This window comes from Gadus morhua, chromosome 9 (assembly GCF_902167405.1).
Source record: "Gadus morhua chromosome 9, gadMor3.0, whole genome shotgun sequence".
Classification (NCBI taxonomy): domain Eukaryota; kingdom Metazoa; phylum Chordata; class Actinopteri; order Gadiformes; family Gadidae; genus Gadus; species Gadus morhua.
Window position 1 is genome coordinate 22,703,409 of NC_044056.1, and position 284,021 is coordinate 22,987,429.

Sequence of the window (284,021 nt, forward strand, 5' to 3'; positions counted from 1 at the left end):
CCTCTCCCTCTCCTCCTCTGTCCCTTCAGAGTGTCTGTTCCTCCCCGTCTCCCTCTCCTCCTCTGTCCCTTCAGAGTGTCTGTTCCTCCCCGTCTCCTCCTCTGTCCCTTCAGAGAGTCGTTCCTCCCCCTCTCCCTCCCTCCTCTGTCCCTTCAGAGAGTCTGTTCCTCCCCCTCTCCCTCGCCTCCTCTGTCCCTTCAGAGTGTCTGTTCCTCCCCGTCTCCCTCTCCTCCTCTGTCCCTTCAGAGAGTCTGTTCCTCCCCCTCTCCCTCTCCTCCTCTGTCCCTTCAGAGAGTCAGTTCCTCCCCCTCTCCCTCTCCTCCTCTGTCCCTTCAGAGTGTCTGTTCCTCCCCGTCTCCCTCTCCTCCTCTGTCCCTTCAGAGAATCAGTTCCTCCTCGTCTCCTCTCCTCCTCTGCTCCTCCCCGTCTCCCTGCATCCTCAGACCCAGAGAAGCAGGAGGTGCTAATAATAGAAGCTTTAGACTAAAGAGGCCCATGGAAAAGATTCTACTGAGCATAAGACTCAAAACACATGGCTGGCCCAATGGCACACACACAAACACACACGCAGGTGTAAACGCAAACACACGTACAGCTACGCAAACACACACTAACACATACGCATACGCACACATCAACACACACAGACTTTTCAGGAGAGTCCTGGATTGGACTCTCCTGGAGTCCAATCCAGGAGAGTCCAGGAGAGACCGTCGTGAGACAGGTTAGTTTTACCCTACTGATGATGTGTCTTCTAAATGATTTATTTGAAATCATTTACTTCAAATAAATGATTTGAAGTAAGGTCAAAATACTGCACTTAACCTTGGGTTCAATACATTACAAAATAAAGCAAGTTAAGATTTGGGCATAATGCCACATACATTCCTTTGTTTCTTTTAGGTGACATCTCCAAAGACAAAAAGTATATCTGGAACAAAATAAAATAAAATACTCTGATTAAGGCACAGAAATAAAATTAAGAAATACTCAAGGCTTGCTGTATATCCAACTGTTCCCAAAAAAAACAGGAGATTATACCATGTGTATAATCTCCTGTTTGTGTAAACAAATGAGTAGATAGTCTGAAGAAAGGCATCCCTTGGAGACCTGGGGAAATATGATGGGAAATGAGTCTCTGAAATACGACCCATATGCCACCATCAGGCAAAGAGAAAAGGATATCACTGTTTTGCTACAACATTTTTTTTTCTTGTTCTGCACGGGTGTGTGGAGGGGTCACATGAGAGAGTTATTATGTAATTCTAGAAATGTAGAGGCATGGCTAGCAAAGAGCAGGGAAGGAAATGTTGTAAAGCGTAGCCTAATAGCCTATATGGAATACAAAACGCACCATCTCGTTGTGAAGAATGCATCTACTTAGTGTGACTAAAATATAGCATTCAAGCACTTGACTTATTAGTAATGCATTACAGTTCTCAAGCGTTTCACAATAAATTATAAATAATGTAGGCTGCGTTTCAGTGCTGAGTTATATCAGTGCTATCACACCAATTATTCAATGAAGGTTGCAGACGAAGAACAAAATGGGCTATAACTGCTGTTGCTGCAGCATTATATTATGCATATTCCAGATACATGATGAGGAATATAAACGTGCATATTGCTTCGTTCGCCAGTACATCTGTATGCACCTGTGGTGGTCTAAAAGCCAGTCATTTACAATCCCTTCCCATTCCCGCTGGGATACAAATCTCTTGCTACCCAACAGTGACATCTGGTGGATATTAAAGGAATCGACGCGTTGCCCCCTTAAATGAAGACGTCGCAGATGTAACCTAATCGTTCCCACTTTGACCTTCTGTTTGGTCGGTTGAGAAGTGACAGTTTGCCATCAGATTCTGCAAGCTCAGATCACACGCTAACTGAGCCATGAAAGACCATTTTGGTTCATGTATACCGACCAAAGCGCAGACATCAAGGTTAATTCAACATTTTATTCAACAGCAAGTTGTGGCAGGGAATACAAGATGTCATTACATACTTTTTTTTTTCATCGCATTGTAAACAACGACAATTACGTCACTCACCATGCATCTCGTCTTCCTCTCTTTGTCAGCGAGGGAGATGCAGGCAAGGTGTGGAGAACCTATATCCAAAGTGAAATAATGCACTGTGCTCTCCAGAGAGAGCATTGCATTGTCCTAAATGAGTCATTTATTGTTGTATTATTTGTGTGTGCATCTACGTGACGTGTCTACTTATTGCATATCGATAAGCTGGTTTGTTATTTTTTTCAGTGTCTCTTGCTGCTATGAATATTTGGACTAAAATCTAATAAAATCTTCACTCTATTTATAATATATCTCAGATTCTTACGTTACATTCTTATACGTGTTGTAAGTGATATAGGCCTATACGAACGACAGGACTGCAAGCCGTTCTTACCATTAAAGATCCGGAGCAGGCCTGAGAAGTGACCTCTTGTTTTCAGTTGAGCTTCCCAGGAACCTGGAATAAGCCCTTGACTTGAAGACTATACTTCACTTAACATGTAGTGAAACAAAATTTCAAAGCCGGGTTCCAGTTTTAAATCCATCTATTGTTAAGTTGTGAAAGTACTTTGATTTATGGGGGGTATTAACATCGAAGATCTTTATCAAGCTTGTTCGATTTGGATAAGTTGTCTCTTGTGCCTAATTATCCATTTGTGCTTTCTTGATTGTATACACTGATATATATTTGGGTTCATGGACCCTTGAGGAACAGGCTCTTCCTTAGTCTAGATGAGGGACAGTCTGATGAAGAGTATTGAAGTGTGTTGAAGAGAAGAGAAGAGTGGGACCAACGATAAGATAAATAAAACGTTGCAGTGTCACACTTACACAACGACATATATCACCTACAGCACTACACTGTTACGCATACACACACGCACAGTCTCACACACAATCATACGCACACATACAAGTGCACAAGGTCAATTAAACTTCACGGGTGCATTAAAACCAAATCATCAGCACAACAGATGACAAAAACAAAATATGAAATCATCTCAGTAAATTGGGAACAATCAAACCAATAACATTCAATTTTTTTCTCACAATTCCACTGACACCAAATAGGAATGAGATTACATAGCCTTTGGAATGTAGGGGGGGGGGGGGGGGGGGGGGATTACATCATCACCAGTACAGAAAGAAATGAAGCGAGATGGTACGGTTGGGCAGCTCTTTGTACTTGGTCTGTGGCTCGTCGCTATGGCTGCAGGTGTCCAGTGATGGTGGCGGTTTCTAGATGGCTTTCCCTCGCATGGACTCTGACTGATCAAACCCACGGCTTCAAGTGAAGAATCAGACAGTCTCGTTCACACACAAATCAATCTACGATCATTAGCGTCGCTCTGCGAGCCGCTCGGCGGCCAACAAACAACATAGGCACCAATATCAAGGAATATCGATGTCCAATTTCCAGCATTTTGTTAATATCTCCCTGTAGTTAATTATACGGCATTCACAGGAAGCTGAAAGCTTTACAAATAAATATAAATATGACATCATTATACAACACTCGTGACCAGCATTCTGGGAGACCAGAGACGCCACCATCAGCCCTCGAACAGGCGGTCATCATCATAAAGCATCATCATCTTTGCACATGGTAAAAAAAAAAAATCGAATCCGTTGCTGCAATTAATATACTTCATCATATGAACCATTTCCTTACAACATAAATCACCACAACATTGATGCAAAAAGGGGGGGCAGTGAAGAGGTAGGTGTGCAAATAAGCCGAATGTACAAAAACAACACTAAAAGATAAAGGTAATTATCCTCTGCATATGTACAACATCAGGACACGGGACACCTCAGAACACACAGGTTGCGCTACACTGCCGATAAAGATGATCCACAAATCATAATACAAGGTGCATTGTGTTTACAAGGGTGCAACAGCACACGTCTAGAGCTGCTGAGAGCGGGAGAGTGAGGAGAAAGTGGGTGGATAATGCACATCAAAGTCACCTTGATCTCAGACGAGATACAGCTCTATGGCAGGGTGTAACGCACACGCACGACAAAGGCTGTCCAAGCATTGGAGCATGGAGAAAACACACACTCTTTAAAGAAGAGCATGCATTCATTAGGCATCCTGTTAAAGGTCACATGCTGCCAGTCCGACATGCTGGCAGTCCGACATGCCGCCATTCAGATATGCCGCCATTTCGACATGCCCCCATTCTGACACCTTTTAGTACTGCCATTCCGACTGATCTATCAATCAGTGGCGCCGACGCAATTTCCGTCTCGTAAACGGTCGTTGCCATTTGAAACGCGTTGCCCAATCAGCGTTGAGCTTGACCCGACGTCACTGGCAGTGAGTAGTGACGCTTGCACAGAAGCATACGGCCGACATCTTTCTTTATTCTGGGTGGAAATAGTAACATAGTTACGCACATTTTTTGCGAGAAATGTGCATTTTACTTTCATAATGTTCGCTCGGTGAATGTGAAGGATGTTTGGTTTGATATTGATGACGAAGAGGGAACGCTCCGTTCACTTGATGGACAGTCTCTGGTTGCTAAGCAACCTCAACGTCTTGGCGGACTATATATCTGCTGATCAACACTACGAATGCTGGAAACACACCAGACACACCATGTGAAGTTATTTAACCCGATATTGTTATTTATATCTGAGATTATTTAACATTCCACCCTGTGCTGTTTTTAACTGACTCCAAGTGACCTGCTGCAGGTCCTGGCTCCTCTACGTCCGCCATGTTTTAATTCCGTTCACGAAGCATTCGGAATTCAAGATCGGACGCAATCGGACATGGTTGGAAATGGCATCGACCGTTTCAAATGGCAACGACCGTTTACGAGACGAAAATTGCGGCGCCGACTTCAGGTCAACATTGGGGGATCATAAATATTTCGTTAAAATGTGTTAAACCAAAAAGTAGCCATTTCAGTATTATTTATCTGTAAATTATTTGGTTAATTCCAAATTTTGTTTGGGATGATGTATGAAATAACCCATTCCATCAATTGACGACTGCATTTCCCAAGTGTGTTACGAGTGCTAGAGTTTCGTATTCGTTAGAGTTGGATTTAAACTCAATGCAGGACCACTATTGGAGTTGATTGGACGATCATTGGAACGAAATGAATTGTTTGATTCAGAACGAATCAAGGAATGGGCACAGTTAACTTCATATCGGCCCAAAGGCAATACAATGCCCTTTACAAAGGAGAAAGGTGAGAATATAGCCCGCCCCAGACCCACCCGTTTCCACACAAATTCTCGAAGGGGATCAATAATAATTAACCAACAGCTTTTGCCCATAGAAGGGAAATCCGTTAAACATGTTATAAAATATCCCTCAACCTTTTATTTTTACCTATAGGTTTCCACTAAAATGCCCTGTAAATATTCCCTCGCGGGCCGCATTAGTGCCAGGCAGCACACGGCAAATTAATCATGTATTTTTGTCTTGTCATCTCCCTGCTTCTAAAATGAGCGAACATCTCCGGCCAGCACTTGTCCGCCAAGTGGAAGAGCGCTTTCCACTGTGCAGATTAAATCGCGCAGCATTCCACTGTGCGATTATCCCTGTTGCGTATCCTCTCAGATTGTTGAAATCACATGCTCGATGCTTTAATCTTTCTATGTGTTTTTTAGTTAATGAGCGGGCTATAATTAGACCACGTTGGATATATAATTGCGGACAAAAGGAGACATTTCTTAGTGGATGCTGGAAACCAGGACATTTTAGCGTCCCGACAGGCTTTTGCTGGGACTCGGGACACGCAACTCAAAATGACGAATGTCAGTGTAGGACACTACATCGCATGCAACTAAGAAATGATCATATTAATTAATTAAAGTAAGCTACAATGATAATAGTAATGCAATTTATATTAATGACCTCATGTCGGAATGGCGGGACGTTCGAAAAAAATTTGAGTACCGTCGCTCCGACCATGAAAACAGAAATTGCCGGAGTGGTCCGGAGTACGGTCTGTCTGCGTCCTGCAAGACAGAGGCGTAACTTGTAGTAGGCACTTGTAGCAGGAGGAGGCGTGTCTTGTACTTTTCTAAATTGCGGTCCACGCGAGATCTTCCTCTTTTTGCGGTAATTTAAGTAGGCCTATTGTAAATCCCGGTTCACATATACGCGAGCTCTTCCTTGAAGTCGAAGTCTGAAGTTAAGATCATGTTAAGATTATTTTTATATAAGGCCTAATATTTGAGGTCCACTGCTACATACAGATCACTTCCGCGATTTAGAAAAGTACTAGACACGCCTCCTACTTCCATGATTTAGAAAAGTTCAAGACACGCCTCCTACTACAAGTTACGCCTCCTACTACAAGTCACGCCTCCGTCTTGCAGGACGCAGACGGATACTATTGAAAACAATGGAAGTGCCGCCACTACGACAATTAGACATCAGTGTCGGAGTGGCGTTATGTCTGAATGGAAGGCGGTCCCCCTGCTAAAAGCCCACCTATTGTCATGTACAATTCAGTGTTAGTATAATGCTCTTTGGGTACTGTCGCTGTATTCACGTGATGGATCATTTCTTTTAAACAAAATAACAAAATAATAACGATAAGAAGAGCGAGCTCGAACTGATCTGTAAACAATAGTCCCGCTGGGATCCAGGATCTCTAAGATAATATGGCTAAGGGTTGGTTTCAGGATGGGTTACAGTGCTCCTCCCCGGTGTAATTACAATAAACATTTAATTAATTTAATTAGCACCTTCTTCAATCAGGGGTACTGGCATTTACAGGCTTTTAGTGTGTGTACATATTAATGTGCAAAATAACTTGATTAAACGCTACGTCGTCTATTTGAAATGCATATCGTGTATAACTAGGTAGGTCCTGTATGATAGGTCCAACGAGACAGACTGTAGTAAGGGCTGAATGCAGACCTCGGACTAGAGCTGTCCTAATCATCGTGGAGCCACTGTCACGCAACGTCATATATATATATAATAATCTAGGTAAAGGCAATACAGGTCAGCCTCCAATAGACTGAATGGCAGAGTTCCTTACAACCAGTTGCAGCCAGGTGAGTGAGATGTCAGCGGTACATATCTGGGGAACGTTTGAAAAATATCCAAACGTCCTAGGGTTCTTTCTTTGAACCCGAAACATACACTTTACTCTAATTCATTGGATTGTATATCTGATCAATCATAAGGGGGTCTGGGGTCCTTGCAGCTAGAGATCGTTCCAGGGGAGATATGTACAGTGGATTGTGATAATCATCTCTCAATGTTACCAAGCCAACACCCCCTGATCGTCTGAGAGGACAGTGCTGGGTGGAAGCAAACGTGGTGGGAAGGTTTGCATGATTTGGGCAACCCGGGGCAATGCATCAACTCTGTCTCAACATTCACATCTCACAGCTCCACTCAATGTCAGGAAAGACTTATGGAAAGAACATAGAAAGGATATGTGTGCCTCATTACAGAGAGCTGGCTCTGCCCGCCTCCTGGCCTCGCATGGGACACGCTAGTCAGCCTGGCTCACAGAAGATTCCCCAAACGTTTGAAGTCTCCACATTCAACGGAACACACGCACAAAACAGAAAATCAACGCAACCTTCTTTTGTCGTCGCTTAATGAGATGAATCTTGATTGGTGAGTCGTGGCAATGCATGGTGGGAGGAAGGATAGGCAGAGAGGAGCAGTAGGAGGGGCATGAGGAAGGTTCCTTCCTATTTGTCCTTTTTGGGCAGCAGGGCCAGGAAGTACTCGGCCACGCCCAGGAAGTACACCACCTGGGCGATGCCGAAGAGCGGCGCAATGACCAGCGCGCGGCAGTAGGCTCCCTTCAGGAAAGCTCCGGGGCCCTCGTTGCGCAGGATCTTCCTGGAAACATAGGCAGCAGCCGGGGTTAATGTACTGCCGAACAATACCTCCGGAGCGTCTCATGTGTCGGCCGGCAGGACCACAATGAGAGCATTCAGCGGGAGATAATGGGGCTACCTGATACAGTCGACAACGCCGCTGTACGTGTCCTCCGTGCTGCCCCGGTTTAGGGACTGCAGCCGGGTCTTGATCACTGGAATGCAAAGCAAACAAAGGGAGGTCGTTCAGAGTTTTAAAAGTCTGCTTCCAGTCAAGGCCGTTGTATTCACGTCGCCCTTAAGCCCAGTGAGTCTCAGAGGGCTTCACAGGTCACATGGCACCACCCCCAGAACATCATCAAAAGTATTTAGAAGAATGTGACTTCTGGTCAGCGTAGTTTACAGCAAAGAAAAGCCCATGACTCACCAGTGATCTCTGATAACAAATTCAAAACCCTTTTACCCTCAGAGCCGATATCCCCACAGCTGCTACAGTACTTCAAAACTAATTATATCCAATCAGAAAACAAAGGGTTCAACGCCGTATCTATCACAGCCCTGAGATGAGGCCCGTCGCTCACCGTCGACAGGGTTGACAGCGACGGCGGCGGTGCTGCCGGCCAGACACCCGGAGAAGAAGGACACGTAGAAGGGGGCGGGGCCCTCCACGCCCCTCTTGCCCAGGTGGTTCAGGTTGGCGAACAGCGGGAAGTAGATAATGGAGAAAGGAACGTCCCTAAAAGAAAGGAACCAGGAGTATGAGATGGAGATCATCCCCCAAGGTGCTTCCGTTAATGTTGTTCACTGCTGTGTCGTAACATGCTTTCTGACCACTAGATGTCACTAGAGACAGATTTCCCCGTCATATCTTACCGTGAACCTTTTGCGCCTGTGCTACTGAGTTCATTATTTTCCCCTTGTGTCTATGCTGCCGTTCGGTTTATATAATGCCTGTCCTGGGAGTGCTCTTTTCTATGAACATTAACTATCGACAGAGTGGTAACCAAGGCAGAGTGAAGTGGGCTGCCGTGGGTTGTTATATTTATTGGTTTATTTCAGGGACATTGCACACTTAACAGTCAAACTGTAAGTGAGCCAGAGTTAGCCTAAGAGGCTAGCTTACATCCCTTGTACCCTGCCAGATATTCAAAAGGCAACTTAAAAATACAGAAATAAAATGCATGCTTAAACACAGATTAAAAAACAACATAGGGGACTCAGAACATACAGTAACAAATAGTAAGTATGAATTGACAGACAATAAAATGAGCAGAACACCCACAATAAAAGCCCATATACAGCAGAGGGTTGTGGAACAGGTACCTGAGTATGGTGGCGCCCAGGCCTTTGTACAGGCCGGCGATGCCCTTCTCCCTCAGCAGCATGCGCGTTAGCTGCATGGCAGTGGGCGATTTGGCCTCCACCGTGCCCGCCACCACCGTCTCCGGCATCAGCTTCCTCTGAGCCGCTGAAAAGCACGACATACAGTATGTAATGATGTTACAACGTCACAGGTCCTGGGAAAAAGACAGCAAACTGGCTGTGGCTTGTTGGATATAGCTTAGACTACAGCCCTCACAGCAGGAATAAAACAAGTCGTCATCTTAAGAATAAAAATTTGATTGGGTTCACTCATATTTCAGTCCCAAATGTCATCTCAGAGTAGTCAAAAATATGCAGTAGAATGATGCTTTAATAATTATCTTTTATAAACACAACACAATGACTTTAACAGAACCCAAACCAAACCAAAATTACTAGAAAAGGAATATATACATTTCAAATAATATAATTAAGACAGCAATAGGCAGATACAATACAAAAGCCTAAAAGGCAGCTCATTTCAATTGCTCTTCAATGTGTTCTGACTGTAGAGGACCACATATACCGCTAGGGTTGAAATTTTATCAAGACAACGTTGGTGGATCTATTAGGAAACACATTGGATTATCATAAAGTGAACACAACAACGGTGCAAATGTCAGAAAGATCATGGAAGTGCGGTGACAGCCTTTCTGGAGTTCTACTGGTGAAAATGTAATGTAATGTGTGAACACATGGGGCCGTCTTTCATCTACGTGTCCCTCATCTCCTCTGACACGTGTGCTTGTTCTTACCAATGCGTCCAGCATCTTGGAGCTGGATTTTCAACATCTCCATAGGAGTGGTGATAACAACCTGTGATGATGAGAGGTAGTTAACACCAGAGTTCTGTGCTTTTTACATTTAACGAGACCCTTGGTGGCTGGAGTCCTTGGGAACAGCCCCGTACACCAACAGTTGTAACGAGGTAATTAGTGATGCACAGAGCCTGTGGCCCGTGTAAATCTACTGGTCTCTGTTAGCGAAATGTCAAGTGTTATTTTCTGGCTAAGCCCATGCAGTAGTAACCAGTTAAGTGGATTATAGGTGAGATGACCATGTTCCGCGAAACAACCGTAATCGGATCCAAGGTCTGTTAGAGCTAATCTAATCACAGGCTCGCTTCCTCTGCCCTCCTCGACAACAACCTCCCTGACTCGCTACAGCACTCCTCTCTCTGTGACTTATCTCTCAGCTTCTCAACCTGTGGGACAGGTACCGTACACTAGTGGTATGCCAGGGAACTGCCTGTGCTAAATAAATACATTTTAAATACCGTTCAGAAAATGGTGTAATGGTTTAATAGTGGTGATTTGTAATGTTTCCAGTGATGTTTTGGTTAATTTGTGTTAACACGCTGGGAGCAGCGTTTAGCAGCGTTGCTGACTTTTCTTTCCCCCTGGTTCCTACTGGCCAGGGCCTTCTGCAGTAATGATTGTGATGGGCTGGCCCTCTGCTCAGCCATTACATGTTACCTATTCCTGACCTTGCATACGAGCCTGTCCACAAAGGTCCTTATGACAATTTACTGGTGACCCTTAAGGCTAAGGTTGGGATTCTGTCTTATTTGATCTATCAGCACTGAAAAACCTTTTGTTAGTGGAATAGTAAACCAACAGTTTTAAGAAATAACCTACTCCATGCCAGTAAGCACTGAATTATGTCCTGACGAACGTGATGTCCATTGTGGATTGTCTTTGCTCTTGGGGAAGGGAATTGGGTTTGTACTGGGAAACAGGAATAAAAGGGCCCTTAGTTTGAGCCGGGGGGATGTCCATTGTGAATTTCTAGGGTGGAATTCTCTTTGCTCTTGGGGAAGGGAATTGGGTTTGTACAGGGAAACAGGAATAAAAGGGCCCTTAGTTTGAGACGGGGGGCTGGGGCCCTGGCGGGGTCTTTACTGTGATACTGTTCATGAAGCTCTCACTCACCTGGCATGTACCGGCCCCGCAGCCAGCCAGCATCTCCTTCACCAGGGTGAGTTTCCTGGGCAGGGAAAGAGGAGATGGAGGAGGTGGAGACAGGGGTACTGAGTGACGAAGGCCAGCGTGGGCAGGTTTATCTGTTGGCTGTATAGGAGCGGAGAGAACCCACCCTGCTAATCTCTGTCTCATGTTTCAACACAACAGCCGAGTGCTGATTAATAATTCACAAGTCGAGCGGCCGTGCAGACCGAGTCAATGATTCGTTGGGCCGGTGTGTCGCCATAGCGATGGCTACAGATGCCCCAGATACTCTGTTAGGTTGTGTACGCGGACAGCGAGGGATGAGAGCCACTACGACTATTCAGCACAATGAACACCTGCACTTCACTGGAATGAGGTTCAGCAAACACGGTTTCAACGAACAATAGAAGATAGAGGTTGGCCTTTAGATTCTAGAATTTTGTATTACCTATATATATATATATATATGGCAATATCTTTTTTCATATTTCAGTTTTCTGTCCTTCTTTGGGTGCATTAATTAGTAATACATTAAGCAGCCGAATCTCCCAGCCAACTCAGAACACCCAGTATAATGAGAGGAACGGGCTATTGGAGTCACAATTGCATTTTAATTGAGTGACTCCTTTGCCCCCCGGCCCGCCATTGATCTAAGACTGTGGTTCAGAGTAATTCTTCTCTTTCCACTGTGTGTGATCCAGGGCGATGTGGAGCATTGAATGCTGCTCCGGGGAGGAGGTCCGCGTCTCGAGGCGTGCCTTGGTGTGAGGTTACGTGTATGGGAACACACCGCGCCAACAGGGTGGGTGAGCGGGCGTGTGTGTTTCAGGCCTTACCCGTCCACGCTCAGGTGTTGTCTGAAGAAATCATTTGCCGCCAACTTGATGGCTTTCTCTGGCGTGACGAGGGTCAGGTTCACCGCCGCTCCTGGGTGGAGGACAACCAGAGGAACAGAAAACACACTTTTTAAACAACGGTACCGCGTCACTCTGTCCACTGAAATTACAAATGGGACACATTTTTGTACTGATCTAACAACTGGTTTTCCACTGCTCATTCACCTGCACAGATGTCCAACACAACAGTCTGCCAAATGGCAGAGAGGGGTCGAGCGTGTTGCTTAAGGACACCTCAACAGTGTTTGCCAGCAGAAGCCTGAGGGATCAAACCGGCGATCTCAGTTTACTGAGTGACCAGGAAGCAGTGACTTGACCTGCTGTACGGAGCCGTCAGACACAAAGCCTGATGGAGACAGTGGCTGGACACATTTTAAAGATGACTAACCCTTTCAAAATGTCATCATTCTAAAAAAAGGCATAGTTTAAACTGCCAGGTGGTGTGCTAATATTTACACCAAAGAGACCAATCGCAAATATATATATTAGCTTGTTTATGTTGGGATCACAACAGTGCTGAACTGTGACGGACTGAATCGATAGACTTATGTGTGTAGGTTTTCGTATTTCTATATGTGATTATTCCACTGTACACTAGAGGGCCAGCTTGATCAACTCTGCAGCAAAACAACCAAAATAAAATCTCTCTTTAGTAAGAATAGAAGATGGAGGAAACTCCATTTTACTTTAAGACCCCCCCCCATACAAAGGTTTTTCAATGATGTTACATCACAGGCTACTTCCATACAGAATTGATTGTGCCAAGATTGTGACATCCAAAGGATAGTAAGTACTATTGTACTGCACCTTGTTGTAGTTGTGTGTATTATTATGAGCTCGACCTCAGAAAACATACCTCTGTACATGCCAAAATATCCCTCTGAGCGAATAGTCTTGATAAGGCAATCAGACCTGCAATGCAACAGGGAAAAATATTTTCATGGGCACGTTTATCTTTGGCTGTATCCCAGGGCAGTGAAAACAAACATGATTAATCCCGCTGCACGCGCTGGGTGTTGCTGCGAGGGAGATTCCACCATACGCACATGCTGGTGTAAAGGCGGCATCCATTCTGCTGGTTCTGGAGGCGGGTCTTTGCCAGGTCAATGGGGAACACACATGTCACTCCAATCAGGCCAGCGATACCCCCATTGATTAATTTGGCAGGCAAACTGTTTCAAAAGAACAGAGAACAACCACAAAATAAAAAAAAAATTGCAACGATCGTGCAAGCATGAAAATGCAAACACAAGTAAAGAAACCGATGATGTCAATTAAGTAAAGAAACCTAGAATGTAAAGTAAGCAAAGAAACCTAGGTGGTAAAGTAAGTTAAGAAACCTAGGATGTAAAGTAAGTAAATAAACCTAGTATGTAAAGTAGTAAAGAAACCTATGATTTAAAGTAAGTAAACCTAGGATGCCAAGAGTCTCCACATTACCGTCTTACCTGATCTGCTTGTCCGCCATTTATCTGGTCCCTTCCGCTGGTCAAGCCTTCAGAGAGTAGTCTCCTCAGATGCTGGTCCGGCCGTCCTTCTGTGTGTCCGTGTGACTGACACCGTGAACCTGTCGTCCTGTGGGTGTTTGGAAAATGAAAACAGAGGTTTTCCGTTGGTATTCTCGACGCCTTGAACAGCACCTGCCTTGTCTGCCGGGGCTGGTTTAGGTCTGTGACATAAAGGGGAAAATCACAACGATTAGACAAGCGTTTAGGAAACTGTGGCTCACATAGAAAATGCTGAAGAAATTCAGGTACTTTTCCAAAATAAAACATGCAACATTGTTTCCAATACATAGTTGTTGGAGAATTAAATCTATGGATCATAAGATCAATAGATACAAAATATTGGTCATTAAAATTGGTTCAAAGTACTCTGCAGAGCAGGTTGTAATCCAACCCAGTCAAATGTGGCTGAATGAAAAGTGGGCCAGGTCTAGAGGAGAGACACAACAAACCAGACAAGGCCCTTCATTCCACCGGGAAACGATGGATTCACATTATCTGGCAACACACCCAGCGCCGACAGCTGGCACCAAACAGAGCCATCTGACAGGATTCAATCAATATACGTATTTTTACAACGTATTAAATAAATCGAGGGACTGCCTCAAATAGTTGGCCTTCATATCATTGAAAGAACCGAAGCTAAGAGGATTTGTAGAGTTGGTAATTGGACACACAATGTCCACACACACACTCTGGACCTCCATCCATGGCTCTCTGGTCTGATGCAGGTCAAACACATCTGTCCACAGTGAGCATTTCCTCTATGCCACAGTAGAGGCTCCAGACACAAAAAAATACGTTTTCCCTTTGCGTTCCACCCCCTCCATCCACCAATCACAGCTTCCCTCTGAGCCTTTCAGCCCCCCCCCCCCCCACACACACACACACACACACCGCTCTCTATTCCTCTTGGTCACGACTCACAACCAGCTCTGACGGTTTTCTCCTCTTTGCTGACGTGTGTGTCAGTGTGTGACGAGCAGGCCCACGAATGTTTGTTATTCTCGGTGTGGGGGAGGGGGTTGGGGTCAGGGGTTAATCCCGCTGGCCTGATGCTCGTTGAGAGACGAGGCTCAGCGTGATTATGGTGGTGTCTGGTCACCTGATGATAGCATGCATGCAGCTGTGGCCGCGGGTTCGGCCCATAGGGATCCAGAGGTGCGCCTGTGTGCGTGTGTGTGTGCGCGTGTGCGTGTGTGGTAGGGTGAGTGGTAGCCCAGGCACTCAGCTGCGGTGATAGTCATCCGTCTCCTCCCCCTTTGACCTTGAACCTCGAAGGCCCCGGCTCTCACTCTCTTTTCCCCTTTTGTTTCCTCACTTCCTGTCACGTACTTCCTCCTACGGAGGGTCCTGTGGGTTCGTCCGAACCACTGAGTTCACACACTTCTGTGAGCTAGCGCGTGACACAACACTGCATGTGTCATGAGGAACGAATAAGCCGGCTTCAATATAGAACTGCGGGGGAAGAAGACATTGTCTGTGTGTGTATGTCTGTGTGTGTATGTCTGTGTGTTTGGGTCTGTGTGTGTATGTCTGTGTGTGTATGTCTGTGTGTGTATGTCTGTGTGTTTGTGTCTGTGTGTGTATGTCTGTGTGTGTATGTCTGTGTGTGTGTGTCTGTGTGTGTATGTCTGTGCGTGTGTGTGTGCGTGCGTGCGTGTGCGTGCAGCGCGTGCGTGCATGCGTGCGTGCGTGCGTGCCTGCGTGCGTTTGCGTGTGGATGTGTGTTTATGTGTGGGACGTGTCTGTGTCTTGTCTCGCCAAGGACACTGCAGTCTGACAATCAGCTGCCAAATCCAACATTTTTCCTCTCACTACCCTGAGGATAAAGTAGGGCGCTGTGAAGCCTGAGTCTGCACTCTGGTCCGAGCGCCCTGCGCGGCCCGGCCAGCAGCGGGCAGCATGGGCCGCTGTCTGCTCGTGACGGTTTGAGTCTGTCAGGAGGCACACAGTGTCTCCAGTCATAGTGTCTGTGAGTGTGTGTATGTGTGTGTGCACAGAACAGTGGCAGTCACTTATTCATGAGGATCTGAAATCCTTCTGTGCTCACTGACCAGTCACATTGCAGGAACTACTTTATACATAAAATGACACGGTACAAAAATTACCAAAAAACATTGAGGATCATTGTTTCAAACATCTCTATAATACATTTTCGCCTAACCTCAAACAAAACACGGCCCCCTTAAAATGGAGTCTTTCTGTGTGACCTGTGTGCGAAATGTTGTAAATACGGCAGACATTGTCTTTAACCTTAGAACCTCAGAAGTAGCAGATAAGCAGCACTAGTGGGTCAACAACAGAGAAGGTACAACCCTGCTAGCCTGCTGCGTTAAACTGATCCTGGACCAGTGGACCCTGGACCAGTGGACCCTGGGCCTTAACGTTGAATGAGTGAATGTTTGAAGGGTCGTGAAAAGATATAGAGCACTTGCATTGTCTGACAGATAAAACCGACTAGGTCCCATCCCTGTCTTTGTGCAAACGTTTATCACAGCAGGCCTGGAGGTAAAAACTGAGACGCGAAGCATACCCAGTAACGTTTACCACAAAGCAATGCCTTCAGTTTCCTGTCAATGTCATGAGTCAGGGAAAAGGAATAGATAGAGAGATATCAAGGCTGCATTTGTCACAAATCAATGTGATATTTGGCAATGTTACTGCAATATCTCGGGGGAAAGACCTCGAAGATACACACCAATCGTTGGGTTTTGGAGATACTGTATAGCCGGACTGAGAACGAACACAGCAGGGCACCTCATCGCTCTCATAGTGAGAGTCGTCCCAGTGTTTTTCCATCGACCATCTGGATGCGTTTGGAGCAACCCCTGGGGTATTATAACCAACAACTTATGAGTCTGACGGCTGGAGAGTCCGGGTGGATCCAAACCGTTCACATATCGAACCAGGAGTGGACCCTGCCAGGGTAAACGGGGACATCTGGTCTTGAGCCGATGTCTGGGGCTCAAGACCAGACCCACATGTGTTAAACGGGGAGCGAAGCCGATTATAAACTTCTGCTCTCTGGCTCTTTGTGATATCATATGCGTTTAACATATTGGCCAATGTCGAACATAGTTCTCCTTTAATCAAAGCAATTCTTCGTGTAATCAGTTGTTGTACTTGCAATGACTTGTACTCTCAAGTCATTGCAGTAACATGCGATTGAGGGAGAAAAACTGTTTTCCTGGAGTCGTGTTTCCTGTAGCTACACAAGATTAAAGAGGTTATGTAAGAGATGGGAGATTATGAAGGATGGTGTGTAACAAAATACCAAAACACCGGGGCCGTCAGCGACTCCGTGGCTCACGTGACTTAGAGTAGAGTTCAAGAAACTGAAGAATCACATGTGGCTCCCCAAAAAGAACAAGGACGCCTCTTGTTCCTGCAGTTGCAAGCAGTACGACTAAACGCTCGCATAAGCATCTGGGGTTTGAAGCCTGAAGGAGATAAATAACTGATCACTGCGTGACGCAGGGGTCTATGTATTTCCTTAGCTGCACTGATTACATAGATGTGAATATCATAATGTTGACCTTTACCTTGGCATTTCTCCAGTTAGCCATGGATAGGATATTCCACGAACGAAATGCATTGACACAAAGGGGATGCAGTTGTTGTGGCCGTTCATCATCAAATGTCCATGTTATATGTTTGTATACGGACGTTCATACAATGTAACGGAAATAACAATGGATGTAACGTCGCTGTGTCACAGATAAATCTGATTATGGTCTCCTCTTCCCTCTCCCTGCATTGGGATTATAAAGCTGATGCCTATTTATAGCAAGTCTCTCCATTCACTTCCTGTGGAGTCAGGGTTATGATTTAGAAATGGCTCTGCCAATGCATTACCTTCTATTACAGCCAATACGTTTTCATTATATTGCACCTCATGTATTACACTGGTAAGAATGGGATGCTGAATATGGACAAATGTCAAGTATCTGCATCCAGCAGCCAGTAGTGGACCACCTAGTCTCCTGTTCAATGTTTCCACTGAATCAATATGACATAGCATCAAAGAACATATATATAACCTTCATGTTGAAGCCTTTAAAATAATACAGAAGACTGGGATGTCCTTTTAATTCTGCACATAAATGCCAGTGACGACGCTGATTGATAGTCTACTAAATGCAACACTTAAGCTTTATATCCCGATTAAATTCATGTTCACCAGAAGTATTATGTGTGAGTCATTATGGCACAAACTGTTGAGCAAATTAATAATTATACAAATTTAATCTGAAGCAGCCCTAAATCGTAGGGATTTAATAAGAACCTTATATTGTTCACAATTTCATTAATGTTTAAAAATAATAAATGAATAAGTAAATCGATTGCATATCTTGATATGGTTATATGTGTATAGCCTAATGTAATGCATTTTTAACAAAAATGCAGCTTTGTGAATTAAAACACCTAAAGTAACTTGACGGTTTGTAACAAGGGAAAACTACTGCTACAACAAAATCCAGAGGAACCCTGACCCGAAAGAGCAGATCATTCAGGTGTAGGGTCGCAATAAAACATTGATTTCTAGAGACGTGATTAGATTACACCTGTTCATTGTTAAAAGTAACATGATAACGGAGTCACACGGGGATGCTGTAAACCAGTCTGCACTAGCCCAGTACCTGAATGGTTACACAATTAAGACAATCATTGCTTGAGGCGCACTTTGATCTGCACTACGCAACGACTGTCAGACCAACACTACTATAACTATACATCCTAAAATACAAGGACTACTACCATGCGACGGGGAGCCTCATTACAGGAAACCCGATCTGCTCATAACGGGAATCATCCGTCGCTGCCTTTGAAAAGAGCGACGGAACCCAATGAGGATCTTTGCGCCTATAATGTCTAGTTAGTGTGCAATACAGCCTGCATTAACCACCTTATCTCCAGGTACATGGTTCAAGTCAAGGATGCCCAGCTCCTGAACAGCGGTCTCCGTTATTTCACTGCATGCCATGCATCAGCTAGAATCACGCTATTCTGCGGTCGCCGGGTACATACCTTATGGAGACTGATCCTCTATCTGTGACTGAAAACTTCGGCTTTAAATATCACGATTCACAAGGGATAGCTTTGGCTGACAGGTCGACGATGGCTAAAGTACCGGTGTTGGTAGCATTAAGGTTGAATGGAGGTAGCGAGTGGGAGGAGGAGCGCAGGAGGGAGGGCTGGATGTGGAGACCGGGGATGGGTCTGAACTGGGGAGAGGCCCTCTAGTGGTACGGGAGAGGAGTGCAGGCACGCTTTACTCTAACGGTGAATATAAAGGTGCTGTGTGGGGGATGGATGGAGGATAACGCGTAATCGTGACGCGTCTCCTCAACCCAATGACCTTGAAAGCCGAAATACAAATGGTGGATGATACAATGTGCGACTCTAGTACAGATATGCAATTATAGATCGACAAGGACCACAACCAATAGAATTATAAATAGAAAAATATTGTATTCATCAATGAATGTAGGCTGCTCATGAAACATACGGAATTACAAAATATTTACATTTCATTAAAAACATTCAGAGTAAGCATATCCAAGAGGATTTCACTGCTAAAATGGTTTATATTAGAACCAAGGCACAGTTGTAGTTATTCAATAAATTACAAACGTTCGATTAGATACTCACTTACACCACTTCCATCCATACTACAAGACAAACTCAGTTTACACGGTTTTCTTTCCTTCCATTCAGTAACATGGAAAGAAGGATGCTGGACAAACATGTTTGTAGGGCGGGCCGGCATAAATATGAACATAAATAAATAAAAGAATGAGACCACAAGGCCAGAGCGTGTCCTCTGGGCCGTAGCGAGACATTTGAGTGGTGACCTCAGCTGGTAGCTTGCTGCACATTATCGGCACCGGCAGCCGCTCGCAGCCCGGGTCAATGTTGTGCGATAGAAGGAGATGTTTGCATTTGGACGACAGCGGCGAGATGGACAGGGACACGTGGTCGGTCCGGGGAAAGGTCAGCGATCTGTGACCGCCCTGACGTGACCCTCGTCAAACTCTCTGTGGGGCTCTTATTGTGGCGGAGGGGGAGGGGAGACCTCTTCCTCCAGGCCCACGCGCCTAAGGGACGCGCTGTACTTGGTCTTCCCCAGGCTCACAATGTCTTGGATCTCGTCGGCCAGGTCCTGCCTTTCACTCTTCACCATGGCCTCCACCAGCCGGGGCACCGCCCCACGACCCACAGGACCCTCCCCCCGGCCCCGCGCCCCCAGGAACAGCATCTCCAGCACCAGGGCCCCCAGATCGTCCCTGGTGGAGAGACACAGAGAGAGACACACACAGAGAGAGCGAGAAAGACAGAGACAGAGACAGAGACACAGACACAGACACAGACACAGAGAGAGAGAGAGAGACAGCGAGAGAGACACAGAGAGAGAGACACAGAGAAGGAGAGACACAGAGAAGGAGAGACACAGAGAGAGACAAAAATGGGGAGAGAAGAAAGAGACTTTAATGAGACAAGACTTGTGAAGCCAAACCAAACCAAACCCCAGGACCTTGGTACAGAATGACAAACGCAATACACCCTTTACCTATCGCCCTCATCCTAGAACAAACAACGGTGTCGCTCAGATCACTAATTAGCTGTCTGCTCCTTAAATGTACCAGGGCATGGAGCAGTAGACTAAACTAGTGAGGATGACTCCCAATGAGTCAGTGTATTTACGCTGCCAGCTCGGAGAACAGGGTCCACAGTCAGTGGGAGTTATCCTCACTAGCCGAGTCCATTACCCGTCCCCTCGTTCATTTAAGGATCCATGATCAGTGTAATAAGTAGCCTGTGTTGGTCCTCCCACGAGGCCTCCTTACTATAGCTATCTTTGTTGTATCTGGGGAATGGGTAGCAATTGTGACCTAGCAATTGAAAATGCTTGGCACTTGTTTCTATGAAAAGCCTTACTTTTCTGCTTAGGGGAGGAGTAACACCTCTCAAAATGGGTCTCCTCCCCGTCTCCGCCTCTAGGTATGCACAGCGAGAGCAGAGCGGGTGGGTGGACTCTAGAATATGACCGACTGCGGGGGAGGGCCCCTCAGCACATGTGAGAGCGTGTGTTACAGTGTGCATGTCAGAGAGAGAGAGAGAGAGAGAGAGAGAGAGAGAGAGAGAGAGAGAGAGAGAGAGAAGAGAGAGAGGAGAGAGAGAGAGAGAGAGAGAGGAGAGAGAGAGAGAGAGAGAGGAGAGAGAGAGAGAGAGAGAGAGAGAGAGAGAGAGAGAGAGAGAGAGGAGAGAGAGAGAAGAGGAGAGAATGTCTGCGAGTGTGTGTGCATGTGTTATCCCCTGCATTGTCCCAGATGGCTTGGGAGGAGGATTGACTGATGAGAGTAAAACTGACAATCAAACTCCCTGCTATCCGCTTATCTTCCACTAGAGTCACCTCTGCTAATCAAACATGTGCAAACTGATCTCTCTCACACATACACACACAGCCCCCCTTTTGAGGATTTCAAAGACATTTACTGGGTCAGGCCCACATGCACGCAAACACGCATCCAGAAATAGCCCAGAAATAGGGAAAGAATTGCTTTTCAGATACGTTTGCTCGCTCCCATCTAAACTGAATCTAAACTTGAATTTTGGGAAGATTACATTACATAGCAATTTCTTAGTAGGGAATTCGGTCCAAAGTAAATAAACTAATTACAGTAAGTGCATTCAGCAATAAGGACATAGCCAAAACAGTGCAGGAATCTTTAGAGCAGATTACAATTCATAAAACAAGTAAAGCAAATGGTTTTATATTGTGACTTGTGTATTGTGGGACCGCTTAAACAATACTTCTGAGTACTACCCCCCGAAAAATAAAATAATGGACATAATTAATGTGCGTGTGTTCTATTTGACAGTGTAAACATGAACATAAAAGGCTGCAAATACTCACAATTTTGTGAGAAAGATTGGCCTGTGCTTCAACGCCACAATGCCAGAGGAGGGCCAGAGCATGTATCCCATTCAAATATATCCCTCACTTCTGCCGACATTTTGGTGTTTCTGGATATGTTTTCTTTGTCAGATTTACGTTTCAACCAATTTCAAAAAATTATACTTTCAGGAGAAACCCGCTGCAGCACTCCAAAGTACCCCCAATTGCGATCCCCTGCTTTAGTGGATATGGGGAGTGTGCTAGCAGAAAGGGTGAGGGTTCGATCCCATGTCCGCGGAACACCAGTACGCATCATGGTGCAAAGAGGCCTCACCCCTAACTGTTCTTTAAACTGCGTCTTAAAGAGCAAATCGATTCTAAATCCCTAAGAACTAGCAGACAGTCAGTTAGTGTTAGGGCGGACCGTTTGTGCTGGATGAGGACCGGATGAAGACCGGGCCGGCAGACAGACCTGTGCTTGAAGGCGAGGCGCTCCAGCTCCTGGAAGCTCAGGTCCAGGTTGATGCCGATGGAGCGCCAGTCCTGCCCGATCTGCAGGGAGATGGCCAGCAGGTTGGCCTCCGTCAGGTAGCCGCTCTCCGGGTCGCCCAGGTCGAGAGGGGGGTGCTGGCGCTCCTCGGCGCCGTTGGCCTGCTCCTTCCAGCTCAGAGCCTCAGGAGGGGAATAAACATCAATAAATGATATGAAGGAGCGCTGACCGCAGCAGCAGCATGGAGGAGGTTATTTGTGGAGCGAGTGGGGTTATTTTAACGTATTTTAATATATCGTTGTATAATGTTCTCTGCAGAGCTATGGGCACCTCCCAATGTAATCACAAATTACACAGCTGACCTTAATGTTGAATGTAAAAAATGAAATACATAAATATGTACCATTTGAAAACATATTCCGATATTTAGATTATACATAGAGCCAATTGATAGCACAACAAACCCAAAAGGAGGCACACCCTATTTCCTTTATTATCACACAATTATCATCCTTTACCAGAAAAACGATATTTAGATAGATCCTGACTTAATGGCATAATAAGCAACATTGACACTGAGCGTTTAAAATGGGCACTGCAGTCATCCCCGGTACGAGCCGAAAGCAACGTTCGACTTTTAGACACGTGCAATTCTATTTCGGCAAAGACAAGCGACGATAAGTGCTACACAGTACGTTTTCAGCTTATGTATGTTTTTGCAAGATGTTATTGTTGGTAAAAATGATAAACCAGCTCATCTGTCTTGAACTCCTTCTGGGCTCTAAAATGTCTCCATCTTTTAAAGGTTTCCCGTTTTCTGGGGGTAGAATCCGATACAATCTCAGTGGATCCAGTGTGTTTGCTTGCTTTCAAGGCTGCAGCCCCCTCTGTTGGTATGCCAATTTCTATCATATCTGTCAACCCGGGATATTCTGATAATATTGTATCGTAACACACAGGCCAAAACACAAAGAAACATTCTGACCCAGAACAGACATTTTAAAGGAGAACATACTGGCTGTGGCATCGTTGTCAGAGAAGCCTGTATTTATCCGTAATCTCTGATGACAAGTCAGACCGTACAGTACATTTGTAACAGACCGATACGATATTATTAAAACTATATGGCCTGGAAGGCCCTTTGAGACTTTAACTGTGATGCAGAGCTTTACAAATAAAGTTGGATTGAATTGAACGACTATGATAAGTGTGTGAACTCACAGGGAGCTTCAGAGGCAGGGTCGCCAGCCACTGACTGTCGTGACCTTTCCTCCTCTGAACCAGCTCCTCCGGGAGGTCCTCGGGAACCTCTCCTCTGTAGAAGGACACCTGGAGCAGAGAGGAGCAGAGGGGAGCAGAGAGGAGCCTGGCTTAACGCTATCCCAGAGGAGCAGAGGAACCAGGCTCTGTCCCAGAGGAGCAGAGGAACCAGGCTCTGTCCCAGAGGAGCAGAGGAACCAGGCTCTGTCCCAGTGGTACAGAGGAACCAGGCTCTGTCCCAGAGGAGCAGAGGAACCAGGCTCTGTCCCAGTGGTACAGAGGAACCAGGCTCTGTCCCAGAGGAGCAGAGGAACCAGGCTCTGTCCCAGTGGCGCAGAGGAACCAGGCTCTGTCCCAGAGGAGCAGAGGAACCAGGCTCTGTCCCAGAGGAGCAGAGGAACCAGGCTCTGTCCCAGAGGAGCAGAGAGGAACCAGGCTCTGTCCCAGAGGAGCAGAGGAACCAGGCTCTGTCCCAGAGGAGCAGAGGAACCAGGCTCTGTCCCAGAGGAACCAGGCTCTGTCCCAGAGGAGCAGAGGAACCAGGCTCTGTCCCAGAGGAACCAGGCTCTGTCCCAGAGGATCAGAGGAACCAGGTTCTGTCCCAGAGGAGCAGAGGAACCAGGCTCTGTCCCAGAGGAGCAGAGGAACCAGGCTCTGTCCCAGAGGAGCAGAGGAACCAGGCTCTGTCCCAGTGGAGCAGAGAGGAACCAGGCTCTGTCTCAGTGGAGCAGAGGAACCAGGCTCTATCCCAGTGGAGCAGAGGAACCAGGCTCTGTCCCAGTGGAGCAGAGGAACCAGGCTCTATCCCAGTGGAGCAGAGGAACCAGGCTCTGTCCCAGTGGTACAGAGTCATAGTAAAAATTGAACGATAAAAAAACATCACACTCACAATAAAACATTGTTTCTATGGCCTCCTATTAAAATATAGGAGACAAAAGGATGATTTTTTTTTAATACTTTTTACACTACGGTACTTTTATACTTAGTATCAGTGCTCAGAGTACTCAGTTCATCAATATGTACCGTATTTTCCGCACTATAAAGGTGCACTTAAAAGCCTTTAATTTTCTCAAAAAACGACAGTGCGCCTTATAATACGGAGCGCCTTATATGGCGACCACACGAACACCTAGAAGGCGAACACACGTTCACCAAGACGGGGAGACAGCGCCGGGCGACATACGCCACTATCTGCCAATGGATCGTGGATGCCTGGGCTTATACATCAGTCTCAACTGTGGTCCGAGCTTTCACGAAGGCAGGAATAATCACTGAACTGCCAGGTAACAGCAGTGACAATGACTCGGATAATGACGAGAGGGAGCCGTGCATGTTGGATGCCGTAGGCTCGCCCAACTGTTCAATTCGGAGACTGAAAAAGAAGAATTCGAGGGATTCGTGGACGGGGAATGAACTGAAAAAGTGAGCTTTACGTGTTACACGTAACTGAACAATGTTGAGTTATGCACTAACGTTTGAATTAGCGGTATCAGAATGTGTTTCTTTTACGTGTTTACAACTGAACAAGTCTGGAGATATTGTGAATATGCACATTAATGTTTGAACAACGTTGAGTTTTTTTGAATGCACTAACAAATTGAAGAATTTCGAGAGTTACTATATTGTGGATGCACTAACGTTTGATTTAGTGTCTGGTCAGACTGTTTCTTCTACTACGTGTTTACTGAATCAGGGGACAGTTCCCATCCACGTTTGGGAGAAGAGTGAACAAGGCTCGGAGATATTGTTAATATGCACATTAACGTTTGAACATCGTTACCATGGGAGTGAACGGAGTTGTCAGAACGCTTATAAAGTTTGACTTTATCTGTTTATTATGACATTCTCTTTAGCACATCACGGTCTAGTGGATGCATAACACAACTCCAGTCAAACGTTTGACTGCAGTATCTTCTATTCTATGCGCCTTATAATCCGGTGCGCCCTATATATGATAACAGTTCTAAAATAGGCCATTCATTCATTGAAGGTGTGCCTTATAATCCGGTGCGCCTTATAGTGCGGAAAATACGGTACTATACTGTAGAACTACGAGCTGCCAGTCGACTCTTCAGAAGAAGCCATCGGCGGCCTACAATGTAATGGATCCATTTCCCTCCTGCTCTTACTTGTCCCCTGACCGGCCGCTCGTGGCCCTGGACTGGACTCACAAACACCTCCTTCAGGTTCTTCAGACTGGAGTAGAACACGAAGGACAGCCTCCCGGCCACACAGTCGGGTCTGTCTGCAACACAACACACCAGCATGACATCACAAGCCTCCACCACTGAGAACAGCACCTTATCTCAAACTGACTTCCTGTGGCGTCCAGGCTGTCACTGCATAACGGCGATCACATGTTGTGAGGCGATCCCGGCATGTTGACACGGGATTACAAAGAAAGCAGAAAAAGCAAGGAAGGCGAGGACTTCAAACCTGCGCTGACGTCCAGGCCCCGCTCGAAGCCTGCGAAGAACTGCTCTCCTTCCAGCATGTCGCACAGGTCAGAGGGCTGCGGGCCGTCGTAAAGACCCGACAGAGACTGCACTCGGCCGTCCACCTGGTTCACACCAAATGCATGTACATTAAGGGGATTTTGCAGACGCTGTCATCCAAAGGGAATTTACAACCATTCATTCACACATTGATGGCGGAGTCACGCAGGGCGACAGCCAGCACGTCAGGAGCAGTCGGGGTGAGGCGTCTTGCTCAGGGACACCTCAACACTCCAGCAAACTTCTAGTTACCAGTCAACCGCTCTACCTCCTGAGCTTCTGCCGCCCAACTGCCTAACTGATCCTAGTGTTTATGTTACTCAGACTCATCTGTTTAACATAATACAGCTCAAAAAGGTACATGATAATACATACCTGTGTATTAAAGGTATGGCTTCTAGAAGACCATGTTTTTGTGCCACCTTAGCCAATGATACTTTAACGTTGACTCTATGAGACCTGAGAATTACCGTCATAATCAAAACACCATTAATATACACCATTGCTATGACAATAACAGCACAATATCGTAATCCAAGTAGGACATGACTCATCTACTTTCCTGAAGAGAGAAGCGCGGTCACCTTGTTGGTGGGGAGACACTGGAGCAGAACCTGGGTGGGATCCGTGGTTCTTTGGAGCACCAGGAACTGCACTCTGAACTGCTTGAGCCGCTGGTACACTCTGCGCACCACACCGCTCACACAGCGCAGGGTGGTGTACCACAGCCAGTACCTGCAACCACAGGCACTCACTGAGACAGCAGACTCACTAGGCCTCTGCCTGGACCCAGCTTCCCCTCTGTTACATATAATCCATAACAATATTGTAATAACAACCTATACATAATATCCTATAATAATATTAGGGGTGGGGCAATATATCGTCGCCCTTTTTCGTGCGATACAAGAATCGATACACTTGCGCTAATTATCTAAATAATATTTTTCTAATTATTGTTATGCTTTATTCCTGAAGAGTTAGACAGGAAATATCGCCCAAAATATTGATGTTTTTATTTAACGAGTAACTGAAAAACTCATATCGGACCATGAATAAAGACCCAGGCCTTAACCTTTTCACAGTCATTTTATATTCATCGCTAGACATATATCGGGATGTATCATTATAGGATTGTCTAACAATATATTGATGACTGCAGAATCACTGTGGCGCGATATTATCGGTATCCTTTGATTCCCACCCCTAACATACTAACATATAATATCTGTAACCTAGGTAAAATATATACCTAGGTAATATATTATATTATTAACCTAGAATATGTGATAATAATATATACATGTCAATCTCTTCTCGTTCAGTCTGCTCTTCCTATCCCTCTCAACAGTTTTTTCCATAAAGTCCCAAAATGCCATAAATAAATCGATATGATCTATAAACATTGAGTACTTAAGAAACAAAGTATTATGACCAAATAACACAGTCATGACTAGTAAAAGACATCACCGTACCAGGAGAAGTGTGTGATGTTAGAAGATGGCGTACAGGTGAGTGATGCTGAGGGACACGTTGGCCGTGACGTCCGTCCAGCTCTGGGTGTCCGGGTCTCTGTGGAGGAGGTGGAGGCAGGACATGTCCACCGTGAGGCCTGCACAACCACAACACCGGCAGAGGCTTGTTAACCACAGCCGGCATCACACCAATACCATGTAGATGTCAAATGTATAGGATTAGAAATATGTGCCTACTATTGAAATGGTTAAAACCATCACTCCATAAAGATAATATTTGACATATTGTATTTCCACCGAGTTTAAATCATTAAGGAAACCTTCTAAGCTTATGAAGCAACTGAATGCCCCCTACTGCACCACTAGGGGGAGACAGAAACATGCATTGAGAAAGCTATGATGAGGATTTCTGATGGAAGAATCTTGCATAAACTCTCCCTCCTAGTTTGGCAACATAAACATCAATTAGATGACATTGCTAGCAGTGATAGTGAGAGGAGTTTTATAGGGCTAGGATTAGGCATGTGACATAAAAGATCTATGGATGTAGCTAGATGTAGCATTACTGATTCTTAATAAATGTCTCTGTGCCTGATCGTTTCGAATGTTCTGCCTTTACACATTACCCTATTATTAGTCTTATCGATGCAGAAATTGCCCTCTGTTTCTTATACATGCCCAAATCTGTGTCAACAATTTCTCTAAACTCTGAAATCCAAATAAATAGTGACTAATTCCTATTTGTATTCGGTCACTGAAATCCAGTTTCTATAACAAAACAAAAAAGCTTCTATTGAAAAAAAAAGACCTTTTGAAAAATGTTTTAACATGGAGAACGACCAGCAGCTTACTGATCCAGAATCTACCACTTCAACTCTACAAAAGCCACTCAGAGGACCATCAGCTCACTTATCTGTCCTATTCTGCCAGGTGAGCTCCCTGACCATGTGAAGCTGTGATGACGTTGGGGAGCTGAGCTCATGACCTCTCTCCTCTAGACCTGCTCTGCTATGAAGCCTGATCTCCTGAACCACCTCCAGAGGGACCTCCTAAAGACTACATAGCAATTATCTACTACTCACATGACCATGTAATGTGTAATAAAAGTGTAAAGATAGCAATTATCTACCATTCACATTACCGTGTAATGTGGATAGATTGCCATTATCTACCATTCACATGAACATGTAATGTGTAATAAAGAGTAAAGATAGCAATCATCTACCATTCACATTACCTTGTAATGTGTAATAAAGTCTAGATAAAGCAATTAAAGGGGACATATTATTACCACCATGTGTGTGAGTGTGATTAGCCATTACAAGCAGCTTCTGACATCACAGGTAGGCGTGTCCACCAAGATGTATGACGGCTAGATGAGCAACGTTTGCTTCAGTCCAGTGGGTAGGCTGGTAGATTGAATCTATCCAGCAAACGGCCTCCAAACCTGGCCCTTTTAGTTCAGGGACAAACCCTCCGAACCACAACCTACCGGACACAGTGCAACGTAGCGTTAGACAGAGCGTGTTTGGAATGCGGCTGGCCTTAAGGGCGCACTCACACTAGGCAAGTTTGCCTGTTCCGTGCTGCAGGAAGATTCAGCACGATTCCCCCCCCTCCCCACGCTGGCCCGTGGTCAACACTGCTCCCAAAGGCCGTGGCCTGGGCATGATTGCTCCTTCATACATACGTCATCACGTCGTAATACGATAAATACGTCATCACCAAGCGTGGTGTCCAGCTGCGACTGAATGCTGTCGTCGGCCCAAATCAAGTAAACACCCTCGACTTCACTATCGCACCAACGTAAACCCACTCGTGAACCGCTTGTCGCCATTGTTTAAAATGATTGTTGTGGGGAAGAAGGGCATGGACCTATAAAGAAAGAAGGGTCACGCAAGGACGTCATCCAGCTCACGTTGCGTATCCGCGCGTGTGCGCGTGTCATCTCATTAGCATCTGTACTTTGGCCACGGCCACCTCCTCCCAAGTGTGCCGTGGCCAAGGGGCTGTTCCGTGCTGGAATGCGGATGGCGTGGTCACACTAGCCAAACGTTCTAGACTTTAGTATGCAAATGAGCTCGGGCACGGGGCCGCGGCCCTAGTGTGAATGGCCCCTAAGATTCATGTCGACACTCCGGCAATAAGGGTCATTAATCGTGTGCCTCTAGTGCCTGTGGACATGGGGCTCAGCACAACATTTATTATTCATCCTTTAAACAAGGGCTGCTTTATAATGAATGTTTCTGCTGTATCATGGGGCCATACTTACAGGTGGGGTCCTATGCTAAATCTGTAACGGGTTTCATGGCAGTGTACATTCAGTCAGTGGTGATCCAAGTGTGGTTGATTAGGTTGTAATTCATTATAAATACAGAGGAGAACCTGGTGACCAGTATGAAGTGGAGTGATCTCCCGCAGGGAAATATTCTCAAAATGTAGGAACCCATGCAGTCGCACCTCTGATTGCAATGAAACATTGCCATGGAGACAACAATAGAAACAGCCACAGAGACACGTCCGGACCAAACAGAATCACTGAAGACAGTGTGTGAAGCCACGTCTAACAACACACTTAAACCAACCCTTACCCTATGAAGGACCTTTTGGAACACAACGCAGCATATTTACGACACTGGTGAATCACATCGTCTTCCTGGGCACCACTTCAGAAGCTTTTATGTTTGCTTCAGACATTGCTTCTCCCTCTTACTGAATCAGCCAATGCCAACGGCTACTCCAAATAACAGGGTAGCTCTGAGGCGTAATTCACGGTGTCACTGCTCACAGCACTCCAGACCTGATTAATAGCAGGGCTCGCAGTATGTGTGGATCGGAGGGAAACAGGCCCAGGAGCTCATGAATGAATTTCCTTGGTTCGATCTGTTAACGTCAATCAATCTATTCAACTATTGTTTTCTTCATGTAGTTTACATTAACATTTAGGACATTAGGCCGACGCTTTGATCCAAAGTGACGTACAATAAGTACATTTGTCGGAAGGAGAAACAACAATATATCACTGTCGGTACAGTAAGGATGTTCATAGAGCAAGCACCAATAACTCAGTACTTTTTTAAGTGCCAGGACAAACAAGATACAATAAGTGCATACATTAAGTGCCATGACGTACAACATACAACAAGTGCGTATGAGGGGTGGGAGGGGGTGGCTATGCAGAGTCTAAGGCCCAATCCCATTTCTACCCCTTACCCCTACCCCTCCCCCTTGTTTCTAAGGGGTAAAGGGAGAAATGGGATTGGGCCTAAGTGAACTCTGAACAAGCCAATGAGCCATTACTCATTTTTGGGGAATCAAATAAGCATCAGGCTAGCTACCTGTGACTCCAGACGGCAGAGGGATCTGGACTTTGACCGGCTGCAGGAAATTCCTACTGGGGGTCTGGGAAAGGCAGAGCAGAGGACTGACCCTGGCCTGGGGGTCACCACAGAGTCCCTGGATCTCAGTCAGCGACACCTGCAACACCTGCAGTGTATAAACCACAACACCTGTTGTACATAACCCCTTGAGTTTATTAAACTTTGGATGTCCTGAGGTCTCTCCGCTGCATCTCTACCTGGAGCGTGACGGTCCGGATCTGCAGAGTGGAATTCGGCGGGAAGTGCAGCTTGATCCCGGGGTCTGCCCTGGACACTAACAGCGCCCCCTGTGGCGTGACGGAGCAGCTGTCCAGCGGCGGCCGAGCCACGGCCAGGAACCAGGAGAAGTGTCCCACCGAGGAGCAGGCCAGCTGGGGGGGCAGGGGGACCAGAGAAGTAGAGCCCTTCCCTTGGGAATGTATTTTTAGCACCAACAACATATCTTTGTGTGGATCTTTTACTACATAAGTATGTTGAATGAAAGTTTAGGTTAAATACACACTGCAAAGTTTCCACAGTTTTTGACCAAGGGCACATTTCTGTTGTCTTTACGACCTGCTTAAGGACCAAGCATGCACTAAATACATACAAAACCAAAGAACAACTTTGTTCAAGTCAACATAATGACGCCGTTACAACCATACCGGTTCTCTTTCATAGTGACATAGAAGACGGAATTGTAGAACTTTTCCAGTTGGTAAAGGTCCCGGGAGCGCTAAAGGAGATAGAGCCAGGGTGGTATCAAATACCAGGGTGGGACTAAATACCAGGGGTGGGACTAAATACCAGGGTGGGACTAAATATCCATACGGCGATATAACGTCGCCCATCGTGCAATTTGTCGATACACTGGTGCTAAATATCAATTTTATATTTTTTAATTCTATGTATATATATTTCCTAAGAATTTCTTTTGCATTTTGATGCTTTATTCCTGAATAGTTAGACAGCAATTATACCCCAAATAATTATATTTTAATTATAAAATAAGGTCTTCTAAACAGATTTCCCTGCTCCACGAGGTGGGGCTCAGCACATGAATGAAGGAAACTTGAAACTGAAGTTAACTAACCAAAGACGAGTAACTGAAAAACTCATAATGGATCATGCACAAAGACCGAAATCCAGTACTTGACACTTCATTTTGCTTTCATCGCTAGACATATATCGTGATGTATCGTTTGTCTAACAATATATTGATTATTGCAGATTGGCTGTATCGCAAAATAATCGGCATTGCAGGCCATGAATCGCATATGGTATGGAGAGGTACCCTAGGCTGTGATCCCCCCCCTATCAAGCAGTGATGGTTAGAGGCACCGGTGGAGGGGTTACCCTAACTGGAGCTCCCCCGGGGTGACAGCTGTTACTGGGGCTTCCTCTCCTGACTTCGGTGGCCAGCGTGCTCCAGCGCCCCTCGCCGTATGTCCGCACCGCCACCTCCCGTCTCCTCCTGCGGTGGAACGGCACACACACCTCGACGGGCTGGGAGGGGGGGCACCACCGGGGGGCATGGCGGGATCAGAAAGTGGGGATTGATGGGGTTTAACAATATTTTATTTGATCATTGAAAATTGGCAATGTGGGGATGTGAGGATGTGAAATGGTTTAAATAGCTCTGCGGACCTTTATTCTGGGCTCACTCTGCTAGAGAGACTTGTATATGAATATATTAAATACATTAATTGTCTACAACCATTGTGTGCTTTTTTTTAATCAGTCCTAGACGCAACATCACTTAAGGAAATTGCGTTAAAGTAGAGACATTAATGCAGAAAGGTAACTTCCAGCATGGTTTTAACAACATTAGGGTCGATGTGTCACTTTTGTCTCCGATTTACCTTGAGGAACTTCATTCCATGGGGTCTGAGCTCCAGCGGGTGGCTGAGGAGGATATCGTGCTCTTCTAGCCACACCCACTTCCTGTTGGCCTTCTGTTGGAACCATTCTAGTCTTGAGGTGGTTGCCAAGCAACCGGGGGGGAAGAGAAGCTCCGCCCCCCCCGGCAGGAACACGTGACAACCAGCAGGCGAAACACTGAAGCTGAGGACAGTGCACAGAAGAAATAAATTCAGAATAACTTGAATTTATTTGATTTGCAAATAACTAGTTAAATAATTGTACACAAAAATAACATCTTATTAGAGAGAGCTGAGACCTGTGTTGACTGGACCCCAGGTGCAATTCCGGAATGTTCTTTTCTTCTTGGACTGGAAGTAAAAGATGGTGGTGAGTCACATTAACCTTAGAACGCTCTGAATCCAGCGGCTTGCCAGGGGCTCCTCTCTGCCTCACCTGGGGCCAGGGGGGGAGCGGTGGAGGGTCGGAGGTCGTCCCAGAGGGTTGTTGCGGGGAGTCCGTCCTCAACAGGGGGAGCTGGTGCAGACAGGCCGGGAGGAGGCGCAGCTCGTTGCTATGGACGACCAGCTGGGTGAGGGAGCGCAGGGAGCCTGTGGACGGACATCAGAGGACGACACCCATTCTTAACCCTGCTCACGCTTCCACCTGGAACTGGTTTTAAAAGTCTTGGATGTACGTCCGGATCTCTCATTGGTATTGAGACACTCCTTTTCCTTTGTCCCGTGTCCTGTACTTTGGCCAGCTGGGATTAAAGAGTCATAGATTTTTATTTTATATCACAGTAGTTATTCATCATAAAGTATTTTTAAGCCAGTATGCAATATTGCCCCTCACCCCCTTACCCATGGCCCTCGCCCCCTTACCCCCTTACCCATGCCCTTGCCCCCTTACCCATGGCCCTCGACCCCTTACCCCCTTACCCCCTTACCCATGGCCCTCGCCCCCTTACCCATGGTCTCTGGCAGCTGCCTCAGCTGGTTGTGGGAGAGCTCCAGGGTGACCAGCGCCCCCAGGGCGCCGATCTCATCGGGCAGGGCAGTGATCAGGTTGTGCGAGGACGTCCAGCGTCTGCAGCGCTTGCAGCTGGCCCAGGCTCGGGGGCAGAGCCAGCAGCCGGTTGCCCAGGAGGGAGAGGTAGGCGGAGGGAGGCCAGCCCCCCATGTCGGGGGGGAGGGAGGAAAGACAGTTGTGGCCGAGCAGCAGAGAGGAGAGCAGGGGGAGGCTGAGCAGGCAGGGTGGCAGGACGGACAGCCGGTTGAAGGAGACGTCCAGGTGCTCCAGGAGAGAGAGAGAGGAGAAGGAGGCAGGCAGCGCGGTGAGGAGGCTGGCAGAGGAACCCCCCTCGGAGTCCATGGAGACAGTGGCCTTCAGAGGAGCAGGAGAAGAAAATAAAGGCTGGATCTCGTCATCAGTGCCATGTTTCAACCATTTCACTATTCACTGTCTTTTCCTGCACAGATCTATGTCCAATCTTTAAAGGAGATATTATAAACACTCTCTTGGAAAAATTAATCAAACAATAATTTCAAATTTTATAAACCTTATTGTATAATCAGTAGTCAATTGAAAGGAATTGCATACATTCTCCTTGGACTTAGGGATACCGGCCTTACTCTCTCGAATTGAAAGGCGTTGCATTCCACTGCAGCAACCAAGTCTGCTACTGAGGCCAATCGACTGACTTCTTTGTTGTTTAGATTCCTTTAACTGTCTTGCTGCCTTGCATGCCGCCTTGCAGACATGTCCACTTCACCCATAGTGTATGGCAAGTTAACTTGGCCTCTCCCGCCATGGCTGACTTTCGCCCTGGCCAGTCAGAAACGCTCCTCGATGGTCACTCCCTCAACTTTGTCACCTTTGTTGTTACTGCGCGCGATGTGAAAGTTTCCCTATAAGATAATGTACAAGCCCATTGTCGCATTGAATGTACGCTTGATAAATTGCTGCTTGTAACTTCCCATGATCATGGTTATATCAAATACTTTGCTGTTCGAAGTGTCCTTAAATAAGTTATTCAAAGGTTTTGTCTGCAGGATCCAAATAATAGTGATCAGATTGGTAAATAAACGGGGGGCAATCTGACAATCTGACGGGATTCAGAATTTATGAATATAGACAGACACAGACTTACACCTGAAAACAGTGAAAGCAGTGAACACTAAACAATTCCTTTCCTCTGCTTTTAATGCACTTATGACTGAGTGTTGGCGGATGTTTATCTCAGGACTTGGGGCTGTCACCTTTGAGTTTTCCCATGACTGAGGACTCCTTTGTGTTTTGTATTCATATTCTTTATATAAATGACTCCTGAGTGGCCTTGCCATAATATCCAATATCTTCCTTGTCTCCTTCTTCTTAATTTCTAACCCATCTGTTGTTCTTTTATTCAGGTGTTAATAACAAAACTAGGATGAAAATGCTGATAACAAAGACGGCCGAAAGGAAGCCCCCTGCTGCCCCCACCTGAATAAACGTCATCACTGCATGACTCATTTTCATTACAGCATTGTTTCATATTCAACTCCACATTAAGTCTGAACAGCTGCAACCGTTATAGCTTGTCTGTAACTGTCAAGGTTTCTCCCCCCATTATTTTCTATCATACACCTGATTGGTTTATATAACGGGTTCAGGGACTTTTACTCCTGCCTCTAAATCAGACATGATTAGAACCATCATTACTGTTAGACAATACATTAATTTGTATTCCAATAATTATCTCTTTGGACTGGTAAATAAGTGTTTATCATGTGACCAAAAAAGGGAGGAACTTATCATGGAAATGTCCGAAGTGTCCATCAGCATAAAGCGATGAATTAACTGTGATAAAGAAACAGCACAGGGATGCTGTAGTACTTAAACTGACATTGGTTGTTAACCTCAAATCGTCAACTGTTAAGGGTTATAAGATTATCTTTGACAGTAACAACATGGAGATGCCTGCTTTGAGTACCTCGGATAGCCAGCGAGCGCAGCCGTGTGAGGATGGGGTACGATGGGCAGTGCTTCTTCCAGGCCTTGATCATCCTCTGACACCGAGCCTCAGGTACTGCAGCTCCATAAGCTGCTCCGGGACGAAGCTCCACAGGACAGGCAGCGCGGCGGCTCCAGCCCGGTAAACGTCCAGGGTCAACCTGATATCAGTGAGCACGGATAAGAGTCTATGTTCGGGGGCAGTGGGGGAGAAAGAGGCAGACTATGGAGGAGGATGAGGAGGAGAAGGAGGGAGTGTTGCTGAGGCAGAGGGACACATGTCAGTGATGCTTAAGGACCCGGACAACGAAGGGGCCTCCACATTGGTCGCATCCTCATATCTTTCGGGGTGGCTGCCGGACATCCCAGCGTGTCCTTCAAGCTGTCCACCGCTTGCATGACCAGTCCTGTGGCACCGTCCTCTGTGGGAGCCGTATGAGGCAAGACACCGTTTTCTTAGTTCGCTTGTTTGTGCCCTGGAGATGCAATCCGATGTCTATGCAACATTGTTTGTGCATAGAAGGGTTCTCTGTTTTAAAATGTTGTTCTTTATGTTGTCACTTGCAGAGTCCCCTTGGTCCAGTTCAAACATCTGCTTTGTTTCCGCTTCAGAGAGTTCACTCTTTGCTTTTTTTTTTTGCATCTAAAAACTAAAGTGCAGTCTAGTGTTTAACCCACCGACCATTCACTATTGTCAAGATGAAATTGAATCAAATTTGAACTCATTGTTGACAGATCGACGGTCCCAAGGATGGGAGCACGTTGACGCATTCGCGCATAGCCTTTTCTGTGTTGTATTAACCTAACGCTAAATCTAAAACCCAACAGTTAGTCCTGAGTAATACTGTACTTTACACCTTCCGAAGACATCATTATGCATGTAAAGAAATCCCTTTAAAGACTTGTCTAGTACTGAAGGCGCATCTCTGTCGGGCTGCTTTGCGTCACAAATGTGGGTCGTACTTCCTTGTGTTGGAGAAACAAAATACATGGTGCACTGGGTTCTTTATCCTGCTCTACCCCAGCGGGCGGTGTCTTCGTCTTTCTGCAGCTTTCGACGGCGGTCGTTAGATTCGGCCGGTCGTGGAAATAAAGTGAGCATCTCCAAGATAAAGCCGCCAAAGTTTCAACTCGAGGCGGGACCGGGACAGCACTGTTGTCATTTGTACTTCCGATGTAAAGCTTCATGAATGGGATGCACAAAATATCGATACGGCGATATATTGTCGCCCTTCTTCGTGCGATATGACGACCAATAAACTTGCGCCGAATATCGATATAATATTTTTCTATATATACTTTTTTTTTTTTTTTTTTGCATTGTTATACTTTATTCCTCAAGAATTAGACAAATATTGATATTTTAACTAATAAAATAATGCGCTCTAAAGAGATTTCCCTGCTCCCCGAGTTGCGCCCAACACATGAATGAAGGAAACTTGAACTGAGGTTAACCACTAACCAAAGAAGAGTAGGCTAAATGAAAAACTCATGAATAAAGACCGAAATCAAGCACTTTACCATTTTATGTTTTCACAGTGGTATTAGTCTTTGAGCATATATCGTGATCGTGATGCATCGTAGGATTGCCTAACAATACATTGATTATTGCAGAATTGAGGCATTGTGATATTATCGGCATCGCGGGCCATGTAGGCATCTCGTATCGTATCGTGAGGTAGGCCTACCCCTAATCATGAAACAAACCATTCCAATATATCAATACTGCAGTTTCATACGAAAAAATAAAAAACGCTGCAAACACCGGGATAGGAGGTTTAGTTGATTTTGTGATTTTGAAGATTCAGATTTAGAGTAGGGTTGATTATTTATGGTGTGAAAATATATGGTTATATATTGATTCATATAAGGAAAGAAACAAATAAAAACAAACATTATTGAGCTCATTATTTATGTATTGGTTAATTTATTTTCATTAAACCTGTTCTTTATAATTGATAGTCAAATACATTGGGAAATGACACAACAAGAGGCGTCACCACAACCATATTCATAGGACACAACACACACCACACACACACACACACACACACACACACACACACACACACACACACACTCTCTCTCTCTCTCTCTCTCTCTCTCTTTTCTCTCTCTCTCTCCCCGTGTCTCTCTGTTCTCTCTCTCTCTCCTCTCTCTCTCTCTCTCTCTTCTCCCTCCTCCCCTCTCTCTCTCTCTCTCTCTCTCTCTCTCTCTCTCTCTCTCTCTCTCTCTCTCTCTCTCTCTCTCTCTCTCTCTCTCTCTCTCTCTCTCCCTCTCTCGCTCTCTCTCCCTTCTCTTGCTTTCCCTCCCTGTGTCTCTCTCTGTTCTCTCTCTCTCTTCCCCCCCTCCCCTCTCTCTCTCTCTCTCTCTCTCTCTCTCTCTCTCTCTCTCTCTCTCTCTCTCTCTCTCTCTTCCCCCCCTCCCCTCTCTCTCTCTCTCTTTCTCTCCCTCTCTCTCCCTTCTCTCGTTTTCCCTCCCTGTGTCTCTCTCTGTTCTCTCTCTCTTCCCCCCCTCCCCTCTCTCTCTCTTTTTTTCTCTCTCCCCCTCTCTCTCCCCCCCTCTCTCTCCCCGTGTCTCTCTCTCTCCCCCTCTCTCCCCCCTCTCTCTCTCTCTCTCTCTCCCCGTGTCTCTCTCTCTCTCCCCCTCTCTCCCCCCTCTCTCTCTCTCTCTCTCTCTCTCTCTCACTCTCTCTCTCTCTCCCCCTCTCTCCCCCCTCCCCTCTCTCTCTCTTTCTCTCCCTCTCTCACTCAGTATTGTGAAAATCTCGCTTAGTTGGTAAACAGTGCCGGTGATATACCAGGAATATCGACGTTATGACCCACTGGTCGCTGTGTGTCCTGAGGTTTCTATCAACAGCCTCTCCTGGAAGTCCCGGTGTCCTGACATCGTCCGCAACAGCAACAACGAGTCATAACGCACAGCCTCTTATCTGAGATCAAACAGCCATAGGCTTTCCTAGGACAGCAACAACAACCACAAAGTTACCGGCATGGAGTAGAGTTGGCCTTGGGATAGAATAGACGAATATATGAATAGATGTGAATAGATGAGATGTTTGGATTAGAATAAACACCGTTTTTCATTCAAAACTACATTTTTATACAATTTTAGTGAGCCAGAAACATGTTTCCTTTAGACTCTCCATGGAACATCTCCTTTGCGGGTTGCGGGTTCCTGGGTATTTACCATGTCGGAGTGGCCAGTTGTTTGCAGGAGCAAGCCCCGTTCCTAGTGGAGAACGCTCGGCATGTGTACGGTGCTTCGGCCGGAGCGCTCACTGCCACCGCGCTGGTAACCGGAGTTTGTCTGGGTAGGTACTGATCAGACCCGGTGTAATGCCAATCTATGCTCCCTTGTCAGATTTTGCTACCGTAATGCGACTCGATAATAGAGTCTATTGAATCATGCTACCCTGGTTCCTATCAGAAAATGCTACCCATATGTGTTTGGTAGCGATTTCGATCTGCTGACCTCTATCAAACGATATTCGCCTCTATCAAACGATGCTCCCACTAGAAGCAAGTATTTTTACACCACTACTCACCCTATGTATGACACTGTAAGAATATGCGGAGCATATTTGGATAACGTCTTTATTGCGGATTTCACGGGTAAAGTATGTGAAATGTATGTAATTAATGTAAAAGAAAAAGCACTTAAAGACAAAGTATAAATAATCACTTAAACTAAATAAATTACTTAAACAAGAAAAGTTTAGAACAGTGTTGTTAAAACGTGGTGTATTTATTTATGATTCTGTATGTGTGTGTTTAATATGCAATAGATTATAATTATTCAAAAGATCAATAATTACAAAACCAAAGATCTTAAATCCGAACGCATTTATTGAAGCTGATGTATAACCTAGGCCTTTTTGTATTAACAGGGGAAACTGGGGCAGGCATCATAGGGGTTGCAAAGGAGGCTAGGAAACGATTCCTCGGTCCAATGCACCCTTCTTTCAACCTGGTGAAGATCATGCGCCACATGCTGCATCGCACCCTGCCGCCTGATGCCCATCACCGCGCCACGGGACGCCTTGGCATCTCCCTCACCCGGGTGGCAGACGGGGAGAATGTCCTAGTGTCCGTGTTCAACAGTACAGACGAAGTCGTTCAAGTTAGTATTATTTGAAAAAATAACCCATTATGGCAACCAAATGCAACCAACTGGTTAACTGTGCAAAGTTCAAAAGGGTTGTTATTCATAGGTTTGCTTCTGAATCAAGACATCTCATAACTATATAAACCAAAAAAATCCGGCAACGCGTCAATAGGAATCGTCATGCCGAGTTAACGTGTCATAAATCCATTTTCCATTTTAAGGGCACACAATAAATCTCACTAGGTGAGAGGTGACAATGTGATCAACCACAGGGAACATAACATGAACATAAACATGTTTTTCCCTTTTTGTCAAAAAATGGATCATGTAACAAATCCCCAAGTGTTGTTTTAATGACCAGGTACTTTTGGAGTTCTCCCAGCAGTGACTTGTTGTGTTGACTGTTCCTCTCTCCTTGGAACAGGCGTGTGTGTGCAGTGCCTACATTCCGGTGTACTGCGGCCTGATCCCCCCCACCCTGCATGGCGTGGTGAGTCACCCCTCATGTGGTCCCTCCAATGTCACCCTGATAGCCGGGATCTTTCTAACCGTCCAAGTAAACCAAAGTTTAGGAACTGGAAGTCCAGGGGGTTATCACTGTGTTGTTGATATACATTACCCATATAGGTTGTATGGTATATATCTTATATGATTTATGTTATGTCCATGTTATTATTATTTTATTATTTTTAATGACATGATTAACGACATGATTACATGTTTCTTAGTTTCTTCGTAGAAATTTGGTGTTTCCTTGATTTAAGGATGTTATTATGTTGTTGCTGTTGTCTTTTGTCGTAGATAATGTTCTCCAAAAGTTTTTGGCACAGCTCTTTTCTCTGAATGTTTTCGCTTGTTTGTGTGTGTGTGTGTGTGTGTGTGTGTGTGTGTGTGTGTGTGTGTGTGTGTGTGTGTGTGTGTGTGTGTGTGTGTGTGTGTGTGTGTGTGTGTGTGTGTGTGTGTGTGTGTGTGTGTGTGTGTGTGTGTTTGTGTGATAAGAGACCAAATAGCAAACAGAGAGTTCCCCATGAGTAGCAGGTCTTTGTGTACCTCAGCCTTAATTTTGTTTTGTCCCCTCCTGTCCGAGCTTAACTCTGATGTCATCCTTATTCACACACAGCGCATTCTCAAATGGTAGATACCACAAGTCTCAAATGGTAGAGACTTGTGGTAAAAAAAACTCAAGTCATGTAACCTTTGTTATATGACTTTCTGATCTCTGGCATATATACTTCAGATTGGCAAATGCTTTATGTTTGTACTATTTTGTAATTCAGGAAACTATTTTGGTTTAATCCAAATTGAATCACAGTGAATTCAGATACATTGGGGAAATCAGATAGGAACCTGTTGGGATTCAAAATCAAAATGGAATTCATGTATTATGAGGGGTGTCTACAGAGGTGTCTACAGCGTTGCATGTAAATGTACTGTAGAGACAACCCAGTCGCCTAGAAAATACGTCGACGGTGTACGTTTCCATGAACACTGGATACGTAGCATTTCAACGTAAAAAAACGCGTGTTATACCTACATTATCCACGTGTGCCGCTGTGGAGGCGGGTTTCGGGGTTTGGGTTTCACGGCTTTCGCGGCAAATTGTGGACACGATTGTTTAGGGGGGGGGGGGGGGGGGGGGGGGGGGACTGTTGTTGACCGGGGAGGGGGGGGGGGGCGGGGAGACACGTTTGTTGAGTGGGGGGGACACACGATTGTAGGGGGGGGGGGGGGGGGGGGGGACACGTTTGTTGAGGGGGGGGGAGACACGTTTGTAGGGGGGGGCACGCTCGACAACGAGAGTTGGTTTTTATTGAACGAGACTTCAACACGGAACAGCTGCACGAAACGATGGTCACGTCACTCTCGGTGACGGTGTCGACAATAATGAACACACGAACAATGTTAATAGAACAACACACAACCACATAACATCCCGAACCCATTAACTCCACTTAATCCTAACAACAAAACAAGTTAACAAAAGCCCCATTTGTCAACTGAGAACCCCAATTCCCAGAATCCCCCGCGGCTCCGGAACACGGCGTAGCTTATATTAATCTTTATTATCTGAATGGGAAATGCAATATTTTAGGACAGATACACCATTAAACGCGTTTCTCTTGACATTTCTAGCGAGAAATGTACATTTTCCTTACATAATCTTCAGTCAGTGAATGTGTATGATCTTTATTAATCTTTATTATCTGAATGGGAAATGCAATATTTTAGGACCGATTCACCGTTAAACGTGTTTCTAATAACATTTCTAGCGAGAAATGTACTTTTTACTTGCATAATCTTCAGTCAGTGATTGTGTCTGATCTTTAGTTTTATAGTTATTAGGATTTGATCGGCTCGCTCCCATGTTTCAACGACGTCAGGTTGCTTTCGCTAAACTAGCAGCTCACGTGCTTCCTGCGTTTGCGTTATTAAACTGTTACTTTATGTAACTTTTAATGATATCATCTTGTTAGAAACACGTATATCTGAGAGCCAACCCAGTCGCCAAAAGCATACCTACGTTGACAGTGTACGTTTCGTGAACACTGGATTACGTCGCATTTCAACATAAAATAGCGTGTTATACACACACACACACGCACGCACACGCACAGACACACACACACAAGCACACACAAGCACACACGCGCACGCACAGACACACAGAGACAGACACACACACACACAAACACACACACAAACACACACACACACGCACACGGTGCATTTCGCTGCTAAAACAACAACAACAAAATATTCCCTCAAATATTATTACTTTCAAAACGTTGGCCAAAATGGCCAATAATATCATTTTTTATTTGGGATGCTTTTAGGACATTTTGGGTGGATTTTGAACGGTATGTGGGGGGCACGTTTTTTGCAGGACCTGGCAACCCTGCGCTGTTGCCCGAGATCTGGATCCACCCCGGCGTGGTGCCGTCTCCTTTTTACCTTTTGACCCCAGACTTCTGGGGGAATAGCTGAATCAATTCATTAGTCAATCAGAAGCATGTAAATATCTTCCCGGTGGCGTAAGAGGACAAACAAGGTGTCCTTCAACATCTACGCTTGCAACGGTGCCACACATGAGCATATTCGAACATGTTTAATGGTAGTAATTAGCTGTCGAAATTGGAGGCCTTAGTCAATAATGAGCAGCTATTGATTTGCTTCCAGGTAAAGATTTGTCACAAATGACATGTTATTTAGCATCTACACGTTGAGCTGAGTCCAATGACACCAAGAACGACACTCTAGCTAATGGTAACATGTATTTTACATGGTACACCTAGGTCTAGGACATGATCTCGGTGTAGCAAGAGGCCAAGCTTGATCTCATTGGACTCAGCTTAACGTGTAGATGCTAATTAACATGTAATTTGTCAAAAATCTCCATCGGGAAGCAAATCTATAGCTGGTCATTATTGATAAAGGCCTCCAAAATCGACAGCTAATTACTACCCCGAAACATATTCAAATATGATCATGTGTGGCACTGTTGCAATCGTCTCGAAACGTAGATGTCAAAGGACACCTTGTTTGCTCTGTTGCACCACCGGGGAAGATATTTTCATACTTCTAATGGATTGATTCATATTTTAAGGTTCTCGGAGTGAGACTTTAAGTGGCTGCAGCAGAAGTGTTGAGACGAAAGATGATATCAAGAGATTTATAGAATATTCCCATTCACATTATGATTCTTCGTCGTAACATCCGACCAAACATCCTTTACATTCACAGAGCGAAGATTATGAAAGTCCAGGCCCCCCCTTCCTGCACTCGGGGTCCGACCGGGCCAAGTTTCGGTGCGGGGGTCCCAGTTAGGCCCTAGAATATGGTATTCAAATTTCAGGGCGGTAGGACCTTCCTATCTCAAAAACTTTTTTTCCACCACATTCTGAACCATTAGGTCTCGCAGGCAACACTTCTGAAGGGGCTTTGTCCAAATGACAGTCCATTTGGGAAAACTTTTTTTCTCTATGGGCTAGAACTACAAATCTTGCATATGTCGTTCTCGGGGCCCCGGGAAATGTGTGTCAACATTTTAGCATCCCTAGCTATCTCGAAAAGGCTGGAAAAGGGGCGTGACCTCCAACAGTACAGTCAATGTACATAAGACAGAGGTTAGTTTCTAGGCCCCATATTTTGCGGGATGGAGGTGTACATTTGTGGCTTAATGTGTGTAGACACCGCTGGCCTGTGGCCACGTCTTTGAAGTCTGGGGTCAAAAGGTCAAAAGGAGCCGGCACCACGCCGCTTATGAGATAACAAAAAGTGAATCTGTATTTCTCTCATTACATTTTGTCATTATTGAAGAGAGGCCTGATTCTCAGATATGCATATTGGACTGTTAGGGTATAGGTCTGGGAAGAACTTCAGGCCAAAATCTTGCAAGCGAGCCGCTGGGTGCAGGTGCAACGAGATGGAGCACTTGCTGAGCCTGGACTTTCATAATCTTCGCTCTGTGAATGTAAAGGATGTTTGGTCGGATGTTACGACGAAGAATCATAATGTGAATGGGAATATTCTATTAATGTCTTGATATCATCTTTCGTCTCAACACTTCTGCTGCAGCCGCTTAAAGTCTCACTCCGAGAACCTTAAAATATGAATCAATCCATTAGAAGTATGAAAATATCTTCCCGGTGGTGCAACAGAGCAAACAAGGTGTCCTTTGACATCTACGTTTCGAGACGATTGCAACAATGCCACACATGATCATATTTGAATATGTTTCGGGGTAGTAATTAGCTGTCGATTTTGGAGGCCTTTATCAATAATGACCAGCTATAGATTTGCTTCCCGATGGAGATTTTTGACAAATTACATGTTAATTAGCATCTACACGTTAAGCTGAGTCCAATGAGATCAAGCTCGGCCTCTTGCTACACCGAGATCATGTCCTAGACCTAGGTGTACCATGTAAAATACATGTTACCATTAGCTAGAGTGTCGTTCTTGGTGTCATTGGACTCAGCTCAACGTGTAGATACTAAATAACATGTCATTTGTGACAAATCTTTATCGGGAAGCAAATCAATAGCTGCTCAGTATTGATTAAGGCCTCCAATTTCGACAGCTAATTACTACCATTAAACATGTTTGAATATGCTCATGTGTGGCACCGTTGCAATCGCCTGGAAGCGTAGATGTTGAAGAACACCTTGTTTGTCCTCTTACGCCACCGGGAAGATATTTACATGCTTCTGATTGACTAATGAATTGATTCAGCTATTCCCCCAGAAGTCTGGGGTCAAAAGGTCAAAAGGAGACGGCACCACGCCGGGGTGGATCCAGATCTCGGGCAACAGCGCAGGGTTGCCAGGTCCTGCAAAAAACGTGCCCCCCACATACCGTTCAAAATCCACCCAAAATGTCCTAGAAGCATCCCAAATAAAAAATGATATTATTGGCCATTTTGGCCAACGTTTTGAAAGTAATAATATTTGAGGGAATATTTTTTTGTTGTTGTTTTAGCAGCGAAATGCACCGTGTGCGTGTGTGCGTGTGTGTGTGTGTGTGTGTGTGTCTGTGTCTGTGTGTCTGTGCGTGCGTGTGGGTGCTTGTGTGTGCTTGTGTGCGTGTGTCTGTGCGTGTGCGTGCGTGTGTGTGTGTGTATAACACGCTATTTTATGTTGAAATGCGACGTAATCCAGTGTTCACGAAACGTACACTGTCAACGTAGGTATGCTTTTGACGACTGGGTTGGCTCTCAGATATACGTGTTTCTAACAAGATGATATCATTAAAAGTTACATAAAGTAACAGTTTAATAACACAAACGCAGGAAGCACGTGAGCTGCTAGTTCAGCGAAAGCAACCTGACGTCGTTGAAACATGCGAGCGAGCCGATCAAATCCTAATAACTATAAAACTAAAGATCAGACACAATCACTGACTGAAGATTATGCAAGTAAAAAGTACATTTCTCGCTAGAAATGTTATTAGAAACACGTTTAACGGTGAATCGGTCCTAAAATATTGCATTTCCCATTCAGATAATAAAGATTAATAAAGATCATACACATTCACTGACTGAAGATTATGTAAGGAAAATGTACATTTCTCGCTAGAAATGTCATTAGAAACACGTTTAATGGTGTATCTGTCCTAAAATATTGCATTTCCCATTCAGATAATAAAGATTAATATAAGCTACGCCGTGTTCCGGAGCCGCGGGGGATTCTGGGAATTGGGGTTTTCAGTTGACAAATGGGGCTTTTGTTAACTTGTTTTGTTGTTAGGATTAAGTGGGGTGAATGGGTTCGGGATGTTATGTGGTTGTGTGTTGTTCTATTAACATTGTTCGTGTGTTCATTATTGTCGACACCGTCACCGAGAGTGACGTGACCATCGTTTCGTGCAGCTGTTCCGTGTTGAAGTCTCGTTCAATAAAAACCAACTCTCGTTGTCGAGCGTTCAATAAAAACCAACTCTCGTTGTCGAGCGTGCCCCCCCCCTACAAACGTGTCTCCCCCCCCCCTCAACAAACGTGTTCCCCCCCCCCCCCCCCCCCCCACCCTACAATCGTGTGTCGTCGTCGTCCCCCCCCCTCAACAAACGGGTCTCCCCCCCCCCCCCCCCCCCTCCCCGGTCAACAACAGTCTCCCCCCCCCCCCCCCCCCCCTAAACAATCGTGTCCACAATTTGCCGCGAAAGCCGTGAAACCCAAACCCCGAAACCCGCCTCCACAGCTGCACACGTGGATACTGTAGGCAGGGCCGTCGGACTGCGGGGACAAAGGGGACAGTTGTGGGGGGGCCCAAGGCAGAGGGGGGGCCCATGATCAAAAAAAATAAATAAAATTTGTTTTACCTTTCGCCCCCCCCCCCCCCCCCCATCAGTACCTATAGTATAGGGGCCCAGGATTTGGTGCTACGGCCCTGACTGTAGGTATAACACGCTATTTTTTACGTTGAAATGCTACGTATCCAGTGTTCATGGAAACGTACACCGTCGACGTATTTTCTTGGCGACTGGGTTGGTAGAGAGATGGCAGACTTGGGGTTTACAAAGCAGCCGGGCCTTGTCCAACCGCATTAACCAGTCCTCATTGGTGATTCTCGGTTCTTTTAAATCGTTTCTGTTTCTCCTCACGCAGCGATACGTGGACGGAGGAATCTCGGACAACCTGCCCCAGTATGACCACAAGAACACCATCACAGTGTCGCCATTTTCTGGGGAGAGCGACATATGCCCCCGCGACAGCTCCACCAACCTGCACGAGTTGCGCTTCACCAACACCAGCATCCAGTTCACGCTCAAGAACCTGTACCGGGTGTCCAGAGCCCTATTCCCACCGGACCCCATGGTGCGGCCCCACACACGCCCTCTCTGCCCAGCCTGACCAGCCTTCCTTCATCACCTGTTGAATCTGAGGGGTGCTCAGCCGACCTCTGACGCAAGCATGACTAATGAGGAACTTGTGTGTTTCTATTGGCTGCAGGTGATGAACGCCATGTGTAAACAGGGATATCTAGATGCACTTCAGTTTTTGAAAAGAAACGGTAAGCGATGCCAGGATAGGACCAAAACATATGGGGGGATTGTACATGCTTAGTTCATGCTTATACATTAAGAATTCCATATTAGTTTATTTGAAATATATTTTGCCTTAACTGTGCATATCACATACAATGGGATGATCTATTTAATTGGTTTTAGTAGAAAGCCAATGAAACAGGATAAAAGACCAATGAAATAAACAATTACAAGATATTGACACCCTGATCTAAATCAGAATAGATGCTCCCGGTAAGAACACATCATCAAATCTATCTATGACATCTGACTGTGTGCATGTTATCAGCTCTGTCCCTAGCTATGGATGTTTTCAATGGTTTCACTCTTCCTGTAGATACGATTCATTTCCTGATACTTCACGTCCCCACACATAGGATAACTGAAACTTAACTGAACTTTACTTCATATCTAGGACTGCTGAACCTCAATGAACCTTACAGAGACAGACCCCTTCTCTTGATCAGAGACGAGAGGGAAGGGGATGTCAACTCTTCTGGGGAAGAGGAAGATGAGGACATAACCAACGCTGATAACATAGAGCAGCGGCCGCATGTAGAAGACAGCACAGACGTTCACCATTATAGTCCCAAAGAGGATAATATATTTCAACACCTGCCACCCAACCTCCACCAAGGTAACCTCACACTACCAGAATTATGCGGTCCATAGAAAAATATGTGCATTCCACGCGTCCCTTTAAGCCTTTTAGGGGGTTTTCTGCTCTCCGAGAGAGACATTTTCCATAAAAGCCTTGCACTGTATACAACGGCAGTAGTAAATCAAACCAATGTTGGCCTCCATGTGTAAAGCCTTTGACTCACGGTTACATGTCCTTCACACACTTTCTCTCCTCTTGGCTCTGCCTCCCTCTGCAGCCCTCATCGAGGCCTGCAAGGAGAGGAGGAGCCTGTGCCAGTCGCTAAGCAACCTGCTCCCCATGAGGCTGGCCTCGGTGATGATGCTGCCCTACACCCTGCCCCTGGAGTCGGCCATGTCCATGGCCGTCAGGTCGGGACCGCACACTACTTCATCTCGTTAGTCTCGTTAGCCCTAGTGGCCCTCACAATATGGAGTGACCCGGGACGATATCGTTTCATTTTGTGATTAATCACCGGTGCCTTCAGGATAGCTACTTCCTGAACCGGAGGTTTTCCTGTTTTGTTTCAGACAAGCATCCACCCGTTCATAACTGATATCCCGTACTTTTCCATGCTGCAGGCTTCTGGAGTGGATGCCGGACGTTCAGGAGGACATGGTGTGGGTCCGCGAGCAGATGGCCAAGGTCCTGCAGTGTGCTGTGCGGCAGGCCTCTAGAAGCATCTCACAGCATGTCTCTGCCAGGTTGGGGACCATTCAGACACACACACACACACACACACACACACACACACACACACACACACACACACACACACACACACACACACACACACACACACACACACATACTGATGCACACAGACACACACACACATACTGACCAATTTAGACACACACGCAGACTAAGTCGCAGAGACACATGACCAAACACACAGGCACAAACACACATACATCACACACGCATACACACTCTAACGCGCACAGACACATGCCGAAACACACACACATACAAACACATGCATGCACACACCTACACACTAATGCACACAGACACTTGCCCACACACACATACAAACACAGGCACACACACACACACACACACACACACACACACACACACACACACACACACACACACACACACACATGCGCACAAACACACACACACAAACACACACACACACACACACACACACACACACACACACACACACACACACACACACACACACACACACACACACACAAACATTAACAATCAGGAACACTCACAAACAACCGCAAAGTTCTAACATTATATGTTAAATCTGCCTACCACCACTAGCCTAATCCTGTGAACCTGCTCCATGCACCATCTTCTGCTAAACGTAAGAATTCCGCCTCTCCCGGCCCCCAGGTTCTCCTGCCAGCTAGAGCTGCACCACTACCAGTCCCTGCCAACCCAGTTCAGCTCCGCCAGCCTGCTCCCCTCCTGCCCCTCTGTCCTCAACGTCATCATGCGTCTCAATCAGTACCAGAGGCAGCTACTGCCCGGCGTGCTGTGCATTAACATGGACCTGCAGGGCTCCTTCAAAGCCGGCGTGCCGCCAGCAGAGGGCAGCAAAGCGTCCGTCATCCCCCTGGGTGGTGCCTTGACACTCAAGGAGCTTCCGTGCCCCTCGTGAACCCGTCAGAAGCTGTTAGCTGGCCAGTTGTTGGTTTGTGTGTAGACTGTGCCTTGCGGAGACATAGCGTGAGCAATGTGTTGTCAACGCGCTATGGAGAATGTGGGAATTGACTCGGTAACTGAGGCTTGATGACATCACTTGATGACTTCAGTCGAATTGAAACGGTGTTCTGACAGGTTGTTGTTTTTTGCCAACAACAGCATTTACAAATACAGTGAATGAAAGCCATTGAAAAAATATATAATTATTATTTTATTGAATAACCACATATGTGAAATAAAACAGACCGTTTTCCCTGACATAAGTGTTAGCCGGCCATAACAAAATGTATGTTGTAGGAATTTAATCAATGGGATAATTATTTAGTTTTGCCTCTGAAAATAAGCACATGGCCTACAGCAACAATGTACATGTAACCCGTAAAACGACCCACCGAGTTGCATACTTGAAGTGCCCTTTTTGAGTGTAAATATTATTGTGTGTGTGGAATGCAGTCAGGGCCAGTAGTTAAACATGTGCTGCAGTTATTAGCTCATACACAGGTCTGCTGGGAAGGGAGGCTGACTGTATAGGCCTACTGTAGAGGACCGACGGTTAAATCTAGAACTGTGTGGTCAGGTAGGCCTAAAGTGTGTGATAGAGTACTTATCTCATGCCCGCCATCCAGTAGAAAAACAAGCGTGTTACATGTGGATATGTCTGTTCTCTTGACTTATAGGTCAATTGAAAGTCAGTTATTTCAATGTTTTGTTTATTAAATCTCTTGGTCATGGGAACACATTCATCACATTTATTATTGGATGCGTCAGTTAATCCGTCTTCTTCTAAATATGAAAAAAGCAAATGGCCCTCTGCATTTATTATCAAATTGTAGACGCCCTTAACAGCATAATAACACATCCTTTAATATAGAACACGTTTCACATTAACAAAGCACAATGGGACCCATTCTTTCTTTATGCTTTAATAAAATATAATAACAATTAATAAAAATTGTAATCAGGCTATACCTGACAGTTGACAACATTTAATTAATCAGAAAATGTAAATATGTACATAAGGCAAATAAAATATTTTTATCCTGGTAATTCTTCAAGGAATTCAACCCAGTTTCCCATAATGCATTGGGAAACAGAACAGACAGCAGTACCTACAATGGTGTAGTAGGCTCCTGTCAAATTATAGGATTGGAGTAACCCGGGCGCGTGCGTGAACACACACACACACACACACACACACACACACACACACACACACACACACACACACACACACACACACACACACACACACACACACACACACACACACACACACACACACACACACACACACACACACACACACACACACACACACACGGTGTGTGTCACTCTTGATTACGTCACCCGGGCAGGCGACCAATCCCCGCTCGTCTAGGGCTGCCACACAGCTCAGTGAAGTATGTGGAAGTTTGTGTTTGTTCGCCAGGGGGCGCGTCCCGAGAAACACTCCGCACCGAACGACCCACTCGGTTCCTCCCGTACCATGAACTGAATCTGTCCGGGGACAGATCAGGGAAGATGGCGGCTACTGACCGTTCCCGGTCCGACGCTGCTAAGCAGCGACGGCAAGATCAGTTGCAGCGATGGTCGGGTTCAGAGACCGACCGTACGGGACCGGATACCAGGGAGACCTCGGTGGGAGGACCAGGGGCGCGGAGGGCCCGAGTGCGGTTCGCCCAGGGCGCCGTGTTTATGGCCGCCTGCTCCGCCGGAGACCAGGAGGAGGTGGCGGCTCTGCTGAGGCAGGGAGCCGACATCAACCACGCCAACATCGACGGGCTGACAGCGCTCCACCAGGTAGGAGGTTTATGCTGTCATTTTGGTCAACATGTCTACAAGTGGTCGAGCTTCTCCGAGTCCCAGAACCACAGCTTCACTCCACCAAGGTAGCCCCCGTAGCTCCGAGGTTATTCAGATTATCAACTGCTTCAACTTCGGGAATGACATGGGAGCGGAAAAAAAAGTATTTTTGCCGCTCTGTTGTTTAAAATGTGTGCTTATGGTTGTGGAGGGTATTTCTACCACGGATGTAAGCCACAGTATCACTTCACACACTGGTTCTAGATTAGGCTGGCCTCTGATGCTGCGTCCCAGTGTCTGTGAGTCTTCATCGGATGGGGAGCGGAAGATTGCCGTAAATATGCTGTAAAAGTGCCAGCTCTAAGCGCGTTAAGTTGTGACCATATAAGTCCTCCGGCTCAATCCGTTTAAAACAGTGATAAACATTCCTGTGTGTGTGTGATAGTCAGTGTTCAGTGGGCTTTCAAAGATAACGTTAAAGACAGTTATTCATAGACAACATTATCTCAGAATCAGTTATTCTTCTGTTCAATAAATTGGTCTCCTATTTTTTCAACAGTCAATGAAAAATAAAAAGTAAGAGGTTTGTTTAGGACTTAATTGTTAATAATAACAACGCCACTACTTTGGATTGGGGAAAAAATGCTATTCTGTTATTCACAAGTATTCGTAATAGCATCAAATAAGTATTTCAATGTTGTAATGCAGTGCAAGGAGGGACCCTTCAAGGGAGCCAAGCACAGAGGCACATCCCAACTTGGCTATGTTTCTCTCCACCATGTTCCAGCCTACGTTGGTTCGTCCCACCCCTCTCAGCTTCAGTCATAACATAGCAGAGCACCGTAGTCTGGACAGCATCACTGTCATATACGCCGGTTGTGATGCAGTATTTCCTTTGCTTTTAGGGTACTGCCTGCCATAAACACATTGCTATCTCCTCGCATACAATAGACGCACTGCCAGATGGAGCTGCACATTGAAATCACCAGCCCAGTGCAGTAGTGGCGCCATCGCAACCCAATTGAAACCACATCACACTCTAACTGCCCGTAAAAAGTGCAAATTCAGCTGTTGTTCTGTAATTCAGCTGTTCCTCTGCAACCATAATCTATTCATTATATTTTGATAAGTCTGTGTTTCCCTGTAAGTTTTCCTTTAGCAATTCAGAACTTTAGCTTCGGGTCATCCCATGAATGTGATTCATGTTCTGATGCGTCACCGGCGGTCCTTACAAGATGTTATTTTGTAGGCATTTCTCTGTTCGCCCAGCTGTACTGTACCCTGTCACCCAGTGTGGTCCCACTCCTGTTCTCCATCCCTTTCTCCCCTGTTGCTCACGTGTTGCCCGGCAACCAAAATTAAATATAGGCCCACACTCTATAAACTTTCCATCTCTTCTATCCAGAGCCTCTCTCTCTCTCTCTCTCTCTCTCTCTCTCTCTCTCTCTCTCTCTCTCTCTCTCTCTCTCTCTCTCTCTCTCTCTCTCTCTCTCTCTCTCTCTCTCTCTCTCTCTCTCTCTCTCTCTCTCTCTCTCTCTCTCTCTCTCTCTCTCTCTCTCTCTCTCTCTCTGCATTGCTCTCCCTCTCCTCTTCGCCTCGTTCACTTTTTTTCTCTTTCTTTTTCTTCGTCTCTCTTTCTCCCTGCCAAATCCCCATGGAAGGGACATTAGGGATTTCAGATGAAGAAATGGAAAACATTCCTGGTGCTGCACAAGCCACTGTTGTCAATGGCCATTTCCACAATGACTCACTTGATGGCCCCGTGAAGGACTGCTAGAGGAGCAGTCAGGCACCCTCATAATGGCCAGTGTGTAATAAGAAGTGCTCGCTGTTCACTCCCCAGAGAATTCAGGCACATACTGGTTAAGAGTTTTTCTTTCTCCAAGGTATTGGCCCTGAGCCGATTCCTATTGGTTGAGGTCTTTTATTCACGCCTCAGACCGTTGGCTAATTATCTAGCGTTATGAAGACGGACAAGGGCCTAAATAGCTTTGTGAGTAGTTTTAGATTTAGACCAAAAGAAAAGCTTCTTAAGGGGCTTAGGGCAGGGCTAATGGACACTGCTCTCGCGGGCTGCAGAATACTAGTCCAAAACCTCTACTCCACATCACAGCTTTGCATACGACCACGACCACCGTCTTTTGTTGTTAGTGGATCAACTGCATTTTGGCTAGTAAGCTTAGCCTATATACATTTAGATTGTGATGTTATAGAGGGACTTGTGTGGTCTGTGTTTCTGTCTCCCAGAAACGTATTCAAGGGGTCTCTTCTTAAAGATGCAATCCATCAAGTCAAACATTGCATTGGCTCATGCTCCAATAAAGGCATCACATGATGACAAGCAACCAGTTGGCATCATGGGTATTATCTCGGGACGGTTCACTTCTTATTGCTGCATAGCCTCAGCTAGCCATGGGAAATGTGGTTTAGAGATACAAGTTCTCCAATCCTGCAACAAAATAAAGTTAAACGCAAAACTTCGGGAGGCCTGGCAGAAAAAAAGACTCCTAATATAGAACGATAAAAATAAGCACAAAGAGACACAGAGTCCTTGTTCTGTTTCAGCACCAAGTTCATTCAATTTTAACTACTGTCTGCAGTGTTTAGAAATCAGGAATACCCCATAAAGCCGACCATGCGCTCTCATACATTGACATCCCCAAAAAGATGAAATGACAGTAAATAGAAGGAATATGCTATGTTGTTATATCCCCTGCAGCTTATTTCAAATATCTATCCATAAACCTGTTGCTCTGACGGTGGTCCATGTTGTGATGCTGTGATGCTGGTGTTCTTCACAGGCCTGCATCGACGAGAACTCTGAGATGGTGCAGTTCCTGGTTGAGAGCGGGAGTGACATAAACCGAGGGGACAATGAGGGCTGGACCCCCCTTCACGCCGCCGCCTCATGTGGCTTCATCCAAATCACTAAGTGAGTGCCGCCTTTCAGCACATTAACGCGGCACCACGTTCTGCCGCGTGTGTGTGTGTGTGTGTGTGTGTGTGTGTGTGTGTGTGTGTGTGTGTGTGTGTGTGTGTGTGTGTGTGTGTGTGTGTGTGTGTGTGTGTGTGTGTGTGTGTGTGTGTGTGTGTGTGTGTTTGTTTATAGACCCAGTATTTATAGACCCTACCCTTGGGACTTCCGTCGTTTTTTTAGCATTCTCTAAAGCTTGATGAACATGACGTCAGTAGCATGTGTCGGATGATAAATGTGAAAAATAAATGTGATCATCCCACATTTGAATGGTCAAATGCTTCAATGCGCTCTTTGTGATTCCCGCCGCAGGTACCTTATAGAGCAGGGTGCTCAGGTGGGGGCGGTGAACAGTGAAGGAGAGCTGCCTCTGGACGTGGCCACAGAGGATGCTATGGAGAGGCTGCTCAAGGGAGAAATCAAGAAACAAGGTAGAAAAACAGCAATGCATCCACTGCACTTCATACACATGTTTCAGCGGTTGTAAGATCAAGTAGAGCGGTCACAGTGAACTCATTAGGGTGGGAATCTCTTGGCACCTTTCGATTCCGATTACGAGGTCAACGATTCGATTCTAAGGCGATTATCGATGCATCTTGATGCAACGATTTTTTTTATGTCAATTTCCATGCGTAGTTTTCAAAAACATATAGATACATCTGAGTTTGCTACTATGAGTTTTCTAATCACTTCCTACTTTTGTGATTATCATTAAAGACATCAACTGATTAATTAACTTATCATATATTTTAATAGAGAGAAAGCTTTTGTCACAAATATGACTTTCTATGAACAATGCAATTATCAATGCAGCTTGCATTACAACACAATATGGAAGTAATGAAAAAATAGGTCTCAGTTTTATTTTATTTCTAATCTTTCTTTTCTATGTCATTAAAGAAAAAGCTGCTCTTGAATTTGCGTGCATGCTATGCGTAGGCTGAATCTCCATCGTGTCAAGACAAATCAGATTGGCCAATACACAATGAAGATAAATTCAATAATTTTAAAATTATCCCTCTCTGGCGAACAGAATGTTGCAGCAGGCGAACAAATAAAAAAAATAATAATAAAGAAATCTTTTTTAATTCCGATTATGAGACGGAATCGTTCTAGAGAGAATCGCGATGCATCGAAGAATCGATTATTTTTCCCACCCCTAGAACTCATGCAGAAACATCGAAGCAGTAAAGGAATTGCTGTTATTACACGTCTACATTAACTGTATCGTACAGGAAATCATCAAATGAAGAGACAGCGGTTTGATACTCCAACCCCAGCCAAACAAAGTTCTAAACAGAAACGACAGGTTATTACTGTACATATCAAGTTCTACAAAATAAGTCTAGGCTAGCTTTACTCCAAACAAACGCTGAAACCGCCAATACCAAAAGCAATCAAAAAGTTCTGTATTTATTCAGTAATTAAAACAACATGCATTTGACAAGCACATCTTCAACTCATTAAGCCACAATACTTTTGGATTGAACATCCTTTGTTAAGAGTTGTGCGGTGTTTTAAAGCACAACTTCTACAACTTCTACTACTTTTATTTTATTGGTGATCATTTTGGAAAATGACGCTGGTATATAAACTGCATCAGGTCGGCCTTATATAAAACAGAATACCAGCGGTAGTTTGGGATGGCTTTGTTTGGTGGCTGTGTTTGGCCAAGCTTAGCTGTGAAAGGCATAACCCTGTGTTTTTTTTACACAGGGTTATGCTGTTGTTTATTTATTATTATGATATGTTGTTAGGTGAGTGCTGGATGCAGCGCTCAACTATTGTTCTTCATAAGTTTTATTATTTTGTCTTTCTTTCTTTCTTTCTTTCTTTCTTTCTTTCTTTCTTTCTTTCTTTCTTTCTTTCTTTCTTTCTTTCTTTCTTTCTTTCTTATTCTCTACCAACTTTGGGACCTATCTCCTTCCTCAATCTTTCACCTAGAGACTTTAAAGAGATTTTAAAATATCCAGAATAGCTCGGATTCGCTCGCTTCTTTTCCGATTTTTAAAATATTTAATACTTTTTAAGATATTCTACTTTTAAAATATGATCTTTTTTTTAACATGGGAGTCAATGGGAGAATACTTCAACTGTTTAAGACGTAACTAAATACATTTTCAACCGTTTATCTTTGTTTAAACCATTTAACAAATCTACTCATTGGTTTCTTCAACTATATACAAACAGAATTTCGATATCATTTAAACTTTATTCAGAATCACAGATTTAGTTTCATACCGGCTTTGTTTTCAGTTGGTCTCATTGATTCACGTTGACGCTGGAGCGTGATAACGTTCAGCAGTGTTGCCAGATTGGGCGGTTTTTCCCACTATATTGAGCTACTTATTTTTTTTTCACGCACCAGCTCGCTATTCTCTTAAAGACACACACACACACACACACACACACACACACACACACACACACACACACACACACACACACACACACACACACACACACACACACACACACACACACACACACACACACACACACACACACACACATTTTTAGCAATGCTTTGCGCTTTTCATTCAGCGGTCACTTTATTTGTTTCCAACCATTTACTTTTTCTTAAATGGTGTGCATGTTTACATTGTTTACTCCATTTAGACTTTTGAACTTTTGTTCAAATCCCTTCATTTGATTTAAGCCATTTAACGTTTCCTTATGTATATATATATACTATATACTACAGCACTCACTGCATTTTCTGCAGGAAATGCATTTTCTAGTTATTATTATATAATATGAATACATCGATTTTTGGCTACTGCAATGCGTATTTTCGTTAAATTAAATGTGAGAATATTTAATTGTTGGCTAAACAAAGTGCTGGACATGTCACTTTTGTTAGTTGTCATAGTTTAGTAGCCATTAGTTTTGTATCTCTAAAAACACATTCTCTGTAATCTATGATTCCCACTGGCCATTTAGTCCAATAAAACAGCACTGTGACAAATGAGCTCCACCGCTTTCTTTGCCCAACATTAGACTGAAGCTCTAAGCCTCTCACAGAAAAGGATCATAAAATGAACTCAAAATAATAATCCCTAAATGGTGTCTATTTTAGGTCACAGAACATGGCTTCATCTGTACTGCTTCATGCACACCTTGTAAATGATGATGTCTCGGCTTAGCCCAGCCTTGCACGGGGAATTCTTTATGCCAGAAATGAATGGGCTTTTCACATAGGTCAACAACCCTGTGCATTTGGCAACAGGCAATCTAATGAAGCGCCTTTCTTTTTTTTTTTTGTCTCTGTAAGCGTTTCAAAGCTGAACTTTGCAACCGCAAGCTAATGACATGACATGTTTTATGTCCCACGAGCTTGTTAGCTAGCAGTACGTGGCCAGTGGTACCAGAGCCATAAATGGGCATATACTTACAAGATCTATGGCAGTGGATGTCACGTTGTACCGGCATGCTGGTTAAATGCTGTCTGTGGCTTCAAGTGTGTGTGTGTGTGTGTGTGTGTGTGTGTGTGTGTGTGTGTGTGTGTGTGTGTGTGTGTGTGTGTGTGTGTGTGTGTGTGTGTGTGTGTGTGTGTGTGTGTGTGTGTGTGTGTGTGTGTGGAGGCGTGGACATGGACCAGGCCCGTAAGCAGGAGCAGCGGGTGATGCTGCAGGACGCCACGGCGGTGCTGACGGGCAGTGGGAGCCTGGTGCCCCACCACAACACCAAGGCTACGGCCCTCCACGTGGCCGCCGCCAAGGGCTACATAGAGGTCCTCAAGTAAGGGCCCCGGGCCCACATGGCCTCACCACCACCTATCCATAAACCTGTTGCTCTGATTGGGCCTTCCATCCCGGCGCTCCGTATTGTGATGCTGTCCCGCTGGTGTTCCTCGGTGGTGTGGTGTCTTCGCTCTGTTGTTGTTGTTGTTGTTGTTGTTGTTGTCTCTTTCTCTTTCCTTTTCCCGGTCTCTCTATCTCCCTGTCACTCTGTCTCCGTCTGACTCTCGCTGTGTGTGTTCCGGTGTGCAGGGTGCTGTTGCAGTGTGAGCTGGATGTGGACAGCATGGACGTGGACGGCTGGACGGCGCTGCATGCGGCCGCCCACTGGGGCCAGGAGGAGGTCTGCTCCCTGCTGGCCGACCACATGTGTGACATGGCGGCGGTCAACAACGTGGTAAGTCTGGCCTGCACCTACAGGGGCCCTCAGTGATGGTTTAGTCTCACACGTTTGACATTTGAGCCAGTCTGCTATCAGACTCCAGAATATTAGTCTGAAGTTAATAGCAGATAAGCTTTAAGCGTGAAATGTACTAACAGCGAAACAACCTCCACCAGCAGCGTTGGTAATCCTTTCACGGTAGTGCTAAAACATCTTCTCCGGACAACTACATTCTTAGAAAGAGTCAAATCTGTGAAGGTTTCAAACCAACGCTGGGCAGACTGGCCGCCGCAGAAACACACTAAAGTCCCCTTCTGAAAGCTCCATCTTCTCCTGCTGCGACTAAACCTCTCTTTCTGGGTCTTCATCTCCGGGCCTGGGCTCTGTGCCGTCTCCCTCAAGAGGTTCTGCTCTTGCCTAGTAGGATTGCTGAGATCAGAGCTGGTTTAATGTGTGTGTGTGTCCCATGTGTGTCCAACGCTGTACCAACGCCGTGGTGACCCTGTTTTAGGGACAGACCCCCCTGGATGTGTCGGACGAGAACCTGGTGGGCACGCTGGAGGAGCTGCAGAAGAAGCAGAACGCAGTAAGTCTGCCTTACCCCTGCGGCCGTCTCCAAATGGATCATCGAGTTGGAGGCTCCCGTGTTGTGACTTGCTGTGTTTACACCCGGTGTTCTGATCCGTTTCAGCTGCGCTCGGAGCGAGAGAAACAGAATCCTGTTATCGATATGATCTCCCCAATCACTGTGCCCCCCGTGCGACTGCGCAGGTCAGTGCCCGTGTGGTCTCTGTCGTTTTTTGTGTACGTGTGTGCATGTGTGCTTGTGTGTTTACGTCAATGGGTGTGTGTGTGTGTGTGTGTGTGTGTGTGTGTGTGACTGTGTGTTTCTGAAGGCATGCGCCAGTCGTTCTGCGGCAGTGCTGAATCGTACACATAGATCTTACAAGCAGTTTGCATGCGAGTATGATAGCAGCAGTGCCAGCGTTTTCGTGCACCACTCAAACCACCGTCAGATGCCAGGAGGCCCACACAAGCGGGTTTGGTAATCTAGCGATGCAATCACTAGTTGTTAATCAAAGAGGGTTAAACCTTGTCCAAACTACACGTAAGGCGATCCTCAGCGGTGGATGGGTCCCGGGTCACACTGATCCTCACCCAGCTGGAGGTAAGCCGCTCCGGCGTACACATTGCGGGGCGCAGCGAGTTGCTATGCTATTAGCGACCCACTGGTCCACTCGTGTGTCGGCTCACGCTCCGTCGCTCGCTCTAATTGGCTGCACATGGAATGACTGCCTTCACTTATTGGCTCTTGCATGTCACTGTTTTTGTGTGTCTGGTGCGCTCCGTCTTGGCCCCGCCACAGGACCTCAATCTCTCGTATGAGCAGCAAGGAGAAGATCTGCCTCCACGAGCGCGAGAAGCACCCGCCGCCCGCCCTGCGCAGCACCCCGGCGGAGGAGGAGGAGGAGGAGCCGCCGCCGCCGCCGCCGCCGGCCGCCCCGGGCCCGGGCCAGGCCAAGGCCTCCAGCAGCTCCAGCTCCGAGGAGGAGAGCGAGTCGGAGAGCGACGCCGAGTCGGGTGAGCGCCGCCCTAGTGGTGAACGGTGCACCGTCTCGAGCGCAGGGTGGATTTATTTTTTTCCTTTTTTTATTGGTGTTTTACTTCATAGAAAAAGTAGTTACTGAAATTATTTCAACATGTTTTTTCCGATAAACGGACACACGAAGAATAGAGGGAATGTAAAAATTGTGTCGACGAATAGTAAGATCAAAAGCAAACTAAATGTTTAGATACAAATAAATTGAAAAATTATCTATATATTTATAGATATTTCCAATACAAAAAACACCCATCTGAAAAAACTGTCTTCATGGTAATTACTGTTAGCACTGCAGAGTAATATTGGGTAGTCAAAGAGCAAGTTAGGAAAAATATTACTAAACTGGCCATAACCAGCAGCAGGCTTCATGGGGGTACACTTTGGAACTGCCATTTCTCTACATGGTTAAAGAGGGGTTCCCATATTCTGAAATATGGATTGATCTTGAACCTTTTTTTTGTGCTGTCGTTGGCGCCGCTCTAGAGAAAGCCAAAAATCGAGAAATCATCAACAACTTGAACAACAAACACAACTCCGGAGGTCTTCTCGCTACCTCCACGTCCACTTCAGGAATCCCGGCCAAAAAGGTAACGACACATCGCGCATGTTTCGCACACCGACGTGGAAGCCTCGAGGAGCGAACCTCAGCTTTAAGTCTGCGGTGCTTTGTCCAGCAGGAACCAAGCAAGTCCCAGTCCCAGTCCACCGAGGCCCCCGGCTCCTGGAGGACGTCCCTGCGGAAGGCGGGCAGCTCGGTGACTCTGGGCTCCGCGGGGGGGTCTGACCCCAGTCAGGACCCCCCCAGGCCCCTGGACTCTGGTCTGGGCATGACCCGCTCTGCCTCCAGCCCCCGCCTCAGCTCGGAGGCCGAACCCAAGGTAAAGCCTCGACCCCAGAGGGGGACACGCGCCGTTGAGTGTCCCAACCACGGGGACATGATCAGGGAATGTGTTGGAAGGAGAAACGGGGGAGTAGGAGGGGAAATCATTCATAAGGCTGGAAGACAACGGTTGCATTTGAAATCCAATCAGGCTTTATCAGGATGACGATGTCGAAACAAATATCTGCCGTCTTAAACGACATTAAAACGAGCTGACGGAAGTCGTCCCGATGTGTCACTCACAGGAGCCCCGGTTGGCACGGGTCACGCCCACTCCGTCCCGCCGCCTCTTCAGTATACCCGATGCAAACGCTGACAACTCCAGCAGGTGTGTTTTTGTGTGTGTGTGTCTACGCTTGTGTGCGGTCAAGTCAGCATGTTTGTACTTGTTTGTCGGTTTTTGCCACTGCATACGTTTGTATCACTGCAGTGTGTCACTCCCCCATCCCCCATCACCCTGTCACCATATCTCTTCAGCTGGCTCAGCCGTAGCTCCTCGTACTCCCGGCGCCATCATAGTCAATTAGGAAGTGACCTCACAGGAAGTGATCTCACTAGCTCCAACCCCGCCTTGCCACGCAGGTTAGTTATTTACCCCTACATCCCCCACCACCCCCAACTGTGCATTTGTGCCATGTGATGTCATGCGCCAACGTGTGTGTTGTTGTGAATTCTCACAGAGCTTATTGGGTTTGCCACAAAGAAAAAAGAATGCTTTGAAATGGTTGCCACATATTTGTGATGTCGCTCTCCCCCCATTGTTTTCATCTCATTGGTGGCCGTGTGTGTGGGTACTTGGGGTGGATTTCGGTTTCACTTTCAGTTCATCTTACGGAAGGAGACTGGATGACTTCACCACGACCTCAGCTTCACTAGGATCTGCCTCTGTGGGACTGGGGCGCCTCAACAACCAGAGGTAGGCCGGGGTCACATGGGATAATATGCCACAAACATCAGCACACAACATACAACACATCCACAATTCTTCTCGATTCGTCTCTCTCTGACTTTGTTTAAAATCCCTCCCTTCTCACTCCTCCTGTAGAAACTCTCAGGAAGCGACTGAAAAGAAGGAGCAGGAGCCGGTCCCCACGCCCGCCTCCTCCACCTCCACCTCCTCCTCCACCACCACCACCAGCAGCTCCTCCAGCACTACAAACGCAGGCGACACAGATGGCAAGCAAAGGCGCAAGTGAGTTAGGGCCGCAGCCCCTCTGTGGGGACCCTGTGGTTTACCGTTGTTTACAGCAGCCCTAAACAAAGGGCCCGCGAAGAGCTAGCATGGGGCGGGAGTAGCTCGGGAGGTAGAGTTGGTTGGCTGGTAACCGGAAGGTTGCTAGTTCGATCCCCGGCTCTGGAGTGTTGAGGTGTCCCTGAGCGAGACCCCTCACCCTGACTGCTCCTGATGAGCTGATTGTCGCCCTGTGTGGCTGACTCCGCCGTTGGTGTGTGAATGAATGGTTGTCTGTCGCTTTGGATAAAAGCGTCAGCAAAATGCTCGGAATGTAAACGTGACGTCCCGCTCCTCCCCAGGTCCTATCTGACGCCGGTGCGGGACGAGGAGGCGGAGGCCCAGAGGAAGGCCCGCTCCCGACACGCCAGGCAGTCCCGCCGCTCCACCCAGGTACCGACCTTTGACCCCCCGCCTTGGTGGTTCGTCTCAAATCACGTTGTGTGTGTGTGTGCGCGTGAGAGAGGGGGTGTGGATGTCTGTTTCATAAAAATGTTGTCTGTTTTCCTATCCAGGGGGTCACACTGACGGACTTGCAGGAGGCTGAGAAAACGATAAAAACTGACAACAAAGAGAGGGAAAAGAAAAAGGAGGAGGAGGAGAAGGAGAAGGAAAGAGAGAAGGAGAGAGAGAAGGAGAAGGAGCGAGAGAGAGAGAAGGAGAAAGAGAAAGAAAAGGAGGCAAAACTGAAAAAGGCAGGAGAAGAAGGGGTGAGAAGTGCATTTAAAAAAAAAAAAATGTTTTTAACAGAATTCAGCATTAAGCATTTAATACTAATACAGCTAAATGCTGGCCTCCTGTTCCAACAGGAATTAAGCTGGAGGTCTCGCAATGCCAGTCTGCAGAAGTCGGACCTCCTGGGCCTGACGCAGCCTGCCGGGACCACTCCTCGACCTCCGTTATCTGACAGGAAAGGTAGAGTCTCTCTGTGTTTGTGTGTGTGTGTGTGTGTGTGTGTGTGCGTGGGTGGGTGGGTGGATGGAGCTATTGCTTTGCGAGACCCTTATCTTGACCGGCGAGCTCGGGTTGTGTCCCCAGAGGTCAAGGCGATGGCGGGGGAGAGCGAGACGGACCGCTGGGCCAGGGAAAGCAGGGAGCGGAGACGAGCACGAGCCAGGAGGAGAGCCCAGCGTGCCGGAGAGGTGAGCGCTCACGTTGCTCCTCAACGGGCTCCGATCCCCTTACTCCTCATTCAGTGGTCTGGGAGCAGAACGCTGGCCGGGAGAGGGGGAAGGTCTAAAAGCTAACCCTGAGCTCAGCGGAAGAGATTCAGTGAGAATAGAGAATGACAATCTCCGCTATTTCTGTCCCTACAGAGTGACGACAATGAGCCTAGTGGGGAAGAGGAGTTCTCAGGCAGTGGGCTGGATCCACAGGTGTGTGTCTGTCTGTGTGCGTGTGTGTGTAGGTGTGTAGGTGCGTGTGTAGGTGTGTGTGCGTGGTTGACCATCTAGGAGGACCTGAAACTGAAACTTTTTCTGTGTGTTTACAGACAGGCCGACCTTTGATCCCCGTGATTCCCAGGTAAGACTCTGCCCTTCTTCACCGGCTCTACTTTCTAATTAGCGCCACACTTTTTACGTTTTACACTCATGTTTCTGGGATTGTACAAGCAAAAACCATGCCATTACTTGCCAGAGTGTAAATACATCTGATATTTTTAATGTATTTGAAAATAGCAAACATTCATAAGGCAGCTCAACAGGTGTGTTTAGAGTCCCTTTACTGCTTTACTAAGGGCGTATTCACACCAGGAAAGTCCTAAGTTCGATCGCTTTGGTCCGGACCAAAACGCACTGTTTATATAAATTTATATGTTGGCGTCTGTCCAAATATCCAAAAGACATTTCGTCTTCTCTTCGCTCCATGTTGAGCCACAACTCATTTTTAACGGGTTTGATAACGTGACGTTGATCTTTGAATTTACCGCTAATCAAACAAGATAAATAAACAAGCAGCAATGGGATCCTGTTGCGTCCAAAAAGGTATATTATTTTTAGAACTGGGTCGGACCGAGCGCGGTCGTTTTCACATCTCAAGCGCACCGCACCAAGGTTTGTTTGGAAGCGAACCGAGACCACCTCTCCGGCTGGGTCTCGGATCGGCTGTTTGGTCCGCCCAAGAGTTCGATGGTTTGTATTCACACCAGCCCAAAAGGTCTGCACCAGTGATTTTTTTTGGTTTGGTTCGAACCAAACAAGGCAGGTGTGAATACGCCCTTAGTCTAAAAAAGAACCACTGCAGCCTACTATCTACCTTGTTCAAATTATAACAAAGTCCAATTTATTATTCTGGCAAATCGGGAAAAAAAAAAAAGATTAGGGAAATTAATGAGTCATCTGAAGAAACAAGTTGAGAGCTGTTTCCCTAAAAAGGTCTTTCAACAAGGAAATCTATGTTTCTTTTCCACTGTGTACACACACACACACACACACACACACACACACACACACACACACACACACACACACACACACACACACACACACACACACACACACACACACACACACACGGCCCTGTTTGACGCGGGCGATGCAGGAAAATGAGTTATACCTCCACTGCGTCTTTGATGTCCGAGGAAGGGCTTAACGTACGATGTAGTTTAGTCTGCACGCGTATTAGCCTTGATTTAACAAACGTCCAAGAGACCGTCTGAAGAGACCATGGCTGAAATTAGATTGGCATTGCTGGTTAGCCACCACACTGTTGATGTTCCAAACTAACTGAATTAAGAGCCGTAACTAGTCTCAAATACTAGCAAGAGTATCTACAACAAGTGCTTTTGGTTACAGCTGTTATTGAAATGATCTGGTCTCCATTTGCAGAAGCTCTTTATTTATTTACCCCGTGCTTCTAGTAAAAGGCAGATGCTAAAGTGTTGATAACAGGATCTATGCTCGTTACATCTGCGTCTGTGTTACGAGACGCACACGTTCTTCCACTGAGGTCACTTCAGTATAGCTGGTTTTCCAGTTCTCTGACCCGGTCCTTCTGAAAGAACTGGAATTGTTATGAGTCAACGACGGGCCCCTATACTGTATGGGACAGCATGGACCTGAGGTGGACTGCACACACAGAAATGTACTGAGTTAATTTGAGTGGTGACCTATGTAGGACTACGCTGTTCAGGGTGATGAGTGGGAGGTGCAATTCGTCATGCCTCAAAAGTCTTGTTCCACATACATAAAGTCTGGTGGAAGAATGATGTTCACAGGCATGCTCATCTCCTCTCCCTTCCACAAAGGTCAAACTTATCCTGCAACGACTGCAGCCAGGGGGCTGCGTCTGAAGCAAAGGACTATAAGAAGGTGAGCAATGAGAAAACAAAAACCTATCAAGGCCTCATCGTCCCCCCCCATCCTGTGTTAAGTTATTCACTGTGTGTGTGTGTGTGTGTGTGTGTGTGTGTGTGTGTGTGTGTGTGTGTGTGTGTGTGTGTGTGTGTGTGTGTGTGTGTGTGTGTGTGTGTGTGTGTGTGTGTGTGTGTGTGTGTGTGTGTGTGTTCAGTTGTTTGATGAGGTCTCCAGGGAGAACAGCCACCTCCAGTCCCAGCTGCAGGACACCCAGAGGATCGTGAGCCAGACCAGGGTGGATCTGGAGAAGGCCACGCAGGTAACACTGGTGAACCACGAGTGGACCGCTGGGTGTTCTTCTCCATCTCCTTCCAATCTCAACAATATACTTTTCTTTCTTCCCACCAGAGGCAGGAGCGAATCAGTGATTGTTCAACCCTGCTGGATCTGGAGAAAAAGGTAGTGTGTGTGTGTGTGTGTGTGATTGGGCTTTGCGTGTGGGGTTTGTGTTTGAAGCATTGCTCCACTCTCGATGCACCCCCTTGCTTTCATTTTATGGCTCTCACACCTTGACTCTTCTCCCCTTTCCCTCTTCCTCCCTCTCACCCCACTGATTGTTCCCTTCTCTTCGTTTCCACCTATTATTTTTTTACCTGCTGCCTGTCCCCCCCCTCCCCCCCCACTCACCCTCACCCCCATCACCCCCCCCCACTACACCACCTCCCCCCCACCCCCATGCATCTCAGGAGCGGAGGATGTTGGAGCGCCGTGTGGCAGAGCTGGAGGAGGAGCTAAAGGTGAGAGAGATGTAATGAGACATAGAGAGAGAGTGTGTGTGTGACAGAGAGAGAGAGAGAGAGACACATAGACATAGAAAGAGAGTGTGTGTGTGAGAGAGAGAGAGAGAGAGACACATAGACATAGAAAGAGAGTGTGTGTGTGAGAGAGAGAGAGACACACATAGACATAGAGAGAGAGAGTGTGTGTGAGAGAGAGAGAGAGACAGAGAGAGAGAGCGCGTGAGAGAGAGAGAGGTAGATGAAAAGAAAGCATGTGAGAGAGAGACGTAGAGAGAGGCCAGTGAGAGTGAGAGAGAGAGGGGGAGAGAAAGAGAAGTAGATGAAGAGCGAGCATGAGAGAGACAGGGAGAGGGAGGGAGGGAGATAGAGGAGCACAAGCCTTCCTAGTCCTCCAGTCGATCACTTTGCATACTGCAGCACGATGAGCCTCTCTTTAGCATGTGCATCCCCGTGTTGTGGCCCTGCTCTACTCACCAGGCGATGTGGAACAAAGGTCACTCAGATAAGATTAATTTTATTAACCCAAGAGGGGAATGTGGAGATTTTATATCGTTATTCCGTTGACTCGTCACCGGAGGCTAGCTGTTAAATGTTAATGCTGTCATGGACCACAGGTCAGTGCGTGCTTTGGGCCCGGGCTCATAAACAGCCTAATTGAAAGGTGTTTTTCTTTTTTCTACGGACCTGACGTCTTTCGTAGCTTAGCTCAATATTGTCTTAACTTTTGAAACCACCCTTTGGTTGGATAGTAGGATAACTGATTTTCATTTTCCGTATTTTCACTTCCAAAGTTTGCGTTTCTTCTTGGTTTCACGGAATGCTGATTGATTGTGATGATGGTCGAGGCTGAAGTGCAGATCGCTCAGATCCGTGGCGAGGTTCAGTCAAATTGAGTAAACAAGCCGAGAGCCGCTACACCCTGCTCATGTTTCAGCAGAACCATCGGGACCCGTCAGTAGGGGCTGGTGGTTTCCAGGCGTACAGACGGAGAGAGGAACACTGCGCTGTGGCTCCTGGGCATGTCTGACCCAGGAGCATCATCTGACGGTCACGATGTCGGCTCCTGTTTGTTTCAAAACCTAGTTCGCCCCACTTCAAATGCGACTGCAACATTGCTTTTGGAGGATGAAGCCCTCCACGATGTGACCTTTTCCCCGTGGCCGTCTTGCTTGTGTGTCGGTGTGTGTGTGCTGCTTTTGGGGAGTGAGTTTCAAACTGATGGAACCGTCCCCCCGTAGGCCTAGTGTGTTCTGCTCCACGTGAATGTTGAGGATAAGTCTGATGTGAAGAATAGGCCATGTCAGACGCCTGCGCTCTTATAAATAACAAGGCCCTACGGATCGATTATTATATTATGACGTCAAAAACAATCGAAAGGTAGGCTGCCCTGAAACGGTTCGCAGGATGCTGGTTTGAAGTGTGAAGGCTGAGATGTTATCAGCCGTCATTTGTGTAGCCATAGCAACCCTTCTTAATGCGTATGGATAAACGTGATGCCTTCCAATATAATTATACAAATTTATGTTGTAAAGATTGTACGTGGAAGGATGAACAATGCACAACGATTTTTTCAATTGAATTGATTGAATACTTTAGATCAGGTGTTCTCCACTCACTGCTGGCGCCGCCTCCACTGTGTGGAACTTCTACTAAGTTCAGACTTGATTAATTTGTGATGCCCCGATCGTGGAGCGGGCTATTGAGGTCTGTACCAGCTGCACGATACCTCCTCATTTGCAGAAAAAACTTCTGAAGTCCCTCCTATCCCCGGGTGAATCTCATGACCGGCCTTGTGTGCTTTGTTTCCTTTTAGCTGTCATGTTCTCCGCTGTCGTTGTTCAACATTCATATAGTTACATTTGCACCCGCTCCAAACGTACCGACTCTGGAGGGAAGCTAAGCTACCGTGACTGAAGCTGGCGGTGAGGCTCGTGGACGGCTGACCCTCCACGAGGAGGGGTCTGTCTGGGCGGTGGTCTAACCGCTCTCCCTGTCTGCCCCCCCAGGTGCTGGGGGACCTGAAGGCCGACAACCAGCGCCTGAAGGACGAGAACGGAGCGCTGATCCGCGTCATCAGCAAGCTCTCCAAATAGGAGAGAAGAGAGCGAGAGGAAAGGGCGAACGGCACGAGAGACATCAGGGAACCTCCCCCACCACCCTCCTCCTCCTCCTCCCTGTTCCCCTCCCCCTCCTCCTCTCCTTTATTCCCTCCTGTGACACATTCCTCTTGAGTGCCAAATAGTGAGAGGCGCGTGTGCGGGGGGGGGGTGTGGATGGGTAAAGCAGTAGATGATGACAATAGCTCCACACGGGATGCGAGGCCTCTCTAGAACTCTCAAGAAGAAGGGAGATTGGTGGGAGTTTGTTTGTTTTTGGTTGTTTTGGTTGTTTTTTTTCAGTGTGTGTGCCTTTTTTTTTTTTTTAAATGAACGTTTTCACAGCAAGATCGGTGTTATGATGAAGGCCTGTGGCGTGGCCACGCGCTCCCTCAAAAGAAACACCAGACTTGACAAAGGCCAAATACTACGGCTTGTGAAACACACACACACACACACACACACACACACACACACACACACACACACACACACACACACACACACACACACACACACACACACACACACACACACACACACACACACACTCTATGTTTAGGTGCGTGGCGGAGACACCTAAGCGAGCGTGCGTTCTGCTATAGCCTCTATGCGTATTCCACAAGCACTCTTGGCAACTGGGGCCTTATAGCTCCCACTTAGTATTTATATTATATGAATATATCTATTTTGTGAACACAAAATGAAGCGTGATAATTGTAAACGTCCCCCCACCACCTGTTCATGAACCCCCCCCCCCCCTACTCCAAAACACACACACTCCCCCCATCTCTACTCCGCTCTGCTCGAATGGCTCTTAGGTCTAATGAAGTGTCCCTCTAGATTCCCTGAACATTCAGGTGAAACCTTTTATCTTTAGACGAACGAATATGTCCGGGAACTAGGAGGAGGTGTAGGACCCTCGCGTTGGGTGACTCCATTCCACTGGCAACTGTTTGAACCCGCCTACCTCTCCACCCATGCGCTCCACCCCCCCCCCCCTCCCCCACGCACACACACGTTTTTTTGTTTTGTGTGACGACATGCATACACACTCCATTATTTTTTTTAAAGTGACCACAAACTCAGGTCAGTCAACCACAGCACTTTACTCAGGGCGCTAGCGGACGCACCCCCCCCCCCCCCCACCCCACCCCTGTGGGACTGCCCACCCTCCACCAGCCCTCCCCAGACCCCGGTCCTGATGAGTGCAGCCCCTTCGCTCAGCCTGTCTTTGGGTGGGGGGGGGGGGGGGGGGGGGGGGGGGGGGGGGGGGGGGGGGGAGCAGACAGCAGACATTTCATGCCAACCTCAGTCAAAGGCTCCGAGTGCACAAAGCTAAGGTTGCTTTTCCTCAAAAGCCTGTATGCTATGCATTGTTTTAATTCCAGTTGATTAAAAGAGGAATATATATATACATATATATTTCTTTCACGGTCATTTGCTCTCCTTTCCAGAGGGATGTGCAAAGGAGCATGTCTACAGCGTCGGCCATCTTGACCGATGCCCTTTTGAATTTAGGTTTCAGTCAGACTCCCCTATTTTCTTCACGTGTTATTTTTCTAATATGATGTGAATGTCCGCACCCTAATAAAGAAAAAAAAGTGTTTGTAGAGTTGTCCTGGTCAATCTTTTTATAGAAGGAAACTTTGTTCTTCGCTGTCAGGGGCCTTCAAAACTCATATTTATCATGCAAAGCATGGCGCTATAACTGGTCCCAGTCCTGGCCTGGGACCCCTTGGCCACTCACTGTGTCCTCTGAGGGGATCGGGGTCCGGTGTGTGTCCGGTGTTGGTGTGTTTTCTCCAGCATGTTAGGGTAGCCAGATGTCCTGTGTAACTGGAGGGGGGAGCAGCTGTAGCCTCCCTCTGCGTCATCACAGTACAGAATGGGCTAAACAAGGAGGCAAATAAAAGTTATTTTGAATATACTGGGATGACTGGGCTGGGATTTGCGTCTACAAGTTGCAAGTAACAATGAGTGTATTTAGCGGTTAGCCGTCTTCTGGGGAGGCCCCCCTGGAAACAACGTCAGAAGTGTGTTATCTTTTGGATTTCCCAGCCATAAAGACCCAAACCCCAGCTTTAGCCCGTCTGTGTCTTTGTCTCTTCTGGATGAACACAGATAGACACCACTGTGTCTATCTGTGTTCATCCAGAAGGATAGAACAGCTAGGATAGAACAGCTGACAACAAGCTCAACTCCTAATAAGGTAGGCCAAGTTGGCCAGGGCTCGCTCTCTCTTTCTCTGTAAATACCCCTTAGGTCTGAGAAAGACAGAGAGGAAGAGAGCTGGGGAGGAAGAGGGGAGCGGATGGATTGCAGCCTTATATGGGCAATGCGTTGCTTTTCCCAGGGTTTGTGGTCCTTACCGCCGGCACGGGGCCAAAAAGGCCTTTCATGACTCCGCGGCGCCACCTGGAGGAAACTGCCAGTTTTGCAGTCCACATAATTATGGGAATAAAATCGTTGATAATTATTTTCATCCGAAAAAACGTATATAAAGGAGTAGTGTTTGAAAGGAGCACGCACATGTATGTTGATTTATAAAGTTTTGAGAGTCGGCCTACTAATTACACCGACAAGGACTGTTTTGCAGTTATACAATGTATGTATTCATACATCTAATGACTTCTGGTTGCATGAAACTGATTTACAAAAAAGAAAGGATAACAAAATAGACAAAATGCATCAAATTCAAGCCATATTTTCCCAGAGACCGAGAGCCGTGTGGTTCTTGTAACAGTGTGAAGCTGGCTGCAGACTCTGGATCCGCCTCCTACTCATAAACCGGGTAGGTCCACTGTTGTGTTCGTTATAAAAAATTGCCGATTTACTTTTTAAATAGATAATACGTCGTTTGAGTTAAAGTTCACCAAGAAATGACTTTGCAGACTTAGTAAGAGTATATTCGAGTTTTCCTATCGGGGTTAGCGTCAGAGCTTTTCTGTAGACCGATCTCGCAGGTAACCGAAACATTCCGACTGTCCGCAGAAAAGTTTTTTAACGGCAGATGATATACCGAACAAAGGGGTCGATTTATTTCCCTAGGTTTTTCAGATGTAACTCGAGCAACTGAACAAAGCCTTGCTCATAGTAGCTATTATTATTTCAAAATGAATTTACTTCAACGTTGCGTTTTTCAACTTTCAGCGTTGTGGTGAGCGGATATACGTTTTAAAAGATATGCTATTGTATAAATGTTATTTATATTTGCCTACACGAAGTCCTGAAATGTAGGCCTAACTGTTTAGTTAACCTTAAAAATAAAAATAAGTAGCCTACGTGTAAACTAGCTTTTTGTGATTGATTCAAGAACATATTTACTTTGTTAACTTCTAGCCCATTCGAATTATTTCTATATAGATCAAGTTTCCAGTTTTGGATAATATTCAATAAGGAAGTGCACGCACGTTTATGCCGCATGCATTGGATTGAAATATCCCTTTGTAGATCCATCCCTATTGAGGGGGAGGGAGTCAAGTAATTCCAGCCTGTATGAACTGTTCCTGGTCAACCTCTGGACCCCTCACCGACCCAATTCACTATTCCATCATCTCTCATCTTTCTAAGTCTATATAACTTCACCATGACCAGCGGATCTGACCCCTACATCTTCACCTCCAACACACTGCCCCGTGACTCTCGCTTCCTCCCTCCCTTGGCCAACGGCCTGCTGGGCTGGAGAGTTTACCATAGCATCATGCACATGGGCAGTGTCTATAACGGGGAGGGGGGAGACTGCCACCGGGCGGACGTCCCGTGTCCCCTCTCTGTCACCATGGAGATGGAAGACCCCGTGCAGCAAAGCTACAGCCTGAACACACACACGGGTGATCCTCGCGCAGCAGTCACATCTGAACCTCTATCTGTATGATCCTGCCATGTTTGAACTAATCTGCTCATTCCATCAAACTATAATAATAATTAATTCATAATTTAATAATAAAGTAATATGAACCATCCCCTAACATCATTGTGATTCTTATTCACATTCCTATTGCTAGGTTATACAATTTTTTTATTGATATTTGACTCCCTTTCCTTCCCCAGGTGTATTCACCCACACCATTAGCACAGCTATAGCGACTGCCACGCAGTCCTTCTATGCCCATCGCTACTACTCCCAGCTTATGGTCATGGAGGTCAGCATAGAGCGCCAGGCCGTGACGATGGAGCCTGTCACTGTGAAGCTGTCCAGTTCTTTCACACCGCAGAGCAAAGACATTGATTTCCAATCTTCTCCCGACTACAGAGGCGGAAGGTGGGACGATATTGTGACACTATATCATTGCCAAGAATAGATAGGATGAAAGGAAGGAGAGGTTATTTTCTAACATACATTTAAAAACTATTGCTTGCTTACAAGGTAACATGTTACTTTAAATGTCCGCACCATCTAACATACAATTGACGCAAACTGGGTACATTTTAAACAATGGTTAATGTGTGATTAAGTTTGTGACACCAAAAAAGCCGAAATAACACTTTGAACTCACTAATCCCTCAGGCGCATCCAAGGCCAGACCACTGCCGCCGAGGTCCCCGGAGGCCCCAGGCCCACCGTGGACCTCATATGGACCGTCATGCCTCCAAGCCTGATCCTGCAGCCTGAGCAGAGCCACTCTCGCTGGGGCTTCCTTCTGGCGCTCGGCAACACCAACCAGAGCACCGAGGCCAGCTTCGATGAGGGCCTGAGTCTCATGGCCAGCGGGGACCTGCGTGACTCCCACCAGCAGGCCTGGAAGGAGCTGTGGCTGGACAGCACGGTGGAGCTGGCGGGCTCGGAGACCCTGAGCAAGGCCGTGATTGGCTGCCTTTTCTACCTGCTGAGTGCCTTCCCCCCCCTCCACGACGTCTCAGGACTGTTTGGCGGGGTCAGTCCTGGAGGTCTGTCTAACGGGGGCAGTGGCCAGGACTACTGGGGTCATGTTTTCTGGGACCAGGTGAAGCACCTCTGAAGTCCCCCCGCTGTCTGCTTTCACAATGGTTTGCCTTCCTCATCAATCATCACTAAAACGTGTGTGTGTGTGTGTGTGTGTGTGTGTGTGTGTGTGTGTGTTGTGTGTGTGTGTGTGTGTGTGTGTGTGTGTGTGTGTGTGTGTGTGTGTGTGTGTGTGTGTGTGTGTGTGTGTGTGTGTGTGTGTGTGTGGATCCCCTTCGAATCTTTCCAGGACATTTGGATGTATCCTGCGATCGCTCTCTTCTATCCCCGCCTGGCCCGGGCAGTACTGGAGTACAGGGTGCGGACCGTCGATGGCGCAAAGGATAACGCACAAAAGCAAGGCTACAAGGTGTGATCACCGCAGACATTGTGCCCGTCTCCGCAGTTTGTTTGTGTTTCGGGTGACCTGATTTAGCTTTTCTTTCCCGTGTCCTTTGAATAGGGACTAAAGTTCCCCTGGGAGAGCGCCGTGTCTGGGAGAGAGGTGTGCCCCGAGGACATTTACGGCCAACAAGAGATCCACATCAATGGTGATGTCAGCCTCGCCTTCCAGCATTATCTCTACCTCACACGGGTAAGCTTTCATACATCACGAGAGCTGGTCTGTAACTAAGAATCTTACAGACTGATGAGGACCTCTATGGGTGAACTTTAAACCTCTAAGGTCTGAGGCTGTGTGGTTATCCCACTGCACTGGAGAAAAACACAGCCATCCCAAGTGAGATTGGATAACAGGAACATTTCGTGTTAAAAAGGATGTTGGCCCAATGAGCACAATGTACAAATCCAAATTAATATTATAAATTAAAAGAAACAGTTGCGTTATGTGTACAACGATATTCACCATTTGATGGCGTTGTTTTGCTCCAGGACCTCTCTCTGTTCACAGAGGGCAGGGGCAGTGAGGTGATCTGGGGCGTGGCTGATTACTGGGTTTCAAGGGTCACCTGGGATCAAAAGGACCAGAGCTACCATCTCTTGGGTAAAAGAGTCAAGTTGTGTATGTTACGTTTGGAAATATTCTATTACTGTTATTTTTCTAATGACTAACTACTTCTCTTTTTGTTTGCTTTAGGTGTTATGCCACCTGATGAGTATTATTACGGTATCAACGACTCCGTGTACACAAATACGGTGGCAAAATCAAGGTGCTGATATCAACGTTGGCTTTTATTAATTTACTGTCGTAAAAAATATCTGAAAATAGATTTATTCAAAATGGTGAAATCTTTCTAATCTTCAGTCTGCAGTTTGCTGTAGAGTTGGCCAGTCTGCTGCAACACCCGGCGCCTCAAGAGTGGCAGAAAGTGGCCGACCACATGAAAATACCCTTCGATCAGAAGGAAAAGTACCACCCTGAATATGATGGATACATCAAGGGTACTATTCCTTGTTTTGTCGTATTGCCACACATAGAAACAAGTCTCTGGTCTGCACTAGTACCTGATGTGTGTCACTTTCAACCTCTGTCAAGGTGATCCAGTAAAGCAGGCAGATGCAGTGATGCTAGGCTATCCGTTGGGACTTGCCATGAGCCCTGAGGTCCGAAGGAACGACCTTGAGGCGTACGAGGCCGTGACGGACCCTGATGGCCCGGCCATGACATGGGTGAGATCTGCTAGAAACTTACGTCTTAAATTTACTTTAAAATTTAGAACATTTAGCAGATGCTTTTATCCAAAGTGACTTACAATAAGTAGATTTGTCAGAAAAAGGAGAAACAATACATCGCTTTCGGTACAGTAAGGATGTTCATAGAAGTGCCAAGCACCTACAATTGCAGGTCAATCCATTCCCTGTATACAACAAAGCTAGCTAAGATAAGACGCAACACAACGAAGTACTTATTTTCATCTTAAAGGACGATATCAGACTGGGTAATCAAACCTTTGAGAGTTGTCCTTCCGGGCTTCAGCAAAACAACTCTTTGCCGAACTCTTAGCTAGATTACCATATTAAATTTTTCTCACCACAAAAACAAATGTAAAGATCAAAGTTCTCTATTGCCATTGGCAGGTGCATTCACCAGAAACTATCCTGGACGCGGTGAAGCAAAATGAAAAGTCAAGAACACACTAATAGAAGATATATAAATATGACATAATTATGAAGGAAAGATGTTCCCCATATTGCCATACTGTGCCTCAGCTTTCAGGTGAGTGGGTTGCAGAGCAATGGCCGAATGTCATGTTCAGCTTGTTCATAATGCTATAATCTGCATTCAAACTCTCAACCTAAGGATCACCAGTACAAGGCATTATCCCATTGCCACTGACAAACCTGAACTGTAGCCTCATTCACATGATCAAAATGTCTATTGATAAGCACACAACATCAAGACAAATCCAAGCACACATTTCTCAAGTGAATTAATGGATTTCTTAAAAGCATATACCTGAAAAATCTTTGAAATTCTGGGGAAATTGAACATTTGTTGTTAAGAAAACTAACGGAAGAAATATAAATATGACAGAGTTAATTATGAAGGAAAAATGGTTAACGAAGCAGTTCCCCTTAATGTCATACTGTGTCTTGGCAGTCAGATTCTAGGAAACTAATGAGCTGGAATGTTAATTGGTAACCATACTTGAATATGTCAAGAGTTTTTGATTCACAGAATAGGCTGCAGTATGACTTTTACAGAATTTGGGGGGAAGAAATGAACGGTACAGAAACAATAGGGGACCTGCTTGGACCCCTAATTAAAATTTTATATTTACGGATGCTTAAGTGAGACCAGGTGACACAGTTACGATGGTTTGATCATCCAGACCGGTCCTGACATTTAATCTTGCATGCAATTATCATATGGAATTCTACAGTGTAGCAATTTACCCTGACACAAGGCCCCCGTGCCTCAGCTACACCACCTGGGGGGCTATGCTGGGCTCCCCCAACACCAACACACAGGTAGATGATGCACAACGCTGTTGGTTTGAGAGTTGGCAAGATGTTAAAGGCAGAGAAAGGTGGTGAATTCGAAGCAGTGGGGAAGTCCTATGCCAGTGCTTATCTAGGCTTGTGGGTGGTGATGGTTGGTTTATCCTGTATGCCTTGATTGCCCAAAGCGCCACAGGGGTCTAGCCTCCACCATCAGAGGGCATTATCAGTCTGACTCGGGCCAGGTTAGGCCCCTTAAACCAGCCAATAACCACACACAGATATGGGACCTGTCAACAATGTACAATTACAACAAGAACACTTCTGTGCTAATGTTGTCATGGGTAAGTGGATTTAACTGTGCCCATTTCCTGTTGTCAGGGGATATTCGCAGTGGGCTGGCTGGAGCTTGGGGAAGCAGAGAAAGCCCAGAAGCTATTGGAGAAGAGCTTTGATAACATCCAAGGTCCATTCCAGGTAGGAGAGAGAGACGATTTATGCACTTTTCTTCACGTGGCCATTCACACACACACACACACACACACACACACACACACACACACACACACACACACACACACACACACACACACACACACACACACACACACACACACACACTGGAAAATGAATGGTTAATATTACTGTCACCTCACAGGTATGGAGTGAATCCTCTGATGGCTCTGGGGCAGTGAACTTCCTGACCGGCATGGGAGGCTTCCTGCAGGCTGTGCTGTTTGGTTACACTGGATTCAGGTATGCTCATTCTATCAGCCAACTTGAAACAATGAAATAAAAACACTTGATTATCACTTGGTATTATTTTAAAAAGCTGTTCCCATTTCAGAATCCAACCAGAGCGCCTTGATTTCAAGCCTCTTCTTCCTAATGGCTTGTCTGAGCTCATTATTCGCGGTGTGAGTTACCTGGGCAACAAGATGGACTGGATGCTGAGGAAAGATGAGGTGTGCGTCATACTGAGGGAACAGTCGACAAGTGTGGAAGAGTCTGCAGCGTGTGCTTTGAAAGTTGTCCTGCAAGGAACAGGACGGAAAATACCCCTTGTACCAGGTAACAAACAGCCTAAAAATAACCATCCTGAACTAGAATGTGGAACTGGCTTATTAACATAATCCTTTGTTATAGGAAGTGATTACAGTAAGAGACATATCAATATGTTGCAGCTTGTATATTGTTGCTAATGGTTCCTTTTTTATACCTATTTGTTCTTAGGAAAGCCTGTGACCTTTCCCAGAGAGGCGGGGCATATTTGTCAAATGGATTCAACAATTTCCTGTTGGCCTCTTTGAAATCTGAGCGATACTCAGGTTCCTGAAGATCATATGAATGAAAAGAATCATTCTGGTCGTTTTTGTTTGAACATGGTCATATTTCTATGTGTGTTCATATTTCATTGTGTTAAATAGAAAGTTAATAAGTGAAAGAAAATAGTTGTAATAACCGTTTGTGTTGAAACATGATGACAATATTGTAATTTGGTGAATTTGTGCAACTATTTCGTGCTAAATAAATATTAACCAATGTGCAATGTATAATCAAAATCATTTGATTATAATTCGTTAGATGTATGTTGTTTGGTTGAGAATCGGTAATGGACGCACCTTTAAATCTACTTTAAACCCCATGATCGTTTTTTCTGCGTCTATCTGCCACCGGATTGGTTTATTTAAAGTTGTCTGAGACTGTAGCCCTGCCCCTGAGTTGTGTGGGGTTCGTTTAGCGTTGGTTCATGTGTAACCTTTTTCAGGGGCGGAGTCTTATTGTGTCGGTGTTTATCCCATTTCCGCCCTCTTTCGGAAGCTGTAGTGTAGAATCGAACATTACCATCTACGTCACTGCAACGCCGCCTTGGGATTGGCCGTAGAGGTTTTGAACCGTTTGAACAGTTTCAGCGGTTAACAAGCAGTACAGTGTGGAGACGAGGCAGCAGCTGTGACGAGTGCATCGTACAAATGGATCAATAATAACGAAATCATTTTATTTCACCAGCGAGACCGCATTTTTTAGGGATTCATTTTCGGTGACTTCCGCAGAAAGGTAAAGGTTTTACCTCTTATGTTCTAGCTCGCACGGCTAGCTAAGTTAGCTTAACTTGACCTGTCACGCGACGTTACAAGACTAAAGGGGCCATAATTTACCAACAATAAACTGGAAATAACCCAGGATAATGTAGGGATGGAAGGTCATAAGGACTTGTGAAATGCCTGATGTGTATAACGAAACCCAGCTAGAGACCGAGTAATGTTATCGTCTTCATTGTGCTGGGCATTCAACAAATGTTGTATTATTTAAATGGTTTAGGTCAACGTTGCGTCGTGATGTGGCCCTCGAATCTGTACACGTGAGCATTGGAGTATTGTGTTGGTGGTTATTCTTATTTTGGGTAATTGTCTAATATTTAAGCGTCAAATGATTTGCAACTTGGAGTTGCGGTAAAACTGTCAAGACACGACAAAACCAAGCCTTCATAAGACACGTTAACGCTGATTCAGGGTTAGACAGTCCAAGATCAGTACTAGTCTCCTAGATCTCTCATTATCTCTGGCCAGACCTTTGAAGATAACTGATCCTGGTCCGGAATTGGGACTTAAATCTGCTCATCACTTCATAGGCATCGTCCCTTTTCTATGTGATGTTGAACTATGTGCCTCTAAAGTAGAGGCACATAGTTTCTTCATATGCCAAAATAAAGCTAATTATGTTGATTTATTATGGTAATTAGAATTGATTAATATATCATGCACTGTCTCCTTTGACACAGACTCTTCGTTTATTTGAATGAACGAATACGTACGAAAACGGATCCGAACTTCGATCACTAGAGCGTGAGGAGAACAAATGATAACAATGGTGGAAGATGGATAAACCAAACATGTTCTGAATAGATTCCAACTATCACTTTGAAATCAGAGAAAATACCGTCGTTTGTTTATACTTCGCTCCACCCTTAAAACACCCGTATAATCCAATAGGCTGGCATGGCTTGTTGTCTACCTCAAATTACTGCAGGTTCAGGCGGATGTGAGACGTTAGGCAAAATTTCATCCCCGCCCCCACGTGAGTGGAGGTGTGCAACTCAGCTCTACTCATCAGAGCAGATACAATGTGTAGCCAGGCCGACCCATACAAAACGCAGTGAAAACCTAAAATACAAATTAGATCATGGTAGATTACAACAAGTTGACCATTCTCTGTTCATGAATAAATATACCTTTAGGACAACCTCATCAACAATTATTTTTGCACGACTCGCATTAGAAACACTGGTAGTTTCTCATGGGGATATTATATCGACCAAGCATATTAAGTGGTTCATTAAAGTGCTAAAAACACCTACACATCATCAACTATCATCCAAAGATATGTCGGTCGTCTGCTTATGTTTTTCCGCTATGGTATGGGTTAGCAATGTCTGCAATGAAACGTCACAGGTCACGTATTTTCTGAATTTTTAATGAATGTTTCCCTCCATCGGGCTTGCTTTAACAAATACCCCCTTACTTTCAGGCACTCAACATGACCTCCCCATTCTCATTCGTGCTGTCCCTTAAGGAACTGTTTGCTGGGAAACTGCAGCAGTTCATGAGTGACATTGATGATGTTCACAGTGTTTGGCTGACTGAAATCAAGCAGGAAGCCGACCGCATGTTGTCAAGGTAAGCTTCAATAAAAATGTTTTCATGCTGTTCATTCATATATTTTCTGCTGCATTGTCAAGATCCACTCATCAGATAATTTTTCTTATGGCATTTCATGGAATGGACACTTTTGTTATTGTTTGATTCAGTATCATTTTTCTGTAATTGAAGTGATTTTAGTGCTGAGCCAGAATTGATGCCAAAAACTCCATCTCAGAAAAGAAACAACCGCAGGAAGCGTGTATCCCTGGGCTATCAAGAAGAGACTCGAGCCAAGAGACGGTATGGTTCAATATTACGGGCATATTCATTTAATTATTCAATAGTTTGCGCACTCTACTGCACTCTCTAACAAATAGTAAAAGTTTGTTATGTGTTATTTTTTGTGTTGTTGCAGGTTTTCCAAGGGCAAACGTAGCAAATTACGGGGCTCCTCTGTTAAAACTTTGGACCTTCTCGCTGAAGATGAGGGCATACCCCGAGCCAGCACGTCAGGGCAGGTTGTCGAGCAGCCCAAACGAAGCACTCGCAGAAACAAACAAACCGTGGCTGATGCATCACTGGAGGAAGCAGCCTTCAGTGACTGCAGTGCAGAACAGGTACCTGAGGTGGGACCAGAGGTTGCAGATCAGGAGTTGAAGACTGCAGTAGCTGAGGAGAAATCAGAGGTCATAGATATGGAGTTGGAGACGGCGGTACCCGATGCTGAGACAGAGATCGAAGAAGAGACAGAGATCGAAGCAGACGAGCCCAAAGCGTGTTCCTCCATCCCCACACCGTCGCCGCCCGAGATCCCCGCCCCCACGGTCTCAGTGAGAATCTCTTCCACAGACCGCCGCTCTGCAGAGCTGGTTGCACAGCGCGTGGTGTCGCCCGGCCGCAGTGCCACCAAAATAGTCATAGCTGATACACCCAGTAGGGCCCGACGTATCTCCAACGTGCGCCTCTCCCTCAAGCTGCGCTACTCCAAGGCCGGGCTCCGGCAAAGCAGGATGCAGGATGGTGTGCGCCGGACCTCCAGGCGCTCCATCCTGAAGAAGAAATTGACTCGTGGTGGCAACACGACATGCAGTAGCAATGATAGTGGTGAGTCTTGTTGCAATATAGGCTAGTGGTAAGGTTGTTTTAAATCCCAAAAGATTATGTGTTCGGAATACCCTGAAGTCCATTCTTAACATGTAGCTCATCCACGACTAAGGGGCCTTACCCTAACCTGCTTCTAAATAACATGCATCCAAAAAAAAAGGATCTCCTCAATGCCACATCATAATAATCATCCAAGACATAATGTTCAATTTTTCAAGATAGCCTGGCATTTAAATATCTATACAGTTTTTCTATTGATATTCTAAAATTGTCAACGAGTTTAACATTAATGTTTTGAAATTCATTGCTTCTGTTGTAGATGATTCTTGCATTGAAATTGATGGAGAAGTGGAGAAGGACAGAGAATTGTGAGTGGTGGATATTAACCATACATGGCATTTTTGAGTGAAGTTAAAATTGTTGTACACAAATACATTACTTAATTTCAACAAAGCATGGAATAACGTTAATAAATAGAAAAGGTGCAGGTCAAGAAAGTCTCAAGTTGCTGTTTGTTTGTTGTGCCTCAGGCCGTCGGTGCAGAGCGATGACGCTGAAACGGCGGCTGACGAACCACAAGCTATCCCAGACGTCAGTGTCTCTTTGTTACTGTCGAAAGAAAATTGCGGTCTAAAAGAACTGGCTGGATATTAAGAGAAATATATTTATTTGTGATGTTTTCTTCGCTTCACTGAAACGCTGGCGGAGCAGAAGGCAGGGAGCGGAAACGAGCGTGTGACTCGCTCCATGGCGGTCAACTCTCCTGTGCTCCTATTCTCCCCGGTGCTCTCCAGCATGTTAAGAGGCGTCCCCTCGGTCCTCTCCCCAGGTCAGTGCGGCGGCCATTAAGGGACCTTTCATTAAGGACTATGTTGTGGACCCCCTCGTTGTTCTGATGAGTATTGTATGTATTTTTGTATTTATGGTTATAGGCGGTGCAAAGACGACTCCTGTGGGAAGTTGGAGGTACGTTTATTAGTATGCAAGTTTTTGTTTGCTTTGTTAGATACATTTGTAAGTGGTTCACCATCTTTGATATGAAGGGGTCGGCTTAGCAGTTGTCTTGTAACCGAAAGGTTGCTACTTCGATCCCCAGCTCCTCCTAGCGGATTGTTGATGTGTCCCTGAGCAAGACACTTAACCCTAAATGCTCCTGATGAGCTGGCTGTCGCCTTGCATGGTTGACTCTGCCGTCGGTGTGTCAATGTGTGTATTAACTGATGTAAGTCGCTTTGGATAAAAGCGTCTGCTAAATGCCCTAAATGTAAATGTAAGACTTGCATTGAGAATATAGTGCATTTGTCGTTGTCCATCTGGTAGTTGATTCATGGTTCCTGTTATACTGCATATTTTTCAATGTAAATCAAGCTCCTAAGATTCTCTCTAATTATTCAGGGGCAGCCGAAATAGCAAGCGCAAATCCCCTGAAGCAAAGGAGGCCACCCCAAACAAGAAGCCCTTACCTGCAAAGAAAAGCCAATCGGTAAGATTCATAAAATATCAACCTTTATTCAAACTCTTCCAAGTGTGAGTGCAGGCATTGTTTGCATGGGAATAACACTATCTGGAGTTTGGCGTGCTGCTTTAGATTGCTGTGAAAAAAAACCACATCATCCACTATGGACGGTTTTAGTTGACTCCTCCGCTCTTGAATAACATATCCAGCACCGGAGAAGTCTCACTTGCAATCGCAGAAAAAAGATATAGAGCTCCAGGAGTCCGCAAACGGCAACAATTACTTCTCATCCAAGCTGCAGTTCACTCTGGACTGCAGGGAGAGAACGCTGTTTGGCTGTTATGTTACATCCCTCAGGGATTGAACGCTGACTGGGTTTGTGGGAGTTGCGTCTTCAATCCACAAGCCCCAAAAAGTCACTGTCTGCCTTTTCTCGTCATGAAGGCACCAATTAGAAATTGATGTCACTATTCAACTACATCTATGACTCACTATCAACACAGATTCATGTCTCCACTAGTGAAATTCTCCTTTTAATGAAGGGTTCCCTTACGATGACCGCAATGTATAGCCGGTTCCCGAACTGTTGACAAAAGATTTATACGGAACTACATCATTTATTACCAATAATAATAATAATAATTTTGTTCTTGTAGTTAAACGTCTGTGCATCCATGTTTTTCCGACTTGATAGTTTGAACGCACGTAGGTCGGAGATGCCGCGATTCCCATTCCGACTTTCCACCTCCGACCATTAACGAAAGCAGCATAACGACCGTCTTTGTTCTTTGCCTGTGTCGTAAGTTAGATAGCCATGTGATTGCATCGGATTGGTGCATAGACTTGCGTACTCAAATACCCGATACTGCCTGTAAGAAGGTATTAGAGGAATTTCCGATACTGGCATCGAGAACGACTCTAATTGGTTCCATTGGGTCATTTTTGCACACAATTACTTATCAGGCGTAGAACTGTCCTTGATCAACCCCTCCAACTCAATGTCCAGGTCATGAGGCCCAACATGAGGGCCTTCCTCCAGACAGTACAGAAGAACCAGATGCTTATGATGGCTCCAGCGTCTATGGGCCGCAGCACTGTGATGAAGTCCTTCATTAAACACACCACGCCCCTTAAGGTCGACGCAAAGGTTAGTTTCATCCTTCCCTTCTCGGGGAAACAAAACAGGCCCTGATTTTGTCATGTGTTAAAAGGGTTATAACATTGTCGTTATACCGCCCCAAAACCTTGTCTTTCCCTTTCGTATTCTTTTTCTGTTTAAGAGACGGCCTTTATTTGAGATACAGGGCTAATTCCATCTTTTCCAGCTGTCGTGAGCATTTGTTTTTTTATTTTGCTGACCTGAGTACGGTAGTTATTGTACAAACCTGTTGTGACTCCCCTGCTTAATGGCCAAACTGGTTCTTATTTGGATGTCTCTTTCCCCTTATCCCAAGGACGTAAAGCACGGTCTTGTGGTAAGTGAAAGGTTAAAGCACGCGTTTCTGAGGGCATTTTCTTAATGATCGTGTATTAGGCCACTTGAGTGTTTAAGTCTCACTTCTTGTTCACCCTTCACCACTTCTAATGTGCTGGACCCATCCCTTTCTGCTGCTAATTTCATACAGCAATACAAAGATTTTGTTTTGTATACATAAAGGACAGTTTAATAAAACAAATAAAAACATGAAAAATTAAAAGTATTGCTTGATGAAATCAGATAAAAATACTGACTTTTTTTCTTTCTTTTTTTACTGTTTTATTACATGGGTCATTGTGGATTCTCATAAGCTAGCAGAGCCCTTTTCTAATCTTAACCATCACTTTCGACCGTTTGGGTTCAACTTTCTGACATGTGTCACTCAAGTCAAGTCTAAACTTGAGTCTTTTACTCCCCTAGGCCAAAGAACGCCTCAAACTGGAAGCTCTCAAAAAGAAGCAGGAGCAGGAGGAGGAGAGGATAAAGAAGATGGAGGAAGAGAAGAGACGAAAGCTTGATGAACAGAAACGGTCGGCACAGTTGAGAAAATCGTTGGGACTTTCCAGGGCCTTGTGTTTGCCTCATGGTTTGTAGGTGAACCTCAGGTCTAAGTCATGTGGGTGCTCTTACAGGAAGAGGGACGAGAGGCTGAGGAGAGTGGTGGAGGCCCGAATGAAGGAGGACGAGGAGAAGAAAAAGAGAATCGAGCAGAAAATGTCCCAGACCGATGAGAAAAATGATAAGGTCTGTATTGTGATTCGGGGTGTGAATCTTTCGGTGTCACTATTGTATTCTATTTCAATCCATGGCCTCGATTCTCAAATCCATACAGGCCATGACCATTACCAGTTTGTGATACTTTTCATGTACAATCACTGTGTAGGAGCGTTATAATAAGCGATGTGTATGAAATGAGGCCCACACCATGGCGTTACACTATAGGTGGTATAGCGTACCAAGTGCTTTCACTTGGGCTGCAAAAAGGTACATTTTTTTTTTAGTGGCTTTCCTTCTGCAACCTCACTGCTCGATGCAACTCATTGCTACACACTGTCCCTTTTTTAACTGAATTAGCTGGGCAATAAACACAATACCGGGCTTATATTGCCAGCCTAGCTAGTAGCGCAGCTAATTAGCGAACATATCGAACGACTCCCTAGCGGAGAAATAATGGTGGGGACGGATTCACAATAATGGTCACTAGGGTAAGTAGAGGTAGCAAAAAGCACAATCCTACATAAATACTTGACTAACATCAGTCATTTACACGTAACTTCCCCAAAACGGCAGAAAGTGACGCAGTTTCAAGAGACAGAAACTAAGTTCTTCGGGCCAGTGACCTAATAAAGATAAACTCAATTAAATGAGCGATAATAATTCTACATGGAGCATGGTGCGTTTAGGTATTAAGTGATTTATTGCCGATGATCCATGATTGCCTTTGTGAATGTCGGCCCAAATCGAATATTCAATTATTCGTTCATACCACCCACTGATTATTAAACTATGAAACAATTTAGTGATTCACATCCCTAGTTGTCATGACCATGTATTATATAACATGGTTGCCTGCTTTATATTACATGGTAGCCTTACATCGAGGCTACCTACTTGGGAGCAACCCGTCAGAATAAGATGGAATTTGCAAGTAGCCAAACAAGGAAATCATACCTTTCCCTTCAGATCTCACATCAAAGCCACGGTTTGAAGTGTATTCATTTTGACCATTCGCATGAGATCACTGGCACAGACGGGTCTATTATTATTTTTTGAATAAGGTTTAATGTATTTCATACAGATGCGTGTTGAGCGCGTGGCAGAAGAAAAGGCCAAGAAGAAAGTGGCTGTGAAGCGTCAGGAGGAGCTGGAGCAGAAGAAGAGGCTGGAAGAGGAGGCCAGACTCAAGAAGATCCAGCAAGCCGTAAGATATTCATCATTATTCACCATACGGTTTAATGGTGTGACGGTGTTTCCAACAGGGTTGGGGAAGTTACTTTTAAAATTTTGATCTGGGGGAACACTCAATTCAGATTGGCTGAAGGGTGTGCATTAGCCCCTGATATACGGACACCTGCTAAGTAGTTCCAGTCAAATTGTCTGTTTAGCCTTAAAAACGAGAACTGGTAAATTGTGAAAAATGCATTATACTGTAATTAGAAAACGTGATTATATGCTATAGAGTCTATAGACCCTATAGTATCTGTGGTATAAAGGCTGGGACGAATTTCGAATTACAAATATGTACAATGCATAACGTTAGCTCTCTGGCTCATAGCTTAGTGGACTAGAATACCTCCCGTTGCCAAGTCATAGCTTAGGTCCGTCCGATTTATTGGAGGAGTTAACGTTTCCGTTGCATAAGAACCTTACTGGAGGGTAATGACTGTTCTAGGTATTAGTCAAACCCTCAGGGCAGTGTTTCCGCTAGAGGAAATTGGTGCCGGTGACCGGGAAGGTTTCATTTTACCGGTCAAATTGGAAAAAAATCGGTCGGATATTGTCCGTGTTTATTGCACTTAAAAAAATTGATAGGCAGGCTATATAAAGAAGAAGAAGTGTGTGTGATCATATTTTGATTCGTCATGGTTGTTAAATACCGGTACTCCGCAAAGCTTGCCGCCGGCTTTCGCTAGCTTGCCGCCGTTTAGTTCATAAACCTACGGTAGTCTATTGCGATCAATTTGAGCGAGTGCACGAAATGTAACAACTTATTTATTTTATCACACAGGCTACGCTACAATCAAAACCCTCATTGTTTTACATGAATTGGCTAAACAAATGACCACTGTAGCATATTTAAACACAATTCAAATGAACACATTCAAAAGTATTTCTGCTCAATTTAAAAGGTTGACTCTCCTCGTGACTGAATGTTTGTATACAGCGCGCATGCTGTATGCGCGCAGGGTTGATGCGCTCCACTTTTTTCTGTGGAGAACCAGCGCCTTGAATATCGCGCATAAAACGAAACCGGATCGTTTTCGCCCGTTTCGGCTCCGTGTGGACGGGGCCTTATTTCCAATCAGTCATTCTGACCGGAGACATTTAGAATTTTCGGTCCTCCTCATTTTTTTTACGGTCAAAGACCGGTAATTACATGACAACGGGAACTCTTTCTCAGGCGTTACCAGGGAAACAAAGTTATGGCTTGTGTTATCCCTTACATATATACCTCTTGTTTAGATACCTGGTGCAAATGACGTTTTAGCTGCTTATTTGGGCTTGGACTCTACATATAAATTCTCCGGGGATCTTGAGCTACATGTTGGTATGCTTTCCTTTCAAATGCTTGGTGAGGTTGACTGTTCAGTTAGCGGAAGTGGCCAAAAGTTTCTGGCCAGGGAACCGTGAAAACCTTACACTCGCATTCACCCCCTTAGATTCAACGATTCCAAAGGAGTGTGAATACCTCCATCCCTCAAAAGTGAGCGTTGGCTGCTTCTCGCTTGTAATGATTGCTCTTCATTGGGGATCGACCGATACAGGTTGTTTTTTTTAGGGCCGATACCGTTTTTCTTTTTTCATCAGCTTTAGCCTGATAACCGGTACGCCGATACAGATTTTCTTCAGCCAATATTTGGAGCCTATAATACCCTGGAAATCCAGAGTTTCCGCGAGAGCACATTTTGAATTTCTCTCTCTGGGAACGAGCAATATACTCGTGTATATTCTGTGCCTCCTCTGGCCTATAGAATTAATCAATCACATTGATGTATCAATATAGGCGGGCCAAAAGTGTTGCTGTTTTACCGACCGGATACGGCAAGTGTCAAAATGTCTTTAAGAAGTCGGGATCACACAAACTTGCACCGTTCACACTCCGTTAACTTAATTTTCGTTTGAGACTTGACTCGAAAGACCTGCCTGATCCATCAAAGCATCCATCACCCTCAAGAGTAATTTAAATGTTGGTTGGTTGAACTTTCACCGTAGGATCTTTAGACATCCGGTAAAGATGCCATATTCAGGTCTGTCTTGTTAGTTTCTCAGTTTAAACTGGTTCCAGATGTGCCTATGTTAATGTGTATCTCTACAGGAGGAGGAGAAGAGGCAGCAGGAGCTGGTGGCCAAGCGGGCAGAGGAGGAAGAGCGCGCTCGCAAGCTGGCTGAAGCCCGCAGAGCTCTGGAAATGAGGAGGGAGCGGGAGAAGGAGCAGGAGCAGGAGAAGGAGAGACGAGCTCTTGCTGAACGGTAATTCATTAAGAATTATAATCATGATTATCATGCTAATGAGCCTAATGTTCTTCAGTTAATTAGTGAATCATTGGTAATCGTTTGTTAATGTGGCTTTGTTTTCTTGGTGGTGTTCAGAGAGCGTGCAGAGAGGGAGAAAGCTCTAGCTACTCTCTGGGCAAACAGAGAGAAGGAGAGGAAAGAGATGGAAGAGAAAAGAAACCTTGAGGAAAAGAGAAGGAGGGTGAGCACAAATATTGGAACATATTTACTAGGATTCCAAAATATATTTGAACAAAAAAGGCTTGTTTCTAGAATATTGTGGTACATCATGAATCCCTGTTGAGTGCAAACAGATCTGGTCATGGAAAACATGATATTTCCACTCTATTAGAATTATTCCTGTTGATGTGTGTGTTATTGTGTATCTTAGAGCAATATCGTTGCATTCAATTGTGATGACGGCCAATACGACTACTTTCCCATAACGATTAAACATATTATGAAAGTATGAAAGACAGTTGATTGGATGATTTCTGGGTCCCTTTAGGAGGAGCACCAGCGGCTGGCTGCTGAGAACGCTGCCCGAGAAGCTGCGATGCACAAAATGGCTGCTGCCTCGGCTGCTTTAAATGTCAAGGTGGGTGCGAATTAGAAAAACACTGCTTTAATTGATTTGTGAAATAGCATAATGTTTAAAGGTCCCGTGGTATGCTACTTTATGGAAGCTTTAATATAGATATTAGTGGTACATAACACAGTATCTCAAGACGTTCCCGAAATCCAGCCATGGTGCAGAATTACAGCCACTACGAGCCAGTCGCACATTGAGCATCTTGGCCCTGAGCAGCTTGAGGCCACGGTACCATGCACTGTTTACAGTGGATGTATCGCAATGGCGCGGCGCACACAGTAACGCCGCCTACGTTACTGTGTGCGCCGCGTTCTGTAAATATTCTAGAACAATCCGGGTACTCCGGCGGGAGTCCTGGAGCTCTGCCCTTCATATGCATGTCATGCAGGCTAGAATTGCAAAACATTATTGTATAATTCTTATAATTGACATTTCTCTGGGCCAATCGTAATCTTGGCACTTGCTTCAGAATCTTGAAGCACACAGCACCAACTGAGCTCGCCTTTCGATGAGGCGCCTGGCTATCGCGCGAGTCTGATGGAAGACCCTTAACGTCAATTTGAAGTTGGGGTGTACGGTATAAAAAGTACACCAGTGTGAATTTGCGTTACGGTATTGTTTTTGACGTTACCGTGTGACCGGTAGATAGTGTTTTAAGTCATGCGTTAATACAGTAACCTAACTACTTTTTCATGTAAAAAGTAAAGTTACGCGCAATTGCTGAAAATATGGTAACGAAACATACTACCTTTTTCCATTTGGCGCAACGTTACTTTTCCCATGGACAGATTTGAGAGCGATACTGCCTTCTCAGGCAGTATGCTATTCCGCGCCTGTGCAGTGCTTGTGCAACAGTCCCTTGACAAGCTCTCATTCCACACCGTACGAGACAGACACTGTCTCTGCATATCAGACATTGCTTCCGCAGGCATTTTCCGAAGCCAGTCCTTACGACAAAATGCCAGCGGTGAAACGAGATTACAAACGCCGTCACAGTTTACCTGTGTAAGGACATGGTTCCCTTTCACAATGTCGATAGAAAGGGCTTTAAAGAGATGGTCAAAACACACGAGTCAGCCAAATTGAGATGCCAAAACTATACGGCAAGGTCCGCAAGCAAGTGGAGAAACAAATCCATACTATTAAACATTAGTGTTTTTCAGAGATGGTAGTAACTTGAGAAAAGATTTTAAAATGTTTATGCAGTTTTGCTGCCTAACCAGTATTTTACCCCTTCAGAAGCATTTATATCGGAAGTAGAAGATAAAATTAACATACTGTGATATACATTTTAGTCCATACCGTGCTGCCCTAATTTGAAGGAACTATCTTATGTTAAATTCGAGGTAAGTCACGCTTTTTGGAGCAAAACAAAAGCTATTTGTTTGCTTGATTCAATTAACGTTAGCTACTGCTTTTGGTACTAACACTTGCGTTACAGTGTGTGTAATCACACACACACACGTGGTGCTCACACGTCGTAAATCATTGTCTCATTGGCGGGCCAAATTCATATTCTTACTCTGCAAGGCAGAGAAAGGGGAGGTAACTTGGCCCCATATGACGACGTACGGGGCCACATTCCAAATCAGCGCGCCTTAGCTTCCATTTTTCAAAGGCGAGCAGGATAACTAAAACCACTGGGGGACGATAGGCAGGCTAAGGGAACTCATATTAATGTTAGAAAACCTCATAAAGTGAGATTTCCATGCCATGGGACCTTTTAAATCCGACATGACAAATCTGTTGTGTTTTGTATACAACTATGTCATAAAATAAAGTTTGTGTTGAAGTCTTAATTACTCCCTATGGAAGTTGAGAGAAACAAATAAACAGGCTTATCCTCCCAATGAATTCATACAGCAGATTATACGTGCCTATAGTTAAGGCACTGCTTGTTCCTTGTTGTACGTAACAGTGATGTAATTTGTTAAAGTGGCTATCTAGCTATTACAGAAAATATATAGGTTTTGCAAAAAGATGGGCTATGCTGGTATTTAATGAGCAGTGTTGGCTGTATAATAACACCAATATTCCCCTTGTATCTCCCAGAGCTCTCTACTCAACAGCCCAGTGAGGAAGGGGGCGGCCCTGAACATCACTGTGGAGGTTGAGGTAACGATGAAATATTGATATTCTAAATTATTGATTGTTAATCGATGTATTAAACCCTTAATGTTAAGCGGCCATGTCGGTGACCCTCCTCTTCAGAAATCCCCTCAGTCCTACAGCCTCACTCCCAAGGGTGGCAATAAACCACTTCTTAAAAGTAACAGTGCTGAGGATTATGGGATGGACCAAAAAAGCGATGACTCCACTGATGACGAGTCGGCGCCACGGAAACCAATCCCGTCATGGGCAGAAGGTATGGACAGACTGATTATTAGGATTGTATTACATGTCTGTCTGTCCTGCCAACTGGTATTTAGCTGTTTGACGGGTATTATTGGAAAAAAGTAAATTCTAACACACGTTTGTTATTTCTTCCTTCCAGGTCACAATCTGCAGCAGGCCATCACCAAGCAGTACTTCAACCCCCCAGATCTGCATACCTACTTTGGAGTATGCGAGCCTCCGAAGCTGGAGGACATCTTCTATAAGAGCAAACCGCGCTACTTCAAGCGCACAAGCTCCGCTGTATGGCACTCTCCCCCCCGACACGGAAATTATTAAATATCAGGGATGGGTATTCTCTTTAAGGTTTCGTATAAATGGATTTAAATAATGTTTTCATTTTAATTAGTTTTTCCTTTTTTGTATTGTATCTGAGAAATATGTCCAGTGGAAGCGACCTCTTTAATCAAACGTTGTGTCTGCATGGACCTTATTGTTTATATGTCATGTGCTGTGGAGAATATCCACTCTTTGAAAAATAAAAGTTGCAACCGTGTTTGTTTGACATTTATTTACACCCATTCCCTCGCCGGACATCCCATGCAAATAAAACAAGAGCTTGCAGGTGCATCCGGTTCTCCGGTTGCTACAGAAATGCCATATTAGTCCAAAATATTCTCGATTGAACCATTGCTTCGTTTTGGACATGGTTTACAGGGGCGTTTCTAGGTTTCTGAAACATCCGGGGCTTAGCCTAAGAGGGAATAGGACAGTGCGTGCGGCAAATTTTGTCGTATACTTTAATGCGCATGCACGTTTTTTTCCATGATGCTAAAAATAGGCAGGTAATTATAGCTTTGAATAGCTACCTCACTGCTGCTATCCCCAGACAGCTAAAGTTCCATTCAAGTTATTTCAGAGTAAAATGAATACAAGTGAGACAGACCTTACATTAACTATATCAGGGGTGTCAAACTCATTTTCACAAAGGGCCACTCTATGATGCAATGATAATCACACTAAGGGCCAACATGGAGTTTACTGACATGCCTTCTTTTTAATCCAAAAAGTAACATCTATGAATATTTTGTATACAACCTTCGTACAGGGTCGTATAGGCTAGGTTTCATTTCAATATTTTGGGGGACAAATTATAGGTGGGGGGTATTGGGGTACTCCCCCAGAAATGTTTGAGTGTCAAACACTTAATTTCCTGCATTCTGGTGGATTTTTATTCATCTATCTGTGCCTTTTCTGCATCATTTTGTAGTGGAAAAGACAACATTCAGGTTCCTAAAGAAACAACTATTATGGAATATAATGCAGTAAGGCTCTCAGGCATCCTGGATTTTTCAAAACTTTCTGCAAATTGAAAACATATCACATGTTTTGGGTAATTCTTTTTTAGGAGTCATGACTTAGCAGCACCAGTGTTCACTATTTATGATACTTAACATTGGTAATGAAATGACAGCCACCATTGGAATTGAAAAGGGTGGGCACTGGGCAGCTAGCTAGTTAGCTAAATTGTAACTTAAGGCAAAAGTTGGAAACAAATCATGTTGGCATTCATCCTTAGACACTTGACACAATCAGTCATCAATATAGGCATGCTATTTAGCCTCATAGATTGGCCTATTAACAGCCCACAGAAAACTGACATATTTTCTTCAATGCAAGTTCATCAATTCATGGCTTAAAATCTTGAGCAGTAGAACAGAAACCTAGCAGTAAGCTACGCAAGAGTCCTAAATAATGGGAGCATGTGCGACGTGCGGATATGGCACAGGCTCTGTATGCAGCCAAATATTAAAAAAAAAATATATATATAATATTTTTTTCTTTCTTTTTTTAACAAAGAAGATTCGGGCCTAATCAAATTAAATACGAATAAAACAGCCTAGTGACGCCACTTTACACCAATAAAACGCAGCAGGAAAATGCCCTTACGTCATTGCCTTGTCTCATCGATGCGAGCCCTTATTTTGAAAGGCGTGACCGGATGTGGTGGTGTGACCTCTCGCTTTTCATTGGTGGAGCGTTCAGCTAGTGGATTGAGGAGCAAAGGACACTGTTTAAAGGAGGGAAGGTGAGCGGCGACTTTCCTGTTTTATTCCTCCACACATTTAATCAGGTAAATGCGGAAAACCTAATATTAAATAATCTTTAAAAAAAACGATGGGTAAATTATCTTACATTTTACAATTCATTTGACTTTAGGGCGGTTTTATACTGCGTTTGTAAGATTGTCCAATAGGAGCAATTATTTACCTTATAATTCACGTTATTAATGAATAAAAAACCAGCCTAAATGCGAAGTAATCATGGTCCTATATCATGTGAGCTCAGTGGATCTGGTCCGGTGGGTCCATATCTAATGCCCTGCATGTCTCTGCGTTTGGTTGTAATCCTTCAATATCAAAGACAACACGATGTTTATGTTATTTTTTATTATTTCATATAGTCTACATTCTATTTTAAATCTCCTGATCAAATGAGCCGCCGTCCGTTGACGTTTATCTGATTTAACCAGGCTGTCATAAGATAACCTCACTATTAATGATAATCTGACTCAGTACTACAATGCATGCCGATGCTCTTAAGAATGTTTTCAATATGTCGAACAAAATGTTTTTCGGTTGCACTTCTTGTGCTTCTTTCCTCAGAATCATGACTTCGCAAATCCGGCAGAACTTCCACCAGGACTGCGAGGCGGCCCTGAACCGCCAGATCAACCTGGAGCTCTACGCCTCCTATGTCTACCTTTCCATGGTGAGGTGGTAATAAATTCATGGTGCCGTACTTAACTTGATGTGATATTATTAGCGACAAAAAAGCAGAAGAGATTCTGAACAGAACAGAAGGCTAGCTACTATTATTATAGTTCTATCCATGCAGAAGATATGTTGTACATGGATAAAGTAGACGAGGGGAGCAGAGCCATCCAGACGTTTCTCTATCTAACAGCTAAACACGCCATGATGGTCTGACCCCAACCTGTTATGGATCAGTGGGAATACTATCTATAATTGTTTGGTTCTTTACCTTGCAGTCCTACTACTTTGACCGAGATGACAAGGCTCTTCCGAACTTGGCCAAGTTCTTCCGCTCGCAGTCCAAAGAGGAGCGTGAGCACGCAGAGAAGCTGATGGCTCTGCAGAACCAGCGCGGCGGGAGGATCTTTCTGCAGGACATCAGGGTAGGATTCCCCACGGTGATGTCATGTAGACCGTGTTCATGTTGACCCGTGTTGAAACCGTCCTCATGGAGATACCGTCCTCATGATGAGCCATGGAGAGACCGTGTTCATGTTGACCAATGGAGATACCCTGTTCATGTTGACCAATGGAGAGACCCTGTTCATGTTGACCCATGGAGATACCCTGTTCATGTTGACCCATGGAGAGACCTTGTTCATGTTGACCCATAGAGAGATCATCCTCATGTTGACCCATGGAGAGATCATCCTCATGTTGACCCATGGAGATACCGTCCTTAACTCTGGAAAGTATCTCCAATGGGCCCAGGCGGCACACATTTCTTCCAAAACCTCCTAAAGCACTTCCTGGTTGACCAGCCCTGATTCTGTCCTCATACTAGGAACACATGTTTTGTTTAACTGCTGTAGTGTAGTAGAGGATATGGTCTGCAGACGCTATCAGACTTTGGCTGCTTGAAATAGTCTTGAATCAGTTTTTTTAAATGTACCTGAATGTCATGATGATAATTATACATACAAACAGCTGTGCATTGGGAGCCTTTGCGGTTTTTGGCCAAGTACTGTCATTTCAACAAGGCACATGACACAATGGTTTTGTGTCATGCCTAAGGTTTTAATTTCAGTGTTTTGATTTAATTATATGACAAGACTCCAGGATGACCAAGGGTTTTTCTGATGGCATAGAACAACACCTTCCTCCTGCTAGGGACAGATTTCATCAGAGGGACACAAACTAAGCATTGATCGTTCTATTTATACCATCAATGGCTCACGTTTCAGTCCCCTGCAGACAGAAATCTGCGCGCAAGTGATGTGTAGCGAGGCATAAGCAGGCTACACAGCGGTGCCGCAGCACCACGGTGTGCAGTGTACGAGCGTTAGGTTCCGCCCCTAGCAGCAATGGGAAGCCTCGCGCTGCAGGACCGCTGTGATTATGTTTTGAATGCAGCAGATCAACCAACATAGTCGGTATAGGCTACCATAACGTTGTTTTATGACTACATATATGGCCCTGATGCCCATGATCCTCTGTTTGTGCTTACAATGATAGTCACATTAATTCATGGTTACTTTATGTACTGTTGGGCACTTTGTTTAAGGTTTAGTCACTTGACACGCTTTATTTACGGTCATTGCTCATTCTTTTTGCATTGTGGAATTATTCATCTAGTGCATCAACAATCTCCATAAGTACAGGACCTTGTACCAAACCACTTTTAAAAAGTGCTTTTTAAGGTGGGGCCACACTAGTGAATAGTTCAGTGGCGTGAAGCCTAGTATTGGGGCGGCGAGTGGTTATACGTCGGAAATAATGGAGTTGGTTGGTCCGACGCGCGTCCTTCGCCACTGCTGTACTTTAGGCTGTAGACTCTGTCTTTCTGCCTCACTAATGTCTTAGTGAAACCATCCTCCCAACATGTAGAGCATGCAAACCATGTATGTTAAAGATACCATATCATGCTTTTTTAGGGTTAATAATTGCATTTGGGGGTACTTCTAGATTAGGGTTACATGCCTGTATGTTAGAAATACTTCAGCGTTCTCTTGGTGGGCAGGACTCTGATTTTTCTAACTTAGCAGGCGTAAAACATGTATACATGTGTCATATAACCGTACAGAGCTAAGGGAAAAGTCGAAAAAGCATGATACCTCCCCTTTAACATTATATTCTACAGTGTACATGATCTGTTTGGCGATAAAGCTGCTCTTTGTTGTGTTTGAAGTGCCTGTCGCTGTGTGTTTGGCAGAAGCCCGACCGGGACGAGTGGGGCAGTGCCGTCGAGGCACTCGACTGCTCCCTGCAGCTGGAGAAGAGCGTCAACCAATCCCTGCTCGACGTTCATAAAATAGCCTCCGAACACGGTGACCCTCATGTAAGACACGAACGGACCACATAAGGACCCTTAGTGAAGCCCTCAGCCACTTCATTCTGATGCTTCGAATCCCTGAAATGGTTATAATTTGGGACAATTGATTGACTTTTGTCCCGCCTCTTTCTGGACAGATGTGTGACTTCATCGAGACGCACTATCTGGACGAGCAGGTGAAGTCCATCAAAGAGCTGAGTGACTGGGTGTCCAACCTGCGCCGCATGGGGGCCCCTGAGAACGGCATGGCCGAGTACCTGTTCGACAAGCACACCCTGGGAGGGGCGAGCGCATAGAGCACCAGGGTCGTCATACGTCACATGCACTGGAACCTGCCTCATGAGTCCTTTTCAGCTAGGAGGCCAAATGTAGTTTCACTGAAGGCACAGACTGTGTCTAATGAGTTGAAGCTATAATCTATTTTCTATTTAATCACACTCGGCCCGCTCAATCTTTTGTGAGAAATGAAGGGAGTCTGGTTTACCAGAATACTATAAAATTGTGAAATGCTTGTTTTAATGTTCATGTGTTAAACTATATTATATTTAAATAATTTATGATTGAAAGTATATGATGAAAATATAGATGCTTCATGGATCTGTTTAAAGGGGTGATAACATGCCACCAGGTGTGAGTGTTACAAGCCATTTGAAAATCTTTATTTTCCAGTGTTTTAGTGATATCTAAGTGGGCGTATCTACCTAGATGAACGCTGGATAGGCCAGCCGAGCAGCCTACCAAGTGGACTAGGAAATTGAACTTATCTATACATACATCTTGATGAACATTCTCGCTTGTGATGTCACTAAAACACTGGAAAAGCAGATTTTCAAACTGCTTGTAATGACTAAACACACTCATACCTGGTGGCAAAATATCACCCCTTTATAAAACAGAGGTTTCCGGTCTCTTTAGTTGTAATGTTGGATTGCATTGTACTATAATTTTCCCTTCTCATTTGTCCACTGACTCAGTGCAGAGTTCAGAGGGCCTTATACATTGTGCACAACAAAACTGACGAAAACAAGCTTTCTTTTATGCATGTTTATCCCCTTTTCTTGTGTTTTATGAGTGTGACATAGTTACTTGAATACAATAAACATTCTAAATAGTTCTCATTGGTTTGTTTCAAAGATCAAATGCATCTTTCTACCAGTACATGTGTGAATCCTGGAATGCAGGAAATGGAAATGGGTTTATTAAAGAGAACTGTCCCACAGTAGGAAAACAGTGTGAGTAACAGTGCTTACTTTATTTCCGTTAGTGCTGGAGATCAGTGCAAAGTACACCTGAAATGTTTGATTGATTCCAGGCGATACTTACTACATAAGTAGGCTGATTTGCTCTGTAAATCCAGGAAGGAAGTAGAGATTAACTGAATGAAGGCTAACTTAATGAAGCTTTGTACAACTTCATTGACAACTAAACACATCCATCTAGCATAGAACACAGTTAACACTTATTTCACTTATATCATTACCTATCTAATGTAATTGCCGTCTGGAAAAAACATGCGGAAGGTGACCTGCCTTAGTCCTGTTCCCTCGGTCCAGAAGCTCTGCTCTTCTGACTCTCCAGGAGAGCGCCCAGCAGGTCACCTTCAGCCAATGAGATCCCTGAATCGTTGGGTGAGTGCCGTGGATTCGCTACTTGCAGAGACGACCCTGAAGGGGAAACAGTGTTCGTTGTGTTGCTCAGCCCTCCGTTGCTCGCCCCGTTACCTTCTCGTAGGCTGCTGTTGAAGTTACCGTGGCTACCCAGGGTGCCGTGGGTCGTCCCGGGGCAGAGGTTGGCAGCAGCGTTCGTGCTCAGGTGGCTGGGTGTGACCAGGCTGGTTGAGCTGTTGCTGGGATTACTGGCGTTCCCTGTAGCGTTACGAGGGGGGACGTTCAACCCCCGCTCCCCCGGACTGCCCGTGGCCCACCCGCTGGGTGTCCCGGGCTGGCTGTCGGCCGGGTGCGGGGGGTCCAGGGTGAGGTGAGGGGGCAGCGGGCGTCGGGACAGCAGGCCCTGTCCCGGTCTGAGTTTAGAGATGGGCCAGAGCACCGGCGCCGGGTCGGGGAAGGAGAAGGCCGGGGCCGTGGGCACCTCGCCGTCGGCCGTCAGCCAGGGGAAGGCCGAGGAGGGCGGGGGGGGCAGGGTGGTGGGCGTGACTGGGGGGACCAGCGAGCTGCAGCTGCGCTCCCAGTCCCCCGGCGTTCTGCGCGGGGGCCGCGGCCGCTGCACGGCGGGGGGCACGCAGTGGATGGGGGTCTGCGGACAGCTGTAGAAACCCGGCCTCTCGTACAGGGGCATGGAGGAGAAGTGGTAGTCAGGGTCCTGGTCCGGGTGGGCGGGGTGGCGGCCGTGGTTTCGGGCCCCCCCCGCGGGGTGCAGGTACGGCGGGATGCGGCTCAGCGGGGCCCCCGGGCGACGGCGGAGGAGGGGCACCCTGGAGGAGCGGGGGAAGCTGGGCGACTGGACGCCCAGCAGCCGGCCCAGGCCCCCCAGCAGTGGGGTGGAGTAGCTGGCCTCCTCGTGCTCCTTGATCTGCTCCAGGTTGGGCTGGAACTCCATGTCCTCCTTGGGCATACTGGTTCAGGAACATGGAGTTAGCCGTTCCGGACCCCCACCGGGACAAACAGATACACAGTCCAGATAACAGTTGAAGTAGTCTCACCTGATATCGAGCGCCGAGCCCATGAAGGAGGGTTTGCGGTGCTCAGCGCTGGCTGCGGTGTACGGAGGCTGAGGTTCGGACTCGTTCCAGTACTTATCTCTCTCCACCACAGGCAGGCTGTCATACATCTCATCCACAGACAGTAAGGACACCTGGAGGAGAAGGAACAGCAGGCCACACAGGCTTGATGGGAGCTACATTTAAGATGTGCCAATGGTAAATGGACTGCATTTATACAGCGCTTTTCTAACCAGCGGTCACTCAAAGCGCTTTGCAATATTGCCTCACATTCACCCCTTCATGCACACATTAACACACCAACGGCAGTGTCATCCATGCGAGGCGTCAGCCAGCTCTTAGGGAGCAGTCAGGGTGAGCTGCCTTGCTCAGGGACACCTCGACACTCTGGGTTCGAACTAGCAACCTTCCGGTTCCCAGCCATCCCGCTCTACCTCCTGACTCACATCCCGCCCTATGGTCCGAGCCACTTGGAAAGGGATTTATTCTGCAGGCAAACCTGCAAGTTACGATCCACTAGCCAGTTGGTTTCAAAGTCGTCATCGTCCTCGCCGAAGGGGTTTATGAGCTGCTCAGCCACCTAGGAGCGCATCACCGGGAGGGGGAATGGGATCGGATTCAAATTTAGGACGGGGCATGGTCAAGCGCCAAACATTGAATGTCATCTGCTTCATTGTACCTTCAGCCAGCCAACATAGAAGAAGAACTGCAACAGAGTGAAGACAGGCAGATAGAAGTCCTGGTCGTGACCCGGGTAGCCCTGGGCGGGGTCCAAGAACTGCCGACCAATCAGACAAGCCAGGAAGAAGCTGTACACAGCCACGGTCACCACCTAATCAGCAGACACCAGTTAGGGCGCGGGGCTGAGGGAGAGGCTGCTTTCTGCTGAAAGCCGTCTTTCTGCTGATTGCAGAAAGTGTTTTTTTGTTTCTACAAGAATTATAGTTTATTAAGCAGAGTGATTAGCACATGATTATTTATTGATGATTATAATTACTATGTGTAATTATAATGTGTAATATGTTGTTATTATTATTACAATAAATAGTAATTTCATTATTATATAAAAATGTTGATACGTTTATTCTAATTGTATTGAAATACATTTACAAATGTTCTATAATAATACAAATACCATTAATCTTAATAAAAATAACAATAATAGTAATTATGAGTAATTAAAAAGTTACAAGTATTTTTTTATTGAAATATAATGTTACTTTATGCCAACTTCCTAACCATTGTCCCTTATAAGAACACAGGTCTTGTGTTTATCACTACAAGCACAACAGAGACCTGAGTGTAGACCAGAGGCAGGCTGATCCAGTCATAGCCGTACAGCTTCATGCACTTTGTCCGCAAACTGTTCAACTCCTGAACCGAGATGGGACAGAAGAGCAGGAAGTGTAAACATTTCAAAATAAAAGTTCAGAAAAATAAACAAAGGAAATGACGTTGTTGTTGGGCCTGAACGGAGGCTTACTGCGAGGATGGCGGTCAGGGCCACGTCATTGTTGATGCGACCCTCAGTGCGGGCACGCAGGGCCAGGTTCACGAACCACATGCATGGGACCCAGAACTTGTTGTGAGGGGAGGGCAGGGCCTCAAGGTGCCTCAACTCCTCTTGGGTCATTAGGCCTGAGACGAAGAAGCAGTGGATGATGAGGATGAAAAACGACCACGAAGAGGAAGAGGAAGATGAAGAATTTAAAATAAAAAGAAGACGAGGAAGAAGAAGCAGAAGAAACAAACCCTGGTTTATGATAAAGAAGTTGATTTTAACTCACTTTTGCTTTGACATCTAAAAATAGCTAATGTGCTCGACCCATTCTGTTTTAAGCCGTGTGATATACAAGGCCTGGTTCTAATCGGTGCCGGGACATTGCTAAAGCAGATGAAAACACAACAAAGAGTCACGTTTAAGCCCCAGCGGTCGGAAGCACATTAAGTCAGAAGCCAAGCTGTGCTGCCCTCCGTCTGGCCTTGAGTCGCTGAGGAATTTTTACACATAATCGTTGGTACCAGAGTAGAGCCTGTTCATAGATCTGAACCAAACACAAGGTTATTGAATGCTGTAGGCCCATTCAATAACCTTAGCTGGATGTGAATAATTTGGCCTGAATCACACATTTCAAAATGTGATTGACTACCAGATTGATTGATGGACACCCGACAGATAGATTTGACTGATTTCTGATGTTTATTTAAGGGCGGTGACTAAGACTGCTCCTCAAACGTCAGGCGGGGGTCGGGGGCATCTCGCCCCGAGGACGTCTAACGGCGGGCGTCAGAGTCGGGGAATCGAACGAAGAACCTCTCGGCGGGGCCTCGAGCCCCCTCAACGCTCCAGCCTGCATACAAACTGGTTCCTACCGGCCTGCACCAGGTGCTCCATGGTGGGGAACCTCTTGTACACGGCCGTGCTGACGGAGCGGTAGATGAGCGCGCCCGACAGGTTGGCGTAGCGCATCAGCGTGCGCCGGGTCAGGAGGGCGTTCTCGTCCACGCCGCGGACGTGGGCCCCCACCAGCGCCGCCAGCCGGTCGGGCCAGGGGACGCTCTCGAACTGACCCCACCAGCGAGACACAACCAGGGTGACGTAGAACCCTGCCGCAAGGACGCACCTTTCATTACTCAACAAGTTTTTTTTGAATGATATTCATTTGAAAGAGCAGGCCAGTGAGGACAACACACAATCAGATGCACACACACTCACACACAAAAATATACACACACACACACACACACACACACACACACACACACACACACACACACACACACACACACACACACACACACACACACACACACACACACACACACACACACAAACACCAGACTCACCAAGCACAAAGGACACAGGAATGAGCTCAGCATAGCGGTCACAGTACATCGATAGGTTTTCAAACTGTCTTTTCTGCTGCTCGTTCAACACGAACCTGGGGAAGGATCAGCCCCACGGGAGAAGCATAACAACAATCAACAAACAACAAGAAAAAAACAAATGCAGTGCCCTTTAAACACGGGGACTATAGCCGACACCCAATCAGCACTCGGTCCTCAGAGCTCCGCCGGGTTACCTGTACAGCCAGCTGAAGAAGCAGTAGAGCACGGTGAAGAGGATGAGCTCCCGGTACAGGAGCTTGTAGATGCTGCCCTTCCAGCGCAGCAGCAGACGGGAGAAGGTCCCGAGGCCCGCGTCCGCCACGCAGCGGGAGTAGGTCACCGTCATCCCTGCTGATCACTCCGAGGAGACCCCCAAGTCAGCCAGGACCCTTCATCAGGGGCATGGGCACATATCTGAGGATTAGAGAGAGAGAGAGAGAGAGAGAGAGAGAGAGAGAGAGAGAGAGAGAGAGAGAGAGAGAGAGAGAGAGGGAGAGGGAGAGGGAGAGGGAGAGAGAGAGACTGAGAGAGAGAGAGAGAGAGAGAGAGAGGGAGAGAGAGAGAATTAAAAACTTTCTAGCTGTGTCTAAAGTCTTGTTTTAATACAAGACTTTAGACACAGGTAGAATGTTTTTAATGTCTGCCTGTGTGTTTTACTGTAGCCAATCAAAACACAACACAGCACACTCCTCTCTAGCTCTCTAGTTCTCCAGGAGAGAGCCGGATATCGTACTCACCGTGGCGAGGGCCGTGGTGGGACCGCCGTCCGGAAGGCTTGGGACGGAGGAAAAGGTAAAGGAAAAAGCCAAGACACACTCACACTCACACCTCCGGTCACTTGATGTGCTAATCCGTTCCGGAAACAAGGCTGCATTGTAAAGCAGCTCCCCGTTAATCTCAGCGAATCACATCGCTCAAGTTACTCCATAATAACACCAATATTAGGACCAATATGAGTGGTCAAGGCCTGTTTACACCACCTGTGATGACTCCTCATTCTACTGTCTCTTAGTATGTTGGATTTAATGGATGTGTCTCAACACATGCTTCAAGAACATTGATATCACTGATCATTGGTCCTCATTTATGTAATTCTGGAATTTAATTTGGTTTCCTTGGGTACCCAGGACGAGGCTGCCTGACACAGCATTGACCCCTAGTGGATGGAATGAGAGAGAGAGAGAGAGAAAGAAAGAGAGAGAGGGGGGAGAGAGAGAGAGAGAGAGAGAGAGAGAGAGAGAGAGAGAGAGAGAGAGAGAGAGAGAGAGAGAGAGAGAGAGAGATAGAGAGAGAGAGAGAGAGAGAGAGAGAGAGAGAGAGAGAGAGAGAGAGAGAGAGAGAGAGAGAAAGAAAGAGAGAAAGAGAGAAAGGGGGGAGAGAGAGAGAGAGAAAGAGAGAGAGGGGGGAGAGAGAGAGATTAACCATTTCTTAACCAATAGAAAAACACATTCATAGAGGCAAAGTTCATCTCGCAAAAACACCTGACGTATATTATTTTACTTTTTAAGCACATTTTAAAAATAATTAAAAGATTTTAACACAATTTTCTGAACATGCCAACCCCAGGGGATGACTGAATATCTTGATTAGTGAGTATCAACACAATGTTAAAGAGCAAATGGAGATAACAATATCAGTAAGAATGGAACACAGCATCTTACAGCGGAACCAGACAGAAGAGGTGGCTTTCATTGAAAGACATGAGCAATGTTCCTCAGACATCTTATCCTGGTAACATACTGTAGCTACCCAGTCCAAGGAGTGGGAGTAAAATAATTGCTTGGAGGTTCTCTAAAGAAAGATAATCTGTCTCCCACTTAACTCCTAGGATAAGACCTTTCAAAAGGACGGCTTGCACTTGTTCTTGACTAACAGCGTGGATGATAACCAATTCAAAGACGGCATAATGAAGTCCATCTTCTGTGGGAATAGATTGAGAACATCCTGTGCTTTTCGGGGATTCGTACTTCCACCACTATCCAAGCACTTTAAGCATGCATAAAAAGTGTTCTCTTTGCCACACAGCTGGCTATGAAACCTGGCCAGGAGCTCCTGGGACCTTCTGAACACCCTCTCCTCCTCCCCAGGGCGGCCTTGAGGGGGCTCACAGGATCCACATTTCTCCATCTCCACCATCTTCCTCTCTGCTAGATAGTGAGCTCCTCAGGGCAGGGGATGCTGGGACAGCAGTGGATCCCTCAGCGTCCTTCTTTGGCCAAACCAATGCCCTGGAACAGCCAACAGCCATTCACCAGCCAGCCAGCCAGTGTGCTGCCGGACGCTAAGACTCTAACGCCCAGCCATTGTATTGTTTTAAAAGCAGTAGGCCTTTATTTATCGACATCATTTGCCATCGCTTGATTGACATTATTGTAATTCTACTACTTACCACAGAATTATTCCATTGCCATATCTATAATATATTTCATATATATTTCTATAAAATAGGCCCGAATTAATTGATCTATTATATATATATATATATATATATATATATATATATATATATATATATATATATATATATATATATATATATATATATATATATATATATAAACTATGAATATCAATATCAACTATATATATTAACTGCTATATTTCCAAAAAATATTATTGATGGCATCCATATGCGTGCACTGAAACCAGACACCTGGCTGTCTGCACGGCGGTGCGCACTGCAGGCGGACGAGAGACAGATTAACCAGGTTAACCGCTCACTAATACCGCATGATGTCGAGTCAAACGCATCGCAACGCAATTACCACCGACACAACAACAATTTGTGCAGGCCTTAACCGAGTAGTGTGAACCTATGGCCCAGGGCCAGGCCTCCTGGTTCACCACCTCCTCCAGCGTGACCAGGCGTGACTCCGGTTCCTGGTCGGGAATGCTGGGCGTTGGGAGGAGACGCGGTCACATGACAATATGACCCGCCAGAGCTGCTGGAGGACATAATGTCATTATTATAATCCTCAGGAATAGTCATGGGAGCCTAGCGCACTGTCAATGCTAAGGTATGGTTTACAAACAGAAGCGGTCCATCGACCTCAATGCTTTCGGGAATCATTTGTGTTCCCACTTTTTGTTTGCGTCAGCAGCGTCCGCATTCCTGAATGTGGAGCAGCTCTGATTCAACTCAGCGCGTCGTCCAAGCGGAACAGGATCGGTATGGCAAAGTAAAGTTATGTCAACACAAATGTAATCGGAAAGAAATCTCCTTGGACCCTCTGCTGTATTGTTTATAAGAGGGACAGTGGACTCCGTTTTTTCCTGAACATCAGGGTAAGGGCATGGCGGAGGCACTGGTCATTATGCATGGAAAGTTATTCATCAAACTAGACTGTTTGTGTTTGGTCCATACATCATCTTTTACAAAACATTGATGGATTTGTTAACGTTACGGTAGTCTTTAATAAAATAAAGTCAAAAACATTCCTTACATGGCCAATAGGGAATGGTTTTGAAAGGATAAACAATTGATTGGCAAAAGAGCCTGTTGACAGTCATCATTTGGCTATAGTACTGAAGAGCCTTTTCATTCGTTACCGTCAGTAGCCGATATAGCAAACCATAGTAAACCTTCAGTGTATATACCTTGATTTACTATAATCACCATTGTGTATCAACTCCCAAAACCCAATCATGGTCTCCTTTATTTACAACCTGTCTTAAAACTCTAGCAGTATTTCAACTTCAAGACATCATCAATGCACTTGTGAAACTGTATTGATTATACGTTGATGTTGAATTATTCTGATAGGTCTATGACTGTTTTGATCCAGATTGGTTGGTTTGGACCCAGGGCTGAGCAGCAGTAAGGCGGACTGGGCTGAGTGGGTTTCATCTGGCTGTAGGCAGATGTCTGGCACGGACCATGAGCGAGTGCTCTCCCGTAAATCCTCCTTGGAGATCATGGAGAAGGAAATCCGAGAGAAGGGTTCGGAGATCCTCAGGGAACAGCTGGATGCCGCCAAGAAGGTGCGCACACACACACACACACACACACACACACACACACACGTACACACACACGTACACACGTACACACGCACACGTACACACGCACACGTACACACGTATGCCATAAAGCAAGATGTTCCAACGAAGATAAATGCTGAGTCTTTCCCCAATCCTTTCTTAGGAGCTAAAGCTGAAGGACAAGGAGTGTGAGCGTCTGGCGCAGGTCCGGATCCAGCTGGAAGAGGAGCTGGAGGAGCTGACCGCCAGTCTGTTTGAGGTGAGCCCTCGCCGCCCCCTTAGGGTGCACATTAAGAGGGACCGCTGTGCATGGTGGTTCATAAGTTGTATTCACCAGGGGGGTGCAAAAATGGACCTGCGCAAATTTGTTGCCTGAATGTCCAACATGTGCTCTCCTTAAAGAGTCAAAGCTAAACACGGAGAGGTGTCTGCTCCACTACAGGAAGCCCATAAGATGGTGCGCGAGGCCAACGTCAAGCAAGCGGCGGCAGAGAAACAGCTCCGGGAAGCCCAGGGCAAGGTGACGACGGTCTCATCGTCAAGTCTTCTTAGCTCCCCTCTTGTGGAGCTACTCTCCCTGACCCTCTGGTCTCCAGGAGTTCCTCTCACGGTTTTGAATCGCTGGAGCAAACCTCTATGATATAAACCTGGTAAAACAAGAGATGATGTTCCTCTGTCAATCTTTCGTGTTTAACGACATCTCTCTGGTCCTGTTTAGCTCAATTGATTGGGCATGGCTTTACTTCAGGCCGTGTTAGGGGTTCGATTCCCACTAACCCTAACCCTGCTCAGGATCTATGCTCTAAGCCCTCCCGGTATCGTCAGACAGTCAGGATCACGTATCCCTCCCAAACAGCGTACGTTGTCTCCGACCCCTAGATCGACGTTCTCCTGGCCGAAGTGACTGCGCTGAAAACATTGGTCCTGACCTCCACGCCCTCCACACCCAACCGCCAGCTCCATCCCCAGCTGCTGTCCCCCAAGGCTGGTCACAAGCAGGGCCGGGGCCACTCGCGCAACAAGAGCGCCAGCGGCATCCTGCAGCTGGGCCCGGAGAGCGCCGCGTCCCCCTCCGTTTCCGGGACGCCAGCCGCTAAAGAGGAGCGAGAGGTACAGCTACGGAGCGGGAGGGCAGTCCAGGTCCCCTTGTGGTTTGGGTGTTAGACCGAAGCTGCACGGCTCTGGGTTCAAACCCGCAGACTTCATGCATCCTTGAACAAGGTGCCTTAACTGGGGTCGTCGTATATGAATCTATTATAACTTACTTTGCATAAAAGACCATTTGGTCTTCTCAAAAATGAAAAAAATAGTTTTCTATTCTTGGAACGAGGAATTGGGGGTGTGTGTTGCAGGGTTTCCCCCCCTTCCACCGCGATTCTGCTGCTTTCGCTACATCAGCACTTCCCTATTCCAAGTCTTCAGTTCTGCTTCCAGCCTCATGTACTTCCTGTCGTGTGACAAGGTTGCTTTTCTCCTTTCTGCTTTACCACACAGTTTCCTTCTCTTTCTCTCTTGTTTCACCTCTCTCTCTCTGCCCCTGTCTGCCTTCTCTCGCTCCTTCCAGCCTTTCGGTCCTGCCGTACTCTCTCTGGGTCTGGCTCCCGGTCAACGGGCAAGGGGGACCTACGAGCCCTACCGGAACCGGGGGTAGGGACTTGGGGCCCCTAGCTCTCGCCAGGTAACGGTGTCCCTCACACCAGCTCCCTGCCTGCCTACTAGTCTTGCAGGATGAACCACTGGAGCATGCAATAGTTGTCTGCACTCCTCTGTACTAGTTGCATTATATCCCCTATATCACCCTTGAGACCCTCAGAGTTTCATGAGTAATGCACCCAGTAGCTGACCACCGCACATGCCTTCTGCTTCCAGACGGACTCCATCCTGTACACAGAGTTCTTGGCGTGGAGAGAGCAGCCTGGAGTGGACCGGGCCTCGGCCTTCCTCAGCCGCATCTACAGGGAGGACATCGGGCCCTGTCTCTCCTTCACCAGATCTGAGGCAAGGATCGTCAGATCGTCAGAGGAAACTCTTTCTACTTTTAGATGTGTAGTTCCCCTTTCACTCCAGATGCTTCTCTCCTCCACTCTCTTTTCTTTCAGGGTAATAAGGGACTCTGTATGTGTTCTTCTCTCGTCAGCTCTCCCAGTCCGTGCAGAGTGCGGTGGAGAGCAACTCTCTGAGCATTGAACCCGTCGCCATGTCTGCCGTACCGACTGTCAAAGCCACGGCCACAGAATGCGGAGGGCACAAGTGAGTTCGTCCCCACCTGCAGTAGACCAGCTAGTATTCCTCTGTTGTTCCTCCATCCTCTGCCTCTCGGTCACCACAAATCTCCACTCACATTTGGACTCACATTTGGAGGACTTGTCACAACCACTGGTATTAATTAAAACACCAAACAACCCATCTTTTTACTTTCTCCAGTGGCTTTAGGGCAACGATAGAGACGTAAGTCCTTTCACCCAACAATCATCACTTGATCTATCCCCTAACAGAAATGCGCATGGTAAATGGGCACACTGCCTATTTTTCAAAAAGAGTATAAAATACAACCTTGTAAACGTTCTAACTCTGCCCTGATGAATCGGTTGAATATCTTGATTTGCTTGAGTTTGCCTAACACAAAAACGTTACCTCTAACCACTTCCTCTCACTCCCTTAACATTGCATCCTCTGTTTCCTGACCCCTCTCGCCGCTTCTCCCCGAGATGGCCTCCCTACTCCGCTGAGCTGGACTCTACATTCATAAAAGCAAACCTATGACTAATTGTTTCTGTCACATGACAGCTGTTGCCCCGTGTCCATTGTTTGCCTGCTGTTTACAGACCAGCAGTATTGAGTGTATAGCTCTGGTCCCAGGGGTAGTTAACCCCAGCATGCTTCTTTCCCCCAGAACGTGTGCCTTGAGCGGGACGTCCCAGCTCTGCCGCCATCGGATCAAACTGGGGGACAAGGAGAGCTACTATTACATCTCTCCTTCCAGTCGTGCGCGGGTACCTCCTTGTCTGCTCTTCTCTAATACTCTGAGCACGATGCTGCTGAGGGAGGCTGAGCCTTACGTGACCCTGTCCATGTTTCTCCCCCCCTCAGATCACGGCTGTCTGCAATTTCTTCACCTATATCCGTTATATACAGCAGGGCCTCGTGAGGCACGAGGGTGAGTCTGAAATGAATGAATAACTAAAGAAACCATAAAAGTTCCACTTTACCCTGCCAAAAAAAACATATGACTCTCTTCTCATAATAATAATAATAATAATAATAATAATAATAATGTATCAGGTTGAATCTTCTTTCACATTTGTAGCCATATTTTTTGCATAATCTCATTTTAAATGTGTCCAATTATTACAACGTCCCTTTTACTCATGCCACGTCTCCCGTCTGGCACTCATAAAGCACGTCTTATCTTATCCTAATCTTGACGAGTCATGCTAATACAAAGCTATGCTAATTCCACTTGTCTCTGGTTCTTCTCTTCTGTGGTCCTGCTCTGCTGTGCAGCTGAACAGATGTTCCGGGAGGTGATGCGTCTGCGCAGAGAGATGACCGTGGCCAAGTTAGGTTTCTTCTTCACAGACCAGGGCTAGAGGACTGGAGCGGGCAGGTCTCCACCAGCATGCAGCCGGGCCATAGACTAGCTCACAGAGGACATGCTGATACTGAAGTCTAGCTTCCTCGCAGTAGATGATTAATTACGGTAGTGTGAAGGTTATTGCTCTGCATTTGGCTCACCTCACGAGGGAGCAGAGAATGGTTTTGGGTCACTTCTGGCATGAGGGATTGGAACCAGCAGCAGGGTTTTAAGACACCCAATAGAAGTATGAATATGTTAAATATTTGAGAACATGACACAGATATGGTAGTGCGACCGTTTTGCTCTGCAAAGATTCTTTCGGATGTCTTTCACTTAAAAGTTTCCCTCTGTAGTACCACTAATTGTTATGGTCTGTTGAAGCATCACTGAATTAGGAGTATCTTCAATGGTCAACAAATGACCATTTTGTCTGTCAGAGATCAGACCGCTGTGAATGCGAAATAATAATAAACAGATTATACTTGCATGCTTGTTGTAAGAAACACTTTAATACTCATTAACTCATGTAATTAAATATTTCAGATGAAGGACTGCATTTTATGCTCAGAAATGACAAAACATTTATTTGTAGTATTCATGTGTTACGTTAGTATTTTTCATAATGCATAACGCACAACCATTTGCAATGATAGTTGAATACTCTCAGAAGCGATACAAGCCATACAGCACAGTTTGTTCATGAGCACAGTCAACAGCCATCAGAATCAGTCACAATAAATTATTTCTGCGTCTGTTATTAATTCTGGTATAGAAGGTTTTTTTCAAGGTAAAACTGAAGTGCAATAATTCTTATTATGCAAGATTTTCAAATGCGTTATCTCAGTAAGTTCTGAGTAGATTTACATGTTTTTGCTTTCAATTGTGTGTACCCAATAAAGACAACTATGACAACTAGACTCTTAATACTTTGCCATTTTTTGAGAACGGGAAGATTGTGGATTACTTTATTTGTAAGTATATATTAAAGAAGGTAATCTAGTAACTGCAGTAAGAGATGCGGGACCAGACTACCTCGGGCGTCAGTTTCTGCCCTGAGAACTGAGCAGGCCATCCCCCCACCCAGTCTCACTCCGAGTTCGGCAAAAATCAACGCTTTTTCAGGGTCTTTTGGCTTTAATTGCTGACGCAAAGGGGGTCCTTGTGCGTCTTCATTCGACGCAGGGGATTTTCAACTCGTCTCTGTTCTCCATCTACATCAATAACATCCACCTAGCTGCTGGCAATTCCCTCATTCACCTTTATGCAGATGACACAACAATCCTATACGCCTGTGATCCATCGCCCTCCTCTGTCCAATCCACGCACCAGGATAGCTTTCTCCAGGTACAACATGCCCTCTCACAACTGAAACTGCCATTCAACAAATCTCCGTCTCCATTAAACATCTCAACCTGTGAGGGGGCAAGCCTGGAGCAAGTCTCCATCTACAAATACTTGGGCATCTGGTTAGACACTACACTATGCTTTTCACATCACATCTCCCGGTTACAGTCTAAGGTGCGGGCCAAACTCGGTTTCCTACACCGCCTTCACTTCAACTTATCAAAAGGACTATTCTCCCAACACTTGATTTCGGTGATCTATCTATAGAACCGCATGCAAGGGCACTCTCGCCAAACTGGACACACTCTATCACTCTGCTATCCGTTTGGCTACAACTGCCCCCCTCAACACCCACCATTGCTGTCTTTACTCTCTGGTTAATTGGCCATCGCTTCACACTCGTCGTGATATTCACTGGCTCACTCTCATCGACAAGACCCCCCTTCAACGGACACCCCCCTACCTGTCCCGCCTGCTGCATCGTCTACCTATCACATATTACACCCGGTCCTCTCTCCTCATCCTGCTAACAACCCCTGAAACCAGATCCATACTCGGTCTAGCAACATTCCAGTCAGCTGCTGCCGTTGACTGGAATGCACTACAAAAACACCTCAAACTGGTCAAATGTATTTCCATCCCGGCCTTCAAAGACACCATCTCACACCTTCTAACAGATTCCTGTAACTGCTTCCCCTCCATCTAACCTTGCTCTCAGTCTCCTGCCTCATCTGTACGCCCATTACGGCTAATATGTTTTTTTAAATGTTATTTTTTTATGTTTTTCACAATTGTTATTCGTTCTATTCTGCCTTGTTTATGTAATCCTGTTCTTCGCTTGTGCTTGTTGTATGTCTGAGTAGCTGTGTTAACCCTGCAGGTCCCTGTTGCTGCCTTGTTGTACGTCTGTAAAGCTGTGTTTATGTGCTGTTGCCCCTCTAACCCATCCTTTCTCACTGCCGATCACATAACCCTAACCACTACTAACCTATCCTTTTTCAATGCCAAATCAAATATCCAATCGGAGAAGAGCCCTTCTAACCATGACCTCAGTTCTCAGGGCGAAAACTAAAAACATCACCAGGAACTCCCAGCTACCTTGATTGTAAGGTTTCTTACCTAACCTCACCCACACATGGTGGCCTAACTGGTTTTGGATAGGGCAAATAACACAATGGTCTTCTAACACTTCTGACTCATAGGTTATATAATATATGGAATTTCTGCATGGACTCCTCGCCAGTTGTCAAAGCCAATAGTATCAAAGTATTCAGCCGGTGAAAGGGACATGTCATGTCACCAGAGGAACGTGATGTCACACCCCGTGATGATTGCTTTGAAAAACGGTTGTCAACAAATCAGACACAGCCGAGCTTACTGAGGCACATGAACGGGTTGAGGTGTGTTTCACATTGGCTTGATTGAATTGACCTCAAACCAACTAGGAAGATAAACCCTATAGCTATGAGCAAATAAGAACATCAAATCCAAAGCTAATTACAGTCCTGTATTTTATAATGACAGCAGAGCGTGGATTAGCTGTTCTGCTTACAGCATCCTTCATTCACCAGTTCTTGTTTATTTGGGAAATATCTGAAACATAAAAGGACAAAACAATAATATATCAAAGCAATAATTTATTCAGATACATGTCAGCAAGCATTGTGTTCACAAAAACAATAAGAATGCTTTGAATTCAATTATCTTTGCTTCCAACATAAGGATCTATGTGTTGTCTTAGCAATAGAAAGCAGTTAGACAGTAGTCTAGTGAGTAGTGGTTGAGAGTCCGCCCACCTTCTGTACCAAACCAGCAGCAGGGCCAGGATGAGGACGCCTGCCAGGACAGCCACAACGGCCCCCAGAACTGACCCTACGGACGGGTTCGGGTCTGGAACAAACAGGACAACTAAGATATATATTATAGAGATATGGATCTCACACACATGTAGATATCAGACCGAAAGACGTGCAGTCAGACAGACAGACAGACGGACGGACGGACGTGCAGACGGACGGGCGGCACGACCGACCGACCGACCGACCGACCGACCGACCGACCGACCGTATGTAAAATCCCTTGTAGGGCTAAGCCAAGCTACTCGGCCTCTACTGACGGGGGTGTTGTTGAATACCGTGGCAGATAGGAGGTGCTGGTGTCCAGTGCTGGCTGCCCGGATCACACCTGACAGAGGGAGGGCCCTGGAGCGTGAAGCCAGTGCGGCACTGGAAGAGAACCACTGAGCCACACAGCAGAGAATAGCCGTACTGGACCCTTGGTATGACACCACACCTGGGGTCTTCGAGGGGGAGGCAACACAGGCGAAGAATAAACCCAATAATCAAAATGACAAAATGAACAAAAGTTAGTGGGGGAAAGTTCTAGGTCTGAGCCCTAATGTTTAGTATACCTCCAGGCATCCTTGAGCAAGATGCCTTTTGAATGAAAAGTAACAAAAAAACGAAGTAGAACAACAGATGAAGTTATTTGGGATAAAAGTATCCACTAAATGATTGCCTGAACAAAGGGGTGAACTGGCATTCCTCTCCTTTGCCATCAACATGATATCATGGTTTCTAAGTTTGTTGGTTGGTACCCGTGTCCGGTTCTTTCCAGGGGCCTAGGTCCAGCTGGGGGATGAGGGGGTGGGCGCAGGGCAGCATTGCGTCTGCGCTCTCGGTGCGGGAGAAGGGGTCCGCGGGGACGCGCTGGATGTGACTGTTGTCACAGATGATGCGTGAGAGAGACGCGGTTCTCAGCTGCTTACGCTGCGCTGCGGTGAAGACACCTTCTCTCTCCCACCAGAACCTTGAAGACAAACGCAGAGCGTCAGACTTAATGCTATCATTTCATCAGGCCTACTCTATTCATAATGTAGCTATATAATGTCCAAAAAATGTATATATTTCTTATTTATATTACACTGAATATATATCATTATACTAAATATACTCAATGTAAATACATTTGGATAGCAGGGTGGAAGGATTCTGAAGTATCATAAAATTGCATAAGTGAACTCTTCATTTTCTTCATCTGATGTACTGAACATCTAACTAAACACTTTGATAGTACAACCACGTGATGCCTTGAGTCTGTACCTGTCCCCATCCCTCAGGGCCCTGAACTGCCTCGCTAGGAGGCAGGCCAGCAGCGGCCCCACGCGGCCCCCGGGCAGCGCCGGCTCCGAGATGGCCCCCACCCAGACGTCAATGTTGCGTGCCGTGCCGTAGAGCTCCAGGAACTTGTGCGCCAAAGGCCGGTTCCCCAGGACGTCGGCGAGATCCGCGGTGGTGTTGGGGACGGAGAGGCCACAGAACTCCCTCCAAGAGCTGTATCCTGATAGGCCAGCGGGCAGAGAGAGACCAGAGCATGGATCGACTGGTAGTCCTTTAGTAGTAGAGACTGAGAGAGGGCTGGCCACTTGAGACAGTGTCAATCTTAGTGAACGTTAACTTACATTTACATTTAGGGCATTTAGCAGACACTTATCCAAAGCGTCTTACAATAAGTACATTTGTAGGAGGAAAGAGAAACAACAATAATTAACTGTTGGCACAGTTAGGATATTCATAGACACCAACTGCCAAGCACTTACAGTTGCTCTGTTCACCCTTTCCCGTGTACAACAAAGATAGCTAGGATCAGACGCTACACATGCTAAGTACTGTTCTTAAGTACCAGAGTACTATTTTAGTAGTAATAGCAGTATCACACCGAGGGAGTCAACATCTCAACGGCTGGAGCTGCATGGGTTCAAAGATGAATAAAAGTATGAATGAAAGACACCATGTGGGTACCAGGCAGTCCATGGTCCCGCCCCCGCTGCAGGTTGAGGGCCCCCAGGTCCAGGGGCATCCCGCCCTGGGCCTGGAACAGCCGCTCCGTCAGCTCCTCCACCATCATCTGCCCTGGAACCTGCAGCTTAGCCGGGGACAGCAGGAGACCCCGCAGCACTGGGTCCACCCCCCCTGGGAGGGAGAGAGAGGGGGAGAGAGGAGAGAGAGGGGGGAGAGGGAGGAGAGGGGGGGGGGGGGGGGGGGGAAGAGAGAGAGAGGGAGGAGAGAGAGGAGAGAGAGAGAGGGAGAGAGAGAGTGGGAGAGAGAGAGAGAGAGAGAGAGAGAGAGAGAGAGAGAGAGAGAGAGAGAGAGAGAGAGAGAGAGAGAGAGAGAGAGAGAGAGAGAGAGAGAGGGGGGGGGTTTAGTGTAATGGAGGAGGAAGGAGGAGGTACAGCAATTGGATCAGAGTACAGGGCTTTGTAGGGTCTCTGATAATTCCTTTATGATCTATGTATTCATTGTTAGGGGTAAGAGCAATATACGTAGAACATCTCCGTGATGAAGTGCAGGGTGACCCCTTGCTGTAGTCATACCTTCCTGCACCACCCTCCAGGAGGCGAACAGGGAGTGGTGCAGAGCCAGCGGCGGGTGCTGGGGGTCCAGGCTGTAACCCGGCCCCAGCCGAGCCACCATGGGCTGGATGGTGACGTGGGCAAAGCGGAATGCAGCCGCGGCAAATACATTAGCAACACTGGGGTCCACGTCAGCGTTATAGCCCTCATAGGCGGGCATGAGGCGGGAGAGAGCGCTCTCCCCCAGGACCCGAGGGAGATAGTGGTCCCACGTCAGGACCTGGAAGAGTCAGGGTCATCAGTGTTAGGGTCATCAGGGTCATCAGGGTCATCAGGGCCATCAGGTCAATACTTTGTGATGAGCCTACATCTCCTGTATGGCTGCAGGATCCAAGTTAAAGAGCAACATCCCATAATGGTATGATAATATAGTATGGTATTCTATCAGGCTGTCTACATGTACAGGGGTCCCACAGGCCTCCTGTGGGACCCGCCAGCCGTTACCTGGTGGACGGCCCCCATGATCTTGCGGGCCTCCTGATAGAGGGTGTCGGGGCTCCAGTGTGGGTTGAGGCCATACAACGCCTCCACCAACCGGTTGTGCTCTCTCAGGAACACGGTGTGCAGCGCGATCATCCCCAGATGCTCATTGGCTCTGGAGTCTCCTGTGGGGACGTGAGGGTCGTGATGACCATGAGGAACACCAGAATACAAAGCAACCAAAGCTTTTCTATTATGGACTCCTTCTTAAGGAAATTGAGGACTCTGCATTCAACCATCACTAGTAGCACTAGGAGCATTAAACCATCACTAGTAGCACTAAGAGCATTCAACCATCACTGGCAGCACTAGGAGCATTAAACCATCACTAGCAGTAGTGGGAGCATTAAACCACCACTAGCAGTAGTGGGAGCAGTGGGCAGCCACAGTGCAGGACCAAGAATAAGGCTACTTGCCCAGTGCCTGGGTCAAGGGCACCGGCTGGAATATGAACCTAACAAGGCTGCAGTTGTTTTGGGACTTTATTTGTATCACATGTGTTTTCTGGGTCCTACCAGCCTGAAAACAAGAGGTGGCGTTATCCCGGCGTGGGGACCCATCTTGCGGCCCTGAGGAGGACAGGTTCCCCCCCCTTCGAGGGCCACAGGGGTCCAGGCGAGCCTGTGGCCCGCGGCTCAGGAAGGGCATGTAGGCCAGGCCGTGGTCGGAGTGCTGCGGGTTGAGAGCCAGGGCGCCCCGGGGGGAGAGGCGGTCGCGCAGGGCCGAGGCCACGCCGGGCGAACTGCCGTACACCATGCTGGCGTCCACGTACGAGGTGATGGCGTTGAGCTGTTCCCGGTGGCCCCTCCCCAGGGGGCCGCGCCCGCAGCTCGGTGCCGAGCGGAAGAAGGGCATGCAGCTCTGGAGGCCGGTGCGGGGGTCCGAGGACGGGATCTGGGAGAGGGCCAAGAGGAGGAGGATGAAGGGGAAGCACCGCCTCGGTAAGGTCAGAGGTGATGCAACGGGATGTTTGGTTTTGAATTTGGTGAAGACTGTGCGAGCATTAACCCTGCCAGGTCTAGAGGTTCGATCCCCACTGCAGACATCACTTTTTATGAAACTTATTAAAGAATCGACCCACTCCTCCATCAACCCACGGTTGAGTAACTTTTTTCTTGTTCTTTTGTCCGTGGAGGACGTTAAGCCCTATGAGACGGTAGCTGTGTTCATGGGCAATACAAATAAAATATAATTGAATTGAATCATCAAAAGGGTTACTACGGCCGCAGTGTCAGAGTTACACAGAACAGGTCTTCACTCTGACCATCTTAATACTGTTCAAATGAACCGTCTGAGACAAACCTTCCAGCCCAAAGGAGCAGCTCCCTGCCAGCGGCCCCTGGGGGTGGCAGGGCGTGTCCCCTGGGGGTGGCAGGGCGTGTCCCCTGGGGGGGGCAGGGCGTGTCACCTGGATGGGGAAGCAGGGCGTGTCGCGGCTGCAGCTGCGGGTGCAGTCCACGGCGGTCCTGAAGGCGGCGGTGCTGGGGCTCTGGGGGGTCAGGGCCAGGTCGTGGTCGATCCACTGGCCCCACTCCACCAGCAGGTGGGACAGGGTGGAGTCCAGGGAGATGTTGTCGTTGTGGGTGTACAGCACCTCCTGGGACACCAGCCTCACCTGGCACCATGACAGAAGAGCAGTCAATTGAAATGTGGAACACTATCCTTGCCTTTATTAGTACTTCTTTATGTGACAAAAGTGACACTATCTCCAAAGTGACAGTGAATCCAGATGCCTGTTATGGATGAGCAGGTAGGGGGCATCTGGCTGAAGGAGTTGTGGACCTATTGGTCATTAGGGTTCGAGCCAATTACCTTTCAACTGGGAGTCAAGCAGACCCGACCTCAAGATTATCCTGTAAGCCTAAAATAAATGCAAAGTGATGTGTGGATGTTCTGCCCTAAATATAATAGCCTGTTTCAACCTCAGTTAGGTGGGGTTTGCCTTGTTGACTGTTCTCACAATGCAGGCGGGCAAACAGGTCCAGTGTATTACAGTGTATGTAAACTGAACTAAAGAACGTAGTCACATCTGGGGGAGATTTAATGAGCCAGGGTCTTACCGGAGGCAGGCTGAAGCCGTTGTAGGAGTGGTCCGGGTCCCAGCCTCTCGGCATGCCGGTGGCGTCCTCATACTCTGGCTCCAGCCAGCGGGAGTAGGGGATGTTTGCAGCACCCCAACTAGAACGCTGTCTGAGGGGGCAAGAATAGGAAGTTAGAAGGCAAAGAAGAACTTTGTCTATCCAACAGACAGAGGGACAGACAAAGGTAGTAACATTTTTGATGCTTTATTATCCAAAGCATCTCAGAGTGCATTCAGACACATGTTATGAAGGAGCAGGTATGGGTTGAGCATCTTGCAGGATGCTAGAAGTACACCACAGACATTGTGGATCCGACCCAGCAGGGTGATAGTGACCCTAGCTCCTACCCTGACATTCTGAAAGGTCGATGTAAGGGCTGCTGTGGGTCTGGACCCGCCGGGCCCCTACATTAACTTGTCCCTCGAAAATGATGCCTGATTTAAAAGAGCTGAGTTCAGAGGGCAGATGTTAATGTGATGACATGTCACGGCTGAGAGCGCTGACCTATTGTTGCACTCCCCCGTGATGGATCTGTATCGCTCGGAGAGACAGTCGGTGTCACAGTGCATGCTCTTCAGCTCAGAGGAGCATCCAGTCACCTGCAGCAGCTCCGCCACATCCCCGTCACTCAGCAGCTCTTTGGGGACACGGGAACAACAATAAAGTTGGACTCTTTTTGGAAGACAGACCCTTGGCAAAAAGCTTCTGCTCAATGATTGCCTTTCTTTTATTTGACATCTACATTGCTAGCAGGACCCTGCTTGACCGATCACCTTATCTGAAACTAAGAGCAATGATACTATTTGTTCTTAACAAGGTACCAGCCGTGCATTTACCTAAACACACGTTCTGACATACTAAGTGATGATGGGATTATTCTGACCTATCACCGTATCCTTCCTTCCCCTCTTTAAGTAGACCAGAACCAGAACATATCAAAGTTTGTTATAGTATTTATTTTAGTATTTGGTTATTCTGTTTCAATACCACTGTGGTCTGGCATGACCATGGTGTGAGTGTAGACCATCTCTCTGATCAGCTCTACTGTGTTGTCCAGGAGCTCTGCAGCCTGGATGTGAGCCCTGGTGCTGGGCTCGGCCTGTTTGAACTGCGCCAGGAGGTCGCTGGGCCGTAGAGCCCCTTCAGACAGAGACATCTTCACTCTGGAGGATGCACAGTGAGGTGCAGAGTTAGTGGGATAATTCAGATCTTGATATATGTATTTTAATTGTAGATATGTGTGGGATATCTTCTGCCTTGGAGATCGAAATCCAAAGGGGGTCAATGATGATTATGGAATCAGAATCTCTTATGTAGAATGCATTTACCTTTCGCTCGTTCGGGTGTAAGCAGCGTCAGTGAGTTCCATCGCTCTACGAAGAGCCGGCTCTAAAAACTGGGATCCCAGATACACCGTCTCTAAACAACAAGACAGGCCGCTTCAAAATACAATCCAACAAAACTCACAAAATGGTTAACCATTCCAATTCTATAAAATGTTGACTATATTTGCTTTCTGGGTAAAACAGTTCAAACCTGAGTCATTGTGGAAAACTTTCTTTGAAGAAACACTTTGAGGCAAAGACAGCAGGAGAACAGCCATGGCTAACGGAGAGATGGTAACCTAAAACAATCAAATATAATGTATTAAAAACTCCTGCCGGCAGAGTTCATACGTGATACATCCCATCTGATCAGGTCGGTTCAAATCATTTGAGACTAAAGAGGTCACTTACCATGAGTGCTGTGTACATTAAGCTGAGACTCTACACCATGGATATCAGGTTCAAGATGTGCATCCCTTTGATACAAGTGAGACAGTGATATGTCCTGAAATGTAATAATAATAAAGTCCTTCTACTATCCTGCGAATGGGCCGGTCTCCCCTGTAAGGGCTGTGACTGGGAGTCTGGGAGCTGGCAGAAGTTGGGATCAGTATTTCTCAGGTGCAAGCCTTTCAGAAGTATTTTATACAGGGGCGATGCGGTCGACAGGTATGTGCAGAATCCCTTATCTCTCCCAGCGGGTGACAGCCGTTCCACATCAAACAACGGCTTCTCTGCCGGCCTAATAACCTTCAAATCAAATCTGCTCCTCTGCCTCTGCTCATGTTGACTACAATCTGTCACAGTCTCACCCTTTCCAGTGTATTCATCAGTCCATCTGCCTTCAGATAGGATCAAATATTCTACCTCAATGCATCAACCAATCACAGGCTGACAAAGCAAAGCAGCAATTCTTTTGGATTTGGACTAGTGGACCAAACGTTTTTTCAATCGAAACCAGGTGAAAAAATAATACTGTATTAAATCTGTATTAGCATTTAATAGAATGTCTCAATGCAGGGACTTATTCATGTCATATGTCATGAAGGAGCCTAAATACACAACCAATATAATTTATACATTTTATAATTTAAGAATTTTCATTCAATAACTGATATGTCAATGTCGTAACTACATGCCAACATTTTCAATCTGATGGTACCATAGCCAGTTTCCAATGACACAAGCAGGTGTTATGGATGGGATCGGACAGAGGGAGGGGAGATAGGAGATGAGAGAAGAGGGATTAGGGAAATTCATGAAGAACGAGTCTCACTAAAACAATAATTCCCCTCAGGCTCCATGAATAGTGGGGAATAGGCTATTCCCCACTATTCACTTTGCCTTCGGCAAATAATTGTGAAGTATTGTGACCATAACTATGAGTGAAAACTATAGACTAAAACCACTGATGACAGTCAGACCAGCCTGAGTCAAGCACTTCAAAACAAAGACATGTTATCAGAGTTCCCCTTCCCTTTGATGAGTCCAGGTGTGTGATAGCATCAGTTCCTTGTCAACCATCATATGTCATTACGGTGTTATTAACGCGGCCTCTGTTGACCCACTCTCTGCTCGATGGAAAATAGACTGGAAAACCAGTCTATTTCTTACAGGCCGAACATAGATCAAAGCTCTGAGAGTATCCCGTCCCCAGGTGTATAAACAGAACGTAGGCCTACAGGAAGTGACCTAAGCCAACATCCTACCCAGTCCAGTATGTTCTGATGACAGCTGTAACCTTTAGTTCATCAATAACATACAAAGAGGATTTTAAAACTTTATTAAGAGCAATATTCATAACATTTTGGCCCAGTCTTCACTTAATACATTAAATTATAATCTTTATTAAATTGGTCATTTGAGAAGTATATAAATAAAAGCAAACATTCTTCCTGCATTCATATGAAAGAAGTTACGAGCATTAGCCTGAAGGAGCTCGGCATGTTAAACACTCCACAAAAAAATTATGCAAGATGACCAATAATACTGTCGGCGTGTGTATGATATTAATATGATACAGTTTGATAAGCTCTTGTGCATGCTCATATTATGAGGTTAGGTCACAGTTATAACAGCAGGTGGGACCACAGCTCCCCGGATACATGATGCTCTAGCTTAGCTGGCGGCTCGGGCTCCGGGGGGGGGATGGGGGCGGAGTTAGGCATGCTGGGACCACAGGAAGCGGTCACAGCGCTCCAGCATGGTCTGGATTGTGGCTCTGGAACAAAACACACAAAAAAAACATACTTATGTAAATGCTTGTTCGAGTTATAACCTTTACATTAGGTCTAAAAGGTCTGACCATACGGGTTGCATCTCGATGAAGAATGGAGTGTGTGCACCGAGCTTCATGCCTATTGCATGTTGTTCTGGAGGTTCCTCTGCTCTGAGTGGGGTTCAGAAGGCGCTCCTCACCTCTGTCTCTTCTCCGCCACCCGCAGCAGCTCGCACACCAGTGCCGAGTGGGGGCTCAGGGCCAGCGGCAGGCCGCACTCCTCCAGGACCTCCAGCGCCCGATCCGGCCCCACGCTCTGGGCCAGCCTCAGGGTCAGGTTCTCCGGGGTCACCTGGCGCCGGCGCCCCTCCGCCGACCCGTTGACGAGCGTGGCCGTCCCGTTGGGGGTGGAGGTCCCGTTGGGGGTGGGGGGAGCGGGCTCTGGCTCAGTGCTGCACTGCTGAGACAGCTGGATGAGTACCTTCCACTCCTGGACGGTCTGCGGTACCACTGAGGAGAGAGACGCACACTTTTAGAAGTCAGGAGGCCTCTTGCTAAGGGAGGCTTGCGGATCTCGCCTGCAGACTGCAGCCCTGACACACACACTAGAAACCATGCGTCTTCATCAGCACCAGACTGTTGTATTTTATCTTTCAATTGGTTTCACATGATCAAATCAAGCATCTTAAACCTTTTACTTATTTAGGGGGAAGGACACGTTGAGAGGTGACGCAGGACTCATCTTCAAGTGTGCCCTGTTGCCTTCCCTTGAATAGATAAAAGGTTTTGAATGCTTCATTGAGTCATGCGAGACGGATCATGGATGTCCGTTACTTACCTTGTGGATCCTCCAGCAGGCTCATATCATCCAGCCTGCAGATGGTGGAGAAGGCCTCCGTGCGTCGCTGCAGCTCACAGCACAAGTACAGGAAGCCAGTCCAGTATCTGCAGAGGGCCACAACATAACCACAGGTCGAACACACGTCGTACTCACACAACTGCTGGACACATCAATGCAATTGATATCCCATCAGAGGTGGGCTGCAGAACCGCCTGTCGGTGGTCAGTTCAGTCCATCACTGCTATGATTATCTTTTTTAATTTAATTGTATTAAACGCTCTGTAATGTTTCTGGTACCCCCGGCTCCGACAGGTCTCCGCCATCGTCTCCTTGGAGGACAGGTCGGCAGGAAGCTGTATGAGCAGAGAGAGGAGTCGCCCGTAGCCCCAGCTGAAGAAATGGGAATGCCACCTAGGATTGAGGACGAACATTGATGTTACTTTGGGAATAGGGTTTTCAAAATGGACCTTGTGATAACAACGGAAGGTAGACTAGAGACACCTGGGCTGGCCGTCCGCGGTGAGGGTGTCGGAGGGTTGAGGGGCATCATGGGAAAGACCAAGCTCCAACCAATCCTGTCTCAGAGATTCTGATTGGAGGAGGGAGCCCAAAAAGGATAATCTACAAAAAAATAAGTAAAAAGAAAAACAGACACTTTATATTATTTATAAAATCGAAAAAGTAAGAAAAGCTTGTTAAGATCAAAAACTACAACCAAAATATGTTTAAAGAGAGAAGGGCGATGGAACTTCAAAGCGCAGAACCTTAGTTCCTCGGCGTGCGACTGCACCAGGTTGTCCAGGTAAGCCAGGAAGTGAGGCGGCTGGGCCATGAGCGCGACGTCAGCGGGCGTCACCGCGGGGTGGAACTGGGAGAAGGAGCGCACAGCCGCCTCGCCATGCCTCTCATACAACCTGGACACAAGGGGACACGGAGAGGGTTGGCTGGAAGGGACTGGACGGAAGACCCCGTGTCTAAAACTACAATTCTATATTCTGCTTCTTAATGACATGAATCTGAGGAGTACAAATATGTTGAACTCCCTTATACACGTGCAACACATTCATCTTCAAGATCTGAATTAAGAGGCAGGGACGCGGGGGGAAGGGGCCGGGGATTGTTCGTTGACGAACATTTTTCGTTAACAAAATTAACACTAGCCGGGGGCTAGAGGCTGGGGGCGGGGGGGGGCAGATGGCAGACCTGTGTGTGTGAGCCAGGAGCTCAGGAGCGGACCAGGGCTGCAGCTCCCTCAGGCCTCGCAGTGACTTCAGCAGGTCCCCCTTCTGGATGACCTCCACCACCTTACTGGAGCGGGTCAGCTCTGTGGAGGCAGAGGGAGACAGCGTTGGTCTTCTTGTTCTGTCCATTAACCGCAGCGCTACAAGCGTTGGGTACTTCCTCTCACCCTGCACGGCCTCGATGAAGGAGCTCTGCATCTCGGGCTGCTCCGCGTGGCAGAGCAGACACGCACGCCGCACACGCTCGGCGTCCAGCAGAAAGAAGTAGCGCCGCAGGAAGCCGGCTGCACTCAGGACCCCTGGCTCCTCCCCCTGCCCCCTGAAGCAGCTCATCTCCAGGTAGAGGGTGGCCAGCGGAGTGAGGTCTCCCAGCAGGTCCGAGGGCAGGGCCGTGGGGGGCTGCACTCGGACTGGCTCGGGTCGTACGGGCTCGCCCCCTCCGGCGGGCCCCCCTCCGACGGTCTCCCCTCCAGCGGGCCCCCCTCCGGCAGTCTCCCCTCCGGCAGTCTCCCCTCCGGCGGGCCCCCCTCCGGCGGGCACCGGGCTGCTCTGGCAGCGTTCCTGACGCTCTCCGGCATTCTCCTCCTCCTCATCCTCAGTGGACTCTGGATCCACGCCGGACTCGGGCTCTAGGCCCCGACCCTGATTCTCCTTCTCGGGGAGTGGTGGCTGCTCGCCTGTCTCAGGCCCGATGGGTTCCCATGAGGAGGAGCACAGAGGCGGCTCCCCCTGCTGCTGCTGCTCCAGGCTCTGGGGCTTCGACCGCTCCTCCCTGGTCCGGACCTCCTTCAGCGGCCCGTCCTCACTGGTGGAGCCCGGCTGTTCCACGCCCAGCACTCGCTCCAGCACCTGCAGCCACTCCCGCAGGACGGCCCCCAGGGCAGCGGGGTCCATCAGCACGAAGGGGTCCTGGATCTGAAGGCTGAGGTTGGTATGAATCAATAAAAAATAAAGATCCTACAATTCTGATGATGAAACGTCACATTCATCCTCTTGAGAACTGCGTTGCCGTGTCCTTACGTGGCCCGCTCCGTTGCTGCTCGGAGTTCCTGCAGTTCATTCTCCGTCTCGGTACAAACTCTGGGCAGCACGTTTAAAAAGAGCAGTGAGGTCATTAGTGTGGAGGTCATTATTTATTCTACTGTTCACAGAGAGAGGACGAGACAGCGAAACGCTCAATGCTTCACTTCCTGAAGCATGAAAACTAATGAGTTTGACATCAAACTGCTGGTTTGCTGTCAGGGCAGAAGTCTGACTCATGAGGTACTCACTCATGGTCCATGTCTTCTGAAGATGGCGATGTAGCCACTAACACTTCAGGCTGGGCCTCAGAGCGCTGCCAAAGGTCTGTGTTCATCTGTAGAGTGTTAATCTTCTCCGTTGTCTTCTTAAATAAACTAGAGACGCTGAAATAAAGAAAACATTAAATGAATTGGTTCTTTTTGGACCTTATGATGGAGCCATTATTGTCTGGGTTTATATATTTTATATACAAAACCCAGAAGATCAGAATAGTTAACTTAGAAATGCCAACATCTTCACACATCCTTAGAGCCATTTGTGTTTAAAACAAGGGCCTAAAAGTGCTTCTACACCAGTGGTTCCCTACCTGGGGGGCGCGCCAGAGAGCCAAGGGGGGGCGTGAAGCCTCTGACGGCTAGAGGCAAAATGACGAGTGCCGCAATTTCAGAATGTAGCAAATGCAGCAGCAGTGGGCCCATGCCTGACCATATAACAGCGCATCCGAGCTTGAAAGAACTATTTTAGATCACCATCTTTCAACGTCTTTGTTTAATGCGACTGCATCATCTTCTCTCACATGATCAGCAGCTCGCGATGTCACTTTCCCTCCAGTTAGAACTGCTCATGATGATGTCGCCAAGTTGTCTCTGTCGAGACAGCACAGGATCAACACCTCTACCCAAGCCCCCGGAACCAGGGAGCCATCGCATTCACATCAGAATGAAGCCCAATAAACCGCCAATGTGTGTAGGTTCGGGAGGGTAAATTAGGGTGCTAGCTTAAGCAACCTAATCGCAAACCTAAATTAGGCTACTTTTTAGCGTGATGCTGTTGCGGCTCTCGGCTGTGCCAGAGCGTTCATAGTTGCTCGGGAAACCACATGACGTCGCCGCCCGGTGCAGCGGTGTGAACTGCCCAGTTTTTAGAACGTCGCAGACAGTTTTGTCGCAAGGAGTCGCAAGTTGCAAGTCTTTGCGAGGCGAATCGTTGTTCTGAACTGGGCTTAAGGGCGGAGCTTAGCAACAGGTCAGTACCATCAATTCGCAAATGCATTATTGCCATTCAGCACACTTGTCGCCATCAAAACAAAAGCGCGCGACAGACTGGAGCCAGACTTTAGTTTGGCTGTCATTCATATTACACCTGACATTCCCTGGCTGTGGGTATGTAAGCCCAAGGTTCACATTAATGAATGTAGGCCTATTAATACCATGCACTGTAAGCTACGAAAATAACACATTTATTAGATAAAAAGGGACAAAAAATAGAAATGTATGGTTATTGGGGGCGGGGGGGAGGTTGGGAACCACTGTCTCACACACACACACACACACACACACACACACACACACACACACACACACACACACACACACACACACACACACACACACACACACACACACACACACACACACACACACACACACCTGTCTTTGACAGCTTGCAGGGCGATGCGTGGCTGATTGGGCCCGAAGGGGAGGTTGAGGTGGAAGGGCAGGCCGGCCTCGGGGCGCTCGGCCTCGGGGCGCTCGGCCTCGGGGCGCTCGGCCTCGGGGCGCTCGGCCTCGGGGCGCTCGGCCTCTGGTCCCTGGGTTTCTGGTGGGGGGTGAAGGCCAGAGGCAGAGCAGAGGACAGAGGGAATGGATGGAGGACTGGAGGGATCATGCAGGCAGGTGGAGCCAGAGGGCCAAACACCGCTACGTAGACAACGTCAAATCATATATTGAAAAAGAGAAATGGAAAAAACGGAATCCGACAACAAAAGACAAACGTGGTGTGTGCGGAATAGGATGGAGCAGATAAAGATTCATATTAAAAAGGTGATCAGATATGACAAAAAACGCCACTAATTATCAGGAAGATGGGCAGGTTGTAGCCAATGAATATTCGATAATAAATAAAGGTTTGAGGAAATTAATCCATTCAGTCACATTAGTATAAATGAGTATTTGATCTTTAGGCAGTTTGGAAAACCCACACCAACAGAAACCTGAGCGAGGGGTCACAGCAGAATGCCGTGACTCAAACTAAGATGATCCTGTTTGATGAAATGATTCATCAAGGGGAAGTTATAAACAGGAAGTTATAAACAGGAAGTTATAAACAGGCATTTCCTTCCATCTCAGAGAAATCAAACCGAGGATAGCGAGATGTTTACCCTGCTCCCCCTGGTCCTCCTCCGGGCCGAACGCAAACTCCTTCAGCCTGTCCTCCTCTGACGCCGATTGGTTGATGAAGGAGCCCGTCTCCTCCTCGGATTGGCTGCCTCTGCGGCTGATCACCCGGTAGATGCCACAGTCCAACACGTTGAAGCTCTCCTGCAGAATCATCAAGAACACACAAGGAAAAGGTCAATGCTGATGCATTTACATTCACATTTAGGGGACTTTGCTGACGCTTTTATCCAAAGCGACTTAAAACCATTAATTCACACATTCACACACCGACGGCGCGGCGGAGTCAACCAGGTAGGGCAACAGCCAGCTCGTCAGGAGCAGTCAGGGTGAGGCGTCTAGCCCAGGGACAACTCGACACTCTAGGAGGAGCCAGGGATCGAACTAGCATCCTTCCAGTCACCAGTCAACCCGCTATACCTCCTGAGCTACTGCAGTAGCGTAGATGCAGCCTGCTAGGTGGGTTCCAGTCATGCCATCCTCATAGCAGTAGTTATCTAATGTCATAAACATATTATCTTTGGGGATAGGATTTAGATGCAAATGACAAGTGGCATGATGCTACTTCCTGGTCTATCAGATCCCAGTTTACAATGTGGTGACCATCAGGTCAAAACAAAAAGCCCCAGAGGACAACTATGGACAACAATTAACAACTACAAAGCTAACATTACTACAGTTAGCCTGTAGCAGGAGAGAGCAGCCTGGGACCACAACATCACACGCCATTTACAACATTAAGAATGGAATCAAAACCTCCAAAAAAGAAAGAAAGAACTTGACTGACCAAACTCACGTGGGAGGAAATGCTGCTCCGGCGGCTGCTGGAGGCAGAGTCCAGAGGCTCCAGCCTGGAAATGACCTCGTCCAGCTGACGAATGAGCTCCGGGTGGGAGGCAGGGCTAAGCTGGGTCTTCAGGTGCTCTACGCGGTCGATGGGGACCAACTTCCTGGTCTGAACACCGTCGGAGACGGTGGAGAGAAGAGTCGTCGTTAGTGAATTGAAATCCAACTTCTACCCCCTGACGCCGGAATCTTATTGACAACACTTTGCGTATCATGCAACATCTTTCACTCACTGATCTCCGTGCTTATAGAGATTGTCAAATCTCTTAATGTTTCCATCTACCCAAGCTGCACAGACTGATTAACCCTGGTCATTATACAATGTACTTTATAAAACACATTTAATGGCCTTCTCTGTCGCTCTAGTGGTATCGGTCTATCTACGGGCCGAGCCCTCTGTCTCACCCTGCTGGGCACCAGGGCGTGGGGGAACATGCAGCAGACGCTGGCGGCCAGCACCCACGAGTCCCTGCGGAGCAGCCGCTCCACACACCGCTCCGCCGACACCAGGGACAGGTGGGACATCTGCCCGTTGCCGTGGAGACAGAAGAGCTCGCTTCGGTGCACCGCAATGTCCACCACATCTGGAGAGGCCAACGGATCAGGGACATCGGTTTGTTTTAGAAAACGACAGACCAAAAAAAAAAAGAATTAAAAAAAAAAATTGATCTATTTAATATTTTATGCATAGTCCTACAGATTGGGTGACATTTACAAAGTGTGCGTTGGGAGACAATAGTAGTGCTACCTTTGATCTCACTCCACAGAAGCACCTGGCCACTCTGGGGTCGGAAGATGTAGATGGCCGAGTCGGTCCAGGTCAGCAAGTGTTGATCTCTGCAAGGTACGCACTTTAACCTTTCTGAATTATTAGAAACGTTTCTTAATGACGATACAGACAAATCATAAGAATTATGATGATGCCACTTTACCCTAAATAAAGTAGTTTTGAGAAGGCGATAGACTGCGAGCTCCTCTGCGCTGGGACGTATTGGGGTTCACTTCTGCAGGGTCGGAAAGAACAACAACCAATCCTTCTGGTTATGATCTTTAACAGAATTGACAGAGAGACGGGTATGAGCTCCTACCTGTAGCTGATGAGGGGCAGCGGGGGGCAGGCCAGCAGCTGTTTGAACTGGTGGGTGCTCAGGACTTCACCGCTGAAGCTGGACTCCCAGATGCGGGATCCGGGCCGGGCGCAGTACAGCAGCGGGGGCGGCCCCCCCGCCGGGCTGCGGCTCTGGGGGAAGAAGCAGGCGCCGTACTCCCCGTCACGCTCCTTGTTTCCGATGCGCCAAAACTTCTCCCTGAACGCACAAAAGACAGCATTGCTTAAGAGAACAGAGAAGATCCCCTTAAAGATCCCATATCATGTATTTTTAGCGTTAATAATTGCAATTGGGGGTACAACTCGAATAGGGTTACATGCCTTTATGTTCGAAATTATTATTAATTATTCTCTAACTGTTTATATCTGCAAAACCAATTTCAGGGTAACCCCCTCTCGAGTAACCCAGTCTGCTGTGATTGATCGAACGCTTTGCGCATATGTCGGAAATTCAGAAGTTGTTAACATTGCGGGTAGCCGGGAGGCGCGACTTCTGCACTTCGGCACCGCCCAGTGCACAGACTGACGCCTCACTATTATTATGGAAGCGAAGTTTAAGCGCAAACAAGCTGTTTGATGCAATTATTGAGGGGCGTTCTCGGCGGGCGCAAATACTCCCACTGGCCCGGACTTTGATTTTTCTAATTTAGCAAACGTAAAACATGTAAACATAAGTCTGATAACAAAGAGAAAAGTCGAGCAAGCAAAAAAAATCCTCTCCCCAGTCTGCCTACTAGTATGAGCAGGTTCAGGTTCAGGTTCAGGTTACTTTATTCGTACCCGTAGGTAAACTTGTGTTGCAGATTAAAAGTGGGCTTCCGTCACACAGTTAGGACAACACATACACACAAACACAAATGGGACAGTTACATACAGCGGATAAAACAATTAAAGTGCTCCAGTGCTAACCCAAATTTGGACACTTAAAACTGACCAACATAATTAAAATATAAGTTCAGAGCTCAGAGTAAGGTGACCTCAGCGAGACGGGGAGCGGCCCCTCCCGGACCACGCACCTCTCCGTGTCACACAGGTAACAGCGGCTCAGCGAGGACACCAGCAGACGGCCCTCCTGGTAGCCCAGCTGAACCACCCGGGAGTCCACCGTCGTGACCGTCTGAACGGGGAAAATCACGAAGGTCGCTGCCTAGAATTAAAAATTATTATTATTTTCTTTAATCCAATTTAAACACAAAAGTATGCTTTATATTCACAATAAGCCTCTTCTGTGCTAAAACATCCCAGTTCCTCTTCGGTCTTAGCGACTATGACCTACGCTCTGATCGATCTTTTATTGCATTGATCTGATATTGTATTGATCTCATGAATTGTATTGATCTGGTATTGTATTGCTCTCGTATTTTATTGATCTCGTATTTATAGTGATCTGGTAATGTATTTATTTTATGTATTGTAATGATCTGATATTGAATTGAACTAGTCTACTGTATTGTATTGATCTGGTATTGTTGATCTCTTATTGCATTGATCTGGTATTGCATTGATCTGGTATTGCATTGATCTGGTATTGCATTGATCTGGTATTCCATTGATCTGGTGTTGTACCGATCTCGCATTAAACCAGGTACCTTGCTCAGCTTGGTGGAGCCGGCGCGCAGGAAGGACACCTTGCCTCCCTGGTCTCCTGCGAACACGCGGAGGGAGCCGCTGTCCCAGCAGAGCGCCGTCACCCGCTGCCCGCGGTGCTCCCAGGACACGCTGACCCTCTCGGGGCGCCCGCGGCGCTCCAGCTGCAGCTCCCACACGGCCACCAGGCCCTGGCTGAACCACGGCACAGACAACCCGTTACCCTGGACTCCCGGGAGAAAGGCAGGCCACCTCCACTGTGCAAGATGCTTCACCTCAACCTGCTCCTCAAGTCAATGCATCTGAATCCACTGTTTTAACCTGTTTGATGAGAGCGACTGAATGTATTTAAAAGAAGGATAAACTTCATTGGATCATTTCATGGCATCTCTCTTACCTTGTTGCCACGGCAATAAAGTCTTCATCGCTGGGGCAACATGCTACCTGAATAATAGACCCTTCCTGGAACACAGCAAGCAATCAAACACTGAGTAAACGGTTACAAACCAATACAGTCGTTTTCTAGAGAGATGAAATCTGCATAACATTCAATGGTGTAAATAATAAAAAAGTATAGTACCTTGTGGGTTAGAATAAGTCTCTGCTTCCAACCTTCCCTCTGGATGAGGTGCAGACCTCCTGCAGAGGTCCCCAAGCCCAGCCACTTTTTGGACACTGCCAAGCAGGTACACTGCAAGAGAGGCATGGAAAGCATTTACAGATGAAAACCAACCGGAAATAACTGACATGAGCTGCCCTTTGTGAATGAAGCGTAAAGGTTATTTGTTATGACGACGACGAAGGCCTACCTTCAATCTGCCAGAATCCAAGCGAAGGGCAGAAAGCAGCGGATCGAGGCAGTCGAACTCCGCCAGAACATGACTCTGGCCCTCAGGCACCACTGGGACGGGAGGCATGGTGAAGGGCAGTCCTCTAAATCACAATCGGCAATTATTGGAAAACCGGAAATGATATTTTGAAGAGTTGACGAAGGTTCTCGGACATGTTGTTCATTTCGCCTCACGACTGCATTTAATATCATACCAAGACACCAGTGCAACTTGTGTCGCATCACATGACTGGAGACCATCCACTTTCCAATTTAAATGGTTCCACTGAACATTGCTTCAGGCTGGCTGACTTGAGAACACTAACAAATGTCATTAAATAACCAATATTAAGCCTGTTTGTTGAATGAATAATAATTTGTCTACATAGCCCAATTTACAGTAGGCCTACATGAGACAATCAATCAAGTTGTCGCCAATCTCGCAAGGAACTGTAAAAACTCAAAACCTGTTTGCATTTCAGGAAACGTTTCAGAATGCATCTAGAGAAGACGAACCAACCTAAACTCTAATAAAGTTAGCTTAAACGACCCACTGGTAGGGGACTTTTATTGTGTAGACTCCCGCTGCGCGTCACGAGACCCGTCAGCTGACTGCAGCGCTGCTTTATCAACAAGTTGACGAGATGTCACTCAAATTACAAACCACACACCAAGTCCACAGCGACTAGACCTGGACACACTGAGCTTCCGATTGCAAACAAGCTCTCGGTTCTTTGAATCGACTTCAAAAGGGTGGTGGTAATGCTGTTGCATGGTAGAATAGCAGGCTAACGAGGTAGCATGTGGGCTAACCTGGACATTGATCCGCAGTCCGTCCAAGGGTGGGTCAGTAAACTCACCAGGTTGAATGACGGATGGATCTCCTGGGACACTGTTTTACATCAGGCCGATGCCATGCTCCGTTTACACACTATAACTCAACCACACCGCTGGGCAGCGTTGCCAGATTGGGCCAGATATCGCACCCAATCTGGCAACCCTGGCTACAGTGCGTTGCAGCCAGATTTGCCAGGTTGGGCGGGATATCTGGCGCAATCTGGCAACGCTGCCGCTGTTTTTTTTTGTTATTGATTAAAACTTTAATTTTATTTCAAAGGGAACACCTCTTATTTTGGAGATCAAGGTAGTAGTGCGACACTAATATATCAAAATAAAGTGACTAAGTGTTTAAGTAACTAACTTTTAAGTGTTAGTGTAAACTAAAATAAACGTCACATCCTTTACCACACATTTCTTAATGCAACAAACTATAGGCTATTGGTTATTTTATATGTAGTATAACTATATTTAAAACTTTAGATGCAGCGTTATCTTCATTTTATGGGTAGTAATGGTTTTGTGGCTCCAGATGCATTGTATTTGGTGGGAGGGATCAGAAAAGGCTCCTTTGATAGATAGTGAAGGTGACCAACCCCTGCTCTAAATGGTTTCACTCTTCAGCTCCAGTCCCCGGTCACTGCTGAAGATCACGGACTGTCGAGGACGGTTCGTTCCCGTCGCAGGGCACAACATGGCTGATCGCGACTAAATCGAAATACGAGCTGGTCAGTGAGTCAGTGACCCAACATATATGTCAGTAGCCTATCAAAAAAGAAAGTGAGATGAGATGTACTTCTACTTCATGAAAGGAGTGTCATTTTCTTTCGTTTTTTATTACAGAACCAAAAACACTTTTCTTTTCATTCCAATGAACATTTCTTCAGTGCAGATAGAAGGTGCAGACGTAACATACCAGTGAGCTGTAAGCAGGATTGGACCATACTTTAAACACTGAAATGTAAAAGGCCTTATTGCTACATAAACTCCCCTCTACGTCCAGGTTACGTGGAAAAAGATCCCTGTATTCACCTGGTGTGCAATTAGGGTCAATTGCATTTGCAATTTCTCTTCCACAAGTCTTGCTCTACGCACCATTGAAATTGCCTCCCGTCTTCTCCATCCAATGCCTCCTGTTTTCCTGAGAGCGGTCTCAGATTCCCTATGAGGTTCACAATGATGACCCCATTCATCATGGGAAACGCAGAGCTTGTCGAAGGTAACCAACACTAAATGAGTATCTGATGCACATGTAGGGATGTAATAGTTCCTATCTATATCAGACTCATGTGAGCCCAGTCTGTTGAGTCTGTGCCAGCAGTCCGACATGTCTCTACCATCCCTCGTCCACGTTTAGCTGATCCACGTCCCGCGTTAGATAGGCTGTCCACCCCTCAGATCTTTCTCATCATCCGGCGGGTTTGCCAGGCGTGTAATTTGTTGTAGGCCGTTTGCAACATCTCCTCCAAGTGGCCGGTAATCTGCAAGACGGTCATAGTGTCAGGGGAACCACCTTTATGTTCCAGGGAACCTCTGATTGATTCATAGAGACCCACATGAAAGCCCTTCGGAGTATGGACTTACATTGGCACTTAAATACTGTCGTTGGACCTTCTCTTGAAAGGGCCGCAGTTTGGTCATCTGGAATCTTTCCAGGTTAGACCGCATTTTGACCACCTGCAGCCAAACGCCACAGGTTAATACAAGCATCAATTTTTTCATAGACATATATATGGCAATATCATATGAAACATATGAAAAAATGACAGCATATTGAGACCAAGTCTTTCCTGCAAATGCAAAGATGAATTATGTATATAGTGTAACCCTGACACAAATTAAGAAAGAATTGTGTTTGCAAGAAATCGCCAGCATAGAATTTGAATTGAACAGTTAAAAACAACACTACATTGTGTTGTAATGAAGACATAGAGGTCGGTACTCTGCTTGTAATGGTCATGCCAAGACTCACTCACCTTCTCCTCTAAGAAGGGACTGTTTACAGGAAAACATGTCCAAAAGTGTCGCAACAGCTCCCCAGCAGCGATGTACAGATGTTTTAACTCTCCCTGAACCTCACTGGGCACCATCTCTGAAATACAAAAGACAGAATAATAGAAACAATAAGTTACATTTTAAAACCAAGTTCAGAATCAAACAATCTCACAGTCTAGTAAACAATGTAAAGAAGTATACTCTGCAAGGATATGCTGCTATAAATGTAAAAAAACAAGTGCAGTTGTGCAGTTGCCAGCATGTGCAGTTGCCAGCATGTTCAAAGTGCAGTTGCCAGCATGTTCAAAGCTGAGGCAGTGGAGAAGAGTGCTTACGGTTTATGGCTTGCTGCGTGCCTGTCTGCATTAAGACTCCTCCTGGAGACAGAGCAGCGATGGCAGAACTCACAGCACTGCTGGTTAACACCTGCAAGCCATGTGAGAGAGTAGCTGCAGTCAGCCCTCATATTATCCTTGCTTGCAGTTTGTCCCCGTCTGTTCCGTCAGGCTTCCCCTGATCTGCCCAAGTGTGCCATTTTCCTTTCTTTCGCAGAAAGACTCTCTAACCCCCCCCCCCCCCCCCCCCCCCCCCCTTTATTTAGCCTGATGAAATGATTGGATGGCCTACTCTGTACTTTTAGGGTACCGACCGAATGACCTTGTACCTTTTCCAGTTAAATCAATTGTTTTTAGCTACCAAACTTGGTCATCTGGCGGTAGAGAAGGTGGACTACAGTATACGTAGACCAGGGGTACTCAAGTAGAAATGATGAGGGGCCACAATTTTTTTTTTCAGTGACTCAAGGGGCCGATCGGTATACGTGTGACTGAGGCCGATATATGCTCTGTTTTAGACGTAACGCGTAAGCACGTAAGATACATAACCCCCCCTTGCGCGGTAAAATATCCCCCCTTACGTGCTTAAGTGCGTCGGCCAAAATTCCTGACTATGCGACTAAAACACTACGGCCCTACGCAGCTCGCAAAGACTGTGATTGGCCAGCTAACCACATCCTTTCAGGAGTCTCACATTTCCGGTTTTACAGCATAATAGCGCCATTTTTAAAAGGCCGTGACAGAAGCGAATGAAGAATTTTGAAGAAGGAGAAGAAGAAAACACAAGAACGAATTATGATAATTATAAATATAAACAAGCCAGCGATTTCCACTTCCACGCCCACAGATTCGTTCGTTGCTCCCCCTACTGTTCTGGCGGAGAATCCCCTTGCAACACGCGCAATCCTTAAGGAACCTTAAAGGAACCGAAAATCAAAACTTGTCTAAAACAAGTCCATTGTGTAAATTACGTGCTTACGTCTCTGCGTCTAGACGACCCTAAATCGGCCTTGACTGCTGCTGAGATGGACTGTCTGCCTCGAGTTTGGGAGGGCTGGAGCGGTCTGTGGGCTGGAGTGCTATCTGTTTATCGTTGCAACCCCCAGCCTCGTATTGAGATCGCGGCGCGCGGTTTCAAAATAAGAGCGCCCAGCACGATTTTTTTTTTTTTTTTTTTATAATTAAAAAAACTTTTCAAAACAGCTCGAGGGCCATTAATAGACACCCCGCTACTTGAGTATGACTGACGTAGACAAACAACGTAGCAGCTGGATCAGTGGTCGCTTTCAACACAGTCGGGCCAACTCAGCCGGAAGCTTCTTCACCTAGACTCTGCATAGCCAACCCCTCCCACCCCTCCTACGCACTTATTGTACGTCCTTGCACTTAATGTACCCACTTATTGTGAGTCGTACTTAATTATAGTACTTAGTTGTATAGCATCTTATCCTAGCTATCTTTGTTGCATACGGGGAATGGAAAAAAAACCTAGCGATTTTCAGTGCTTGACACTTGATTCTAGGAACATCCTTACTGTACGACGAACTTCTTCTAAAAAGAGTCTACTAAACGCCCTAAATGTAAATGTAAGTGGTCGCTGGTGTAGTCGTCCTCAATGCAGAAGATTAAATGTCTGGCTATGGAGCAGTGCAACTAACCTGAGCTAGGTTTGGTACGTAGTTGGCCATCTCGTGTCGAATACAGGTGATAGAGTTGATGATGTCCTGACTGGTGGTGTACTTTTGAGACTCAAGTGGCACAGGACCATGGGCATACCTTAGAGAGGAGAAAACCAGGGTGTGAAAACATTTACGCTAGAGTGATATGAACTAAAAGTGGGGGTGTAACGGTACACAAAAGTCACGGTTCGGTACGTACCTCGGTTTTGAAGACATGGTACGGTACAGGACAGTACGGTTTAGGGCTGCAACAACGAATCGATAAAATCGATAATAATCGATTACTAAAAGCGTTGGCAACGAATTTGGTCATCAATTCGTTGAGTCGCGCGATTAATACGTCAATCGACAGGTTGGTTCATGGTTCATGCACGCCCACAGCGAGCTTTAGCGTAAGCGACCACAGCTTGTATTTTGGTCACATCTTATCACTGGACTGTAGGCCTATATAAAGTGTTGTACCTTCACTGTCTTTGGGTTAAAAAAACTCCTTAAACTCATTACCCGTCTAGTAGTTCAACCGAAAACTATCAGCTGCTGCTGCAGACGGGCTCGGAGTCGGCACCGCGTGCATCGATAGTCTTTCAAAGCAGCGGTAGTAATCACTCAACCGGACGGTTTAGAAAGTCCCGTCAGTTAAAAATAGTAATCCAGTTTTTAAATCGGCAGGATATAGAGCTAGTTAGCTTAAATTTTTTTTCGCAAACAGTGTTAAATGTGATGTGTTCAGGTCGGCTCAGTAATATGATTGATGTGTTCAAATGCAACACCAAAAAAAAAGCGAAAACGATCTGTCATCTGAGAGAAATTAAGATGATTTAATTTCTTTGTATCCCATTTATGCTTTTTTATTTTTTTATGATTTAAAATTACTTTTAATAGTTCCGGGACGTTGGAGCAATAACCTGGTGTTTTTACACTTCAGCCTGAACTGTGAATTTGAAGTAATGTTCCGTTTTTGAATAAAGATGCAGCAAATACAAATGTTTCTTTTTTTATCCGATTCATCGATTAATTGAAAAAAAAAAAAATCGACAGATTAATCGCTTATTAAAATAATCGTTAGTTGCAAAAAAAAAAAAGTTGGAAAATTAAAAAACTGCTTGTTTGTCAACAACGGAGAATGGCCGTAGATCAGCAGCAATGAAAACACCAATAAACTTGGTTATGGTATTTGCATTTCTGAATTCCTAGACAGGGGTTGTTGAATTAGTGTCAGGAGCTGGGTTTGCACAGCTATTTTTTTTTTTTCACAGCAACGGTGATAGTAACACCTGGATGGTGCCTTTTCAAATGCGTGTGCATGTCAAAGTGCTGTACGTAGACACGGAGAGCCTGTCGGAGACCCTCTCCGTAGCTTACGTGCGCATCCAATATTTCTTAACCATCCGTCGACGCCATGGACCTATTGGTCGACGAGACGGCAAGGGCTGTGATTGGTCACTCTAACAGAACGTAAGAACGTAAGTAAGCAATGTACTTTGTACATTGCTTACTTTGCACCTTAAGGAACAATAAAACACCAAATAAGATTTGAAAAGCTTTGGAAACTTATTTACAATACTGCTTACATGGTTTGTAGTCAACATAAGATCGATCGGGCGGCGAATTGCATTGCGTATCCGACATCCCGACAGAGAACTGCTGAGGGGTCTCCGTATTAACGGAGTCGGATCACGGAGTCGGAGTAGTGTACTTTGGCTAAACGGTCCGGGGAGAACTCCGACTTCAAGTTTTAAATTCCGCATCGCAAAACAAGCCTTTACATTCGCCATATTAACGCTATGTAAGCCACATGTTCGCACCGCTGTCCACCTCTGTAACCACACTGAGGTGCCTGTACCGTGAGGGTTTGGGGGGGGGGGGGTCTTACCTGTCTGATTTTTTAAGGTTCAATGCCACGGTTTTTGGTCCATCTTCTCTTTGAAGATCCAAATAATCGATGGCTTCTTGTAACTTCACCTGAGGATTTTGTTTTGAACAAAAGCATAATGACTGAGGTGGTCCAACACAGGGTGAAGAAGAGTCTCCTCCAGAGCACCACCATACCTTTTTAATGGGGGGCTGGAAGAGATCAGAATCCCTGGAGTTTCCGTCTGTACTGCTAGTCTCGCTAGCTTGGTCGTTTGGCGCATCACTGTGGAAGCAAGATGGAATGCAACGACCCATTAAAAACTATAGTTATATTATTATAACTCTAGTTCCATGATTGTAGGCGTTCTATGATTTTTGTCTCGGCTACGAACATAGCCGGTAGCATGTCTATATGATTTGAAAATGTTTTTACCCTCTCCGCGAGCCGGCGGCAAGTATCATGGCACTGTGATGGTTGAAACGCTTTATGATGGCAGAGTTGCTGTTCTCCTTACCGGTCCTGTTGGGATTGGATGTAGAAGCAGCTGCGGAAAAGCCATAGCCCTAACCCAAAACAGACCCGAGCACATGAATCTCACACACCTCATAGGATGGAACTTGTCCTGACATGGAACGTATTCGAGGGTCTTACCTCTTCTATTGTTTTATCCTCCAATGACAGGAGGTTCACCAGCGGATTCTTTACACCTTGCACCACCATCGATTTTAGACCTGCAGGGCATACAAGTACAGCCTATACTTAACTGAAACACAAGTAGGGCTGGGTAAAAAAAATCGATTTAATCGATTTTGGATCGATTTCATTTAAGTTTTGCAATATCGATGCATAGAGCATGAGATCGATATCTATTTATTTATTTTTGTTACCATTATCATTATTTTTGCAATTAAATAAACAATGCCTTAATGCAATTTGCAGTGATGGAATGTTGTAATACAAGTACACTTAAACTTCTATTTCCTTTCTAATTTCAAATACTTTTGAGACTTGAGACAGTTTTGTTTAAAGCTCAAGTTTAAACTGTACAATTTACAAGTTTGCACTTAAAATAAAGTACATTTGTATTTTGTAACACAGTTGAGCCATTTTCATTATTTAAGAGCAGATTGAGTCAAATCGAAATTAATTGTTTCAGAACCTTATGAATTGAAATCGAATCGAATTACATTTGTTAGTTTTAATCCGACTGCACATTACTTTGAAAGGATGAACCTCAGTTCCGTGATTTAGACCTCACTTTTTTTCACCACTGTGATGCTGACGGCGTTTCCCGCCTATTTTTTTTTCCTTTGGCAGCCCTCAGTCAAATTCTGGATTCTTAAATTGGCCCTCAGCAGTCAAAACATTGAGAACCCCTGATCTAATGTATCTGTATAACTCCAGATGAGTTACGTTACCCTTTTCATCCTGCTTCGCGCACTCTGAGAAGATGTCCAGGGCGCCCGTACTGATGCGGTCTCGATGGAAGTAGTGGGACTGAAAGAAGCGCGTCCAGAACTCCTTCTCAGTGAGGTTGTGAGGCACGTTCTCACCGTACTTCTGTTGCACTGCAACCCAAGCACATTTCCACAAACACATTGAGCCCTCAGCCCAGCACGGACGGCACACTGAATGTCTGTGTCACGTAGGGGTGTGCCAAATAATCGTCATGACGATGCATCGCGATTCTAATTTTCACGATCTACTGCATCGATTGTTGACGCCAAGAATCGATAATTAATTTTATTTATTTTTATTTTTTTATATAGTTTTATAAAGCCTATTCACTTTTTGTGGCATCAGTTTGTCCTCTTATGTTTATGAAATGATATTTTTGTTATAATGGCAGCTACTTCCAAAAGGGGAAATGTTTGAATGTTTTCATTTCATTGGTTTAAAGGACCACTGAGGCCATGTAAACGGCACTGATTATCCTTATTTTGTTATTTTAAGTTTTATAGATCCTTAGCACTTCTTGTCAGTGTATCCAGTAATAGTCGTTTCAATAAATACAGCTATGTATGAATTGAGTTGCTTTGAGTTATCAATTGAACACACTATCCAGATCATACACAGCCAGTCAGCCACTGGTAATGGCTTAATTTTTTTTTAACAGTGTTCAGTGAAAATTCGCAATGCATCGCAATAATTCAAGTATCGCGATGCATCGTGATAGAATCGCATCGTGGCATGTGAATCGTGATACGAATCGAATCGTGACTTCTTTGGCGATACCCACCCCTAGTGTCACGGGCAGACAATTGCATCCCTCTCAATGGTTTTCACAGAACATGGACTGGAGATGTTTATTACCTGCCGGGTATGTTCGGAAGATGGACTCGATGATGTCAGGCGTCAGGTTGTACCTCAGGCCATTGCAGCCGTCTGTCTGAGGTCTGATATCAGCCTGTAATGGGCAAAGTAAGTAAGTAAGTAAAATGTATTTATAGAATCACATTTAGAACAGTTTGCACTGACCAAAGTGCTGTACATAGTGCATTCAGTAGGTCAACATGAAGGCAAAATAACAACATTAGAATAAAATAAAAATAAAATACATAAAACCCAGACATCCACACACAAACAAAGCCAGTAGTGCAGAGGTCAGATAGTTAATGGGGAGGGAAAGCAAGGTTGTACAGATGGGTTTTGAGCCTTGATTTAAAGGCATAAATGGAGGGGGCATCACGTATGTCGGGTGGCACTAGATTGATTGAGTTTTGCTTATTAAAGCATATCTCTGAATCAAAAATTATGCCCAGATTTCTAGCAGATGGTTTTATGAATGGGGTTAGACTATCTAGGTCAGTGAAGATGGGTTTTTTGAATTTGGAGGGGCTAAAGATGATAACTTCTGTTTTGCTATTGTTAAGTTGGAGGAAATTCTCCCCCATCCAGTCATTTATCTCCTTGAGACACTCTAGGAGCGTCTGAAGGCAGTCCCTGGATCTCAGAGGGAGATGTAATTGTGAACGGCGGCGTAAAGTGGAACAACAGGTTGTATTTTCTTATTATATTCCCCAGTGGGAGCATATATAAACAAAACACGATTGGACCCAGGATGGACCCCACAAGACAGAGGGGCAGAGGAAGAGGAGTGCTGACCTATGGACACTGAAAATGATCTATGGGAGAGGTAGGAAGAGAAGCACTGCAGAGCTGAGCCCCTAATACCAACCCACTGATGGAGACGGGATAGAAGGGTGGGGTGGTCTACTGTATCAAAGGCAGCACTGAGGTCTAATAAGACTAAGATGGCGTTCTCACCTGTGTCTAGTGGGAGGAGTAAGTCATTAGACACTTCCAGCAAAGCCGTTTCAGTGCTGTGGCGTGCCTTAAAGCCAGACTGAAAGGGCTCCAAGACAGGGCTCCAGATTTTTTTTAATGAATGGTAGTTTCAATATGGGACCGTAGTTATTTCAGCAATTAACATCCAGGTTATGCTTTTTAAGCAACGGCTGGACAACCGCGTGCTTGAAACATGAGGGAACAGTGCCAGAAACAAAGCATGTCTTTATAATGATCAGAATGCTTGGACCGATTGTTTCAATGGCGTCCTTGATGATCTGAGAGGGGATAGCATCATTGGGGGTTGTAGAGGGATTCATGTGCTTGATAATATCTCTCAGATCATCAAGGGTCACTGGTGAAAAATGATCAAATATAGCTGTAACAGCTGGGTGACACGGTAAAGAGCTGGAAGCAGACGGGGTAAAAGACTGTTTTATTTTTTCTATTTTAACAATAAAAGAAAACTTTAAAACGTTTCACAAATGCCGGTGGATGAATCGACCTCTGGGGAGACTTCGGGGTTAATAATTGAGTTGATAGTACTAAAAAGGATTATCGGTCTGTGGGAGTGTTTGTTAATAATATCTGAGAAATGTTTGGCTCTGATACAATTGTACTGCTGAGAACGACCGAACCCTGTTTGTATGGCTTGAAAAACATTTTTATTTTAAACAACACAAAAAGGACAAGCAATGGATTGTAAAAGAATAATTGTTTCCCTTATAGCAGTGATCCCTATCCTATGGGGCGGGACCCGGTTCCGGGTCACGGCTCATGTGGTACCTGGTTTGCCGAGAAAGAATAACCAACTTTTTTTTGTTTTATGCTGCCTTGAAAGGCAACTCCTTGTTAAAAGCCACATCATTGATTAGGCAAGCTTGTTCAGAAAACAGGCATTGGTTTGATTAATTTGGAATAAAACGGAGATTGCCACAACACGTGCATAAGAACGTGTATGTCTCTGCACATGCACTACGCTTTACGCTTGTGCATGTTGCAGAAAATATGCAACAGCAAGCCCTGGTGTCACACTGTATGATAGGTAACAGGTTATGGTATTACACCCATCCGCGAAAATATTTTCTGCCATAGTTTAGATGGCATTGTTTAGAAATGAATCGTGAAATTACTCTTCATTGTTGGGAGGCATTGTTCTGTTTCAAAATGCCAGAGCATCTCTCATACGAAATGTGGAAAAACATTAGCATTAAGATTGATTTTTTTTACATAATTTTTACATTATTAATTTTACAGTACTTCAACTCCCATGAGACCTCACAAAATGGCGTATTGCCGTAAAAATAATAATCCCATGATGCATTTTGATGTACAATACCATAAATGGTCTACTGGTGAACTTACTAGGAAGGCTGCAGATATGCCCACATCCTGCTTCTTGTCGGACAGAGTGTTCTCCGTGTTGGTCGTGCTCATCCGGTTGGCCCAGAACTCCTCAGCGCTGATCACTTGGCTGACCACCAGGTCCTTGTACAGTTGGAAAAGTACCGGGTCTTCTTGCAGCATTCTACAGAGATGAGCGTAAATTCAACCTGCGTCACTCAAGACGCTATAGGAGTTCTTACATGGGTTTCCAATTAGATATAGCACAAATATAGACATGGATCATATGCAACTAAATAAATCATAGAATAGTAGGAGAACTGTATGTAGTCTATACTGCCAAATAAACCTTTGCATTCTGGATGTCTGAGGCAGACGAGTGAGACAAAATGGTACACAGAGTTTACAGAGCATATACATGAACACACGAAGAGCGAGGTTAATTATTAATTGGTTCTTCTTACCTATTCTTCTCCTCCAGTTCCTTATTGGCCTTCTTCTTAAACTTGGGCAGCAGCTGTTGCAGAAGGTCCTTGGCAGCTTCCCGGTCCGTGAGGGCACTGCTATCGTTGGAGAAGTGGAATGTGCTGCTCTCCCCAGTGTGAAGCACAAGCTGGAGCTGGATTTTGGCTTTCCCATCTGGACTGATCTTCTGACCTGTCCGCAACAGTACCACATCTTGTATGAAGAGCAATGCATAACAAAAGCAGGGCAGCAACAACACTGCAGAAGTGCAACAAGGTTTTCCCAGAAGGGGGAATCTGGTACTCACTGACCGAGGGAGAGTTGATTTCTCTGGTTTCATATTGGATATTCATTTGATATTGACAGCATGCAACATTTGGTGCAAGGGCAGGAGAGAGGGCTCATTAGGGAACTTTGGAGAATTGCTTTCCTTGTCAGGAAAAAAAGTATGGCTCCATCCACAACTTTTTTGAGCATGTTTTGATTCTTTTTTTTCAAAACTATTTGAAAAATCCTACCCCTTTTTCCTTGAGGATGAAAGTACGGTACTACCGTACTTTCATCCTCAAGGAAAAAGGGGTAGGATTTTTCCCCAGGTCCCCAGGTTCTCCCCAGGTCCCTCATGAGCCGTTAGTCTGGCTCCGCCCACCTAAGTACTTCCGCTCAATTTGAATTTCTCTTCAGTACTACGTCTGGTTCTGTGGTATGTTAGTTTGTTTTTCTCCGTCCAAATATTTGCGTCCAAACAGCGCAAAGAGGTAGTGGCTGAGAACAATGACGTTAAAGTCAGCTCTCGTTGACGGACATCTTCACGCACAGTGTTTGGTTTGTTTACAGCCTGCGCGCAACGTGATTCCCGGCCATACGTTAGCGATTGGTTATGGCAGATGCAGAGTGGCACTGGGCAGATCCAGTAGTTTTAAACTTCAACAGACACCCGCCGCCAAGTGGGTTAACGTTTGTCTATTGAGTAGGTCCAGACTCTCTATGCAAATGAAATGAAGTACGAGAGTCTGGTAGGACTAGGTTAATGAGCCGTTCCACGCCCGTGCCGAATGTAGAATATCACACTAGTGTCAAACATGAAACTAACTTGACCTCGTTGGTACTCACAGCGGATATCTGAATACAAGTGGCTGACGGTGAACCGGTCCTTGCCCTCGGGGCCCCAGGCGATGCGCTCCGCCATTAGGTACAGCGTACCGTCCTGCTTCCTCTGTCGGACTTTCTTCAGCACCAGGAGCACCTCCTCGGACAGCGAGGCCATGGTAGTAGAAGGACAACTATCATCCAGGGGGGGATAGACAACACTGGCTGTGATGTTGATTAGCAATCTCAAAATCCACCCTCTAGTTGTGACATCACAAGTGTGAGTGTCCACCCAGTTATGAGATATACGTATTAGATCCTTCACATAAACTGCCATATGTCAGCAGTCCACAGCCAGTGAATTGTGGATGCAAGACCTAGTTGTACACGTTATAAAAACCCAACGTTATGAGTTGATCAACAATCCTAAAGTTAAGGAGCGTAAACAAGTTTTTTACATTTAAAAAAATACAGGTACACACCCTTACCCAATTCATGAAATACCCCCATGACAAGGAATAGTTATGTTATGTTTTACCACAAAGCGGACCATCTGACACCTTAATCAGTGACCGAGTGTTTGTAGCTTAGCTAGGGTCACGTTAGCAAAACTGAACAACACTAACTATAAACCCTCAATTAAACTGTGATGCAAACGTACCGATCGCTCTAAAGATATTATTTGGAAAAATATCTCATAGATGTGAGCAAAAGAGTTATTTATAAAAAAAAATAATATTGCAACTTGAAGAACGTTCACCTCGGTCTACATCACTGCCTCAACTGCCATGCAGTGTTACAACAATAATGTCTCGGTTGCAACAACGGATCGGCTACAAAGTTCCGCGCAGATTCCGTCAAGCTGGAGGAGGAGCGTGATATATATTGATGTGAAATTGTGAATGTATTGTGTGTGTGTTTACGTATTTCAGATTATATGACGTCAGGAAGTAATGGTAAGTATATGTATAGGAGACCAGAGTTTAATTCTTATTCTTTCTGTGGGCAGAATAGCTCATAATTCGAGTAGGGTCTATCTGCAGCTAGTCTCGCAAAGCCAGACCAAACTACAGAAAGTAGAATCTGCAGCCGGAGCCACTTGCCAAACACGCCCATTGCTCTGCCAGACACGCCCATTGCTCTGCCAAACACGCCCATAGCTCGTGGGCGTGCGTAATTCTACAGAACTAATATGGCCGCCGCCGATATTCAGTGAAAATTAACAATGGAGGTAAGAACAATTTCACTTGACTAAATTAGACCTTTCTTTTTAGGCTTTCTCAAGATCGTGACTACAGTACCCATTTACCTTAGCCTACTACATTAGCCTTATTCGTTTACCTTACAACATTACCCGTTTACCTTAGCTGTTTGTTTTTTTGCCTTCCGCACTTTGATTCATTCAAATTAAGTTGACATCAGCCGTGGAAATGATGAATGACACGTATTAATAATATGAACAATGGAGTTAAGAATAAGAATCCTAATAACGGGACACTTAATACGAACTACTAGTATGCTGAGCTATTATGTAATAAGGCACATAAACACCATAGGGCCATAGGCCATCTGAAAAAATCAGAACGACTGCCTCTACTGTCTGTAGAGGCAGTCTCTATGCAGATTTATACCAGAAAATGTTGAATAAACAAACTTTTTAGTAAAATGTGAGTATTCAGAGTGTTTGCACTAAGGGTTATCACAACACTAGCTGTTTTTATTATGAAACACAGAGGGCCCTATTTTAACGGTCTGAAACGCAAGTGGGAAGCGCAAAGCGCAAGTATCTTTGTGGGCGGTTCTACGGCGCTATCGCTATTTTACAGGCGGATAAATGACACTTGCGTCGCGGCGCAAGTGTCAAAAGGGTTGGTCTGAAGCAGCCTAGTTACCCGTAGGTGTGGTTTGGGCGTAACGTCCAACAAACCAATGAGAGTGCCAGCTCCCATCCTCTTTAAGAGCCATGAGCGCATTTGAATCGGACGAGTTGATATTTTGACAGCGCGTCTGCAGTCTCCGATGAGACAAATGCACATGAATTTCAAACTGCAAATGGCTCAGTTTATTGCCAAATAATATGGCCTAATTCACACATGGAATAAGGGGTTTTCTTCCACAACTTCAGAAATACTGAGTCCTCAAATAAATTTCGGCAAAGAAAATGTATATGATATAACATGTGATATGCGGTAACTGTGGTTCTATTTAATGATATACGCAATTAGGGATGCAAACAATTAATCGATTATCGATTAATTGTCGATAAGAGATTACTCGATTAAAATAAATTACTTGCAATAATCGCATTTTTAACCCGTAATTCCCCAACCGTCCACGTGAGGGCGCGCTTGACGCCAGACGTACTTGACGCACACGCGGGAACACAAGCGTGATCACAAGCGAAGCAGAACAAGACAAACGAAAAGCGGGACACTACTAACTATGTTCGAAATCGTTCCCTATCATGGATGTAGTGCACTAAATAGGGTGCACGCCATTTTCTAGGGTGTTCGAATTCTCAGTGGTCCACTATGTAGGGCACTATATAGTGGACTTAAAATAGGGTACATACGATGTTCCCTACATGTTACTCCGGTATACCACAATGCAATGCGGTTGTATTTTTCCAGGGGAGAAGAAGAAGCCGAATAACCGCGAAAACGAATACATTTAATGATGGAGTCTCCGGCTTTCGTTTAGAAATGTCAACAATTTATTTGGGATTTAACATAGAATATTTAACATTCAAAATTAATTAAACAAGGAAATGTAACATTCAACATCATACAACCTCCAGCTTTCGTCGTGAGTGCCCGGTTTGTTTACTTGATGTGGGCGCATCTGTCTGCGTCACACAAATACCCGGCGCATTTACTGACGCAAATGACGTTTAGAAATGTTCAGCGTAGTGTCCGAATTCTCGTTCCCTATTCCCTATATAGTGCACTATATCATGTAAACTATATAGGGAATAGGGAACGAGTGTATAGGGAACGATTTCGAACACAGCTGTGACACGATGAAGAGGGCAAAACGGAGTGCATTATGGAGCCACTTTAAGTTGGTTAATGACGATAAAGACGCCAAATGCACAATATGTGGAAGTATTTTGACAAATGTACATATTGTAAGTCGCTTTGGATAAAAGCGTCTGCTAAATGCCCTACATGTAAATGTATTTTAAAGTACAACAACTAAACGACTTTGTTGAATTACCACCTAAATGTGTCGCATTCAGAAGGAAATTCAGCTTCTCAGAAGAATTGCCGCTTATCAATTAATCGATCATCGATCGATAAGATGAAACAACTATCGATTAATGAATTACTCGATAATTTGCATCCCTATACACAATACATTATAAACATTGTTTCTTATCAGTATTGTATGCTATCCTAATATGCATGTGTCCCCGCGGTAATAGACATTGCCATTGATTGTATTATGCGTTACGTGTTTAGTTTGCGTGTGTTTAAACAGAGCACACACGCGCGCATTCATTAATTCTTTACACTCACTTGCGGTAAAACAATTTTTTTCACGATCAAATACTCATCAATCCTATGGGCATGTAGGCCTACACGATGTCTCTGTCAAGAAAATATGTGTTTGCTGTACGGTGTTTGCAGATGCATTGATTTAAAAGTACAACTTATTACCGCTGCATCAGCTGTTCTTTCCCAAATAATTTACCAAGAATGTGCAGCTAGGTAGATGGGAGAAGCAAAGTGTATGCGCGAGGTGCACAAGCAATCCGTATGCATCGCATGCGCATGTATGCATGCGCCCTTAAAATAGCATCTGAACAAGGCGCCACTGCCTTTAAACCAGGTATTTTCTGGTCAGTAGCGCAATGGTATTCAGAAACGGCAAAATACCGTTTGCGCCAGAACACGCCTCCTCCTTCCGCCGAACCGCCCCTTGGGGCGCATGATCAATCCCTAATTTACCGGCGAGTGGCGGTGGTGGGAAAAGAACGCACTGCGCCAGTTGTAAACTAGCAACGACACATGCGCCAGTGACTAAGTCACATGCGCCGGATGCAAGATAGGGCCCAGAGTCCGTAAATATACTAAAGGAAATGAATGCATTTTGACTAACATCTTTCTTTAGCATTACATGTCTTGCCTGAGACGGTGGTGGTGTGTTGTCCTGGTGGAAAACCTTGGGCTGGAAGGGTATGCTGCGGTGCTACAAACATGATATGTATTTATTTATGCATTATCAAGAGGAATTTGGGATAAGACCTGGTAATAAATGTAATGCTCTGGGGCCGTATTCACAAAGGATCTTAGGGCTAAAAGTAGGTCCTAACTGGCGAATTTAGGAGTAACTCCTAAAAATAAGGGGCGTGTCACTCTTAAATTTAGGACTCCTAACTTTTTTCACTAAGAGCATTGACAAAGTACTTTAGGCCTGAAAGTAGCACCTAAGTCAAGGAGAGCTTAAAGGGGTAGTTCGGAATTTTGGACATAGGGCCTGATTCCGAAGTGAGCATTGGTATTCTATATCACTGGAGACAGTTTTCAACACATTTCATTCAGTCCTTCTAGTTGCAGAGTTCGCTCGTGCTAGGCTAGCGCAAGTCAACGGGAAATGCTAGCCTGCTATTAAAAACAGTCTTACCCACTCCACAGTACACCCGAGGTAAATCAATTATAACGCCAGACTATAGATTTAAATGTCTGTGTTGATAGAATAATGTTAGAAATAAAACTAACCATGCATCGCATGAATCATCGAGGGGCGACTTTCTCAGCAGAAGCGGAATTCTACTATGCGCTGGTTAGGTTTGTAACCGAATCACGACAGAAGAACGTAAACAGAGAAGCGTGGGACAGAAGCGCAATTGAACGACTAGGCAACATGATGGTTCAGTGTGCTTTTAGAAATTGTAGAAATAAACGGTACAGATGGGCACCACAAAGTTTCCACCAATTTCCAGTGCGAGATCCAGAAAGGACTCAACTGTGGCTTGTTGCTGCTGGCTTTGACATCAAAACACCGGCTCGTACATGTACGGTTCGTTGGATACAACAAATTCCTCATAATCGTCTTCAAAAGCAGATGCATCGCTAACTCCTCCAAACGTGGCCATATCTTGTTAATTTAATACTCTTGTAGAATTCCTTCGTTCACTGTACTCTGCGTTTGTAGCAATGACAGCGGCAGGTAACCTAGGTATCAGTCCACCGCTGCCGTAGCCTACGTACAGGAATATAAACACTGCTGCTGAGACCCCACAATTCCCTCAAAATGCAATGCAATGCAAGGTTGGTTTTATTTCTAACATTATTCTATAAACAGACATTTAGATGTATAGTCTGTCGTTATAATTGATTTACCTCGGGTGTACTGTGGAGTGGGTTAGACTGTTTTTAATAGCAGGCTAGCATTTCCCGTTGACTTGCGCTAGCCTAGCACGAGCGAACTCTGCAACTAGAAGGACTGAATGAAATGTGTTGAAAACTGTCTCCAGTGATATAGAATACCAATGCTCACTTCGGAATCAGGCCCTATGTCCAAAATTCCGAACTACCCCTTTAAAAGTCCTCAAGAGGACTCCTAACTCAGGAAGACCTATTCACAAAGAATCGTAACAGACTGCGAGACGAAATGTTTTGGAGACAAAGGAAGACGAGTCATGTGAGTTAATGAAGAGATATAGGCTAAATCGTGAGGGTATTAAACTTGTTGTGGAGTTAGTGCGGGATGCAATAACATCCCAGACTAACAGGAATTATGTGATTAGCCCAAAATAAAATGTTTGGCAACACTACGTTATTTAGCAACAGGGAAAATGCAACTTTTATAATGCCGATGAGGAATATCGCAACCATCAGTCAGCCGTGCCATAAACCAAACTATCACTAACGCGCTCTCTAGACCACATATCATCCAACAGTTTATACGGTTTCCTTTGGACAGTCAACAATTACACAGGATCAAAGCCAACTTCATGGCAATTGCAGGTATGCCCCGTGTGGTCGGTGCTATTGACGGGACGCACATAAAAATAATTGCGCCATCAAAAGATGAGGACGTGTTCGTCAATAGGAAGAAAGTGCATTCCATCAACACGCAGGTTGTTTTTGATGCAAATTTTAACATAGCCTACTGGATGTTGTTGCAAAGTGGCCTGGAGCTACCCATGATTCGCACATTTTAATGGAAAGCGGTCTGAGGCAGCTTTTTGAGAGGCAATATGTACCAGTTGGGTGTCACTTGCTGGGTGACAGTGGCTATCCCTGCAAGACTTGGCTCTTGACACCTACCTCAATCCACAACCGGGAGCACAGTTAAAGTATAACATGTAAGTGATTACGCAGATTACGCTTAGTCCTATGCTTAAAACACATCGTATTGGCTCTTTCACGCCTTTTATTTGTTGAATCCATAATTATTATTGTTTACTGATTTCTTCCATATATGCTAGAGCACACAAACATACACGAAATGTTGTGGTGAGAGGAATTGGGCAGATGAAACGTCTGTTTTTTATGTCCTCCACGGCGAAATACGCCTCACCCCAGAGAGGGCAAGCACAGTAATCACTGTATGTGCCATTCTACACAACCTCTGCAAGCGGAGGAACATTCCACAGCCAGACGATGATGATGATGATGATGATGATGATGATGATGATGATGATGATGATGATGATGATGATGGCGATCAACATGACAAGGAATTTGGCCGTGTGGAACCGAGTGGACAGGCATTTAGGGATCATTTTGAAAACACATTTTAGGTAAACACCTTGGCACAAATCAGTCAACACTTGGGTAGTTCATAACATTTATTTTCTTTTAAATTTTACGTATTTTTATTGTTTGCTTTCTCTCTCTCTTGAACGTGCAGGCTACAACGTCATTATCGTGGTCTGCACAAAATTGTCATCATGCGTGTATTCTGCTAACTGCACTATAACTACTTAATAGGAATTCATTTCTAGCCTAGGCTATTTCCTTATTTTTCGGTGATTCAGTGGGCTCATCTGAACAACCAATCACCGAACTGACCGCTTCTAAACTTGTGCACGAGAATTGACGTAATCCATAGCAACGGCGCGTCACTCTTAGTTCACTCTTTGTGATTTATCCTTAGTAAGAGTAGGTCTCAGCGGCTTTGTGAATAACTTTTAAGAAAAAACTCCTACGTAAAATATTTTAGCGCGAGTTAGGATCACTCCTAGCGGTAAGATAAAATGCTTTGTGAATACGGCCCCAGAGCTGTACTTATGTGAATTTGTGTATCCATTTAGGGCAGCGGAGTTACCATGGACAAAGATGTCTTCAGCTTCAAAGAAGACACATCTCTCATTTAACCAACCGTCAAGTCATTTATTGGTACAGGCTTTAATAATAAAAATTGTAATGTGATTATGTATGGACGTATCAGTATATTACGGAGTGACGTAGTTCCGGTCACGGGTGGATGGGTTGAACCAGTTATGAAGACACGCTCGAATGAGCTCGGTATTGTCGGATCTGTTAACCTTCTAATAAATACCACGACAAGTGACACAACGTGTGCGTATCGTGACATGGTGTCAGAAGTGACGAACTGAACGCCGAAAGAACGGAGATGGCAAAGTTTGGACCGCCAGAACAGTTTGACTTTACCCGGCCAGGGGAATAATAATAATAATACATTTAATTTAGAGGCGCCTTTCAAGACACCCAAGGTCACCTTACAGAGCATATAGTCATCATACATTTTTTAAAAAGCAAGACATTGTGGAAAAAATAAATAAATAAATAAATAAATGAATAAACATAAGCAATAAGAAATAAATAAAATAAAAAACAATCAAAACAGTGATCAGTTAGACGTTGTGTGCGAGTTTGAACAAGTGAGTTTTGAGTTGTGACTTGAAGGTTGAAATGGTGTCTGACTGTTTTATGTGTGGGGGGAGGGAGTTCCAGAGCCTGGGTGCTGAACAGCTGAATGACCGGGCACCCATTGAAGTGAGTCGTGATGTGGGGATACATAGTAGTCCAGCAGAGGTTGAGCGGAGGGAGCGGGAGGGAGTGTATTCTTGGAGGAGGTCGCAGAGGTAACTGGGGGCTAGGTTGTGGAGAGCTTTGTAGGTGAGGAGTAGGGTTTTGTATTGGATGCGGTAGTGTACTGGGAGCCAGTGAAGTAGAATGAGGACAGGGGTGATGTGGTCAGATGATTTGGTGCGGGTGATGATCCGGGCGGCTGAGTTCTGAATGATCTGCAGTCTGTTGATGAGTTTGGTGGGGAGTCCGGTGAGGAGGGCGTTGCAGTAGTCTATGCGTGATGTGACAAATGAGTGAACTAGGATTTCAGCGCTGGATTGAGTCAGTGATGGGCGCAGTCTGGCGATGTTGCGGAGGTGGAAGAATGCAGTCCGGGTGATGTTGTGAATATGGGGTGCGAATGAGAGGGTGTTGTCCAGGATGACGCCGAGGCTCTTGACTTTGGAGGAGAAGGGTACTGGGAATCCATCGATAATTATGAGTGGAGCTGGGGTGTGTTGTGATTTAGTGAGGGTGGATTTGGATCCGATGAGCAGGGCCTCGGTCTTGTTTCCATTGAGTTTCAGGAAGTTCCTGCTCAACCAGCTCCGGATCTCTTCCAGGCACGTGATGAGGGAGATGGGGGGGATGGCAGCGGTGGGTTTGGTGGAGATGTAGACCTGTGTGTCGTCAGCGTAGCAATGAAAATGGACCCCATGGTGATGGAGGAGTGTGCCCAGCGGGAGGAGGTAAGTGGTGAAGAGGAGTGGACCCAAGACTGACCCCTGGGGGACGCCCAGTGAGACACCTGAACACCCAGACTTGTGGTTGCTTAGTTGAACATATTGTTGACGGCCGGTGAGGTAGGATGTAAACCAGGAGAGTGCAGCACCAGTGATCCCAATACCAGCTAGGCGGTCCAGGAGCAGAGGGTGGGAGATGGTGTCGAATGCTGCGCTGAGATCGAGGAGGATGAGAATGGTGAGTAATCCAGAGTCGGCTACAAGGAGGAGGTCGTTGGTGATTTTGACTAGGGCTGTTTCAGTGCTGTGTTTTGGACGGAAGCCAGATTGGAACGGTTCGTGGAGATTGTTAGTGTCGAGGTGGGACTGTAGTTGTGCGGCAACCACCCTTTCAAGTGTTTTGGAGATGAAAGGGAGATTGGAGATGGGCCGGTAATGGTTAAGGTCAGTTGGGTCAGCACCAGGTTTTTTTAGGATGGGAGTGATGGCAGCCAGTTTGAGAGTGGGGGGTACAGTACCAGTAGTGAGGGAGGAGTTAATTATGTTGGTGATCATGGGGGAGATGGACGGAAGACATGCTTTGACAAGGGAGGTGGGAAGAGGATCGAGCTGACAGGTGGTGGTTTTGGCTTTGCGGATGAGTTCTGAAACGGTCTGTTCTGTTACTAGGGTGAAGTCAGAGAGGGAGCTGATGAGAGGTTGGCCAGAGGTGATCATCCAGGGTGGGTCATCAGAGGGGGTGCGAGATGAGGCCAGTTGTTGGTGAATGGTGTTGATTTTAGAGCTGAAGAAGTCAAGGAACGCAGTGCATTGGGTGGTGGAAATGTCTGGAGGGAGAGATTTAGGAGGCTGAAGTAAGTGGCTGACTGTTGAGAAGAGGACTCTGCTGTTGCCTGTACCAGTGTTGATGAGGTTGGAGTAGTATGAGGTTTTGGCAGTGGTGAGGGCATTCTTGTAGTGATGGAGGTGGTCCGAATACATTTGGCGGTGTACAGTGAGTTGAGTCTTACTGTAGAGTCGCTCCAGTCGACGACCAGTGGCTTTGAGCTGGCGCAGATGAGGAGTGAACCAGGGAGCAGTGTGGGTGAATGAGACTGAGCGGGTTTTCAGGGGGGCCAGGGTGGTGAGGGAGGAGGAGAGGCAGTTATTGTAGTGAGTCACCAGGTCAGTCAGGGAGGAAGCTGGGGGAGGGTTGGGGTAGGAGCTGATCAGGGTGGAGAGGTCTGTGGTGTTGATAAGTTTGATGTTTCTGAAGGAGATGGTCCGTTGTTCCTTGGTTTTGTGTAGTTGGGTATGAATGTCAAAAAGTACAGCTTTGTGGTCGGAGATGGGGAAATCAATGACATCAAGGTTAGTGGGAGTGATGTCAGTGCAGCAGATTAAATCCAGAATGTGACCTTTGTTATGGGTTGGGAGGTTGACATGTTGTGTGATGCCAAGACAGTCCAGAAGTGATGTGAAGTCATTAGCAAAAGTACAGGATGGGTTGTCAATGTGGATGTTGAAATCACCAAGGAGGATAACAGTGGGGGACATTGCACATACAGATGTAAGTAGTGATGAGAATTCATTGAGGAAAACGGCGGAGGGTTTTGGTGGTCTGTAAATGGTGACAATGATAGTGGGTTTGGGGCCTGAGAGTTTTACAGTTAGACATTCAAAGGAGGAATGAAGGGGGACTGTGACAGTGGTGACTTTGATGTTATCACGATGGAGGAGAGCAAGGCCACCCCCCCTCCCATTAACCCGGGGTTTACTAATAAACGAAAAACCTGGTGGGACAGCTTCATTTAGATGGGAGAAGTCATTTGGTTGTTGCCAGGTCTCAGTGAGGCAGAGAATATCTAGGCTCTGGTCAACAATAAAGTCATTTATCAAAAGGGCCTTATTACTGAGGGATCTGGTGTTCAGCAGACAGAGTTTCAGACAGGTGAGTGGAGTGTAGCAGGTTGCTTTGAGCAGAGGGGACAGTACACTGTGATTGACGGGACTGACCGTACGGGCTGTGCGAGGAGGGGGGCGGGGCCCAGTGGACCAGAAGGAGCGGATGTTTTTGTTGCTGGTGTGAGTGTACTGAAATTTCCGTCCAGAGCCTCGGTGGATGTATTTTGGTCGTTTGAGAATGTCCTGGTGGGATGCAAGCTGAGGTGGTTGGGTCCTTGAGAAGATCCGTAGACGTAACATCTCCGTTACCGAGTAACGGAGCGGCAGAGATGCACTCGTTACGTGAGAGTCAAACATAGCGCAATCCAGAGGAACAGGTTAAAATCCACAGGTTGTGAAGTCGGAAGAAGCCAGCGGTAGATCCAGGCGATTATGGTGAAGCCACAGAGCCAGCACAGCGGAGGCAGAGGAGTGGAGCAAGCCGGTTATAGCTACGCTGGAGACGGGGAAGCCAGTTGGACGGCGCCGGGGGTTAACAGCAGTCTAGCCGGCCAGCAGGTGTCATCCACCAACAGCTGCAAGACTCCACGCACAAAACACAAAACAAAACACGCAGACGTTTAACGTTCAGAAATAAATAAATAAATCAAGAGAACTGACGCAGTTACTTAACTTAACTTTGTAGTCCGACCCGAGGTCCAGAAGGGTGTCAGACAGAAGGTGATGAAAGTAAGCAAAAGAAAACTGATAAAAAGTTAAAAGACTAGAAAGAAAAAGAAAATCGCGAAAAAATAATGTTCAGAATGACGTTCCGGTGAGCAGCAGCAGCAACAGCGTTCAAAAGGCAACAGCGTCCACCAACTGTACGACCTCACGTATAAAACACGTAAAAATAAAGAAAACTGGCGCACTGACAATAGCGAAAAGTGACTATATATAACTAGTAAACTTAGCTAAACTACTAAAGACCAAAAAAACGACAAAATGTTCAATGCAATCGTGAGAAATATTGGAAATACTGAATAAAAACAAGCCATACAGAGCGGCGTTAGACTCGCCAGCGTCCCCGTTACTAGGCAACAATGGCCGACATGGAGGCGCCGATTCGACAGGTTTCGTGCAGCTTCCAAGCTCAACAAAGAGAGCGGTGAGGTACAAGTCAACTCTCTTCTGTACTCAATGGGGAAAGACGCAGAGCCAATTTATGAATCGTTTGTGTATACGGAGGACGACGACAATGATAACCCTGAACTTAACTACGAGATAGTTATAGCTAGGTTTGATGATCACTTCGTGCCTAGACGCAACGTGATCCATGACCGAGCATGCTTCCACAAGCGTGTGCAGAAGGAGGGAGAAACTGTAGAATCTTTTGTGAGAAGCCTGTATGAGCTTGCTCAATACTGTGAGTTCGGCATAACAAAGGATGAACAAATTAGGGACCGACTCGTTATTGGCATTCTAGATAGCGAGGTCTCACAAAAGTTGCAACTTGAGGCTGATCTTACGCTAGAGAGGGCTATCCTCCTAGCCCGACAGAGCGAGCAGATCAAGAAGCAGAGCGTGGAGCGGGCAGAGTGCTCAGTGAATGCTGTGGGACAAAGGGGACAGGCAGGTTGGAAGCGCGGCAAAGACATGCAGCAGCGATATGGGCGAAACTTTCCGGAACGTGAGGAGTCCAGCAAACAAAATGGATGCCCACGGTGTGGCAGAACACACACACGTGAGGAACGTTGCCCTTCACGCGACAAGAACTGTCGGCGATGCGGTAAGCTGGGACACTTTGAACTGTTGTGCAAAAGCAAAATTACTAAACAATTAATGGCTGTGACACACGAATATGATGATGATGATTAAGCTTTCTTTATCGGAGCTGTGACAAATCAGGCCCATAGAGTAGTTGAACAGCCAGATTTCAGTGACGATTGGCGCGTCACACTGCCCATCAACAATAGTATAGTGGACTTTAAAATTGACATGGGGGCAGACATTACTGTAATGACTGAGAAAACATACAGCAAACTGCCAGACAAGCCCCAGTTAGCTAGAACCACAGTCAGTGCCACAAGCCCAGGAGGGGAAGTGGAATGCATAGGCAAATTCCTGGCCACATGCCTGCACAAGGGCCAAAAGTATGCCTTCTGGATTACAGTGATTAAAGGACGATTCGCACAGAATCTACTGGGGGGGGGTGTAGCCAAATCCATGGGCCTCGTGAAACGGCTGAATACAGTCAGCACAGAGAAGGACGACCTATTCGGGGAAATAGGTCTCCTACAGTGCGACCCTGTCAAAATCGTGCTGAAACCAGGCGCGGAGCCCTATGCTGCCACAACGCCACGCCGGGTGCCGTTTCCCCTCCTGCCCAAAGTCGAGAAGGAGCTGGGGCGCATGTTAGAGTTGGGCATAATCGAGCATGTCACGGGCCCAACTGACTGGTGCGCGCCCATGGTGCCTGCGGAGAAAAAGAATAAAGACCAGGTCAGAGTGTGTGTGGATCTCAAAAGGCTGAACAAGGCTGTCAAGCGAGAACTGTACGTGTTGCCCACACTGGAGGACATTGCTCCCAAGCTAGCCGGGGCAAAGGTGTTCTCTGCACTAGATGCTTCTAGTGGCTTCTGGAAAATTCCCCTGGACCCGGATAGCCAAAAACGGACCACCTTCATCACACCCATGGGCAGGTTTTGCTTCAGGAGGCTCCCATTCGGGATCTCGTCAGCCCCTGAAATTTTCCAAAGACTCATGACCGAGCTGCTCAGTGGCCACGAGGGAGTCGTGGTCGTGATGGACGACATACTCGTCTACGGTGCGGACGAGGAGGAACACCACAGGCGGCTGAATGCAGTCCTCCAGACCATAAGGCGGTCTGGACTGAAACTGGACAAAGCCAAGTGCCAGTTCAACAAGTCGGAGATCGGCTACTTCGGACACATAATCAGCGCAGAGGGCATGAAACCAGACAAAAGCAAGGTGAGCGCAATCACTGACATGCCCAGCCCAAACAACGTGGGAGAGCTGCGCCGGGTCCTAGGCATGATCAATTACCTGGGGAGGTTCTTGCCAGGCCTCTCAACTGTGCTACACCCAGTCACTGACCTGCTCAAGAAGGACAGTGCGTGGGCATGGGGTGACCTCCAGGAGAGAGCGATGCAGAAAGCCAAAGACATGCTCTCATCAGCCCCAACACTGGCCTACTATGACTCCAACCGCCGCACCGTCGTCAGCGCTGACGCCAGCAGCTACGGCCTGGGCGCCACACTACTTCAGGAGTACAGCGGTGAGTTGAGACCTGTTGCATTCTGCTCACGCACACTCACAGAATCAGAGAAACGTTACTCCCAAATAGAAAAGGAGTGCTTGGCAGCGGTGTGGTCGTGTGAACGATTTGTACGCTATGTACAGGGGCTAGACAGTTTTTGCCTCCAGACAGACCACAAGCCGCTTGTCCCATTGATTAATGCATGCGACCTGGACAAAGCGCCGGTGCGGTGCCAGAGACTGTTAATGCGCATGATGCGGTTCAATGTTACAGCTGTGCATGTTCCAGGAAAACAGCTGATCGTGGCAGATGCGCTGTCCAGGAGCCCTCTGACTCAGGCCGGGTCAGAGACGGAGCGCCACATCGAGGCGTATGTCGATGCGGTGGTGACAAACAAGCCCATGTCATCAGAGAAGTTGGAGGAGATAAGAAGAGTAACGCAGACTGATCCAGACCTTCAGGCGGTCATCTCCAGCGTGCAGAACGGCTGGCGAAAGACTCACAACTTTCCCTCTTTCTCTGCATTCTACTCTGCCAGGTGTCACCTCTCTGAAGCGAGGGGACTAGTTCTGTATGACAACAGGATTGTGATTCCTAAAATACTGAGAGCAGACATTCTGAAGAAAATTCATGCTGGTCACCAAGGACTGACAAAGTGCCGCGAGAGAGCCAAGCTCTCCGTCTGGTGGCCCGGCATTGGTGGCGACATCAAGGCAACAGTGTCGCAGTGCAAGTTCTGCATAGAACACAAGCCCAAGTAGAGGCATGAGCCTCTCATCACAACAGCCCTACCGGGGGGGCCTTGGCAGAGGATCGCTGCTGACCTATGCGAGCTGGAAGGGAAGCAGTATCTAGGGGTTGTGGACTACTATTCCAGGTATGTTGAAATGGCACACTTACCTTCTACATCAAGCTTGCAGGTCATCACGCGTCTCAAAGCCATCTTCAGCAGATGGGGCGTACCTCTCGAACTAGTCAGCGACAACGGTCTGCAGTTCACTTCAGCAGAATTCACTGACTTTTGCAAAGAGTACGGGTTCACACACGCAACCTCAAGCCCCCACTACCCCCAGGCAAACGGGGCAGCAGAGAGAGCAGTCCAGACTGCTAAAAGACTGCTGAAACAGCCAGACCCGTACCTTGCTCTGATGAGCTACCTGGCCACGCCCATTGCTGCAACGGGAGCTAGTCCAGCTCAACTCATGCTGGGACGACAAATTCGCACCACAGTCCCCACATTGGAGCAAAACTTGCAAAAGACTCCAATAAGCCCTGAACAAGTAAGAGTAAATGACTCTAATGCAAAAAAATCCTACGAGTACTTCTACAACCGCCGACACTCCACCCTCCGTCTCCCAGAGCTGCCGACAGGTCAGGCAGTCCGTGTCAAGCTGGACACAGACAAGAAGTGGAAGACCCCTGCGCAGGTGGTGGCGAGAGCGGAACAACCCAGATCCTACATGGTCAAGATGGACAACGGCACAGTGTTGCGGCGCAACAGGAGACACCTCCAGGCTGTTCCTGAGACCACCGGTCCTACAGAACCACAGCTACACCCCGGGACCGGCCCAGCACGTCCCGTCAGCAGTCCACTTCCTGGTATGGTCACCAGGGGCCAAAGAGCATCACCAGGGCCCTCTGCACCAGAGGCTACACAGACACCGGCACGGCCTACTCTGTCTGGTGACACAGCCAGACTGACCTCCAGGGGCCGGGAAATCCGACCACCTCTCCGGTTCAGACTCAATGAGTGATTTTTGACTGTTTTTATTGCTAATGCCTAACCATTTTTTTTTTCTAGGTTTCGTTACTGTCTTAACAGTGGGCTGATTTAGTTGAAAGAAAAAAAAATATCCTGACGAGAGTGAAAAAAAAAAAAGAGGGGAAAGGAGAAGGATAAGGGAAAAACTGTTCCTGCGTTAATGTTGGTAATGCACTTACTGTGTTATGTTATGTGAATGTGTTACTGTTACACATACTACAGTACAGTAGTATGGAGGTTGTGAGGTTAATGGGGAAAAAGAAGAGGAAATGCTTTTGGTAAAAATAGATTTAATTTTGAATAAGAAAAAGTTTGCTTACCTGAATCTGCAATTAGAGTAGGTATTGTTTATCCGAATGTATGTTTAGGATTCTCTGGATGGACTCAATACAGGTAAAGGTTACTTTTAGTTTATTGTCTTAAAAGGGGGAGATGTAATGTGATTATGTATGGACGTATCAGTATATTACGGAGTGACGTAGTTCCGGTCACGGGTGGATGGGTTGAACCAGTTATGAAGACACGCTCGACTGAGCTCGGTATTAAGATCTGTTAACCTTCTAATAAATACCACGACAAGTGACACAACGTGTGCGTATCGTGACAAAAATACTTTTCACCTTTGTCTTCACCTTTAGCCAATATGTATCATCACAATGTTCGAGTTGTGGTTTACGACACACACATTTTTGGATTTATTGGGAGCTTTTCAATACAATAATAAGGGTCCAAGTACTGATTCTCTGTTGCCACTGGTTTTCTTTTATTTCTTTTCTAGATAGAAATAGTCTGAAATGTCTTAAGCATGAGTTTTTTACAAAGCTTACAAAAATAAGAAAAACATGCTTTTAACAGATTTAACAGAGGCTATGTGGCTTTCCCTGAGGAGAAGGAGAGGAGATGCTCTTTGCGTCTGAGTTCATGATCCAGGTTGATCCACAACCACTCACAACATTCCTAAAAGCTGTTGTGTGTTAAGCTGCACACTCAATAAAAGTTATTTGAATATTAAAACGGTTTGTAAACCTAAGAAAAAGATGTGATCCCTTACGAAAGAAACGGTGGATAAGAAGAGAGGCACCAGGATCAGTAGCCTACATGACAAAAGTGGAGGAAAACTTTGAGACCCCTATATGTGTAGTAGAGGTATTTGGGTATGGGGCAGGGACTCGGGTCCATTCATGGGAAGGGATTTCAGGGTCGGTACCGTTTGCAGCAGGTCTAAACCATAGGTCCATGGTCTCAACAAGTCGCGTTTTTAATCCATCACTGAGACAGAAAGTGGACATTTAAGATGTCAATGGGTGGATTATTTTTTAACACAAACAGCTCGTATATACAGACAAAAGTCGTGGCTTCAAACATAGTAACGTGTATTTGTGAAAGGCATGTTTTATTACGTTTTTATCAAGTTTGTTTGCATTCTATACAAAGTGAATGGAGCGCTGTGCAAAGTGAATGGAGCGCTGTGGCGCTGTTTGTTTTCCCCCATGATGGCCACCATAGAACGAGCCATGGGCTTGTTTGGCAATGGGCGTGTTTGGCAATGGGCGTGTTTGGCCGGTGGGCGTGTCTGGCAGAGCAATGGGCGTGTTTGGCAAGTGGCTCCGGCTGCAGATAGACCTACTTGCATAATTCAGCTATCACAACAGTTATTTTGACTGGGGTGACTGGTCAGGAGATGGGAAATGAAAGAGGGATTGTTGAGTTTGAGTGGATCCAATGCTCATCAGAGCAAGGTGTGGGAATTTGGGATTAAAAAGAAAAAGAGGAAATAGTCTGACACTGTGGACACTAGATCTGACTCAGAAGGGTATAAAAGGGTAAATTTCAAAGTCTTTATTAAGTTGATGCAGGCGGTTGCCACTTTTAAAGAGTGGAATCCAATCCAACTCACGAAGGGTCTAAACAAGGAAATGGGAGAGGTAAGGAGCGCAAAGGTTTTGCAGAGTGGACAATTGTTACTCATCTGTAGCAGTCCCAAGCAATGTGAGAAAGCGTTAAAGGTTCAAAAAATAAATGGAAAGGCTGTAGAGTGTTCAAGGGCTAATTATAAAAAACTCACCAGAGGTGTCATTACAGGAATTCCAACTGATATGACTAGAAACGCCGAAGGATAAAATCAAGAAAGTTAAAGTGAATGCAATCAAGCACCTTAAGACTAAGAGAAACTTTGAAATCTGTGATAGCCTATCTGTAATGATTACTTTTGAAGAGAAAGAACTACCAGACAAAGTGTTTATTGGATTCATGTGTTATGATGTCAAACTATTCATCCCTCGACCTCTTCGGTGATACAAATGCCAAAGACATGGGCATGTCAGCTGTATGCAAGGGCAAGGTGAGGTGTAGTAAGTGTGGTGGTGAACACAAGTGCGAGGGCTGTGATAAAGATCACAAACGATGCTGTAACTGCGGTGGTGAGCATAGTGCAGCCTATCAAGGTTGCGAGTTCAGCAAACGAGCTAAAGAGGTGCAGAAAGTTTCCCAAGGTTTTAGAAGCCGTAAAGAAAGTTCCTAGAATTTCACCAGTGCTGAAACGAAATGAACGCAGAGAAGGTGATCATGACAAATCCACTAATGACTGTGAGGGGTGTAATAAGTTGGAAAGGGAAGGGGTCTAGCTATCAATAAGAGCGACTTTGTGCTCTTTATGGCAGAGATTATTAATTGTTCAGCTCAGACTCAGAGTCGAACGGAAAGAATCAAGATAATTGTGAGGTCAGCATAAAAGTACCTGGGTATAAAAGGATTACTTTGGGAAACAGTCAGAGACAATCTAAACACGGATAGTCAGTCTTCTCAAGATATGTCAAGCCATGATTAGTTTAATGCTTTTAATAATATTACAGTGGAATGCCAGAAGCTTGATTGCTAATGGCCAAGTGTTCAAGAAATACATTGATAAGTTAATGGAAAAACCTAACATAATTAGTGTGCAGGAAACTTGCTTTAAGCCTGAGTTCGATTTTATCATCATTTATCTATCCCTTCTGCAATCAGAAGGGATAGAGGAAAAGGTAGAGGGGGAGGAGTTGCAGCGTTTATCCAAAATGGAATCAGCTACAAAGTTCTTGGGGTCAACAAGAATCATGAGTCAATTGCGACTAGGGTATGGACTGAAAATGGCCCAGTAAATATAGTGAACTATTATAATCCATGTGGGAAGGTAGATGAAAGTATTTTAGAAAACATTTTAGAGCCAGCACAAGGTAATATGTTTTGGTGTTGAGATTTTAACTCACACCATTTGCTTTGGGGCAGTCATCACACAGACTCAAATGTTAATAAATTGAAGCGTTTATTGACAGTGAGTGTTTGGTGTGTATTAACAATGGGGAAGGCACAAGATAAAATGGTGTCAGCAACACAGTCAGTCATAGATTTGACATTCTTATCCAGTACGCCAGCAGGTTCCAGTTCATGGAAGGTGTTGAAGAAAACTACAATTGGTATTGATCATTATCCAGTTTTAACTAATATAGGATCACAAGTGTGCCATGAAAAGATTAAAATAGTACCAGGATGGAAAATACAAACTGGGAAATTTTCAAATGTTATGCAATAAGATGCCTTAAACTAAGGAAAATGGAAGAAATAGATGTTGATGAATTTAATAATGCATTGGTTGATGAAACTATAAAGACAGCTGAGGAATCCATGCCTAGAGTCAAAGGGTGAGGTAAGAATGTTCCTTGGTGGAATAAGGATTGCAGTAAAACAGTCAAGGCAAGAAATAAAGCTTTTAAGGATCTTAAAAAGTGCCATTCTCAACACACTCTGATAGAATATAAGAGCGCTCTGGCAGTTGTTAGGAAAACAATTAAAGCAAGAAAGCGTAATGTTTGGAGGGAATACTGTAATAGTATAGGAAGGTCTGCGAAGCTGTCTGATGTGTGGGGCTTGATAAGAAGAATGGGAGGGATTAGAAGAAATGATGAGTTATCAGTCTTGAATAGTGGAGATACAGTAGCCATTAATAATCTGGAAAAGCTGAACTTTTAGCACAAACATTTAGGAAGGTGCACAGTTTTGAAAACCTGACTAAAGAGGCTAGGGCAATTAGAAGCAACATTTTAAGAGAGCACCCAACCATCTTAGTTATGAAGGAAAGTTCAGAAAACCCATTGGATCTGCCTACTATGTTTGAGTTGAGGAAAGCCATCATATCTCAAACCCATCATATATCGACATCTCCTGCTGCCTAAGCAGAGCGGAGAGAATCACAAAGGACAGCTCACACCCTGGCTTTCACCTGTTCGACCTGATGCCCTCTGGCAGGCGCTATAGGTCCATCAGAACCAGGTCTTCACGGTTCAGAGACAGCTTCTTCCCAAAAGCTGTATCCACCCTGAACACACACATGCACTGACCCCCGACTGACTGACCTCCCACTGCTGTATTGTACTTTACTTTATTATTTATTTTACATTATTTACATTTCTATTTGGTATACTGTTGTTCTTGTTCTATTTATATATTTATTTATTTTCTCGAATGCACCAATTGGGAAAGCTTACTAAAAATGTCGTTGTATTTGACTTGTGCAATGACAATAAAAGGCTTTCTATTCTATTCTATATCTGCTAAACAGACTACTCCAGGGAAAGACCTGGGGCCGTATTCATAAAGCATTTTATCTTACCGCTACATACATACATAGGTTTGTTTGAAATGTTCAATGTCAATTTATATCCTGTATCTTGTACATCGCTTTGTTTGTAGAATGATTAAAATGTCAATCTCAAGTGCAATGCAAATTGCAACCCCACTCACACATGCAAAGTAAATTATTCATCTTGGCAATTTTTATTTGCTAAGTATATGGCCGTTTGTGATGTTTTGCTAAGTATATGACTTTGTAGGGGTTTACCCTTAATACTTGTCTTGCTGGTTATTGGGTGTCAAGCAACTTAGTTGCGAGACAACCTATTGTTTTCGTACTGTTTCTAATTGGGTGTCAAGCAACGTAGTTGCGAGACAACCTATTGTTTTCGTACTGTTTCTTATCATTATTATCTTTCCATGGGAGTCTATGGCAGCCCATAGAACCGGCGAAAAGTTGCGAAATTTTGCAAACTGGTTAACGACAGCCCCATCAGCCCATCAAGCCAATTTCAGCTCGCTAGCCCAACAGCTCTAGCGCCAGCAACAGGTCAAAGTTGCACATGCATACATGTTTATAACTTTCGACCTATTCATCCAATATTCACAAACCAGGGGCCTGTACTACGAAGCTCGATTAGAGGGTTAGCGAGGTATGTTGAGCTGAAAGCCTGGGTTAGCTGTACAACGAAAGTCGATCTCTTTAAGCGTTGCTGTATCACCATGGTGACTTACGCTCGCAACCAAACCTGGTCGGGAGCAGCTTTTCAGCTTATGCCGCTTTTCCACTGCATGGTACCAGCTCGACTCGACTCAGCTCGCATTTTTGGCGTTTCCACCGCGAAAACATGGTATCTGGTACCTGAAGTGGCTGTTTTTTTTAGTACCGCCTCGCTCTAGGTTCCAAGCGAGCTGAGCCGATGCTAAAAGGTGACGTCGGCAGACGGCCGGCCACTGATTGGCCAGAGAGTGTGACGAAGTCACGAGAGCGACATGGCAACCATGCTGGTAACAGCCATAGCAGCGCCGCAGCCAACATATTCCACTTCTTCAACTTCTTCAACATGCCAGCTAATAATACGAACACGAATACCATCGCATCGATGTCCTCCATTGTTGTTATGTGGGTTCTGTCCATGTGTGGGTTGCGTAGGTGTTGTTTGCGTCGCATACAAAAATACGTCACGGCCCTTTCGCGCAGCCGACCCCGCCCACGTCCAGGAGGTACTATTTGCGGTGGAAAACGACCCGTGCTGCTACCGTGTCGAGTCGTGTCGAGTCGAGTCGAGTCGAGTTGAGCTACATGTGCGGTGGAAAAGCGGATTAGTCTACCCGGAGATCGGCTACTTATATCAGCGTGCGCAGCTTCCTAGCCCCTCCTCCGATAATGGCGTCACCATTTGTGGGTGTTCCTGTGGATCTCGGCGCACTTATCGTACAGGCGTCTCTCCGGAGACAGAGAGTTTTTCGGGACAGAACCGATCCCTTGGCATTGTCTGACGATATTCTTTATGAGAGATACAGATTCTCATCAGAGGGTATTCGTTATTTGATCTTCCTTGTTGGACCGTATGTAGTCAATGCTACACAAAGAAGCCGTGCACTTACTAGCCTCGTTTAAATGGACACATCTGATCCGCATAGATTTCTATGTGGAATAGAAAATGATCACATATACGCCTCATTCGGAATACAATTATCTGTTCGGCATAGAATTCTATGCCGAACAGATATAAATAAACACCCATAAACACCCATGGGACATGGGTGTTTATTAATGACGTGTTCGCGTATCGTATTGTCCGCGCGCGTCCGAGATAACGATAGTTATGTTATTATAACTCTAGTTCTATGATTGTAGGCGTAGCCGTCTAGGCTTCGCCTTATGGGCTTGTCCCGTGCGCCCTGAAAATTCAAACTATGCATCTATCAGCGTGGGCACCGCCCACATTTCCCACGGTATCGTGTATATAGCACGGTGTATACCGTCGCTCATCCTCCACGCTTTTCTTTCAGCATTTGAAGGGTACAGCAGGTGGGAAACTAGACGGCTACGCCTACAATCATAGAACTAGAGTTATAATAACATAACTATCGTTCTATTTCATGTAGGCTACGCCGTCTAGGCTTCGCCTTATGGGCTAAGGTGAAGCTGCGAGCGGAGCCCGATCAATGTACTCCTGCTGGACCCCAGTCAAAACGACCTAAGTCACCAAAACACATTAAGACTCAAAAAAGCCAAGGAAGTGTAAAACACAACAGCTTAATAAAAAAGTAATTCCTCCTAGATCAAGCAAGGCAATGATCAAGGGAGAAAAAAGTGAGTCTGTAAAGACTCCGGTTCTAATCCGTGCTTCATGGAACCCATGAAAAGGAAAAGAAAAACCAGAGCAACACGGTTTCCATTAGGTCCGCTACTACCGGGGGCGGAGCCACAGAATCCGGCTCTCCAATAAGGGGACTCTCTCGGCCGTTTTTAGAAGAAAAAACGGCGTGAGTGCCACACTGGCAAACAAAGCCACCTGACAATTGGCGAGCCAATAGAAAAACCTCCCTAGCCTGCTTTTCATTTGAAAAAAGGTGGGAGATTGAAACTGGTAATCAAGTCCAACTCGCCAGCCGGCGAGAGGAAATCCAACCACGCCGCTTTAAAGAACATGTCTATATTCTTAAGCCGTAAAAGGGGTCCCGGGCTCTAGCACAGAGTTGCCGAGTGAGCCCCTGGACATGTCTAACATGTAAAAACGGACAAAGAGGCCGGGGGAAGACCAAGACGCAGCCGCGCAGATGTCTTCCACCGAAACGCCCTTGAGTAGAGCCGTTGAGGCGGCCACGCTCCGTGTGGAGTGAGCTTTAACGCCCAACAGTGGAGCCAAGCCCTGCCGAGAGTAGGCTAAGCAAACACCCTCACATACCCAGCGAGAAAACCGCTGCTTAGAGAGAGCGCGGCCCCTGCTAGCGTCGCTATAACACACAAACAACTGTTGTGTGGAGCGGAACGCGGCGGTGCGATTCACGTACATAGCCAACGCCCGAACCGGGCACAGGAGATGCAACTCCGCCTCATCAGAATGAGGCGGGGGGTGAAAAGCCTTAAGCACAATATCCCTCGACCGAAAATAACTATTAATGTTCTTCGGGAGGAACGCAGGATTAGGTCTGAGCAACGCGAAGGAGCTGTCCTCGTTTAGCAACAAGCAACTCGGGCTGACAGACAGAGCGGTTAGCTCACCGGCCCGCTTGGCAGAAACCAAGGCCAACAAGAGTGCCGTCTTAAATGACAAGGCATCCAAGGGGGCCTGAGAAAGAGGCTCAAAAGGATCCCTGGACAATCCGCGCAACACGGTGGGGAGATCCCAGCGTGGTGTAAGCACGCGTGAAACAGGCCTAACCCGTCTAGCCCCACGCAAGAATCTCTTGACCAGTGAATGGCTGAAGATCGGTCCACCATCACAGCCTGCATGGCCAGCCGAAACGGCTGCCGCATAGACCTTGATAGTGGAGATGGCCAAACCTTTTTCCAATAAGTTTTGCAGAAATGAAAGCACGCTTCCCACCTCGCATTGAGATGGGACAGCGTGGTTCTTCTCACACCAATTAGAGAAGGCGCACCACTTCGCCGCATAGAGGGAAGAAGTAGAAGGCGCACGAGCGCTCTGAATAGTGTTGATAACCGTCTCAGGCAAACCTTTGCCCTGCAGGATCAACCTCTCAGGAGCCAAACCAACAGCCGTCCCGAGACATCGGGCGGGTGGTGCACCGTCCCGTGGGCCTGTGAAAGCGCATCCGGCCTGAACGGTACTGGCCACGGCGCTGACCGTGAGAGCGCGGCCAGCTCTGGAAACCACAGAGCTGAACGGTTCTCCGGGGCCACTAATATCAGGGACAGCCCCTCCTGTCTGACCCGTTCCAGAAGAGGAAGGATCAGCTGGAGCGGGGGAAACGCATACAAGAGAGCCCGCGGCCAAGGTGTGTGTGCCAACGCATCTACCCCCAACGGGGAAAGATCCCGAGGGCTGAGGGAGAACCACCACCTGCAGTGCGTGTTCTCCCTGGACGCGAAGAGGTCCACCTGCGCTGTCCCGAACCTCTGCCAGATCAGTCTGACAATGTCGGGATGTAACCGCCACTCGTCTCGGCGGGGACCGCCTCGAGACATGAGGTCCGCCCCAAAGTTCTGGGCGCCCGCGATATGCAGGGCTCTCAGACTGAGGAGATACTGATGAGCCCAAAGCCAGAGCTCGACCGCCTTTCGGTGGAGAGCAGGGGAGCGGACTCCCCCCTGTCTGTTGATGTACGCCGCCACCGACACGCTGTCTGTCCTGATCAGAACGTGGCGGCCGCGCACCAGGTGAAAGAAATGCAACAGCACTTTCCTCACAGCGTCGAGCTCCAACACATTTATGTGTGCTGTAGGGGGCGTGCGCCACTCGTCTCCGACCGAGTGAGAGAGGCACGTTCCTCCCCAACCCGTCAACAAGGCGTCCGTGAAGACCACTACGTAGGACGCCACCCTGCCCAGGGGAACACCCTTGAGAAGGGCGGGGGGTCCTTTCCAATATTCCAGGTCTGGCGACACCGAACGGGGGACGAGGAGCACCCTGAGCTTGTGTCGCCTGGGGTCCAACCGTTGGCGAGCAAACCACCGCTGGAGTCTGCGCATAAAAAGCAGACCCAGGGGGACCACGGGGTGGGCAGCTGCCATCAGCCCCAACAGGCGCATGGTGGACAGTGCGGTCACGTTTCTGCGAACCTGAAAACGGGAGAGCGCCGACAGGATGGCGTCTCGCCGAGGAGGCGAAAGCATCGCAGTCATGGTGGCTGAGTCTAGGCAAAGCCCCAAGTAGACTGTCTGCCGGCTGGGGAGCGGGGAGCTCTTCTCCCAGTTGATGGCAAAACCCAGGAAGGAGAGTTGGTTTATCACCAACATGGTGTCCCTTCTCGCGGCCTCTTCTGAGTTGCTCAGAATAAGCAGATCGTCTAGGTAGAAGAGAATCCTCTTTCCCTGACGCCTGAGCGGTTCCAACGCCGTCTCCACACACTTCGAGAAGGTGCGCGGAGCCAGGGAATAGCCGAACGGCAGACACTGGTACTCGTACGCCATCCCCATAAAGGCAAAGCGGAGAAACTTCCTGTGCGCCTGCCGAACAGGGACGTGGAAGTAAGCATCCTTGACATCCAGGGATGTGAACCAATCGCCCTCTCTCACACACCGGAACAATGCTCCGACCGTGAGCATTCTGAACTTCCTCGTGGCAACGAATCTGTTGAACACGCGAAGATCCAGAATAGGTCTCATTTCCCCTGACTTCTTGGAAACCAGGAAGTAGCGGGAATAAAAACCCTAGGTGAGACTCGTGGGGGGGAACGACAGTGATGGCCCCCTTTACCAAGAGACGTGCCAACTCTGCTGCCAGAGCCGTGCTCGCAGCCGGGTCCCGTAGCATGGTCTCCACCAACCCCATAAAGGGTGGGGGACGACGCTTGAACTGTATGGAATGGCCCCATCTCAACGTGGTGTCCAACCATGATGGCAGAACGCACCGCTCTTGCCAACAAGCATAGCGGTTGGAGAGAGGCCGAGCCGACAGCTGAGGAAGACCGTCCAGGAATAACCCGTATTCCTCTGCCCCTACCGCCTCCACACTGCGTGTGAACCAAGGGGGGCTTCCCACGAAAGGGAGGAGGCTCAGCGAGCGTAGGAGACGTACCAGAACCAGCCGCTGTAAAAACAACAAGCTGTCTAGACGTTGTGCTCGTGACCGCTGAACAGGGAGCGAGCCGTCCGGCCGCCGCACCTATGCGCTGTCCGCAGGCTGTAGCCACAGCGCGCGGACCCGTCTCCTCACCTATAATGTGGGGAACCAGGGGACCGGTACAAGCGGCCGCATCCACGGGCTCGTGCAACGAGTCTCTGATCCGTCCACGAGGCTCTAAGGATCGCCGCTTCTTAGAAGCAGGTGAACCAGAGGCCATGTGAACACGCCGTCCGACCGCCACCCTACAGCCACCGGGCTGAGGGGGGGAAAGAGGCAACATGGAGGAACGCGCCACAAGCGTAGGACGCAGGTGGCCTAAGGAATATCGCTCTTTGGGTACCATGTACTGCCGTTCAGTCGAGCGGTCTTTATTTTTTTCTTTATTGGGGAAGGCAAAAGTCGGAGCCAGCTTCCGGAATTTTCCGGTCCGTGGCGCTGCTCCACCCGTCCGCGGTGGCGGCGGCCGCGGCTGCTGCTGCTGCTGCTGCTGCTGCTGCGGCACCGGGGCTGGAGTCGGAGGCGGTCCCCTGGAACGCTGGGCCCGGCCTGGGCCTGGGCCCCGCTTCCTCCCGGCCTGCTGGTGGAAGGAGCCCGTGAGAATTGCCCCGAACCGGGAACGATTCTCACGGACAGACTGCTGGTGCGCGAGAACCTCTGAGAACCGGGGACCAAATAGGCCATCCGGCGCTAGTGGACCCTGGACCAGGCTGGCCCGCTCCCGTTCCGGCACCACAGTGTGGGAGAGCCATATGATTCGCTGAATCATAGTTGCCCACGCCATATGCCGGCCGGCCGAAACGGCTATCGGCTGGCATAGCTGGAGGATGGCGCTGGAAAAGCGGGAAACTGCCAGCCATCTTGCGGCTTCCTCCGGGCCGTAGGCCTCCCGGTCAGCCGACAAGGAGACCATGGCGGAGGAGAGCAGGGCGATGTTGTTGACCGCCGCCGCAGATTGAGAGGCACAAACGAACACCCTGTCCGTTAGGCCGACAATCTGTTTCTGGAGGCGGTCGGGGGGCATCGGCTTTTCGTTAGGGCGCCATCCGGCGCCCGGACAGAGAAGCGCTGCCAGGGGAGGCTCCAGGCGAGGGATCCCCCTCGCCTGAGTATCGGCCCACCCTTCCACGTTGGTGAAATCCGTGTAGGACTTCACCGGGGCCTTCAGTGTAGAAGGGTCCCCACCGGCAGCACTAAAAAAGTGCTGCACAGGCGGGAACAACGGGCACTGGGTAACCCGTCGGGAAGACGATGGGGTGCGAAAGCACTCGCCCTGCATATCGTCCGATATGGGGGCGAGAGGCGGGGCCGGCATAGGAATTCCTTTGATGGCCGCCGCCTCACCCATGATCTACCCGAAGAGATCGGCCATCCGGCGCGGTCTCTCTCGTTCCATGGCGCCGGCGGTGGCGGTTGAAACCCGGGAGTGGGAAACAACGGACGCCGAGTCGTCGAAGACGTCGTCCATTGAGACAGCGTCTTCGTCGGCGTTGGCGACGCCATCGTGGTAGTCCGGGCTGGCCCTGAACAGGTCAATGGCGTCAGCCAGGTCCACCGCAGGGTAGAAGTAGAGGTGTCTGGAGAGGATCCCTTCTTCAGACAGCTCCCGGCATGAGACACAGGAGACGGAGGGCGTCATAGCAGCCGCGGCGTGGTCGGCGCCGAGGCACCGAAAACACGCCACGTGCCCGTCACCCGGTGACAGGGAGGCGGGACAGGAGGCGCAAAGGAGTCCTGAGAAGGACCTAGCCCCAGGAGCGCTCTCAGGTGGCCCTGAAAAGGGCCGTTTGTCCGAGGCCTCTCCTGGGCCGCTGCCACCGGCTTGGTAGATCCGTTGTTTTTCCGTTGAAGACATCTTCTTAAGGTAGTTCTCTAATCTGCTGACAAGCACAAGTGCTGAAAGAAAAGGGAGGATGAGCGACGGCACACACCGTGCTATATACACGATACCGTGGGGGCACGCTGATAGGTGCATAGTTTGAATTTTCAGCTCGCGCAAGCACGCGCACGGGACAAGCCCATAAGGCGAAGCCTAGACGGCGTAGCCTACATGAAATAGAACTGTAAATGAGTAGGCTAGTACTTTTGCAGGCTGAACGTTAAAATACTTCTTAACTTAGAGAGACCTCTCTAAAGACGTCCATTATGTCGCCGCCGGTCCAGAGATGTGTCAGGTGTGCGCGAGAGACATAACGGACACTTTTGTTACTGCCATGTAAACAGTAGGGGATCACATTTTAGGAACAGATCTATTCCGCATAGAAATCTATGCAGATCAGATGTGCCATGTAAACGCGGCTAGTGTTGCGCAGTGTGTCTGTGTTTCAAGTTCGAAGCCGGCCCCGCACGTTCAACGTACATTAACCTATAGTCAAGTGCCGTGTTGTCCATTATCCCTTATATAACTGCTATGTCAGTGAGAATGTGAGAATTGTTAAAGGTCCCATGAGAATGTGAGAATTGTTAAAGGTCCCATGACATGAAAATCTCACTTTATGAGGTTTTCTAACATAAATATGAGTTCCCCTAGCCTGCCTATGGTCCCCCAATGGCTAAAACTTGCGTTTGGTGTAAAACGAGCACTAGCTGTTCTGCTCGCCTTTGAAAAAACGGAGGCTCAAGTGTGCTGATTTGGAATGTCTGTATTTATAACGTCACCAAGAATCTCAGCTCCTCCCCTTACTCTGCCTGGCCCCCCCCTGAGACTTTGGCCAGCCAATGAGACTCGACCGTGCGAGCGCCACATGTGTGTGTGTGTGTGTGTGTGTGTGTGTGTGTGTGTGTGTGTGTGTGTGTGTGTGTGTGTGTGTGTGTGTGTGTGTGTGTGTGTGTGTGTGTGTGTGAATACACACACTGTAACGCAAGTGTTTCTTGTCGGTTCTTTGACGTGTCTTGTATTTCCACAACGAGACTGTTGTGGGGGTTATCTGAGCCATGGTTGAGAAGGAATTGGGGGAAAGGAACTTTGGCTTTGACTCGCTGAAGTACATGAACTGCGACATGCCGCCGGTTGCCGCGAGGCACCATCGCCCAGCAGCGGGCAGCCGGCAGCGGGCAGCCGGCAGCGGGCAGCCGGCAGCGGGCAGCGGGCAGCCGGCAGCGGGCAGCGCCCGGTTCAGTCGACTTCAGGTTGATGTGAAAGTGGAATAACCAGAGACGTCGCAGAACCCGACAAAGTCGTTTGTGATTCATAATATCGTCTGGAGGCGCACACAGCTTTTGGCCGTGATAATATGTATTAAATGATATAGATTTCTATGTATTATATGATATTATTTAGATATAGAGCTCCAGGACTGTAACGCAAGTGTTGTACACTTCCTTATTATTTGGATAACCGTTCTGCTTTTGGTGTTATGGCGCATAACACGTCGGACTCTCGTCTCTGGTATTTCTACAACGAGACTCGTATTGGGGGTTATCTCAGCCATGGTTGAGAAGGAATTGGGGGAAAGGAACTTTGGCTTTGACTCGCTGAAGTACATGAACTGCGACATGCCGCCGGTTGCCGCGAGGCACCATCGCCCGTCAGCGGGCAGCCGGCAGCAGGCAGCACGCGGTTCAGTCGACTTCAGGTTGATGTGAAAGTGGAAGAACCAGAGATGTCGCAGAACCCGACAAAGTCGTTTGTGATTCATAATATCGTCTGGAGGCGCACACAGCTTTTGGCCGTGATAATATGTATTAAATGATATAGATTTCTATGTATTATAGGATATTATTTAGATATAGAGATCCAGGACTGTAACGCAAGTGTTGTACACTTCCTTGTTATTTGGATAACCGTTCTGCTTTTTGTGTTATGGCACATAACACGTCGGACTCTCGTCTCTGGTATTTCTACAACGAGACTCGTATTGGGGGTTATCTCAGCCAAGGTTGAGAATGAATTGGGGGGAAGGAACTTTGGCTTTGACTCCCTCAAGAACATGAACCACGACATGGAGGAGAAAGGGATTGTTGGCGGCGAATGTCTCCCGCTTGAGACCCGCTGAGGGACCACCGCCGGAGGCGGAGGTGCCTATGCGCTGCCCGGCAACGATGCCTTTCTCCTCCTTGTCACGGTTCAGTCTACTTCACATTGATGAGGACGTTGAAGAACCAGGAACGTCGAAGAACCCAACGCGGTCGTTTGAGATTCATAATATCGGCTCAAACAGCTTTTGGCCGTGATAATATATATTATATGATATAGATATCTATGTAGGCTATATGATAATATTTAGATATAGAGCTCCAGGACTCCCGTGTGTTCTAGAATATTTACAGAACACGGCTAAAGGCTGTGCGCCTCGCCATTGCGATACATCCACTGTAAACAGAGCGCATGGTACCGTGACTGCAAGCTGCTCAGGGCCACACCCCCACCCTCCTCCTTGACCCGCCTCGCTCCTCCTCATTTGCATTATAGCTACAGACACCAAAACAGCGCATTTGGGGGAAGCTCAATGTGCGACTGGCTCGGAGTGGCTGTAACTCTGCACCACGGCTGAATTTCGGGAACGTCTTTGAATACTGTGTTAGTTGCCCACTAATACCTATATTAAAGAATACAAAAAATAGCATGTCATGGGACCTTTAAGAAAAATCACCTCGGAAAACCAAATAATAGGCTAGATTCAACTGAAATTATTCAAATGGATGCTTACAACTTACCACATTGACTAATATTTTTATATTTATTTTTGACTTGGCCCCATGTTCGTCGGAGCAAACATGGGGCCCCACATATATGGGGGTAAAAGGGATGATGATACATCATATTTTTTAGACAATATGCAGAATCTTTTCACTTACGAATTAACACGGTCGGCTATTTTTTGCCAGCACGCCACCCTAGCCATATTATGGGCAACCGTGTTCCCCTTGGCTGTGATTTGAACTTTGAATTCCTCGTAGGAGTTCATAATAATACACTGCTCGCTTTGGATGAAATAAACCACTCTCGCGCGATTTATTTTGCATAAGGGTGAGTCAAATGACGCGAGAAACGCCCCTTTTATGTGAAAAAAAAACCTTGTTCAACTAATTGAATCTAAAGTGAGCTTCGTGGTACCATTTAACTCTGATTGCGAGTTGCGGCTCTGTCGAGCCAGGTTTTCCCAAGAAAGCCTGGGTATGTTCAGCGAGGTTCGTGGTATACCCCCCAGGTATCATTAGATTCCTTGAACCAAGCCGAGTTCACCGCTTCTTATGACGTCATTTTGCGCCATGATGGATTTTCCGCCATCTTGGTTTATGTCCAAAACCATCAAAATGCCTCTACTACCACAAATTTTGCCCAATCATCTCGAATCTTGGCAAATTTGATCTTAAGCCTGTGCTTGATAAAAAACACTTGACTGCATATTCAAATTCCAATCCGATTTGCGACAGGCGAAAATAATCGCAATTAAGCTGATTTCTCAGCAGCCCTTTGACATATCATAACCAAACATAGTTCATAGACCCATGACCTCATCATGTTGAATCTCAATGAATTTGGCGACCTCTAGGGGGCGCTGTTTTTAATGTTGATGTGTTTTAACACCTCTCTCTTCACAGGAGTATATTTCAAACAAATGTTCAATATCTGGTGATACTATCCAACCTCCCTGTATACCTAATGAATTTTTTATCGCGGAAAATCTGCGACAGCCAATCAAATTTGCCATAAAAACCATAAATACGCCAATATCTCAGCAGCCCTTTGACATATCATAACCATCCTTGGTACATAGACCCAGGACGGCACCGCGGGGACACTCAATGAATTTGGTGACCATTGACCTCTAGGGGGCGCTATAATTAACAAAGACGTGTTTTAACTCCTCTCTTCACCTGAGTTTATTTCACTCTTATTTTCAATGTCTGGTGATACTTTCAGACCGTCCCATATAGCTTATTAAATATTTCCAGAACAACCGTGCCAAACAGCTTCTTCTAATTCCAAACCGTTTGGCCGTGACAGACAATCAAACTTATCGGCAAAGCCTGGCCGCCATGTTGAAAGTGGCCAATATCAACATTACATATCCACAGGCCAAAAATGTTGTCCAATCATCGTGAAACTTGCCATATTTGATCTTCAGACCAAGCCGAACAAACGTGCCAAACAGCTTTTTCTAATTCAAAACCGTTTGACGGCAAAGCCGCCTAACAGGGAGTAAGCCTGTTCTCAGCAACTCTTTAGCATATCATAGCCAAATTTGCTACATAGACTCATGACATCATTCTGGGGACAGTCAAACAATTTGGTGACCTTTGACCTCAGGGGGACGTTTGTTGGCGCCGCCGAGGAAGAATCGCATTGTGCGTTCACACCAAACGCGACGGAGCGACAAGATCCCATACAAATTGAACGTAGAGACGTGTATCGGGCGAATTTTTCGTTTCGAGAGAAAACCGGCGAGAGGTTTTTGTCATGATGACAGCCAATCAGCGTTCAACAGCGTGACAACTGAGTGACATGTGAAACGTAACAGCCAATCAGCGTTCAACTGTCAAACTGAGTGCAGTGCAGTCCGGGGTGAACTGCGGCATGGAGGAGAAAGTGATTGTTGCAGTTAGCGACTCTATATATAATAGTATATAATATAATATAATTGTATATATAATCACGGCCAACAGCTCTGTCGCCTCCGGATGGCCGTAGCGTGGGGAGCTCTCATAGGGATTGGGCTTCTCGGGGTTTGTTTACCGGCGTTGCTATGGTTTCCGGTCTTGTGTGTTCCAACGGTTTATTAAGTAGGCCCATCTAATAAATCTCTGTCTAATCAATGCTTCATGTTGTTTATGTCAGTTGAATTTTGATACAAGTTGAATGCAAATGAGCACCAAATGCGACGGAGCGACAAGATCCCATACAAATTGAACGTAGAGACGTGTATCGGGCGAATTTTTCGTTTCGAGAGAAAACCGGCGAGAGGTTTTTGTCGTGATGACAGCCAATCAGCGTTCAACAGCGTGACAACTGAGTGACATGTGAAACGTAACAGCCAATCAGCGTTCAACTGTCAAACTGAGTGCAGTGCAGTCCGGGGTGAACTGCGGCATGGAGGAGAAAGTGATTGTTGCAGTTAGCGACTCTATATATAATAGTATATAATATAATATAATTGTATATATAATCACGGCCAACAGCTCTGTCGCCTCCGGGTGGCCGTAGCGTGGGGAGCTCTCATAGGGATTGGGCTTCTCGGGGTTTGTTTACCGGCGTTGCTATGGTTTCCGGTCTTGTGTGTTCCAACGGTTTATTAAGTAGGCCCATCTAATAAATCTCTGTCTAATCAATGCTTCATGTTGTTTATGTCAGTTGAATTTTGATACAAGTTGAATGCAAATGAGCACCAAATGCGACGGAGCGACAAGATCCCATACAAATTGAACGTAGAGACGTGTATCGGGCGAATTTTTCGTTTCGAGAGAAAACCGGCGAGAGGTTTTTGTCGTGATGACAGCCAATCAGCGTTCAACAGCGTGACAACTGAGTGACATGTGAAACGTAACAGCCAATCAGCGTTCAACTGTCAAACTGAGTGCAGTGCAGTCCGGGGTGAACTGCGGCATGGAGGAGAAAGTGATTGTTGCAGTTAGCGACTCTATATATAATAGTATATAATATAATATAATTGTATATATAATCACGGCCAACAGCTCTGTCGCCTCCGGGTGGCCGTAGCGTGGGGAGCTCTCATAGGGATTGGGCTTCTCGGGGTTTGTTTACCGGCGTTGCTATGGTTTCCGGTCTTGTGTGTTCCAACGGTTTATTAAGTAGGCCCATCTAATAAATCTCTGTCTAATCAATGCTTCATGTTGTTTATGTCAGTTGAATTTTGATACAAGTTGAATGCAAATGAGCACTGTTAGCATTCCAAAAGGCACAAGCTCTTACTTGACTGTTTTCAGTCTATGTTTTTAGTTTTCCGGCACATAATGATGGCATTTGTACGACGGAGTATTAGGGCCACACATGTAGAATTTTTGTTTTTTGCCGTGAAGAGATTAGAGTTGACGAGTCGATTTTAACGTCAACATGTCGACATTAAACTCGAAATGTCGAGAATAAAGTTGAAATGTCATGTCGAATTTAATCTCAACATGTCGAGATTAAAGTCGACATTCAACTCGAAATGTCTAGAATACAGTTGAAATTAGTTGGGAGGGATAGCAACCGCTCCAAGGGCCTGCACTGAATCCAATCGCTTGTGTAGATAATTTGGCAAAATTGTATTTCAGAATCGGGTTGAACATGGGAAATGGGCAGATGCAAAGATACAGATGGTTGCACCTCCGTGCAATACATAAAGGTTGTGTTGCGTCGCAAAATACAGTAAGACAATTGATCAAGTTGCTTGATCCTGAGGCTGTGGAGCAAAGGCGTGCCCGGCGTCTGAGGCGCAGGCAATATCACAGCAAAGGTCCGAAATGCACTCTGGCATATGGATGCGTACGATAAACTAAAGCCATACGGCATTTCCATCAGTGGTTGCATTGAAGGTTTTAGTCGCTATATTGTTTGGATGGAGGCCTACGCCACAAACAATGACCCCAGGATTATTTCCGACTACTTCGTGTCATCCAATGCACGCTTGGGAGGATGCCCGGAGCGTCTGCGTGCTGACCTGACAGGCATGGAAAATGGACAGGTCGAGATTAAAGTCGATATGATGTTTCCACTTTATTTTCGTCATTTCGAGTTTAAAGTCGACACGTCGAGATTAAAGTCGACATGAGATTTCAACTTTATTCTCGACATTTCGAGTTTAATGTCCACATGTTGACTTTAAAGTCGACGTGTCGACTTTAATATTTAAATATTTTAAAGAGCCCATGCCATTAAAATCACATTTTTCCTATTGTTTGTTAAATAACATAGGTCTGAATAAGTTTGTGAGCTGTGGTAAGTTTGAAATCTATGTAGTTTGTCTGCTGTATGCAATAGGCAATGAAAGGAAAAAGGCAGAAGAAATGAGCCGATCTGGATAAGGTGACACTGTGACGTAGCGTTGTCAAATTATTATTCATGGCCCTGCCCACTTGGTTGGTTCGTAACCACCCACAAGAATGCTGAAGGAGTCGTGATTGAGCTAGTGCTAAATGCTAATACGTGTACGGTAGTTGCTAAGTTCGTAGTAACAGGCTAGTTACAGAATTTTGAATGCAATGGCAGAACGACGAAGTACATGAAGAACGGCTTTGACTCCCTGAAGTAGGCATGAACCACGACATGGAGGAGAAAGGGATTGTTGACCGCGGTCGTCTCCCGCCGGAACCTCGCTGCCGATGGACCACCGCCTCGGCTTCAGGAGGCGGTGATTAGCGTTGACCGCTGCCGAGGCGGCGGGAAGCAGGGCTCAAGCGGGATACTTTCGCGGCCAACAATCCTTTTCTCCTCCACGTCGTGGTTCATGTTCTTGAGGGAGTCAAAGCCAAAGTTACTTCCCCCCAATTCATTCTCAACCATGGCTGAGATAACCCCCACTACGAGTCTCGTTGTAGAAATACCAGAGACGAGAGTCCGACGTGTTATGCGCCATAACACCAAAAGCAGAACGGTTATCCAAATAACAAGGAAGTGTACAACACTTGCGTTACAGTCCTGGGGCCCTACATCTAAATAATATCATATAATACATAGATATCTATATCAAATAATACATATTATCACGGCCAAAAGCTGTGTGCACCTCCAGACGATATAATGAATCACAAAGGACTTCGTCGGGTTCTCCGACGTCTCTGGTTCTTCCACTTCCACATCAATCTGAAGAAGACGTTTGAGATTTCATAATAGCCTATCGTCTGGAGGCTCACACAGCTTTTGGCCGTGATAATATATATTATATGATATAGATATCTATGTATAATATGGGTTTCTAAGAGCCATTGCGATACATCCACCGTAAACAGAGCGCATGGTACTGTGGCTACAAGCTGCTCAGGGCCACACCCCCACCCCCCTCCTTGACCTGCCTTGACACGCCCACCGTAACCAGAGTGCATGGTACTGTGGCTACAAGCTGCTCAGGGCCACACCCCCACCCCCCTCCTTGACCTGCCTTGACACGCCCACCGAAACAGCGTGTTTGGGGGAAGCTCAATGTGCGACTGGTTCGGAGTGGCTGTAACTCTGCACCACGGCTGAATTTCGGGGACGTCTTTGAATACTGTGTTTGTGGCCCACTAATACCTATATTAAAGCATCCATAAAATAGCATGGCATGGGATCTTTAAATATTTTTTTTCTTCACGTGTGGCCCTAATACTCCGTCGTACATTTGGGCTTAAAAAGCCAAACATATTTTTTTTTGTCTAGACCAATTGATTTGAAAATGTACAATTTCCTAATACTAGACGCACTTCTGATCAGATATTAAAGAGATTTAATACAAACAAACACATTTGTACTTATTTTCTCACCCAATGAGAATCGATAAGAAAATCGATAAGGAATCCGATCGATAATCGGAATCGTGAAATTCTTATCAATTCCCATCCCTACCGATACGGTCGTCATGTAGCCACCTAGCCAATTACCTCCGTCCGGCAGAATTAGCTTGGTTTGCGGATTACAGAGAAGGTGGTCATGTAGCCAACCAGTTGATTATGTCCATCCAGCAGAGTTAGTTTACCGATTACCGATACGGTCGTCATCTAGCCACCAAGCGGATTACGTCCGTCCGGCAGAATTAGCTTATCCAGTCCCATTATGCTTGACACCCACATTGCTGCATGCAGCTATATTATTGATATTGATTTGTTCTTAACCACTGTCAATAAACAGTGGTGATTTTCCTGGCATTTTGGCAAAGACAGGTGTTATCTCAAACCTTATTCTCTTTTGGGTTCCATCGTGACTATTAGTTTGTGTAGTGCTACACTTTGTGTGTTCTCTGCTTTCCATCTTCATTTTGGAAGAAAGAAGTGTTTGCAGGGTTTAAAGGGGAAGATTTATTCTCTCATCGCCAACCTTTACTTCTGCGTAGATTAGCTTTGCCTGCCTATCCATTCAGTCTGTAATTTCTCTGTTCTCTTTTAAAGACCGGACGAGGTGGGCCCCATACAAATCTTCGCCTTGGATCCCCAATTTGCTAAATCCGCTACTGCAATCATGGATATATAGTAAATAAGAACAAATATAATGGTTGATCAAAGTTTTTTTAATGATAGCAGTTTGAAACACAGACAAACAAACACCAAACAACCAGATACCTTTTGTAATTTCCATGACAAAAAGTTGATCTAAAACCTATGAAAGACAATGTAAAAGAAAGGTCAGTTTACATTTAAACAGACTATGTCATTTGTAATTATATCGTTAGTCAAAAAAAGTTTAAATGACTCAAAGACATTGAGTATTACCCAATACGCAAGGGTATTTTCAATGGTTTAGGGGGAAATTAAGGTTTCCTAACTGTAGAATAGAAGCATAATAATGACTGAAAACCAAAGAATGATGTTTGTATCGTGGTTTCATTCCATTAGAGACACTGAGTTTCATTACAACCACACTTGTCAATAGAAACGTAGGACTTTGTTTTCTTCTGGCCGTCGGAACAGGTCACCTCCACCTGCTTCGTGATGGTAGAAACTTCTTGACAACAGGTACACGTGTGCACAAAGGCATTATTCTCCTCTGAATACCTTTACAGAGAAACAATTGGACAGCAGGTTTAATTCACACCAAATGGAGTTTCTATCAAACCGTTTTCATAAACTTAAGTCCATCGATAGAAAAGAATCACAGACGAATATTCCTCTGTTAAAAAGGTAATTTAATTCCTACATTGAGGAGGTTCCGCAGGATCCCTGGCAGGCTGTAATCTCCACTTGCACCGTGGATTGGCAGTCTTCAATATGAAGATAGGTGGTGTTTTTCTTCATTTTGCAACTGTAAATGGGAGTGCCTGGAAATAAAGCAGAAATAGTTTGACCAATGTTGGTGAATATTCAACAGCTGGATTAATGGTATTCATTTTACAATGGATACTTCAGTTAGACTAAAGTATTTAACCTACATGTTTTGCAGCAGCCATCTTTTTCACTTCTCTCCGTTCCCTAAAACATTAATAAATGTAAAATTACGTTGTGAGATGTACGTTGTTTGCTGATGAAAAAAATATTATGTCTTCCCGTATTAAGTAATGCTATTTCAGTATATATATATATATATATATATATATATGTGTGTGTCTGTGTGTGTGTGTGTGTGTGTGTGTAATTATTATTATCCATGAGAAAAAGTTTGACATATGTTTTATATTGTTAAAATAGAAAGATATTACACTTCATATACTCACAGGAATGCAGTTCTCTGGGTCAAAGTCAGCACACTGAACGTTTGTCTCAATCAGGCTCAACCCCGGCTGGACACACTCATACTTGGTGCAGTTATTGCCTGGAGGTGACCAGGTTGTGGAAGGCTACGAAAGATAAAGAGCAGGAAGAATTGTGTCAATCCAATTGCTTAAGTTTAAAGATTTGAAGCATGGAGCCCTATTTTGTACGTGCTGAACTTACCGCTACGATTTGAGTGGAGTTATCTGGAAGCTCAACCACACAATTCGTCCTTTTACATGTTCCACAACATTGGTCTGCCACACTTTCATAAACTGACCCCTTTTTGATGAAAATACACAAAAAAAGAACAATTTATATTATTATAAACAAATAAATAGTTGTTATATATATATAAAATACCAATCCAAGCATCGGTGAATCAATATTTACTGATGCTGTCTCTAGCCCCATTTGTATACAGTCGTCATAGATAGGAATTTAATGTAATACACTATAGATAGTAAAGCATTTACAATAGTGATTATTTGAGTTTCTGTTTCAAAAAGAGTAAAGGAGAGACAATGGATATGTGTACGTGATTCATTCATGCATTGGTTATACAAAAGATCATGAAAAAGAAATAGGATTTGTCTTATCGCTATAAAACATTCATGCTGATGTATGCATATTTATCATACAAATATTAGACTTATATTACCAGTGGACACTGAGGGTCGCAACCAGTTGTGGAGCAGGCTACGGCTTTCAGCTTGCTGGTTGGATCAATAGCGTCTAGACAGTAGCAGTGCTCACACGGGGATTTGAAGAATGCAGCGCCTGGCTGTGAAATGATGGTTATTTCTCTATTGTTTTTACTAGAAAGCAGGAGGCAGCGTCACTGACCTATATAATATATTGGACCGCATAATGCATAAATCGGATAAATGTAGCGATGTTAATAAAAAGTCACGCTCAAACAGACATAATACCATCCAACTTGCTCATGGGTGATTTACCAAGATAATTAATTGCTGACTAAGATTGCTGTTATATATGCAAAGGGACTAAATCATAGGTATAATCTGTCTTCAATTAAAAATGAAAATTCTTACCTTGTACAATGTGTCATTGTAGACACAGTTTGGTGTGGGTACTAAAGAAATAATAATTAAAACATATTCATGTTGTCAAAAGATCTTACTTCTTGTAAATGTAATTTATGATGATGTAATAACAATGGAGAATTAGTCATGTATCATATCATGACATTTCTCAAGAAAATGACCTCATAAAACAATCTTACCACAATTATAATTGGGGCAGCATGTTTCATTGAATGAACTCATCACAGGCACAAATCCAAGCGCACAATGGAGAGTTGGCATCACACAGAGTTTCACATTACAACCTGTTGGAACGGACGTACAATACAGACAGACAGAAAGACAATTTTGATCAGGTTGATTTTGGATGAACTCATCAGTGTAAGTGAAAAGTGTAAAATGATGACTTTCAATGAGGTATCTTGGATGATACGGAAATAATGGTCCTTATGTGCGTTTAGCTTACTCATATGATCAAAACATTTGTTTTATTTACAATCGAGTACTGTGTACTTATGGTGTGATCTAGATGCCTCGGACACCAGCCTTCCGGGTTGGAAGTTGGGAACTCTCTCAGCTTTCTTGCGGCATTTCACAGAGGCACGTCCCCTTTTGGTCGAGCCCCCTCGAAATTCTACCGATTCAGTTATGACGCTCTCAACAAAAATGGCTGCGCCCGTAAATAGATTTATTTTCTTTGTATTTGTACCACGTTGGTCATTTAAATGTCAATTTTAAATGTTCTCACACACCTGATTACATTGCTACTTTATTTCGGTCACCAATTTATGCATTGCACAGTCTTGCTGTGCGTGCAAGACAATGTAAAGTTGTGTTGTTTGTTCGAAAGGCTGGTGTCCGAGGCATCTGGATTTACGGCCTTTATAGCGTATAGTTCGTCTTTGTGGTTGTGTCGTGACATTGGCTAGTTGTTCTTTATTGTTAGCTACATTAGCCTCTTTAGCAAACCAGCTCGAAAAGCAAACGCACAGCAAGACCGTGCAATGCATAAATTGGTGACCGAAATAAAGTAGCAATGTAATCAGGTGTGTGAGAACATTTAAAATCGACGATAATGACCAACGTAGTACAAATACAAAGAAAATAAATCTCTTTAGGTGCGCAGCCATTTTTGTTGAGAGAGTCATCACTGAACTCGGTATACTCTGAGAATTCCGAGGGGGCTCGACCAAGTGGGGGCGTGCCTTTGTGTCCGAGGCATCTGGATCACATCATTAATCTCTATGCATCCATAGCGGCAGGAAATAGCTTTGAATGGACCACTCACGACACTCAAACTCGTCACAGCAGTCCACACTGATCGTCACAAGCTCCTCCCCCGGCTGGTCGCAGGGCACAGGCTCTTGCACCTCACAAGTGATGTTGAAACACTGAATCTCATAGTTGTCCTGAGTACAGACACACTCCTGGCAACCCGTTCGCCACTTCTCCCCAAGCTGTGGGACAGACAATTATGAATGTGCAGAGTAGAGAGACACATATAATCTCAATACCTAATAATTAAACCATTTCATCTAAATAAGGCTTTAGGATAAATCTTTTAATTTAATCTTTTTAATTTAATTTTTACCTTTTTGGGTTGGCCATCGGGCCCGGAACAACCTTGGAAAACAAAAGGGAAGAAACGTCACTTATCTTGAATTAACATGAGTGAGGTTAGGTGAACTTAACATCGTTATTTCTGATAGTTCAACTTTATATTATTTTTTTCTCACAGGATTTCACACAGGCCTCAGAGTTTGTTCCATAATGGGTGGTCCCTTCGGGACAGAAGCACCCCTCTGTGGGAATATTACAACTGGGATCGACAAGACTGGAGTCTCCATTGCATCGATCCACAAATTTCTGATTGTATCTGTGATAGAAGAAAATATATACATATTTAGCTGAAAATATGTTAATATTGCTTTCTTTATGAATATGAAATGGGCTGCATGATTGTGCTGGACACTGCAATCATAATACAGTTCAATGTAATACATAATATGACATACAACCATTTTACATAAAAATACAAATAACAAATGCAAATAATTCATTTACTATTTATCGTGTAGACATTTGAACAATGGGAGTGTTAATTGCTAATTAGATTAGCGAATGTGGCCTTACCTTGAATCACATGTTCGGAAAATAGCTGGACCACATGCGTTGTAGACCTTATTGCCTGAACATGGATATTCTACCATAACAGAGGGAGTTAAAACAAATGGTTAGTTTCAATGTAATTCAGCAGAAAGGCTTCCAGTGCACACAGCGTTAATAACTTAAACAAATCCTCATACCACACATTCCACTTGTAGAAGGTCTCCAGTCTATGCAGACCATTTCTGATGCACACAATTCTGCGTACATCTCCAAACTAGCGCAGCCGCCTTCAACTGTCGTATGGCAACCATCATATTGACAGGCAAGGTAGAAAGGATTTGGGGACAATATTTTATGGCACTCCTCAAAGATGCTTAATTGAAAAAGGAAAAAAACAATAGTATTGTTATGAATTATGTTATGAACCCATTTGAAAAGGGTAAATGTTCATTTTCCAAAACATAATTATGCTTCAAAATATAATTGACAGTGTTTTTATTACCTGCTCTTGATAATTTCACATAATTGCACAGATGGGCAATTGTTTGTAGTAGTTGACAAAGTAGGTGTAGGTGTTGGAGTGGTTAGGTTGAGGGTCGGTGGGACATTACAATACGGTTTATTATTGACTTCTATTTCCCAATCCGCAGCCATCTCATAACACGAGGGATGAGTCTCCCCATTCCTAAGTCTGCAATCATTTGTTTGGTCATTGTCACAGGTACCTGAAAAACAAATGCAGATATTAGTGTCATTCCTTTGAAAGTTTATTTTACAATGATATGAATCAAAGGACCAGGCAGTTGTCATCTCACCGCACTGCCCCTCTGTATTGTTGTGGAAGTGAGAATAGGGCAGGTCAACGTAGAAAGACAGCCCTTTGAACCACACAATCGCCTCAATCTCTGGTATTTTCACTGTCATTTGGATAACAGTGCTTCTGATTTCAAAGTCATTGTTTGAAAAAGGTGGGAATACTTGTCTTCCATTCAGATGTACCTTGAAGACGAAAAATCCATCAATCATTTCAACACTCCATAAATCATAACAATAACAGATTTATGCATAGGGATCAGATATTTTTAATAGTTATGATAATGATCTCAATATTAATATTAGCCTTATTACCATGTTCACAGTCTTTTGGGACCTCTCCTGTGTGAGGACGATCTCGTACGTTTTGTAAAACACAGTCATTGAGTGAGTACAAGTTGCCATTCGAGTATTGGTACCACAATTTTCATTGTCGACAACTATGGTAAAATTGTGACGCGGAACAATTTCCTTCACCAAAACATATGTGCAGTTTTCCTGAAAACTGTAATATTTCCCATCAAATGTGATGTAATGAGGATCACCCCAGCCCAAGCATTCACCTGTGAAAAAGACAATGCAACGAGAATTACATCAAAAACAAAGCAAAATAAAATATACTCTTTGAGCTGCTATGATATTTTAAACTTACATTTGCAATGATATTGGAAACAACAGCCACTGTGGTCGTAAATCTTCTTTGGTTGGTAGCCGTTTACGCACACAGGTCTAACGGCGGGTGGACAGTCTACGTGTACACGTTGTATTTGTCCAATTTGACATGTATCAGTGTAACAGTTTTTTTCAGACCTCCAGGACTCCCCATGCTGTTAAGGATAACATGAGACTCTAACTTCATCAATATGAACCGGGATTGGTCAACAGTAATTGTGTCTTAAATTATGTCAGGAAATGCTGTATATTTTCCATAAATGTCATTAGTTAACGTATGTTGGTGAATTAATATTCCTTCAATTTGATTTAGATTCCATGACCTTACCTTTCTGGGAGGTGTAAGAAAGTCACAGTTCTTCGGAGGAGGCGTTGTAAATGAGCTATTTTCTTCAGTGGTGCTCTGGCTGGTTGTGGTTGAAGGAGGAGGACTGGTTGTGGTTGGAGGAGGAGGGGGAGGAGTGGTGGAAATACATAGCGTGGCATGCTTCTCAACATGACATGTCACATTGCAGAAGGACGTGAAGCACCAACCGCTTCCATCGGTTTTATTGTAGATGTAAGTATCTAACATTAGGATATACAAACACATTGCGTTATACAAACACAACAGGATAATGACTGAGAAACCAAGAAAGATAAAAGGCTTTGCATTTAATTTAAACAATATTTCTTACCAGGAGGGAAAGATTGATTCATGTACTTGCAAAAACATGTTAGTAAACCCTGCGTACTGACAGAGAAAAAAGTTGTTGTAGATTCTGGACGTGTGACTACAGATTCTGAAGTTGTTGTGGTGGTAGGCTGTTCTGTAGTTGTTGGGGTGGTAGGCTGTTCTGTAGTTGTTGGGGTGGTAGACTGTTCTGTAGTTGTTAGGGTGGTAGACTGCTCTGTAGTTGTTGGGGTGGTGGTAGACTGTTCTATAGTTGTTGGGGTGGTAGACTGTTCTGTAGTTGTTGGGGTGGTAGGCAGTATCGTAGTTGTTGTTGTGGTGGTAGACTGTTCTGTAGTTGTTGTTGGGGTGGTAGACTGTTCTGTAGTAGTTGGGGTGGTAGACTGTTCTGTAGTTGTTGGGGTGGTAGACTGTTCTGTAGTTGTTGTTGTGGTGGTGGTAGACTGTTCTGTAGTTGTTGTGGTGGTAGCCTGTTCTGTAGTTGTTGGGGGGGTAGACTGTTCTGTAGTTGTTGGGGTGGTAGGCAGTATCGTAGTTGTTGTTGTGGTGGTAGACTGTTCTGTAGTTGTTGTTGGGGTGGTAGACTGTTCTGTAGTAGTTGGGGTGGTAGACTGTTCTGCAGTTGTTGTGGTGGTGGTAGACTGTTCTGTAGTTGTTGGGGTGGTAGACTGTTCTGTAGTTGTTGTGGTGGTAGACTGTTCTGTAGTTGTTGGGGTGGTAGACTGTTCTGTAGTTGTTGGGGGGGTAGACTGTTCTGTAGTTCTTGGGGTGGTAGGCAGTATCGTAGTTGTTTTTGTGGTGGTAGACTGTTCTGTAGTTGTTGTTGGGGTGGTAGACTGTTCTGTAGTAGTTGGGGTGGTAGACTGTTCTGTAGTTGTTGTGGTGGTGGTAGACTGTTCTGTAGTTGTTGGGGTGGTAGACTGTTCTGTAGTTGTTGTGGTGGTAGACTGTTCTGTAGTTGTTGGGGTGGTAGACTGTTCTGTAGTTGTTGGGGGGGTAGACTGTTCTGTAGTTGTTGTTGGGGTGGTAGACTGTTCTGTAGTTGTTGGGGGGGTAGACTGTTCTGTAGTTGTTGTTGGGGTGGTAGACTGTTCTGTAGTTGTTGGGGTGGTAGACTGTTCTGTAGTTCTTGGGGTGGTAGGCTGTTCTGTAGTTGCTGTGGTGGTAGACTGTTCACATTGGTCACAACATTTAACTCGTATCTCATAATCGTGACAACGGGGAGGTATTTGGTCCTTGCTTTGGCAAACTAGACCAACTGTTGTGTCACATGTCACCCTTTGTCCTAGTGCCTCCAAAGAAACACCTTTATACTCCGACGCCCTGCATTGTATTTCTAAAGATGAATTGCATCTGCTCAAGTCTATCTGTGGTATTGATTCAATGGTTTCGTTCTCTCCATTGTAATCTGGGTAGTGATTATTATTCCAAGCTGTCCAATTACAAACCAGGCAGCCATGAGGAGTAGTTGTCAACGATGTGGTCGTTGTTTTGACTTGAGTGGTAGACTGTTCCGTAGTTGTTAGGGTGGTTGACTGTTCCGTAGTTGTTGGGGTGGTTGACTGTTCCAAAGTTGTTGGGATGGTGGTTGGTCCTTGACTGGTTCTAGTGCTGATATGTGTCTGTTCTGTTGTTGATGCTGTGGTAGACTGTTCTGTTGTTGTTGGGGTCGTAGGCTGTTCTGTTGTTGTTGTTATGGTGGTAGGCTGTTCTGTTGTTGTTGTTGAAGTGGTAGACTGTTCTGTAGTTGTTGGGGTGGTAGACTGTTCTGTGGTTGTTGGGGTGGTAGACTGCTCTGTAGTTGTTGTTGTGGTGGTAGACTGTTCTGTAGTTGTTGGGGTGGTAGACTGTTCTGTAGTTCTTGGGGTGGTAGGCAGTATCGTAGTTGTTTTTGTGGTGGTAGACTGTTCTGTAGTTGTTGTTGGGGTGGTAGACTGTTCTGTAGTAGTTGGGGTGGTAGACTGTTCTGTAGTTGTTGTGGTGGTGGTAGACTGTTCTGTAGTTGTTGGGGTGGTAGACTGTTCTGTAGTTGTTGGGGTGGTAGACTGTTCTGTAGTTGTTGGGGGGGTAGACTGTTCTGTAGTTGTTGTTGGGGTGGTAGACTGTTCTGTAGTTGTTGGGGTGGTAGACTGTTCTGTAGTTCTTGGGGTGGTAGGCAGTATCGTAGTTGTTTTTGTGGTGGTAGACTGTTCTGTAGTTGTTGTTGGGGTGGTAGACTGTTCTGTAGTAGTTGGGGTGGTAGACTGTTCTGTAGTTGTTGTGGTGGTGGTAGACTGTTCTGTAGTTGTTGGGGTGGTAGACTGTTCTGTAGTTGTTGGGGTGGTAGACTGTTCTGTAGTTGTTGGGGGGGTAGACTGTTCTGTAGTTGTTGTTGGGGTGGTAGACTGTTCTGTAGTTGTTGGGGTGGTAGGCTGTTCTGTAGTTGCTGTGGTGGTAGACTGTTCACATTGGTCACAACATTTAACTCGTATCTCATAATCGTGACAACGGGGAGGTATTTGGTCCTTGATTTGGCAAACTAGACCAACTGTTGTGTCACATGTCACCCTTTGTCCTAGTGCCTCCAAAGAAACATCTTTATACTCCGACGCCCTGCATTGTATTTCTAAAGATGAATTGCATCTGCTCAAGTCTATCTGTGGTATTGATTCAATGGTTTCGTACTCTCCATTGTAATCTGGGTAGTGATTATTATTCCAAGCTGTCCAATTACAAACCAGGCAGCCATGAGGAGTAGTTGTCAACGATGTGGTCGTTGTTTTGACTTGAGTGGTAGACTGTTCCGTAGTTGTTAGGGTGGTTGACTGTTCCGTAGTTGTTGGGGTGGTTGACTGTTCCGTAGTTGTTGGGATGGTGGTTGGTCCTTGACTGGTTCTAGTGCTGATATGTGTCTGTTCTGTTGTTGATGCTGTGGTAGACTGTTCTGTTGTTGTTGGGGTCGTAGGCTGTTCTGTTGTTGTTGTTATGGTGGTAGGCTGTTCTGTTGTTGTTGTTGAAGTGGTAGACTGTTCTGTAGTTGTTGGGGTGGTAGACTGTTCTGTGGTTGTTGGGGTGGTAGACTGCTCTGTAGTTGTTGTTGTTGTGGTGGTAGACTGTTCTGTAGTTGTTGGGGTGGTAGACTGTTCTGTAGTTCTTGGGGTGGTAGGCAGTATCGTAGTTGTTTTTGTGGTGGTAGACTGTTCTGTAGTTGTTGTTGGGGTGGTAGACTGTTCTGTAGTAGTTGGGGTGGTAGACTGTTCTGTAGTTGTTGTGGTGGTGGTAGACTGTTCTGTAGTTGTTGGGGTGGTAGACTGTTCTGTAGTTGTTGGGGGGGTAGACTGTTCTGTAGTTGTTGTTGGGGTGGTAGACTGTTCTGGAGTTGTTGGGGTGGTAGGCTGTTCTGTAGTTGCTGTGGTGGTAGACTGTTCACATTGGTCACAACATTTAACTCGTATCTCATAATCGTGACAACGGGGAGGTATTTGGTCCTTGCTTTGGCAAACTAGACCAACTGTTGTGTCACATGTCACCCTTTGTCCTAGTGCCTCCAAAGAAACATCTTTATACTCTGATGCCCTGCATTGTATTTCTAAAGATGAATTGCATCTGCTCAAGTCTATCTGTGGTATTGATTCAATGGTTTCGTACTCTCCATTGTAATCAGGGTAGTGATTATTATTCCAAGCTGTCCAATTACAAACCAGGCAGCCATGAGGAGTAGTTGTCAACGATGTGGTCGTTGTTTCGACTTGAGTGGTAGACTGTTCCGTAGTTGTTAGGGTGGTTGACTGTTCCGTAGTTGTTGGGGTGGTTGACTGTTCTGTTGTTGTTGTTATGGTGGTAGGCTGTTCTGTTGTTGTTGTTGGGGTGGTAGACTGTTCTGTAGTTGTTGTGGTGGTAGACTGTTCTGTAGTTGTTGGGGTGGTAGAATGTTCTGTAGTTGTTGGGGGGGTAGATTGTTCTGTAGTTGTTGTTGGGGTGGTAGACTGTTGTGTAGTTGTTGGGGTGGTAGGCTGTTCTGTAGTTGCTGTGGTGGTAGACTGTTCTGTAGTTGTTGGGGTGGTAGACTGTTCTGTAGTTGTTGTTGTGGTGGTAGACTGTTCTGTGGTTGTTGGGGTGGTAGACTGCTCTGTAGTTGTTGTTGTGGTGGTAGACTGTTCTGTAGTTGTTGGGGTGGTAGACTGTTCTGTAGTTCTTGGGGTGGTAGGCAGTATCGTAGTTGTTTTTGTGGTGGTAGACTGTTCTGTAGTTGTTGTTGGGGTGGTAGACTGTTCTGTAGTAGTTGGGGTGGTAGACTGTTCTGTAGTTGTTGTGGTGGTGGTAGACTGTTCTGTAGTTGTTGGGGTGGTAGACTGTTCTGTAGTTGTTGGGGTGGTAGACTGTTCTGTAGTTGTTGGGGTGGTAGACTGTTCTGTAGTTGTTGGGGGGGTAGACTGTTCTGTAGTTGTTGTTGGGGTGGTAGACTGTTCTGTAGTTCTTGGGGTGGTAGGCTGTTCTGTAGTTGCTGTGGTGGTAGACTGTTCACATTGGTCACAACATTTAACCCGTATCTCATAATCGTGACAACGGGGAGGTATTTGATCCTTGCTTTGGCAAACTAGACCAACTGTTGTGTCACATGTCACCCTTTGTCCTAGTGCCTCCAAAGAAACATCTTTATACTCTGACGCCCTGCATTGTATTTCTAAAGATGAATTGCATCTGCTCAAGTCTATCTGTGGTATTGATTCAATGGTTTCGTACTCTCCATTGTAATCAGGGTAGTGATTATTATTCCAAGCTGTCCAATTACAAACCAGGCAGCCATGAGGAGTAGTTGTCAACGATGTGGTCGTTGTTTCGACTTGAGTGGTAGACTGTTCCGTAGTTGTTAGGGTGGTTGACTGTTCCGTAGTTGTTGGGGTGGTTGACTGTTCTGTTGTTGTTGTTATGGTGGTAGGCTGTTCTGTTGTTGTTGTTGGGGTGGTAGACTGTTCTGTAGTTGTTGTGGTGGTAGACTGTTCTGTAGTTGTTGGGGTGGTAGAATTTTCTGTAGTTGTTGGGGGGGTAGATTGTTCTGTAGTTGTTGTTGGGGTGGTAGACTGTTGTGTAGTTGTTGGGGTGGTAGGCTGTTCTGTAGTTGCTGTGGTGGTAGACTGTTCTGTAGTTGTTGGGGTGGTAGACTGTTCTGTAGTTGTTGTTGTGGTGGTAGACTGTTCTGTGGTTGTTGGGGTGGTAGACTGCTCTGTAGTTGTTGTCGTGGTGGTAGACTGTTCTGTAGTTGTTGGGGTGGTAGACTGTTCTGTAGTTCTTGGGGTGGTAGGCAGTATCGTAGTTGTTTTTGTGGTGGTAGACTGTTCTGTAGTTGTTGTTGGGGTGGTAGACTGTTCTGTAGTAGTTGGGGTGGTAGACTGTTCTGTAGTTGTTGTGGTGGTGGTAGACTGTTCTGTAGTTGTTGGGGTGGTAGACTGTTCTGTAGTTGTTGGGGTGGTAGACTGTTCTGTAGTTGTTGGGGTGGTAGACTGTTCTGTAGTTGTTGGGGGGGTAGACTGTTCTGTAGTTGTTGTTGGGGTGGTAGACTGTTCTGTAGTTCTTGGGGTGGTAGGCTGTTCTGTAGTTGCTGTGGTGGTAGACTGTTCACATTGGTCACAACATTTAACCCGTATCTCATAATCGTGACAACGGGGAGGTATTTGATCCTTGCTTTGGCAAACTAGACCAACTGTTGTGTCACATGTCACCCTTTGTCCTAGTGCCTCCAAAGAAACATCTTTATACTCTGACGCCCTGCATTGTATTTCTAAAGATGAATTGCATCTGCTCAAGTCTATCTGTGGTATTGATTCAATGGTTTCGTACTCTCCATTGTAATCAGGGTAGTGATTATTATTCCAAGCTGTCCAATTACAAACCAGGCAGCCATGAGGAGTAGTTGTCAACGATGTGGTCGTTGTTTCGACTTGAGTGGTAGACTGTTCCGTAGTTGTTAGGGTGGTTGACTGTTCCGTAGTTGTTGGGGTGGTTGACTGTTCTGTTGTTGTTGTTATGGTGGTAGGCTGTTCTGTTGTTGTTGTTGGGGTGGTAGACTGTTCTGTAGTTGTTGTGGTGGTAGACTGTTCTGTAGTTGTTGGGGTGGTAGAATGTTCTGTAGTTGTTGGGGGGGTAGATTGTTCTGTAGTTGTTGTTGGGGTGGTAGACTGTTGTGTAGTTGTTGGGGTGGTAGGCTGTTCTGTAGTTGCTGTGGTGGTAGACTGTTCTGTAGTTGTTGGGGTGGTAGACTGTTCTGTAGTTGTTGTTGTGGTGGTAGACTGTTCTGTGGTTGTTGGGGTGGTAGACTGCTCTGTAGTTGTTGTTGTGGTGGTAGACTGTTCTGTAGTTGTTGGGGTGGTAGACTGTTCTGTAGTTCTTGGGGTGGTAGGCAGTATCGTAGTTGTTTTTGTGGTGGTAGACTGTTCTGTAGTTGTTGTTGGGGTGGTAGACTGTTCTGTAGTAGTTGGGGTGGTAGACTGTTCTGTAGTTGTTGTGGTGGTGGTAGACTGTTCTGTAGTTGTTGGGGTGGTAGACTGTTCTGTAGTTGTTGGGGTGGTAGACTGTTCTGTAGTTGTTGGGGTGGTAGACTGTTCTGTAGTTGTTGGGGGGGTAGACTGTTCTGTAGTTGTTGTTGGGGTGGTAGACTGTTCTGTAGTTCTTGGGGTGGTAGGCTGTTCTGTAGTTGCTGTGGTGGTAGACTGTTCACATTGGTCACAACATTTAACCCGTATCTCATAATCGTGACAACGGGGAGGTATTTGATCCTTGCTTTGGCAAACTAGACCAACTGTTGTGTCACATGTCACCCTTTGTCCTAGTGCCTCCAAAGAAACATCTTTATACTCTGACGCCCTGCATTGTATTTCTAAAGATGAATTGCATCTGCTCAAGTCTATCTGTGGTATTGATTCAATGGTTTCGTTCTCTCCATTGTAATCAGGGTAGTGATTATTATTCCAAGCTGTCCATTTACAAACCAGGCAGCCATGAGGAGTAGTTGTCAATGATGTGGTCGTTGTTTTGTCTTGTAAACCCTGCGTACTGACAGAGAAAAAAGTTGTTGTAGATTCTGGACGTGTGACTACAGATTCTGAAGTTGTTGTGGTGGTAGGCTGTTCTGTAGTTGTTGGGGTGGTAGGCTGTTCTGTAGTTGTTGGGGTGGTAGACTGTTCTGTAGTTGTTAGGGTGGTAGACTGTTCTGTAGTTGTTGTTGTGGTGGTAGACTGTTCTGTGGTTGTTTGGATGGTAGACTGCTCTGTAGTTGTTGTTGTGGTGGTAGACTGTTTTGTAGTTGTTGGGGTGGTGGACTGTTCTGTAGTTGTTGGGGTGGTAGGCAGTATCGTAGTTGTTGTTGTGGTGGTAGACTGTTCTGTAGTTGTTGTTGGGGTGGTAGACTGTTCTGTAGTAGTTGGGGTGGTAGACTGTTCTGTAGTTGTTGGGGTGGTAGACTGTTCTGTAGTTGTTGTGGTGGTGGTAGACTGTTCTGTAATTGTTGGGGTGGTAGACTGTTCTGTGGTTGTTTGGGTGGTGGACTGCTCTGTAGTTGTTGTTGTGGTGGTAGACTGTTCTGTAGTTGTTGGGGTGGTAGACTGTTCTGTAGATCTTGGGGTGGTAGGCAGTATCGTAGTTGTTTTTGTGGTGGTAGACTGTTCTGTAGTTGTTGTTGGGGTGGTAGACTGTTCTGTAGTAGTTGGGGTGGTAGACTGTTCTGTAGTTGTTGTGGTGGTGGTAGACTGTTCTGTAGTTGTTGGGGTGGTAGACTGTTCTGTAGTTGTTGGGGTGGTAGACTGTTCTGTAGTTGTTGGGGGGGTAGACTGTTCTGTAGTTGTTGTTGGGGTGGTAGACTGTTCTGTAGTAGTTGGGGTGGTAGACTGTTCTGTAGTTGTTGTGGTGGTGGTAGGCTGTTCTGTAGTTGTTGGGGTGGTAGACTGTTCTGTAGTTGTTGGGGTGGTAGACTGTTCTGTAGTTGTTGGGGGGGTAGACTGTTCTGTAGTTGTTGTTGTGGTGGTAGACTGTTCTGTGGTTGTTGGGGTGGTAGACTGCTCTGTAGTTGTTGTTGTGGTGGTAGACTGTTCTGTAGTTGTTGGGGTGGTAGACTGTTCTGTAGTTCTTGGGGTTGTAGGCAGTATCGTAGTTGTTTTTGTGGTGGTAGACTGTTCTGTAGTTGTTGTTGGGGTGGTAGACTGTTCTGTAGTAGTTGGGGTGGTAGACTGTTCTGTAGTTGTTGTGGTGGTGGTAGACTGTTCTGTAGTTGTTGGGGTGGTAGACTGTTCTGTAGTTGTTGGGGTGGTAGACTGTTCTGTAGTTGTTGGGGTGGTAGACTGTTCTGTAGTTGTTGGGGGGGTAGACTGTTCTGTAGTTGTTGTTGGGGTGGTAGACTGTTCTGTAGTTCTTGGGGTGGTAGGCTGTTCTGTAGTTGCTGTGGTGGTAGACTGTTCACATTGGTCACAACATTTAACCCGTATCTCATAATCGTGACAACGGGGAGGTATTTGATCCTTGCTTTGGCAAACTAGACCAACTGTTGTGTCACATGTCACCCTTTGTCCTAGTGCCTCCAAAGAAACATCTTTATACTCTGACGCCCTGCATTGTATTTCTAAAGATGAATTGCATCTGCTCAAGTCTATCTGTGGTATTGATTCAATGGTTTCGTTCTCTCCATTGTAATCAGGGTAGTGATTATTATTCCAAGCTGTCCATTTACAAACCAGGCAGCCATGAGGAGTAGTTGTCAATGATGTGGTCGTTGTTTTGTCTTGTAAACCCTGCGTACTGATAGAGAAAAAAGTTGTTGTAGATTCTGGACGTGTGACTACAGATTCTGAAGTTGTTGTGGTGGTAGGCTGTTCTGTAGTTGTTGGGGTGGTAGGCTGTTCTGTAGTTGTTGTGGTGGTAGACTGTTCTGTGGTTGTTTGGATGGTAGACTGCTCTGTAGTTGTTGTTGTGGTGGTAGACTGTTCTGTAGTTGTTGTTGGGGTGGTAGACTGTTCTGTAGTAGTTGGGGTGGTAGACTGTTCTGTAGTTGTTGGGGTGGTAGACTGTTCTGTAGTTGTTGTGGTGGTGGTAGACTGTTCTGTAATTGTTGGGGTGGTAGACTGTTCTGTGGTTGTTGGGGTGGTGGACTGCTCTGTAGTTGTTGTTGGGGTGGTAGACTGTTCTGTAGATCTTGGGGTGGTAGGCAGTATCGTAGTTGTTTTTGTGGTGGTAGACTGTTCTGTAGTTGTTGTTGGGGTGGTAGACTGTTCTGTAGTAGTTGGGGTGGTAGACTGTTCTGTAGTTGTTGTGGTGGTGGTAGACTGTTCTGTAGTTGTTGGGGTGGTAGACTGTTCTGTAGTTGTTGGGGTGGTAGACTGTTCTGTAGTTGTTGGGGGGGTAGACTGTTCTGTAGTTGTTGTTGGGGTGGTAGACTGTTCTGTAGTTGTTGGGGTGGTAGGCTGTTCTGTAGTTGCTGTGGTGGTAGACTGTTCACATTGGTCACAACATTTAACTCGTATCTCATAATCGTGACAACGGGGAGGTATTTGGTCCTTGCTTTGGCAAACTAGACCAACTGTTGTGTCACATGTCACCCTTTGTCCTAGTGCCTCCAAAGAAACATCTTTATACTCTGACGCCCTGCATTGTATTTCTAAAGATGAATTGCATCTGCTCAAGTCTATCTGTGGTATTGATTCAATGGTTTCGTTCTCTCCATTGTAATCAGGGTAGTGATTATTATTCCAAGCTGTCCATTTACAAACCAGGCATCCATGAGGAGTAGTTGTCAACGATGTGGTCGTTGTTTTTACTTGAGTGGTAGACTGTTCCGTAGTTGTTAGGGTGGTTGACTGTTCCGTAGTTGTTGGGGTGGTTGACTGTTCCGTAGTTGTTGGGATGGTGGTTGGTCCTTGACTGGTTCTAGTGCTGACATGTGGCTGTGCTGTTGTTGATGCTGTGGTAGACTGTTCTGTTGTTGTTGGGGTTGTAGGCTGTTCTGTTGTTGTTGTTGCAGTGGTAGGCTGTTCTGTTGTTGTTGTGGTGGAAGGGTGTTCTCTGGTTGTGGTAGGCTGTTCTGTTGTTGTTATAGTGGTAGACTGTGCTGTTGTTGTTGTGGTGGAAGACTGTTCTATTGTTGTTAGGGTGGAATATGTTGGTGGCACTGTTGTGGTGAAGGTGATCACTCCTGAAAATGAATCAGATTTTGCCACTTAAAGTACAATACAAAATGAAAATACAGTAATCTTTATCTTTTAGTTTTTTTTTACGTAAAACTCACGTGCTTTTAATATTACCATGAGAAAGAACAAAATGATAAAATATATCCAATTAATTCTTACCAGATGTTGAAAAAGTAAATATTGTAGTTGTAGGTTCCTGGGTTGTAGTTGTCGGAGTAGGAGTAGTGAACGGACAAATTGTTAAGGTCCTGTTGATGTGTCCACCTTCTTCACACACAGCAGTAAAACAGGCCCCATCGCCATCATGTGTGCTGTATATTGTTGCCCCATAATGGTACTTATTCCCATTGTATATACAGATGCAAGCTGCAAAAAATATACATTTGTTTTTTACTTGCTGTTGTCAATGATGTTGTTCAATTGTTAGTCATGTTGATGTATATTAATATAGCATATTAAAGTAATTCTGACCTTGCACGTCATATTTGCACGTTCTCTGTGTTGATGAGCACCGACTGAAAAAGATAGGCAATTACAGAAATAATATTAGTATTTTTTTTTTAATATATATTCGTTATTTATTCGCATAATTTTTAATTCAGTACAATATTAAGAATACAAACATTAAGAATATATTATTCTTCCGGAATTAACAAGGCAAAGCGTGCATGACTACTGTATTCTTATTTCAAAATATATTCATATATTTGCCTTTTGAAAATTTTGGGCCCTTTTTTACTAGTCTGAAGCGCAAGTGAGACGCGCGAAACGCAAGTAGCTTTGTGGGCGGAACTCTGGGGCTGTTGCTATTATACCGGCGGATAAATGACTGTTGCGGCCTACCTAAATCTAAAATCGGTTGGTCTGAAACCCGTAGGTCTGATTTGGGCGTAACGTGCAACAAACCAATGAGAGTTCCATCTCCCATTCCCTTAGCATCCAGTGCATTTGAACTTGCGATTGAAACGATTTATGATGACTATATGCTCTGTAAGGTGACCTTGGGTGTCTTGAAAGGCGCCTCTAAATTAAATGTATTATTATTATTATTAACTTGACGAGTTGATATTTTGACAGCGCTTTTGCAGTCTCCGATGAGACTGATGCATGACCACATGAATTTCAAACTTAAAATGGCTCAGTTTAAGGCCAAATAATAGGCCTATTTCACACATGGAATAGCGTCTTCTTCAGAAACACTGAGTCGTTATGTACATTTCGGCAAAGTGAACTTAACACATATATGATATGCAGACCTGTGGCCGCAACTGTGGGACTATTTAATGATATGTGGCACTACATTAGCAAACATTGTTTCTTTCCAATATTGTATACATTATCGTTATCGACTTGTGTTCATAATATGCATGCGTCCCCCAGTTAATATACATTGCTATGGACTGTATTATGCGTTACGTGTTTAGTTTGCGTGTGTTTAAACAGATGGGTGCACACACGCGCCAAGCATTAGGCCTACCAGCATTCATTCATTCTTTTAAACACTTACTCCCGGTGAAACTTTGTTTGTGTTTTCTCACGATCAAATCAATCCTAAAAGTTATGGGCTTGTACACGATGTCTGTGTTAAGAAAATATGTGTTTGCTGTACTGTGTTTGCAGATGCATTGTTTTAAAAGTACAACTTCTTACCGCTGTATCAGCTGTTCTTTCCCAAATAATTTAACCAACGTTATAAATTACCCTAAAACAAGATTTTGTTTTGGAAGGCTGGGATATAGCCTACTTTGCTCAAGTTTATTATTGTTATTATTATTATGATTATTATGAGGGGTCCGAGCAGCGAAGCTGCTTTGCCCTTATTGTTTCTGTAACGTTTTTGTTTTTTCTCAAATTCTGTAAAAGTCATACTGCAGCCTAAACCGTAAGTCGAAAACACTTGACATTTTCAGGTATGGTTACCAATAACCCCCTGTACCCATAAACCCACATTTGTGGTAATGCACCCAAAGGTTGCGCTATTGTAAAAAATCATGAACCTGGACTCAAAATCCTTTCAGAATATTAATCTCTAGGATCAGACGCATTTATAAAATGTTGCCCTAAAAATGTATACTTTCCCACAATTTCATATTAAAGCTAAAACTGATAAAAAAGATTCACAGGCTACACAAATAATCAAAATTGACCAAAATCGCCACATAAAATCTTTAGACCAAGCCTCACAAAAAACGTTCAGCAGAATTTGTTTTACTTAGTTCCATTTGAGAAATATTGGCCAATGAAGTTGGAGCAGTAAACCCATTTTTCTTCTATGACCATTTTGTTATTGTATAAAAAAACAAGACTTATTATTAGGTGGGTACCAATACCCCACTACTAATAAACCCAAATTGTGGTACTGCACCCAAAGATGGCGCTATTTAAAAAAAATATGAACTAGCCTTAATTCTCCTTACGAGATGGACCTGGACTCAAAATTCTTTCATCATATTAATCTCTAAAATCAGATGCATCTTTTTCACCCTGGTCTTCTGCTCTAAAAATGTTTACTTTTCCCACAATTTCATAGAAAAGCCAAACGTCCACAGCCTCAACCCATTTTGCCTGTATGACCATTTTGTTATTGTATAACTACCATACGGCTATCATTAGGTGGATACCATTAATAGTGCAATTTTCAGATCTGTACTCTTTTAAGAAAGCCCTTAATTCTCTTGTGAAATGTGTGCTTGGAGTTTTACAGTGTTCATTCATGCAGCCCCTATGGATTTTTTTTTCCTCAATCGACATCATAATCATAATATTTAAATTAGGCTAATCGTTTGCATGTTTGTGCTGTGTAAAGCCTACTGGTGTTGATGTAAATTATTCTAGTCTATGCTATTTCTGATGACATGTTTCAAGCTAACCACTGTTATGAATGGTTTCTTCACCACATAATGGACAACAGCATATAAGGTTTTAATGATAAGTTAAAGGCTACAAACATGGCCACTTTGCCATTTCCGTTTAAGCCAAGACAGACCAAAGGTTTACCTGAGTAAATTAGAACATGTAGGCGTGGCCTGAATACCGTTCCGCCCACTTTCAATATAACTGTTTGTTTACCTATGTTCGGCAGATGCTTCATGAACCACCTCCAGAACGCAAGCCCGTTTACCTTGTGTCTCTGTTAAAACCACGTGTTGAACATTTACCACTCTCCGAGTCTTACCTAGCAAAAGACCACCACACCGCAAAGGATCAAATTAGTTTTCCATCAGTGTTTAAGCTTATGTTGCGGTTCCGACCGCCATGGTACGTCAAAGTAGCAACACCAACTGCGCTATCCGCTCTTGCACTTAGACCAGGTATTTAGCGGTCAGTAGTGCAATTGCTTTATCGATCAGTAAGATAGCACCATGTATCATTTGCCCCGGAACACGCCTCTGCTTTTCGCCGAAATGCATCTCAGGGCGCAAGTGTAGTGGCGCGAGTTTGCTGCGGGGGAAATCTGCTTAACGCCGGGTGCAAACTAGCAATGATACATGCGTCGTGTAGAAAGTAAATTGCGCTGGGTGCAAGATAGGGCCGATAATGTGTCGGACTCATTTCCCAACCGATGGTAATTCAAATATATTACCATGTTTTACAATTCCCCTCCGAGGGCATGGTATCTCCTTCCTCGTAATGTTTGTCGTTGTTGTCATAGCAACCACACTGCTGATTGGACACACACTTCATGGTCCTCTCTTCCAAGTACGGCTGATCAGGAGGGCACCTCGGATAGCAGCCTGAGAAAGTCGAACAAAAGACGTGTGTGTAAAGATGGACTACACAACGTGTTATTGACAGCGAATGTATTACTTGACAGTTGTTATGGGCCGTTGTGGCTTGGCTTACCTTCCATTGCAGGGATCTGACTGGAGCACGTAGCTGTGGGGTTCTTGCATGTCTTCAGGCATGTGTCACCGCACGGCTCGTAGTGCCACTCACATTCGCCAATGGGGTTGTAGAAATCACAGAAGAGGGCTTGACGGGTAAAGAGATGTGAAATTCAAGAGGCTTTAATTATGATGCAATTCATCCCCATCTTGGCAAGCTAAAATAGCCACATTTTGTGTTTGGGAACAGGAGGACTCACGACAAATGGAGGGAGTTCTCCATCTCACACAGGCCCCAGCCCTATTACAGGCCGCTGCATATGCTTCCACTGCTGAACAGAAACATTCACAGTCTCCTCCGGAGTTGCAAGCACACGTGTCTTTCACGCATGCGTCATAATAGTTTGTGGGATCCACCTGAGCGGGACAATAATAGTAAAGGGAGTTCATAAGTTATGGATAGTATTGTGTAATCATTTAGCTGAAACTGTAAATTTAAGATACATTGTCTTGATGGACATATACATTTTTTACTGATCCAACTCTATTTGTCACAAATTACCTGTGAGTGACATGCAGCGAAGACCTCACTGTCGATGATGCTGCAGTGCTTCAGGGCCCAAGCCTGCCTGTGGGAGTACAACTGGCATGGCCTCTTTATAGCGTCTACGTCGGGGCAAGTAGGAGACACTTTCCAGCTATTTCCAAACTGAACAGCTTCCGCCACCACCTCATGATTTCTGGTGGTGAAATCGTTCTTCACACTGCCATCATAATTCCCACAAAGACCACATAGTTGTCCCTGGAAGGCAATATGACAAAATGTAAATATCGAAAGCAAAGGCTAAAATATAGGAGGTTATTGGAGGTTAAATCGGCAATATCTCTAGCCAACCTGTATGATGCATAACCGTACACCAAAGTGTATTTGCATTCAGCGTTTATTTATCATCTCAATGATCCAATGCAACAGCAACAACAGCAACAAATGGCCAGTTTGTTCATGTACCTTATAGGAGGGGTTGAGCTTGATCATCAACGTGGTCTTCTTGTTCCAGATGAGAATGAGACCATTCTTGGCCTCGATCACCAGGTAGATCCCAATGCTGTGGACCTGATACGGTATTTCTGCTTCATGGCTCTGTTTTATAACTTTAATCTTTTCATCAGACAGCAAGATCTCAGTGTTCTGCAAAAACAACAACAACAACAACAACAACCAGAATAGATCATTTAAGTTCATATACAGCCCCAGATGTTATCTTATTGGATTCTCTCGTGGTGGACAACGTGGACGCCTCATACCCCAAGGTAGAGTTTGATGGCCATGGAGCAGGTGCTGTCGATGCTTGCACACGGTATGTTCTCCGTGACCACCCGGAACGTCCCGTTGCTCATTTCACCATGACAGTAATCCTGCGTGGAGAACGTAGAAGACATTCACAGGTTTAATCAACTTTCTCTGCTTCTAATCCATTTGACGATGGCTCAATGGTTTGTTGGTGGTTTGAGCACTATCACTGCGGAGGAAGCATGCACGCCGTACCTGCGCGAAGGTGTATCCACAGTCACCGTTGAAGGAGAATTTCTTCTCGTCAAAGCTGATGTAATGTCCATCGCCGTAGATGGTACAGATTCCGTCACACTCATGGGTCGTGCATTCCCATTTTCTCGCTCTGCACTCACTGTGATGTGGACGAAGGAACAAGCCGACATTTTATTAAGGTCCAACGTTGACATTGTGTAATTTAGCAGGTGGTTTGAGGTTGAGAACATCACAGTACATTTACATTTAGGGCATTTAGCAGACTCTTTTATCCAAAGCGAGTTACAATAGGTACATTTGTCATAAAAAGTCATAACAGTAAAGATGTTCATAGAACCAAGTGCAAGTACTAACTATTGCTAGGCTAACCCATTCCCCGTATACAGCAGTGATAGCAGCTACTGCAGATGGTACACAATTAAGTACTATGAATAAGTACAACGTATATTAAGTGCGTACAATAAGTGCGTACATTAATTGCCATGACGTACAACATACAATGGTGGGCGGAAGGGACTGAATGGCTATGCAGAGTCTAGGTGAACTCTGAACAGGTGAGTTTTGAGGCTTTTGTCTTTTTGCCACACAAGAATGTTTCTCAATAGCAGCTAATAGTAGCTAAAATAAATAATAGTAGTTCAAATAACACAATGTATAGTATTGTGGATCACAAAAGAGAAAGTTATATATTCTTTATATAAGTAGTTAAAACAGTTGTAGTAGGATTCTAAATCTGTCTATATGGAGTCAGAGCAGGACATTGCGTTATGCTGTCTTTATACGTATTATATAAGTATTTAAAACAGTTGTAATAGCACTCTAACAGTGTCTATAGGGAGTCAGAGCAGGGCCCCGTTTCCCGATAACAATGGATCCACGCTCGTACGATCATTCTCACGATGGATCTTGCGATCCATCGTAAAATTCTTTGGAGCGTTTCCCGAAACTCCTCTTAACGTTCACTGCACTCACGACTGCACTGAAATGGGCTCCGTAGGAGGGGGAGACGCAGGAATGTCGCAGGAAAATGGGGTTAAAAAGCATTAAAATATCTCCCCATCAGTCCAATCAGTCCTAATCCTGAATGCAGTGTGCGTACATTTTTTCATTTTTTCTTTTCCCCCCTGAAATAATTCCATATTAACAAAAATCAAAAATAGCTTGTGTGACAACTACATTTATCTTGATATGCTGATTTCTGAAACGTGCTTTGCGCAGCAAAGGGAGCCGACTTTATCTGATTCCGCATAAGGTTTCATTGATTGGCGCGCACTCTCTAGTCTACAATATTTGTAGACATTAAAAATGCAACGTTCCAGAATTCAAACACAGAGGCTAGGCATTGACCCACGGCTGCTGACCCGGTCAGGAGATCTTGGTCTAGATCCTGCCCATGTTGTTGGGCAGGATGAAGTAGGCTATAGGTCTTTTTACACTGCCAAGCCGGTTCGGTCGAAGCTTGGCACGCCCGGTGATTTCACCTTCATATCTCAAGTTTCCTGTGTCAAACCGAGGGGGTCAAATCCCCCGTTCGTCATGGCGCAGGCTTTCTTGGTTCACTGGAGAAGGCGGGGCTGCGCACAGAGTCTCTGACCTCTTTAGAATAATTTGTATTATTGCATACTCCCGAATGTTTTAATTTTTTTATGAATGAAAACACCCGCATGCAATAATGTGTTCCCATCTGAGTGTAGACTACAAACACGATAACTATGGTCAGGGAAGTTCGTTACTGTCTAAACAGGGTCCAATAAATAGTGAACTTCATCACAGCCTCACCAAAGCGTCTACAGTGCTTAATGCAAACAATCGCAACAATAAACGCCGGCAGAAATTCTCCGACACCTGCTGGTCTCAGCATAATGCATGTCTAGAGTAGCCTATGTCTTCTGTCATTGATCAATATGAGGACATTTTAACCACGATGGTTGAATCAAAATCAGAGGGAGGCAGCAAGTGCAGCTTGAAAGCGACCTCCCACACAAGAGCAATGGAATCATTTGATTTTCTCATATGCCTTGTGACGTGGCGTTTGATCGGTACATTTTGGCTGCGCATGTATTTTTGGAATTTTTAATTGCTGCAATAAATTATGTTGTTGTTGACTTCTAACATGTCTCTATCTTTGCTGTTGAAATATAACAGTAGTCTATGAGTAATATATCAGCGGTAACCACTGTTTTTGGTTGCGAAATTGCGCCAGCTGGGCATTCGGTGGTATTGGATGTGTCTTAATAAAATGCATCCAATACACGGAATGTCCACTGGTGACGCCACTGAGGCTATAGTAGGCTAACGATGCTCTTAGCATCCTACGAGTACCCCTGGAGTCCTCGTTAGCTACGAGCGTTTTCACGACGTTCGTTACCAACGATGCTTTCGGGAAACGGTGTGAAAACTGTACGATGCTCGTACAACGCACTTCACGATCCACTTAGGCTAACGATGCTTTCGGGAAACGGGGCCCAGGACAATACATTATGCTTCTCACCAGGTATTGCAGTCCACCTTGACCGTCTGTCCCGGCGTGTAGGAGACACTGTTGTACAAACAGGGACAGAGGTCCTCCTTGACACAGCCTCCTGCACCGTCGGTCAGTGAGCCTTCAGGACACATGCAGCCCGAGACGCAGCGATCACTGATCTGTTGAAAACATCAAATCATGTTGATTTAAAAAAACTATCTGGAAGAGTACAGTTTTGTTGATTCTGGCGACATCTCTGGCAACAAGCGGTACTTCATCGCAGGTTGTCGTCGCCGCCGACAACCTAAAATTCATAATACTTCAAATGCATGCTTTCATCAGCGGGCAGTAGGCTCCATCCCCATTGGGTTCCCTCGTTCGACGATAGATGGTGACTAAACAGACATTTCTTACATTCAATCTTCGAGGTCACCACTTTAACATGGGTACCGTGGGTATTATATGAGTCTCCCAAATTAGACATCAGATTAATAATCGGAAATCTGGATGAGAAATCTGGGGATAATGAGATCAAAACTCGTCTTTGAATGATTCAACGAAACCCGTGTAGATTGGCCGCAGCAAAATGACACATATTAAAAACCCTCATCTACTCGCAGGCAGAAGACAAAGTCTCTCTTCGGTAGAATATCTCCATAACAAACAGGAAACAACACTCCCTCCCTCTACGTGTTGGTCCCAGCCCAGTCTCTGTGCGCCCTCAGCAGCTCTGCTATAACACATGGATCCACTTACACATTCAGAGTCCTCAGACCTGCAACTCTTTTGGCATTCAGACCCCCTGGCGCCTTGCTGGAGCCCCGAGCAGTTGAAAAACACCATGGGAGCCGTACATGCTGAGGGGCCATAGAAAGTTTATAGAGGATCGGATCATACCTGACACATTGCCTGTAGCCGACTCTGATTGGCTGTTGATGTATGACAAAACGCAGTGATGTTAGTTTCCATGTGTACTCACACGTTGCCTTGCCAACACAATGTTGCACTCCGTCCTTACAGGTGCTGGAACCAGATCAGCACAGAAAGGAAGCAAGGTCAGATACAAGGTCAAGGTCAAAGGTCAATGTGTGTTGTTCTCCTCTCTAGGCGGATAAAAAACAGGATTATTAGTTTGTCGTCAAACTGGAAGTGCTCTCTCACCAGGCGGTTCCCTGTTTCCAGTGTGTCTGTCCGGGGCGGATCACCACGTCCCCCTCGTAGCAGCAGCACTGCGAGGCGGGCACACAGCGGCCCTCCTCGTTCAGGTAGGTCCCCGGAGCACAGCCGCATCCGTCCATCGGGCTGAAGGCCACCTGGCAGGACGCATGGGGCTGGCTGAGGCCGAGGCAGGACGGCTGGCAGCCGGTCAGGCGGTAGGAGTAGACCAAACCCTCGGGGCAGCTGCTGGAGTATTTTGCTGTTGAAAAGAGACATGTATATGATTTGAAATGCAGGTTGTTTGATAGTTCATAGGTGATGTCACGGGCCGGACATGAGATACGGCTGAACCCTGATTTCTGATTAGTTTTGGTAATTATTTGACTGGCCCCTTGGAACCAAAACTCTCCAAACTGCCCCCTCAGATCCCTCTTACGTGTTCCCCTTTAAATGTTTCTTTGCTTGGATCGGGGGGTTCTCTTTTAGAGAGAGACTGTAACTGTAGAGACTGTAACTGTGATGAGGGCTACAAAAAAACATGTGACTCGAGGTGGGGTTGCTGGGGCTTACTGCAGGTGTTGTTCCGCCACCCCTTCAGGGACACGCCCACGGCCCTACACGCGTGCACATAGGAGGAGAGTGCGGCGCACATGCAGTCCTCGCTCCTCTCACAGAGACACGTGTCGTGCAGGCAAGCCTGGGGAGGAGCAGTTCACAAAATGATGTCAGTTATATGATTATTGTTTGTTTGTATTATGTACTATGTAGTATGACTTCATTTTGGTGTATGTCTATAATTATGTCTTACAACTTCGTAAACCGATGGGTCAATCTCTGAATGACACGGAGCGAAAATACCGTTGGCGTCGGACAACAAGGCACACCAGTAATTGGAGTATCTCTCTATAGAAAAAAGGAACACAACATGAGATTAACAACGTTAGAATGACTCAAAGCGGAGGCAAAGAGTTTCACCCCCGCGCTTGGGAGTACAGGTGAGGTGGTCTACCTTTGGGAGTACAGGTGAGGGGGTCTACCTTTGTCCACACTCAGACTGCAGGGGTTGCTGATTCGGTTGGTGACATCAGGGCAGCTGGGCTGGGCTCTCCACGTGTTGGCGTACGTCGCAGCCGTTCCCGCAATCATCCCGTTGGTTGTCTTGAAGTCGTCTGCTTCCACGTCGTTAAAGTCTCCACATAAGCCTGGATAGTAAAATAAAAGGCATGGTTTTATCATGTATATACATTTACAAATACTCTTCCAACTCCTGGTTGGAAAAAAGGAAAAAACACATAGAGGCAGTGATATTCAAAGTACGTACCTCGTAGCTGTCCTTTATAGGAAACATCCACTTTGATGTAGAGTTGCATTGTTGGAACTATCTGTATCTCGAGCTGGAGTCCGTCGACCGCATGGACAACAACGAAGAAGGTTGATGGCCTGAAGACTGTTATGTTATCTGAAATACACACAGTCAAATGGTGGTTTGTGTATTTGTATTTCTGTCTGTATTGTTTTGAGGGGGACTCGATGCTACTCACCAATGTTGAGGGGTAACTTGTGGGCCAGGTCGTTATAAAATACCTTTCCAGTAGATTCGATCTTAATCTTCTGTCATTTTAAACATGAAAATAATTAAACGGTTAATCATTTACCCTTTTAAGTTTAAGTTTATAACATTGGTCAAAAAGGTAGGAGAGAAAGCACATTTAATAAAATGCATTCCGTCATAGTGACATAGCTAAACTAAGCTGAATAAAACCCATTTATCTAATAAAGATGTGTGCAATTTTTTTTTTCAATACTTCATTAAAAAGTGATTATAGTGATTTAAACGGTGTAGAAGACAAACATAACTCACCCTCTTTGCTCCGTACAGCAGTGTGACGGCCATCAGGCTCTCTGTGTCCGTTTGACTCAATTTGGCAATGTCCCCTAGAACTATATAACTGCCATTTATATCCTAAAAACAAGTAGGCCTATATCAATAATATTACAATATAATATTAGACAATATAAATGACATTATATAATATTACATTTCAGATAATTAAATGTATCTATAATAGATCATCTATACTTTGGGTATCTTATAATTGAACACCCAGTGACAATTCAAAATGGCCTCCTCGCAGTGGCGTAAATATCGAAGGTGCTGCACCGGTTGCCCAGAAACCGACGCCCTTAATTAAGTAATTAAATTATACGAAACAAGCAAAATGAAATTACACATGTTCCCAAATTGAACGGACAAGGGAGGGGGCGGGGGATTCATTGTTAGGGCGCAGTGAAACCCTCACTGCAGTAAGCAGGACAACGCGACAACCCCCCCCCCCCCCCCCCCCCCAATCCTTAGGGCCTCTGCCTGCCTCACCTTGGAGAGTACAAAGGTGCATTCTCCATGGAAGGTATAGCTTTTGTCATCGTAGGTGGTGATGTGGGATCCTCCCAGGAAGGAGCAGGTGGCTGGACACTCGTGCTCCTGACAGCTCCACTTGCCCAGGGTACAGGTACTACAGAAAAATGAAGTTACTTCCTCTACCTGAGCCCCAGTTGAGCCCTCTGCAGTCAGCCATCCATCAGTCACTGTACGAGATACGCATTGGAATACATCGATAGCAGAGTAGCAAATGAAACCATTTTGAAGAGGACTTTTAGTGCCCGCATGTAATATGTTTCTGGGCATTTGGATAATTTCCTCATTTCCTGTACAATTGCATCAAATGCTACAAAATACCTAAATTATCTATGTTGCATGACGGACCAAAATTGAATGACTCCGATGAACTAAAAGACCTGCTCAGCAAATGCAAAATAAAATACACAAGTTAACTCTTCATTTTATTGGGGCAATTAACCCCCCCCCCCACCCCATTATCATTTCAATTATCTTTTTTTAGGGGCGAAATGCCCAGAGTCCCAGCTAATTTCTGACCCTGATGGATAAGTACAGGCAAGGGAACCAACCATGTGCGACATGGTCCGGAGAAGGACTCCCCGGGCCTGTAGGCCTTCCCGTTGTGTTGGCAGTAGCACTGCTGCAGAGCCACACATCCACTCTGAGTGACGTCGTCAAACACCATTCCTTGATTAGAAATGTAATAAACATCACTTCACATAATGCTGTGGATCCGTTTTTTCCAGGGCGAATGAAAAACTTGCTTTGGTGTGGATGTGGATGTGGTGAGGTTCAAGTTAAGGTTAGCATGGGGGAAGGGGGAGCGGTCATGTTTGGGTTGAGATTCAGGGATTGGGGCTAGGGTTGAGGTTGAATGCTTTACGGTGTGAAAGTTCTTTGTGACTGGAGGAGCTCACCGGCTGGGCAGAAGCAGCCACTCTCACAGTGCTCCTCACACGGCTGGCTGCTCTCGGGCTGGGTGCAGGTGGCCCTGCAGGTGTTGCCACATTCCATGTACTCCAGGTTGAAGGGGCATTCATTGGCTGTTGATCCAAGTCAAGAGCAAAAGGGGAAAAAAATCAGAGGAATAGAAGACACTTCTATTAAGGGTTGCAGATTGAAGGAGGAGATTTGTCGGTTCTTACCGCAGAGTTCGGCGGTCTTCCAGGGCAGGGGCGTCCCCCCAGCATGGGCGCACTGGCGGGAGAACTCCGCCATGGTGGGACACAGGCAGGTGCTTCCGTTGCCACAGTGACAGAGGTCCTTCTCACAGGCCTCCACGAAGGCGTCCATGTTGAGGAGGTCCTGGCAGCTGAGGAAGGCGGGCTCTGACAGGAGCTCCATGCACCGGTTGGTCTGCGGGGCAAGGCGTAACGTCGGAGTGAGACGGAGAGTTAACAGCGGTTCAGGGAGGTGTGGGAGCCACTGATGGCTCTTGGGCTGGGGGGTGGCCCCCCTCTCTGTCCCCCTTATATGTGGAGTCTTAAATATTAATTATTTGTAAGTAATATTGAACCTAATTTCTTAATAGTTACAAAAATTAAAAGAATGCAAACACAAATATGCGAGATTCAGGGTTCTCAACCAAGCTCTGGGTGGCTGTATGAAAGACTTTCCAAACAAGCCTCAAACCACAAAGTATAGTCATCATTTCAATGCTCTTGGCTTGAGGGTGTGCCCTATCCCTGCGGTTTCTTGTGTACATTATTCTAACCTGTCAAAACAAATTAATACATATTGCCATACACCTCGTTCACTACAAAAATGACCCTGGGCTTTCTTCTAGAGCTGCCACTGGTGAGACCAGTTCTGGCTGTGTCACACACCTGATTGGCACAGGCGGTGGGCTCCTGGTGGGATTCCATGCAGGTTTCGGTGGGAGCGTCGACCTTCCAGGAAGTCCCATAGTTGAGGGTGTCCTTCACCACACCTGTGTGCAGAGCAAGTATTGAATTGAGATTGTGAATGTACAACGATGAGGAAGTGCATGGTGTATTTAAACAGCTCAGCTACCGTGACTGATGAACTCGTTGTAGAGCTGGACGCCGTTGTAGTCGCCGCACAGGCCGCACGTTTGATTCATGTATTTTTCATCCATTTCAACCTGAGAAGAATTTTGCAGTGAAATTTCATTTTTTTCTTTCATTCTTAATAATCAAGCATAATCAGACAATTATAAATTGTTTTCTTTAATGCTTATTACTACATACATGTAATGCATGGGTAGTCTCATTCACACAAATTATTTCAAACTCAGTCCACATCGCACATTTTCCATCCAGTAGAAGCTCTATCTTCTTGACTCTAGCAATAATATCATGAGTCAAAAGCAGCCATCCTGACAGTAAAGCGCTTACCCAGAGAGTGTCGTTTTCGTTCCACATGACAACCAGACCCAGCTTAGCTTCGATGCGGACGTAGGAGCCCTTCCTCTGGATGGAGAGGCCGTACTGGCTGAAGGGGATTGTGATCCTGGGGGAGAACATTAAGATATGAGCCCCTCTGAGGGGTCAGGACTCAACAGGGATAACATAGAATCATCTGACCTTCAGACAGGGGGAGCGACAGAAAGAGAGAGAGGGAGAGAGAGGGAGAGGGAGAGAGGGAGAGGGGGGGGGAAGGGAAGGAGAAAGGGAGAGAGAGCAATAGACCCTCGCATAGAAGAAGTCCATTTGTGGTTTACGAACCAAAATTACAAAAATGGGAATGAGCGTTCTCCCAATCATAAGGAATTCTCGGCATTCCTTACAGAATAGCCGCTTAACCTATCAAAGGGTGAGAGAGAGAGAGAGAGAGAGAGTGACAGACAGACAGACAGACAGACAGACAGACAGACAGACAGACAGACAGACAGACAGACAGACAGACAGAGACATATATATATATATATATATAGAGAGAGAGACACACACACATAGAAACACACACACATGGCGACATAAGAGAGAGGCCGAGGACCTAGGGAACATCTAGAGAGAGAACGAGGGAGGACAAGAGAATCAGAGAGAGAGAGAGACTTTCCAACTGTAAGACATCAGAGGAAAAGGTCCACAGCCTCACTGTTTGTCATTGACGGTGAGGGAGGTGTTGGCCAGCTCCACCAGGACCCCGTCCAGCCTCATCATGACCCTCTTGATGGAGGCCACCCCGTCCACCTGCTGCCGCGAGAGCTGAATGTTGAAGTCCTCGTAGGCACTCCTGCAATGGGACGTTAGGACGTAGTTGCAAGCGAAGGGAAACTGGAAGAAATCTCCGTCGAAGGTCTTGAAGTGGTGGTTGCCCCATGTGCTGCAGAACTGGCCGTTATGCAACGGACTCACATCTGGTGGTGGTGAAAGACGACAGTTGTTTTAGTCCAATTCACACTCACTGCCATGTAATGTCATGTCATGCATTATTGTTCAATGTTATGCTAAAAAATATAAAATAAATACCTGTTATGTTCTGCATTAGTGAGCTTGTGTCCATAATTACTTTGGGAAAAAAAAGAGAATGATATTTTTACTTGTGTGTTCACATTAAATATAAAATTAAATTAATAATTCTGTGTTCTTAAAAAGCCCCACTATCAATTGTGAAACAAATGGACAGTGGACATAGCCGCTGTTTAAAAAATGTAGAACATTTAAAATATGTATTTTTCTCCATTCAGAGTTGAGTAAATGCTAACACACTGCTGTCCCAGTCCACCTCCGTGTATACCAACCAGATCGTGATGTCAGTGGTCCGAAGCAGAAGAAGAGCCATACGGTGGCCCACCCAAGAGGCATTCTGCTTCTCCTCATCCTCTAAAAGCGTCTAACAACGTCTGAAGAATATGCCACTATCGGGCTGCATATTCTTTATATACATGAGGGCATTATAATCATAGTCTGTTTATAGTTGAGGTGCGGTAAGTGCTTCCATTATGGGTGTCAACCCCTGTTGTCTTTGTCTATGTAAGCAGATAAGTGTAGCGCTAATATGAGCATGACACATCCACTTCTATGTTTGCTGTGAGAGTGTGATATTACAAGCAGCCAGGGCTTAAACTTCGCTCATCCGGCCTCGTCTTACAATACCCTCTCTGTTCGTGACAACTTTCCACATGTTGACGGGGCAAATCTTGCGGTGTAACTCAATACTGTTATCTGTTCATTAAACATGCAGTGAGTGTTGATAATAGGTGTGCATGTTCATGCCATCCAATGGACCACAACGGGTTGGACGTCAACCCCAATGCCGACGGAGAATTCCCTCAGGAACTTTTGGTTGGCCCTCATATTTGCAAAAGGACTGCCATCTCAATATTTACTGAGCACATAAAAAAATAACCAAAAAAACAATGGAGAGTAGAAATGTTCTGATGGAACCACACAACCTTAACCTTACTTCAATGGATTCAAGGACATATGAGGACTCATGTCATAGAGAAATAGATTTAACAAATGCAATTTGGATTTTGCGCAAGTCTTGTGGCAATGTCTGGCTGAAGCTTGGCTGGTGATATGTGTAATGTCAATACAAAGTGACATGGAGGCCTCCTTGTTTAAGAGACATTGGGGGAACATACAACATACTCGGGAGTATACACAGTAGGATTACATTACACAATAATGAGATGTAGCCATGCCATTATGTTTGTCTTCTCCAGCTCATGTTCTTACTGAGTTGTGACTACAGTAGTAATATTTACAAAGCTGTGAAAACATCTCAACCCCCATGGTTTCCCTGATCCGGGTGTCCAGGGATCTTGGACCAGCTCAATTCCAAGGAAAAGCCATGGCCACTTCACTCCAGTGAAGATGTTACATGAAGATGAGTATTACATCTCTAAGACTTTTTTATTATAATATATTAGGTTAGTTATAATCAATATATATGGTAAACCTAGAAGAGGATTGAAAACCTTATGCTTTTAACCCCATCATTAAGTTGACTCCTATTGTTGAAGAAGCTCTTAAGGGCTGAACATGTGGATTTCAAAGGGTGCCCATAGCATTGACAGCATTGGCCAGCCTAAATCTATACGGAAGGTGTTTCTTATTTAGCACCCCTTACAAATCAACATAGCCTAGTAAGCCTACTGCCCCTCAGCTATGGAAAGCCAAGAAGGCCACAATACGGCCCTAGAATATGGAAAGCCAAGAAGGCCACAATCCGGCCCTAGAATGGCGCGGTAAAAGTGCAAAACCGCACGGAATCCGTACGGAAATTCCGCTAAACGTATTAGCTGTAGATCGATGGTTAAATAATGTCACAAGATCGGTCATACTGCAGGCTCTCATTTGCAAATGCACTGATTGTGTGCCCGTCTCCGATATGCTATATACCTGGCATTTATTCAGTTCATGTTCTTCTGAGTGCGCAAGAACGGTGCCAATTATTGTCGTGTTTGCATTGTAATGCACAACTTTGCCCCTCCCTGTTATAAAATAACGTGCATCGCAACAACTTTAGCCAATGCAGGCTCCTATTGCTTTACCAGTGTGTTTAAAGTGTGTGCGTGTGTGTGCGTGTGTGTGTGTGTGTGCGTTGTCATGTAGGCTATAGATATAGATTGATTGTATTGGCTTGCTTGCATCCATGAAATATTGTAACGGCAAGTAGAAACACTTCCTTCAACAACTTGCTCTACACACACACACACACACACACACACACACACACACACACACACACACACACACACACACACACACACACACACACACACACACACACACACACACACGACTCTCTCCGACCACATGTCACAAGATCGGTCATACTGCATGCTCTCATTTGCAAATACACTGATTGTGTGCCCGTCTCCGATATGCTATATACCTGGCATTTATTCAGTTCATGTTCATGTTATGTAATGTTATGGCCTAGCTGGCTACTGCATATCGAGAACAATCTGGGGATGAGGACATCCCCGAATATTGTCGGGTATTTCGCACACTGCCATCTCAATATATAGCCTGTTACGTATTTTAAGAATCTAAGCTACCCACACTTATAGACCCAATGAAGCAGGGCCAAACATATAAGCCGTAAATACTATACATAGCCACTAGGGGAGCAAGACCTTATTGAAGGCGGCTCCACCACAGAAGGCATCACCTGAAGAAGCCGAAGCCACCACGCCCACTTGACGGTCCCTTACCTGTGCACACTACCAGAAGGGGACAGAGATTTTCAGCGACACCCGCGAAGGGTCACGGGCCTACGGAAGAGGATTAGGGCCACACATGTAAAAAAAAATTAAGTTCTGACTTTATTCTCAGAATTCTGAGAAAAAAGTCAGAATTCTGACTTTAATCTCAGAATTCTGAGAATAAAGTCAGAATTCTGACATTAATCTCAGAATTCTGAGATAAAAAGTCAGAATTCTGACATTAATCTCAGAATTCTGAGAAAAAAGTCAGAATTCTGACTTTAATCTCAGAATTCTGACTTTTTTCTCAGAATTCTGAGATTAAAGTCAGAATTCTGACATTAATCTCAGAATTCTGAGAAAAAAGTCAGAATTCTGACATTAATCTCAGAATTCTGACTTTAATCTCAGAATTCTGAGAAAAAAGTCAGAATTCTGACTTTAAAGTCAGAACTACGGGTATCTGTAAGGACCAACCTCCGTGGGAGAGACACTTTGCTTTATGCAGTAGGAGGAAACCTATGGAAAGCCTATGGAAAGCCTATGAATGGCGCGGTAAAAGTGCAAAACCGCACGGATTCCGTGCGGTTTGGCAAGAATTCGGTTACGGAATACGGTTTTGAATGACTAATAGCCGCGGCTATTAGTCATTCACTCCAGCTATTAGTTATTCACTCCGGCTATTAGTTAATCACTCCGGATATTAGGTATTCTGAACGAGCCCTCCCTCTTCTTTGCTTGACCACTAAGTTTGAAGGCTGTCTAACCAATCAGTGAAGAGAAATACCAGACTAAAGTAACGCATTGTCGAGACTAGAGCTGCAGTGCCTCCATGTTTCGCCGTAACATAAAGCTGTGTTGTCTTTACTAGTTTCACTACAATGTAATGACCACCACTAGCTAGTGGAAATTACATTTGTGTCTAGTACAGTGATATATTTGTATATGTTAGGCTATATATTGAGATGGCAGTGTGCGAAATACCCGTCAATATTCGGGGATGCCCTCATCCCCAGATTGTTCTCGATATGCCGTAGCCAGCTCGGCCATAACATTACAATATTTCATGGATGCAAGCAAGCCAAGACAATCAATCTATATCTATAGCCTACATGACAACACACGCACACACGCACACACGTTAAACACACTGGTAAAGCAATAGGAGCCTGCATTGGCTAAAGTTGTTGGGATGCACGTTATTTTATAACAGGGAGGGGCAAAGTTGTGCATTACAATGCAAACACGACAATAATTGGCACCGTTCTTGCGCACTCAGAAGAACATGAACTGAATAAATGCCAGGTATATAGCATATCGGAGACGGGCACACAATCAGTGCATTTGCAAATGAGAGCCTGCAGTATGATCGTTCTTGTGACATTATTTAACCATCCATCTACAGCTAATACGATCAGACAGATACCACATATAAGCCCACAATAAGCCCAACATCACCACGGCAGGTGCGCTCTCTCTCGCACATTCACACAATCACTCCAACTTCTCCAACTCCAAGGCAAAGCTGTTTCACTAAAACCACAAACAACCACAACTAACCAGCCTACATATCCACAACAATGCACAACAATCAGTTCTATACATTGCGTCTATCTTCTGTTTCGCGCACATGGCTAATTTGCATACATGCACAGGACTGTCGGCTCCGCTTGTCAAAAAAATAGAACGTATTTGTGAATAAATGCTTTGAATAATGAATACTGGACTTGGTGAGCTTGGTGAGTTGGCTATGGGACGTGCACTTTTACCGCGCCATTCTAGGGCCGGATTGTGGCCTTCTTGGCTTTCCATAGGTTTCCTCCTACTGCATAAAGCAAAGTGTCTCTCCCACGGAGGTTGGTCCTTACAGATACCCGTAGTTCTGACTTTAAAGTCAGAATTCTGACTTTTTTCTCAGAATTCTGAGATTAATGTCAGAATTCTGACTTTAATCTCAGAATTCTGAGAAAAAAGTCAGAATTCTGAGATTAAAGTCAGAATTCTGACTTTAATCTCAGAATTCTGAGAAAAAAGTCAGAATTCTGAGATTAAAGTCAGAATTCTGACTTTTTATCTCAGAATTCTGAGATTAATGTCAGAATTCTGAGATTAATGTCAGAATTCTGACTTTATTCTCAGAATTCTGAGATTAAAGTCAGAGTTCTGACTTTATTCTCAGAATTCTGAGAATAAAGTCAGAATTTAATTTTTTTTTACATGTGTGGCCCTAATCCTCTTCCGTACGGGCCTCTGCCCGTGGCCCATAGTAGCCAGAGTTATTATCTCTCACATGTTCTGCACGATTCCTAGAATTCCCTCCGTATAGCTTCACTTACCATGCCGAAACATGCCGACGACTTTATAATAAATGAAGTGAGTTAAAGCAACCCGGGATTGGACAACTTTCTTCGAGAATACTCAACAAGCCTAACATACAAATATATCACTGTACTAGACACAAATGTATTTTCCACTAGATAATGGTGGTCATGACATTGTAGTGAAACTAGTAAAGACAACACAGCTTTATGTTACAGCGAAACATGGAGGCACTGCAGCTCTGATTGGTTAGAGAGCCTTCAAACTTAGTGGTCAAGCAAAGAAGAGGGAGGGGCTCGTTCTGCATACCTAATAGCCGGAGTGAATAACTAAAAGCCGGAGTGAATGACTAATAGCCGGAGTGAATGACTAATAGCCGCGGCTATTAGTCATTCAAAACCGTACGGAATTCCTGCCGATTCCGTACGGATTCCGTGCGGTTTTGCACTTTTACCGCGCCATTCTAGGGCCGGATTGTGGCCTTCTTGGCTTTCCATACTAGAATGGCGCGTTAAAAATGCAAAACCGCACGGAAACCGTACGGATTCCGTACGGATTCCTATGGAAAGCCAATAAGGCCACAATCCGGCCCTAGAATGGCGCGGTAAAAGTGCAAAACCGCACGGATTCCGTACGGTTTGGCAAGAATTCCGTACGGTTTCCGTACGGATTTCGTACGGTTTTGAATGACTAATAGCCGCGGCTATTAGTCATTCACTCCGGCTATTAGTCATTCACTCCGGCTATTAGTTATTCACTCCGGCTATTAGGTATGCAGAACGAGCCCCTCCCTCTTCTTTGCTTGACCACTAAGTTTGAAGGCTGTCTAACCAATCAGAGCTGCAGTGCCTCCATGTTTCGCTGTAACATAAAGCTGTGTTGTATTTACTAGTTTCACTACAATGTAAAGAACACCATTAGCTAGTGGAAAATACATTTGTGGCTAGTACAGTGATATATTTGTATATGTTAGGCTATATATTGAGATGGCAGTGTGCAAAATACCCGACAATATTCGGGGATGTCCTCATCCCCAGATTGTTCTCGATATGCAGTGGCCAGCTAGGCCATAACATTACATAACATGAACATGAACTGAATAAATGCCAGGTATATAGCATATCGGAGACGGGCACACAATCAGTGCATTTGCAAATGAGAGCAATGCATGCAGTATGACCGATCTTGTGACATGTGGTCGGAGAGAGGTGTGCGCGCGCGCGTGTGTGTGTGTGTGTGTGTGTGTGTGTGTGTGTGTGTGTGTGTGTGTGTGTGTGTGTGTGTGTGTGTGTGTTTGTGTGTGTGCGTGTGTGCGTGGAGCAAGTTGTTGAAGGAAGTGTTTCTACTTGACGTTACAATATTTCATGGATGAAAGCAAGCCAAGACAATCAATATCTATAGCCTACATGACAACACACACACACACACACACACACACACACACACACACACACACACACACACACACACACACACACACACACACACACACACACACACGCACGCACACACTTTAAACACACTGGTAAAGCAATAGGAGCCTGCATTGGCTAAAGTTGTTGCGATGCACGTTATTTTATAACAGGGAGGGGCAAAGTTGTGCATTACAATGCAAACACGACAATAATTGGCACCGTTCTTGCGCACTCAGAAGAACATGAACTGAATAAATGCCAGGTATATAGCATATCGGAGACGGGCACACAATCAGTGCATTTGCAAATGAGAGCCTGCAGTAGGACCGATCTTGTGACATTATTTAACAGCTAATACGATCAGACAGATACATCATTGATCACATATAAGCCCACAACAAGCCCAACATCACCACGGTGCGCTCTCTCTCGGACATTCACACAATCACTCCAACTTCTCCAACTCCAAGGCAAGACTGTTTCACTCAGACCACAAACAACCACAACTAACCAGCCTACATATCCACAACAATGCACAACAATCAGTTCATTGCGTCTATCTTCTGTTTGGCGCACATGGCTAATTTGCATACTTCAGCAGAATTGCATTACTGCCACAAGCATAGGCAGCAATAGTCATTATGCGCTAAAATGGTCCCTGCCAGTGTTTTTCTATTCTGATGTTTGTGGAAGAATCTTTCAGCTACAGCTTTGTTACATTTCCTTGCGATGGTTTGCCAGTTTAACTATACAGCAATACATCAAATTATGTAAGATGATGTGTCCGTTGCGTGGCTGTCATGTGAGAGCCTGCGTATACGCATTTTAAAAACACCTGTAATCAGCGTGACTATGACTTTCCCAGCCGATCCAGGGGGGCTCTTCCCATAATTTATAGAACACTAGCCGGGACCATTTTAGAACACTGGCCGGGACCATTTTAGCGCATAATGACGGCTGCTTATTATGCTTATGGCAGTAGGCCTAATGCAATTCTGCTGAATTATTTGGAGGACTTATAGCCTACTTGTAGTGAAGTATTTTTAACAGTGTGTGGAATCTACAGCTGATCACTTTCACTGGCTAAGCAAAATGAATCCCGAAAAGTTGAACCTCTGAATTGATCCTGAAAGCCTATGTCCTAGAATAATTAATTTGTATTCCGTTTTAGGCCATCTCACTAAAGGTCACTTAAATGGAGCCTATTTAAGCTCACCAAGTCCAGTATTCAGAATGAAAAGCATTTATTCACAAATACGTTCTATTTTTTTGACAAGCGGAGCCGACAGTCATGTGCAAGTAGGCTATGCAAATTAGCCATGTGCGCCAAACAGAAGATAGACGCAATGAACTGATTGTTGTGCATTGTTGTGGATATGTAGGCTGTTTAGTTCTGGTTGTTTGTGGTCTTAGTGAAACAGTCTTGCCTTGGAGTTGGAGAAGTTGGAGTGATTGTGGGAATGTCCGAGAGAGCGCACCTGCCGTGGTGATGTTGGGCTTGTTGTGGGCTTATATGTGATCAATGATGTATCTGTCTGATCGTATTAGCTGTAGATGGATGGTTAAATAATGTCACAAGATCGGTCATACTGCAGGCTCTCATTTGCAAATGCACTGATTGTGTGCCCGTCTCCGATATGCTATATACCTGGCCTTTATTCAGTTCATGTTCTTCTGAGTGCGCAAGAACGGTGCCAATTATTGTCGTGTTTGCATTGTAATGCACAACTTTGCCCCTCCTTGTTATAAAATAACGTGCATCGCAACAACTTTAGCTAATGCAGGCTCCTATTGCTTTACCAGTGTGTTTAAAGTGTGTGCGTGCGTGTGTGTGTGTGTGTGTGTGTTGTCATGTAGGCTATAGATATTGATTGTCTTGGCTTGCTTTCATCCATGAAATATTGTAACGTCAAGTAGAAAGGAATCCGTACGGAAACCGCACGGATTCCTTACAGTTTTAACTGACTAATAGCCGCGGCTATTAGTCATTCACTCTGGCTATTAGTTATTCACTCCGGCTATTAGGTATGCAGAACGAGCCCCTCCCTCTTCTTTGCTTGACCACTAAGTTTGAAGGCTGTCTAACCAATCAGTGAAGAGAAATACCAGACTAAAGTAACGCATTCTCGAGACTAAAGCTGCAGTGCCTCTGTCACGTTAAAAATTGTACCGGGGGCGAAAATTGTACCGGCCCACGTCATCAGTTGTTTACATCTTGACAACCTGCCTGGCAACAAACGACGCGATCGTCTGTTGCCGGGCAGGTTGCAAAAAACATTCGGCTCATGTTTCCAAAAGACGAAATAACATAATACAGATAACGGATCGCTAGATAACACTTGTTTTTACTTTATATTTGTATTGTATTTAATTGTTTAATCGAATAGCAACAGGGAAACGGGCGATCGCGTCAAATGACGCAGGACGCGAATGTTCAAGAACCTTCCTACGTCATTTGACGCGATCGCCCGTTTCCCAGCAACAGACGATCGCGTCGTCTGTTGCTATTCGATTAAACAATTAAATACAATACAAATATAAAGTAAAAACAAGTGTTATCTAGCGATCCGTTACCTGTATTATGTTATTTCGTCTTTGGGAAACATGAGCCGAAATGTTTTTTGCAACCTGCCCGGCAACAGACGATCGCCTCGTTTGTTGCCAGGCAGGTTGTCAAGATGTAAACAACTGATGACGTAGGCCGGTACAATTTTCGCCCCCGGTACAATTTTAACGTGACATCTCCATGTTTCGCCGTAACATAAAGCTGTGTTGTCTTTACTAGTTTCATTACAATGCAATGACCACCACTAGCTAGAGGAAAATACATTTGTGTCTAGTACAGTGATATATTTGTATATGTTAGGCTATATATTGAGATGGCAGTGTGCGAAATACCCGTCAATATTCAGGGATGCTCTCATCCCCAGATTGTTCTCGATATGCAGTAGCCAGCTAGCCTGGTTCTACCAGACTCTCTGGACCTAATCAATTGACAAACGTTAAATCACTTGAAGGCGGGTGCCTGTTGAAGTTTAAAATGATTGGATCTGCCCAGTGCCACTCTGGATCTGCCATAACCAATTGCTAACGTTTGGTTGTGACGTATGTCATGCGCCGGGAATCACGCGCAGGTTGTACACAAACCAAACACCTTGCGTGTCTGCACGAAAATATCCGTCAACGACAGCTGCAGGTTATGTTCGTCGAATTTCATTTATCAGGGAAAAATTGCACATTGTAAATCAACTACCGACCTACTACAACAACTCAAACTGGCGTACGACTTTATCGTCATTGTTCTCAGACTAGGGCTGTCAAAATTGCTCAAAAATGACATTTGAATGTTCGTTTGGAAAAAAATCATGAATTCGAACTATTCGAATATCTGGTTGCCTATTTTACGCAGTTGCCGTCAATATGTCAATAATGCGACAAAACCATGGTTCAAATTAGCGGGATATATATATCCTATAAACAGCCCAGTAACGTGGAGGCCTAATCATGAAAAGCCACAACTTTGTATCCCTTGCATTTCACCACCACACCTGCAGGTCGCAAACTATAGTAATCTGAAGAAGACGCCCGCTTCTGAATGTTACAAAGTATGCTAGTGGTAACGTTCCTTGCTTTGCTTACCAAGTTACCATTTATCGATAAGGCCTATTAAAATCGATAAAGAAAAATATGCATGTCGCCTACGTCTTCCACCATGCCAGTGAAAGGGCCAGCACTACGCACCGTTCGGATTCATGAAAAAAAAGCTGTCTCGGACTTTGCCGAGAACATTGCGTTATAGCAGCTTTCACCAGCCAGACTAGTAGCTCCCTGAGCTCTACTTCGGATGCTTATTGAATGGCATAGCCGAGCTGGAATACCTATATCCAAGTACGGAAACCCCGAGGGGATAAAATACATTCGCTCTTCACAATACTAGTCTGTTACACTTGTACCGCGGGAGTGTTTTTTCACATTCGAATATTATGAGGGAAATCGCGAACAGACAGAGGCTCCTTCACAAAGCAGATAGAGGCGCTTGTACCGCGGAAGTGTTTTTTCACATTCGAATATTAATTTTCACGTTCGAATTCGCGTTTTTGGATACTTTTCGAACGAATCTTCGAACTTCGAATATTCGTTGACAGCCCTATCTCAGACACGCCCTCTGTTCGCTGATTGGGGCCGCTGTGGCGGTGTCACGTTAAAATTGTACCGGGGGCGAAAATTGTACCGGCCTACGTCATCGTTTGTTTACATCCTGACAACCTGCCCGGCAACAGACGACGCGATGCAGAAAACATGTTTCCAAACGACGAAATAACATAATACTGTTAGGGAAGCTGTAGGTGCCAGCAGGCAGGTAGGACCCAAACGCAGACGGTATTGAGGGAAACGGCACTTTATTCAGACCTAAAGGCTAAGGCACAGGAATCGGGGAACTCGGGAGACAACAGGGAACTCGAGAGGGAACAAGGAACACGGAACACGCAGGACTAACCACCAACACTAACCACAGCAAACCACAAGCAAACCACAATGACAGCACCACGAACAAAGGAAAGACGAGGGCTTAAATAACAAACACAACGAGGAACAGCTGAGACACATTAGGGGAGGGAACAGTAATCAACACAGGAGGGAAACACAGGGAGACACCCACACCCTGACAGTACCCCCCCCTTAAGGGTCGACTCCCAGGCGACCCACGACAAGCAAAAAACAAAGAAAGTCAAACCCAAAACGGGTGGGTGGAGGGGAGCCAGGAGGGGGGAATCAAAAAAAATGGACTGCGGCAGAGCCGAGGGACGTCAGGCGGGCGTCCAGAAAACTGCCCCAGGGCATGGCAGGGAGCCTCAGGCAGACGGCCTGGGGGGCAAGCAGAGGCAGAGTGAAGGCGGAACCCTTCAGGAGGCCGGCGGCAAGGACGATGAGGGCTCAGTCCCTCAGGAGACCTGCAGTGGCACAGAACCCCCTCAGAAGGCCGGCAGCGGTGAAGGCGGAACCCTTCAGGAGGCCGGCGAAGGCGAGGTAGAGGGCGGGTCCCCTCAAGAGGAAGGCCAGGTAGAGGGCGGGTCCCCTCAGTAGGAAGGCCAGGTAGAGGGCGGGTCCCCTCAGGAGGCAGGCCAGGTAGAGGGCGGGTCCCCTCAGGAGGCAGGCCAGGTAGAGGGCGGGTCCCCTCAGGAGGAGGGCCAGGCAAAGGGCGGGTCCCCTCTGGTGGACAGGGTAGAGGGCGGGTCCCCTCTTGTAGAAGGCCAGGCAGAGGGCGGGTCCCCTCTGGTAGAAGGCCAGGCAGAGGGCAGGTCCCCTCTGGTGGACAGGGTAGAGGGCGGGTCCCCTCTGGTGGAAGGCCAGGTAGAGGGCGGGTCCCCTCTGGTAGAAGGCCAGGCAGAGGGCGGGTCCCCTCTGGTGGAAGGCCAGGTAGAGGGCGGGTCCCCTCTGGTAGAAGGCCAGGCAGAGGGCGGGTCCCCTCTGGTAGAAGGCCAGGCAGAGGGCGGGTCCCCTCTGGTAGAAGGCCAGGCAGAGGGCGGGTCCCCTCTGGTAGAAGGCCAGGCAGAGGGCGGGTCCCCTCTGGTAGAAGGCCAGGTAGAGGGCGGGTCCCCTCTGGTGGACAGGGTAGAGGGCGGGTCCCCTCTGGTGGAAAGACAGGCAGAGGGCGGGTCCCCTCTGGTGGAAAGACAGGCAGAGGGCGGGTCCCCTCTGGTGGAAGGCCAGGTAGGGGGCGGGTCCCCTCTGGTGGACAGGGTAGAGGGCGGGTCCCCTCTGGTGAAAGGCCAGGTAGAGGGCGTGCCTCCCCTGGAAGGAGCAGGGGGCGGGCCCCCTCAGGCAGGAGCGGAGGACGGACCACCTCAAGCAGGCGACCAGGCCGGTACCACTCTGGAAAGCGAGGAGTGGGCTCAGGAACCGGACAGGGCTCGGGGACCGGAGTCAGTGCGGGAGCTGGAGTACAAGGAGGAACCGGGTGGTTCCCCACACCCTCCCAGCGCTCCATTGTCTTATTTATTTTGGCTAGTAAATCCTCCAACTTACGGCCAAATTGAGCGTCCGCTGGGTCCCATCGTGGTGCTGTCATTCTGTTAGGGAAGCTGTAGGTGCCAGCAGGCAGGTAGGACCCAAACGCAGACGGTATTGAGGGAAACGGCACTTTATTCAGACCTAAAGGCTAAGGCACAGGAATCGGGGAACTCGGGAGACAACAGGGAACTCGAGAGGGAACAAGGAACACGGAACACGCAGGACTAACCACCAACACTAACCACAGCAAACCACAAGCAAACCACAATGACAGCACCACGAACAAAGGAAAGACGAGGGCTTAAATAACAAACACAACGAGGAACAGCTGAGACACATTAGGGGAGGGAACAGTAATCAACACAGGAGGGAAACACAGGGAGACACCCACACCCTGACAAATACAGATAGCGGATCGCTATCTGTATTATGATAGATAGCGATAACACTTGTTTTTACTTTATATTTGTATTGTATTTAATTGTTTAATCGAAACAATAAAAAAATTTGCCCGCGAAACGGGCGAACGCGTCAAATTACAAATGTTTTGCCCGCGAAACGGGCGATCGCGTCAAATGACGTAGGAGGGTTCTTGAAACATAATACAGATAACGGATCGCTAGATAACACTTGTTTTTACTTTATATTTGTATTGTATTGAATTGTTTAATCGAATTTAGGTAGTAAACTGAGTGTTTTAAGCAGGTTTCATAGTCTAGAATGTTCAAGAACCTTCCTACGTGATTTGACGCGTCATTTGACGCGATCGCCCGTTTTGCGGGCAATTTTTTTTATTGTTTCGATTAAACAATTAAATACAATACAAATATAAAGTAAAAACAAGTGTTATCGCTATCTATCATAATACAGATAGCGATCCGCTATCTGTATTATGTTATTTCGTCGTTTGGAAACATGTTTTCTGCATCGCGTCGTCTGTTGCCGGGCAGGTTGTCAGGTTGTCAGGATATAAACAAACGATGACGTAGGCCGGTACAATTTTCGCCCCCGGTACAATTTTAACGTGACAGCGGCACCAGAAAACCAAATTACATACAGCAGGTCCAGACCTGTGCGTTCGAGTATTCTCTGCGAACCGACTCGGATCTCGGATCTGATGCCACGCCCACACTTTAAGCGTTTTATTATTTCGCTCGGTCGTTGGAGGAAAACATGGACACCACCCGGAAAGCTGTTGTCGCGGTAGCATTGGCAGAGGACCAGGCGATCCAATATAAGTAGGCTATAGGCCATAGTCAAGTCAAGTCAAGTTTATTTATATAGCACATTTAAAACAACAGTAGTTGACCAAAGTGCTGTACACAAATACAATATATTTGTGGACATAGGCAGAGATACGGACGCAGTAAGGTATTGCAGTAATACGAGTGATTGAAATTACCATTTAAACCACCAAAGTGGTCCAAGCACAATGAAAACAGTTCATACTTCAAGTCACAATGGGCGCAGCCATCTTGAATTCTGTCTCGGAATTTCGCTCGGTCACCACTGAGTTCAACCGAGATGGCGAGATCGCCGTCCGAGGAAAAGGGGCGTGTTTGTGCGTGTCGCTAGGCAACGTCCTCGGACCTCCGAGACGGATGGATATTAAAACGCACGAAATTCAAATTGAGCGGAAGTACTTAGGCGGGCGGAGCCAGGCTAGTAGCCAGCTAGGCCATAACAATATTTCATGGATGCAAGCAAGCCAAGACAATCAATCTGTATCTATAGCCTACATGACAACACACACACACACACACACACACACACACACACACACACACACACACACACACACACACACACACACACACACACACACACACACACACACACACACACACACACGCACACAATTTAAACACACTGGTAAAGCAATAGGAGCCTGCATTGGCTAAAGTTGTTGGGATGCAAGTTATTTTTTAACAGGGAGGGGCAAAGTTGTGCATTACAATGCAAACACGACAATAATTGGCACCGTTCTTGCGCACTGCCAGGTATATATCATATCGGAGACGGGCACACAATCAGTGCATTTGCAAATGAGAGCCTGCAGTATGACCGATCTTGTGACATTATTTAACCATCCATCTACAGCTATACGATCAGACAGATACATCATTGATCACATATAAGCCCACAACAAGCCCAACATCACCACGGCAGGTGCGCTCTCTCTCGCACATTCACACAATCACTCCAACTTCTCCAACTCCAATGCAAGGCTGTTTCACTAAGACCACAAACAACCACAACTAACCAGCCTACATATCCACAACAATGCACAACAATCAGTTCATTGCGTCTATCTTCTGTTTGGCGCACATGGCTAATTTGCATACTGGCACAGGACTGTCGGCTCCGCTTAAAAAAATAGAACGTATTTGTGAATAAATGCTTTGAATTCTGAATACTGGACTTGGTGAGCTTAAATAGGCTACATTTAAGTGACCTTTAGTGAGATGGCCTAAAACGGAATACAAATGACTTATTCTAGGACATAGGCTTTCAGGATCAATTCAGAGGTTCAACTGTTCGGGATTCATTTTGCTTAGCCAGTGAAAGTGATCAGCTGTAGATTCCACACACTGTTAAAAATACTTCAGTAGGCTATAAGTCCTCCAAATAATTCAAAAAAATAGAACGTATTTGTGAATAAATGCTTTGAATTCTGAATACAGGACTTGGTGAGGCTACATTTAAGTGACCTTTAGTGAGATGGCCTAAAACGGAATACAAATGAATTATTTGGAGGACTTATAGCCTACTGAAGTATTTTTTAACATTTTCAATGCATCTCCATGTACAGAGTCCATGAGCTGCCATGTGAATATACAGTATTTGTGATTATATTTGTATGCCCGTTTAACTTGGTTTTTCATTCCTTTGAGTTCCCTCTGTGTGTCTGTATAAAATGGCACATTGTGATGGATGCCGATTATGTCCTTTTATGAATTTTCCCGAAGGAAATTCTTGAGCCAGAGATTGCATACAAATATTAAAACTAAAAGTTAAATAAGTAAACTAATTTACTGATGACTTATGAAGTAATATTAGCAATGCTATTCAAACAAGGTTTTAAACAGTCGCACATCATATTGAAAAGTAATATTGTTGAAAAGGTATAGATATATGGTATGATGGGGATGATATTGAGATTTTTTAATGTCCACTGTTTCAGCTGTCCCTCCAGCAGAAGGGGTAGGTGTTATATAGGCCACTTAAAGAAGGCTGTGTATACCTGTGAGTCCATGGCCTAACTGCAACCAAACTAAAAGGTCATTAAGATTAACCATAAATAATGTAGGTCATCAAATATATTAAAATAATGAATAATTTAAAGGGTGTACGTTTTCCTCCCAGAATGCAACGGGCGCTGCACATGCGCATGTGTGTACTTGGTAAAGGCGGAAGATTGAAACGCCGCCTTACATCCATGTTTACATCTCATGGGACAGCAATGACTTCTCATCTGGGGGTTTAAGATCCTATTTGACAAAAGGGGTGGTCGAAATGAGTGAGTTTTCATTCCTTCATTCATTCACAATTTCTGTCATTTTCGTTCGCTCTTTGACATGGTGTTTGTTTTGAAGTGAACCATTAGCCACACACGAAGCTAACGTGAGCTTGCTAATGTATATTAATGTGAACCATTAGTGGTCCATTGCAAGACATCTATTGTTAGGCTACATCAGGGTAAGGTACACATTGTCGACATAAAAAGTGAAGGTTGTGCGATTGAATGTCTTCATCAGTATCTTCCAAACATTGCTATTTGTATATCTATATCTATATATTTATTTTTTTAGTTTTGCTTTTGTACCTGTGAAGTACTGGTACTGGGCCACTCTATAATTTATAATTAATATCATTTATATTGTTTATACCGTTTGTTTTGTTTACCCTGTCTATTTTTGTCTTCATTAGTACTTGGTATTTTTATTGTATTGTATTTTATCCTGTGTTTTCAACTGCTGCTGGGATGTTGTCAAAAATGAATTTCGATATCTATCAGATTGTATAATACGGTTAGATAATCAGGCTTTGCATTCATCCCTGATCATGTTATTTTTCCATTCCTTGCCTGCCTATGTCAGATCATAATGAAAGTGCAGAAGAAGATGAGGCAAATGAAAGTTTCTGGTCACCAGAGGTGAGTTCGTCTGGCATGGACCGCAACCCATCACCTCCACCCGCAGATGGAGAGAAGACTGAGGAAGCGGGAGATGCCATAGGAGAAACCGTCTACAGCAAGCACTGGCTCTTTAGTACTCTAACCCGACTAGTCCAGGTAAGATCCAAGGATGTTTTTAGTGCTCTAACCCGACTAGTCCAGGTAAGATCCATGGATGTTTTTAGTACTCTAATGCCGCTTTTCCACCGCACATGTAGCTTGACTCGACACGACACGACTCGACACGGCCGCAGCACGGGTGCTTTTCCACCGCAAATAGTACCTCCTGGACGTGGGCGGGGTCGGCTGCGCGAAAGGGCCGTGACGTATTTTTGTACGCGACGCAAACAAGACCTACCCAACCCACTTCCACGATTTGCGGTTCGACCCACTCCTGCCGTTCTGGTCCTTAATGGCCTTATAGTCGCTTTTAAGCTTTTTGAGCTTATCTCGACACTGCACGTACGACCTGATGTAACCATGGTCTTCCATCAACTTAGCGACCTCCTTATAAACCTTTTCATTGCGGGTGGCTCCGTCCAGCTCTTTTTGAATTCTATCCTCGGCCACAAGACACAGAAGCGTCTGCACCTCAGCAATGGACCACTGTGTAGACTAGCGGTCATGTTGAAGAAGTTGAAGAAGTGGAATATATGTTGGCTGCGGCGCTGCTATGGCTGTTACCAGCATGGTTGCCATGTCGCTCTTGTGACATCGTCACACTCTCTGGCCAATCAGTGGCCGGCCGTCTGCCGACATCACCTTTTAGCATCGACTCAGCTCGCTTGTATGAAGGTATTATTGTAGCAAAAGTCTTTAGCACCTGTAACTGCAGAATTTGAATGCGTACACTAAAGTCACAGTAAATTTGAAGTCGTATATATTTATTTTGCATGTGTACTCTAAAGTCACAAATGTGTAACAGTACATTTGTAGTGGTAAAAAATATATATATATTTTTTATACCATTGTAAACACAAAATAGGGTCTACGAGTACGCTAATCTGTGTTACAGGTGCACAAATCCTTTTGCTACAATTATTGCAGCGCAGTTGGTGCAAAACACATTCGCACACCCGTTTTTCATAATCTGAGAACATGCCCAAAAGGTGTGCATTCGTAAACCCAAATTTGAACAAATGCATCAGAAGTTGCACATCTGTGAACGCTATGTTAATTCAGCATTTTAATGAGCGAGCACAAAACCATTTTACAACTGCTCGAATCTGCTCCTGCAAGTCTCAGCTGTGGGGTTTTTTGCAGGTTGTTTTGCAACACGCCTAGGTGGTAAATGTGTAGCAAAAGTATTCGAATAGATGACAGAGCGTCCGTGAGCGGGACAAAATAGTCCCGCCCATAATTTCCTAATCCAATGAAAATCGCCGGCAGGGATGCATTTCTCAAATTACACTGGGACCCACCGCGTGCCAGCCATGGAGCTATAAAGATCGCAGCATACTCAGCGCGGGATACGTTTCTTTCAGGGGAAGTGAAGAGGGCGTCCTACTGAACGGAGATGGGTATCCTACATTATGTTAAATGAAATGACTTAGTTCAAGTGAATTCCCCCCAAAGTATTTCATTTACATGCCGCAAATGTCCTTGAATGTATTTTAATGGTCGCCATAACATAAATTCAGAAATGTTAATGCAATACTTTGGGGAGAATTCACTTGAACTAAGTCATTTCATTTTACATAATGTAGGATACCAATCTCCGTTCAGTAGGACGCCCTCTTCACTTCTCCAGAAAGAAACGTACCCGCGCTGAGAATGCTGCGATCTTTATAGCTCCATGGCTGGCACGCGATGGGTCCCAGTCAGGGACGGCTGGTATAAATTGGCTAACAGGGCTAAGCCCTCTTACAGTGAAAATAAAAAAACATTATTAAAAACTTAGAGCATATTGTTTTAAATTTTGGTAGAACCTAAAGGAGCAACAGCACCAAAAAGTGACAGAAAAACCCAGGATATATATATCTTCGTTTTTTTCCTGTGAATGGGCTAAATGTATTCAGCCCAAGCACAGTAGCGTAAGCTTCCATTGACGTTGATTGACAGGTGCCCTGACACGCCCCCTTCATATGCTTCCTATTTGGGCTAAATTAGTTTAGCCCAAAGGCTGACCTAGCACAGTAGCTACAGTACAGTGACCTTCGACTAATCACAGCACAGTAGCGCAAGTGCAGTATGGTGGGCGTTAGCATGAAAATGAATGAAGTGGATTATTTACTTTCTAATCGGTTTTCTTTAATGTCTTTGGAGGAAAAATTGGAAGTGAAAAGATTGGGGACACATCAACCAAACGATGTACAGATTTACTGTCAGGAGTGCGGTCAGAATATGGCCGGTAATAGTGCATTTGTAAGCGGGTCAACTACGTTTCGTATCGAAACATTTAAAAAGCTGTCTAAATAACCCAACATGACGTGACAAGTGTGTAGAGAAAGTGGCCCCTCTCCAAGCTGCATTTCAGCGACAGGCAGTAACAATAAGGTTCTCTAAGGAATCGGAAATGATCTAATTTAATGTTGCATACAACATTGCCAAAGAGGAGTTGCCATTCTCAATTTAAATCCGAAATTATTCTCATGAAGAGAAATGGATTAAACATCAACCCGACGTATGGCAATGAGATGGAATGTGCACAATTCATTGCAGTAGGCCTAATGGGCGACACCTTAAAGCAAAAGACAGCTGCGGACGTCGGAAACGCCACATAGGCCTACTTGTCCTTCATGATTGACGGCGACACAGACGCCTCTACCAAAGAGTGTGTGATCGTCTACAGCCGCATTTTGCACAAAGGGAGACCAGTCAACATTTTAATTGCGTAATACTTTAAGCACAAAAAAAGTTTTATTTTGTTTAATGGTTTAGTTCGAAATGTTCAATTTCAGCTCAGTGAAGCACTTTAAACACCTTATTTTTCTTTTTATTTATAATTGTGCTTCAAATAAAGACATGCCTTTCTCTACACCTTAATCTTGTTTAAAAATCATTCACATTATATGAAAGTTATGAACAGAGATATAAAGGTGACCTCATGGCGTCCCTGTGAAGTATTGATAAATGTAATGCATTCTTTAGCCCACCCACCCAAAATCACCACCAGCCGTCACTGTAATTTGAGAAATGCATCCCTGCCGGCGATTTTCATTGGATTAGGAAATTATGGGCGGGACTATTTTGTCCCGCTCACGGACGCTCTGTCATCCGCGGATACGAATACTTTTGCTACACATTTACCACCTAGGCGTGTTGCAAAACAACCTGCAAAAAACCCCACAGCTGAGACTTGCAGGAGCAGATTTGAGCAGTTGTAAAATGGTTTTGTGCTCGCTCATTAAAATGCTGAATTAACATAGCGTTCACAGATGTGCAACTTCTGATGCATTTGTTCAAATTTGGGTTTACGAATGCACACCTTTTGGGCATGTTCTCAGATTATGAAACACGGGTGTGCGAATGTGTTTTGCACCAACTGCGCTGCAATAATTGTAGCAAAAGGATTTGTGCACCTGTAACACAGATTAGCGTACTCGTAGACCCTATTTTGTGTTTACAATGGTATAAAAAATATATATATATTTTTTATGACTACAAATGTACTGTTACACATTTGTGACTTTAGAGTACACATGCAAAATAAATATATACGACTTCAAATTTACTGTGACTTTAGTGTACGCATTCAAATTCTGCAGTTACAGGTGCTAAAGACTTTTGCTACAATAATACCTTCATACGCTTGGAACCTAGAGCGAGGCGGTACTAGAAAAAGCAGCCACTTCAGGTACCAGATACCATGTTTTCGCGGTGGAAACGCAGAAAAGGCGAGCTGAGTCGAGTCGTGTCGAGCTGGTACCATGCAGTGGAAAAGCGGCATAACCCGACTGGTCGAGGTAAGATCCAAGGATGTTATGGTACTCTAACCCGACTGGTCGAGGTAAGATCCAAGGATGTTTTTAGTACTCTAACCCCACTGGTCCAGGTAAGCCAAAGATGTTTTTAGTACTCTAACACGACTGATCCAGGTAAGAGGCAGCAATATTTTTAGTACTCTAATCCGACTGGTCCAGGTAAGATTAAAATATGTTTTTAGTACTCTACATTTGATTAAAATAGGCCATTATCAGAGACATAAACTTTTGAGTATACCTTGCACATTATCCACTTTTGAAGGGAGGAATAAATTAGTATTGAATTTTTAATGTTAAAATATTATGGACCACTATGATAAACTGTGACTTGAATATAAATATTATAAGGGTATTAGAGTATTAGGAATGTGGTCCTTTAATTTATCATAATCACACCTTTGGTCAACCGGACCAAGCTTAGACCATTTTGGGCTTTGCAACCTAAAGGTGATATACTGTTCTTTTATAGATGGTGACAAAACATGACTCTGAAGAATCTGACACTCCAATGCAACTTGCTGATGATGAAGAGGAAGATCTGTGTAGAGTCTGGGATATGGCAATGGACAAGGTGTGTTTTTCATCTTAAAACATTAAATTCTTTAATTAAATTCAAAAGGTTGTGTGTGCGTGTGTCTGTCTGTAAACGTCTTGAAGCATAGCTTATTGGCACTAAAATTAAAACTGTTGGGCTGGTGAGATTTCGATCATTGGATAATTGTGTGGAAGTGTATATAATGTGGATTAATAAATATCCGGATTATTGTCTATAATAGTGTGTTGTGATCACCTTGCTGCCCAGCCCTATTGAAGTAGTTTTCATCTCATTCTCAGGTGACTAATATGTATCTGTTTGTTTATAGGATGTAGCTGGTTTCCTGCAGGAGTTCAAAGCCGCTGATATCCTTCTTGGGGTGATTGCCAAATCCCAATGTCCTCGCCTAACAGTGAGTGGAATATTTTCACTTGAAGGATACCTGACCGCTACCTGGTCCTTACTTTATCTACCTGAATTCGCTTTTGGTCTGTTTAGATACAAGCATTTAAAAATAGGTAATAGTGCTCGACATAAGTCGACATGTGGTGATGAAGTAGACTACATTGACAGATATTCTTGCGTTTATTTTCCTGCAGGAGATTTGTGTAGGAATCCTTGGCAACATCGCATGTTTCCCTGATACATGTCTAGCCCTGAGCCAGAATGAGGACTTGGGGTAGGACAGAACTTTCACAACAGACTTCATACGAAATGCATTCTGGAGTCATGCACAACACTGTCAGTGTTGTGCATGAACGCCTTCATTGAACGATAGTTCATGATCTCGTTCATATTTTGGGCGAACGTGAACTGAACGTAGTGTAATACTGCCTGATGAACATTACTGTGAACTCGTTCATTCTGGTGTCTGTGAACGGCACGCTCACTTGGTTTTACTTCGTTCAATATGGGGGTTATTTGTTTATCAACACGGCGGATCCGCGCGCAGAACGCCGTGTTGTTTGACCGGTTGCCGTGGTTATCTCCGTGTGGTTAATTTGCAGTTGCGGTGATGTCAGCTTACTGTTACATTAAACTGTAATCAGAAAACCCGGTTATATGCTATAGACCCTATAGTATCTGTCGTATAAAGGCTGGGACGAATTTCAAATAATAAATATGTACACTTTATGTTGAAAGTATACCATCGCGATTCCCATTGAAACGAATGGCGCTGTGATTATTCTTGAAAACGAGAGCTGTTAAATTGTCAAAAAAGAATTAAACTGTAATCAGACAACGCTGTTATATGCTATAGACCCTAGAGTATCTGTGGTATAAAGGCTGAGACGAATTTCAAATTATAAATATGTACAATCCATAACGTTATTTCTCTGGCTCATAGCTCAGCGGACTAGAATACCTCCTAGAATCATTGCTTGTTGGCCGGACACGGAAAGGGGGGCTGTTTACGTTTGGTTGTAGTCTTTCCGCTCGGTTCTCCGTCCCAACAGTTGGGCTAGAACCGAGCGAAAAGACTACAACCAAACTTGAACACCCCCCCCCTTTCCGTTTCCGGCCAACGAGCAATGAGTCTTCCAACAGAAATCAATGGGATTTACAAAATGCTAAAATGTGCAATAAAACACGATACTTGATTCAACCACTCTATATCATTCTAGACAAACCACAAAGGGGGCTCAATGTTCAATATACCGGAGAAAAATAATAGCTCACAGCAACATATTGAAAAAAAGAACTATGAACTGTGAACTTAGTTCAAATTAACTGAACTATTTCATTTTTTAATTTGTGTACTGAACTAGTTCACGTAGAAAGTGAACTTTCCCAACACTGTCCACTGTTGTCCACAGGATAGTACTGTTGCTTCTGCTTGGAGACTCCGACCCTCCCACTCTGTTAGAGACCAGCAGGTAATGTCGTGGGTGAGAACGTTTGCGACTCAAAATGTGTCGGTAATATAAATCACCTGCTTCCTCTTCTGCTCTGTTTTCCCAGAATGCTGCTGACATGTGTGTCCCAGAGAGATGCTTGTGGGCTGTGGATAGAGCGGATACGACAGCAGAGCGCTGTATGCACCAGCCTTTGTTTCATCATGTGCAGCTCGACCAACTGTAAGATCTGTGAAAAAACACCATGCCTTATTTAGACACAGGCATTTATATACACATTTTCTGAACATAGAACCCGTATATGTTCAAAGTCAACGCATAACAGTTACATGACGATTATAATGATTCCATTTTCCCCTAATGACTAGCTCTACATCATTAACCCAATTATACATTAAAGTTCTTCAATGTGTTATTGTGTCGGTAAATGTTCTGTGTACAGTGGATCTGCTCGTGAAGGTGGGAGAGTTGGTTGACAAGCTATTTGACCTTGATGAGGAGCTGATGAAGAGCTGGATTATAACACAGTTGAGAGAGGCAGATGACAGTGAAAGCCATCTGGATGTGGCGGCATCTTTACTTGAGGCTGCAAAGCAGCTCAGGTAAGAGATTTAAGAGATATTCTGGGTTATAATCGTATTACACAAAGACAATGGCAGTGCTTGAGTTCTGAAATGGTATTTTCCAAGGACACCCTTTGCCTATGTTTGAAAATTAAAATGCCTTGTGTATTTACAGGAGTGAAAGCCCGGGGGGATTAGAAGTGTACCTGCATGTGCTAGAACTCCTGACGACCACAGACGAAGGCATGCAGATGTTTGGTAAGGCCAGATTATAATTGTTTACCAAACCTTCTGGCTGCTTGTACAGAATAATTGAGCCTAATCTTGACCATACGTCTGTTTCTCCCAGCGGCTCGAGGCGGGCCAGGCAAGGCGGTGTGGGACTTTCTGTGTGTGTTGGTCTGTGAGGACCTCTGCCAGCCTGACGATCCACCGCTGGTGCTACAGGAGCAGAAGGTTCTTCTAGTCCAGGCGCTGGCAGTGCTGTCGGCCCTCTACAGGCTCCAGCCCCAGTGGAACAGCCCGATGGGTTCATGTAAGTGGACCGTCCCCTTGGGCTAAATGCCAACGATCTGAAACATGCCACGCTAAGGGGACCATTTCTCCGGCTGTGCTGTGTGTAGTGCAGTGTAGGGCTGTGCACCAGGTGCACATCACCTGGTGCTGGTGTGCGGACAGGATGAATGTGGTGGTGACGGAGAGGTCTGCCTGCCAGTGGAAATTCCCTTCACAAGAATCCTCTGTTGACACTTTGCGGTTGCTAATGTTGGATGAACAGGATGTGGAGTTTTTTGTTTGATTGTTTTGCCTGGCTTGTCAGTATAATTATAATATAATTATATAATTATATAATTTTAATTATAAGTACAGTATAATCAAACGAATTGATCGATCGGCTATAATATAAAACCAAATACAATAAGTATGTGTTGATTTGTATGACACACAACGCCATACGCAGAGATGAGTTCCCCACTACTTGATTCATTATAATTCCTTATCAGTATCGACTCAAGTGTCACAGTAGGGATGTCACGTGATGACGCGCTGAGAGAAAGCTAAAGACAGACGCTCCCGATCAATGCCGCCCTAAAAGTTAAGTTACACCGTGTTTATCGCTATAAAACTAAAGACAATCAAACTACAAGAGTTACCCAAACGGACCGATAAAGAAATGTCATCAGCTGGGAAGGAAAAACATGACACCCGACGAGGTGCCAAAAAAAAGCAGGCCGACAAGGAAATGACTGACAGTGATTCCGAAAGCTCCACCACCAGCTCCCCAATTGACGCTACTAATTTGGCAACACAAATTACCAGACAAGTTGCTACTATGATGGAAGAGAAAATGTTAGCGTTTTCCCAGAAGCTTGATGTGATAACATCCAAATTCGAGCAGAACTCAGAGCGCATCACTGAAGCTGAAAACCGCATTTCACGTACAGAAGATATTATTGTTGAATTGGAGACCAAACTATCAGACGCTGAAGGGAAAATAGACGCTCTTACTCACCGGGTGGATGACCAAGAGGCGAGATCACGCCGAGACAATATTCGCATATTCGGGGTCAAGGAGGGGACTGAAGGAATAGATGCGCTGTCTTTCTTTGAAACCTGGCTGCCCAAAGTCCTCAACCTGGAGACCAAGAAGGGCCGGATTCGCCTGGACAGGTGCCACAGAGGCCTCGGCCGACCCAAAGCTGATTCACCCTGCGTTGTCATCATTAAACTCCACAACCCGAGCGACAAGATGAAAATTCTTACGTCTTACAGCAAGACCAAATCGCTGGAACTTGACGGAGCTAAAATATCTATTTGTCAGGATATACCCCCAAGTGTTGTGCAGCAACGCAGGAGTTTCAACATAGTATGCCAACAGCTGATCGAAAAAAATATCAGATTCAGGATGCAGTTCCCAGCCACTCTCCGATTCTCCATCAACAAGAAGGAATACTCTTTCAACACCGCCGATGAAGCACGGAGGGTTGTGGAGACAATTACACTGGTGCCGTAGTAGGTAACGTGAACTTTAAACTAACTTACATGAACAAAAGCGATATGATACGATCTTTTTTTTTTTGAGGTGTTTGATGGGAGTAAGGGAGCGTCGATAGCTGCGTTCACTCGAGGAGGAATTGTAAACAGCAGCTGGAACGCTCTCATTGACTGTGAGCTATTTCTCAGACTCACGACATCCACAATGGTTTTGACTGTGGGTGCTTTTTCCTTTTTTTGTTTCTTATGTTTTTGTATGTTTGATGAGTTGATGAATATATTGGTTGTATATATACCCCAAATGTTTTTCAAGGTAAAATCTACTCAGCATTTTGTTTTTCTCTTCCTTTTCATTGTTTGTTTTTTTCCAGCTCTTCACGACTGAATTATTGCATGGAAATGTTGCAATCCTGCCCAAACTTAACTAAAAGTGAAAATTTAAAACCCAACTACGTGTACAATATCTATGAAAGATATGACTGATCTGAATATTATTTCTAAAAACGTAAATGGTCTTAATAATTATATAAAGAGGAGGAAGATCCTTCAACAGCTGGAAAAAGAAAAAGGAGATATATTGTTTCTTCAAGAAACTCATTTAACGCAAGAGGAACATAAGAAACTGGGCAGAATTGCAAATGCACAAATTTATTCATCCTCATATACGTCATCAAGGAGAGGTGTAGCAACAATTATAAAAAACCATGTACCATTTCAGCAGACAAAAACCATAGTGGATAAAGAAAGACGATTTGTTTTGGTGTTGGGCAAGATAAAAAACGTTGAAATAACTCTTATAAATATTTATTACCCACCAGATGAGAAAGCTCAATTTATGAATGAAATGATTGATTTAATAGTAACCCAAGGCAAAGGCATGGTTATTATTGGAGGTGACTTGAATCTTGTGTTAAATCCTAACGTGGACTCAACAGCAGGAATTAAACATAAATCTGAGAAAAATGCAAATATTTTGAGAAGAGCTTGTAAAGAGTTGGGAATGATAGATGTTTGGAGAACTCTTCATCCAAGAACAAAGGATTATACGTACTACTCTAATAGACACTCTACATATAATAGACTGGACTATTTCCTCATGTTTAAAAAAGATATGATAAATATCACTAAATGCACTATTGGCACAATTACACTATCAGATCATGCAAAGCTCACCTTAAAAGTGAACTTGAATTCAAACAAAGGGAAATACTTATGGAGAATGAATAACTCGCTCCTACAAAATGGAGACCTAAAAGATACAGTCAAAAAAACCTTAAAGGAATATTTGGAATTTAATGACACGGAAGACATTAACAGTATAATTCTATGGGAAGGAGCAAAAGCCGTTTTAAGGGGTGAACTAATACGATACTCCTCTTTAAAGAAAAAACAAAGAGAACAACTTAAAACAGAACTTGAAATACAAATAAAAGCTCTTGAAGATAAACATAAAAAATCACTTGATATGAAATTAAACAAACTGCTAAAGAAGAAACGTGGTGAATTAGACAAATTGTTGACACAGGATGTAGAGAAATCAATACTTCTTACGAAACAGAAACACTATGATGGAGGACCAAAATCAATCAAAATGTTAGCTTTTAGACTTAAGAATCAAAAAAGTAAATCTTATATAACTCAATTAAAGGATGACACATCTAAAGTTATAACAGACAAAAATGAAATTGCAGAAACATTTGCAACATACTATGAAAAACTGTACAAAGATGAAACGGACAAAACAAACTCAGCAAGAACTGAATTATATCTTGAGAAACTAAATTTAAAACAAGTCTTATCACTGCAAAACACTAATCTCATAATAAGAATAACGGAAGAGGAAATATCACAACAAATTAAGAAACTAAAAACAGATAAGGCTCCAGGAGACGATGGGTACACCAATGAATTTTATAAAGAGTTCAGAGAATTATTGGTACCTCTATTACTAAACGCCTATAACTTTGCCTTAGAATCAGGTGTGTGGGCATCAACATGGAACTCATCTGTGATCACAGTTATTTATAAAGACGGGAAAGAAAAAATGGATACATCCTCTTATAGACCAATATCATTATTAAACACAGACCAAAAAATATTAACTTCTATCATAGCAAATAGACTTAAGGACATCCTGCCAGACTTAATTGATAGTGACCAAACTGGTTTTATCTGTAATAGATTCCTATCTGACAATGTAAGACGTACTCTTGACATAATTGACTTTTCCCAAAAATATAATAAGGATTTACTACTATTAACACTAGATGCGGAAAAAGCTTTTGATAGAGTACTGTGGCCATATATTTTCAAAACAGCAAAAGCATTTGGATTTCACAGCAAGTTCATCTCATGGTTAGAATTAATATACAAAAACCCAGTTGCTCAAGTGAGAGTCAATGGCACCCTATCAAGACGCTTTCAAATTCATAAGGGAACTAGACAAGGGGACCCAATGTCAGCGCTGATATTTGCTATGTGTATGGAACCTCTTGCTGAAGCAATCAGGCAACAAGACAACATAAAGGGTTTAACTATAGGGCAAGAATGTCATAAATTAGCATTGTATGCAGATGACATTATTTTATATCTTACTTCCCCTGAACACTCACTCCCAGAACTAATGGAAACAATAAAAGAATACAGTGACCATTCAGGATACAAAATTAATGAAAATAAATGTGAGTCCATATGCATTGGTAAACAATTGACAGATTACTCTAAAGGAAACCTCAGATTTAAGTGGAACCAAGATAAACTGAAATATTGAGGAATAATAATCCATAAAGATTTAAGTAAAGTTCACGAAGTTAATTATCAGAATCTAGAGAACAAAATCAAACAGGATCTGAACAGGTGGAAAACTATACCGAACTCTCTTTTTAGTAGAGTAGACACAATTAAAATGATGGTACTTCCACAATTCCTTTTCCTTTTTCAGAACCTGCCAACATCAATTCCTTCTCAAAGTTTTAAAAGATGGAATGGCATAATAACTAATTTTATCTGGAATAACAAAAGGAAAAGGGTCAAATTCAAAACATTAATAAAATCGAAAGAACATGGTGGACTAGCACTTCCAGACCTCCAAACCTATTTTCATGCCACACAAATAAATAACATAATGAAATGGACTAATGATAATATTAAAGCAAAGTGGCTTCCGATAGAAAAGGAACAAACTCCATTTTCAATAAAAACATTACCATTCATTGATAGAAAAGATATGACACAACTGAAAGGACAAAATAGATGGATTAACAATACTTTATGTACTTGGAAACAAATTTGTAAAAAACATGATATAAATAAGGAATTATTCTATCTTAGAGAAATGGCATGGGATCCAGATTTCAAACCAAACAAAATGGACAATGTCTTAAAAATCTGGTCCTTAAAAGGACTACAAATATATTCACAAATAATAACTAAGTATGAAGTAAATCCCTTTGATGTTATTTTAAAGAAATATGATCTAGTCCAGTCAAATTTCTACAAATATTTACAACTTAGAAACTATATAAAAACCTTTCAAAAAAGAGCAGGCACTCATGAGCAGCATCCCTTAGTACAATTTATGATTAAAAACTATAATATTGACATCAAGAATACACTTTCTAAAATATATAAAATACTACAAGAAAACAATGAAACACAAGACACTGTGGCATTGAAGTGGAACTTAGAATTAGAGGGACAGTTAAAAGAAGAGGACTGGGAAAACATTTATGGAACAATACATAAAACAACAAACTCTAGGTTTTGGAGGGAGTATGCATGGAAAATATACACAAGATTCTTTATCACACCAAAAATACAATCAAAGTTTAAGACATCAAACTCATCAGAGTGTTGGAGAAACTGTGGGGAAAATAATGCAGACCATTCACATGTTTTCTACTTTTGCCCATCACTAAATACCTTCTGGAAACTGATTACAAATTCTATTTCGAATATTTTCCAAATTAACCAGGTACCTGAACCAAAATGTTTCATTTTAGGTGTAACACCGGATGAACTCATATCAGAAAGAGACAAATACTTATTTAGGATACTTAGGATAGCAGCAATGAAACAAATAACAAGGAACTGGCTAAAACCTACTCCACCATCTTTTAAAAACTGGAAGTCAAATATAAATAATATTTTAGAAATGGAAAGAATAACCTATATAACTAGAAATCTAGAAATTGAGTTTTTGAAACGATGTAATAAATGGTTAACATATATGGATTATAATTAAACTATTATTATTAATATTCTGAAGATAGTCGTGAAGAGCTGGAAGAGTTAACTTGTGTATATATATACTGTATGTGTTTTTATTTTATTATTATCTTATTATTATTATTATTATTATTATCTTTTTTTATATGTAGTATTGATTTGTTTTGTTTATTTATTTATTTTTTCTATTTATTTACCTATTTTTTTATTTTATTTTGTTACTTATCCATTTATTTATATTGTTTACATTTAAATAAATATATATATTAAAAAAAAAAAAAAAAAAAAAAAAAAAGTTTGTAGGAAGATGTCAATGTAAAAATAACTCATGATCCTACAATAAAAAAAGTGTCACAGTATATCTAACTGTTTGTCATGGCGTCTGACATGCATCTCCATTTGAGCAGCGTTCACTCTCATCTGCTTCATTCTTCAATGTTCCTTCACATGAAACCTCAGGACAGCGTGTGGTACTCGGGAAAATATTTGTTAAACATTACCCTTTGTACCCAAGACTAATTAGAGATCATCATCTCAATGAGCTATAGGAGGCAGGAAAGGGGGATGATGGAACATCAAACTTAATTGAGCATCTGATAGTTTATAATGTGTTCTGTCCACATACATTGTACATTGTAAAACAAATATATATAATGTCTCTTAAATGAATCAAAGAACTTTACGATAGACTATAATATCTAACTAAATACAATAACAGCGTGTACGTTTGCATAGGCCCAGATTGGAGTTATGATTCATTCTTCTCATATGATTATACATTTAGTGTATAAGTTCTCCACAGCTAGATTCGTTCTAATTAATTTGTTAAAATGATTGAATATCATAATTTGAAAGGAGATAATAACAATAAAGGCAACCATGACATTAACCTTACTTTTCGCCTACTGAACAACGTAGGCTTTCTTTGAGTAACCACTCAAACAAACACTTCAGCCGTTGTGTTTGAGGAATCATCTCTTCCTCTTGGTAGGCCTACAGGCCTCGTCACGTGAATGATGTGCTGATGTTCACTGATATGCCCATGTGACTTGATTTAATGCATAGATACATCTTCCAAATGCAAGATGCAGTGTGAGATTAAACAAATGTTCAAGTTCAAGTTCTTCATTAAGTCAATGCACAACCAACATGTCATTGAAGCCATTGCTTGCAATCACATTCGAGTGTTCCAAATGTCTGTCCATCTAACGTCTAAATAATCCATCTATTCTCAAGACATATGCCTTTTTAATCTAAGAAATATTTCAGCATTCCACAGAATTTAGATAAAAAGAATATGCCCATCACACGGTCCAATGCATGGTCCAATGCTGTAATAGGGGAGTACTACTGGGTAAGGGGTGTCCGCATGGGGGTGGTCCTCACACATGTAGCTTTAAGCCCTGGTAGTCACACTCTCAGGGTGGGTGCATGTCAGATATTTCCAGGTGATGCACTACGAGCTAGTTGAAATGTTACACATTGCGTCGTGACTCAAAACGCTGACACAAATCAGATCTTAGTCTCTCAATTAAGAGGTCAAAATGCCAATGTAGCCACGGCACGTTGTAAGGCTAACTCCTCCCTGTACTCACTAAGTCACTACTATCCAACCATGCCAGCACTTCACAGCTGAATAAAGTGTGTGTGTGTGTGTGTGTGTGTGTGTGTGTGTAGGCCTGCCTCTGGTTGGCAGTATTCTGCGGGTGCTGCTGTATCACAGTGAGATTGAGGAGAATGAGATACTACAAGAGATTCATACCCAGAGCAACGCGGGCAAAGACGTCAAACCAAAGGACGACCAGCTCCAGGCCCTGCTGGAGACAACAGCAGAGTTTCTGGCTGAAATCCTCCACACTCTCCTCAAGGTAGCTAACCCAGCAGGGATGTGTGTGTGAGAGACGAGATGACCTGATTAGCATTGCCTAATCAGGTCATCTCAACAAGTTCAGTGCCTGAACTTGTTCATTGAACGATAGTTCGGAAACTCGTTATTCATTTTTTGGACGAACGTGAACTGAACATACTGTATTACTGCCTGATGAACGTTACTGTGAATGTGTTCATTCTGGTGTCTGAACGGCACAGGGACCACCTTCCATTCCCACATACCCCCACTCCGACAATTTCTGTTTTCATTGTCGGAGTGGCGGTACTTTACTTTTTAATCATCAATATATATTGCATTTCTATTATCATTGTACTTTAATGAATTAATGTGATTAATTCTTAGTTTCATGCGCTTTAGTGTCCTACACTGACACTCGTCAATGGGGATAGTCGCCGACCCTCATTCGCTGTGGACCTTTTGCCCAAGACATAAGGCAATTCTCCAGTCTCTCCCAAAATCCCCACTGACCCCTACTATTACAAAATAACTACTGCACAAAAGATTTTACTTGCCGCACTCAAAAACAGGTTTGTGGGGATAACATTTGAACGGCATGACGTTATTACACAAGCTTGCCCGGGGTTTGACATGTCTTACGTGGTCTTACGTGGTCTTACTTACGTGGTTTTTGAGGAAACCGCTGTTCTTCATTCGTCCCGTGTTTCAATCGACCCGGCTTTCCCCTACTGTAAAAGGAGCGTCGGAAATCCCGCCTGTCTTTGCGCACCGAGGCTATTAATTTAGGGAATGATGGAGAGTCGAGAAAAGAAGTCTAAATATGCAAACATGTTATGTGCAAACTAACAATTGCACGCAGGCCTATCGCATGTAAAAATAAGACTGTTGTTGTTCTGTGGCTCAAACAATTTCACCTGACCGGCTGTTCTGATCATCTCCGAGGTCGAGGGATATTGTTTAACAGTCTAGGTTTAACGGATTTGCCTTCTATGGCCAAAAACGGTTGGTTTATTTGTATTGCTCCTTAGAGAATTTGTGTGGAAAGGGGTGGGTCTAGGCTGTATTCTCAATTATCTCCTTTGTAAAACACATTGTATTGCCTTGGGCCGATATGAAGTTAACTGCGCCCATTCCTTGATTCGTTCTGCCTCGGCACTCCAAACAATTAATTTCATTCCAATGTTCATCCAATCCACTCCAATAGTGGTCCTGCATTGAATTTAAATCCAACTCTAAATTAATAAATTGTCCAGTTTTAAGTTTCATAGAATATTTTAACATTCCAATTATTTGAAACCTTTCATACCGGGCATGTTAAATAAGTGCACGCCCCGCCACTTGTAACACACTTGTTCAAAAAAATATACAAAGCAGGTTCAACAAACTTGGTTATTGAACCTGCCTGGTATATTTTTCCAGGATTCCAGTATTCCTTTTTAGTATGTACAAAAATGGAATTTGAAATGGACAATTAATATTGCACCTTTAAGGACTAATTGTCCTTAATTGTTGTTTTTCTTACAACAATTCTCTAATTAAAAAAGACCATTCAAGTTTTCCTCATGTTTTTGAGAATATACTGTAGGGGGGAAAGCTGCAGCTGCCACTTGTGTAGACTGAATTGACAGCGACAAAGCTTTAAAGCAACAATGGGGAAAGGCTGTCCCCTTAATGCTAATGTAAACCCTGGTTGGTTAAGGATTCAAAATTGGATATGAAGATGAAATCTGATGCCTAGTTTCAGTGTTAAAACTGATACAATAATTGCTGTCTGTGGTTCTATATGGGCTGTGGCAATAATTTTTAATTATCAACTATGAACTGAAGTAGTAGTAAATTTGTGAACTGAACTTTGAACTAGGTCATGTAGAAAAATAACATTCCCAACACTGGTGATTAGAATCAGGACAACAATGGAGGCTATGAGATGTATTGTGTGTGCTACTACTGTGTGTAAAGTTCCTTATCTCCCAGGAGGACGTGGCTGAGCTGGTGCAGAGACAGTACCTGACACCGAAGATGATTCAGGCAGCAGTAAGCGGCCTGCTCCCTCAGTTCAAGCCGGCAGTAAGTATTCATCTCATTTAGGTCAGGAAACTACATTTCCGGGCTGGGCCATCAAACATTGCACTTGTCTCCCCTGGCTTTACATCAATTACATTACCACTTGTCAAAAGTTCAACAGTTCGGCCGAAAGAGCATTTAGCGTGCTGGTCTCTACTAGGGGTGTAACGGTACACTGAAGTCACGGTTCGGTACGAGTTCGGTACAATGGAAAACAAAAAACAAAAATGCAGAAGGCATTGGCAATTCGTTATTATTGTGTATGTCTCAGGTTGTACCACCTAGTGTCATACAGTCTCTCCCCTGAGATGGCTGCAACAGCCTGAACTGTGAAATCTAAGATTTTAACAGTAAACAATAAGTACCCCACATCACAGCATGTCTTATTTATGAAAGTGCAAAGTACACAGAATTGGCGCATTTCCATCGGAGGATGTGGGTCGGTTCGGTGCGGCTTGGTGGAGTAGTCAAGTTGCGGTTTGGCGCAGCTCAGTTACGGCTCGGGTTTCCACCACCCTTATGGTGGAGGGGGGGGGGGGGGGGGGGCTGCTGAGCCGACCTGTACACTCTGACATTTAGACCACTGCCCACTTTTGGCGGTGGAAACGCGATCCGTGCCGCACCTTAGCGAACTGAACCGACCCGCACCCTGTGGTGGAAACGCGCCATTAGTTGTCCCTGAGTAACTTGCGTATCCAACATTAGTTCTACAACATTAATTAATTTGCACGCCAGTTTTATTACATTTTATTCTGTGTATTCTCTGTGTAAATCCATGCTCCGAACCACGACGTCCGTACCGATTCGGGGGGGGGGGGTGGGTGGTGGTTGTTTGTATCGTGGAGGGGGGGGGGGGGGGGGGGGGGTGGGTGGTGGTTGTTTGTATCGTGGAGGGGGGGGGGGGGGGTGGGTGGGTGGTGGTGATGGTTTCTTCAGTGGGGGTTTCATTCCGTCTGCACACGGCGTCTTCTCAACAATAATCAATATTATCTTCCTCAAACTCAGGGTGAAAATGGTAGGTCTTAACTCGTTTCCCCTCAGCCATGCCAACGTTTAGGACTGCGTAACTACTGTTGACGGCTTTCAACTACTGTTGACAGCGCATGCGCTACCGCACGTATATGTCCCGCGCAATTTTTTTAAGCCTTTTCTCTTTGAGCACACGGCTACGATGTTCTTCTCCTCCCATGTCTTGAGCAGAGGCCTGAGCTGCAGCAAAGCCTGTGTCTGCAACTTGTCAGTCAGGTTTTGGCCTTCATGAGGGGGTCAGCTTGAAGATATTCCATTCCATTATGAAATCGGATTTGTGTCAATCAAACTTCTTAAATCTCAAACAACATTTTTTGTAAAAAAAAAACTAGCATCCTATCCAACATCTCTCGTTATCCCGCTCATACACAACGTAGGTACTACAAAACATATCCCAATTTTGACTTGGGTCATAAAACATCCCTCTCCTTCCTAGAACTCTGTCCATAACGCATTTCTTTTAATTTCATAGGATGACATTTTTATCACATTTAATTCCAGCTGAAATGTGGTTCACTGATGCTTTAATCATCATCATCAACCTTTTATTATTAGACTCAAGGTCCATTTAAAAACATACAATACAAGAAATGGACAACACACACATAAATAAGAATAAAAACATAACGACCAATTATAAAAGGCACTTATACCAATGCCTCCAAAGGTATGACTGGTAGCGTACTGCGCTATAACTTGGGTTCGACAGCAGCATTATGACTTCATTCTTTGAGTTATTCAGGCGACAGATAAATCTGTACATAAGGTTCCTCAATAAAGCTTGTAAGGTGTTAACTCCTGCATTCACAAATAGCTCACTTGCACTACTCCACCTAGGTTTTTTAAGTAAAATCCTAAAACAATCGTTGTAAGCAACTTGTAGTCTGTGCATACTTGATTTTTTTAACTTACCCCATAAGGGGGCAGTATACAGGGGAGTGCAATATGCTCTAAAGAGACATATTTTAACATGATCAGAACACATATGAAATTTTCTTGCCAACATATTGGCTTGGGCATATAATGTACGACACTGTCTTAAAATGTCGTCATCGTCAGACATTTGATCTGTTATAAAGTGCCCGAGGTACTTAACTTTATAACAAACGCAAAGCTTTTCCCCAGAAAGATAAAATTGTGGAAAGTGGAGGTCCTTATCTCCCTTCGCCCTACATATTATCACACTGCTCTTATTTGAATTGTATTGCACATCATGTTTGACACCATATTCTGTACACACATTTAACAACTGCTGAAACCCAGCACTACTGGGAGAGAGAATGGCCAAATCATCCGCATACATTAAATGGTTAATCACCGTGTTACCAATCATACAGCCCGTTCTACAATCGTTCAGTTGGTCAGATAAATCGTTCATGTACAGATTGAAGAGGGCTGGTGACAGTAGCCCCCCTTGTCGAACTCCATTAGCAACACTGAAAGGACCAGAGACACTGCTACCCCATCTGACTTGCATACTCTGGTTAGCATACCAGTATGCAAGTATTCTTATAATGCTAGCAGGTACACCCCTTTGATTTAATTTTGTGAACAGCTTCTGGTGATTGACTCTATCAAAGGCCTTAGAGGCATCAATAACTCCAATTAAAACAGAGGAATGTTGCCCTCTATACATTTCTACTATTTCTTTCAAACTATAAATACACAACTCAGTGCCATGCTTTGGTTTAAAACCAAACTGATTGTCTCTGGTATTAATATACTTACCCAATCGATCTAAAAGAATACTCTCCAGAACTTTGGAAATCACACTTGCCAGTGCGGTTGGCCTATAATTGTCCATGCTTCCAATCTTGCCTGCTTTGTTCTTAATGACAGGCACAAGAGTTACGGCCAACATAGAGTCGGGCAACAGCCCATGCGTCATAAAGCCAGTGAAACATATGGCAAGTAGAGCGGCCACTTTCGGGCTAGCTAACCCGAGGTGCTCTGCAGTGATCTGATCTGAGCCACTTGCTTTATTCACAGATAATTTTGTGATAGCTTCAAAAACCTCATGTGTTGTGATTCCTACTGCATCCCTATTGGAAATATTGCCAACTGTATAAGGGTCACTTTTTACACAATTAAATAAAGCTGAGTAATTCTGCTTCCACAAATCAGCGATTTTATCAGCTCCAGAGACTCCCTCTACTGTGCTAGGCAACAATGTATTGCTCCTGTTATGAGTTCTCACTTCCTTCCAAAATTCAACAACATTCTTACTTAGAAGCTTTTCAGCCATAGAGTCTGCTCTCATAACTTGTTCATTTTTGGATATATAACGAACTGCATATTTAAATTTTGAAAGAGTTAACTTTTTATAATCCAGGACAGGCCCCTGTCTAGGTCGGCCTTCCTGAACCCAAGCTTTATATGCCTCTTTAGCTTCTGCATGATGAGCAGCAACATGCTTTTTCCAACCTGGCTTGGTGTCAGACTTTCCCCTTTTAGAATACTTATGATATGACCTGCTGGCCTCATACACAGCTCCAACAATATCATTGTACATGGCACAGAGATCTTTACGGTGAGAAATTACATTACAGTTTACGTCAGAACACATAATTGCATCTCTCGGTAAATATACAGCACTAAGAAGGATATCAGTTTTCCCATAGTAGGTTAAAATATCCTCATTTGTGAGCTTGGCCCAATCCAGTTTGGCCTTACAGGCATGTTTACCCTCCTGAGACATCTCAGGGAGACTCTCACAATCTAGTGACACAACAAAAGGAATATGATCAGACATGGACGCCTCATATGCTTTAAGAAGTTTGTTTGATTATAATTGACACAAATCCGATTCCATGTATGATCGTGCAAATGTGGACGCGGTATAACCAAAAGTCCTCCGCTAGTGATGATGCTTCAACCACAGTCGTCTGTGGCTTTGTCCCTGACAGTCTCTTATGTCTGGGCCCTGGTACCGCACAGCTAGGGCCGCTGCTGGCCGTTTCGGTGCCCTACGCGAGCGGGGGGGGGGGAAAAGCCCCTTTTTATACATTAGGTAAAGAAATCTAATTTGCCGAAATTGAGTGATAGGTTATACAATTAAGAACAAACAACGGTGGGCCTCTTTAATTTACATATTTTTTAAATCAATGATGTATTTTTGGTGAAATCGCCAGGCGTGCCAAGCCTCGACCGAACCGGCTTGCAGAGTAGAAAGGCCTTATGCTGGAGAGAGGGCAGTAGTGCGCACCTAAAAAAGCAGCCAACCATTCTTAAAACGCGCACACACACACACACACACACACACACACACACACACACACACACACACACACACACCCCCCCCATGGCGGGTGCTCACTGACTGCACACACACACAAACCTCCGTTCCTAGCCTACTCACCGTTAGAAGAGCTGTAGGCGAAGTAGCCTCATCAGAGACAATACTTGCGTTAAACAGCGAAGACTCAGAGATTGGCGTCTTAAATCCTTTGTGGACTTTTGTCAACAGCACCTGCCTTTCTCTGCAGTATCAGACAAAAATACGTAATGTTGGGTCGCCATGGTTGTTGTATATAGGCCTATAGAGGGGGGTTTCGTTTCATTTAATATTGCAGTTTCCAATAACTCCCGCTCAACCCCTCGCAGCTTACGCGTGACCGTGTCGAGTGTGTCTCTAACCTTCCGGGAGTAGTATCAGGATTTGATACATTTAAATTCAAAAACGGTTGTGAAAGAAAAAAAAGTTCACTGTATCCGGCCCTTTACATTTAAGCTAACAGATATAGAAAATCGATATTTGAAAAAAAAAAATATATATATATAACTTAAGAATAATCTTGCGGGCCAGTTATGGCCCACGGGCCGCCAGTTGCCGACCCCTGGTCTAGGCTGTGCACATGGCTCTCCCAGCCTGTTCCCTCCAGGATTTCAGAACATGAGGCACAAGCTTCTCAATGTAAAGAACTTCAACAGGCTGCCATTTCCACCAAGAAGGTGAGCAACTTTCCAGGTACAACCCATGTGACCACACAGTTTGGTCAAATGCCCGCAGACAAACCGATTTTGTGCACCAGTTCGTAAAAGGTGCACATTTTGAAAACATGTACCAGGTGGCTGTGGGACTATGTTTTGAAAGAATCATCTGAGTAAGACCCAAAAAAGTGGCGGTATACAATTAGATGTAAATTATCTATGCATATTCGAGACATTTAAACAGGTATAACTATGCGTCACAATGACGTAGGCTCGGCTGTCTAAGATCGCTGAAGGAGGAGATTCCTTTGTATACCCATGCCGAAGTTCAAGTCTAAATCCCAACAAAGAAAGTCTATTAGGGGCCTTAAAGGAGGCATATTATACCACCAGGTGTGAGAGTGGTTAGCCTTACAAGCCGTTTCAAAAATCTGCCCCATTTGACATCACTAGTGGGCGTGTCCTCCTAGATCTTTGCTGGATAGATGAAGAATGTTTACTTCAGTCCACTGGGTAGTCTCCTTTAAAGGGGTGTACACATACTTTCTCTAAAGTTGGTTTTGACATTGGATTTTGCCACTGTTTACATTGGAGACGTGGTTGGTGATGATTTGATACTTGGGGTAAACCTGTTTTATGCCATACCAATCCCTTTTGACCTCACTCACCATGCTCAGAATTTCATCCAAGACTGTTCCTTCTCAAAATAAACTCATCTGCCCTTGATGGATTATATGTCCATATGGCGCAGAGGCAAGTTGACCATAGGGGTATTCCATCAACCAAGCTGAAGGCAAAGCCGGGCTTATTTCGCCAAGCCTTGCTACTTTCCGCTAGAGTTGCGTTCCATTAACGTGGCTTAAGGGAATCTCCGCTAAGTAACCATGGCAATATATCCGACCAAACTAACCTGGTCGGTACCAGGCTAACTGTCAGGCTTACTTGAGCAGTGTTTCAGAGAAGTCCATCTGTCGGATACAAGCGTACCATCAGAAGGTTACGCCAAGCCTAGTCCTCACAATTTTGTCATAAATGTACACACCGTATATGACGTACAAACAGCGTATATTTTCACTAAGGGTCTGAAATTAAATTATGCAAATAAAATAATTAAATTATTTGCTATCTATTTTTATCGTGGCTATTTTCTCAACACATTTTTACGCAACGATATGTATTCTGTAAACTTGATGAACTAGCAGTTGGGTGAGTGGTCTAGCATTTGACCTGTAGTTCGGGGGAAGCGAGTTTGCGTCCTGAGTACGGCCTTCAATTTTTGGCGTTGGCTCATTTTTGCAATTTCCTTTATATCAGAGAAATTAGGCTTAACAATTGACTTTTTATATAACAAATATGTCTTACAATATTCCTGGACCCAAATATAACTTGCAAAAACCCATGGTAAAGTTAATGTTAATATTAATGTTACTGATGCTGCATGGGAAATTGTCAGCCACATAAATTCCATTCAGGTGAGTTTCTCAGCAGGCAGCCGAGACCACCTCTGTTGAAATAAATACTATGGTTATTCAATTCAGAATCTTCAAAGAAATGGAAAATAAAAGGCATGAAATGTTGTTTGATTTCTCCAGTAATCCTTGCTAAATTACTAATTAGGTGGGGATTGGACCCCGGACGACCGGGTGCTAGTCCGACACGTTACCTCGAAACTATCTCCCTGAATACAAATCTACAGTCAATATCTCATTAAAATATGTTACGCTTAAACTACTCATTGATTCAGAAGATCTGCGATTTTATTGCCAGGCGGCCTCCCTGTTTTTATTAAAGTGGAAATGAAGCACTGAGAACTGTGTCAATTTTTTGTTTGTTTTTTCATTTTTGGAAACACATGGATTTTCATCAATACTGAAATTCAAGTAGTTTCACCGTAAAATGACATGTTTATAACGACTTTCGCCTCTAGGGCGCAGCCATGTTTTAAAAACGCAGGCGCTACGTCATCAGAATGGTTGGCTCTTTAAAATAAACATGTCGGATATTGGAAGAAGAACAGGGGGGTCCTTTTGTATTGCCCCTGGCTGTTCAAACGAATTTTATCGGTTAAAGGAGAGCGGTAGAATAGTTCATTTCCATGTAATTCCCGTCAAGAAGCCTGAAGTGCTCCGAAGATGCTTAGCTGCATTGAAACGCCTCAGCCCCCCAATGGGACCAGGGCAGAGAGTATGTAGCGACCACTTTATAGAGGCTGATTACATCGAAGAGGGAGCTTTTTCTGAAGATGGGAGATTTGTTCGCCGTCCCACCAATCGCCTGAAGCCAGATGCTGTGCCAACTATTTTTAATTTTAGTGGATATAGTGCAGTGGAGACACGGACATACCCGTCAGATCGGACCCGGGCGCTGCTCTTATGCGCAGCGAAAGAGCGCAGAAACGTGCTTGCCAGGCAGAGGAACGAGAGGTACACTTAGCTTCTACTACTAGAGAAACAGATAAATTAGTACAAGTACACTCACTGTTTGAAGATTGTCTTGTTTGCAGACTAGGTCGCTCCATGCTCTTGATAATTTCTAATCCATCGCCAAAATAATCCATTGTTATCGGAAATAATCCATTTGCAAACACCGTCGGTTGCACTATTTTCGCATATTCACGTGCACACCCAAATGGCACGACAATTACTTGTATCATGAAATTAACGAACTGTAAGGCAGCGTGGAGCCCAGCTGCTGCACCCGTGTACTTTACTTTTCTTATCTTATTATATTATAATAATTATTATATATATATATATAAAAAATATAATAATATATAATGTGCAATATATATACATATCTTACACTGCATTACTACAGGTTCATTTCATGGCAGCAGACACTCTCCATGTCAGTGGACATAGGGACACAAACCCCACACAAGCACCACCGATTGTTTCCTGTGCGCTCAGATACATCTCTCTCTCCTTCATCTATTTCTCCTCCATAGTCAGGCTCTGTTGGGGGCACTAAAACTCCGACTTCTCTTACTGGCTCAAAGCATAGACAATTGGATGCCTGCCCTCATTGGTGGGTCTATCCAATTCGTCCATATCCATTTTGTTGAGGCAGTAAGCTACCTGTGAGGCTATGAGCCGCTATGTAAACAACATAGAATGTTCGTACCAACCATTCTCGTGACGTCATCGTATTCTGAAAACAGAGATGGCGGCGCACAGGCTGAAAACATTGTAATTGATGCAATGTGTTTGTGCTTCATTCTGAATAACGGGACATATTTCCGACTTTATTTGTATTTATGGTATATTTAAATATTTAACTAGTGCTATAGACATGTTTTATTTGATTGCTTCCTTTCCACTTTAATGGTTACGGTGATCCATTTTTGATTTATTATATGCTTGTACTCCTCATAAACCTCCACAAGCAGCTTCTATTCGCCTCTGGAAAAGATCCCGCTCTGTCCTTTTCGGATATTTGATCCATGATTCGACATTCACGGTTCTGGGTTGGTTACATATCTTGTGAGAGCGCGTAATCCATGATACTTAAGCCTGGCTTGACCTAGCCTGAGCAAAACGCGGCTGAACTGCATTCATGGAATGGCTTTAGCTTCAAGTGGAAGTTGGCGTTAATTCTAACCGGGCTTAATCAACTAAGCGCCGCTTTCGTTAGCGACATTAATGGAATACCCCTCATGAGGTTGCCGGTTCGAGTCTGACCTCAACCAACCTTTTTTAGGAAAGGTTATGAAATCCATGTTGCCAATGTCTTTGAGACATGGTTGATGTTGACTTTTGATAAGTTTTGATAAGTGGGGGAACCTGCTTTAATGGCATACCATTTCCCAATATTTACCAAGCACACCATTTCCTCAAAGTATGGACGACTCCTCCAAATATAGTCTGTGCTGCCCCTGCTGGCGGGTGCATGTGCCTCAGCGGCAGAGCAGGTGGCAGCAGTGCTAAGCATTGCTGTTCAGGAGGTTTACTGTTTGAGTCTAAGCCCCGCCATAAGCAGGAGCGATGATAGCGACAGTATCAGTAAAATGATATCCATTCCCATCCTTTGTCAACTCTCATCTAGCTGTCTACGTTCCTGTAAAAATGCTTTGTGTGTTTTCTCCATATTGGTCCAGTTGGAGCAGCTGGCTTCCTTGTTGACAGAAGCTTATCCCCAGCTGGCCGAGGTGACGAGGAAGCGATTGTGTGCCGGAGGCCCCGGGGAGCCAGAACACGCCCTTCAGGAGCTACAGGAGCCTGCTGAGAAACAGCCTTAGGTTGGAGCTCATGGTCACGGATCAAAGTGATATCACGTTCTGCTTTGGATTCATCATAGGAGATTTACCAGAAGGAACACTGAGATAGTGTCTGTGTCAGTGTGTATATTTGAGACTTGTTTTGTTCATTAAATGTACAATTTACAACGAGTTGAATGTTTTATTACCATTTTATTGTGTTATTGTATTGGAATATTTCCACTTAATATGGATTTAAGATTCGGCAGTAGAATCCCTCCATAGGTGACGGATTGGATCATCTGGGAACTATTGACCGGCGCAAATATGCTTTAATGATCAAGTAATGCAAGATTAATACATGAGCCGCGGTGAATTAAACCTGCCCCATTTTTAAATGGACCATAGTAAAAATTATTTGTGTCTTATTTTACTTCGATATAAATAGAAGACTCCCATCAACAGTTCAGCCATTTATATCGAGGTTATCGTAAAATACCTTTTTAGTCATGTGGTCTTTCCCTCAGGCACTCTCACCAACTCAGGATTTACATTAGAAAGCTGTTCTCCATATCAATCCAACCTTTAATTAAAAAGCTGCTATATTCGCCCAGCTCTAGTGAACACTAGAAATCATGCGCAGGTCCTCTTGAGTGGGCGAAATTGTGCATTTGGAAACCAAATGAGTTCATTGTGTCCTGGCTCAGGCCTTTCATCTCCTGTCGCCCCCCCCCCCCCCCGCCCTGCAATGACTGTCACCCCCTTGTAAACACTTAATGTTGTCGTCAGCGTGTCCCTTACTCATATGTTCGGAAAGGATGATGCAGACCACTACATGCAACTTTATGTCGAGCACCAACGTGCATGACGTGTTCTGGAAAATAAAATATAATGGAATAGCGCTGATCGTATTTTGCAGGTAAAGATATTGGTCCTCTTTAAATAAAATAAACGTCAACAAATAATTGTTCATTATAAGTGTGCAGTCATTTACGTCCTTATTTGGTTGCTCAGTGGTGTTCAGGATACAGACTCTGAAAACATGAGCGTGTAGGCCAACCCGGATGCGGTTGGTGAACTCAAATTTCATTTACGAAAACATCCTAAATATAGACGCCAAATTACGTGTTTGATTGACACCTTCCTCCGTCTGAAATGCCGCGTATGACTCCAAAGAACCATCTTCATTTCACTTCGTCTCCGAGACAACACGTCTGTTTGTTGTATTTCCGGACATGATGCAGATGGAATCACAGTTGGCCTTTCAGGATGAGACTTCAGCCATTGGCTGTGAGCTTTATGCAGCGCTGTGCCCGGAGGGCCGGCTCCAAGCGCCCCGGGGTCCCAGCGATCATCCTGATGCCCACATGCTTCCTGCTTCCCCCTGTCAACTCAGCTGCCACTCCAGCCGAGCCTAATGCTAACGGACTGAAGGTGCAGCACTATGCGCTCCCCGGCTCCGTGCCGGACGCGCGGCTGGTGTGATGTTAACAGCAGATGTCAGTTTGCGCTTCTCCTGGTTCAACATGTGCCACGCTGGTGGCGGTGCATCTGAGTGACCTTCTGTTTTGATGACTCATACAATATTTGTGTATCGTACAATAACATCTTTATTCACAGATCATTTTGAAATACGTACGTAGGCCATTATTATTGTTTATTCGTTTATTTATAGATTGGAATTTAGATGTATACACATTACATTAGGTCATAGAATCTTAGATGATTTGGAGCCTATTCTTCTCTTTAATCTTACAATAATTATAATGTCCCAAATACAGTTGGGGGAAAATGCTTTTTATTTGACGCAGAATCATTATTTAAAAGGGATTTATAAAGAGTTATAGTAGGTAAATTACCTTTCTTAACTTTGAAAACAATTCTAAAGAAAAACAATGCAACACACATACGTTATTCCACAACAATCTCATTCGATTGCCAAACCAGCAAACCAATGTGCTTTATATCTAATTTATGTTTATGTTCAAGTAATTTGATTGAGGACAGGGTTGGTTTTGGTCTGGATCGTTATTGTTTGGGTCGGTATGGTTTTGGTCGCTATGGTCATGGTCGTTATGGAGTTAGGGTTAGTTGTAGGTTATTACGCGCAGGGCAGTGTTGCTTGGATTACGCGCAGATGTGGAATGCAGATGTGTGGTCCGTCACGTTCTGCAGCCCTTTCGTTCCCAGGACTGATGGCCTATTCACAGCCACCTGGTCGCTGTCTGTTCATAAAGACACCGTTGCGGGGTTGGACGCAATCAATGCCCCTTCAGCCTCATTTCCTGAGTTCTGCTTTCCAGCTCGTGTCAACAGAAACCGAGAAACGTACCTGTTGTTCCCTAAATCAAAGAGCATGACGTCCCTCCCTGTCCAACACGCGCTATGGTGACGTTAGTGGTTTAATTGGGGCTTACTTCTTATTGCTCCTCTACCTGATACTTTACTTTAAAGGAATACATTTAGGAGAAGAGAAAAACAGGATCAATACTATACCTTGTTGCTTATAAATATACAAATAATGGCAAATATGCAGGGTGCATTAATCGTGTTCTCTCTCTCTCTCTCTCTCTCTCTCTCTCTCTCTCTCTCTCTCTCTCTCTCTCTCTCTCTCTCTCTCTCTCTCTCTCTCTCTCTCTCTCTCTCTCTCTCTCTCTCTTAATAAATTAGGACCTTATCATAACAAAGAATTTAAGAATAACTGCAGTTCTGAAGCATTCATAAAATGAATTATAATGCAGTTATAAACCATTGTACCTAAATTAATACTCATTATTAATAAGGAACAGCTTGCTGTTCTACCTACCTGCCTTCATCAAATGCAGCATTATTTTTGTGTTTATGTAGCATTATTAACACATTGTAAATAGTTTCGCAATTATTAACTTACACTTTATAAATGACCCATTCACTTATTTCATAATATTTATTATTATCACAAATACGTGATAATAGATTATTACTAATGAGTATTTATGCATGAGCAATGATTTATAAATAAGGAATAACTGCTGCTTTTTGAAGGCCTCCATGTGGCGCTGATTCTAAAGTGCTAATCAGAGGCCTGTTCAAATTACAGATCTTAATATGTTGTGAACACTGCGTGCCTGTCAGCCTGTCATATGATGTTGTTTTCTGTGGAGCTTGTTAAAGAGCCACAACCTTATTCAGGAAGGCCATAGGTGGTGGGCCTCTCCCCCCTCCCACTGCTCTTTGTAAGCCTGATGTCTGCACAATCAGCGGCCCCACATGATGGTGGACTGGAATCCTGTCCATGACGTGTTTGCTTTCATTATATCATAGGCTACAGCTTCCTATGCAAATCCCAAAAGATCCTCAATATTCAGGTGCTTTTCAGTACTTTATTAAGCCTAAAGGAAATTGTTTGTCCACAATTGCTCCGCTCAAGATGTAAGCATAATACAACTAGAGCATAGAAAATAAGATGATTGGATACAAATAGGAAACAGAGATATATATAATTTAGACACACACACACACACACACACACACACACACACACACACACACACACACACACACACACACACACACACACACACACACACACACACACACACACACAGTTATGGTTAAACGATGCTGAACCCAAGAGCAGACGGAGACGAAGTTGAGTTGAAGAAAAAGGGTTTATTGAACGAGGCGAGGAGGCAGGTATTGGATGAGGTTGCCAGGGAAGGAGCGAAGCAGGCGAACTGGAGCGAGGGATCCGGATAACACAGTAGTGCGTAGTACGATCTGGCACCGACAGCAGGGAATCCAAGGGTTTATGAAGGGGAGTTGATTGGAGATGAAGACCAGGTGAGCATGATTGCAGAATAGGTCCAGGTGTGAAGTGAGACAGACAGGAGGAGTGGCAGACCCAGGAGGTGGAAAAACACAGCAAACTGCTGTGAACACAACACACACACACACACACACACACACACACACACACACACACACACACACACACACACACACACACACACACACACACACACACACACACACACACACACACACACACACACACACTACCACAAACACTGACACAGACACACACAAAACACAAATGCACATATAGTAAACATGCACATACAAATATATTTAAAGGTGACATATTATACCACCGGGTTTGAGTGTGATTGATTAGCCCTTGCAAGCCGTTTTGAAAACCTGCCCCTCTGACACATCTAGGTGGACACGCCGACACGAGTGGTCGTGTCCACCTAGATGTGTGCTGGCTAGATCAGCCTACCAGCCTACCCAGTGGACTGAAGCAAACGTTGCTCATCTATCCAGCACACATTTAGGTGGAAATGCCTACTAGTGATGTCAGAAGATGCAGATTTTCAAAACGGCTTGTAACGGCTATTCACAATCATAATAATGGGGGACATAATATGTCCCCTTTACATAAAAAGTGATCCAAGGGCTGGATATTTGCACATTAAAACCAAAACAAATATGTAATATGACGAGTCCAATTAAACTTTTATCAATCCAAATATCAAAGTCAGTGTCTCCCAGCTGGAGGGATGAGGATTTGTGGAGTTTTATTATGACAACAGGAACAAACTGGTAGTGGGTGGAAGCCCTCAGTGTTAAAGAAGCCAGGGCCAATGTGAACAACGGTCTGCTTTCTTTTTGGTGTGAAAGGCCTACTTGTGAAGTGATTGCGCTCCGGTATACCAGCCCTCTGTTACGGGGGCCAGGGGCTCCAGTTCCACCCAGCAGTACAGAAACCCTGTCATCTTAATCAGGTCCATTTATGTTTTACAGTATGTATTTAGCTGCGGTATCAGTAAACATCCAATGATGTTTCCACTATTGCTCTACTGTAAATTTAATTATTTTACACATACACACACGCCCGCCCTCATGTGTACCCGGAATAATTTACCAAGAATGTGTGGCTAGGTAGATGAGAGAAGCAAAATGAATGCGCGAGGTGCACAAGCAAAATTATTCATGCGCCATTAAAATAGCATCTGAACAACGTGCAACTGACATTAAGCCAGGTATTTCCTGGTTTGTGGCGCAAGTGATTTCTGAAACTGCAAAAAAGCACCGGGGAACATTTGCGCCAGAACACGCCTCCTCCTTTCGCCGAACCGCCCCTTTGGTCGCAAGATCATTCCCTAATTTACCGACGCGTGTCGCAGGAGGGAAAAGAACGCTCTGCGTTTCAAACTAGCAACGACACATGCGCCAGTGAGAAAGTCAATTGCGCCGGATGCAAGATAGGGCCCTAAATTAGAAATGTGCAGAGGAAATCCACCCAAATGCTCATGCTCCCACAATCACACCTATCTTGCCCTCTGGTGTCGTGAAGTCATGCTGGAGGGGGGCAGCACACTCAAGATAAAACATGTCCAATGCCTTCTTCCACCAGCCTTGCAGAAGACTTGGGGATGTGCGTACATTACATATTGAACTGAAATTAACTTAATCTATTCCTAGTTTGAAAGGAGAGTAAAAGGATTGCTATTTGCATTATCACGTATATTATAGTATATTTGTTATTATTATTAATTCATTTTAACGTAATTTAACAAGCTATGCTTTTAATTATTCAGTTTCTACATTAAATAGCCCTAATATCTAGCAACTAAGTTATTAAGAGATTATTGTGAAAGTTGTTGTTAAGAATTTGCTAATTAGCTGGTCTGAGGCTCTGAAAGCACATACCCGGGGAATTAGTGTATTCAAACAACAAGCCAAGTCCCAGGGCTGAACTTTCTCCTGTCTCTTGGCCTCTTTAAATCTCATAACTGTCTTCCAGGCTCTTTTTCTAAATAGTTATTTTCACTTTCAAATGAACATGTTTGATTTGATGTTTGATGTTATTGTAATGTATTACTTAATAATTCAAACATATTTATAAACTGCCTTACTAAACAAGAGTTAGAAGGCGCTGTAAAAAAGATAAAAAAGAAAAGAGAAACTTAAAAACCTAAAAACTGAAAAAGTGCTTACGGAGTAAGTGTATTTTTAATTGCTTCTTAAAACTATCCACTGACTCTGTGTTTTTAATAACTAAGGGAATACGGTTCAGGAGGGTGGGTGCTACAAAAAAAACAACGTATTTTAGACAAGGTTGGTAAAACGGTGAGAGTGATCCGACTCTGGTCAGGGGACAAAATAACTCAGATGAATGGAGCAGGGTCAGCCAGTGTAGTGCTTTAAATGGTATTAATGGAATTTGGAACTAAATTCAGTACTCAATGGGGCACCACTGTACAGAAGCCATCCCTGGTGTGATGTGTGACCTACAACCTGTCCTGGTTCACAGTGTAGTAGCAGCTTTTTGGACCAACTGGAGCAGAGACACAGAAGAGTGACTCAGTCAGAGAACATTTGAGTTTCAGTAGTCAAGATGGGAGGCAATAAAAACCTCAATATTTTTCCAGATCTTTTAAAGAAAATACAGACCTGAATTTGGAAATGTTTTCTTCAAGAAAGAAGTAGGCTTGGACTGCTTTCTTGACAAGCAATTCAAAGGACGTGTGTCAAAAAATACTTAACCAAGTCTCAGTTTCTGAGACTTGGTTAACCTTTGCTGCTGACGGACCAATTCACCACTTTATCAGAAAAGCTCTCAGGACCCATGATAAGGACTTCAGGGTTTAGCTGGAGGAAATGACATGACATCCAGTCTTAGTTGTTAGGCAGTCTTGCAAGGTAGAGAGCTTACTTAGGTCAGTCAGATTGAAATAGAAGTACAGTTACATTATGTCCATAATGCAACAGTGATGAGAAATGCATTTAAAACGATCGTTGGAACCTATGAGGTTCTTCGTGTATTTCTTTCACAGGGAGGTATTTTATTGAATCTCCCTTCAAAGGTACTAGTCATTTTCAAATGGTGATAGCTACTGGATGACCGATCTCAGGGTAGGTATAGAATCTGACTTGGTTTGCTTAAAGCCATCTAGGAGTAAAAAGGTGTTTGCAAGATGTAGCTTATTTGGGTTAGGCAGAACAGTGAAAAGCATTGGGCTGTAATGGTGGGCTGTAATGGTCAATCTATCTCCCATTGACTGGTTGAAGGTGTTCATTTTGGACCCAGTTTCATTTAACGTTACCGGAAAGTTTTCTCTAAGACTTTCCAAAAAAGGTAAGGTTTGCCTTTGTTCGAAATGTGGGCTCGTCCGGGATTTGACCCTGGGACTTCTCACACCCATAGTAAGAATCATACCCCACTTTTTTTCCTGCGCACCCCCTTCTACGTCCCAACCGGGTTTGCGCAACCCGAATCCCCACTTTAAAAATAAGGAAAAAAACCTGCAACAAAGCTTTGTTTTATCGCCATCTTTTAATCATGCACAAATAACCAGAACACGCATGACAATAACAACATCAACAAAGTATCACTATAATGCAACAAAGCTACGCACAAGCTTCCACTTTTAAGAGGATGAGTGACAGACACAGGCTCAGTAACAGAAAGCAGCCGCGTAAAAGATAAATTGCAGCAATAGGCCAATTAGAAACGTAAAGAAGACAGCTGCTGTCTTCTTTACGTTTCTATCAAAAACTAATAAATTATAGTTTTTTGATTTAAAATAAAAGGGATCACAAAGGACATGTTTACTATTCAAGTTTTTTTATTGTAACGAAAAATCCCACTTAAAAAAACAGCACTGTAATTGTGTAATAATTAGTGCTGTCAAGCGATTAAAATATTTAATCGTGATTAATCGCATTAATGTCATAGTTAACTCGCGATTAATCGCGCACACACACACACACACGGTGTGTGTGTGTGTGTGCAGAGTGGTAATCGGGAGACTCTGGAGAATTCCCGGTGGGTCGTTAACGTTTCGGGGCTGTCGGGCTGATTACTGCGGGATAACAATATTGCATTTATAAAAGTTCCTTGCAGCGCTGTCCGGCAGCCTTTTTCTAACGTGACTAGTTGTTGCCAGACAGCAGGGGAAATAACTACAACGTTTGCCAAACCAAAAGATCGTTAATCGCACGATAAAAAAATTAACGCCGTTAATAACCCGCTAAACTGACAGCACTAGTAATAATACACCAGACCGCCATTACATTTTTCATCTCGAGGACCCCCTGGTGGCAGCTCGCGTATCCCTGGGGGTGCGAGCATACCACACTTTGGGAATCCCTGCCCTAGACCAACGAGCCAGATGTGAAAAAGGATTTCAAACAGATTTTGTTTGGCTTATCTCAGAACTGTCAGTTAATGGTTCATGTAAGGATCGACATGCTTGTTGGAATTGTTTGAACCTTTGTGGTTCTAGGTGTTTTTCTCTCATATAGATGTCTCTGACTTAGTCTCCCTTCAAACCTTTGAACCTCGGGGAACACCACATTTCTAGGCATATGAGGAGACGAGTTATCAGTAGCTTAGAAACACTCAGATAAATAGGTGGCAAACCAGTCTAGGGCAGTCCCAGTTAAGCCCAACCATTGACGAAGCCTAAGGAGAAGCTAAACCAGCTTAAGCAGTCTTACCATCTAGAGACCAGCTGAAGCTCGACAGCCAGAGACCAGCTGAGATAGTCTAACCATAAAGAGACAAGCTGAAGTCTCCCCATGCAGAGACCAGTGACTAGAAAGCAGCTGAGGCATCTGAAGCCACCAACGCCACACGGAAGTCGCTGCTTTCAGTAATAAACAGCACAGCTTTATGGTTCTGCTCATAGGAGAATAATATGTTAGGGCTCACCTTTCATTCCTGTTTAATTCTGTCATGTTTAGAAATCTCATTGTGTTCTGCTGTGATCCTTGTGATGTCATTTTATTATTATCATCAATGGCAATTACATCTTAAATGTAGAGGTTTGCTCATCTCTCATCACCCATTGCAACATCTAAGAGAAACGTTTGGTGGAAAAGAAATGCAGGCAGACATAAAGTAACAGAAATTATGGATTCATATAAAATAAAAAGTGCATACATATGCAGAATATAGAAAATATATATCGATAGAAACCCGCAGACAAATCATTGTAAAGACGTTACAAATACATCTACAGGTATCTCTGGGAACATCGCTGGTGGGGAAGACCTACATGGGTGTCTTGAAAGGCGCCTCTAAATTAAATGTATAATTATTATTATTATTATTATTACATTTGTAGGAGAACAAAGCTCACCCATGAGCCAAATGGCACACCCATGAGCCAGGCCTTGCTCGAAAAAGAGGTAATTTGACCTCAAGCAATTTTAACTGGTAAAACAAAGGATAAGAAAAAAAATGTCTTCTCTGGCGCCCAGGCCTTTTGAGCATGCTCTAATTAACAGAGATCCTTGTTCACGCGTACAAAGAAATGGGTATCACCAGGGGGATTCATGGTGGTGCAGTTCCTTTATGCTCAGCTCTCTGACCAGGTGGCTCCCATCCAGCCTATACATCAATAACTGTGGAATCTGGTTAAAAGTACACACACACCCACACACACACACACACACACACACACACACACACACACACACACACACACACACACACACACACACACACACACACACACACACACACACACACACACACACACACACACACACACACATACAAACATACACAGACACACACAAAAACAACAACGTATTTTGGCTTTAATCAAAAGTAAATTAGCATTTTTACATCTATAGCCTACACAATTTCCTCATGACTCCCTCTGCTCTTGTGCTCTCTATTCGTGTTCTAAATTGTGATGTATTTTTATTATTACAGCAGATTGTAAATGCTTTTGACCCGCTATTGAGAATTATTTAATTCTATATTGCGCAAAAGCACAAATATATTCAAAGCCAATTACTGCATATGGTGAGTCAGTCATATAGTGAGTCCATCTTCCTTTGAGAGAAGAGGTAGTGCCCTTCACTGGGTTTGTTAAAACATGTGTCATCCTCACATGTTTAATTGTCATGCAAGTCAACATGGCGAATATATTTGTACAAACTATATCACACATTTATTTGTAGGGTAAATATGGCTTATAGAGAAGTGCATAGTCCAATGGTGGTCTGTGACTTAAGATTTACATCAGATTTGCCCTATTTGGGAGAAGATATCATAATAATAATAATATACCAAAACAATTTAGCTGAGCAGGTGACAATTCATCTGCCCTCATCCCTTGCGTGAATATTAACTGATTCAATCGCCTATTATATCTTTCAATTTACACCATTAGACAAAAAGAAAAGTACCCCTCTGCTCGATGACGTGAGAGGTGGTCCTCCCTTTCCATTTGCTGCCTCAGATAAGATGTATTTGGTATTACCGCTCCCCCCCTCCCCCGACCCTCCCCCCTGCCCCAACCCCCTTCCCTACCCAGTGGATAAATAGAAAAGCGCGCAGCTTATCGGCAGGTCGCTCAGTTAAAACAATTGATCAGCATCACGCCAAATAAATAACCTGCAGCCTCCAACATGTATTCAAACAAAATTGAAGGACCACGAAGAGGGAGGTCATTTGATTCGATGAATATCGCCTTTGAAGAGAAACTGCTTAACAATGAGGTAAGAGTTACATTTTTCCTTAAACTGAAACAAATCGGCCATGAAGAAAAGTCCTGAATGCGAAAGCTGCTAACATTGTGATTTGGCCACGCAGTATAATGGCTTATTTTTTTTTATTAATTGCAACTTCCATACAGAGAAGTTTTAATTGGATAGGCAATGCCCACTAAAATTATACAATTTTAATGACAAATTATGTTGTTATCGTCATAATAAATAAGCCTTGGATTTGGATTTGGATTTGTTGTTTGGAGTAGGCTAATGTAGGCAGTTGTATGCGAACTGCACAAACCCATTCAGAGAGTTCAATCAATGCATCATTCATAAAAATAAAAATAAATAAAGGTCGGGATTCATTTCTTAGTGATAATTTGCTTCAAACAGTGAACATTAATCTTTGCCTTTCAAGATGACCCCTACTTCCTACAGAAAGATCCGTAGCGTGATGGATGTTTGTGTTACCTGCAGGTGGGGATAAGTAACTCCAGTGAGCGCGCTCTGGGCTTATTCATGAATGTGTTTCTTTGGCGCAGCAGAAGCTTTAATGTGAGCCACCAATCCAGATCCAGGGCAGAAGTGGTTGAGAATGCAAGCAAATTTCGTAGGCTACAATAATCGTCTACATAATTTCTGGCTTTTACATCGTTCAAGGAGTTATGCTTGCCAACAAAGGCATATTATTATACTCGTACATGATCAACGGTTAACTCGGAGTATTATCGTTGCCCAACATCCCCCGATCCTCGGGTGTTTGTCGAGTTAAATGCTCCCTAATCTGGAGTGTATAATAATACATCTTATTAAGGGATCTATGAATAAATTAGATTGCTCGTGCGCGCCTCCGTCAGACGCCAGGCGGAGCAGCCGTCTGTCTCCAGCAGACAGGTCGGCCTAAAAACAATCGATCTCTGCGCACTAATTACATGATCTCAGGAACCCTCCTCACCCGGGCCTCCACAGCTGGTCTTCTCCCTGCTTAATGGAAAAATGGGTCTTTGAGCTCATTAGAACAGGGAACGTGATGTGCGTTGAAGTCTAAATCTTTAAAATGTAAATGCTTGTGGAGTAGCGGCCTATGGTTTTAATTCGGCCTATGGGCACAGGGTCGCTGTCTGAGGTCCAGATGTGGTTATCAGCCCGCTGATCTTCAGCCTGCTAACCCCAATCCCACTCACTATCTGTTTGGTGATACATTATGAATGTGTATGTATGTGTGTGTGTGCGTGCGTGCGTGCGTGTGTTTGCGTGCGCGCGCGCGTTTTTGTACCAATGAGCCTTTTTGAACTTTTTTATTGAAGACAAATAATGCTTTCATCTATAATCTATATTATCTATATATTTTTGAATCAAGAATATACTAAAAACCTTTAATTATATATACATAATTCATGCATTTGACCAAACATTTTAAAATGTCCATGTTGTAGACGCATATTAAGTAGGGGTGTAACGGTACACAAAAGTCAAGGTTCGGTACGTGCCTCGGTTTTTAAGTCACGGTACGGTATGGTACGGTTCATAGTTAAGGGGAACATTTTTAAAAACTGCTTGTTTGTCAACAATGGAGAATGGTCAGCAGCAATGAAAACACCAATAAACTTGGTTATGGCATTTGCATTTCGGAATTCCCAGACAGGGGTTGTTGAAATAGTGTGTGAGCTGGGTTTGCAAAGCTCGTTTTTTTTTCCATTGCATAATTGATAGTAGCACCTGGATGGTGCTACTAAGTATTCGAATAATATTCGAAAATCGCTCAATCAAGAACCCCCACGCACGCACGCACCTCGGATACACGCACACACAATGACACAGGGAGAGGCTTTTACGATTTGTATGAAATCAATCTCTTTATTTCGACAACTGCGCCATCAACATTCAACATCAAAATTATTTCATCGTGGGTTTAGGCAGATAGACATGCGCCGAAAACGGATCGCTATTTATTTATTTATTTATTTTACTGAACACAGCCTGCATGACGGTGAACTAGAACTGTGTCTTTTTACAATTTATTTGTTACCAGCATTCGTAGTGTTGATCAGCCGAGAAATAGTCTGCCAAAGACGTTGACGTCGCTTAGCAACCGAGGACGCTATTCACCACCGGAAGTTGTGAAGGCCCATGCAAGTCAACGGAGCGTTGAACAGCATTGAGAAGACCTGTGTAATAAATAACGACAGTCACATTCATTATTCGATATTTTACGACTATTTGACTATTCGACGATCGTTGCCCGCTATGTACGCCACATTTACGTACTACACCTCTGTAAGCGCTCCGAAATGCCTGTACCGTGACTGTTCGGTACAAATACGTGTACCGTAACACCCCGAATATTAAGTGAGCAATGGCTAATGGTTTATTAAAGGTCCCATGGTATGCCACCAGGTGTGGTGTGATTAGCCACTACAAGTCGTTTTGGAAATCTGCCACTTATGACATCACAGGCGATGATCACACGTGTCCACCTAGATGTGTGACGGATAGATGAGCAACATTTGCTAGAGTCCACTGGGTAGGCTGGTAGACTGATCTATCCAGCACACATCTAGGTGGACACGCCCACCTGTGACGTCATAAGTGGCAGATTTCCAAAACGGCTTGTAACCATGGGACCTTTAAATTATATTGTCTCTGCAATTCCTTTAAAGATAATATTTTATCCATGGCACGGTATGATTGTTGAAGACTCTATTAAACATAAGGAAGCCATTTCTGTTCGATTTTGTACTTGTAAGCCAACATCGATTTTGCAGTCATGAAGTCATGAAGTCATGAAGTCATGAAATCATGAAATCATAAAGTCATGAAGTCATGAAGTCATGAAATGGGTGGAGCCCTTAATTCCTGTGGTGGGACAAAATCTCTATCCTTAAACAAACGGTGGAAGTGACATGGATTTTTGTAGCTTACACTCAATAAACAGTTCTTATCTAGTGCATCTTACTAATCTATTTAATGTATCATAATTGCGAGTGTCAAGACAAATGCAGATGCTTGTGGTTCTCAGATTAACAAGTCAACCTTCAACAAAATCGACGAGAAAACCGAGAAGAGCAACGCACCTGAGAAAGGGGGAGCAACAGTCATCTTCTCCCTGAAAAACGAAGTGGGAGGACTAGTCAAGGCACTGAAACTCTTCCAGGTACGGAGAAAATATTAGTTAGGTCATGAGGCATCATCATTGTAATTATATTTCTACACATACTATCAGTAATATTATTATTTATAATGTAGCATGCATATATTGTTTAGAGTACCATTGCATTATCGCAAGTGTCGTACATAAAATTACCCATAACTCCATAATGATTAGTTTTTATTATTGTCAATGTGTAACAAAATGCCAATATTTACTTTAGGAAAACCACGTCAATCTCGTACACATAGAATCCAGGAAGTCCAAGCGGCGCAACTCAGAGTTTGAAATATTTGTGGACTGTGACAGCAACCACGAACAACTGAACGAGATCATCCAACTCCTCCGCAAGCACGTGAACATAGTGGACATGGAGCCTCCCGATAACTCCTGTCTGCTGGAGGAAGGTGGGCGGCCTCAGGCACAACATCTCCATCCTCCCTCCGGTCACACACCAACCACTAACACCGCCGCCCCTCTCTCCGTGTGGCAGGAGACATAGACAGCGTCCCCTGGTTCCCAAAGAAGATCTCGGACCTGGACAATTGCGCCAACCGGGTCTTGATGTACGGCTCGGATCTGGACGCAGACCATCCGGTTTGTGCTGAGCCCGTCTTCTGCTTTCTATTAAGGACTAAATTCTTAGACGTCCTTCTTATTTTGCTTCTTTTGTTCCAAAATTAGGGTTTCAAGGACAACGTTTACCGCAACAGAAGAAAGTACTTTGCAGATCTGGCAATGAGCCATAAACAGTGAGTGGGAACGTAGAACACACAAACACACACACACACACACACACACACACACACACACACACACACACACACACAAACACACACACACACGCTCACACACACACACACAAGCACGCACGCATGCACACGCACGCGCACACACACAAACACACATAAGTGCCCCACAGTCCCCAGTGAACACAAATGGCCGCTCTCCCTCGTACCTTCCAGCACTGATCCCATCCCCCGCGTGGAGTTCACAGAGGAGGAGGTGCAGACCTGGGGGGTGGTGTACAGGGAGCTGAACAAGCTGTACCCCACCCATGCCTGCAGGGAGTACCTGAAGAACCTGCCCCTGCTGGCCAAACACTGTGACTGCAGGGAGGACAACATCCCCCAGCTGGAAGACGTCTCCCGATTCCTCAAAGGTGCAGCACACCTCCTGATTCACATCACACCAATGGGCCTCTCTTCATTCATCAATAATAATGATGAATGGAGCCACCCCAGCTTTACATAGGGAATGTTTATGTGTGTGTGTGGGTGTGTGTGTGTGTGTGTGTGTGTGTGTGTGTGTGTGTGTGTGTGTGTGTGTGTGTGTGTGTGTGTGTGTGTGTGTGTGTGTGTGTGTGCGTGTGTGTATGTGTGGGGTATAGTATCTCATCCCATATATATCATATTGCATTACCATCATGTTCTTCAAAGGTGTGTTTCTCTCTGGTGGATCGTTTCACGGCGGCTCCCATGTGAACCACATGGTTTGATGGTTCTCAGCCTCACCTGTCAATGCCAAATTCAGTATTGTAAAATGTGTGTGATGTGCTAAACGAGTCTGTTTTGGACTTGTTCTGGGATGACGACTGACCGTCTGGGTGTCCCTGTCCCCAGAGCGCACAGGGTTCACCATCAGGCCCGTGGCTGGCTACCTCTCCCCCAGGGACTTCCTTGCCGGCCTGGCCTACCGCGTGTTCCACTGCACGCAGTACGTGCGCCACAGCTCAGATCCCTTATACACGCCCGAGCCGTGAGTCCTTTATGAGTTTTTATGTACTGCTATGCTTTTCAATCGGTCGAATATATTTTTATAAACATTTATTTTAGTGCTGTCAAACGCTTAAAATATTTAATCGCGATTAATCGCATTAATGTCATAGTTAACTCACGATTAATCACACTTTTTCTTCTATTCTAAATATCCCTTGATTTAGTGCAGGGGTTCTCAAAGTTTGGACAGATGAGGGCCAATTTAGGAACCCAAAATTTGACTGAGGGCCGCCAAAAAGATTCAGGCGGGAAACGCCGTAAGCATCCCAGTGGTGAAGAAAAACATTGTGGCCGGACCTCCGGGAGTGAGGTCAAGTGAGGTCTAAATCACGAAACTGAGGTTCATCCTTTCAAAGTAATTTAAAGTCGGATTAAGACTAACAAATGTAACAGGATTTAATTGAAAGCTAGAGAGAGTCGACTTTTCTCTTCTATATTTATTTACTTTTGTGTAAATTAATATTGATAATATAATAATTAAAAAATATATATATATATTAAAATCATTTTTCTTTTTACTTTCATCTGTATGTCATTGCGGGCCGCCAGGAATGTTTCTGGGGGCCGCCATTGGCCCGCGGGCCGCACTTTGAGAACCAATGATTTAGTGCTACCAGCCTTTTAGTGAGATCAGAGAGTGTTGAGAAGGACAGTAAGAAGAGAGATCCACAGTGAATTCAACCCGGTCCACTTGACATCGGATAGGTGCATGGCCTACCGTAAAACTTCAATACCCCAGGCTTTTATCACTGAACTTTCGAACAAAACTCTTGCTCAGCAAAGATGGGAAATACTATAACATTCATTATTTAAACCAGTATGACTATTCCTACCGTACGTATACACATTACCAGGCTATCGAATAACGCCTAAACACACGCACGCACGCACGCACGCACGCACGCACGCACGCACGCACGCACGCACGCACGCACGCACGCACGCACGCACGCACGCACGCACGCACGCACGCACGCACGCACGCACGCACGCACACACACACACACACACACACACACACACACACACACACACACACACACACACACACACACACACACACACACACACACACACACACACGTGGTAATCAGGAGAGTCGGGAGAATTCCCGGTGGGCCGTTAACGTTTCGGGGCTGTCGGGCTGATTACTGCCGGATAACAATATTGCGTTAAGAAAAGTTCCTTGCATCGCCGTCCGGCAGCCTGAGCTGTGTACCTGCAAGCTCTTACTCACTCAACGTCGCAACCATGTCGATGGTTGCGGCCCAGGTGGGCCTTGAACTGCGATTGGTCAGAAAGACGTAACAGCTAATGACAACATTGAACTCTCGTGCAGGCTCGAAACAGAGTGACACACACACACACACACACACACACACACACACACACACACACACACACACACACACACACACACACACACATTGGCGTCAGTTTGGTTTGAAATGTGCTGGGGACAGAGACGCATTCGGAAGTGCATTTTTAGAAGTGCTGGGTACAATGAGGATGCACTCCTTTTTCTCTCTTTAGTGCCGGTAATGAAAGTTTCTGAAAGACGGCATAACCATGTAGCTAATTACTAAGGAATAAAATGTATACAAAATCTGTCTGGCACGTTTTATGAAGAAAACGTTTTCAAAAAGCATCGGACATATTACCCACTATGTTCTGCTCCATGTATCCAATGTTGACAACGTGACATGATATGGCTAGGCTAACAACATAAACAAGAGGAGCTAGGAAAGGAATTTAACTGCGTGTTTAAGTTCAGAAGGGCCAAGGTGTGGCTACACACAGCACTACAAAAATCGTCAAGATTGAAAAAGAAAAAAATATTTGTTGCACAGCTGAACGCTGTATCACATCAGGAGCTGGCTGTTCTCAATTCACAACACGCATTCCATCAAAACTAGCCTACATCAGGCATTCTGACCAAAACTCATGAACTCCCCCCCTCAATTATTCCAGAATTCAAGAATGACCAAAAGTCACTTTGTGTCAACAAGAGACTGACTCCTCCAACTATCAATTGCAAGTTAAAACAGCCGACCACTTGAGTGCAAAAAACACAAAAGACCTCGCCACAGCACCAGCAAATCTTAAACAATAAATATCGCGTCTTACCTTTTTTTATGTGGCAGTGGTCTGCAGATGCATCCCGTGGTGTAGCCTACCACAAATCTATTTAGTTCAACAGGTTATCGTTCTGATACTGTCCATGGTACTAGCAACCTGCTCTGGTGCTTCTTACCTATGTATTCAGGCTAAAATGACTTGTATTGCCTGATGCCTCTTCATCCCAGCCAAAGAGTATTGGTATTATTAGTAATGGCTACCTGCCAAATCGAAAAAATAACTTCACACAGTCTGTATTTTTCCAATGTATTTGTTATCATTCGTAGCGTTGATCAGCAGAGAAATAATTCGCCAAAGTCGTTGACGCCGCTTAGCAACCGAATACGAATGTAGTCTACAGCATTGAGAAGAGCCGTGTAATAATTAAGCAATAGATCACGCCAGGCTTTGGTATGTGCTCATTATACCACTGTTAAGGGGTGTTGTCCGGCCCCGACGCGCAGCAGAGGGCCGGCGACCCCCTTTGCTTTTATACAACGGTTACTGTTATGGTGAAACGAAAGTCATAGACACACTACATTTAAAAAGAAACCAAGAAAGTCAAAGTAGCCGTTTTATTAAAGACTACCAAAAAGTAGTCCCTCCTGGCTGCCTTCAAAATGCACGACGGTCGCTATACAACACACTTTAGCGTCCCTCCGAGAGAACGGTTGTAACGGTTTCCACTTCAAGGCGCGGAGTGATACTTTCACAAAATGATCGGGCGTCATAGCAGTTATGTATACGCTCATTATACAACAGTTAGGAACCAATCAGATCGCTGGATTTAGGCCCCCCGTTGTATAATTAAGCAATAGATCACGCCAGGCTGTGGTATGTGCTCATTATACCGCTGTTAAGGGGCGTTGTCCGGCCCCGACGCGCAGCGGAGGGCCGCCCTGGCTGCTATGACTACAGCCAGAGCTATAGCGTAAAACAGCCAATCACAACTCTCTGATGTACAGCCAATCGCAATGTACTCCCATTCAAGCGTACAGCCAATGATATTGTGGGACGTAATCAGCAGACGATGGAACCCGAGCCGATCTGGAAGCAGAGCCGATCTGGTACCTACACCGGTATGGTGTTGTAGTTTTTCTAACGTGACTAGTTGTTGCTAGACAGGTGAAGTGACAGGTGAAAAAACTACAACGTTTGCCAAGCCAAAAGAGCGTTACTTGGCGTTCTGTAACGGCGTTAAAAAAAATGAACTCTGTTAAAATTGGTTTGCGTTAACGCCGTTAATAACGCGTTAAACTGACAGCACTAATTTATTTATTCATCCTTTTAGTCTTTTTGTTTTGTATGTTTCAAATTTGTATTTGTAATATGTTTGGCATGGACACCTGAACCTTGATACATTTTCATTCACTGAATTAAGATTCTTCCAACATAACTGACTGTTCAAACCAATGTGGGGTCCGCTGACCGGATGACTGTGGTCCTCCAGGGACACGTGCCACGAGTTGCTGGGCCACGTCCCCCTGCTGGCCGAGCCTAGCTTCGCCCAGTTCTCCCAGGAGATCGGCCTCGCCTCGCTGGGAGCCTCGGACGACTCCGTTCAGAAACTGTCCACAGTCAGTATTTCATAAAGCCTTTACTTTACTTTTTATTCTTTGGATCAGGCTCATCATATTCTTCTAATTTTGATTGTCCTGTTAACGTAATGTTTCTGTATGGCCAGTGTTATTTCTTCACGGTGGAGTTTGGCCTATGCAAGCAGGAGGGGAGGCTACGGGCTTACGGGGCAGGGCTGCTCTCCTCCATCAGCGAACTCAAGGTGAACCATTTTAAAGATCTTCAAAGCTTCACAGATTATAAGAAGTATTGACCTCTCCCTCAATCTTAAGAGAAGATCAAACAATAATGTATTAATGCTATTCTTCAGGTTAAAAGAGAATACTCCAGACCATGGATGTTTATGCATGTAAGTCTTGCACTTAGTGTACTTTGTGGTTGGATTGTGATTTATTTTATTCCCCCCACAGCACGCGCTGTCCGGTAACGCCAGCATAAAGCCCTTTGACCCCAGAGTGACCTGCAAACAGGAGTGCATGATCACAACATTCCAGGATGTATACTTTGTGTCAGACAGCTTCGAAGAGGCCAAGGTGAAGATGAGGTGAGAGTTCAATTTCTTGGTTTCCCTTCCCCATGATTTTTCTCCTCTCTATTTTCTAAAATATAATTCATAGTTTTGCAAAGGAAACATCAGCATTCAATGATGTAGCACTAACACTTACACACACTTTTATGAATGCTTTTTAATACTACTACTAATAAATCCCATCAAGATGACCAATATCAAACGGTTATAGCCCAGCATCAAACATAGATCAACCGATCAGAAACTCTGGTTCCAGAGAGTTTGCCAAGACCATGAGGCGTCCTTTCACCATCCGCTACAACCCATACACCCAGAGTGTGGACGTGCTGAAGGACACGCCGAGCATTAACAGCGTGGTGGAGGAGCTCCGGCACGAGCTGGACATCGTGGGCGACGCCCTCAACCGCCTCAACCGCCACCTGGGGATCTGAGCGGTCACCCGGGACGCTCCTCATCCAATGAGAATTGCTCGGGCGTCACCAGCGCGTCCTCCGCTAAAGCCCACCACTGTACAGACTGTCAGCTGCTCGTAGGTTCTATGTCTCAAACAACGTACGTGCTTCCATGGTACCTGAATGTCCACGGTAAAAACATATATTTACGGCTTATAACTACTTTAATTACTATGTTATCTGACCTCATTTACTTGGACTGGTTTTGGTGAGTGTTTTATATTCACGACGTCTGTGTAATTCATTGTTATTGATGATATTCCTCTCATGTACTAAATCTCTGTGATTGCACTCTATGTTGTGCGCTCTATGTTACCTTTTTTTATATCCATCCGGTGTAAGTATGTATATTTGTCTTTGTGAACTGGATTAATGAATGATAGATATTGCTTGAATATTGATGGATTAATGCTGATAAATTGGTATATTTTGTGGTGATGTTCACATCAGTGTACCTCCTTCTGAAGTAAACTGTAAATGTAGTACTTCTTATTGTACAAGTGTACCATTATTACATTATTTTTCTACTATGAGGATGTGTTGACCGCGTAGACTGTAAAGTTCATCACAAAATAAAGAAAGTGCAAAGTTTCAACGCTACCGCTGTCGCCGGTCTCGTTTCATTCGTGTCGAGAGCAGCGAATGTTACGCCCCTATAAGGGGGGTATAGAAAGAACAACGAGGATGCAGTGTTATTAGTTGAAGTCCAAAGTTGTAATGATGTACACAATATTCAGAACAGTGCATTTCTTATGCAATTTCAAATATTAGATATACCTGTACAGTATTCATAAAATGGTATTTTCACAATATGCAAAACTCAATACACATAGCAATTTTCCTTTAAACAACTTTCAAAATATCATGTAAATAAACAGCATATTAAAGTGTGCATTGTTTGAGTACTAAATACTACATTTTATAGCTTTTCACCATCACACATTTTTCCACTAACTCAAAAAAATAAACCTCTCAAAAGTATTTTTAAACTTTTACACATTTTTCAATAAAGCATTGTTTCAGCTAACACACTGACAATACTCTCGAACGACACTTAAACGGATTACAGTGCCAGCTTATTCTATAACACCTTGGCATATATTTTACACATTCAATTAACACAGCGCCAACAGTATTGTCATGAAATGGCGGACACTTTCTTACCACACGCCTGCCCGTGTGATGCTGCTAACAACAGACGCTACAACAGAGTGAGTTCTCCGTTTTCAACCGACTACTTTTTCAAACATTCCATGCACGGCTATAACCCTCTCGGCATGTCCCCTAGCATTAAAACATAAATACATAAACAATTACACAACCACCATTCTTACCTGTAAGGGGGGTATAGAAAGAACAACGAGGACGCAGTATTCGGCCTAATAATTGAAGTCGTAATGGCGGCAAGCACGCCATTACTTCCCCTATAGGCTGAACGAGGCAAAACAAAAGTAATCGAACACAGACCATGTAGAGTTTGAACTCAAAATGAGGTGAAATAAAGAAACACTGCAACAACTTTCCTAATTTAGCTACTCAGAATAATGTTGTAGAAAATAAACAATAGTGCATTTTTTAGATAAACATGGGAATAAACAAAAACATATTTTACCAGCATCCCATTATACCTGAAAAGGACGGAGCAATGGGTAGCAGATTATAATAGAGTGAAAAGTCAGTTTTTGCATTTTGAAGCATTTTTGACTTATTTACTGCATTAAGCATTTCTAAACAAACTGCAACACATATTTATAACCATTACACGAAGAACTGTAGTTCACAAAGCGGCCTCACACAAACCCTAACATTATCAAACTTCTTCACCATAAATTGGCGAAGAAGAAAAAAATAAGTTTTCTTTGCATGAAAAATTATCATTTCAATCCACAAACAACATGTGTAACGGGGCATATAAAGAATGGGATCAGAAAATTATAACTTTCTCTGCATTGAAACAATAGACGGGGGGATCTAGCATCCGGACAGACCTCAGTTATTCCAACTGCATTCGTTTTTTAAAACGATCGGTTGGTACAGTTGACCACAGAGCAAGGCATCTTGGCACCGGAATGAACAATAGGAATGAACTCAGTCGAGGTCAAGATGTCAGAGATAGCATGCTAATCCTGAAAGCTAGCCTTTGAGGCGAGGTGAGGGTCAGCGGCTAGCTGTCACTCTAGAGGCTGCGCCCCTAATTATTCATAATTTTTAACCTCCAATAAATTAAAAACTACACTGCTTGGCCCACAGTCCCTTGACAACTCTGGAGAGGTTTGGGGTCCTGCGCCGGCCACGGGCGAAGAAAGGTGGCAGGTTGTGGTCCCTAAGAGCCTACAGGGGGCAGTGCTCGGCCAGGCATGGAGCCGCAGGGTCGGGGCACTTTGGGGTTGCTAAGACACTCCGACGCCTACGCCAGGGTTTTTACTGGGGCCGGTCCCGGAGGGATGTCGAGGACTTTTGCCGGCGGCTTGACCCCTGCACTGCACGGAAGGGCCCCACCCGGCGCTCACAGGCTCCCCTTCAGCAGTTTCTGGTGGGCGCACCTATGGAGAGGGTGGCGGTAGATGTAGTGGGGCCGCTGCCCCGCTCGGACCGTGGCAACCGCTACGTTCTCACGGCCATCGACTACTTCTCCAAGTGGCCCGAAGCCTATGCCATCCCCGATCAAGAAGCTGAGACCGTGGCCGACACCCTGTTGGAAGGCATGTTCAGCCGTTTTGGGGTGCCAGAGACTTTGCATAGTGACCAGGGGAGAAACTTTGAGTCCCTGGTGTTCTCCGCTATGTGTGAGCGCCTGGGCATTCATAAGACCCGCACCACGCCCCAGAGGCCGCGCAGAGTGATGGACTGGTGGAGCGCTTCCACCGCACCATGGGCCAACAGCTGGCCATTCTCACCTCCCAGCACCAGAGAGACTGGGATAACCACCTTCCCCTGGTTCTCATGGCTTGCCGCACCGCCGTGCAGGAGTCTACGGCATGCACGCCATGCTGGGAAGGGAGCTACGTACCCCAGCAGAGTTAGCGTTTGGTCGACCCCCGGATGCCCCACACTTTTCCCCTGGCCCCGAGTATGCCAGGAGACTCCAAGATCGCCTGGAGTCTACCATATTTGCCCAGGAGCAGCAGCAGAGGGCAGGGGTGAGGTAGAAAATAAACTACGATGTAAAAAGCAAAGGCTGGCATTTCCAGGCGGGAGAGCTAGTTTGGGTGTTCAATCCCCAAAGGAAGAAGGGGAGATGCCCTAAACTGGACAGTCCTTGGGTGGGTCCCTGTCGAGTTCTGGAGAGGCTGGGTGAGGTGGTGTACCGGTTACACTTACCACCTAAAGGAAGAAGGGTGGCACTGCACAGAGACAGACTGGCTCCGTACCGAGGGGGTGCCGCCCCACTGGCCCAGGGGGGTCCAGCGACTCCTCGCTGCCGCCCTGCCTCCTCACAGCCCACCCCCCCGGCTACACCGGCGGGGCCTCGGTCTGTCGCCCTTCCCCCAGCTACCGGGGGTTACCAGCCCTCCCCTGTATCAGATACCCTTTGCCTCCCATCCCCCCTTCCCCTCCCAGGGGCTGAAGACCCCATACCCTTCACACCGGAGTCCTGGGGAGGGGGTTCTCGATGGCCCAGGAGGCCACTAGGGCACTTAAAATACTTTGTCTGCTATCTGTAGGATAAGAAAAGTAATGTTGTTCGGTGTTGTGCCTGTTGTTATATTGGGGGTTGAAGCTCATTATGTTAAAGGACAATTAAGTTATTCTGAGGGCTACGTTTTTTTTTTTCTGTGATGTAGCGTCACAGGGTTTGGGAGATAGGGGCGGGCCATCTGAGAGGGGGTTCTGGGTGTTTCCTTCTGTGCGGGGGTTGTTGTTGTGGTTTTCCGGTCAAGCTGTTCCTGCCTGTCCCAGTTGTGGAATTCAATAAACCTGCTGTTAAGCCTTACTTCGCTCACTGCCTCGCCTGTGGTCATTACAGTATTAATTTGGGTTTTCATTTTATTTGCTAGAAGTAATCAACATGAGATTAAAGGTTGGAGCCTAGGCCATTGAAAATCATAGGCTAGATTCACCTGATATTATTCAAATGGATGCTTACAACTTACCACATTGAATAATATTTTAATATTTATTTTTGACTTGGCCCCATGTTCGTAGGAGCGTGCTGGCACCACATCTATGGGTGTAAAACGCATGATGATACATGATATTTTTTAGACAATATGCAGAATCTTTTCACTTAACGGCTATTTTTTGCAAGCACGCCACCCTAGCCATATTATGGGCAACCGTGTTCCCCTTGGCTGTGATTTGAACTTTGAATTCCTCGTAGGAGTTCATAATAATACACTGCTCGCCTTGGGTGAAATACACCGCTCTCGCTCGATTAATTTTGCATAAGGGTCAAGGGTCAAATGACGCAATAAACGCCCCTTTTATGTGAACGCGGATTGAACCTAAAGCGGAAAACCTGGTTCAACTAATTTAATCTAAAGTGAACATCGTGGTACCATTTAACTCTGATTGCGAGTTGCGGCTCTGTCGAGCCAGGTTTTCCCAAGAAAGCCTGGGTATGTTCAGCGAGGTTCGTGGTATACCCCCCAGGCTCGAAGTGACACAAACACACACACACTTTTAAGTGTAGATCCGGTATGGTGTTGTAGTTTTTCTAACGTGACTAGTTGTTGCTAGACAGCAGGTGAAAAAACGACAACATTTGCCAAGCCAAAAGAGCGTTAATCGCGCAATGAAAAAATGAACGCCGTTAAAATTGGTTTAGGTTAACGCTGTTAATAACGCGTAAACTGATATCACAAATATATATACATATATACATCTTTATATATGTATATATATTTAGTATTGTATTGTACATTATTAAATATGTATATAATGTATACATATTACCAAAACAAATAGTGGGTGTTGTCATACGGCAGTAGTTTATGCCCCACTGAAATGTAGGGTCACTGCACGCTACTGGTAAAGTGATTTGATGGTTGATTATTTTTATTGGGTAAAACATTCATGTTCCGCCATGTTCATGCTAGTAAACCATGCGTCACCAACTGGGCAACTCTGTTATCAAAATTTTGCCGCAGTTGTCGAACGGAAGTAGAATCATAAGAGCGTCATGAGGTGTCGTTCACAAGAACTTTCCGACGTCGTGAAAATGTTTTCTCCATAATTTCCATGGACCTTTTAAAGAACGGACAGAGGACTAAAACATGGCCACCCATACATTCCTATGAAAACTGCTCAATGGCGCAGGGGAACATCAAGGAGAGATTTGCTTCCGCATCATGGGCACCTAGCCACGCCCTAGTGCATGACGTGCCGGATGCAGAAATATTCTCGTTAACTAGCATTGTTAGCATTGTAGCATCATAAGTGAGAGGTCTGAGCGAGCCATTAGCACATGGTGTCCAGTCTCATTGTTTACCGACCTTGGTAGTATAAGTTAATAACCCCCCCCAATGATTCTCTATATGTGATCTTTAAATTACACTCCTCCTGCCATCTGGACAACAATTATTATTTAAAAATGATTATGCCAGGCCGAAACAACATTTGTTTCACTACTCCTTTCAGCTGCCCACCCGTCCTTCTCCTGCAAAAAATACATAAATAAAATAAAACGCTTGAGGTGGCGTTTTGAAAAGAGAAAACTTACATTTTATTAGTACACGGTATAAAGATAATTATGAGCCTTTGATTGATCTCCACAATTTTTTAGCAGAGACAGATTCCAGTTCCCCACTTGTGTTGGAGTGAACGGGGATATCTACTTCTGGGACTCCATGAATCGAGGGACCCGTCCACAGCCTGCCAATACAGCTTCAATACCAGGCTTGGCCGCTGAGCACTGGTGGATTGCGGAAGTATGCACTGCTCCTGGGGGCCTGATATTTTCCAGCGATGTGAACGAACCATTATCACCAGGGGCCTCTACGAATTCTCTTTTGTGCATTGGAAATTTCCTTTCCTATGGAGATGACCCGGAAGTGCTTGGAGGAAAGGTGGTTCAAATTCTAAAAATGCTACGAAAAGGAGCCTCGATGCTTCCTTTAACCCTCTTTTAGCATAGGTTAGGCCTACTCCTGCGCAACCTTGGCGAAAGGAAAGGAGATAGGAGATAGTGGTATCCCATAATCCTTTACGGCGGCAATATTTAAAGCAACAGGCCACATGACAGGCCACCGACGAAGTCGACCGATTCTACCGGAAGACGCATGAGAGACGCAGTAAAGAAGATAGATAGAAGAGAAGGAAATACAATTGATAATAATGGATATCAATTCCAGAAATATATTAAAATAATTTATTGCTGTTAGTAAGCACACAATATACACAGTAAGAAAATAAAATGCAGACTTGACAATCTGATTGAAATCGATACGACATGAACGGATGGATCAAAAGAGCGCTTGTTGTAGACCAACTTCGGAAAACTGTAGTTCCACCGTAGAGACGCTAGAGGTCAGCAATACTTCCCGTCACGCAATGACGTCGTTAGGAAAAGTGGAGTCAAATTCATTTTAAACAGAGCTGTCTTTTCCTATGTTCGAAAGGAAGCACCTTTTCATCTCTCCTTGACCTGATGACGTTTTCCACAAAGGTTAAAGAGAGGAGGCATAAAGGTTAGGAGATTTGACTATTCGTATAGGCCCCAGGACCATTATCGCGCCTTTAGACACATGTCAGGAACAGTGGCGATTTTGGTTTGGAAATTCTGGTGGGGCCCATGCAGGAAAATATTATAACGCAATCCAGAAATACCACATATTACTACCATCACAACAAAAACAAAGTAGCAATTGACAGAGGGGACCAAAATTGCAGCTTAATAATGCCATCACTCAAACGCGAATCTGACGACATATATTAGGCTATTATAGCAATAGCACCACCAAATGGCAGTGTTCAAGATCTCACAATATCAAAACTCAAGAAACAACAACGTGGCAACAATAAAAACACAACGGCGCACACCCTTTACACAGCAATCAATATACAAAGCCACCACTCACAATATAGTCTCTGCCTGGTTGTCCAGACGGTTTCCCCTCCAAAGAGCAGACATGGAAAGCAGTAGAGCACCTTTTTTGACGAGCTCCCGGTAAGCCAAGTTTTCCGCTTGAACCGCTCCTGGTTGAACGATCTATTCTTGTCCTTTCCCTCTTGAATAATGATTAAATCCGTTGGGCGATGTGGTCCCAAACGTTTTATCGCCAACTTCTGTTCAAGTGGTAAAGTGCTAAATCTCACATGAGACAGATACTCAACACGATTCATCATTTAATGAATGAAACGTCCATTTGTTGTTATTTACCGTAACAGTAACTGTAACTGTAACAGTAACTACGTTAGCTAGCTAGCAAGATCTGATCGGCTCCCGCCGTAAACCCCGCCCTTTCTACAAATCGGCCAATGAGAAGAGCTTTGGGGCCCTAAACTTCTGGCCCCACAGCCGAAACAGAAGCGGGCGCTGCGCACGCGCTTGCTCGCGCAACAGCTCCACAGTTTTCTACACTGCAGCAGACAGGGCCATCTCGGCTGGGCCCCACCGAGCGGAACAGACGAGACGGAGCAACGAACTATTTCACACACAACTACTACACTACAAAAAGTAAGACAATTGCGTTCATCAAATTAAAACTGCGGACATGTAATTTATTATTAACAATTAATGCATTATTAACTTATGCTCAATGACATTTTTGAAAAAAAAAAGAAAAGTATAATCGTGCCCTGCACGGCAGCGCTCTCTGGTGGGGCCATGCCCCACTGGCCCCTAATGCAAAGACGCCACTGGTCAGAAAGGTCACTTACTGTGCGTTCACACCAAAAGCAAATTGAGCTACCAAATCACCGGAAGTCATTCACTTTCTATGGGCAAGAGCGACCAAAGCGACACAAGCTTCCAACGCTACCAGCGGCAAAAGGTGAGCGACCAGAGCGATCAAAAAAAGTTGAAGATGGCTGAACTTTATGCAAATTACTATGACGCGTTTCAGCGGCGTAGAGTTTTCACCGCGTTTCCCGAAAGCATCGTTGGGAACGAACGTCTTGAAAACGCTCGTAGCTAACGAGTGCTCCAGGGGTAGGCCTACTCGTAGGTACTCGTAGGACGCTAAGAGCATCGTCAGCTATAGCCTCAGTGGCGTCACCATCGGACATTCCGTGTATTGGATGCGTTCATTAAAACGCATTGCGCCTTTATGTTCTTAGTTTGGTGATTAATAAAGATTATTCATTAATTTATTAATAAAGATGTTAAAATGGCCAAAATAAAACGGGACAGTCCAGAAAAAGTTTGCGCAGGCAGGGCACTCAAAATGTGTGAGAGAAAGTGGGGGGATTTGTGCAGACTGTGACATAGGCTACTCATAAAACATAGCCTAAAATAACCCCAAAAATTAAAAATTAAACAAAATAATGAATGAAAGAAATTGGAGCCCTCCGCCGGACTTGTGGAGGCATCGGAAGCGCAACTTCCACCTGCCGATCGTGCCCTCGACAATGCACCGGGCCAGACGGTGGGCTTCGTTGTAGGCTACTGTTCCTCGTGGACGTCTCCCGGGTAAGCCACTGTGGTGAACAGGTGAGGCCTAAGCGGATAGCCACTGTCTCCGAGGAGCCGCCACTCTCCCCTGGAGGCTGCAGCAAGCCGTCCGATGGAGGACTCGCGGAACACGAAGGAGTCGTGAGTAGGCTACGACATCCAGGATGATGCCCTGATGGTCGCACACCACCTGGCAGTTGACAGCGGCATACCCCTTCCGACAGATGTAGACGTCACATGGCCATCAACGTGGGGCGTGAGAATTGGAATCAAAGTTCCATCCACGACTCCGGCCACTTGTGGGATGCGGAACGACCGAAAAAAGTTATCTTGGGTCGGTATGTATGGCGAGTGGACGGATCTTCCATGCCGTCGCCGTGACGTCGCTGCTGGTCTCTCGTCTGCA

The 284,021-nt window shown here is 45.0% G+C and overlaps 16 protein-coding genes across 39 annotated transcripts; 8 read left to right on the plus strand and 8 right to left on the minus strand.

Moving 5' to 3' along the window:
- Positions 1–1,938: 1,938 nt before the first annotated feature.
- On the minus strand, positions 1,939–18,891 carry slc25a22a (solute carrier family 25 member 22a). 3 transcript variants are annotated; one of them, XM_030366796.1, is made up of 12 exons: positions 18,570–18,891; positions 13,678–13,702; positions 13,482–13,646; positions 13,080–13,205; positions 12,890–12,945; positions 11,974–12,064; positions 11,123–11,177; positions 9,947–10,007; positions 9,153–9,297; positions 8,411–8,565; positions 7,969–8,044; positions 1,939–7,851 (listed from the first exon to the last, which is right to left on the minus strand). In XM_030366796.1, exons 3-12 carry the CDS (start codon positions 13,499–13,501, stop codon positions 7,698–7,700), a joined length of 939 nt encoding a protein of 312 aa, XP_030222656.1. In that variant the 5' UTR covers positions 13,502–13,646; positions 13,678–13,702; positions 18,570–18,891; the 3' UTR covers positions 1,939–7,697. The 3 variants fall into 3 exon arrangements, with proteins under 3 accessions (XP_030222656.1, XP_030222657.1, XP_030222655.1); XM_030366797.1 differs by lacking the exon at positions 13,678–13,702 and having other exon boundaries at positions 13,482–13,608; XM_030366795.1 differs by having other exon boundaries at positions 13,482–13,702; positions 18,570–18,885.
- A 97-nt stretch (positions 18,892–18,988) lies between these two features.
- pidd1 (p53-induced death domain protein 1) lies at positions 18,989–38,263 on the minus strand. The gene is given in 23 exon segments (XM_030366164.1): positions 18,989–19,828; positions 21,914–22,113; positions 23,153–23,260; positions 25,321–25,436; positions 25,628–25,751; positions 26,271–26,421; positions 27,162–27,181; positions 27,183–27,298; positions 30,500–30,647; positions 30,739–30,912; positions 31,877–32,026; positions 32,383–32,584; positions 32,700–32,991; positions 33,351–33,456; positions 33,458–33,751; positions 33,753–33,766; positions 35,355–35,385; positions 35,387–35,434; positions 35,436–35,563; positions 35,566–35,599; positions 35,602–35,635; positions 35,697–35,796; positions 38,200–38,263. Coding segments are annotated over 23 exon segments (2,892 nt in total). The 3' UTR covers positions 18,989–19,590.
- On the plus strand, positions 38,184–50,052 carry pnpla2 (patatin-like phospholipase domain containing 2). The gene is made up of 9 exons (XM_030366779.1): positions 38,184–38,687; positions 39,264–39,496; positions 39,906–39,971; positions 46,584–46,793; positions 46,929–46,989; positions 47,418–47,639; positions 47,881–48,013; positions 48,224–48,346; positions 49,002–50,052. Exons 1-9 carry the CDS (start codon positions 38,501–38,503, stop codon positions 49,267–49,269), a joined length of 1,503 nt encoding a protein of 500 aa, XP_030222639.1. The 5' UTR covers positions 38,184–38,500; the 3' UTR covers positions 49,270–50,052.
- Positions 50,053–50,715: 663 nt separating this feature from the next.
- On the plus strand, positions 50,716–68,628 carry zmp:0000001167 (protein phosphatase 1 regulatory subunit 12A). 5 transcript variants are annotated; one of them, XM_030366744.1, is made up of 25 exons: positions 50,716–51,113; positions 53,918–54,048; positions 54,403–54,521; positions 57,675–57,831; positions 58,083–58,227; positions 58,724–58,798; positions 58,904–58,983; positions 59,579–59,793; positions 60,299–60,402; positions 60,490–60,693; positions 60,941–61,023; positions 61,173–61,277; positions 61,519–61,611; positions 61,741–61,887; positions 62,229–62,319; positions 62,442–62,636; positions 62,736–62,841; positions 62,965–63,068; positions 63,243–63,302; positions 63,419–63,450; positions 65,174–65,237; positions 65,437–65,541; positions 65,631–65,681; positions 65,969–66,019; positions 68,029–68,628. In XM_030366744.1, the coding sequence occupies exons 1-25, from the start codon at positions 50,835–50,837 to the stop codon at positions 68,113–68,115; spliced, it is 2,883 nt and encodes a 960-aa protein (XP_030222604.1). In that variant the 5' UTR covers positions 50,716–50,834; the 3' UTR covers positions 68,116–68,628. The 5 variants fall into 5 exon arrangements, with proteins under 5 accessions (XP_030222604.1, XP_030222605.1, XP_030222606.1 ...); XM_030366745.1 differs by having other exon boundaries at positions 60,493–60,693; XM_030366746.1 differs by having other exon boundaries at positions 59,603–59,793.
- A 2,080-nt stretch (positions 68,629–70,708) lies between these two features.
- On the plus strand, positions 70,709–77,588 carry pgghg (protein-glucosylgalactosylhydroxylysine glucosidase). 4 transcript variants are annotated; one of them, XM_030366759.1, is made up of 15 exons: positions 70,709–70,726; positions 70,835–70,912; positions 71,692–71,951; positions 72,172–72,382; positions 72,629–73,064; positions 73,293–73,412; positions 73,506–73,637; positions 73,934–74,045; positions 74,139–74,211; positions 74,307–74,443; positions 74,538–74,671; positions 76,325–76,420; positions 76,602–76,699; positions 76,791–77,014; positions 77,177–77,588. In XM_030366759.1, the coding sequence occupies exons 3-15, from the start codon at positions 71,708–71,710 to the stop codon at positions 77,251–77,253; spliced, it is 2,094 nt and encodes a 697-aa protein (XP_030222619.1). In that variant the 5' UTR covers positions 70,709–70,726; positions 70,835–70,912; positions 71,692–71,707; the 3' UTR covers positions 77,254–77,588. The 4 variants fall into 4 exon arrangements, 3 of the variants coding, with proteins under 3 accessions (XP_030222619.1, XP_030222618.1, XP_030222620.1); XM_030366758.1 differs by lacking the exons at positions 70,709–70,726; positions 70,835–70,912 and adding an exon at positions 70,920–71,278; XM_030366760.1 differs by lacking the exons at positions 70,709–70,726; positions 70,835–70,912 and adding an exon at positions 70,920–71,084.
- Positions 77,589–77,813: 225 nt separating this feature from the next.
- On the plus strand, positions 77,814–91,318 carry incenp (inner centromere protein). 2 transcript variants are annotated; one of them, XM_030366750.1, is made up of 20 exons: positions 77,814–78,001; positions 79,472–79,620; positions 79,774–79,884; positions 80,000–80,688; positions 81,008–81,056; positions 81,219–81,279; positions 81,400–81,517; positions 81,621–81,654; positions 82,084–82,171; positions 83,151–83,291; positions 83,599–83,619; positions 84,042–84,151; positions 84,254–84,365; positions 85,420–85,542; positions 87,658–87,812; positions 87,933–88,038; positions 88,345–88,434; positions 90,481–90,543; positions 90,640–90,793; positions 90,923–91,233. In XM_030366750.1, the coding sequence occupies exons 2-20, from the start codon at positions 79,481–79,483 to the stop codon at positions 91,099–91,101; spliced, it is 2,544 nt and encodes an 847-aa protein (XP_030222610.1). In that variant the 5' UTR covers positions 77,814–78,001; positions 79,472–79,480; the 3' UTR covers positions 91,102–91,233. The 2 variants fall into 2 exon arrangements, with proteins under 2 accessions (XP_030222610.1, XP_030222611.1); XM_030366751.1 differs by lacking the exon at positions 83,599–83,619 and having other exon boundaries at positions 90,923–91,318.
- A 1,399-nt stretch (positions 91,319–92,717) lies between these two features.
- Positions 92,718–96,964, plus strand: fth1b (ferritin, heavy polypeptide 1b). 2 transcript variants are annotated; one of them, XM_030366221.1, is made up of 5 exons: positions 92,718–92,851; positions 93,429–93,534; positions 93,815–93,961; positions 95,731–95,856; positions 95,988–96,964. In XM_030366221.1, exons 1-5 carry the CDS (start codon positions 92,733–92,735, stop codon positions 96,144–96,146), a joined length of 657 nt encoding a protein of 218 aa, XP_030222081.1. In that variant the 5' UTR covers positions 92,718–92,732; the 3' UTR covers positions 96,147–96,964. The 2 variants fall into 2 exon arrangements, with proteins under 2 accessions (XP_030222081.1, XP_030222082.1); XM_030366222.1 differs by having other exon boundaries at positions 92,763–92,896.
- On the minus strand, positions 96,880–102,618 carry best1 (bestrophin 1). 2 transcript variants are annotated; one of them, XM_030366220.1, is made up of 10 exons: positions 102,154–102,618; positions 101,611–101,805; positions 101,375–101,469; positions 100,901–101,134; positions 100,011–100,165; positions 99,824–99,901; positions 99,207–99,359; positions 99,027–99,107; positions 98,510–98,661; positions 96,880–98,422 (listed from the first exon to the last, which is right to left on the minus strand). In XM_030366220.1, the coding sequence occupies exons 2-10, from the start codon at positions 101,760–101,762 to the stop codon at positions 97,381–97,383; spliced, it is 2,142 nt and encodes a 713-aa protein (XP_030222080.1). In that variant the 5' UTR covers positions 101,763–101,805; positions 102,154–102,618; the 3' UTR covers positions 96,880–97,380. The 2 variants fall into 2 exon arrangements, with proteins under 2 accessions (XP_030222080.1, XP_030222079.1); XM_030366219.1 differs by having other exon boundaries at positions 101,611–101,830.
- Positions 102,619–104,142: 1,524 nt separating this feature from the next.
- rab3il1 (RAB3A interacting protein (rabin3)-like 1) lies at positions 104,143–109,891 on the plus strand. 4 transcript variants are annotated; one of them, XM_030366280.1, is made up of 11 exons: positions 104,143–104,585; positions 105,202–105,397; positions 105,561–105,656; positions 105,840–105,917; positions 106,277–106,507; positions 107,267–107,395; positions 107,535–107,647; positions 107,822–107,845; positions 108,291–108,390; positions 108,488–108,554; positions 108,902–109,891. In XM_030366280.1, exons 1-11 carry the CDS (start codon positions 104,533–104,535, stop codon positions 108,985–108,987), a joined length of 1,173 nt encoding a protein of 390 aa, XP_030222140.1. In that variant the 5' UTR covers positions 104,143–104,532; the 3' UTR covers positions 108,988–109,891. The 4 variants fall into 4 exon arrangements, with proteins under 4 accessions (XP_030222140.1, XP_030222143.1, XP_030222141.1 ...); XM_030366283.1 differs by having other exon boundaries at positions 104,147–104,701; positions 105,180–105,397; XM_030366282.1 differs by having other exon boundaries at positions 104,151–104,701.
- On the minus strand, positions 109,350–118,703 carry epx (eosinophil peroxidase). Its single transcript, XM_030366279.1, has 14 exons — positions 118,619–118,703; positions 118,278–118,453; positions 117,795–117,927; positions 117,270–117,399; positions 116,618–116,824; positions 115,725–116,103; positions 115,174–115,334; positions 114,691–114,949; positions 114,119–114,289; positions 113,420–113,657; positions 112,915–113,126; positions 112,453–112,617; positions 112,115–112,208; positions 109,350–111,911 (listed from the first exon to the last, which is right to left on the minus strand). The coding sequence occupies exons 1-14, from the start codon at positions 118,657–118,659 to the stop codon at positions 111,854–111,856; spliced, it is 2,424 nt and encodes an 807-aa protein (XP_030222139.1). The 5' UTR covers positions 118,660–118,703; the 3' UTR covers positions 109,350–111,853.
- A 1,680-nt stretch (positions 118,704–120,383) lies between these two features.
- On the minus strand, positions 120,384–131,697 carry hps5 (HPS5 biogenesis of lysosomal organelles complex 2 subunit 2). 5 transcript variants are annotated; one of them, XM_030365823.1, is made up of 24 exons: positions 131,518–131,676; positions 130,685–130,808; positions 130,456–130,566; positions 130,273–130,337; positions 129,878–130,070; positions 129,305–129,435; positions 128,269–128,487; positions 128,113–128,184; positions 127,929–128,017; positions 127,586–127,764; positions 127,122–127,289; positions 126,319–126,478; positions 125,740–125,756; positions 125,588–125,709; positions 124,187–124,321; positions 123,936–123,995; positions 123,083–123,837; positions 122,878–122,998; positions 122,439–122,588; positions 122,176–122,295; positions 121,972–122,085; positions 121,672–121,778; positions 121,034–121,343; positions 120,384–120,836 (listed from the first exon to the last, which is right to left on the minus strand). In XM_030365823.1, exons 1-24 carry the CDS (start codon positions 131,523–131,525, stop codon positions 120,776–120,778), a joined length of 3,591 nt encoding a protein of 1,196 aa, XP_030221683.1. In that variant the 5' UTR covers positions 131,526–131,676; the 3' UTR covers positions 120,384–120,775. The 5 variants fall into 5 exon arrangements, with proteins under 5 accessions (XP_030221683.1, XP_030221681.1, XP_030221680.1 ...); XM_030365821.1 differs by having other exon boundaries at positions 125,588–125,756; positions 131,565–131,697; XM_030365820.1 differs by having other exon boundaries at positions 125,588–125,756; positions 127,131–127,289.
- A 661-nt stretch (positions 131,698–132,358) lies between these two features.
- Positions 132,359–144,421, minus strand: gtf2h1 (general transcription factor IIH, polypeptide 1). 3 transcript variants are annotated; one of them, XM_030365825.1, is made up of 15 exons: positions 144,352–144,421; positions 143,616–143,785; positions 142,502–142,694; positions 142,059–142,221; positions 139,719–139,812; positions 138,824–138,973; positions 138,057–138,136; positions 137,838–137,968; positions 137,600–137,687; positions 137,424–137,512; positions 135,530–135,647; positions 133,872–133,962; positions 133,518–133,633; positions 133,126–133,218; positions 132,359–133,022 (listed from the first exon to the last, which is right to left on the minus strand). In XM_030365825.1, exons 2-15 carry the CDS (start codon positions 143,767–143,769, stop codon positions 132,936–132,938), a joined length of 1,647 nt encoding a protein of 548 aa, XP_030221685.1. In that variant the 5' UTR covers positions 143,770–143,785; positions 144,352–144,421; the 3' UTR covers positions 132,359–132,935. The 3 variants fall into 3 exon arrangements, with proteins under 3 accessions (XP_030221685.1, XP_030221684.1, XP_030221686.1); XM_030365824.1 differs by having other exon boundaries at positions 144,253–144,403; XM_030365826.1 differs by lacking the exon at positions 144,352–144,421 and adding an exon at positions 144,080–144,211.
- Positions 144,422–180,705: 36,284 nt separating this feature from the next.
- On the minus strand, positions 180,706–187,423 carry LOC115550956 (intestinal mucin-like protein). The gene is made up of 19 exons (XM_030366366.1): positions 187,221–187,423; positions 186,872–187,110; positions 186,524–186,698; positions 186,187–186,434; positions 185,874–186,057; positions 185,561–185,783; positions 185,256–185,431; positions 185,083–185,152; positions 184,686–184,825; positions 184,541–184,572; positions 184,238–184,406; positions 183,150–183,254; positions 182,959–182,999; positions 182,565–182,687; positions 182,087–182,185; positions 181,867–181,989; positions 181,585–181,624; positions 181,353–181,473; positions 180,706–181,210 (listed from the first exon to the last, which is right to left on the minus strand). The coding sequence occupies exons 1-19, from the start codon at positions 187,240–187,242 to the stop codon at positions 181,048–181,050; spliced, it is 2,493 nt and encodes an 830-aa protein (XP_030222226.1). The 5' UTR covers positions 187,243–187,423; the 3' UTR covers positions 180,706–181,047.
- An 8,515-nt stretch (positions 187,424–195,938) lies between these two features.
- LOC115550834 (mucin-5B-like) lies at positions 195,939–212,551 on the minus strand. Its single transcript, XM_030366167.1, has 31 exons — positions 212,461–212,551; positions 212,189–212,227; positions 211,815–212,076; positions 211,112–211,226; positions 210,768–210,858; positions 210,581–210,684; positions 209,900–210,110; positions 209,672–209,797; positions 209,324–209,441; positions 208,731–208,869; positions 208,218–208,319; positions 207,898–207,967; positions 207,678–207,815; positions 207,394–207,558; positions 207,165–207,259; positions 206,927–207,053; positions 206,360–206,615; positions 206,178–206,221; positions 205,955–206,055; positions 205,226–205,377; positions 202,735–202,873; positions 202,494–202,604; positions 202,198–202,377; positions 201,751–201,990; positions 201,449–201,605; positions 201,208–201,336; positions 200,948–201,098; positions 197,836–197,879; positions 197,524–197,730; positions 196,593–197,369; positions 195,939–195,979 (listed from the first exon to the last, which is right to left on the minus strand). The coding sequence occupies exons 1-31, from the start codon at positions 212,537–212,539 to the stop codon at positions 195,939–195,941; spliced, it is 4,710 nt and encodes a 1,569-aa protein (XP_030222027.1). The 5' UTR covers positions 212,540–212,551.
- A 15,458-nt stretch (positions 212,552–228,009) lies between these two features.
- saal1 (serum amyloid A-like 1) lies at positions 228,010–255,157 on the plus strand. 3 transcript variants are annotated; one of them, XM_030366236.1, is made up of 13 exons: positions 228,010–228,141; positions 228,722–228,915; positions 233,191–233,292; positions 233,585–233,668; positions 233,856–233,935; positions 235,074–235,133; positions 235,219–235,334; positions 235,555–235,714; positions 235,851–235,933; positions 236,025–236,210; positions 243,575–243,765; positions 245,721–245,813; positions 254,860–255,157. In XM_030366236.1, exons 1-13 carry the CDS (start codon positions 228,138–228,140, stop codon positions 255,004–255,006), a joined length of 1,500 nt encoding a protein of 499 aa, XP_030222096.1. In that variant the 5' UTR covers positions 228,010–228,137; the 3' UTR covers positions 255,007–255,157. The 3 variants fall into 3 exon arrangements, with proteins under 3 accessions (XP_030222096.1, XP_030222097.1, XP_030222098.1); XM_030366237.1 differs by having other exon boundaries at positions 254,866–255,157; XM_030366238.1 differs by lacking the exon at positions 235,074–235,133.
- A 10,159-nt stretch (positions 255,158–265,316) lies between these two features.
- tph1a (tryptophan hydroxylase 1 (tryptophan 5-monooxygenase) a) lies at positions 265,317–275,640 on the plus strand. Its single transcript, XM_030365076.1, has 11 exons — positions 265,317–265,467; positions 268,478–268,612; positions 268,830–269,013; positions 269,100–269,203; positions 269,291–269,358; positions 269,572–269,768; positions 270,229–270,364; positions 273,953–274,079; positions 274,187–274,282; positions 274,491–274,624; positions 274,866–275,640. Exons 1-11 carry the CDS (start codon positions 265,378–265,380, stop codon positions 275,038–275,040), a joined length of 1,446 nt encoding a protein of 481 aa, XP_030220936.1. The 5' UTR covers positions 265,317–265,377; the 3' UTR covers positions 275,041–275,640.
- Positions 275,641–284,021: the final 8,381 nt, after the last annotated feature.

Excerpts from the sequence above, each read along its gene's own strand:
- slc25a22a (XM_030366797.1), bottom strand. The coding sequence starts at position 13,501 with ATGGCGGACAAGCAGATCAG. Across the intron at positions 12,065-12,889 it reads ATATTTTGGCATGTACAGAG|GAGCGGCGGTGAACCTGACC; the intron begins GTATGTTTTCTG and ends TCCTCCACCCAG. Across the intron at positions 8,045-8,410 it reads CGCTGTCAACCCTGTCGACG|TGATCAAGACCCGGCTGCAG; the intron begins GTGAGCGACGGG and ends TTTGCATTCCAG.
- pnpla2 (XM_030366779.1), top strand. The coding sequence starts at position 38,501 with ATGTTTCCTTTAGACTCTCCATGGAACATCTCCTTTGCGGGTTGCGGG. Across the intron at positions 46,990-47,417 it reads TCAGTTTTTGAAAAGAAACG|GACTGCTGAACCTCAATGAA; the intron begins GTAAGCGATGCC and ends CTTCATATCTAG. Across the intron at positions 48,347-49,001 it reads TCACAGCATGTCTCTGCCAG|GTTCTCCTGCCAGCTAGAGC; the intron begins GTTGGGGACCAT and ends CCCGGCCCCCAG.
- zmp:0000001167 (XM_030366744.1), top strand. The coding sequence starts at position 50,835 with ATGGCGGCTACTGACCGTTCCCGGTCCGACGCTGCTAAGCAGCGACGG. Across the intron at positions 54,522-57,674 it reads GGGAGAAATCAAGAAACAAG|GCGTGGACATGGACCAGGCC; the intron begins GTAGAAAAACAG and ends GTGTGTGTGGAG. Across the intron at positions 58,799-58,903 it reads TGCAGAAGAAGCAGAACGCA|CTGCGCTCGGAGCGAGAGAA; the intron begins GTAAGTCTGCCT and ends GATCCGTTTCAG.
- pgghg (XM_030366758.1), top strand. The coding sequence starts at position 71,235 with ATGAATTTACTTCAACGTTGCGTTTTTCAACTTTCAGCGTTGTG. Across the intron at positions 73,065-73,292 it reads GTCATGTTTTCTGGGACCAG|GACATTTGGATGTATCCTGC; the intron begins GTGAAGCACCTC and ends GAATCTTTCCAG. Across the intron at positions 76,421-76,601 it reads ACATCCAAGGTCCATTCCAG|GTATGGAGTGAATCCTCTGA; the intron begins GTAGGAGAGAGA and ends GTCACCTCACAG.
- incenp (XM_030366750.1), top strand. The coding sequence starts at position 79,481 with ATGACCTCCCCATTCTCATTCGTGCTGTCCCTTAAGGAACTGTTTGCT. Across the intron at positions 83,620-84,041 it reads ACGTAAAGCACGGTCTTGTG|GCCAAAGAACGCCTCAAACT; the intron begins GTAAGTGAAAGG and ends TTACTCCCCTAG. Across the intron at positions 90,544-90,639 it reads ACATCACTGTGGAGGTTGAG|AAATCCCCTCAGTCCTACAG; the intron begins GTAACGATGAAA and ends CCTCCTCTTCAG.
- fth1b (XM_030366221.1), top strand. The coding sequence starts at position 92,733 with ATGCGAGCCCTTATTTTGAAAGGCGTGACCGGATGTGGTGGTGTGACC. Across the intron at positions 92,852-93,428 it reads CACTGTTTAAAGGAGGGAAG|AATCATGACTTCGCAAATCC; the intron begins GTGAGCGGCGAC and ends TTCTTTCCTCAG. Across the intron at positions 93,962-95,730 it reads TCTTTCTGCAGGACATCAGG|AAGCCCGACCGGGACGAGTG; the intron begins GTAGGATTCCCC and ends TGTGTTTGGCAG.
- best1 (XM_030366220.1), bottom strand. The coding sequence starts at position 101,762 with ATGACGGTGACCTACTCCCGCTGCGTGGCGGACGCGGGCCTCGGGACC. Across the intron at positions 99,902-100,010 it reads CCCTGACCGCCATCCTCGCA|GAGTTGAACAGTTTGCGGAC; the intron begins GTAAGCCTCCGT and ends ATCTCGGTTCAG. Across the intron at positions 98,662-99,026 it reads TAGTGGATCGTAACTTGCAG|GTGTCCTTACTGTCTGTGGA; the intron begins GTTTGCCTGCAG and ends CTTCTCCTCCAG.
- rab3il1 (XM_030366280.1), top strand. The coding sequence starts at position 104,533 with ATGTGGAGCAGCTCTGATTCAACTCAGCGCGTCGTCCAAGCGGAACAG. Across the intron at positions 106,508-107,266 it reads CCGCTAAAGAGGAGCGAGAG|ACGGACTCCATCCTGTACAC; the intron begins GTACAGCTACGG and ends TTCTGCTTCCAG. Across the intron at positions 108,555-108,901 it reads GGGCCTCGTGAGGCACGAGG|CTGAACAGATGTTCCGGGAG; the intron begins GTGAGTCTGAAA and ends TCTGCTGTGCAG.
- epx (XM_030366279.1), bottom strand. The coding sequence starts at position 118,659 with ATGGAACTCACTGACGCTGCTTACACCCGAACGAGCGAAAG. Across the intron at positions 113,658-114,118 it reads GCGGGACCATGGACTGCCTG|GATACAGCTCTTGGAGGGAG; the intron begins GTACCCACATGG and ends CTGGCCTATCAG. Across the intron at positions 112,209-112,452 it reads AGCACCTCCTATCTGCCACG|ACCCGAACCCGTCCGTAGGG; the intron begins GTATTCAACAAC and ends TGTTTGTTCCAG.
- hps5 (XM_030365819.1), bottom strand. Across the intron at positions 127,290-127,585 it reads ACGCCCTGGTGCCCAGCAGG|ACCAGGAAGTTGGTCCCCAT; the intron begins GTGAGACAGAGG and ends GACGGTGTTCAG. Across the intron at positions 120,837-121,033 it reads GTGGCGGAGAAGAGACAGAG|AGCCACAATCCAGACCATGC; the intron begins GTGAGGAGCGCC and ends GTTTTGTTCCAG.
- gtf2h1 (XM_030365825.1), bottom strand. The coding sequence starts at position 143,769 with ATGGCCTCGCTGTCCGAGGAGGTGCTCCTGGTGCTGAAGAAAGTCCGA. Across the intron at positions 138,974-139,718 it reads CTTCCGAACATACCCGGCAG|TGCAACAGAAGTACGGTGAG; the intron begins GTAATAAACATC and ends CTTGGGTTGCAG. Across the intron at positions 133,219-133,517 it reads GTCCCTTCTTAGAGGAGAAG|GTGGTCAAAATGCGGTCTAA; the intron begins GTGAGTGAGTCT and ends GTTTGGCTGCAG.
- LOC115550956 (XM_030366366.1), bottom strand. The coding sequence starts at position 187,242 with ATGAATCAATCTTTCCCTCCTG. Across the intron at positions 186,699-186,871 it reads TTCTTACACCTCCCAGAAAG|CATGGGGAGTCCTGGAGGTC; the intron begins GTAAGGTCATGG and ends TATCCTTAACAG. Across the intron at positions 185,153-185,255 it reads TTCTACAAGTGGAATGTGTG|AATATCCATGTTCAGGCAAT; the intron begins GTATGAGGATTT and ends CTGTTATGGTAG.
- LOC115550834 (XM_030366167.1), bottom strand. The coding sequence starts at position 212,539 with ATGAGGAGAAGCAGAATGCCTCTTGGGTGGGCCACCGTATGGCTCTTC. Across the intron at positions 207,260-207,393 it reads CAGTCTGAGTGTGGACAAAG|AGAGATACTCCAATTACTGG; the intron begins GTAGACCCCCTC and ends TTTTTTCTATAG. Across the intron at positions 202,378-202,493 it reads CCATCAAACTCTACCTTGGG|AACACTGAGATCTTGCTGTC; the intron begins GTATGAGGCGTC and ends TTGTTTTTGCAG.
- saal1 (XM_030366236.1), top strand. Across the intron at positions 233,936-235,073 it reads AGCCAGAATGAGGACTTGGG|GATAGTACTGTTGCTTCTGC; the intron begins GTAGGACAGAAC and ends TGTTGTCCACAG. Across the intron at positions 243,766-245,720 it reads TCCTCCACACTCTCCTCAAG|GAGGACGTGGCTGAGCTGGT; the intron begins GTAGCTAACCCA and ends CTTATCTCCCAG.
- tph1a (XM_030365076.1), top strand. The coding sequence starts at position 265,378 with ATGTATTCAAACAAAATTGAAGGACCACGAAGAGGGAGGTCATTTGAT. Across the intron at positions 269,359-269,571 it reads CTGGCAATGAGCCATAAACA|CACTGATCCCATCCCCCGCG; the intron begins GTGAGTGGGAAC and ends CGTACCTTCCAG. Across the intron at positions 270,365-273,952 it reads CCCTTATACACGCCCGAGCC|GGACACGTGCCACGAGTTGC; the intron begins GTGAGTCCTTTA and ends GTGGTCCTCCAG.